This window comes from Perognathus longimembris, chromosome 21, assembly GCF_023159225.1.
Source record: "Perognathus longimembris pacificus isolate PPM17 chromosome 21, ASM2315922v1, whole genome shotgun sequence".
Classification (NCBI taxonomy): Eukaryota; Metazoa; Chordata; class Mammalia; order Rodentia; family Heteromyidae; genus Perognathus; species Perognathus longimembris.
The window spans coordinates 14,747,370-15,035,727 of NC_063181.1; the positions used below are offsets into that span (position 1 = coordinate 14,747,370).

The 288,358-nt window shown below is 37.8% G+C and overlaps 3 protein-coding genes and 1 pseudogene across 17 annotated transcripts; 2 read left to right on the top strand and 2 right to left on the bottom strand.

The window, feature by feature from the left end:
- Window positions 1-11,680: 11,680 nt before the first annotated feature.
- Nek1 (NIMA related kinase 1) lies at window positions 11,681-99,033 on the bottom strand. Of its 6 annotated transcripts, XM_048330363.1 has the most exons (36): window positions 98,899-99,033; window positions 98,475-98,595; window positions 92,570-92,718; window positions 91,739-91,835; window positions 89,635-89,732; window positions 88,265-88,348; window positions 86,864-86,931; window positions 86,650-86,736; window positions 85,720-85,774; window positions 83,605-83,805; window positions 79,698-79,758; window positions 78,844-78,995; window positions 71,013-71,072; window positions 70,714-70,773; window positions 70,523-70,570; window positions 70,287-70,361; window positions 65,618-65,781; window positions 65,406-65,537; window positions 59,757-59,859; window positions 53,312-53,395; window positions 52,793-52,876; window positions 52,254-52,331; window positions 50,914-51,009; window positions 44,622-44,753; window positions 41,593-41,658; window positions 41,140-41,368; window positions 35,430-35,582; window positions 33,319-33,498; window positions 29,178-29,298; window positions 27,973-28,061; window positions 27,143-27,390; window positions 23,692-23,843; window positions 20,582-20,790; window positions 19,543-19,673; window positions 19,273-19,405; window positions 11,681-13,407 (listed from the first exon to the last, which is right to left on the bottom strand). In XM_048330363.1, the coding sequence occupies exons 3-36, from the start codon at window positions 92,684-92,686 to the stop codon at window positions 13,394-13,396; spliced, it is 3,861 nt and encodes a 1,286-aa protein (XP_048186320.1). In that variant the 5' UTR covers window positions 92,687-92,718; window positions 98,475-98,595; window positions 98,899-99,033; the 3' UTR covers window positions 11,681-13,393. The 6 variants fall into 6 exon arrangements, with proteins under 6 accessions (XP_048186320.1, XP_048186316.1, XP_048186317.1 ...); XM_048330359.1 differs by lacking the exon at window positions 53,312-53,395 and having other exon boundaries at window positions 11,682-13,407; window positions 44,622-44,702; XM_048330358.1 differs by lacking the exon at window positions 53,312-53,395 and having other exon boundaries at window positions 11,683-13,407.
- A 5,323-nt stretch (window positions 99,034-104,356) lies between these two features.
- On the top strand, window positions 104,357-165,919 carry Clcn3 (chloride voltage-gated channel 3). Of its 7 annotated transcripts, none has more exons than XM_048330861.1 (14): window positions 104,357-105,260; window positions 115,303-115,478; window positions 135,887-136,044; window positions 137,547-137,646; window positions 139,155-139,342; window positions 140,421-140,543; window positions 143,130-143,336; window positions 146,242-146,322; window positions 147,733-148,278; window positions 150,246-150,432; window positions 152,960-153,358; window positions 157,270-157,486; window positions 162,584-162,659; window positions 164,348-165,919. In XM_048330861.1, the coding sequence occupies exons 2-14, from the start codon at window positions 115,319-115,321 to the stop codon at window positions 164,504-164,506; spliced, it is 2,601 nt and encodes an 866-aa protein (XP_048186818.1). In that variant the 5' UTR covers window positions 104,357-105,260; window positions 115,303-115,318; the 3' UTR covers window positions 164,507-165,919. The 7 variants fall into 7 exon arrangements, with proteins under 7 accessions (XP_048186818.1, XP_048186820.1, XP_048186821.1 ...); XM_048330863.1 differs by having other exon boundaries at window positions 162,584-162,669; window positions 164,348-164,502; XM_048330864.1 differs by lacking the exon at window positions 162,584-162,659.
- LOC125339644 (histone PARylation factor 1) lies at window positions 162,658-193,625 on the bottom strand. 4 transcript variants are annotated; one of them, XM_048330870.1, is made up of 9 exons: window positions 193,496-193,625; window positions 190,202-190,361; window positions 188,355-188,544; window positions 186,365-186,463; window positions 184,028-184,178; window positions 173,903-173,990; window positions 171,983-172,155; window positions 169,782-169,919; window positions 162,658-162,750 (listed from the first exon to the last, which is right to left on the bottom strand). In XM_048330870.1, exons 1-8 carry the CDS (start codon window positions 193,622-193,624, stop codon window positions 169,788-169,790), a joined length of 1,122 nt encoding a protein of 373 aa, XP_048186827.1. In that variant the 5' UTR covers window position 193,625; the 3' UTR covers window positions 162,658-162,750; window positions 169,782-169,787. The 4 variants fall into 4 exon arrangements, with proteins under 4 accessions (XP_048186827.1, XP_048186828.1, XP_048186826.1 ...); XM_048330871.1 differs by having other exon boundaries at window positions 162,672-162,747; XM_048330869.1 differs by lacking the exon at window positions 162,658-162,750 and adding an exon at window positions 165,637-165,843.
- Window positions 193,626-250,466: 56,841 nt separating this feature from the next.
- On the top strand, window positions 250,467-251,232 carry LOC125339364 (annotated as a pseudogene).
- Window positions 251,233-288,358: the final 37,126 nt, after the last annotated feature.

Consider the following 288,358-nt stretch of genomic DNA (forward strand, 5'->3'; position numbering starts at 1 on the left):
GTAGCTGGGATGACAGACGCAAGCCACCAGCTCCTGGCTCCTATAACTTTTTCTGTTCTTTCTTTTTATCCATATGTAACCTGTTTTGACCATATTTAACCTCCCTCACCTTCTCCCTGACCCTCCCACCAGTACCCCCACACCAGATAGCACCTGATTTACATACCTGTTATTCACTTTTTAGTATATACTAATTTTTCCAAAGGTGTCACTGTGGTATTTCTCACAGGAAGGGTGGGGTGGGGTCATTGTGATTTTTCTTTTAAAATATGGACACTCATAGCCATACACCTAATTATAACATTTCTAGTGTATCTGCTTCCAGTCTGGAGCACACTCTCCTGAACGCCATTGCCCCTTTGTGTATTGTATGTGAGCAGTGCTAGTCCCCCGTCCTTCGCTTCTGAGTACATCCCCACCCCACCTGACTCCTGGCTTCTCTCTTACACAGGCAGCAACTTCTCCTGCTGGACGCCATGTTCTCCTGACACACTCTTGCCTAGCTTCCCTGGCTTACTTTTCCATGTTCATTTTCTGCACTGTGGCCAGAGCAGATTCCAAAATGCAGCCTGCTTAGCTGCTTCTACCATGATGGCTTCCGAGCCCCTTTGCTCCCCAGCTGCCCTCTCTCCTCCCCTCTCAGCCTGCTTGTTCTCTCCACCTTGTTCCCCACAAACCTTCCAAACCACGCCCTGCCTCTCACACCCCTGCCCCACCGCATCCAGAGAATTCCTCCCCAGGCTTTGACCTAACTGCCTTTCAGCTTTCAGTCCTCAGCTCCTATTTCAATGACTTTATTATTTTCAATGATTTATTTGATTTCCTTCCCTCTCTCCATACAAGATTGGAGACTGCAATTCACATCTCCAGTTATTATCTTTTGCCTATCTCCTCCACTAGTAAACTATGAAGGCACCATCCTACACCATGCCTGTAGCACCAGGCTCAACACGGTTGGCATTTCATATCACACACCATGTATCTGCACTATATAGCATATGATGGATCTAATAAATCATAATATATTAGCTATTGATAATAACAATTTAGCTTTTCTTTCTCCTTCCTTCCTTTCGTTCTGCTCATACTGGGGCTTGAACTCAGAGCCTTAGGCTCTTGCTTAGCTTTTTTGCTCAGGGCTAGCATTCTACCACTTGAGCCACACCTCCTTTTCTAGCTTTTTGCAGGTAAATTGGAGATAAGAGTCTCTTAGATTTATCTGTCAGGGCTGTCTTTGAACCTTGATCCTCAGATCTTAGCCTCCTAAGTAGGTAAAATTACAAGTGTGGGCCATTGGTGCCCTGCTTCAGTTCTTTCCTTTTGGTCAGCATACTTTTGCTTTTTGAGGTAAGATCTCCAATGCAATGCTGAACACATATATTTTTTACATCTACATCACTTTAAGGAAAATCACTTTCTAATCTTAGCTTATTAGGACATCTTTTGATTAATTATGAAAAAATGATGGATCTCATCTAGTGTTTTTCTTGACTGAGATGGCTTATCTTTACTCTGATAATATGTTGAATTCCATTAGATTGTCTAATGCTGAAATATCCTTGCATCCTTGAAACTGTTGGTGACATATTATGAATACATTGTAGGACTTGGTGTACTAACATTTTATTTAGCATTATTAAGTCTGTTTGTCATTAAACTTGTTTTATAACTTCCTTCTCTCTTGCTGTTCTTGTCAGATTTTGATATAAGGATATTTATAGTTTCATAAAGTGAATCAGGGAACTTTTTCTGTTTCTTTTCTCTAAAACAATGTGTTCATGATGAACACAATCTGTTCCTTACATGTTTGGTAGAACTAATTTATAAACTATGTAGATGTATTGCTTGCATAGATATGTTTCTATTTTTACCACCTGAACCATATTACTGACTATATCCTTATGACTTTGAGGCTTGTTTGGTTTTTTTTTTTTTTTTTTTCTGCCAGTCCTGGCGATTAAATGCCGGTCTGGGTGCTGCCTGAGCTTTTTTCTCCCCTTAAGACTAATGTTCTACCCCTTGAGCCACAGCTTCAATGCAGGCTTTTTGGTAGATTAGAGTGTCACAAGCTTTCCTGCCTAGGCTGGCTTCTTCTTTTTTTCTTTATTGTCAAAGTGTAGTACAGATTCATATGTAAGTACATTTCTTGTTCAACTTGTTACCTCCCCCCTCGTCCCCCCCTCCCCCTAGACTGGCTTCTTATCATGATCCTCTCAGATCGCAGCTCCTGAGTGGCTAGGATTATAGGTAAAACCTCCTGATGTCTAGCTGACTTGGAGTTTTCAAAAAAGATTCCTAAGTTTGTCTTCTCCAAATTCAATTTTCTACACTATTTTGAATAGTGCAATCATAAGTATTTTGACTGCTGCACTTTTGACTTATCCTTTTCATCGCCCCCCCCCCCCCCCCCCCCCCCGACCACGCGCTTTGCTGGTACCAGGGATTGAATTCAGCGCTTCCTGCTTGCATACTTGTTCACCTTATTTGCTTGCTTGGCAGGCACTTGACCACTTGAGTCATATATCTAGCCCAGCCTTTTTGCTGGTTATTTTAGAGATGGACTATCACGGAAGTTTCTGCCGGGCCTAGCTTTGAACCATAGTCCTTGAGATATCATCCTCCTGAGTAGCTAAGATTAGAAGTGTGCGTCATCTGCCTATATTAAAAAAAAAAACTTTTTTTTTGGCCAGTCCTGGGCCTTGGACTCAGGGCCTGAGCACTGTCCCTGGCTTCTTCCCGCTCAAGGCTAGCACTCTGCCACTTGAGCCACAGCGCCGCTTCTGGCCATTTTCTGTATATGTGGTGCTGGGGAATCGAACCTAGGGCCTCGTGTATCCGAGGCAGGCACTCTTGCCACTAGGCTATATCCCCAGCCCCCCCAAAAAATAATCTTAATGAGAGGCATTTCTCATAATGTCAGTACTTGATAGCCCTGGAGAGTATGGGCCCACTCTGCTTTGCCAATTTTATGAAGTATTTATTTAATTTTACTGATGAGAATTTTATATAATCAAGACCTCTCTTGATGGTTAAAAAAAAAAAAAAGGAAAGAGAGAAGTCATTGACTTAGCGGCTTGCCACACCATAGCACTGAGATAAGTGGGCCTCACCGCAGATACCAACTCCAAATGGTTGGGAGTGGCTTCCTAAGAAGCTTATTGAGAATAATTCTGATGCTCTTTCTACTCCGTGAAGAAGAGTGCTCTGATGAGTGAGTTATATTGGTTAGGGGTATGGGGGAGAGGGAAGGGTAGAATGGACGACATAGATTTGATGCCCCTATCCTAATGATTGCCAACAGGTATGACACACAACATGAAAATCAATTTTGAGTAAGATTTAAAGGGCCTTGGCCTCCTTGACACATATAAGGGACTCAATTTCACCCAACCCAGTGGATCTGGTTTTTGAAGCGATTGCCTTGGTCATTTGTTGTTGTTGTTGTTGTTGTTATTGTGATAAAAAAAAACCAACCCTGAGAAAAATCAACTCCTAAAGGAGGAAAAGGGCTAGGGGCCGGTGGCTCACATCTGTAATCCTAGCTACTTAGGAGGAAGAGATTCAAGGATCACAATAGAAAACCAGCCCAGGTAGGAAAATTTGTAAGACTCTTATCTCCAATTAACCACCAGAAAACCAGAAGTGGCGCTGTGGCTCAAAGTGGTAAAGTGCTAGCCTTGAGCAAGAAAGCTCAAGGACAGCACCCAGGCCTTGCCTGAGTTCAAGCCCCAGGATCGACAAAAATAAAATTTAAAAAAGGAGGAAAGATTTAGTTTGAGTCATAGTTTCATAGGTCTCAGTGTGTTGCTGGCTGGTTCCATTGCTCTTAGGTCTGTGGCAAAGCAGAAACATCATGGTGTATGGGCAAGAAGAGACCAACTGCCCATCAAATGGCAGCCAGAGAAACAGGAAAGGGCCAGACACAAGGTATGTCCTTCAAAGGCCTGCCGCCAGTTCACTACTACCTCCTACCAGATCCAGGCCTCCTAATGGCCCATGCAGAGTGAACAAATCAAATAGACTCCATTGGTGAAGTTTTTACACTATGGTTCCAATCAATTCTTTATAGCGCCACCACTTGGAGACCAAACCTTCAACATGAGCAGCCTTATTTCATATTCAGACCTAACAGTAAGGATCTGAAATTGACAAGAAGTCTTAGGAGTGGCAAACTGAAACGAGGCCCAGTTATGTGACTAAGCGCAGGGCTGACTACCAGTGGTGTAGATGTGCACATATTTAGCATCACAACTATTGCAGAGCCATGTCTGTGCAAGCCCTTAGAAGCAGCATCTATTGTCAGGTCCTGCCTCATATGAGCACTCTCTCCCTACTCGCCCCCCACTGGGGGACTTTAGCCTTCCTCATTCCATGGTAGGATCCTCCATCACTGCTCAGGATTGATCGTGTGAACTAGGCCTGCCCATTATTAGTTCAGAAAGGGGTCCCCAAAGTTTAGTGATCTGAACTGGAACAGACAGTCCTTCTCTTGGATTCTGTGTGTGGCCACTTGATGAGAACCACTTCCTGTCATCTACAGCTGTGAGTGGGCATGGTAGAAAGCTAGAGATCCCTGATGCCCATCACCAAAAAGATGCCTATATTCATTGAGAAAGGTGGAAGCTGACAGAGGAAAGCAGAGGGGAGGCTGAGGCACAGAAAGGGAAAGGGGACACCTGCTAACATTATCATTGTTTCTTGAGCCTGTGGTATATACTTTACCTTTGGCCTTTGATTAAATGAGTCAGTAAATCCATTTTTAATTGAAGTATTCTGATTTAAGTGCATACTCCTTATCACTGATAGAGCCTTGATGAATACAATAATTTCTCCTTTCATTAGCTGTGTTGGTTGGGTTGTCTCTATTTTAGAAGAGATTAGTGAACAAAGGCTCCATTCACTTCTACAGTCACAGATGCTCTGTGTATGGGCATCTAGCCTCTCTATCCTTAGCCTGGAGTGAATGGAAGTCCCAGCATGAATATATTGAGGGAAGATCCTGCAGATAGGTGGCATAGTCTTTGTGGCTAAGAAGAGAGTTTTACAGCAGGAAGTGACCCTTTGGCCCTTCCCTCTGCATCTTCACTAACTCAAGGCTAGGGGAAAATTGTTGTAAGACCTACAACTTTCCTACTTCTCTTTGCCTTCTGTCTTTCTTCAATTAAAAAAAAACCTAGAGCGTATACAATGCACGTTTATTTCTCAGTTGAACCCCTCAAAGATACAGTTTTGGAGAATTCGGCATGTGGATTTCAGTCTAAACCACTGCCAATTGGTATTCTGGTGACTCTCCATGGGTGATTTAATTGGAGAACAAGAAAGGATACCTGGGGTGGTAGTGGTTTGCCACAGTGACAGTTTGGAAATTCCCAGATAGGTGTGTTTGGATGGTGTTATGGGGATCTGGAGGGAGCCAGAGCTCTGCCCGGCAGAGACTGCCCAAGGCAGCTGGAAGGGAGCCTGAAGCCCTTGGTGAAAGGTGTTAAAACAAGAAAAAGAGTGGGTGGTGCTGGAAACAAACTTCAGCAGCTTCATGACTTTGCCTACAGCCTGCTCTAACTGGCTTAGACTTGTGAACTCAAACATTCTTCCTATTCATTTCTCCTGCCGAGTTCTGCATGATGACAGCATTCTTGATATGATGCATTTACAACATTGAACCACAAATGGCATCAATTAGTTGTATCATAAACTTTAGCAGTGTACCAGTATAATCTCTTATCTCAGCTATGTGGGCTGGGAGGGAGAGGTCAGAGTGGAATATCTGTCTCTAGCCTGAAGAAAAGTTGTCAGCAAGTGAGCTCTTCATCTAATTTGAGGTGACAAGTAGGGTAATATATTCTAACTAAAGCATGCTTGGCTCCATCTAACTTGGTAAGACTAATAAAATTTGTTCCTACGTTCATCAGTGTCTCCACTCAGGCATGGCTGCTTCTCAGATGCAAAATGTTCCTTCTTTTCTCTCTCCTCTCCTAACTGATGAAAATATAAAAGATTATTACAGATCAATCTCTTGGCAATTTATCCTCTTTGGCCAATAATATTGATATCATTTAGAAAATTGCAAAGGAGGCAATAGAATTAAATTAGGCATTTACAAGAGGTAAGCGGGGAGGGTGCTAAAGTGGTATTTGTAGCCTAATCATAGAATAACATGTTGTTGGGCTCCAGTGGCTCAGCCTGTAATCCTGGCTACTGAGATCTGAGGAACACAGTTCAAAGCCTGCTCAGGCAGACAAATCATGGGACACTTATTTCCAATTAATGAGCAAAGAGCTGGAAACAAAAGCTTGATTCAGCTCAACCAGTGAGTAGAAAAAGCTAAGCAAGAGCCTGAGGATCAGAGTTCAACCTCCAGTATACACACACACACACACACACACACACACACACACACACACACACACCACTACCACCACCAAAAACATAGTACAATATCATCAGCAGGATATTGACTTTATCAATATACAATCACCATACAGAGTGAAAACACCAACAGGATCCTACATGTTGCCTTTTATAGCTAGCAATATCTTTTAAACCTTCCTGGTTTTCTCTAAATATACTTTCTTGGATAATCCTAACCTTCATTTAATCTGTGAGGAAATGAGTCTTAAGCAATCCATCTGTCTGGTTTTAAGGTAAATCACCACTTCAGTAATTAGATTGTTTGCTACAGACCAAAAAAAGAAAAAAAAGAAAAACAAGACTATTTATACTCATAACAGGAAAAGATTTTTACATATTGTTTTTGTAAATATAAATAAGATGGTAATTATTTTGTAAATATAAACAGTAAAAGTTTTGTAAATATGATATAAAAAGAGAGCTAACATTTAGAATATGTGGTAACAAAGGAAAAAAACTAGAAATAATCACTATAATTTGGTTTCTTTATAATCTTTTCTTTGCAGAGATAGACAATTACCTATTTATAAATCTGTGTATTATGAATATAGTTTGCTACTGCTATGGGTTATATGTCTCCACCAAAACTCAGGTTAAAATTTCATTCATGGAGAAGGTGTTAGAAAGATGGAAACTCAGTCCAACTGTGGCATTTGGAAGGAGGGTTTTGGGGAGATCATAAATTAAAATGAGGCCAATAAGGACCTAATCCTGTGGGGTGTGTGTGTGTGTGTGTGTACATTGTAATAGGGGTCAAACCCGGGGCCTTGAGCTAGCCAGGCAAGCTCTTTGGTACTGAGCTAAGTCCCCAGTCTGATAACCACTGTTTTCTGAGAACAGGAAGAAAGAGCCAACCTAGGCCATTGCTGTCTTCTATGATGCTCTGAGCTGTTGTGGGATTCTTCAGAGTCCTCCACCATCAAAAAAGATCTCACCAGGGGCAGCTGTTTGACCTCAGATTTCCCAGCCCTCAAAACGATTACCTGAATCAACCTCCATCCTTTAAGTGTAACTCAGTCTATGGAAATCAGCCATAGAAAGTGGGCAGTGACATATTGATATCATTGGTGAAAATTCATGCTCATCTTACAGAAAGACAATGGCAGTTTATCAGATATAACAAGTAACACTCACCACACGCTGCAGTATGCTGGTGGTCGGAACACAGAGCAAGCTCAGAGGCTCTCGTTTAGTTTTTCTGCTCTAGGCTGGCACTCTACCACTTGTGCCACAGCTCCACTTCCAGCTTTTTGCTGGGTCACTGGAGTTGAGTCTCCCGGACTTTTCTGTCTCAGCTGAGGGCTCCTCGTAGGTCAGCCTTCTGAGTAGCTAGGATTACAAGTGTAAGCCTCCCACGCCCAGCTAAGAGGTACATTTTCAATTCTTATTAGATTTTTGATAAAAAGATGTTGGAAACAGTGGCACAGCTGAATATGAATATTTAAAAATCTGAATCAGTATCTGAATCTGTTCTCAGAGTTCAGTGCCTCTGTGGAAAAAAAAGTGCCATCTTTTTTATGCACTCATCCCTGTCATCCTCTTTCTGCCCCTCCCCCTCCAATGCCAATCCCAAATCACAGACCTGGTGATGTCAGGAGAATTTTCCCAGTGGTGCTTTATTTTATTATTTCTTTATTTAGTTGGTTATGGGACTTGAACTTAGGGCCGGGGCGCTGTCCCTCAGCTTTTGTGCTCAAGGCGAGCACTCTTTATCACTTTGAGCCACAGCAGCACTTCTGGTTTTCTGGTGGTTAATTGGAGATAAGTCTCAACTTTCTTCCCCAGGCTGGCTTCAAACCATGATCCTCAGATCTCAGCCTCCTGAGTATCTAGGATGACAGGAGGGAGCCACCAGTACCCAGGCCAACAGTGTTTTAAATGCAATTGAGCTGACTGATCAATGTTCGCTCAAACAATCCTTCCAAGGGAAACCATAATTACCTCCCACTCCTAGAATCAGAGTTATAAATGCAGTTATTTATGTACTATCATTTTACACATGATCTCATGCATTTGACTCCTGCTGATGAGAATTCCCCATGACATTTCTTAGGAGCATTTACTATAAGAAAAATCCTCTTACATGAATGCCATTGTAAGTAACTATTGGCACGAAAAAGAGGCTTGTTAACCACAGAGTGCCACAAGGGGAAAAGTGTTTATCGCTTTATGCAAAAATACATTTGTTTTTAATTTTAAAAATGCTTTCTTCCAGTTAATTCATGTACAAGGCTGGGAATCAAGTTTTAAGTGTTAAGACAAGGGATTTGACTTCTAAAAATAATTATACTTTAGAGGTAATATAATAGGATTTTATTTATTCAAAAGCTCCCAAGTCTGACTACAGTATTTAAAAAAAAAAATCTTATCTTGTCCAGCACCAGTTGCTCAGGCCTGTAATCCTAGCTACTCAGGCAGCTGAGATCTGAGAATCATGGTTCAAATCCAGTCCAGGCAGAGAAGTCTGTGATACTCTATCTCCATTAACTACCAAAAAGCTGGAAGTGGAGCTGTGGCTCAAGTTGTAGAGCACCAGTCTTGAGCAAAAAAGCTAAGGGTCAGTGCCTAGGTCCTAGTACCAACATTTGAAACAAACACCTATCTAGGTATCAATATTGTCATGTATAAAAGGAAAGTAATTCATGCATTCATTCCAGAAACCCGTAGACAGATGTTCCATGTTGTTCTGATTTAGCCTAGGGGAGTCCTGCTGGGGAAAATCTCAAGTTCACTTTCTGGTTCTGGTCTTTAAAAGGAAGGAAAAGGGGACTGAATTGATGCTTTGAACTAAATGCACACAGGCTGGTGGTGTGGAGTTTGGCAAATACTCTCCAGCCTCACTTATCTACGAATGTGGAGGAGTGGGAAGTCCCAAGCGTGGATCAGAGGTACTTAACCTTCACAGCACATTAGAATCATCTGGGAAGGGCCCAAGACCACACCTGAGACCAATTAAATTAGGATTTATGAGGTTAAATCACATCAATCATTTAAAAATCTTCCCAGGTGATTACACTATGCCGCCAAGATTAAAACCTTCAGGACCATTCAACAAAAAAATTCAATGACTTAAATATTTGATAGCATTACAAAATAGGACGTTAATGTTATTGTAGTCACTAGTCTATAAAGTTCCAGTCCAAGGATTACAGTATTTCCCAAAGGAAGAGATGGACACAGAGGGCTATGAAATGGTACAATTTTTCATAATGTTCAAATCTAGTTGAACTACTGATCATCTCTGAGTTACAGATAAGTCTTATAATAAAGTCTGCAGGTACTGAGGTGTGGCTTTGGGCAGTCGAGTTCATCTTCCCCTGGCCATCCTCTGCCTCAGGGGGTGTTACTAGTTACTAGTTTTATATCTTAATTGGTCTATTCCAGATTTATCCTGTAGGGATTTTAGTGCCATGTTTATTGCTTATGTTAAAGGATTAAATGTTTGTGACAGTAATAGCTTCCTTTTTCTATCTATTACTATTATTATCAGTGAGATAGAGTCTTGCTATGTAGCCCAATGCTGGCGCAGAACTCCCAGTCTTCTTCATTCTCTGGGAAGTCTAGGATTTTAAGAATGTAGCATCACAATTCTCCTAGAGAGAAGTTGCAACAAGAAATTTTATTTCACATTTAGAGAGGGATATTATTTTATTCAAAATAGCCAGCTACTTTACAGAGTTATTGTATATGTGGCTTTTATACTTTAAAAAGTTACTGTCTCTATCAGTTAGCCCTAGTTTTATTTTCGGCTGCAGTTGAGTGGTCGTGTGCTCTGTGTTGAAGCTCAAGCACCACAAAGGGAAAAAAAAGAAATACCAATAAGTGAGCCAGGTGCCGGTGGTTCATACCTATAATCCTAGCTACTCAGGAGGCTGAGATCTGAGGCTCGTGGTTCAAAGCCAGCCTGGGCAGAAAAGTCCTGTGAGATTCTTTGTTTTGTTTGTTTGTTTGTTTTGGCCAGTCCTGGGCCTTGGACTCAGGGCCTGAGCACTGTCCCTGGCTTCTTCCCGCTCAAGGCTAGCACTCTGCCACTTGAGCCACAGCGCCGCTTCTGGCCGTTTTCTGTATATGTGGTGCTGGGGAATCGAACCTAGGGCCTCGCGTATCCGAGGCAGGCACTCTTGCCACTAGGCTATATCCCCAGCCCCCCTGTGAGATTCTTATCTCCAGTTAACCACCAGAAAACCAGAAGTGGTGCTCTGGCTCAAAGTGGTAGAGTGCAAGCCTTAAGTGAAAAAGCTCAGAGAGGCTGAGAATATGACTTAGCGGTAGAGTGCTGACCTTGCATGCATAAAGCCCTGGGTTCAATTCCTCAGCACCATATAAACAGAAAAAGCCGGAAGTGGCACTGTGGCTCAAGTGGTAGTGTGCTAGCTTTGAGCAAGAAGGAAGCCAGGGACAGTGCTCAGTCCTCCAAGCACCAGGAATGGCACACACACACACACACACACACACACACACACACACACACACACACAATCTTAAAAAAAAAAGCTCAGAGACCGCATTCAGGCCCTGAGCCCAAGCCCCAGGACAGACAAAAAAGGAAAAACCAAAACCAAACAAACATACAAATAAGTGACTAAGGAAAGAAAGGAAGGAGAGAGGGAGGATAGGGGAGGATGAAGGAGAAGGAGGAGGGAAAGGAAGGAGAGGGTAAGAGAAGGAAGGGGGAAAGGGAAAAAAGGTGGAAAAATACAACATCTCTTGAGGATGTGAGTGGATCCATTAGCAAGCCAGGGTCAGGGTAAAAGTTCTGACTAGTCAGGAAAAAATAGTCAAAGACACACGTAGACACACGTAGAAGAAGCTAGAAGACAGATTCTGTTCTTAGGAAAAGAAACACAAGTAGCATGTGGAAGACCAGTGGACCAGGGCTCTGAGAGGCAGAACTTTTCCATGTCTAATCTGGAGACAAAGACAAAAGTATTTATTCTATCTAAGCACGTTTCTTTTGAGTTTTTGAATGTCTACAGGTCACTTTTAATCAGCTATGTCCCATAATTGTCCAAAGTCTAAGAAGCATTTTTATGCCAACAAGGGGAAAAAAAAACACCATTTTGATTGGATTACCCTATAGAGCTCAAAGCTTGGAAGCAATCATGGTGACCAACTTAGGCAGCTAATTAGCTGTCGACCCCTGTCCGGTGACGTCAGCAAGGGCAAAGCCAGAGTCAGGAATCCACATTTGGTTGTGCAAGGAGCCGTGACTGCCAAAAGGTTCTTTTGTTGAAGCATGAACCGAAACCAGGGTGAGATAAAAGGAGCTCAGTTTTTATTTGAGAAAAAAAGTATTGTTTTTCATTAATGAGCTCTTTCTAATCAAGCTCGCTCAATCAAGAAAATGTTTCTAAACTAAAGTTTTAAATTTCAATTTCAGGTGAGAACCTTTGCCAAATGGAAGTTATCTGAGGAGGCTAATATCTTTTACTTGCATGCCAAAGTGAGCTTGCCATTTTAATTGCTTTCATCTAATTAATAAAAGAATACAAATTGCATATTAAGGATTAAATTTCTTTTTTTTTCCCAAAAATTCCACAGGCTAGAAAGATTTCTTTATCCAGTGAGTGAACATTTATGTAATACATATCATGAATCAGGCATTGTGCCTGACATGAAAACTTAAAACAGGAAGACTATCCTTATGAAGCCTTCAGGGAAGGAATACCACATCAAAATATTTATGCAAGGTAAGAAGTACAAAAACTTTTAGTTTGCATGGTTTCATACAGAAAGGAGGAATTAGCACCATCTTACCACATTCAAAACAATCATCACATACAAATGCAAACAATTATATATAATTGTATAAAAGAAACCAATGGAGGATAATGATAATAAATAGCAGCCAATCAGTAGTATACTTCAGGTAGATAATAAAAATTTAATAGTAATACAAAATAAACATATAAAAATCAGCTGTTTAGGATATTAGAAATAATATACATAATGAATCCAACATAGTACCCATAGTGCTGTAAGGTAAGATTTTATTTTTAAATTATTTGTCAATCAGGCTGCTTTTGTGTTTAGAGATTCAAAATTTCTCTTTTTATTCTAAAAACATCTGGACTGTAGACATCTCTAATGAAACCATGTGATAGCTGGCATACTTTAACTGGAGCTATGTGACCATCATCTTAATGACCTAACTAAATCCTCTTATATTGGAAGTAAACGAGGCAGACATTTTCCCATAGTAGTTAACCTTACATTGTCACTGAAGCACATACATGAGAGGAAGTGAAAAATCAAAGGGCAATTTTATAGTATAGGCTAGGTCATTGTTCAAATTCACAGCATACTTATTAGATATAATATTCCCGGTTCCAGTCCTTAAGGAGAAATAGAAGATATTCATCAACTTACTAAAATACTGAGAAATACAATTTTGCTATTCTTCCTAACCAAATCTCTCAGTGACTTCTAAGTCTGTCCACAGCATGTTTCCACTGAGCTACTTCAGGAGACACACTGTTTGAAAAATGACTTGAGAATATAAATTTCAAAGCTAAAAATTCCACTTCAGATTTAAAGAGAGCCCTTGACAAGAATTACTTAATGTAGAACTGTGGCTTAGAATGAAAACACTAGACAGAATGAAAGGTCATGCTTAAATAGTCCAATGAAAAACCATACGTAAGTCTTCCATGCAGATGTAATTCCTTCAACATAAAGACATTTGCTGAAAGTCAAAGTACCTGACTGCATGGTAAATCTTCAAACCCATTAAGACTAGCTCTGTGTCAGTGCCTCTTACACTTTGTTAGGACAAAGCATATATTCTATAGAATTGAACTATAGAATTCAATAAAATAGATAAAATGCTAGAGTCTTAATTGAAAAAAAACCCCTGTGTTTCTCCATCTTTTACATATAAAAAGCATGCCCAGGTTATTCTCTATATTCCCCATTGAAGTTTGTTATTCTTATGAGCCAAATTCAAATCCTTCATAGAGTTGGAGATTAAGAAATGTCTTGAGGATCATTCATCATTATCTGTAAAAGAAAGAAAAAGAATTAATTCACTTCATTTCTAATCAAACTATCTACTTAAAATAAATCATTCCCAATTAGCACAGGTTTAGGCAAGTCACAGCAGAGGATCACAAGAGCCCAATAGCTATACCCTTATGAACACATAAGATGATGCTAAGTGAAATGAACTCCATGCTATGGAAACGACTGTTATATTACAGTTATAACTGCTTTCAGCGTGCTATGTATAAATGTAGCCTCTATTACTGATGATCTTCTTGTATCCGCTTCATGTGGTTGTACCTACACTATCTCTTTATCTTATCTGAGTATATTGGAAACCCTGTATACTGGTATTAGAACTAGGAAATTGAAAGGGAATACCAAATTCAAGAGACACAGGGTAAAAGAGACAAACAACTACAAAAGCAATACTTGCAAAACTTTGGTGTAAATTAACTGAACAACTGAACAACATGGGGGGGGGGGAGAAAGGGAAAGGGGGAGGGGGGAGGGGGAACGAGACGAGATAACAAACAGTACAAGAAATGTATTCAATGCCTAAGGTATGAAACTGTAACCTCCCTGTAATTCAGTTTGATAATAAAAAAAAATACTAAAAAAAATCATTCCCTTTCACACTAAAGGAAAACACTTTGGTATAGTTTAAACACAATTATTATTCACTGCAAAATATTTAGACAATATAACAAAGAAAAAAATTGGAAGCAAAAAATCATTAGAGAAAGACAACCGATGTTATTATAATATGTATAATACATCCTCTCAGATTTCTTTTCTATGTAGATGTATCATTATAAAAACTATACTAAATGCAACACCAAGTGATTTTTCTCCCTTTAAAACAAAAAAAACTGTTGCTTTAAGTGGTAGAATGCTTGCGTAGCAAGTGTGAGGCCCTGAGTTCAAACCGCAGTACTGACAAAAAGAAGGAAAAAATCTTCAATAAAGAACAAAATAAATTAAGTGGAAAGATGACATATGAATTCAAGCAAGATGAGAAGTGTAAGATTATAAAATGCTGATAAAAATCACATGGTGGATATATGTATACACATGATCACTGTAAAGTTCTTTCAAACTTTTCTACATGATAAAAATTTTACAATAAAATGTGGCAAAATAATAAAAGATAGGTAAATTCCACATGCTGGTGCCTCACATCTGTAATCCTAGCTACTCAGGATGCTGAGATCTGAGGATCTCTGTTTAAAACCAGGCAGGAATGTCCATGAGACTCTTATCTCCAATTAACCACACACAAAAATGCCCCCCCTCAAAACAAACAAAAAAGCTGTAGGTGGAACTGTGGCTCAAGTGACTAGTGCTAGCCTTGAGCAAAAAAGCACAGGGGCAGCACCAGGCTCTGAGTTCAAGCCCCAGGACTGGCAATAAAAAGAAACAAAAACTGCTATCTTCCATAGTTGAGCAAAAGTGATCTTTCATTAAAACTCAAGTATCAGGTCAAATCACTTCATTTAAAACTTTCACTAGTTCTGTATTACTCAGGCCAGACTCCAGGCTTCTAAATATGGATTGCAAGGGTTTCAATGACCTGGCCTTTAAAGTAAGAGACTGGCTCATGGTTCCCCCTACAACATTCTGCACTCTTCTATGTGTAAGTGCATATTCTGGTTTATGGAAAATTCCCACTCATCTCTGCAAACCTAATTCTGATGTCTTCTCCCCTGGTAAGACTCTTTTCCCTTTGTTTCTCTCAATTTAGCTCAATCATTACTTTATGAGAATTACATATTTTTTATTGTGTCCAATGTCACAATGTAACATCACTCTGTATTATTATTTATTCATATTTATAACTGCAAATGCTTCAAATAATTAGGAAAGCTATGAACACAGACACACCAAATTAAAATTAATAAAAGTTAGCTTACTAGTTTGGGTAATTTAAGGAAAAATAATACAAGTAGAGTACACATGTCCAATCTTATTGCCCTCTTTCTTTCCCCAGTGCCATTTTCACTGTCCAGAAATTAATATATATTCTTCCTGCTCACATTTTTTCACTTTTGTTAAATATATGAGGAACTAGATAAAACTGTTTAGACATTATACCATCACATAATACGTATTTAATTTATGTTTGTGGTCAAATCCATACTAATAGTTGGAAATTTGATTCACTCATCTTACCTACTGAATAGAATTTCATTACATGAACACAATACAATAGTCCTTCTAAAATGAATGGGAAGGGCAGGTGTGTTTTTCCTTTTAAGATTCTACATTCTTGCGTTGCTAATGACATATGTGAAGACTGGAAGGATAATGTGCTACAGTTACCCTGCCCTTCTAATAAAGGAACTTTCTGGGAACAACATCAAAAGTTTATAAAGTTTGTGAGCTCTAGTTGACTTCAGACTGTGTACAAGACCTAGCTGCAGAGGAACCAATGTTAGTTTTATCAACAGGTGCAGTTATCGATGCTTACCAAACTGCACTGTGCCAGAAAAGGACTGTGGAGACTAGCTTTTCAGACTCAATTTCCAGTGAAATAAAACTGAAATGGTTTTAGCTAGTCTTCTTTTGAACATGTACCTTAATGATTCCTTATCACTTCTGAGTGAGCTAGATACAAATTTTCCACATCCTTTCTTTGCTCCCCCCTTTTCTTCTGACATGGAGAATAAAAGTGAGTAAACATTATACATAAATCCCATGTTCTTATTATCATCCCTTACGTGTATACTGAAAGACAATTGCCTATAAGACAGCTAAATATAGAGTCTAATTACTTCCAATAAGAAAGGGCACGAATAGTTATTAAAAATCTAATAGTTATTGAAGTATTATTTTAATAGTCTAACATTTAATTGTGTGATGATTCCATATAAAACAAGTTAGCCAGCTGCTGGTGGCTCATGCCTATAATCCCAGTTACTCAAGAAACTAAGATCTGAGGATCATGGTTCAAAGTCAGCCTGGGCAGGAAAGTACAATAGACACTTACTTCCAACAAACTACCCTGAAAAGCTGGAAGCAGAGCTGGGTCTCAAGTAGTAGAACACCAGCCTGGAGTAAAAGTTGCTCAGGGACAGCACCCAGGGCCTGAGTTCAAACCCCAGGACTGACACAAAATAAAACCAAAACCAAAAAATCCCTAGCAAGTTACTTGGTACATATTTTACAATAAGTCTATTCAAAGGCTCTCTTATAAGTTAAAATACTTACTAAAAACAATTTTTGGACAATTTAAACATTTTTAAAAAAAGATTGTCAGGATTTTCTTTTCATTTTTAAAGGTAGTCACTGGCTTGAATTGCTTCACTTATTTTCTTACTAAGGACATCACAGACAGACTCTACAAACAGAACCTTGGGGTCCTTGTCTCTTTTTCATCTGCATGCGGGGAACAATCTGATCTTGCTTCTCGAGAGACACACTAGCATGATCTTGGCCCGCTGCACTGGGAAGGACCTTGTATGTATGTGTAGGTCTTCTGGAAGCCACTCAGCTCTCTAAAGAGGGTGTCAGTTTTACCTTGTGGCTCATTTGATTGTTATAGTTCTCCACTGAAGGGGCAAAGCAAAACAAAAGCTCTCCATACACTTGTCCAGGAAAACTGAAGGCTAAGCATGCTGCTGCCAATTACTGTGAAAAGCTCTATTGAAACAATATTGAGGCGAATGGCCTGAAGGATGAACAGACTGAATATGAATAGAACTAGTTTGATTCCCGCTATGGATTTACTTGAATGGAGTCATTCTCTGGCCTCATGCCATTAGCTTACAACATAACTATATTATGAAAAATAGTTCCATGAAATCCAAATATTGTAAATATAACCAAGGATATTTTCATTTCATTATTATATTGTATTATAAGATAGAGTTCAAGACCTCAAAAACAAATCAGGAATCTACCAGTTTCAGATGTTTAAATCTTAGATTTTCATTTTGATGATAGTTATCTTTTACTATTTAGAAAAATAAAACATCTATTTTACAATAATTTATAACAACATTTTCACAGTATGTACCGGGGTCTACAGACCGTCTTATAGATTCTTGTGTATGGGAAAAAAAAACAACCCAAATCCCATTTTTCTCTAAAGGAATTTGTATGTTACTGAATTTTAAGGTACATCAGAGGAGAGTTCCTTTTTTAAAAAAAGTATGAGAGATCTGGATGCTGCTTGCTCACTACCACAATCCTAACTGTTTATGAAGCTGAGACCTGAGGACTGTAGTTTAAAGTCAGCCAGCGCAGAAAATGACACGAGACTGAGTCAGTTAACCAGCAAAAAGTCAGAAATGGAGGTGTGAGCCAAGTGGTTAGAGTGCTGGCCTTGAGCATGAGGTCTGGAATTCAAGCCCCAGTACCTGCACAAAACCCCACAAAAACAGCGTACAAAGGGGCTAAAGGCATGGCTCAGGTGTCAGGTGGTAAGAGTACTTGGCTTGTGAGTTAGGTGCCCTGAGTTAACTGAGTTTGAACTTTTGGTTCTGCCGGGAGGTGGGGGTGTGTGTGTGGAGGGGGTGAGAGAGAGAGAAAGAGAGAGAGAGAGACACACACACACACACACACACAACAGAGACAGATACACACAGAGAGAGAGAGAGAGAGAGAGACAGAGACAGAGACACAGACACAGACAGACAGAAACTCTTGAAGATGGATTTTGTATTCTTCATTTCTTGTTTAATATTATATTGTTTGTACTCATTTGCCTGGTTGCTAATTTTCCCAATTATTTAAAACATTTATTTTTAATCTCACCCTTAAATATTATACACACACACATATATGTACGTATATATGTGTGTGTGTATATATATGCATACACACACACACACACACACACACACACACACATATCTTTTTCTTTTTTTTTTTTTTTGCCAGTGCTGGGGCTTGGGACTCAGGGCCTGAGCACTGTCCCTTGCTTCTTTTTTGCTCAAGGCTAGTACTCTACCACTAGGCCATATTCTCAGACCCTAAATATATTTAAAATTTTAATTTTAAAAGTTTTTGATAAGGGCTGGGGATATGGCCTAGTGGCAAGAGCACTTGCCTCGTATACATGAGGCCCTGGGTTCAATTCCCCAGCACCACATATACAGAAAACGGCCAGAAGTGGCGCTGTGGCTCAAGTGGCAGAGTGCTAGCCTTGAGCAAAAAGAAGCCAGGGACAGTGCTCAGGCCCTTAGTCCAAGCCCCAGGACTGGCCAAAAAAAAAAAAAAAAAAAGGTTTTGATAAGAAGATGGAATATAAATAAACCTTACAAGAATTTCTATTACTAAAATTAACCATCAACATTTGAAATTCCCAATCTTAGACTGTAAATTAAGCCTTTAATTCTTTTGGGTTAGCATTCTAGAAATTAATTCTTGTTCAGAATTTTACATATTTCTTTACATATGTGAAAGTTTAATATTATATATATATATGTATATATATATATTTATATTCTTTTTGCCAGTCCTGGGGTTTGAACTCTGGGCCTAAGCACTGTCCCTAAGCTTCGTTTTGCTCAAGGCTAGCACTCTACTACTTAAGCCACAGCACCACTTCCAGCTTTTTCTGTGTACATGGTACTGTCGAACCCAGGGTTTCATGCATGCTAGGCAAGCAATCTACCACTAAGCCACATTCCCAGCCCAATATTATATTCTTGATAACAATTATTCTTATTTCTAGCGATGTACAATAAGGAGGCTTAAAATACTCAAAGAATCTAAATCAATTACTATATGTGACAGATCAATTTCATAATTGCTTAAAAGTAGTAGACATGATTGAAATATAAACTTTTACCAAAATTCTTATGATGTACCTTATCACTTCACACTGTCATCTTGTTCTTCTTATATTTAAAATAAAAAGATGTGAAAAAATTGTACCTTCTTCATAGGCTCCATCTGCCATGACTAGATGAAGAATCTTGGCATAAAGGTGCTGATGTTCATGACCCAAAATATTCTGAACTATGGTTGAACAAATCTCAATATTTTCATCTTCATCTTCATGAATAGCCTACACAGAATTTCAATTTGAATATTAATATATGAGTACTAACTTGCACTAGACTTCAATTACTACATATTTGTAATAAATCTAGTGACTAGTAGAGACAATCAACATTTCCTAGTATTCAGAGTGTGTTTGCTTACCTTTACTTTCTCATAAACCTCAAAGAACTTTTCAAAGCCCATTTCTTGCTCCAGTTGAAGTCTTAGTTCTTCTAAGTGGTTAAAGAGACTATCATAATCACATTCACTAGTATTCTCACCATCACTGTTATCTAAAATAAATGAGTAAAATAAATGAGTATTGTGATACAATAATCATGCTACAATTCTTTTTTTTTTTTCTGCCAGTTCAGGGTCTTGAACTCAGGGCCTGAGCACTGTCCCTCACTTCTTTTTGCTCAAGGCTAGCACTCTGCCACTTGAGTCACAGCACCACTTCTGGCTGTTTTCTATATATGTGGTGCTGGGGAATAGAACACAGGGCTTCATGTATACGAGGCAAGCACTCTTGCCACTAGGCCATATTCCCAGCCCCTACAATTCTTATACTGACTAAAATCCTCTTAAAAATGAATCCTGTCACTAAAAGTAGACTACTTCTATTTTCAGTATAATCAGTTGTCGCTATAATATTTGTCAATTATATATGTAATCAAAGCATATATCAATCTATCTTCACTAAATGTATCTTTGGGAATCTTTGTTTTTATGGAAATCAAAGAAATATTATTAAATGTTAATTTAGTAAAAGTGTTACGAGCATAATTTTATGATCATACCAATTAACTTAACTAACCAAATCTTACTACTACAAAAGCTGATAACAAAAATGGGCAATAATACAATAGGGCATGGGGAAGGCAAATGACCCAAGACATATTATAAAATTTTGGAAATTGATAACAATAATTGTTTTTAACACTAGAAAAGTTAAGAAATAAAGAACAAGCCAGGTGCCGGTGGCTCACACCAGTAATCCTAATGGCTTAGGAAGCTGAGATTGGAGGATCATGATTTGAAGCCGGCCCAGGATGGTAAGTCCACGAGATTCTTCTCTCTAACAAGCACAAAGCTGGAAGTGGAGCTATGGCCCAAGTTGTAGAGTGCCAGCCTTGAGTGGAGAGGGCTAAATGAGAGGGAAAGGCTCTGAAAGGACTGAGACCCATCTGCAGTCACACACCTGAGTGCCATTCTTCGTTCAGAGCACTTTCACTGCTGGGATTGTCCTCCTCTTCTGGTAGATCTGTCCCATTGGCACTCTTGTCTACATCACTGTTCTTTAAGACCGACTCTTCCTCCTCACTGTATTCCTCACCAGGTTGTTCCCTAAGGAGCTGCTCCATTGAGGCCTGGAGTTCTTGTAAATCTGTGTCCGTTTCTTCAAACACACTGACATTAAAAAAAATTAAACATTTTGAAATTTTACTTCAACTCAATGTACATATACTCCCTTCAACATAGAGGTACTGATTTTAGATAAAATGAGATATAAGATGGGCACCAGTGGCTCCTATCTGTAATTAGCTACTCAGGAGGTGAAGATCTGAAGATTGCAGTTCCAAGCCAGTCCAGGCAGGCAGGACACCAATTAATCACCAGTAAACAGGAAGTGGAGAACTGTGGCTCAAAATGGTAGAGTGTTATCATTGAGCACAAAGCTCAGGGACAGTGCTCAGGCTCGCATTCAGGCTCTGAGTTCAAGCCCAAGGACTAACGCGCATGCACGTGCGCACACACACACACACACGTCTAAATAAACCTATTTAGTTTTTAGCCATGGAAACAAGGATGCAATTGATAAATGTAAGACATGACACAAATTCTGCAATTCAGAAGCTAGAAGATGATTCAGTTGAAATGGTCCTGATTTGCCAAATAGAATAACAGAATCACATAGCTGTATGTATTATTTAATTTTCATTATTAGTATTTTTGCCAGTCATGGGGCTTGAACTCAGGGCCTAGATGCTGTCCCTCAGCTCATTTGCTCAAGGCTAGTGCTCTACCACTTTGAGCTACAGCTCTACTTCCATTTTTTTGGTGGTTAATTGGAGGTAAGAGTTTCTCAAGGGCTTTCCTGCCTGGGGTGGCTTTGAACCTCAATTCTAAAATCTCAGCCTCCTGAATGGCTAAGATTACAGGCATGATCCACCAGTGCCCAACTACAGTATTATTTTGAGTTTAAATTCTAAAATAACATTGATTGTGTGTGTGTGTGTATGTGTATGTGTGTGTGTGTATGTGTATGTGTGTGTGTGTGTGTGTGTGTGTGTGTTGCTGGGATCTGAGCCTAGGAGGGGATTTGCATATGTTATGCTTTACTCTACCACTGAGGTAATGCTAATGTTTTACCCTTGCTTCAAAAACTCATTACTTAATATTCAAGAATTCTTATGTAATTTTGAAATTTCATCAAAACTTTTGTGTGGATGTACAGTATATGAAAGGTAAATACAATTTCTGGAAGTTTAAACTCAAATATTTATTGAAGAACTAAAACAGAAATAGTATTATGTAAGACTGAGTCTAGTTTACATTTATAGAAAAGAAAACAATCCTTTATCTAGAGATAACTGTGTTTTGTACATATGTACACAAACTCCTGCAATTTGACTTTGTAGCAGCTAACAGAAAAGGCAAGCAACTAGTCAGAATGAGGGTGTCTAATTTTGGGATTATCCCTCTAGTAGCATTTAACTTAATATTCAATTACAGGCTTCCTTCACCATGAACACCTGCTATGAGTCATTACCACGAGGACTAAACACTGACCTGTGGATAGTATCTGATGGTATGGAGGCTAGAGGGATTGACGCACGACGCACATAAGAGTGGAAGAGCACTGCTAAGACTGCCATTGTAGGAAAAGTATGACTACAACATTTCATGAAATGAACACTACTCAAAAGAAAAAGCCCCTTTAAGATCATTTTCTCCTTTTCCTCTCCTTCCCTTCCTTCCTTCATGCTGGTAGTAGAGTTCCAATTTTGAGCCTCACGATCTCACTTAGCCTTTTCTGCTCAAGGCTGGAGTTCTAACACCTGAGCCATAGCTCCATATTTGGCTTTTTGCTAGTTAACTGGTAATGATAATGTTTTCTTTTCACCAGCAGAGTTATTAAAAATATGATAAAATAGAAGAATCAAAGATAACAAGGTAATTTTCTTCAAATTGTTCGATCACAGTTCGTGAAGCAAAAAGTCACAGCATATTCAGGGACTGCGGTGTGGCTCAGTGGCAGTGTACACACCTAGAAAGTGCAAGACTGAGGTCAAACCTCCCATTGCCCCAAAGACAAAACACCAGCACAGCAAATAAACAAGCAAAAAACCACTAGTGAGCAACTTAAGAAACAAACAGAAAATCAAATGTGTCAGACACTAATGTGCCAGACACTAATCCTGGCTCATACATTATAGCCCAAGAAATTATTAGACTGAATGAATGGTTAATCAGATAAAAATATAAGTTCCAAATTTTTCTATTTAAAGGAAGAGGTAAGAAAAGGAAAACACGTTAAAAAACAATCACAAAACAAATGATACTAATTCCACTGTACTTTTTCCAGTACTCATTTTACTCAAAAGTTTGTAACATCTCAGGAGATACAGAGTAGAAACGGAGAATCTTGTCTTAGTGGCTACTGTTCACAACTTTCAGAAGGGTTGCTCACTGAATTTCCCACTGAATTCTAAATTCCTCAGTATTCACAAAGAAAAGAGTATTGTGAAAGCAATCAAACTATGAGACATAGACACACACACACACAAGAATACACACATATGCTTTGCATATAGTACATTCTCTCTCCCACTTTATACAAATAAACTGTCTACCCCTTCAAGGACATGGCCCTGAAATCTAACATGGCAGATGACAGATGTGAATTTTCTGGTTCTTTTCCTGGGGAAGCATAAAGTTCTAACTAATTCACAATTTCTGGTTGCAATTCTTGTATCATGTGGTTTTCCAGTACTAAATAGTCATTATCCTACTAAAATTCATCCTTAATTAATACTTATTAGGAATTTTCTACCTGCAAACCAGTGTATCTGGTCCTCAGTGGTAATAAGCCAGTGAATACAAGACTTATTGAACTATTAAGGGCAGATTTACACTTCCAAAATTTGCATGCGTTTCACTACATTGTAAAATGTCATTAGAGGTAGTGAAAAGTAAGCTTCAGATAATTTTTTTTACAACTGTCTAGCTAAATCACCCCTTCTGGAATTATTAGGATATATCGTTTCAGATGTTAACATTGGGATTTGTTAATGATAAGATACTCACATGTCTTCCGAATCAGAAGGCCCTTCTTTAATGTGTTCATCTTCAATTTCATCTATTTCAAGACTGTCTTGATGAACATCTCCCACAGTGGGAACATCCATCAGGCTTCTGAACAGCTTTGAGAGGTCTGGAAGTGAACACGTCCTCAACATCTATGAAAAATGTTGACAGATTACATATTAGAAGCAAGAGAATTAAGCATGAAAATGCGAGAGAAAATGAGAGCTAATAATCATTATTAGATGACATGTCCAAAGTTAGAACGTAATTCTCTTAAATCTCATTTCGGTATTTTTTTTTCACTGAGAAAAGTAAACTTGTGAACTGTGAATGGATTTAAACACATTTAAGGTGACTCACCTTAGAAGGCAAAGAGCTATGTATTTAGGTATACACGTGGATTGGGATTGGAAATCTGTCAGAAATTAGGTAGTGCTACAATCTGCCCAGTCTTTCCTTCTCACTCATATCTATATTGTCCCCTTCTGTAGTATTCCTAAGTGGTTCTCAACTTCCTATGAACACTACCCAGCCCATATAGTCTGACTGATTTACTGTAGTATATGCTTTCTAATTGTGAAGCACACGTAAGGCAGAACCCTTTTTGTCAGAATCACTCATAGGAGCTGTTGCTAGCTCATCTGGGTTTGACAGGGGCCTTAAACCACTGTGAAGAGGAGCCTAACTTTGCTTCCTGTGGCATGAGACTGTGAATGTAATCTTTTCACCCCAATGGAACACAAGAAGGACAAGCGCTTGGATATCAATGCTGAGAGCCAATTATAATAGTGAGAAGGATTCAACCAAATGAGTTGGGAAAACGAAGGAACAAAAACAAACCAAACAACTGGGTGCCAGTGGCTCATGCCTATAATACGAGCTACTCAGGAGTCTGAGAGCAGAGGACTATGGTTCAAAGCTAGTTGGGGAGAGAAAGCCTGTGAGATTTTTATCTCCAATCAGAAAACCAGAGGTGGTGCTGTGGCTCAAAGTGGTAGAGCGCTAACCTTGAGCAAAAAGCTCAGGGACAGTGCCCAGGCCTTAAGTTCAAGCCCCACGACTGACTGACAAAAAGAAAACAACCCAACAAACAAAACAAAAAAACCCCAAACAACCATAGTTCAGGTGTTGACAATTTAAATTTATGTTGGATAACACCAGGGATAATATAGATTAACTTCTCTTTGCCAACTTTTCAATGTTGTAAGGATGTGTAATTCAATCCCTGTGTAGCTGGGATTACAAATGAGAATCACCAGTCCCACTTTATTTGTTGAGATGGGGATTTTGCTAATATTTTGGCTGGGCTGGTTTCAAACTGCCTTCCTTACCACCTTCACATCAGTAGTTGTGCCCAACAAGAATACTCTTTAAAGTCATTGTAGGAAGTGAAGTTGAAAAGCCAATAATTGCTATATTAGTGTCTCTTTCTTATATGAGGGTAACATGTCCTGACTGTAATTTTCTAGCCAGATGACCATGATGAGAACATCTAACATTCATTGAATAAAAACTTAATGCCAAGTATAATCTGCTCTTTTTGTATTTGTCCTTTATTCTGTGCTTTATTTGTATTTCATTCTTTCAATAATTGTATGGAAACAAGACTGTCATTATCCTTACCTTCCATATGAAACATTAAGGTACTTAAAAATCATGACTAAAAGTCTTTAACCAGAATATCAACTCAGTAGTCTAGCTCCTTACTCTTTAAATTATGTACATATTTAATATTCATTTATTTCATTAATTATTCAACAAGTCTTCATTGATCACCTACTCCTCTCTAGGCAGGGCCTATACATACGAATATTTATAGTTGTGAATATGTTCTTAACCTGACATGGATCACATTTAGTAAAGAAGGACAGACAACAAAGAAATGAATGAAACAGCTATGAAATGAATAAGTAAGAAAATGACTGAGGATGGAAACAGAGCAGCCTTCACTGAGAAAGATACATTTGAAAGGTGATATTTGAAGGGCAAGAATGAGTCAGAACTGAAAAGAACAAAGAGATTATCCCAGGCCATGGTAACAGTGCTGCAAAGGGCTAATGCAGGAAAGAAGAAAAAAGGAGAAGTGACTGAGCAAAGCTTTGAAATGAGGCCAAGGTGATTACTGCCATAGCAAACCTTTTAGATTTTGCTTAAGAGCCTGAAAGTCACTCTAAGAGCAGGAGAAAATCTCTAAAGTCTTAAGCCTGTCTATGATTTGATATAATGTATAATATTTTTAAAATGTGGCTTACATTTGGACAATGGATGTCATACCACCAAGGACTGAGGGAGTTACAGAACAACTGACCAGATTAGTGTTATGGAACAGACAAGTGATCTTCCAGAAAGAGCTACTGAAATAGCATTATCTGAATTTCAATGAGGTTTACAACCACAGATTACTTGGGAAGCAAATAGAGAAACTCAGGACAGGGCTCTGAATCACTGACACTTAGCTACTAAGGATTTCCTGTTTGGCCAGGCTCACCTCCTGCCAAAACTGGAAGACTGGACAAAATACACAAAACTTATAAGTTGAGACATTGAACAACAGGCAGCCAAGAATGATCTGTGAGTAAACCCTGTCACTCAATCTTCTGTCTAGAAGAAAATATCTGAATTCTATGTGTGGCCTTTGCTACATTAGTGAAACAAGAATAAGGAATTCAGGGTGAAAATAACAAAAAGGAGACAGTTTCCTTGCATTTTTTAAAAAAAGGAAGCTGCAGAAAATTGCAAGCTAAGTTTGTTGAGTTCTTTATTTGTTATTGTTGCCATGTATTCTTGCTAGCTCAAAAAGAATAAAGACTACAGAGAAGAACTACAGTATTTCCAAGTCTCTACTATTTCTTGCATAGAAGAGCAGGAAATGTTTCTCTCCATTTTTCTCTCTCCATTTCTTTCTCTCTCACTCTCTCTCTTCGTTTCTCCCTTATCTATTCTGTTATACAAAGACAAATTCTTGCTAAACTTAAAACAAATAAAAAGAACAAGTGAGAAAAGGTTAAAGATCTGAGAAACTTTTTTTAAGAAGATGAATATGAATGCTTATTAATCTTTCTACCAATAAATTAGACAATAGGGTACCTTTCATTGCTTAAACTTGGTTCCATATAAAAAAGGAAGCCCTGGGTAGTAAGAAAGAGAGGTGCTATCAGAGGTATGAGATTATAAGAGGTCTATTCTCCTTAAATTAAAAGTAGATCCCTATAAAAATAATCTTATAAAATAAAACAGTCTTTAACCCAGTTGTGCTCTCAATATCAACTTCTCTTTGGTATCACAGAATAAAGGATGGGGATTTTGGTTTTTCCTTAAGTATACACTTGTATATTTTTGTACATCTGTATTTTTAAGAGATTAAAACTCAACATTATGTTTTTTCAAAGAAGAGTAATCATAAGAAATACTATGGAATGGGTAACATTTTCCATTTAAAGACTGCACTTGCCTTTGGATTGTTTGCATCAAACAGACCAGTTGAAAGTCCAATCAGCAAAGAGTTCTTGTTTTTATTTTTTGGTGGAGAATCGGAGTGAGATCGAGGCGGAATGAGTTCTTCTAGTGAACACTGAATTGATTGAATGTGAGAGATTAAATTCAAGTGCTCAGAATGAACCACTTTATGAAACAATGGCTCTGGTTGCACTGATTTGTCTACATCACCTTTACAGGGCTGGCAATCATCTATTTCAGGTTCTGTGGTTAGTACAAAAGAAAGTTTATATAAGAAGTCTATATAGCACTTAAAAACTCTAAATGGCATTTACAAATCATGATATGTAACATAAATTCGCTCATCAGGAAAACAAAATCAAAATATGTGTGTAAGTGTACTACTGTAAAAATAATCTTTAAGAGTATATTATTTTATTTTCACAACTGTAAACTTCCATTATATTAGAATTTGAAAATATAGGACAAATCTGAGGCAATGTGAAAAAACCGCATTGTTCAGACATTCATTTTTTTCCAGCTAATATTTGTCCTATAGAATAGAAAAACTGTATTTCTTATACTTTAATTATAATGTTAAAAGAGGACTATTTAATGTCTTTACAATAATTGTTGGGGTAAGTAATTCTAACTCTAAATACTCAATAAAATAACTGATAAAATTTTCACTATCTTACCATATAATCTAGTCATACACATATATTTCATTTAAAAGAATTATGATGACGGACAAGGAATGTTTTCTGTCTATATGTTGCCCAATTAAAATAGAAGGATGTTAATAAATCTTCTAAAAAGAAATTAGACTTATTCAATGATGCTTACCCATATGAACTTCACTAAGTTGGTCCACATTCTTTGGGATTCCATCTTCAGAAATTTCATTTTGCTGACTGGCAACCCTATTCTCCAATCTGCACATAGGTATATAAGTATAAAAACAGTTTGCCAGAAGAAAAATGCACTCCAAGAGAGACAAGTTCACTAGCATCTCCTAAGTATTTTTCTCACTTTCATATATACTTTAAATCCACATTGTACTTTTTACTTTGAACAAAGAGAAACTCTCACTAATCATTAATTATTAATCACTTACCTTTCACATGTTCTTTTCTCAGAGCTTAAATTTTACAAAAAATCTTGGAAGAAAAATTGAATTACAAATATACTTCGTAAAATGCAACTAACTCAGCAATTACCATTTTGTTTCTTTCTTATGAAGACAAGCAAATACCACCTAAAGCAAAATGTTCCTCATTGCAGTATCATTTGTGATGCCAATAGGTGCCCATCAAGAAGATTTACTGGGTTGAAGTATAACTATACAATCCAATACAAATAAAAAAAAAGATAGCCTTTGTGTATTAATATACTATATGTGTCCCAGATACATTATTAATTGAAAATAAGCAAGGAGGAAAACACTATATGTATTATAATAACAACTATATTCCTCCCCCTCCCCCTCCCCCTCCTTTGTCTTCTTCATCTTCTTCGTCTTCTTCTTCGTCTTTTTTCTTTTTGCCAGTGCTGGGGCTTGAACTCAGAGCCTGAGCACTGTCCCTAGCTTCCTTTTTTGCTCAAGGCTAGCACTCTACCTCTTGAGCCACAGCGCCACTTCTGGCTTTTTCTGTTTATGTGGTTTTGAGGAATCGAACCCAGGGCTTCGTGCTTGTTAGGCAAGCACTCTACCATTAAGCCACATTCCTAGCCCCTAACAATTATATTTTAAAACAGATAAAAATGGTAATATTTTTCTTTATAAGACAAAAAATTATCTCAAAGGAGGAGGAAATAAAAGCCAATTTGGAAGAGAAGGAGGCAGGTAAAATATCTTATTCTATATTTTCAGATTATTTATTTGGTTGTTGATTTCTGAATTAACTCGGTATCTATAAAGGAATAAAATAATTTTATAATTGCCATATTAGGATCTTAAACTAAAATAATAGCTTCTCATAGTATTATTTTTAAAAAGGTATTACAAAAGGGAGATCGATTTTCAAATCAGGAAAAAAGGCACAACATACTCAGTTTCATTTGGTTCTTTGTCCTCATTAAGCCACACATTGGTAACAGTACATGGCAAGCTCCCGTTGCCAATTTTCCCACTTGGCTCTTGGAGAACTTCTGTTTCCAAATCATCAGGTTCTGCAGAGCAAAAAGAGAACAGAACAAAGGTGAAAGAAAATTTGTTTAAAAAAAATCAACGAGTAAGCTTTCTATCAATGATCATTACTCAGTTTTAGACTCATTTACTAATTATAACAGAGAAATCAAATGTTTTACCTATTGGCTTTTGCTTATTATGTTATTCTCCAGTCATTTTGAAATGACAGACTAATCCATTTTTAGTCTCAGTGTAATAAAAATACTCAAAGGAAATACTTTAAATTGTATTTATTATGTAACATTTTCTCTTCATTAAAATTTTATTCGTTAAATTGATTTAAAAATATAAAGACTGATTAAAAATAAAGATGTCTGTTGTAACAAATATGTAATAGAATGTTATATTATTGACTAGTAAGGAAAATTTATCTTTAAAATATATATTTCAATAACTTAGAAAAAATAAAAATATTACTTGGGCTTTCTCAATGTTATTGATAACATAATTAGAGTGTGGTAAACCTATGGTTTCAAATAATTAACAGGTGGAGAATTATGTTTGTTTTTCTGGTAGTGTCTCATTTTTACTAGCTGATACCTCTGAAGGTAAATAGTGATGAGCATAGTTTCTTTCTTCATTTGTTAATGACATTTTTGTGTGTATGTTTGTACCAGGGCTTGCACACAGACCTCAGCTTTCTTGCTCTATCACTGAAGCCATGGCTCTAGTCTGGCATTTTGCGGTTAGATAACACCTCCAAGACTTGCTTTGCTTGGGCTGGCTTCCAACCTTGATTCTCCAGGTCTCAGTCTCTTACTAGCTAGGAGTACAGGTGTGAGCCATTGGTGCCCAGCTCTATTTTCTAATGAAGAGTGTACACAACCTTATTTAAATCAGCACCACCCTCCTTTTCTTAAGGTCCAGACACGCTTTCTTCTACATCTGTAAAGATCTCCATTCTATTCTAAAAGGCACTTGGTAATGTACATATTCTTACAGTTCTTATATTTTACTTATGTTTTTGGTCATTGAGATGAGATAAATATTTGGGAGTGAAATCCTTTATTTTTAAATGAATAACTACTCTCCAATATTTTAAACCATATCAAAATCAACACACTTTTATTACCAACAAAGGTTAAAATACTATATGGGTCTTCGCAGAAAGTCTGTCAACCCCTGCACTAGGTTACAGAGACTCCATTGTACGAATTGTCCCATTCACTTTTCCCTTCCTTTCCTTTCCTCTTCTCTCCTCCTTTCCCCCTTTCTGTTTTTCTCTTCTCTGCTTCACATTCCCTTTCTATTCTTTTTTTCGGCCAGTCCTGGGCCTTGGACTCAGGGCCTGAGCACTATCCCTGGCTTCCTTTTTTGCTCACTCTGCCACTTGAGCCACAGCGCCACTTCTGGCCATTTTCTGTATATGTGGTGCTGGGGAATTGAACCCAGGGCTTCATATATACGAGACAAGCACTCTTGCCACTAGGCCATATCCCCAGCTCCCTTATTTTCTATTCTTTCCTCTTTCTCTTCTTCCTTGTTTTCTTTTTTGAAGGCAGAATAGACTATTTTAACTCAGGTTGCTATAGCAGAGTATCATAGACTGAATAGCTCAAGCAGAAATTTATGTTTCACAGTCCTCATCTTAACTCAAGGCAGAGAAAAGCTTGCCTCAAAGGAAACAAAAATAAGAGTGGCTTTTGTTAAATAAAGTGAATGTCACTAACATTGACATATGAAGTTAAAAAAAGTTATGTAGGATTCCCACTGGGAATAGCACTACCAGCTCAGATGAAAAGGGACAGATATGGTCCAAAAGAGAAGAGCCTTTAAAGGCATCAATGGTTGGTGTAAATGAGTGAGGCTACTCCTGACATCTAACAGAATTTCTACGCATCAATGGCAGTTACATTCTTTGCATCTTCTGTTTGTGAAAAGGAGTCTCTAGGTCAGTTTTTTTGCATATTTTGCATGTAGGAGGCTACAAGTAACTTATTTCGTTCACTCATATGTCTTTAGATTTCTTTTTGAGGTACTGGGGCTTAAACTTTTGCTTGCTAATCTATTTCAAATGGCCCTAGTCTACCTCTTGAACCAGTCATGGCTCTAATTCTTATTGCTTTTATTGTTGATCAGGTCTTGTGCTTTTGGCTAGATGAGTCTTGGACTGTGATCCTCCCACCCTTGTCTCCGGAACAGCTGAGGTTACAGGTGTGTCTCATACCATCTGGTCCCTGAGGTTCAGATGAATTCTCAAAGAACTACGTACAAGAAAACTCAGCATACTGGCTCTGAAAAGATTATCTTAAGACTGGTAACTACAGGGAGAAATGTAAATAATGCCTTCTGTGTGGGCAGGCTATGAGAGATTAAAGATAGCTGCGATTTCCTTAACACTTTTCCCTTTCAGAGGTAGGAGGCCCTGCATACCTTCCTTTGGATCCAGCTGAGCCTATATAATAGAAGTCAGATTACTCTACTAGAAAGAATACATAGAATGTCACTGAGACTTCGCAAAGAGGAGGGAGGCCAATCTTAACTTGGCTTCCTTGATGAACCTTCTATCTGATTCTAGTTAAGGCAGTTGCTTGTGTTTTTCTTTTGGTGGCACTGGGGCTGGAATCCAGCGATTCTACCACTTGATCTATACCTTCAGCCCTTTTTGTTTTAATTATTTTTCAAATGGGGCTTTGTGAATCTTGGACAATAATCCTCCTACCTATGACTGTGGTACAGCTGTCATCCCGTATGTATCACTATGTCCGGCTTGCTGGTTGGGTGGAGAAGTTTCCCTAACTTCCTGTTCTGTCTACCCTTGAACCACTGTGATCCTGTCTCAGCTGAATACCATACCAAGTGATTATTCTTTTTTTTTTATTTAAGTTTTTTTTAATTTTTATTTTTTATTTTTTTATTTTTTGGCCAGTCCTGGGCCTTGGACTCAGGGCCTGAGCACTGTCCCTGGCTTCCTTTTGCTCAAGGCTAGCACTCTGCCACTTGAACCACAGCGCCACTTCTGGCCGTTTTCTGTATATGTGGTGCTGGGGAATCGAACCCAGGGCCTCATGTATACGAGGCAAGCTCTCTTGCCACGAGGCCATATCCCCAGCCCTCAAGTGATTATTCTTATTTTTTGCAGTACTGGGATTTGAACCTCAGAGCCTTGGACTTGTTAGGAAAGTTTTCTACCAATTGAGCCATGTCCTCAGCTCTTTTTGCTCATTGTTTTTGCAGGGAGGGTCTTGCATTATTTTAGTCCCCAGACTAAGCTGGACTGTGAGTTTTATACTTAAAAACTTGGCTGGGATGATAGGTATGAACTACCAAACCCAGCTTTTTGTGTTGAGATGGGGTCTTGCTAATCTTTTGCCAAGGCTGGCCTCAAACTGTGGTCCTCCTGGTGTTTCTAGCTCCCAATCAAGCAATCTCTGAGACAAAGGCACAATCATGGGAAAAAGCACATCTACCAACCCTTGGCTCATAAAATAATGAAATACAACACAATATGATGGCACACTCCTGTAGTTCTAGATATTTGGGAGGCAGACAGGAGGAATGTATTTGGGGTTTGGGAAAGTCAGGAAAACCCTATGTTAAAGGATGAAAAAAAAAAAGAAAATAACAAAAAAGTGCAGGATATGTGGCTCAAGTAGGAGAACACTTTCCTAGAATGAAGGAGGCCCTTGGTTCAATCCCTAGTAACAGAAAAAAAAGGCCAGGTATGGGCATGGTGATGGCGCGTCCGTGCATGTGTGCGTGTGTGTCTAGAATTCTATCACTTGGGAAGTTAAGACAAGATGATTGCAAATTCCAGGTCTGCGTGAGCTATAAAATGAGATCCTGTTTTGAAACTTCCCTCTCCAAAAGGGGAAGAGGAAAGTTAACAAAAGCATAATAATAGTAATAATAAAAAGTGTAACAATACTAAACATAGCTTGGGATGAGTAATTTAAAAATGTATACAAATTCTGATCATTTCTTTATAAACTTGCTTATAAAAAAAGAAACTTAGGTGCTATTATATCAAATTTAGATTGTTTTGATCCATTAAAACATACCCGCCATATTACCCTCTGGCTTTAATGATGTCTGTGGAGACACTTCACCAATATTTGGACTTTTTGCTTCAACAGAACAATCGCCAATAGCTGATGGGGTTATAGCTTGTGATATACAATGTATTTCTTCTTCTTCTCCAGCAATTAAAGGTTTGAGGTTTTCCCCTTCAGGAGAAATCTCTAAAAACACAAAAAGTAAAAAATCATGTTAGTTTTCAAAATGACTTTACAATTGTTATATGTTCTTTTCTGCTGTGGGTGCTGGTGCTGGGGTTTTAACTCAAGGCCTGTGTGCTATCCCTATTTCCTACTTTTGTCGGTCACCTTTCTTCTTCTCCATGCTTTATAAGTATCCTGTTATCCCTTTCATCATTACTAATGCTCTTCCTGTCTTTCTCTCTTCAGAATATGGTGATTCCCAATGCTTTTACACTCTCTCTGTCTTCAGGATACAGTCTCTTATTAGCCTGACTCTTCATATTCATTGTGTCAAACAGAGGAAGCGCTCAGACTACCTTTGAAGACCTTGTGCAACTTCTTCCCCATTATTTTTAAAAGTTGAAAGCATTTTTGTCCTAAATAAAGCCAGAGACATTTTAAAAATGAACTGACTAACATGTAATATTAGGTTACTAGTATTTTTGCTTTTGGTTAGTATTTTGTATACAACTTCAAAATTTACGATTTGAGCGTGACCAATGATATACATATTTATACATTGTGCTTTTGCCCTTTTTACAAACAAGTGAATGTATTACTTCTTTAGTCAAATTATGTTTCTTTCTTATTAGATAAGAGAATGGATTGTGGTTAGGAAACTTACTCTTAATGAGGAAACAGAAACCCATTTTTGCTTGGTCAATACCTTCACCTCCTATGTTATTTTTCAACTAGCTTCAGGAGGGGGAGACAACAGGATCTTGAATTTCTCTATTATTTCAACATATTCTCTATTACTTTCCTGAAGAAGAAAAACTATGTTCTGCTTTTTATTCTTTCTTGTCAGTCATGAGGCTTGAATTCAGTGCCTGGACACTCTTCCTGAACATTTTTGCTCAAGACTAGTGCTCTTCCACTTTGAGCGACAGCGCCGCTTCCTGTTCTACATTTTTATCATGTGATTAAACTCTTTAGTGTAAAAGGCCTGTCTTAAATTTGGCCACCTTTTCCTTACACATAGCTAGTATACCAATACCCCAAGACTGAGGTATAATGAGTGCTCTCTCTCTCTCTCTCTCTCTCTCTCTCTCTCTCTCTCTCTCTCTTTCTCTTTCTCTTTGGTGCTGGTCCTGGGGCTTGACTCGGGATCTAGGAACTGTCCCGGAGCTTCTTTTGCTCAAGGCTAGCAGCACTCTACCACTTGAGCCACAGATCCACATCCAGCTTTTTTAGCAGTTTGTTAAAGACAAGAGTCTCATGGACTGGCTTTGAAACACAATCCTTAAATCTCAGCCTCTTAAGTAGCTAGGATTACAGGCACTGCATATGTATTTTCCTCTTGCATCATTACAGCTATCCCTCTCTTGTTCCAGAATAATGTCTATATCTGCCTATTGGAGAGTTTACTCAATTGAATTCCTGAACTTACATCAGAAAATACAATACAAGCTGGGTGTGGTAGTATAAATCTGTACTCCCACTTAATCAGGAAGCAGAGACAGCAGGCTCTAGAATTTGAGACCTGTCCTGAGAAGTTAGTGAGACCCTATCTTAAAAACAAAATATAAACAGCCTCGGGACATGGCTTAAAAGGCAAAGTGTGAGCCTAGTGTTTGTGAGTTCCTCTGTGAATCCTCAGTATCAGTGTCTGGAAACAAAACATAAAACACACACACACACACACACACACACACACACACACACACACACACCATAAAAAAACAGTGTTCTGCCTTTTTCCAGATCCCCAATAGATATCCCCATTTCTCTTATTTTTAGATTCATCTAGGTCAAAGTTCAATGCTACCATTTAGGTCAACTCCCCAGAAAATAAAAGTATTCCCTATGTTAGAGGCAATTTTAACAACATTAATAAATAATCCACTTTTTAATAATATCCTAGGACAAACAACTAGTTTTTGCTTACCAGTGTTGGTTTTTTTTTCACTTACCAGTTTTAATAGTTGTGTTTTCCAGTAGTTCTGTCTGAAGTTGGAGTTCAGCTTCTCCAAGTATCTTTAGTACTGAATCGGTAGGGTTCTTCCCCCAGACTTTTCTTGGAGATCCAATAGGATCTAACTTAATAACCTCTCCCACTGTATGTTCTAAAAGAAAACAATTACAAAGAAATAATTTTCAGTGATAGAACATAATAGTACACTGTTTCACAAGTTTTGTCTTTTGTCCAAGTGAGTGCTTCATGAATATGGGTTACAAATGCCAAAAAAATATATCTAAGGAAATGTGTGTTCTTTTACCTTACATATCCTAAGTATGCAAATGAAATTTCCTTTTAACAACAGCAACAATAATAATAATTCTAGGTAAACTAATTTTAATAAAACCTAACAAAGCTAAGTTAAGAATTTCCTACTGAGGTTTTGACTTGCTTGAACATTGGGTAGTAAAACACGAAACATATAGGTACACAGCAGCAATGCATAGGATTTAATACAGTATTTCAGTAATACAGACTTAACAGTGGTAATCTATACAATATGATAGTTTTTTTCTTTTAACCATCTGAAAGAGGCTTTATTAGGATATAAGTTGCCATACGTGGAATGACTCCAACTTTATATAGTTTGATATATTAGTTCCATGATAGTCAAATACATACAAATAAGCAAAGAATATTTAGTTTTATACAACTGACATGATTAAAAACAAATTAGGAATGGATGGTTAAAAAGAGTAAAGAATCCAGAAATAGATCCAAGACACAGTCACTTGATATTTGACAAACATGCCAAAGCAACACAATGGAAAGTCTCTTTAATAGACAAAACTGGAATGACTGAATGTCTACCAGAAATAAACAAAGTCCAACCCCTGCAGTGTAGGCATAGAAAATTTATGTGTAGATAGATATTTCTCAGAGAAAGAACTGGGAGTGTAGGAAGGCCAACAAGACTAGTAAATAAGACAGATTACTGAAGAACAGAAACACACACATTCAAGGAAACTGTGGCCTTTTACAATCTTTTTGAGACACTTCAAGTCTTCAGTAGAACAAAGCATACCATTATATCTAGTGTAAAACCATGGCAAAAACAACAAAACCCTCTGGGATCTGGAGAAAAGATCACTCAATAATAATAATATTGTAATATTTTGTGTGCCCTACCCTCTTGGAGTACACAGAGCAGATATGGTTTTTAATTCCATCAGAACACAAATACTCAAAATTCACAGGGCACTGGGTGGATTATTCAGAAAGGCTGTTAACAGAGTAAAGAGAAAATATTAGCCAAAGACTAAACACTAAAAATTGACTGAAAAGTATCAAGACAGTCAGTCACAAGTGACTAAATTATGTTCCAGAACAAAAGTCTAGGTTATTTATAGCAATATTAAAAACTCAATAAACTCACAAGGTCATAGTGTTTAGCCCTCAAACAAACATTACCCAAGCATGCACAGAAGCAAGAGACTATAGCCTGGGATAAATGGAAAAAGTCAACCAATCAAAATCAGCTTCCAAATACAGAGGTGATGAGATTAGTGGACAAAGTATAATTGTCATTAAAACTGAATTCTGAGCCAGGTGCCAGAGACTCACAGTTGCAATCCTAGCTACTCAGGAGGCCTATGTCTAGCAGATCATGACAGGTAGAAAAGGGGAGGTGGGGGGGAGATCCATAATAAGTATCAAAAACTAGGCTGGTGGTGTGGCTCAAGTTGTAGAGTCAGCTGAGCAAGCAAGCCAACCAAGCATGAGGCCTGGAGTTCAAAGCTCTTCCTCTGATAAACTACAAGTTTCTTATGAAGCCTTACAAGTCTGCCACCTATTATCTTTTAAATATGTCTTCTCTTTATTACCCTTCTTTTTGTAAATCATTTATTGACACTAGCTGGTTCAGTAGCTTTTTAAAACTAGTCTTCTATCTAAGGTGGAATAAGGTAGTTGTAGTTATTCTGTAAGTAACCAAAACAATTAGAAAAGTATACAAATCTTCAAAACACTGGATAGTAATAAAGAATATAGAACTTTCAAGAGAAAAGAAATCAGTATGACTTCATGATTGACCATGATCACTCAGTTTGCTGCTCAGAGTATTTCCAGGCTATAAGAAGACTAGGCCAAATTTAACAGGCTTCCTTCCTTACGTCAGAGGATAGAGTTTGTTCTGAAAAACTTGTGCAACTACTAGAAGAATTTCAGAGATCTGAAGAGGGTAGTAGGCCTTAATTATCAGTATAAGCAAGATACTCAAGGTAGGAAAAACAAAACAAAACACTTAAAACACTACAGGAAACCTAAGACATGAAATAGCCATTGCTATTACCAGTCAGCCAGGGAAACCTTGCAATTCCTAGTACAATGTTTAGGGTACTCACAAGGGTCTTATCTCTATAGTAGAAGTAATTATCATAAATTAAACATGGCTCCAGTCTCACCTCACAAACATTAGGGAAAAAAGCCCCAAATAGTTATAGAAATACAAAAAGTAACATAAATAAGGTAAAATTCACAATGCATGGCAACCAATAAGAAACTTGTCACACACGCAAATAAGCACAAGAAGGTAAGCTTTAAAATGAGGAGAAAAAAAATGCAAGGAAAAGAAATGGACCCAGACTGAGACAGATGTTTTTTAGATAGTGTGCAAGGACATTAGTAAAGATTTTATACAGTTATATAACCAAATCAAACTATTAAAGATGATGAAAACCACATTATCTGAGATAAAAAATACACTGGATAGGAGTAGCATGAAATGTATAGAAGACAAAAAGGCTATCATATACTGAAGACAGACTAACATAAACCATCCAGAATCTTAAAAAAAAACATGAAAGGAGTATCACATAAGTACAAGGCAATAAATAAAATTGGAATGTCTGTAGGAGAGAAGTAGGTAGAGGAATAAAAAATATTAGATTAGAAAAATGTCTGAAGAATTTGAAATTTAGAAAAATAAACTCAACAGATACAAGCAGCTCAAAGAATCCCAAGGACCAGAAACAAACAAAATCACATCAAGGTTCAATCATATTGTTCAAAACCTGTGAAGAAAGGTCTTAAAAACAGAGCCAGGTGCTGGTGGTTTACCCTCAAATTTAGCGACTCAAGAGACTAGAGGATGGTGGTTTGAGACCAGCCAAGCAGAAAAGCTCACTTGTCTTCGTGTGTACAGCAGGTGTCAAGTGGTCTAGTGCCAGCTCAGCAAAACAACAACAACAACAACAACAACAACAACAAACCAAGTTCAAATCACAGTACCACCAGAAAAAAAACCCCAACAACAAGAACAAAAAAAGATAAAGGAAAAAAGCAGAGAAAAAAGTTATGTACAGTGAAACAAAGATAAGGACAAGATTTCTTTTTGGAAACAATGCATATGAGAAGACAGTGCTAACTAATCATATCCAAAAGGCACTGGGAAAGTGAGAAATGAGCTGATTTTATAACCATCAAGGTAGAGAAAACCTTAAATGGGTTCAACTGCCAGATGAGCAAAAACATGAACATCCTCAAAATCTCATAAGGTAAGATTCAAAATGTTCAGGATGTAATTAATCTTAATTATCGTGAGAAAAGCTAATTGTCAACACAAATATAACACAGCTGCTGGAATTATGTAACAAAGATTTTTTAAAAAGTTATTATAAAAATGTCCCAGGAGGCAATCATAAGCATTCTTTTTTTATCATAAGCATTCTTGACGATCACAGAAAAAATATGAACTCTTAGCAAGGAAACAGAACATGTAATTCAGTGTCTGTTAATACAATTTTACTGGAAACAAAGCCATTCTCATTTGTATTGATGCTTTGTACAACTTTGCAACAGACGCAGTAAGGCCTGAAAAACCTAAAATATTTACTATTAGTCATTTGGAGAAAACATTTGCTGACTCCCTTTTAAAGTCTTTGCTCCACAGTTAGAATAAGTCTTGCTATTTGTGGGTGTCAATGTGCAGGACACTTCATGATCGGCTCTGCTCAACCCTTCCAAGACCTCTTGCTTGCAAGGGCAAATTCTAGGTCACAAGTTTTGAACTTTAATCATTCGTGTTGAATTATCTAGTTCTCTAAGTTTCCTATATGCTCTTCCACTTGAGTATGTCCGTTTTCTTCCCCAAAATTCTGCTTAGATTTGCTTCTTTCCTTCAGCAAAATTACATTGTCTAGAAATGACTTCCTTTGCCACACAAAACTATTATGCCCACTGGGAACCAGTGGCTCACGCCTGTAAAATGATAGCCACTCAGGAGGCTGAGATCTGAGAATCATGGATCAAAGCCAGCCCCAGCAAGAAAGTCCACGACATTCTTATTTCCAATTAACCCCAGAAAACTGGAAGGAGTACTGTGGATCAAAGTGGTAGAGCACTAGTCTTGGGCACAAAATTCCAGGCACAGTGCCCAGGCCCTGAGTTCAAGCTCCATGACCGACAAAAAAAAAAAAAAAAAAAAAAAAAAAGAAAAAGAAAAAGAAAAAGACATGCCCTCCTACGCATTCTTCTCGTAACCTATGATTACTCCTATGATTTACCAAGTACCTCTTGTTACCTCTTGTCACCTCCTAGAGGAACTATGGCCTGACTATTACTGTATCCCTTCTGCTTAATAGTGAATAGTGAATGCTTAATAGTTTTTAAATAAGTAAATAAAGTAAATGCCATCAAGTTGTTGGAATTTTCTCCAATGCAAGAGAGAATTTGACAAAAAATAGTCTATCAAAAATTATTTAGGACTTGCTCTTTCAGAATATAAGCTCTATAAGAGCACATATTTTTCTTTTTCTTTCTTTTTTTTTTTTTTTGCCAGTCCTGGGCCTTGGACTCAGGGCCTGAGCACTGTCCCTGGCTTCTTCCCGCTCAAGGCTAGCACTCTGCCACTTGAGCCACAGCGCCGCTTCTGGCCATTTTCTGTATATGTGGTGCTGGGGAATCGAACCTAGGGCCTCGTGTATCCGAGGCAGGCACTCTTGCCGCTAGGCTATATCCCCAACCCCGAGCACATATTTTTCTGTTTTTCTTTTTGTTATATTTCTAGTATCGAACAATAAGAAAATAGTGAGTACTCAGGAATTCTTTCTGGACAGATGAAACATTAAGTCAGATCTTTTCAGCAACCTTGATAAATGCCTAAGGGATCTTTCTCAGATTTTTATCAAAGTTTACCACTCTGCTTCTCATTAAGAATTAACAGTGGGCTGGGAATATGGCTTAGCAGTAGAGTGCTTGCTTTGCAGGCATGAAGCCCCGGGTTCAGTTCCTCAGCACCACATAAACAGAAAAGGCCAGAGATGGTGCCGTGGCTCAAGTGGTAGAGTGCTAACCTTGAGCAAAAAGAAGTCAAGGACAGTGCTCAGGCCCTGAGTCCAAGACCCCAGGACTGGCAAAACTAAATAAGTAAATAAAAATAAACAGTATAAAGTGTGAAGTAATACAATTTAAACATGCATTATAGTTCCCTCTCTCATACATTTTTTGTGTAAAAAAAAAATCCTTGCTATTCCTAAGACTGAATCATTTTCTACCCTCTACAAGTCACTAGAAGACAGCATTTCTCTTCTAGAAGGAAAATACAGACAAGTTATCCAGCCCCTCTCGGTTCTTCTAGTGTCCATTCCTTCAGATGGCCATTTGGCCAGCCTACTAATTTGCATGTGTAATAAATCAAAATGGGATATTAACATGCTTATACGTACTTTCCGTAGCAGAGAAGGACGTATCCAGTGTTACCTCATCCATGGGAATCACAAGTTCACCTCCTACTTCCCACTTCTTGCGATCAGATGGGATGGATTTTTCTTTTTCATACTGTCTGGCATCTTCATGAACAGTTACCTCACACATATCGGAGTGATTCGGCTTTCCGTTCTCATCTTCTTGAGCTTTGAGATTTTCATTTAGTCTCCGTAGTATTTCTCGTTTATTCTGCAATGGTTACAATGTCATATATTATACTGCACTTGCAGCTGGAGGTAAGAGTCTTAAGGACTTTTCTGCCTGGGTTTGCTTCAAACTGTGATCTTCATATCTCAGCCTCCTGAGTAGCTAAGGTTACAGGGCATGAGCAACTGGAACCTGGCTACAGTGTTATATTACAATATGTACATGATAAAATAAAATCACTGACAAACTCTAAAAATTGCACTTACTGAAATAGTACTGTTGGTCTTTTGCATTTCTTCCAAAGGTTCTTGGGTATCAGTTAAACTTCTGTCCTTTAAACACAGATAATTATAAAGAAGTAATGTTATTTTAAAAGTCTACATGGAAACATTGGATAGTTTTATTAACTTTGCTGTTTCAGGGAATTGCTCATTATGAACTTTTCTATTCCTGTAGAATGTAAAAAAAAAAACCTGTTTCACTATCAGCAATGATAAACATTTAAATATTATCAACTAGTACACTTAACATATACAAGGACCAATTCTCAATTACTTATCATATTTCATACTTAAGTATATCCTTTTCCTCTTTTATATTTAACTTTTGGTAACTGGTAGAAATAAAGGAAAATTCATATACTTTGCTAGAGCTAAGGAAAATTTTGATGAATAACTCAAGATAGGCTGTTTTATGAAAATGTTTGTTTCATATATGTGAATGTACATACATGTAATTTTATATATTAAAAAATACAAATTCAATAGTAGGCTTTGAATTTAGCCTTGCCAGTCCTTTTTTGCTTTATTTTTCAGGGAGGTTCTTGTGCTTTTGGCCTGGGCTGGTCTTAAAACTTTAATCCTTTCAATTTTGGCTGTCAAGGGGCTGGGAATATGGCCTAGTGGCAAGAGTGCTTGCCTCATATACATGAAGTCCTGGGTTCGATTCCCCAGCACCACACATATAAAAAAATGGCCAGATGTGGCGCTGTGGCTCAAGTGGCAGAGTGTTAGCCTTGAGCAAAAAGAAGCCAGGGACAGTGCTCAGGCCCTGAGTCCAAGGCCCAGGACTGGCAAAAAAAAACAAAAACAGAAACAATTTTGGCTGTCAAAGTAGCTAGGATTTTAAGTGTGCATCACCCTGCTTGATATGTTAAGCTACACTATTAAACACAATTGAAAATAAGCTTTCTTTTACAAGTAGAGAAACCAAGTAAGTACTGTGAGTCATTCGTACTATTAATAATATACATTTTTGTCTTCTGATTCATATAATAAAGGTAAACTAGACTATTTAAGAATTTTAAATATTTGTAAAGGAGAAATTAGTAATTGTGACAGAAAAGGTATTTAGAAGTCAGTAACTAAAAGCAATTTTCAAAGTTTGAAATAAACAATATTTATCAATAGAATGCAGTAAAAACCACTAAATGACACAGCCTATGTCAAATTACACAATGTTTGAAAAATACAAAAGATCACAGTAGTTAGTTTTAAAGTTAACACATGTATACAAGACAAGAAGCATTTTACCCAGTATTCAGGAACTAGCAGTCACTACAACCAGAGAGATGAACAGCTACTTGAGATGGGACACTGGGTACCAGAGAGGAAACCACACAGTGGTATCTAAAGTTGAAGTGAACAACGTAGCACAGGTAAAGTTGTCATCAGGATAGGAAAAAGACAAAGCCTACTTCAAGAACAGTGATTTCTTATATGAAGTTCTGGAGAGTGATCAAGAGGCTTATTAAATTTTCCTACATAGCCCTATTTTCTAGATGAGCACAAAAGCTATAAGAAATTAGTGTAACACTCAATAGTCCTTGTAGTTTCACAAAGCTTAATAAGACACAAATAAAAGGCACAAACAATGACTACCAGGAAAGGAGAAAAATGAGGTTAATGTATTTGAGGAAAAAACAGGGTATTTCCCTTTTATTAAAATCTAGGACGATGCTCCATATTATGAGTTCATTTCTCCTGGCCATAGAATAGCACTCACACGTCACATAAATACCTGGCACACACTTAGGAGTTTAAACTTTTGTGTGTGTGTGTGTGTTAGTTGTGGGGCTTGAATTCAGGGCCAAATTGCAGTCCCTGAAACCCTCCAGAAACTTATTTTTTTTTTTTAGGTTTAAACTCTTTACCTCCCCATGTTTCCCTTTTTTACTATCTGCTGGCATATACAGATTCAGAAATAGAAGGTAAAAGAATTAATTGTTGAGTTCAGTGTGTTTACACTGAATCCTCCACCATCTGCTATGTCACTAAATTTCAAATTAATGCAAACATATCGTGGACTTAATTCCTAGTATTAGTTGCTCCAGGTACCAAAGAGATATTATTTTTAAATATGAAAATTTGTCAATCATGAAGGTGGGGGTACAGAAGTATTTGTTGCACTATTTTTAGTACATTCCTTTCTATATCATCTATTTGTTCAGTATCCCCTTAAAGTAAAAAAAGAGGTAATGTCTACCACCTTATACTGAAATCAACAGATGCTCGTTTTTTTTAACCTAATATAGCACTGTATTACACAATGCACAAACTCCATACATTTAAAATCATCTCTAGATTACTTAAAATACTTAACACAGTGGAATGATAAATAGCAATCCTATCATATTGCTGAGGGAATATGATGACAAACATGATACGTGCTCCACAGATGCCATCACCACAGGCCTGCCCACATTGTACACATCAGCAACAGCATAACTTTGTTTTTTCCCAAGTGCTTTTGATTTGAGGTTGGCTGACTCAGATGTGGAACCCTGAGAAACAGTGAGCTGACTGAGTAGCTGTTGACTGAGTAGTCCTAGACACAAAAATCTGTGAGGAGACAGATTCCAGTATTCAAAGAAAACCAGAACAATCTTAAGGAGTAAATTTTTTTCTCTAGAAAAATCAAGGGGAACATTAAGAATTAATGTAGTAACATTAAGAATTAATGGGATGGAGTCTAGGGAAGGCGAGGAGACAAATGAAGAGAAGAAGTGTGGTGAGGGTGCAGAATGCAGAAAAACATTCAATGTGTATACTACAAAATTAAGAAAAGTGAGGGGAAGGTGGGAGAGGAGGGGTGGGTGAGAATGTTGACAGAGGTGACACTGATCAAGAAGCATTGTATTTGTTAACTGCTTTGTTGAATGGCAAGTCCTTTGTCCCAACTACTTACAGATAATAAAATAAAAAAATTAAGGAAAGAATGAGTATAGTTTCATTAAATTTAATTTATTTTAAATAATCTTTCAACTTTGAGGAGTTCTGAGTTTTAGGAAACTTACCATACCCACTTCTTTCAAAGCTGACGTCACAGACACAACTGGTATTATCTGCTGCTTTGATGGAGAGCCACCTGTTTCATGCTGTCCCAAAGGTGGAGAAACATCAGAACTCTTTATTCCTTTAGCCACCAACTATAGAGGAACAATACTTAATCAAATACAATGGGAATTTTATAGCTGCACTAAGACATAAAAAACTACACACAAACAATTCCCTCATTCTTCAATTATTTACGAGCAGGGCACTGGGATAGGTGCTGGGAAAAGAGTAGTGAGTAAAGAGAAAAACCTTGAAACATCATTATAAATATGTCCTATAGTTCTAAATAACTGGTTTTCATTGCATTACCAATTTCTCATAAATGACCCTAAAAGAGTGCTTTGAATATTGTTTTTATTCATCTTAATTCTAATCTACTACCACATCTGATGTGAAAAATATTAATCAATCTTACATTTCAAAAAAGAAATGCTTCTGTGATTTCTGTAAGTTCAGGTAAAGTCTCCTTAATCATCAATCATCCACTATAAGAGTCCTTATTATAAAAACATCAATGTGAAAGTGAGAATGGAAGGAGAGGTAGAGAAAATAAGATTTGCCTCATTGAAGTGCTCATGATATTCATGTTTGTTTTTATCATGCTCTTGCCATTTGGACTTTAAACAGTATGAAGAGTCTGAACTTGAACAAATAAAAAGATGGCATCAAATTGCAATCCTCATGTGAGAAGTAGGATTCCTACTTTTAGTCTTCCTCAAAGATTTTTTTGAAGAGTATACATACAAATACCATATTTACTGTATATCCTCTAAGAATAGAGTAGTAATACTGCATTGGTTCAATAGGTCAACCTCATTGAATAGGTATACTTAAGATACTTCAGAGTACAAGTAACTTAAAAATACACAAATAAATAATCTCACCTTGAGAAATTGTGTTAGAATATTTTGGAATTCTTATGATTGTTTTATATCACAGGTATAGTCAAAGGGTTCATAATTCTGAATAAAAGCAAGCTCCAAAGCAGTTCTGAACAATGGTAGCATTTTTAGAAAATATTAAAAAGTAATTTCTAAAGATAAAAGTAATGTCTAAGAAGCTGGGCAGACACATAATAGAAGCATTAGGGAAACTCTTAATAATGTATTTTTGGTCAGAACAATAGCATTACTTTTAAAGCCTCAAGTGCATTACATTAATTCTCTTAAAGAAATGATTCATCCTATTTCAATATTGAATATGAAGTAATTCATAAGAGTAAACAAATTCACAATATTGTGATAAAATCAATTTGTCAACAAAGTAAGGCTTTACAAAGTACCTATTAGTGCAAAACACAATTTGAGATTATAAATACCCAAAATGAATTAAGACTCAATGCTTTCTTTTAAAGGATTATAAAGAATGAGAAACATATAAATTAATTGGCATGTTATAGAGAAATAAAACTAGAGATGTGTACATGTGCTAACTGGTCTGAGGTAAAATGCAACACAACAGAAAAAAAACATGGAAAGCATGGTGTAAAGGCAGGAGCAGGGCTAATGATAACAGCCTTCAAGAGTAGCTAGTGCTGTTGGTGGGAATATAAACTTGTTCAACCACTCTGGAAAGCAGTTCCTCAAAAGAACATAAAGTGTCCCTATGACCCAGCAATCCCACTCCTAGGCATCTATCCAACTGACTACAAAACCAGGCTGGACTAAAGCCACCAGGACAACTATGTTCATTGTGGCATTGTTTACCATGATATGGAATCAACCAGATGCCCCTCAGTAGATGAATAGATCAAAAAAATGTGGTATATATACACAATGGAATTCTATGCTTCCACCACAAAGAATGGCATTACCCTTCATAGGGAAATGGAAAGACTTGGAAAAAATTGTATTAAGCAAAGTAAGCCAGACACAAACATAGGTTGCATGGTTTCCTCATTTGTAATATTTCAATGTGCCTAGAAATCTACAAGTAAACTCGATGGGTAGTAAAAGATAAAAAATTACACTTGTACATGAAAAATTTAAAGGGATTCTAAACAGTCACACAATGAGACCAAAGGAGGATATTCTGATCACAAGGGCTCAACGACTATGTGCATATGATCACATAAAATGATGCTTATTGAAATGAACTCCAAAAAATGGAAATCAGAGGTTTACTTTTGTGGGTTTTTTTTTTTCTGTTTTCCCCCTTTTGCCATTGCTTTTTATTTCTGTACTTTTTTCCTTGTATATAAGTTTATCTGATTTGGAGAGGGGAAGAAGAAGCAAAGAAACAGTGGGACAAAGTGTGAACTAATTCAGTAGTGATAGTCACTAGACACTATGTTGAAAATGAACAATACAACTTGTTGGGGAGAGAGGTCAAGGGGGAAAAAACTGGGAGAAAAGGAGGGAAGAGGTGACACTGTTTAAAAAGAAATGTACTTAATACTTCATTTCTGTAATTGTAGCCCCTCTGTACATCACCTTTACAATTCAAATTAAAAAGTAAAAAAAAAAAAAGAGTAGCCAGCGTTTGAACAAACATTCATTGTTCAAGGAAACCAACATCACATCGCTGAAGTAGAACAAATCATTTACCTGAAAAGCCCCCACTCACTTATTAGACCTGTGAATATTTTTTTCCAAAACTGGAAGGCTATACTTATTATCTTTTTGGTGTAGATATTAAATTGGACCATTATGTAAATAAAATACTCAGCTGTGGAAAAGGTAGCAATTATTATTTACTTAGCTTCTATTAAGAAAGACATGGCTTAGACATGTTTGGTTTTTTTGTCTCTGATGAATTAACTTGCAGAGCACATTTTTGATCTTTAGAATGCAGAATCAAACAAAAACCTCTCATATGTTTCTGTGATCAGAGTTTAAAATTTTGGTGTTGCATAAAGGAGGTTTCAGAACTTAGAAGTTGTTAAGAGGCTGGGATCTGAGGATTGTGCTTTAAAGCCAGCTCAGGCAGAAAAATCCCAGTGAGACTCTTATCTCCAATTAACCTCTAAAAAACTGCAAGTGGCACTGTGGCACAAGTGGCAGAGTGCTAGCCTTGAGCATAAAGAGGCTCAGGGACAGTGCTCAGGCCCTGAGGTCAAGCTCCACAACTGACCAAAAATAAATAAATAAATAAACAAATTAATTAATTAATTAATTAATTGACAAGAAACAGATCCGCCAGAGTCAAATACTTCAGGTAAATTCAAAGAAAACTTGTATTTTTAAAAAGATAAAATACTTAACAAAATTGTATGAGTAAACAGAGTACCGTGGATCCCACCAATTCTAGTAAAATAAGAATAGCACCAACTGCCTTTCACATCCTATAATGTAATTTTCATTCATCCTTATAAAGCTTATTTTAAAAGTCCTTTTTATTTGTGATACTTGGTATCAAACCCTGGCCCTCACCATTGCCAGATAAGCACCCTGCTACCTGTGTCATTTGAGATGGTGTCTTACTAATTTTGTCTAAGCTTGCCTTGAATGTGGGATCCTCTTGCCTCTTCCTCTCAAGTTGAAAAGGCATTTCTGAGGCTCAAAAGTTTAAAGGCAGCCTGGACTACATAGTGATATATGTTATAAAAGTAGACTAGTGTACTACATGTTTTGGATACAAAAATCATTTCACATATTGTTTTCTACAGTTTAACAATCTATCAAATTCATAACATTATCAAATTTGTAAATACCTCAAAACCCTCGAACCAAACAGGTTGAGAAATCCTAATCTCAAGTGCTCCAAATTAAAAAAGTTGTTTTTGTGCTAGTCCTGGGACTAGGGCCTAGATGCTGGCCCTGAGCTTTTATGCTCAGGGCTTGTGCTCTACTCGTTCACAGCTCCATTTGGACTTTTTGCTGCCTAACTGAAGATAAGAGTTTTATGGACCTTCCTGGTTGTGCTGACTTCAGACTTCGATTTTCAGGTCTCAGCTTCCTGTGTAGCTAGGATTACAGGTGTGAGCCACAGGTGTGTGGCTCCATATTTAAAACTTTTTTTGAGCACTGAAATGACACTACAAGTAGAAAATTCCAAGCCTGACCTCACTTGATAGGTTGCAATATAAAAGTGCCATAAGTGTATATATAGAAGTTATACAGGGCACATAAATATTGTGTTCAGACATGGATCCCACTGCTATATCTCATTACACGTATGTAAACATTCTAAAATTCAGAAGGATCTGAAATATTTCTGGTCATAAGTATTTTGGATAAAAAAATACTTTGAAATGCATTCATACTTTGTGAAAAATTTCCTAAATATATATAAACAGGTCTTAGAATAAGGACAGTTTAAGCCAGGTGTTGGTGGCTCACACCTGTAATCTTAGGGACTCAGGAGGCTGAGATCTGATGATCTCCATTCAAAGCCAGCCCTAGAAGGAAAGTCCATGAGATTCCTATCTCCAATTAACCACCAAAAATAAGCCAAAGTGGAGCTGTGACTCAAATGGTAGAGCACTAGCCTTGAGCTTTTTTTTTTTTTTTGTAATTTATTAATTAAACACAAAATTTGTGACAAGGTGTTGTGCAAAAAGGGTACAGTTACATAGTAGGGCAGTGTGCACATTTCTTGTGATATCTTACACCCTGTTTTTCTTTCTCTTCCCTAGGTCAGGTAGACATATATACAATACACAATGTACCAAGAACATATACAGTAGCCACGTTAGCCTTGAGCTTTTTGAAAAAGCTCAGGGGCAGTGCCCAGGCAACTGAGTTCAAGCCCAGGAACACCAAAAGAAAAAAGAAAAAGGAAGAAAGCATTCTTAGTAGACAGAAGCAGGAAGCATGTGTACTCTAAAGGAAGCACAGACAAAAAGAAATAGAAATAAATGACAGAAGAGGTAAAGCAATTAAAAGAGAGCTCACCATATTCAAAATACGATCTCTGATTTAACCAAGATAAAATTTCCTATTCTATTTTTCACTGAATTTTAATTTTTAAATATATTGCTCTCCATTTATTTATTTATTTAGTTATCTTTTGGTGCTAGCTCTGTGTGGTCAAGGCTAGTGTCCTATCACTTCTGGCTTTTTAGTGATTCATTGGAGATAAGAGTCTCACGGACTATCCTGCCCTGGCTGGCTTGGAACCACAATCTGAAATCTGAGCCACCATTGGCACCTGGTGGTTCTTTTAGAAACTTCCTTATATGTTCCACTTACAATATAAACAAATATGCTGCCTGAGAAAGGTAACACTATATAATTTGTAATAAAAGAACTTGTGATCATACATTATTCTCTACATTTAAATCCTATTCAGTTTTATAATTTTCACAATTAAATGAGCCACAGTGAAAATTATGTAAAATCCAAGCATCAAAATAATTAAGGCAGTGATTTTTATTCTTTGTTAGATCAAATATACTTTTGAAAAGCATACTTCAAATCAAGTATTTTTCAGTGAAAGATATGAGGTCTAATTATATATGTGTAATTTATTTTATAAAAACTATTAAAATTTGATATGACCTACTCCTTACTATTTAATCTCATATGCTGCTGTTAATAATGCATTTTCATCCAAAAGACAAAGGATTATCCCCATTGTTATCTAATGCCCTAAAATTCCAATCAGTGTGATAAAAACAAAACAGTAATAAAAGATAAGCATTACAGATACTAGGAAAAACTGCAAAAGAATAAAGACTTTGACACTGGGCAGAACATCAGTTCTTGTTAAATTAATTTATAAGTTTAAGGCAAAATGGAAGGGAAGAGCTGTTAAAATTAAAACCAATTCTAAAATCTAGACCTATCACTAATAATACAATGAGGCACTGGTAGAATAAGTAGACTGAATAACAGCAGAAGAGAAAGCCCATAGAAAAATATGGCTTGATGTACATATTATTCGTATAACCATTTTTCTAGTATGTATAAGAATTTAATATACTTTAAAGGTAGCATTAAGAATGAGTGGCAGAAGAGAGATATAGTTGCTACATGATTCTGAGACTTTGGGTATGTGGCAATATGCAAATAAAGAATTAAAAAAGTTATCTCATATCAAACCTCAAATAACTTTCCTACATATTATCCCTAAATGAAAGAGAATGTACAAATAAGTAAACATGAAAAAGATAAGAAAAAAATAGAAAATAAAAACTATGCTGGGTGTCAGTGGTAGAGAGGTAGAGGACACACCTAGCAACAGTAAGGCCGAGTTCAAATTCCTATACCCTCTCAGTCTCTGTCTCTCTCTCTACCTAAAACATTGATTTCCTTAATAAGAAATATAATAATATCATTAGTAGGATTAAGAATATGGGATGTATCTTACATGCTCTTCCCACATCTTCTTTTCTCTCTCATATGCTTCCTTTCTCTTACGTTCTAGTTGTTCTTTCAGTACAGCTGCCCGTGCATTTGTTTGGGCCTAAAAATAAAAACAGCCAATAATATCAGTTATCAGAGACAGGACATATGACTTCTTTTCTCTACTAGGTCTCTAAAAGAACTGACTTCTTAACCAATGAATAAGTGTGTGTCTGGTCCAGAATAAAGTTGATGACTTTGTTGTCATTGCTATTGCTGTGTGTGTGTGTGTGTGTGTGTGTGTGTGTGTGTGTATTTTCTCCACTGTACTGATGTGTGAATTTAGGGCTTCATATTTTCTAGGCTTTGTTTTACACTTCAATCATACTCCAGCACAGAATAAAAATTATGCTTGCTCTAAAGCTCTACTAACTTCAATCAGGTTTTCCAAATGAAAATAAATGCAGATACATTACAACAAAAAGTAAAATGGTCAGTACCATTCATTTTAAATGTTACTCTTCTGTTTTGTAGGACTAAATGTATTATGTATACACGTCTTGATTTCATCTAATTGTTCTTCATAAGTATGGCATAAAGAGAGAAAACTTTTTTAGGAATCAAAAAGGGAAAGGGAAAAAAATCAATGAAGAAAATAGGCCCAGGTGCTGGTGGCTTATGCTTGTAATCCCAGCTACTCAGGAGGCTGTGATCTGAGGATGGTGGTTCCAAGCTAGCCTGGGCAGAAAAGTCTGAGACTTTTTTTTTTTTTTTTGGCCAGTCCTGGGCCTTGGACTCAGGGCCTGAGCACCATCCCTGGCTTCTTCCTGCTCAAGGCTAGCACTCTGCCACCTGAGCCACAGCGCCCCTTCTGGCCATTTTCCATATATGTGATGCTGGGGAATCGAACCGAGAGCTTCATGTATAGGAGGCAAGCACTCTTGCCACTAGGCCATATTCCCAGCCCATTCTGAGACTTTTTTTAATGTTGGTATTAAAAAATATTTAGTTATTTATTGTCAAAGTAATGTACAGAGGGTTACAGTTTCATACATAAGGCAGGGAGAACATTTCTTATCAAAATTGTTACCTCCTCTTATCTCCAATAAACAACTTAGAAAAACCAGAAGTGGGACTGTGGCTCAAGTGATAGATTGCTAGGCTCAAGCAGAGGCTCACTGATAGCTGCCAGGCCCAGAATGCAAGCCTCAGGACTGGCAAAGAGGGGGGTTAGAGGGAGGGAGGGAGGGAGAAAAGGGGGGGGGGAGAAAAAGATGAGAATAAAGCTACCCAATTACATAAAACTTAAAACACAATCTCAGCTTTCAATTTCCTCCAAGAAACTCTTGTGCTTTTAGTGGATACCTTAAATGATTCATTCTTTTTGTGCTTCCAGTCATCTTCTTCATTTCCTTCTTGCCCTTGGATACTATCAGCTTCTTTCTACAAAATAAGTAAATAAAAAGTTCGGGATGGGGGAGGGGGTGAGGAAAGTGTTATATTTAAGTGCAGTGTGCAGTAAAAGATAATCTGAATAAACATCTAAAAACATGAAAAAGAATATCGTCTAATACTGTATGGTCCAATACTGCGCTCCCAAAGCTGAAATTGAACTCTCAACAACTACCAGCTCTGTAGACAATGGAATGAAACTACAGAGTGATATAAAACTCAGTTTAATCCCCTCATAGAACCTTAGTTATATTTTCTTTTCTGAGTTCCTCTGTAACAAACGGTATCATCAAATTTAATAGTGTAAATTAGATTTATTTTATCTCTTTGTGTAGTTTATTGGTCTTGACTTTTGCTAGTCTAACAGTTTTTATTGTCATGTTATTGGTATAATATTTTTAATGTTTATTATATCGGCCAATTACTTTGTAAATAACTATTTTTCAACCCACCTTTTCCCCACGAAGTTTGGCTTTTATCTGAAGGCGTTCATTGAAATTCTGTAGTCGAATTTGCCTCAGTCTTGCCAGATAAACCTACACAGAGGAAAAAACACCTAACATTCATATAAAAACAAAAACAAAAACCTATGAATATTTTTACTGCAAAAAAACTTTTAAGGAAAAGTTAATCTGAATACCAGAAATAAAAAAATTTAAAATCGGTTAATGGAAATGGGATATTAGCTTTCAAGTGTTTAATTTAAAGCAACTTATTTCTGAAAAAAAAATGTTATAATTAAAATTTTTTAATTTTATCAAAAAGAAAAGAAATTGGAGCTTATAAGACTTAAGTAAGAGTTATGGGGCAAAATTATGACACAGCATGTCAGTCACAGTATATTTAACAGGTCCCTGTAGACCCACAAAATATTCAAATAATTGTTAAGCATTTAAACCATGCAAGAAAAGAAGGCAATAAACTCAAAAAATGGCAGCACGATGGAGGTATGGAACATGCGGGAAGCATACCTCTTCCTCTTTGTTTCTTGGCTTCCCTCCTCTTGAAGAGCTGGACCTGCCTCCATACATAGCTGCCAGGTTTTGCAGGATTCCCTGTTTATTATTTAATGTACTAAGTTTAAAGAATGACTAAGGCTACTATGTCATCTTCCCCAGGAGTATCCATGTGCCATTTTATTACTTTGGGCAAATTCTGATGATTCCTAACTGATAAAATATGGTGACAAACCCCCACATTTGCTACTTTAGCTGTTGGTCTATTTGTGTATGTAGTGTTGGGGGGAGTTCAACCCAGTGTCTCACATAAGCTAGGCAAGTACTCTATCACTGACTACTTCCACAGTTTCTCCCTGTATTAATTTAGCAAATGTATTCAGTGAGAACAGAAGATGAATTTATTCAGAAAAAGAGAGCAGTTTTGTTTTTACTAGTCATTATATAAAGAAGTTTTAACAACTGCTTTAGAGGTTAAACTCCAAATCAATTATTTCGTCCCTATAAAAGGGCCAATCCATTTCTCTACATGTCTATTCACATAACACACATGTCTGAGTTCACTGCTTCAGAATTCAGCAAACGTACTGTTTATTAATTATAAACTCTAAATAAAGCTATAATCTAAAGAATGATTATCTAATATGAAAACAAACTCATTTTTGAATGTAATTTATCACTAATACAAAGTGCTGTATTAGATATAATAGACTTCAGTAAAATTATCAGATTGCCAAAACTACCTTTCTCTTCCTTTACCATACAAGCATGCTTCAAGTTCCTCTCAACTTAGAAAAAAAATTAATCCTATTTCTCTAATATCTCTTACCAGTTTGTTGAAGGTTACATTTTATATTTATCATGTCCATTTTCCCGACTGACATTAATTTTTAACTCTTAGTTTCTGATCCCATTATACTTCTGAAAATTTTCTGAGGTCATCCACAGCCTCAGAAATGATTCAAATGCAGGTCTGTGGGGGCATGGCTGAAGTGGTAGAGTGCTTCTACAGAAAGTATAAGGCTCTGAGTTCAATTAGAGCCTCTTTTCGGGGGGGCTTGAACTCTGGGCCTGGACACTGTGGCTGAGCTCTTCAGCTCAAGGCTAGTGCTCTACTACTTGAGCCACAGCGCCACTTCTGGTTTTCTGGGGGTTAACTGGAGTTAAGAGTCTCATAGACTTTCCTGCTCGGGCTGGTTTTGAAGAGCAATCCACAGATCTCAGCTTCCTGAGAAGGTAGGATTACAGGTGTGTGAGCCACCAGAGCGCCCAGCTAATTAGAGCCTTTTGTATCTCACGCCATTTTTATTTTTTGTACCTAATATTAACAATGAAAACTAGTTCTGGATGAATTTGCTTCATACACACACATACATATATATGTTAATATACTACATGTGAATCAATAAATATATATTCACGTATAATATCTAAAAAACAAAACAGCAATCATTTACTAGCCTAACATTTGAAAAAGTTAACATTCAAGGATATTACCTTCCAAATTTCCTTCTATTTTTACATATGAATATATGCTTATTTTTACCCAAAGTGAAATTTGACAATTATTTTGATTTTTTTAAACTTGTATCCTGAGTATCTTCTCATATTCATTACTATATTGTAAGAACAGATTGGGAGGAAGGGAGAAGACATACCTCTTCATTAGAGTATTGCCTAAAGTGAACAAGACTCTATAGATTGGAGTCTCAGCACAGAAAATAAGCAAATGATGGATGGGTATATGTGGAAGAATATGAAACTAGAAGTAATACATGTTAGGAAACTCTTGGAAATCCAGAAGTTAAAAGAAAGCCTGAGATACAGCAGAAAGTTAAAGGGATAAATGAGGTTATTAGGAGATGGAACTGGTAGGTTGGTAGTCACTTGTAGAAGGTAGGTAAAAGAGAGCCAAAGAATACTCCTAACTTGATGACTTAGGTGGCTGATTGTGATATGGTTAATTCCTGAGCTAGGAATACAATTTATAAACTGTGTGAGGTAGCTTTGGTGTTTAAAAGTGGAGTTATTATATGTAAGTCCAAAGTCACAGTAAAAGATAAAAGATCTCCAAGGTTGGAGTTTTAGTTGTAGCTCCTCTGCCTCAGCCTCTGGAGTAGCTAAGGATGAGGCTGGTTTCTCCTCTGCCCCATCATAAAATTGTGTACGTGAGAGTTTACATTTAAAGACACATATAGAAATTGCCTGCAGAGTTCTAAGTATTGCTATAGTCTTTCTTTCACTGTATGTGAAAAGCATAGGAATTCAAGCTATTCTGAAATTTAAAACTACTTTTTAGTTCTGAATATTCTGTATTCACAGACAGGCAAGAAGACACGCATAGGTAGACCCCATGCATCCTTCACCTAGCCTCTTTCCTTTTTATGATTTTGTCTAACTGCAGTACACTGCCAAAACCTGGAAATGGACACTGGAACAAACCGTGGAGGTTTCTTTCATTAGCTACACATGCATACATACATTTGTGTCTATGTAAGTTTATCTACTCAATTATATTATATGTAGTTTTATGTAATCCCATCATAACCAAGATGTTTAACTCTTAACTTCACCATAACATTTTTCAGCATTTTGCTATTTTTATTAGCATATATCAATATACCTTAACATTATATGCCACATTCAAACACATATCTGATCTCCATCCCCATATTTCAAGGAATATATACATATATATGTATATATACAAACATACATACATATATTGGTATCATATGTGTACATGTACTACCAGAATTCCTGGCTCTCTAGCTCCCACATGGGAACTTTTCAGCTGCCATGACTTTAGGAGTCAATCTAATAAATCTTCTCTTATATAAATATATATTCTATTGGTACTGTTTCTCTGGAGAACTCGAATGTACTAGTGTGCATATTCCTGTCCAACATTAGATGATAAATTACTCTCTATATAAACTACTTGGTTAGGCTTTAATTCTCAAAATGCTTCAAACTTGCCTTGTTAAATTAGTGGCTCAGCAAAACAATCTATAATGCACACACCGAAGTATAATGAAAACTGCATATTCTTTACTTTAAGGAAAAGTTTTATGTATATACAGTTAGACAACAAGGGAATAAACAAATCCTATATAGGTTAGCAGAATTAATCTTGGAAAACTCAAATGCATTATTGAAATGAAAACATCATAGTGAAACCAAGTATATCAATTTCTGTAGCACCTGGAGGAGTGTGTGAGTACAGTTAATTTTCAGAGAGATAAAGGCTGCAATTACTTGCCAGGAAAACACAAGGGTGCCCTTTATTTTGTATTCAGCATCAGGCACAAGGCATTGCATGTGATGCTGGTGATCAAACCACAGACCTTATACATGTGAGGAAAACACTCTACCACTAAGTAACACTCCAGCTTGAAACATCAATTTCTGCGAGCAAGATAATGGAGTAAATGGTACAACGCACTTCTTCTGAGTCTTAGAATAAAAAGAAGGTTCTTTTTTTTTTCCCTTCAGTACTGGAGATAAAAAAAAGTTGCTCTTTTAAGTGGATACATATTACGATTCAAAGGCAAGGAAAACTCCTGGTAGTCTCAGGACTAAAAGGAATTCAGAGACAATGAAAGTGCACAATATCAGTTCAAAATGTGAAACATCACAAGGAAAAGCATGTCAGAGACATTGCCAGCACAAGATATGTCAGTGACAAGAAGCAAATGGTAGAAGCCAAGACCACGAGGTTGAATGCAGACAACTGTGGCTATGGTAAGGGGTTGCTTCCGGGACAATACCCATCTCCCCAAGCCAGGATGAAACATCACTTGGCTTGAGATAGGTGTGGTCAGAGAGAACAGAGAGTGGAAGGGCAGATTACTGCTCTAGATGCTGGGTAAAATGTAGGATGAATTAGTCTTTTGATCCCAGAAAACCAGCTGTTGAGGTATTCGTAGAAAATTTATTTCTACTCTTACTGAAAAGTAGGCAAGACAGGTTACAGCCAAAGTACATGACCATGTTCCCAGGAGGCCAAAGACAACGAACAATGAAAGTAACGAACCAGACGTGAAGATACTATGAAGCACAAGGAATACCTGCAAATCACTAAAAACTGAAGAAAAACAGACAACAGCACACAAGAATGAGACTATAACTCTAATACCAGGGATCTGTATATGTGGTCCTGAGGAATCAAACCCAGGGCTTCATGTATACGAGGCAAGCACTCTTGCCACTAGGCCATTTTCCTAGTCCCATACCAGGGATCTGAAAACACAAATTAAGTTTTTTGGTGAAAACTTAAAATTAAAAATTAAACTTAAAAATTTAGAATTCATGAATGTGAAATATAACTTTCTGAAATAAAAAGGAACATTTAGATAGGCTGTATAGCTAAGTAAACGAAAGGGGAAAAAATCTAACAGTGCTCTGGAATATGAGGCCTTGGAATCCTTCTGAAACTGAATAAAAGGAGAGAAAAGGGTAAAAGAATGGAAGGGAGGGAGGAAGGGTGAGTAAATGCAGTCTTTATAGTCAATGTACCTTATGTAAAAATTGAACTTGAGAGTAGGGATGGACTAACATAGAATTGAAACCTCTTTGTACATACAACTAATAATAAAAAATTTAAAGAATACTTTTCAGACATAAAATGCTGATCAAGTTCAACAGCAGACCACCACTACAAATTATCATTCAAGTGTGAGGACAAAATGAGGATATATTCTACAAATCTTAGAAAGTGTCTGTTCAAAAGAATTACTAGGGAGTGAACAAGCGGTCATTATACTCAATGTACATTATGTAAAAATCAAACTACATACCTTGAGGGTAGGGATGGGAGGGGGAAAATGAGGGAGAATGATGGAAGGGGTAGCAATGATCAAGAAGCATTGTACTCATAACCTGATTTATGCAAACTGTAACCCTTTCTTACAACTACATAATAATGAAATAAAAAAATTACTAGAGGATATTCCCTAGTATGAAACAAGATTAACAGAGATAGAATAGTAGGACTTATAAGAAATAGTGTTGAGTAAAGAAATGATTAAATCTTGATAGGTCTAATAATTACTTTGACATGTTTTAATTAAAATATGTTAATAAGAGCCCAGCATGGTGATTCACACCTGTAATCCTAGCATTTAGGATGATGAGGTCGAAGAGGATCCTGAGATCAAGGCCAGTCTGAACTACATAGTGAATTCAAGACTAGTCTGAGGTACCCACCAAGAATCTGCATAAAAAATTTCTGTAGTGAAAATTTTAGATGCTATTAATAGGGAGATATGAAAAGAGAAAAAGGCAAGAGAGTCTCTTCTGCTACTTAGGAGGACATAAACAATGGAATTCCTGATTTTAGGAAAACAATTGAGTTGCATGTTAAAAACATAAAGGTCAGCCGTCAAATACCTCTGACATAATTTAAAAAAATCTTATAGCCAGGTGTTGGTGGCTCATGTCTCTAATACCAGCTACTCAGGAGGCTGAGATCTGAGGATTGTGGTTTGAAGCCAGCCTGGACAGCAAAGTTCATGCAACACTTCTCTCCAATTAATCACCTGAAAACCAGCAGTGGAGCTGTGGCTTAAAGTGGTAGAGCACTAGCCTTTAAAGCTTAGGGACAGGGCCTAGGCCCTGAGTTCAAGCCCCATGACCAAGAAAAAAAATTCTTATATATTGAACAACTACATTAATAAACTCAGAAAGTTATAACTTATGAACTTATATATAGATGACTAATAATATCTAGTAAAATATATGTTTTCCTCTAATGCGAAAATATCTGATATAAACAGGACGGAGTGCTAAGCTGACAAAAATAATCATCAGTTGTTTTGTGATCAAAAAGTCTAAAGACATTGGGCATTTCTACTAGTAAAAAATAGTAAGTTTTAACTATTGAAGTGATTACCTGAAAACTTGTTATTTTGATATATGACTTAATTTTGGTAACTAAAATAATTGGAGGACTTAAAATAATTTTGCTGCTAGCATGCTTTTGAGCAAATATTGAATTATCCATTTGTACCCTGGTATTTTCCATTTTTCTTCTTATACTTTGCTACATATAAGCATTAAACACCATGGAGAGGAGCAAAGGAAGGAGTGGCACTGATCAAGATGTATTGTAGTCATGAACTGATTTACTGACTTGACACTTCATGCAACTACCTAAAAATAATAATTAAAAAAGTATTAAAAACTAAAGTTCAGTAGTTTTTAGAACCTGTGTTTCTAATATTAGCAAATGAATTGCCACACCTATTTCACTGTTCAACAACACACTTTGACCTTTGGTATAAAAGATAAAGACAAGCTAAATAAAGGTGTATCATCACTGTATTTTCTGCAAAGTACTTTCAATTATCTTTATTACACATAAATTGCTAGATTTAATTCTCTTTATCTATACTTACGTTACTGTAGTCATTTATTCTGAATATGTTCAAAATCTTTATAAAAACAAACCTAGTCATACCATATGGCCTTCAGCTCGTGCTTTATTCTGCATAGCTTCTCGTTTCCGCTGTAAGAACTCTTCCACTTGTTTAGCTCTTTCTGCATCAAGGTGCCCCTTTTGCCTATTTTGGACAAATCATAAAGTCAGCAACTTTGAGCTTTAACTATTTTCCATGGTTTACAATTAAAGTCTAAATACTTTTTTTCTTTATTGCAGAACATGAAGAAAGGCAATATAAAAATAAAAACTTTCTTGTCCATATGTATTGGTACTTACTTCCTAGCCCATTCCTTGCTATTTTAAAAAGAAGTCCATACTACTACTCCAAATCTTGACAAGTTTCTTTTATATTTATTTGATCTATTCTATGTATAAGGATAAATGATTGTTTTAGACTATACTTGTAGAAGAACCTTAGTAGTTTCTAGGTTTATTTCAGAACTCTATTAAACATATAGTAAGGATCTTCTTTAATAATATGAAAGTCAAATGAAGACAGTAAAGAAGCATTTTTTAAAAAAAGAATGACAAGTATACTTAAGCATGAGCTTTAAAAACTATATCTAAAAGCTGTATCTGAGATTCCCTAAATGTCACAAGTATTAAAAAGTAAAACTGGAAAGAGAGGACAATGTCCAAAAGGTAATGTACTCATTACCTGACTTGCATAACTGTAACTTCACTGTATACCACCTGCATAATAAACAATTTTATTTTATTTTATTTTTTGCCAGTCCTGGGGCCTGAGCACTGTCCCTGGTTTCTTTCTGCTCAAGGCTAGCACTCTGTCACTTGAGCCACAGCACCACTTCCAGCTTTTTCTGTTTATGTGGTGCTGAGGAATCGAACCCAGGGCTTCACACATTTAAGGAGAACACTCTACCATTTAGCCATATTCCCAGCCCCTATAGTAACAGTTTTAAGAAACTAAAATTGATTCAATCTTCTCTAATTTTTTTTCTGTGTCTGCCTCTGATGACTTTTTTGGGGGTGGGGTGGGAGAACTGGGGCTTGAACACTGCCTAACACTCATTAGGCAGGGCCTCTATAACTGAGCCTCACCTCCAAAGTGAACATATTGAGTTTAAACTATAAATAAGTAGTGTCAATGACAATATTTATTGTTCATCTACAATATGTGTGAGAGTTACCACAGTTACCATGTTCTAAACATGAAGGTCAAAATAACCCAGTAACAGTAATTAAAGAATTCCCAGCACAACATCAACTATGGCTAATTTTGGAAATGTGGAAGAAAGATAAGCAAGTTATTGGCTATGCTTTTTTATAAACTATTTGGGATGAGAGCTAAGTTATGTTCTAAAAAGTACACAAAATAATGCTACTTTTATCTTCTGACACAATTTGAATACGTTGGATTTTCATGCTCTAAGTAATATTATTTTTTAACATTTTTAGCAACAGCTACTAAAACATGAAAATATTATAAATATGAGACTGAGCTGCAGAAACTTAAAATCTACCGGATTATATGCCTATAAATAATGATGGTATATCATGTGATATTTAAAAGATATTCTTGTGAATTGAATCATAGAAATTTTCTTTTTGCCAGAGACCAAGTCTCAAACTTGGTATCTGATGCTATTACTTGTTGACTGGCACTTTACTACTTGAGCCACACCTCCAATCCCAATCACAGAAATGTTCTACAATTACATAGTAACTTTCTATAACTCTCAGATAAGTCTGGTTAATCTCAATTTACTTCCATATCACATTTCTACATTTTCAAAGCCATATCAGCTTGAGTAGGTTGAGAATAATGAGAAATTTATTCATGCCCCTGAAGTACTCTTCTCTAGATTCATATTATGCATTGTACAACTCTTGAGGCTAATGAGACATACCTGGTCTGAATGTAATGTATCTCTGTGTATGTGTATATATATATATATATATGCATATATATGTATATATATATCAAGCTGATATGGCTTTGAAAATGTACATTTCTAAATTTTAGAAATGTGATATGGAAATAAATTGAGATTAACTAATCAGACATATATATATATATATATATATATATATATATATATATATATATATATATATGGTAAGGCTGTATCCTGCTCTTCTACAGTCCCATTTACCATATAAAAACCTGGGCCTGAAGCAAGCAGATAAACTACCAAGTGTCATACTCAGACATGTCATCTGAAGCTGTAGGACTATTGATTATGTTCTTTATGGTGGTCTTATCAGTATTATATACTATGTACGATAAGACAAAATAGCTAGGCATTCTATATATACTGAGTTCTTTCTTTAACAAATATGTAAGTAAAATATGTTTCATTTTCCATCTGAAGCCAGTGCCTGAGTACAGTGTTTATCAGCCAGAATCACTACCTGGCATGTTAACACAGCAACTACGCACAATTATTTTACTAAGAATCTTGTCATATGTATATCATAGCTTTGATTTCCAGAATATTTATATAGAATAATGCTACCTGCTTAACATATTTATATGACTTATAAATGTTGTATCATAAGACAGTCATTTCCTACACTAGTTTAAGTAAGAAGGTTCCCATTATTGGTTAATTATAAGCACAACTTAAAATGTGTAATGATACTTTCAACTCACTTTTATCTTCTCATTTATTGTCAACTATTTGCCATATTATACTGGCCTATGAACATTTAAAGACAAATAAAAAAAAGTTCTACAAAGAAAGGTTTATTCAACATATGAAAAATCAACTTTAGGGCTGGGGATATAGCCTAGTGGCAAGAGTGCCTGCCTCGGATACACGAGGCCCTAGGTTCAATTCCCCAGCACCACATATACAGAAAACGGCCAGAAGCGGCGCTGTGGCTCAAGTGGCAGAGTGCTAGCCTTGAGCGGGAAGAAGCCAGGGACAGTGCTCAGGCCCTGAGTTCAAGGCCCAGGACTGGCCAAAAAAAAAAAAAAATCAACTTTAACTGATTCTATGATGTTAGACATCTACTAACTGTTTTCCACAAACATTACTGTTCACTACTTCTTATACATCCAAGAACTTATAGCCCATATAATTTTGCATTATAATTCATACTGTTTTTATTTTTATTTGGGACAATGTCACCCCTTCCCTTGCTTATAGCTCATATCCTAACTATCTTCTGAAGTAGTAAGACTACTACAAAGTATATACTTGTGCTAGACTCATGAAATGAAAACAGTCAATTTATTTCTTATTACTTATTCTCTTCATTAAATAGTTATTAAGAATTCATATGCAAAGGTAATTTTCTAAAAATTAGACTATGTAATCTTAAATCCAAAACTATAGCAATATAGTAAAACAATCCTCTAGATTACTAAGAACAATAATGTAAATATTGTATAAAACACACATATGTAGTAAGACAGTAATTTGGATAGTAAAATATAAAGACATTTAAATGCATTAAAGGTGCTAAATGACAGGGGAAGGTATCAAACAATGATACCAACAGAATTATGGGCTTCTTTTAAAGAAGCTTTAAGCATGAAGAAGTGGTAAGATCTGGATGGAAAACCATACCTTAAATACATGGTTCAAATTTTTAACTGATAAGGAATATCTAAAATTTTTGAAGAATATTAGAATATTTTAGGAAGTATAAAATACCATAAGTGGGCACTAGTTTGAGTAACAGAATATTTGAGAAATCAAAAATGAATCACTACGGTTTAAGGTATAAGAATTGGACAACAGGATGAATAGGAATAATAGGAAAATGATTAGAGCATTTGTTCCTTAAGATTTTCCTTCTGTTTAAGGGATATAATGTCTATCTGAAGAAATGGACTGTTAGCTTTATCCAAGTTACATAAGCAATACATTAAAGAAGACTTGGAAAAGTAAAAGCATTATAAAATATAAATAATTTAACTCAATTTATTATGAAATAGGTTTACATGGCTTTAAGGCCTCATGTTAAGAAGGAAGATAAGACATAGCAAAGTTATATAAGCAAAGTTACATTAGCCAGAGTTACTGATAAGAAAGGAAATGGGAAAAAAATAATACCCAAAGCAAATAGAGATGATCCAAAAGATGAGGAAAGATGTTTGAAAGAATCATAAATGATATAATCTCAGTTTGCTGAAATTTGAGTTCAGGAAAAACAGGTAGAGGACAATTAAAATAAGGACAGTATCGTACAATGGTACACACATATATATTTATCAACACTCATAGAACACCTCCTAATATCAAGAGGAACCCGAAAGTAAACTGTAGGGCTTGGGTGCTAATGAGTCAATGCAAGTTTAACAGTTGTATCAAATGACATAGTAACTGCAGTAAGGATGTTGAAAGGAAGTTTGCCAACAGGTAGAGATGGAATATATGGAAATGATTTCCCACCTAATTTTGCTACAAAGTTCTAGAATAAAATTTATCAATTAAAATTGTACATAACTAGAGAGATTAATACAAAAGGATAACACAGATGAAGTACGAGTTTAATCCCTAACACCATAAACACATACACAGACACACATTTGCTTCAATATTCACCAAAAATATGCATGTGAACCCACAGCTTTCCTTCCTCAAAAACAGGAATAATCTACAATTAGCTTCATATTTCAGGCTTTTGCATATAACTTGTATTTATTCACAACATACTCATAACATTTTATATACTTAACTCAATTACTTAATTATATGATTACTGGGGGCTGGGGATATGGCCTAGTGGCAAGAGTGCCTGCCTCGGATACACGAGGCCCTAGGTTCGATTCCCCAGCACCACATATACAGAAAACGGCCAGAAGCGGTGCTGTGACTCAAGCGGCAGAGTGCTAGCCTTGAGCGGGAAGAAGCCAGGGACAGTGCTCAGGCCCTGAGTCCAAGGCCCAGGACTGGCAAAAAAAAAAAAAAAAAAAAAAAAAAAAAAATTATATGGAGGTACACTGATTTTTTTTAATGTACTCAAGAATTAAAGTACATATTAGTCATCTTTTATAGTGGAGGGAAGAAATCATAAAGAACTTTATAACACTCTGAAACTGCAACGAAAGAAAGATAACTGAAATTTCATAAAACATTACCTGCTTTTCTATGGTTCACCAGAATATATTACAGAAGAAATGGCAAAATCTAAGAAAACATATGCATACTTAAGGAAAAAAGAAGCTATGCAAATCAGCTATTGCCAATTATCATTATTAAATTAATTCAATGGAAAAATCAAATGAAAAAGATCACAAAGAGGAAGAGAGATGAATGTGACTATAAGAAAGATATTCTAAGATAAAGAGAAAGTGAGCTTCTAAGAGATGAAGAAAAAAAGATAAAAAATATGCCTTGGAGTTTTGTGAAAAGTTTGATTTCATTAAAATGTATGTTCTGACTTACTTAAAGCAAGTGGATAAAAGTCTTGCCACCATGTTAGCTGAAAGTGACCACAAGTTCCTTCATACAGTATCTCCAGTTTAAATATATAAATAAGCACAAAATGCCAGACAGAACTGAAGAGCTACACATTTGTCATGATGCAATCAGGGCCAAGTTTGCACCCAAAAAAATTACTGCATCCATAAAGCAAAACATTTTCTACATAAACAATGGAGAAAACAGCCACAGGTGTAAGTACTAAGCTATATGTGACAAAAGACACAGCTAGACACAAGGATGAATTCATGGATCGTCATAGTCCAACCTGTTTGCACTGGCTTGTTTAGACACGGCCTTCAATCTTTTCAAAGTTTTTCTAATATCATCAGCATCAGGGAAATGGTGATGACCTGCAGCCCCATTAGGAAATCCTGGACGAACTCCAGGTGGGATTCCTCTGTAGATAAATATGTACAGTGACTTTTATTACTTCCTCTGAAGCAAAGAAAAATCAACTTCTGCAGAACATAGTCATACCTTTCTGGAAGCCCTTGACCATGTATTTCTCCTTTCCATTTTGCTTCATTGTCTCCTGCTCTTTGTTGCTGAATTTGATCAAAAATGGCATGGTAATGTTCATATGTTCCTCGAGAAGAACAAGATGACGGTGTTACAGCTCCTCCACTGACAAAGAATGAAGCCTAGGGATTAAATGAAGAGCTCACGTGTTTATCTTACAAGGCCCATTAGGACTCAAAAGAAAAAAGCAAATTTCAATGCTTAAGCTTAAAAACGTAAGTACTTAATTAGAGCATCTTAATAAACATATGACCCAAACCACTTGTTTTCCTTTATTAACAATATAAAAATTAGTATCCTTACTACTAAGAATAAAGTATAATTGAAAGTGACAAACATTAAAATGTCACTAAATTCATGTAAATATGTAAAAATCTGTTCCTAGTAAATTTTGAGGAAAGTTTATAATGTACATTTCATGTAATTTTGTTATATGAAGCTTGATATGTGAGACTTAGAAAGCAAAGCCTGCTTATATGAAATTTATATTTAACAAAGATATTTACATTTAACAAAGACATTTCCACATAGCTTCGAATATACTCCCGATTTGTTCACAAAGTAGGTATGAGGGTCAACATTATCGAAACATTTTGTGCATAGATAAAAGAGATAAAGCATCTTATCTATCCTCAGGTTTAAGTAAGTTGGGAAAGAAAGTATAAAAGTTGAAAAGCATTTCAACATTGTAGTCAAATGGGTAATAGGAGCTATACCAAAAAGGTCAATACTATGTAGAAGTAGAAATAGAGAACAAAGATAAACCAATTGCTAAATAGACTTGTAAGTTCTCCAAGAAAATGATAAAGGTAAAAACATACAGACTTAATCACAGAAGAGAGATGTTAGAATAGTTAAAAGTAAATAAAAATATTCAGCTATAAAAGTTGTGGTAAAAGAATTTCACTGAGTAAAAGACATCAATAACCTCAAATGTATAGGTCAACAGCATTGAAAAAAGAGAAATATGATTAAAGTTGCACGGTAAGCCTGTATAAAAATACTATAAGAATCAAAGAAAAGAAACTTCAGTGTAACTCAACAAAAGATTTGTTGAAAGATCTTGCATGGCACAGTAAGTTGCAAACCATTGAGGAGAAAGCATCTTTTTAAAACATCAGTTCAACATCAATATAATTAAGGTGTTCAAATAACAAAATGTAAATGTCTAGAAGAAGAAAAGATAAATAATTAAGCAGGAAACTCTGTCAAGGAGGTCTTCCTATGTATCTTCACAATGTACCATTTTACATCAAGAATCAGAAGCAAAACTATGATAAAAGGTAGTTGCAGCTCATACGCAACAGTCCACTCTAAGGTTAGCCTCATGGTACTGGGGCTTGAACTCAGGGCCTCATACTCTCACTTAGATTTTCACTCAAGGCTGGTACTCTACCACTTGCGCAATACCTTCACTTCTATTGTTCTAGTGTTTTTATTAGCAAAAGTAGACAAACATCTTGGCAATAACTCAAGATTTATACTTATCCTTATACACAGAGAATGAATCTGCCTTTTCTATAATTTCAGAAAAATGTAATCATACTCGTGTATAAAGACTGTTCAAGGGGCTGGGAATATGGCCTAGTGGCAAGAGTGCTTGCCTCGTATATACATGAGGCGCTGGGTTCAATTCCTCAGCACCATATATACAGAAAATGGCCAGAAGTGGCGCTGTGGCTCAAGTGGCAGAGTGCTAGCCTTGAGCAAAAAAGAAGCCAGACAGTGCTCAGGCCCTGAGTTCACGGCCTAGGACTGGCCAAAAAAAAAAAAAAAAAAAAGACTGTTCAACTTTACTGATGGCCAATATTATATCTTCAAACAATATATTTCCCACGTTATAATAGGTAGATGATCAAAATTTTACATTTGTGAAACTTAATTTTTCCAAAAGTACATTCATAAGACACTTTTTAAAAAGATAAGCCAAAATATCTTAGGATTTTCTAATACTAAATAATTCAATCAGATATTTATATTGTAAAAAGACCTGCCTTTTCAGAAATACATTAATTCTGAAATATTTCGTTTGTTCAATTCTCATTTTGCCTTTTAAAAAGACATTTCCTTAATTCAATTCACCTTATACTGAGCTTCCAGGTTCATACCAAGTACACAGAAATCAAACAGCCTAACAAGATAAATATTTCAAACTGAGGAATAGGTACAGAATCTAATGGAAATTGCTTTAACTCATAAATTGTTTTATTAATACTCATTAAAAGTATTATAGAAGTGTTTGAAGTAGAACAAAAATCGATTAAGCACATAGTATACTGAACCACTGTGTAAGTTACAAAACAAGATTCCTAAAACTGGACTTTTAGGATTAAGTATCACTTTAGATACCATAGAAAAAACTACTTTATTACATTGAAGGTATAATAGTGGGAAGGAGAAAGGAAAAAAATCATAAACTAACAAAACTAACAATGGACTTACACCAAATGCTGGACTTTGGTTTTCACTTTTCTGTCATTACTAAGATATAAGATAAACTAATTTCAGAATAAATCAAATCCTGTCTGAAAAAATGACTATTCGAAGGTGGGTGCTAATGGCTCACACCTGTAATCTTAGCTTCTACAGGTTGAGATCTAAGAACCACAGTTCAAAGCCAGCCCAAGGAAGAAAGTCTATGAGACTCCTATCTCCAATTAACTACCAGAAAACAGAAGTGGAACTATGGCTAGTGGTAGAACACTAGCCTTTAGCAAAAAGCTCAGAGTCAGTGCCTAGGCCCTGAGTTCAAGCTCCATGACTGATAAAAAAATAAATTATGGACATATGATGTGAAAAAATGCATCTCAAGATACTGAAAAACAAATTAAATTTAGGACAGTATATGATTAGCTAAAACAAAGTATCCCTTATTCAAATCACAACTTTGAGTAACAGAAACAAAAACAGTTAACTAATTTAACTAGATAAGTATATGCTGTATACTGAAACACCTAAATTAGTATGAACAGGCCTGGTAAATTTACAGTCTAAGGACATGTTGATTAACAACTGGTTCTATAATAGAAATGAAAATAACACATAGGAATAACAGTATATTTCTATTGCTGTGTAACAAATTAACACCAAGTAAATAGCTTAAAACAGTAACCACTTTTTATCACCCAGTTTTCCTGATTCAAGAAGGCCTCTAGGTGTATTCAGCTGGGTCTCTGGGTCAGGATCTCAGTAGGCAGAAATCAAAACTGTCAGTAAGAACTACAGTTCTCATTTGAGATTCAGTATCTCTCCTGAACTCACTGGTTCTTGGTAAAAATTTCTTTGCAATTGTATTCTGCAGTCATTTTTTTCTTAGTTATTGGTCAATGACCATTATCAACATCCAGAGGTCTCCCACTCTTTGCTTGCCACAACAGTATTTGCTATCTTCTAGTCAAGCAGAACTAGACCTCCCTGGATTTGTTTCTCTTTCCTACCAGCTATGATGGTAATGTAATCATGTGAGTGTCCAAGGAAAGGATGTTTGCATTTGTCTATAACATAATCTAATCAAGGAGTTACTACATCAGTGGTTCTACTTTTACCTCTAGGGGAGAGAATGTAAGGTGTGCTCATCAGGGGTGGGAAACCTGCAGACACCCAGAACTTGGTCTAACACAGACAATGTAAGTATAGGATGACACAAGAGCAAAGGAATGCAAGGCTCAAAACAATGAGAGGTAAAGGAAATGACCATCTAAGCTCTTGATAGCCAAACTGTTCTAGGTGGTAAAAGTCCCTCAAAAACAAACACACTATTGAAGAGATTAAAGTTTGAAGAAGTTAATCAACTTGCCCAAGGTTATAGTTCGGATAGAGTCCAAAGGAATATAGGTAAATGGCTAGCCCTTAGTTATCCAGGCAGATGAATGGAGATAGGAGTGGGAGTAAGGAAGAAAGGAGGGGTGCTATGAAGTAAACACAGGTGCAAAGAGAGAGGCTACATTCAGAAAGAAGTAGACAAATAGGATCTTTAATCCAACATAAGGAGAGAATTAAGTGTGTGGTAGGGAATGTATGGTGATCAACTTGGAGAAAGTGACAGGAGTCAGAATAGGAAGAATCTTATGAGAAGTGTGTGTGTGTGTGTGTGTGTGTGTGTGTGTGTGTGTGTGTCAGACTGAGGCTTGAACTCAGGGCAGGGGGCAGTGGCTGAACTTTTGTCCTCAGGGCTAGTGCTTTACCACTTGAGCCACAGCTGTACTTCTAGTTTTTTGTGGTTAAAAGGCAATAAAAGTCTCAGGGACAGACCTTCTTGCCTGGGCTGGCTTAGGTCTCAGCATTCCGAGTAGCTAGAATTACAGGCATGAGCTACTGTGCCCAGCTGAGAACTTAATTTTTAAGACTACATGAAAAGTTGTATTGGAGATTCCTCTGAAAGGCCTGACTGTATCACAGTCTTCACATGAAAGCTTTTAAAGCAATTTTAACAGTTCACATACTGGTATCAATGTTACATACTAAATACATGCAGGAAAACGAAGAAATAAATGCTGAAGAATTCAAGATAAAAATGAACTGCACACACACACACACACATACACAAAGAAGTATTATATATTTTAAAGAGCAAAGTGAAACTGGAGAGAACAAAATAACATCACTATATTGGTTATCAAATGCCTACCTTTACTTCACCACCTCCACCAGCACTTAACACATTTCTCCATCCTTGTTCCCTGGCCCTATTTATTCTCTCCAACTTTTGAGAAAACAAACAAACAAAACACCATTTCAACTACTTAATATAAAATACATTAAATACACTTAGCAATACAATGGAAATCAGTGCACTTTATTTTTAAACGTGTATGTGCATGAGGAGGGAGGAAAGTGCCATGGAAAAATGGATTATTCTCTTACCCTTTCTTTTTCTTGCCTTTTCATTTGTTCAGCCTTCATAAAACTAATCTGTAATAATTGTAAAGACATATTTCTTAGACCACAAAATGCTTATACGAGGCAAGCACTCTACCACTAGGCCATACTCCCAGCCCCTACAAAATGCTTATAATCAATAACTTGATAAAGGAAGAAAAAGAGTAAAAAGCTACCTGATCCTTTTGTTTCTTTTCTTTGTCAATAAATTCCGACCTTCTTTTGCTTGTTGGTTCCTTAAACAAAAACAAAGCATGGTTATTAATAATTATTTCTGATTTTTGTATTTTTATCAGAAAGTAAATATACCAGTGGCAGAAGTATGCACAGGGAGATTAAAAAATTAAAAAAGAAGTTATAGGTATTTGTTTGAAAGAAATAAGGAGGAAAGGTTTGGAGGCTTCATATTATAAAGTTTTATTTTTTAAAATAATTTTTGTAAAGCTTTAAAATAAGCAGATAGGTATCTTTGTACCTCAAACATTTTCCTCCTTTCTTCTCTAGGATTCATTTTCTTCACTGGAATTTGATGGGCCTGGACAAAAAGTAAAACTACAAATTAGAGAAAGACTTTAATGTAATCACTTGAAAATTCTAAATTTATGGAAATTTAAAATAAGAAAGAAGTCATGCCAATAATGCAAAAACTCTTTCAAGAAATATTATCTTTAAAAATAAAGATATTATAGCTTTTGATATGTCATTTGCGAACAAAGAGAAACAGGAAATTGTGGGAAAGGGCTTCCTCAGTCATCAACTAAATAGGTCTGTCCTCACGAATGGATGTTAACGTTAGTTTTTCTAGAATTATCACACACTTCAAAAGCCCAATAACAAATATAATTTCTTTAAAAACTTATATAATATATGTTCATTATGTAAGTCTCAAACAAGAATAAAAATTTAGAAACAACTACAAAAGCAATACTTGCAAAACTGTTTGGTGTAAGTGAACTGAACACCTGGGGGGGAAGGATAAGGGGGAGGAGGTAGGGGGGTATGAGGGACAAGGTAACAAACAGTACAAGAAATGTATCCAATGCCAACGTATGAAACTGTAACCTATCTGTACATCAGTTTTATAATAAAAACTTATTAAAAAAAGGTCACATCTCCTTTAGAGCAGAAACTGAAAAAAAAAAAGAATAAAAATTTAGAGCCAACTTCACTCCCTATTTTAGAGGTTAGTGTTGATGTCCAGACATTTTAATGCTACATATAAATTGTAGCTTTTTACACAATGTACATTTTTACATAAACGTAATAACAACTTGCTACAGATGGAAAAACAAACTGGTCTGCATTATGGTAAACAAATAAACAATGGCAATTTCTGTATGAGTACTATAATTAATTTAGTCATTCTACTTGGAGTGAGACATGGGGTTGGGTTTGAATTTATCTGGTACATAGACCCTTTTGTCATATGCAAATCTTACAGAGGGGCATTTTAAAAAATAAAGTAAATCGTAAGTTGGCTGTTGAAAAAAATTGTCCGTCTAAGAGGCTACACCAATCTACATTTCCACCAAAGAATTCATTCCCATATTCTCGTGTATTATTATTATACATTATCATCCTATCTTGAATCTTATGTACTATCATTCTATCTTGAATGTTATTTGCTCCTTGGCAAGATGCGAAGTTTTTCCAGTTTGGTAGATAAGTACTTTTCTTCTTTTATGGGGTAAATATACACATTCACATATCCCTAAGGCTCAAAAAGACTTCCTGTTCTTTACCCATTAAAATGATTTTGCTACAACTAGTAGATGGCAAGCTCCAGTTTTAAGGGTGTTAGGGTCACCATTGTTGAGGTATTACAAATAAAACTTGCAGGTAATGCTCCTCATAAAATTAAACATAGTTAATGTTTTCAGGTATTTTTTTTATACACAGGATATAAACCACTGGATAAAGGCATTGCAGTGTAGATTAGTGGGATATAGTGTTTGCATAGCATGCTTGAAGCCCTGGGTTCAATTATTATCTATTTTTTTTAACTAGAGGGAAATATTATCCAGAAAGTTTGTAAAGGTACTTCTATAAAATAGTATGATTTGACAAGCAAAGGAAGTAAAAGTTTCTGAGATATGGTACAACACAGATCAGTATAAAAATACTGTGCTAAGTAAAACAGTCACAAAAAACATATATTGTCTTTCATTGATATACAATATCAAGAATAAGTAAATCTGTTTAGCAACAGGAAATAATTAGTAATGTGTTAGGGCCATGAGGATAGAAAAGAATGGGAGTAATTGCCAGTAGGTAAAGAAATTTTTTTTTTTTTTTTGGGTAGGTAAAGAAATTTTTTCCTTTCTCTTTGACAGTACTGGATTTGAACCAGGGCCTTGAATTTGTTTGGCTGGCACACATAACTTCAGTCATACTTCCAGTTCCTTTCAGCTTTATCTATTTTTAATTAATTAAAATAGTTTAGGCCTGAAACTGGACAGTGGATCAGACTGTGATACTTCTAGCATGGTTTTCTACATAGCTGGGTTTAAAGGCTTGTGCTATCCAGTCTAGACTAAGAACTAATTTCTTTTTGGGATAATGAGTATGTTCTAAAGTTGTGCAGAAAAAGTTACCACACTCTGGATCTATTTATGAATCATTTAATTGTAACTGTTAATATATGAATTATAAAGTATGTGGATTTTTTCTCAGTAAGTCTGTCTTTAGAAAATGCATATCCCCAAGAGTTGATGAATAATAATCTTTGGATTATATATTCTGACAAGTAGGGCACAGCTTAACTCTTATGTGGCCAATCTAGCATCAGTCTCAAGATGTCCCAAAATATCAAATAATTTAAAAGTATTATTATTGTAGGGAATGATGGTACATTTGCAACCCAAGCTTTCAGAGGCTGAGGCAGGAGGATTTTGAATTCAAAATCACTCTGGGCTACATATAGAATCACTGTCTCAATCAAAAAATTATTAATTTGAGTAATACAAAAGCTTGATATGAAAATGGTTAGATTTGAGATTACATGACAATATCAAGTGTGGGACAACAGGAGAATGCATAACCAAGACAACTATATACTTTGGATAAGTTATGTGGAGGCAATGATTATATTCATCTTTTGATCTTCTATAATGTCTTACATATATTATATTCAAATACATGTGAAATAAAAATGGAGGCCATTCCTCTGACTGCACATACTATTTTCAGAACATTATTTTCATACTAAGGAAACATGCTGCTGGGTGTCACTGGCTTACCTATGTAATCCTAGCTACTCAGGAGGCTGAGATCTGAGGATTGTGGTTTGAAGCCATCCTGGCAGGAAAGTCCATAAGACTCATGTCCCATTAACCACCAAAAAAGCCAGAAGTGGAGCTGTGGCTCAAGTCACAGAGCACAAAAGCTGAGGAACAGTGCCCAGGCCAAGTTCAAGCCCCAGGACAGGTCAAAACAAACAAGATCACTACAAAAAAACCCTATAAATATTAAAAATATGTTCATGGAGTGCCCTCTAGTGGCTCAATAATTATTCCTCTATTTCAACAGAAGACTTAAAACATAAATATAGGAAATAGGGCAAAGTCTTATGACAAGCAAATATTGTTATGTTGGGTAATAAGAATACATGTTAGCTTAAATTTACACAAATGAAATATAATACACAGTTGCCATTAATGGTTATGATTTTTCTTAATATATTTCTCATTTTCAAGCTTGGGATTTTTTAAGTTTCAACAAAACACTGCAAATTTAAGTATAAAAGATGCTTTATATTTGCCATGTTTTTTCTGTTGTTTCATTTTTATTGTTGGTGTTGTTTGGGTTTGCTTTTGTTTGTTTTTTGTCTTTTCAGGTGGGCAAAAAGAGGGCACGAAAATGAAGGGAGGAAGGGTAAACAAATGCAGTAATGATATTCAAAATACACTATGTGAAAATGAACTATGCAACTGGTGGGCAGAGACAAGAGGGGGAAATAAGGAGAAAGCAAAGGAAACAAAAAGAACTGTACTCATTACCTGACTTATGGGATGGTAACTTGTGTACAACACAAGTTTAAAAAGTTAAAAAAATCTTTTATCTAGGGTGCTGGTGACTCATGCCCGTCATCCTAGATACTCAGGAAGCTGAGATCTGAGGATCATACTTCAAAGCCAATCCAGGGCAGGAAATCCATAAGACTTTTACCTCCAGTTAACTACCAAAAAGCAGGAAGTGGAGCTGCGGCTCAAGTGGTAGAGTACAAGATTTGAGGGGAGGGGAAAAAAAAAAAGATTGGAGATAGTGTCCTGGACCTGAGCTCAAGCCCCAAGATATGTACAAGAAAGAAAAACTGTATCTAAAAGCCTTTTCTTTTTGTCTTTTCTTGTTTTCTTTCATTTTTTGTATTCTTTTGTAATGTGGTAAAAAAAATACAATTTATCATTTAGCCATCTGCAGTACAGTAACATTATGTACACTCATGCTATGCAGTGAAATTTAGTGGTAAAATGTTTTTAAAGTAGCTATATGATACTCCAAGTGCTAATTAGTTTTCAGTTATTAGATTAGAAAATCATATTTACCTAAGAAAAATTTGAAAGACACAGCCGTATCTGAAACCTGAAACACTTAGAGATATATCTGAACCAATTGTGTATTAACTCAGACTACTAGATAGATTATCTACGATTTGGACTGGATTCTAAAATTTCCATAGCACAGTATTCTTATATACTGAATACTAATGTAAAGTCAGAGAACCATTAGGAAAGCTAGTAAGGTATTTGATTTTGTTGGTTATATGAAAAAGCTAATCATATACTTGGCTTTACTCTTGCCCAAAGGTGAGGAAACTTTTGTTAACTCATTAGTTCTGCTTACCATTCTTTCCATTCTTCAGACTCAATACATGGCCAGAAGATAAAATAACTTTATTTCTACAAGTCCACTCAAGAATGTTTTCCTCATTGACCTAATGACATAAAGGCAAATACATTTGCCCTATTCTCTCTCTCTTTGAAAATGGCAGATTTAGGGGGCTGGGAATATAGCCTAGTGGCAAGAGTGTTTGCCTCGTATACATGAAGCCCTCAGTTCAATTCCCCAGCACCACATATATAGAAAATGGCCAGAAGTGGTGCTGTGGCTCAAGTGGCAGAGTGCTAGCCTTGAGCAAAAAGAAGCCAAGGACAGTGCTCAGGCCCTGAGTCCAAGGCCCAAGACTGGCCAAAAAAAAAACAACAAAAAAAAAACATTTGAAAATGGCAGATTTATCTCCTGGTAAGATGGAGATTATTTTGCATGTGTGGATTTTAAGTGTTAAAATGGATAAAATGTATATACACCATTGGAAACAAACATCTCAAATATTACCTATGAAATAAACTTATCTTCAATTATTCTTCTAGAAGAAATGGAACATATTTAATTTAAGATTTAGACATATACCAGGCACTGGTAGCTCACTCCTGTAATTCTAGCTACTAGGAAGACTGAGATCTGAGCACTGGGGTTCAAAGCCAGCCCAGGCAGGAAAGTCTGTGAGACTCTTATCTCCAATTAATCACCAGAAAACCAGAAGTGGCGCTGTGGCTCAAGTGGTAGAGCACTAGTCTTGGGCTGAAGAGTTCAGGCATGGTGCCCAGGCAGAGAGTTCAAGCAACACATTAACAATAACAACAACAACAAAAAGATTTAGACATGTATGCAAAGACTCAATTTCAGAAGCTCTATGGGGTTAGAAGCATGGCTTGGTTGGTAGAGTGCTAGCCAGTGAGCAAAAGCATCAGGTACTGAGTTTGAGTCCTTGTCTTGGATCAAAAAAGAATAAGTTCTATTGCATTCCTGCTGGGGATAGTTTGGGGGGAGGGTCATAGAGGAGGTGAAATTGATTGCAATACAGTGTAAACATACATAGAGATGTAACAAAGAAATCCCCCTGTATAATAAAAGCTAATAAAAACTTAGAAGTGCAAAAATAATTCTATATCTTTTTCTTTACTACCTCACACTTCAATAGTTGCTTTGACACATTAAGAATAAAATCTTGGCCAGACACAGTGGCTTACACCTGTAATCTCAGCTACTTGGAGGTAGAGATTGAGAAGACCACGTTTCAGGCAAGTCCAGGCAGTGAGATCCTACCTCGGCAAACCACATGGTGGCCTGTGTCTGAAAGCTTAACTATATAGGAGGAACAGATGGGAGGATCAAGGATGGAGGTGTGGCTTTAGCAGAAAGCCTGCCTAGCAATCTTGAAGCCCTGAATTAAAACCCTAGTATTACCAAAACCAACCAACCAACAACACATTTCAAAAGACACTGGCCTGGGCTTGGAATATGGCCTAATGGTAAAGTGCTCGCCTCATATACATGAAGCCCTGGGTTCGATTCCTCAGCACCATATATATAGAAAAAGCCAGAAGTGGCGCTGTGGCTCAAGTGGCAGAGTGCTAGCCTTGAGCAAAAAGAAGCCAGGGACAGTGCTCAGGCCCTGAGTTCAAGCCCCAGGACTGGCAAAACAAAACAAAAAAGACACCAGCCTTATGGTTCTGCCTTGGCATTTATTTGGCATTTTACCCAATTTATTACACTTGCCAGGTAGGCACTCTACCACTTGAGCCACATTCCCACACTGAGCACTTCTTTGCTGTTCCCATGATACTAGGCTTTGGTAACTGATGATGGAAGGACACTGCAGAGGTTAGGCTAGCACTTCCTGTCTCTGTTCCTGCAGCTTGTGGGCTGGCCACACAGTGGCCCTCACTGTGGGAGGCAGCTTGCAGGAGAGTTCTCACAGTACTCTCCAGCTTCCCGGTGAGTTTCAACAGTACCTCGAGAGGACCTCCCCACAAGGTTCTGCTGGTACCCAAGCTGTCATCCCTGCCTGTTTCCCAAGATGATCAGCAGCTTCAAGCAAACTCTATCTGTATCTCAGCAGGCTCCAGGTGAGTTCACCGTGGAAAAAATTTGTTGTTCTCTAGTACTTTGTCTCAGCATGAATACTAACTGCTTCATTCTGTATTCTATTCATATTCTTTTACTCTTTAAAGGCTACTTCTGTAAATAGTCATTATTTATATAAATTTCCCAATTCAAATTTTTGTGTAGATTCTGTCTCTTGACTCCATGATAACTTATATAACATATCTGAAGACTAATTCACAGTAATTGTTTCAAATTATTTTATGGGAGGTTTTTTTTTTTGTTTTGTTTTGCTGGTCCTGAGGCTTGAACTCAGTGCCTGGGTACTGTCCTTGAGCCTCTACCACTTGAGCCACAGTGCCACTTGCAGCCTTTTCTGAGTAGTTTATTGGAGATAAAGAGTCTCACAGACTTTTCTGACCGAGCTGGCTTCCAACCCTGATGCTCAGATCTCAGCTTACTGAGTAGGTAGGATTACAGATGTGAGCCACCGGTTCCTGGCTTATTTTATAATAGGTTTTTAACCAAAATAACTAACCATCCCTACTGTGAAATTTATCTTAATAGCAACACACATACACACACATACACACACACACACACACACCACACATATATATGTGATATGTGTGTGTATCTAAATATGTGTGCATGCCTATATACATGTAGGCATGAAAATACTGACACAAAGCAAATGTCAAATTCCCTGCAACTGTGTGTGTCCTTAGACACTTGAATGCTACTGGCTTCATATTTTTTGTTGTTGTTGGTTGTGGGGCTTGAACTCAGGGCTTGGGAGTTGTCCCTGAGCTTTTGTGCTCAAGGCTAGCTAGAGCTTTTATCACTTTGAGCCACAGCTCCACTTCTGGTTTTCTGGTGGTTAATTGGGAATAAGAGTCTAATGGACTTTATTGCCAGGGCTGTCTCTGAACCACAATCCTCAGATCTCAGCTTCCTGAGTAGCTAGGATTACAGGCATGAACTACCAGCACCTGGCTTCAGGCCTCATTTTTTAACATGAATGTGATGGGCTTATAAGATCACATTCCTCTCAGCTCTATGATTTTATTGATTTGTTGATTTCTCAAATACAAAAATTTCTCAGGATTCTATCAAGCGTATCTCAGGTGTTTACTTCTTTTATGCATATAATCAAATGTGTCTACTTAGGATTTCAAAAAGTGATTTCATATATTGTTACCTTTTTGTTGCACCAATTATTTATGTAATATATTTACTTAAATGCTTCCATATGATTATATAAGGCTGTGCATCTTCAAAAGCTAGAGAATACTACATGAAGTAGAGCAATATTGTTTAGTAACAACATACATTTTTTTTATATGAAGATAATTCAACTGAGCAATAAAAAGAGGTTGAATTGAATTTGGTACTACTTACAGTTTGTAACATTATCATACCTGTTTATGTTTTTGAAGTGGTTTTTTTTCAGGTAGTTTTTTCTCCCCATATTTCTTATATGCTAAAGGTACTCCGTACTTAGCAGCAGGCTTTGTGATTTTCTGAGCTGGCACAACAGAAACCAAGTTTTGTCCTGAAGCTGGTCTTTTAGCTACATAAAAAGACACAAATTTATTTTCTAAGAGTTTCTTTTATTAAATTTTTTTATTTCAAACCTAAGAGATAGCACTTTCATAATCATTGATAGAATAGAAAACTTTTATCAAATTTCTTATTCATTCCTTAACATTCATCAATAACTCATATATTTTACACTAAAGTTAAATACTTAGAAGGTGCTAGCCTTGAGCAAAAAGAGGCCAGGGACAGTGCTCAGGCACTGAGTTCAAGGCCCAGAACTGGCAAAAAAATAAATAAAAATAAACACAAAAAAATCCTACAAAACGATTTACATGTAACGGGACATTTTACATCATTCTCTAACAATGTTCAAAACACCAAGTAAGAAGGCTGACTGTGTGCTCCAAGTGGTAGAGCTCCTGGCTAGCTAGTGTAAAGCCTGAGTGCCAACTCTAGCACCTTTTATTAAAAAAAAGAAGATCTAACTCAGTATTTGATAATGATATTGAATGTCATTTAAATAAGACAGACAAGAAACAGAATTTTTTATTATTTATCAAAAACTGGTATACATTAACATAGATCAAAAACAACTTTAAAAGGAGATTCCCTCTAGGTTAAATTTAGCCCATAATCATCTGTCTATCTCTCTATCCTTCCATTCATGTTTCCAGTACACTTAAATGTGAGTGTTGTCAACAGATGAAATGCCTCATATTTACATTCCATTTACCTGGTACAGGCTGTGCTCCACATTTTGAAAATGTTTTTAGACAAAATTCTTCTGCAATAAGCTTAGGTTGAGAGAAAAAAGTTAGAAAAAAAAACATTAAATTTCCTGAATAAAAAATGTTCTATTCACTAGTCACTATGTACATACATATATACACACACATATACACACGCATATATACACATATATGTATATATTTTTTCATTTGTCACAATTATGCTGCCAGATATATTGTACAAATTAAAACCAAGCACTTCATTCAGTAGGTGTGTTTCATGCTAACTTCCTCCCAGTCTTACCAATTTATTCCTTCCCCATACCAATTTTCTTCTCAAATTAAACTAATGTATAATTTAATTTTCTATGTGCATCAAACCGCTCAACCCCTCATTTACTTCAAAACCTCATTACTCTGGATCATGTGAGCATTTTTTATGAGGTTACCCTCATAAACATATTAGATATATATTTTTTGCTGGTCTTGGGTTTGAACTCAGGGCCTCACGTTTGCTAGACAGGTGCAGTACCGTTGAGTCATGAATCCAGTTAGATATTCTTACATAATTCAAGTCTTGGTAACACTGTTGCAAATACTCCTTTGTTTGTTCCTCAGTGTTTATACATATATTCTGAGAAACAATAATAATTTGCATATAATTTTTTCCCCTCACTCCATCTTTTCAGTGTCAAACTATGATACCAAAAGAGTTGAGTCAACTTAACATTTACTACTGACTGGGAAAGGAAAAAGCAAAAGAACTTTTCCTCTTTCAAGAGAACTAAGGGCCAGCGCAAAGCATATTCCTACAGCTATTCCGACAGCTCAGTACATCAAACTGCTCCATGGGCAAAGAGCCATCACTTGAAATGCCTCTTTCCCATTAAGGATCTACTACAGCACTAATCTCAAACCAATGGCATCAGTATCATCTAGCCTTAATAAGTACGCAAATTGTCAGGCTGGCCTCAGGCAAGTCCTCTAGGAGACTACACCATGTGCGAAATTTAGAGAACCACTGCACACAGCATAAATATAAGTGCAAGTCTGGTGTTCAAAGGTAAACCAGAGCAAGGATGTGAATGTGTTTTCTCTTCTGAACGTATCTACTACCACTCTCCCCTCCTTTTTTGAAGAAATGATTACCAGATTACTCCCAAATTGAGAAATTTCTTCCAAAACAAAAGTGTTCTTTTGTTCTGTGTGAATACTTATGTGAACTGAGAGATGGAGTACTTACAACCCAAAAGTTGCATGAATTTCTATGCTGGTCTATCCAAAATAGCCACTGCCCATACAAAACTATTTGAATTCAGATTTATGATAAAGGCCAGGCATGGCAGTGCATGCTCATAGTCCTAGGTACTTGAGAGGTATAGGAGGAGGAGCACAGTCCAAGACCAGACCATAGATTGTACCTGAAAAATAAAGCTAAAAAGGGTTGCAGGTGTAGCTTAAGTGACAAAGTACTTATCTATAGTTTGAGGCCCTGAGTTCAAACCCATATTTTAAAAAATAAAAGAGGTTTAAAATAACTAAAATCAAGTATCAGCTTCTCAGTTACACTTCAAGTGTTTAACCCCTGGGACTAGATAGCACAATGCTGTCCCGTGCAGACACCAGCCTCAGAATGTTCTGATAGATAGCACCAACACTTCTAAGGAATCAGCACTCATTCTTTTTTTTTTTTTTAATTCAAATTTTTATTATCAAACTGATGTACAGAGAGTCAGCACTCATTCTTGATTTGTCAACCTATCTGTATCTACGCAGTTGCCACACAGGACCTAGAACTAGGCTTGAAAGCATTGCCTAATGGCGCTGAGAAAATTAGGTATTAAAAAGAAAAATTGTCCTGTATTTCCAGTCTTCAGAAAGCTGAGGCAGCAGGATTATAAATTTGAGACTAGATGCTGGCTCTAATAATTTTGCATATCTTAGGCTTTATCATTTTCCCTCTTATTGATAGCTGGCTGAATTCCAGCGTGTCAGTCATAAGACTGTATGTCCTAGCTGCTTGCACAAGGGGTGGGAGGTTGAAACTTCAGCAAACTTAAATGAAGCTATTGTTTGCATCATAGTAACTGCCAAAGAAACAATAGTATACCATAAAACTGCCCTTGCAAACATTATTTTTAACAAAGAAGTCTTAGAAGACACCCACATTTCAGAAATTGTTGTTACATTCTAATCAAGTAACCTTTAACCTCTGAATTTTAATAGGATTTCTTCTTACTAACAAATTCTTTTGGTATTAAGTTAAATCCAACTCTATGGTAGCTGAGAAGTATTTGTTCAGAGAAATGTTCTGTTAAATCAGAAGGATATATAAATAATGCAGTTATAATTTTACTGGATTATCTTATTTGCAGGAAAGTTCAACGGTAATTATTTAAATTAATAAAGGGTATATTAAAAAGGAAAAGTAAAACAACTCCAATTTCAGGTGATCACATATTTGTAAATCATTGATATCAGCTGATTTGACACAGTTATAAAACTTGCCTGATTAAAATTTAATTCAACTCATTTTGGGGGTGTTGGTCCATGCCTAAAATTCTAGATACAGAGATATAGATTGGGAGGATTGAAGTTCAAGGCTAATCCAGACTCCATCCCAACCAATAAGCTGGGTGTGGTAGCTTATGTCTGTCATTCATACTACCTGGAAAGTATAAAAAAGGAGGATTTCAGTCCAGACAAGTCTCAGTAAAAACAAACAAACAAAAAAAAGACTCAAATTGAAAAATAAGCAAAAAGGGTTAGAGGTGTGGTTCACAACCGTGGTAGATGTACCTACCAATCATAAAGCCCCACATTTAAACACTAGTACACTCTCACAAAGTTAATTCAAACCAACAAATATCTGTTAAACACCTGTATTTGAGGAAAAGGTAGGAGATAACAATTGCACACATGCTTATAAATATATGTTGATATTTAAAATTGATAAGTATTTATATACATATGTGTATATATTATATAAACATACATACATATATTTATATGTGTCTATGTGTTATACTTATATGTGTATATTTTACATATTTTTACATATACATGTATATTTATATACAAATATGCCATGTATATATGGATATACACACATATATCATATTACATACAGTATACACATACACATATGTATATATATGTACATTATATGTATACTGTATATGTTATATATGACTATATGTCTATCATCATACATGCACATATATAATATACATATAGTCACAGGTTTCTGAACATTTTCTGTAAAATAGAACATAATCATTAAAATTATGTAAACACTTGCATCATAAATTATGTTGATATTAAATATATATTGAATATTTCAAATGCCAGGGTTTTTTGTTTGGGTTTTTGTTTTTTTTCTTTAGTTACCGGGGCTTGAACATCACAGGCAAGCCTTCTACCACTTAAGCCACACCTGCAATGCTTTTGCTCCCATTGTTGATGAATATAGATAGGGTGCTGCATTTTGTGACTTGGCTGTCCTGGACTGTGATCTTCCTATTTATGTTTTCTAGGCAGTGGAAGGAGAGGCATGAATCAGTGCTCAGTTCTGTTACTGCCTGAGATGCGGTCTTAAAAACATTTTGCCCAGCCCGGCCTTGAACAGATCCTTTCCAAATAGCTAGTACCACAGAGGTGAGCCACTGCACCTGGCTATTTTGAACATTTTCATGAACGACATTAAGCACTTTACATGCATTATCACTTTAAAAATTTTTCATAATCACCTCACATTCATAACCCGTCAGCCCAAAGGTGAGGTCTGTGGTCAACACAGAGGTTGAAAAGGGCATCCGATCTCCAAGGTGCTCATGTGCTTGCCACAAAATAGGAGGATATGCCTTAATTAAGTACTAATTTAATTTTAAAGATAAAATTTACAAAACCTACCTGAGGTGAGAGAAACTTTTCAATGCGTTTGGCTATAAAACCTTTCTCCAATATGGAGTTGACTGATGGTCTATCCTTAGGATTTCTTTTAAATAACTGAGAGAGCAAACTGCGGAGATCATAGGAATAATGTGAAGAAACTGGTGGAAAAGATCCAGATATTATCTTCAGTACCAGGTTCTTCATATTGCCAGCTTCAAACTAAAATCCAGAAAACAAATCAACACATAGGAAACACATAAGACTTGAAAGTAGGAATATTCACAATGATAAATAGTTCTTTTCCTATTAATATAGAACCCTCTTCCAAATAACTTAATGAACATATGCTCTCTAAAGTAAATTTCACTTGGTTATCTATAAACGTACTTCAGAGAAGGTATCATTTCTCAAAAATAAAATTTTATAACACACAGGACTAATTTTTATGTATTCAATGTCAAGAGATGATATAGGTATTAAATACAGTAAATATTTTATAAACAATGACAATAGTTGAGTTTAATAAAGTTTTACTGTATAGGTAGCAAAACCAGGGCCAAAGAACCACACAGAGAGATTAAAAAACAACAGAAGACCTGCATTTAGCACATGGCTTCCTATAAGACTGCTGTAATGATTAGAATAACAAATTATTGCACTACAGCATTTGGAAGAATAAAATATATTAAATAAATATGCTAGCAATTTTTCCTGCTACACAGTGTTTGTTACTAATTTTACTATTCATTTATTTACTGCCAGTACTGGGGTTTGGACTCAGAGGCTTATCCTCGTGACTAAAGTCTGGCACTCTACTACTTAAGCTGTTCTTCAACAGCCGTTTGGTTTTTATTTTAAACCTTTTTAAATATTTGCCGGTTAATTGGAGATAAAGAGTCTGCCTGGATTGGCTTCAAAGCCGAATTTGCAGGTTTCAGCATGAGTACCTAGGATTACAAGCATGAGCCACCAGTACTTGGCTAATTGTTATTCTTTTTTGTGTGTACTGCTATTCACGGCTATCGAATAATCAATGTTGCAAATATTCTCAAAGGGAATATAAGCTATATTAATAGCTCTATGTGTTTAATACTAATATATTTTAATATTAAATACAATATAACTGCTATAAAAAGAATGTAGAGATGAGATAATTCAAAATCTAAAGATGGTTATGAAATAAAATGGATGAAAGTAAAAGGCAACTTTGATATCTCTGCTAACATAACAGTTGTTCACCATTTGAGTTTTCTGTTTATGTGTTTTGTGCCAGTACTAGGGCTAAAACTCAGGACCTGGGTGCTGTTGCTCATCTTTATTTTCGCTTGAAGTTGGCATTTAATCACTTGAGCTACAGCTTCACTTCTGGCTTTTTGGTTACTTGGAAATCGCATGGACATTCCTGTCTGGCTATCTTCTAACCATGATCCTCAGATCTCAGCCTCCTACTACCTAGAATTATAGGCCTGAGCCATCAATATGTGGCTAACATCAATATATTCTTAATATAAACATCAAATAAACAAAATGAGCTATCAATTAGACATCAATGAATTATACCTATTACAAAAGCTCATCTAGAACATTTAAAAGGTCATTCAGTTTATACAAATTTAAATAAATTTATTCTTGCAAAAATATCTGTATACCTAAAAAGGAACCTTAACCATGAAAATAAGAAAAGATATGATTCTCAAATTCCTTTATCTCTCAACTGACAAGCATGTCATAGACAAAGGTGTGGGATTATTAAGTTTCAAGATGCAGTTTCATTACTTAGCGAATTCCAAGGCCAGGCATCTCACCTGTAATCCCAGCACTTAGAAGACTAAGGAAGGAAGACTGTACCTGTAACCTCTCTGTACATCACCTTGACATCACCAGGCCCTGAGTTCAAGCCCCTGGACTGGCACCAACAAAAAGGAAAAGAACAAAATTTGTGTCTCTATTAATACTTAAAAAAGTATGAATTATAACATCAAATGGGTAACATATACAAATATACTAAGGGTAAATCAATTTGGATATACACATCAGAAAGTGAAATTTAAAAACTAAGAGAAAAAATTCTATTCCAAAAGAGTCATCTGAAAGATGACGCAATTAAAACATATTCCAGAAACCTTTACTTACTGCATGCTTAAGTGTACACATCTCATAAAGGACACACCCCAGAGCCCAAATGTCACTAAGAAAGACAAAAATGAGAGTTTTATTTTTACCATCAAAATATACTTTAAATATTTTCATTTAAAGAAAACATAAGAAGCACAGAAATGCATTGGAAAAATATGTGGTCCATAAAGCATTTCCTTTAAAACTCAAAAATGATTACTAAATAACAACAGCTGCTCAAAATTAGACAGTAATAGTTGCCTAAGCAGTTTGTTTAAAATTGTATCTAGCAAATTTACTATTTGAATACAAGTGCTATAGAAAATTCACACATATTGCATTTAGTTGTTTTTGCTTGGCAAATTCAACCTGATTTATTCAACGATTTGCAAAAAATTCTGGTGTTTTAAGATATATTCAAGGATAATGCTGTCTTAAGTTACCATGAAAAATATAAATTTACAAAATATAATCTGAAAGAAATCTAGCATCAGCAACTAACAAAGGTTACTTGGTTGAGATTTTTCCATCTCAAAAAGGGAGAGAACATAAAGAGTCACTGGAATTCAATGGTAGACTGTCTTTCAACCTCTTCTGTTATACAGCATGTTAATCTTAGTGAAGCATGGTATTAAAATGTATGTTTGGAAAGCACAAAAACAGTGCCTGGCATATTGTGTGTGTTCAATAAATGCTAGCTCCAATTCAATATGAAGTGACTAGTTCAAAGGGAAAGAACAAAGAAAGTACTCTGTTTCCAATTATAACTAAATAATGGGATTCTCCCTATAGTTTCTTCAGTAAGATAGCGAGAAAATAGAATCTTTATAAATACATACATTTACATGTGTATTGTTGATTTTATGATAGTATTCTCAAAGTTAAGAAACATATTGTAATGGAACAGTTCAATGAAATATATCACATAATGAATGTCTTTTTAAATACCTTTTATTGTTATAAGGCTTGTTTTCACAAATTTCAGGTGACAAGTAGTATGGGGTCCCTATGCAAGTTCGAGCCAGCTCTACAGTACTAGAACAACAAAATTATTAATAAACTTCATATAAGAAAAGTAACAAATGATCACATACATATCATAATGCATTGAAGTTTCAGTGAAGAAACTACATCAAAACAAACTTTAAAATAAGCATGTTACCTATTAAGAACTCTAGCAATTCCAAAATCTCCAAGTTGTATTGTACCATCTTTGGTTAGAAATATGTTCTGCAAAAGAGAAAAAAATCCACAAATAATGCTATAATCTAATTAATTGTATGAGTCAACAATATTTTTCACTGCAAGTCTAGTTAAAAAACAACATTGGGATTATTACAGGATACCAACATGCAAGAAAATAATGTCGTTTCCTATTTCATACCATATACAGAAATGAATTCAATTTGGATTCTAAACCTAAATGTAAAAACCTAAAATTATATAACTCCGAGAGTAAAATAGGAATAAATTTCATACCCTTGATGTAAGCAGTGGTTTCTTAGATATGATACCAAAAGTTCAAGCAAACAAAATAAACAAAAAATTAAACTGAACTTCATCCAAATAAAAAATGTGCATCAAAAGACACTATCATGGGCTGGGAATATGGCCTAGTAGCAGGAGTGCTTGCCTCATATACATGAAGCTCTCGGTTCGATTCCCCAGCACCACATATATGGAAAACGGCCAGAAGGGGCGCTGTGGCTCAGGTGGCAGGGTGCTAACCTTGAGCGGGAAAAAGCCAGGGATGGTGCTCAGGCCCTGAGTCCAAGGCCCAGGACTGGCCAAAAAAAAAAAAAAAAAGACACTATCATGAAAACAAAAAAGAAAGCAATCTACACAATGATAGAAAATACTGACATAGTATATATCTGAAAATGTACAAATATAAAAGGAGAACGCTTACAATTCAACAAGAGAAAGACAAATAATTCAAGTTTAAACTAGGAGAAAGGCATCTACTATGTAAGTTCCATTTAAATAAAATGTTCAGAACACAAATCCAGACAGAAGAAGTGGATTCGTGGCTATCAGGGTCTTGGTGGAAGAGGAATGCATGTATATAGTTTCTCTCCGAAGCACCTTAAGAGTTGGAGACTACACAATGGTTTTTCTTCAGATTTGCTCCATCAGAAGGAGGGAGTAATTAGGAGACTATAAAAAGTAAGTAGAGCCAGGTGCTGGTGGTACTTGTAATCTTAGCTACTCAGGAGGTTGAGATGTGAGGGCCGTGGTTCAAAGCCAGCCTGGGCAGAGAAGTCTGTGAGACTCTTATCTCCAACTAACCACCAGAAAACTGAGAGTGGCACTGTGGCTTAAAGTAGTAAAGCACTAGCCTTGAACAAAAGAGCTCAAGGACAGTGTTCAGGCCCTGAGTTCAAGCCCAACAACGGACAAAAATAACGTGCATGAAGAAAATTCTAAGATCTGGGTCAATGGAGAACAAAGAAAACAGAGACAATTCCTCATACACTGATTTGGGCCAAAAAGCTGTGGCACTAGACAACACAGCTCCATGTCCTTATCCACTGAGAAGTTACTAGTGATAGAACAAACATACCTGTGATTTTATGTCTCGATGAAGAATTTTCCTATCATGTACATGTTTCAAGGCCAAACATATCTGAACAAACCAGTCCAAAATCTAGGGAGAAAAATAAAAATAAAAAGAATTTCAGAAACATCTCTGAAATATTGCTTACAAGTCAAAAAGTATGAAAAGAAATTTGAAGAGATAATTTATACCTTATAATAGTTGATGACGTATAACTTGTTCATTTTTAAATTCACCTTTTCTTTCCGTAAAAATAAAAATCACATAAAGAAGAGAATCAAAGTAGAAATTTGGAAAGCCGGCCTGACCTATTCTTCACTACATATAAACACCGTCTCTGGAACTGGCCATTTGGAGGTAAAAAAGCTTAAATTCTACCTCATGCCTAATTCCAAAATAATTCTAAGTATATGGCATTTAAACTACACTTTAAAATATGCATAAATTTTAAAATTCACATACTTAAGGCAGCAATTGTGGCTTCAAATTTATTCTACAGACATTAGTATCAGAAATATTAAGGTGGGTACACAAAAATGTTTGTTGTATTACTATTGGTAAGATCAACAACTATAAACAACACAATATCCGTTAGGAGGACTGACTCAATACATTATGAGAGCCTATACTAAAAATAATAAGCAGGCAACAAAAAGAATCACTTTACTATTTTTTACAATTAATTGAACAAAAACATTGAAGAATATATAGTATATACTCCTATTTTTTAAATATATGCTTATCTCACACACCTGCATTCTGTATATATATGTACGTCTATGGGCATATGCATGTAGGAAGGAAAGAAGAATAAGCAGGAAAACAACCAGTACACAAGGTTTACCTCAAGAAAGTGGATTATAAAAAGGTGGAATAAAAAGTAATAAGCTATCCCTCTTTTATGTTCAGTATATTGGGGGGGGGAGTTGCACATGCACACACACATGCATGCGATGGGGCTAAATTTAATTTTAATAAATTTAAAATATTTAATGACGTTCTCAAAAGCTGCTAACTTCCAGAGCTGCAGTTACTTGACAAGGCTATGTGTTCTGGGAAGACAGGTCTGGCAGCATTGAGAACATACAGATTAACGATCTGTAATGTCTACACACAGATATATGTATGTATAAAATGTACACATTAATAACATAATTATACATGTAGCAATATATTATTACAGACTAGAAATGTGAGAGAAGCTGACCAAAAGTTTAAGTTAATTGGACACAAAATTACCAATATATTGGATATTATACCAGATTGCCCTAGTAATTACAATTAACATTGATAGCTAAATAATATACATATATAATCAGATTTTGAATTACTTCTTGATTATGTAGTGGGAATTAAGCTCCTACATGCTAACTTACTTGATCTTCTTGGAAAAAAAAGCCTTTCTGAGCATTTATTCGTTTAAACAGGTCCCCTCCTTCACAGTAATCCATCACTATGTAAAGAGAGCCATTTTCTACAAAATATAAACATTGTATTTCAAAATCACAGCTTAATTAAAGGTATTTGAAGAAAAAGCAGCAGCTAAACAAATAAAAGACCAGAAAAGAATTACAGCACAAAATCAAGGTATACTGGTAATATGGACTGTATAATGACCCTAGGTTAGAAGCAATCCATCCCAACCAGTTAAAGAAAAAGCATGATGGCTCGTACCTGTCATCTCAGCCAATCAGGAAACATAAATAGGAGAACACTATCAAATTCATTTTATATAGCCAGTATCATACTCACTCCAAAACCAGAGAATCACAGACAAATCTTTTTATTGAACATAGATGCATAATTGTTAATTATTTTCAAACAATTCAACAAAACTAACGAGATCATGCAATATGATCAGATCAAGTTTCAAAGACGAAACATGCAAGGATGGTTCAATCTATTAAAGGATGAATCATGCAAGGATACTTTAACCTACTGAATGTGAAAGAGCACAGAAACAAGATCAAGGACAAAATTCACAGGATTATCTCAATTAGAGCAGAAAAAGACATTGACAAAATTTGACATTTTATGACAAAATTTCTGAAGAAACTAGGATTAGGAAAAACAGACCTCAATAGAAAAAAGTCCAATATGGAGACATTGTTATTTCAGCTAATCACTGGAGGACACCTATCACTCTAGTGTTGAAGTATTTGTCCAAAGGCTCTGGAGTGGGACAAGGATGCCCCAGAACCTGGCTTCTGGAAACACTGTACATCATTTAGATGTGGCTGGTTAGCTGACTGCTCAGCTAACAGATTTACTTTATTTTGGAACAGCATTCCTCCCATGACTGTGTTTCTGAATCTTCTGAGATTATCAGCCAAAGTGTGTGGAACAAGTGGAACATATGCTATGCATGGCCTAGGTGTGCAACATGGCCAGTACTCATGGAGAGTAGCTATGGACCTTTTGTGGCGCTGAACACTCCAATCCCAAAGTGACCTGAAGGGCAGGCTACATCAAGGTCATTATGAACCTCAGTAGCTCTCTGATCTGAATACAAATACCAGCAAATATGGTCAGAACAAGAGAGCTAATTCTGCATGGAGTGAAGGCTTGAAGATATTGGATGTGGGCAGATAGTTGTGTTCTTGGTGCCACTTCCTGAAGGGCAGCTGGAAGTCTGGTAGAAACTCTGGTGACCACAGCTGTGTGATGGAAGACGAGAGAGGTGCCTTGTGAAACTGTGCACCTATCCAGAAAGACCTGGTTTCACCCTTTCCCCAACCAAAGTGGACAGGATTGGGCTGCCAGGAGCAGCTCTCATCATACCTCCACCCATTCTGCCTGGTTCACAAGATCAACCTACAAAAATCAGTTGCTTTATACAATAAATAAGCTATGTTAAAAAAAAAAAGTCAGGCAAACAATTCTAGTCACAACAAAATAAAACAAAACAAAAAAGCCTACATATAAGCTTAACCAAGGTGGTGAAAGACCTCTACAATGAAAATTATGAAAGCTTAAAGAAATTAAAGAAGACACCAGAAGACATAGGGACCTACCATGTTCATGGATTGGTGAAACCAATACATCAAAATAGCAATACTGCTGAGAGTAATCTACAGATTCAATTCAATGTGCATCAAAATCCCCATATCGGTTTTCAAAGAAAAGAAAAATATTCTTCAAGTTCAATTTTCATGATAATACCTGCAGTGTTTTACTACTCCTAAACCAGAGATATAAAGCTCTTAAACACAGTTCTCTTTGCATTTTAATGAACAGAACTGATGACTGATAGTTAAGTGGGTGTTCTTTTTATCAGCAACAAAGGCTGGCAAAGCTATGGAGGAAAAAAGAACCCTCATAAAATGTTAGTAGAATGTATAGTAAAACCACTACAAGATAGCAGTACGGAGGTTCAGCAAAAATCTACAAATATATTTACAAAATAATTCCTTGCAAAAATATCCCCAAATTACAAGTGGCTTAGGACTTTTTAGAACTTGCTTGAGAACGTTACCTGACCTTCAAATGATTCTCTATACTGGACAATATTTGGATGCTTCATGTTTGCCAACACTGCAACTTCCCTCCTCGATTCTTCCCTTTCTTTACTGGACATCTTAAAGGGGAAGAAAAAAAGAATATAACAATTTTTTTAAAGTTTTTATTATAAAACTGATGTACAGAGAGGTTACAGTTTCATACGTTAGGCATTGGATACATTTCTTGTACTGTTACCTTGTCCCTCATACCCCCCTCCCAGAATATAACAAATTTGACCAACAGAAAGTCTTAAGTCTACCATTAAGAAAGTGATTAAAAATGATGGTAGTTGGATTTACATATGAAACTTTGACAAGAAATAAGTAATTATTATTTTTAAAAAATGATGGTAGTTAACATGGTCCAAATGACAAAAACTAGAATTAAAAAAAATGAATTGGATATATAAGCAAAAAGATGTCTAATCTAGATTAGAGAACGGTAAGTACTTTTTTTTTTGCCAGTCCTGGGGCTTGAACTCAGGTCCTGGGCACTGTCCCTGAGCTTCTTTTGCTCAAGGCTAGTGCTCTACCACTTGAGCAACAGCTCCACTCCCAGCTCTTTCTGTTTATGTGGTACTCAGAAATTGAACCCAGGGCTGCCTGCATGTTAAGCAAGCACTCTACCACTAAGCCACATTCCCAGCCTATAGGTAGATCTGTTTAAATACAAAAACACATGTATATACCAGAAAAGATCTGAAAGAATATATGCATGATTGTTATACATTGCTATAGTTTTTAAGGACTCTACCAAATTGCTCTATTGTAACCAAATTATCATTGTGTAATAACACTAAAAGATACTTACTTTTGAGATGTTAATTTCCTTGATAACATACTGTCTGCCATCCTCTGTAGATTTAACAAGAACTGCTTTTCCAAATGAACCTTCTCCAATCTTTTGTAGTCTCACATACTTCTCCATGTTTCTTTTTCTAAGGCATTTTTATACCTATGCTAGATATTAAAAAGTTAATCAAGATAAGTCTCAAAAATCAAAATGTTTAATTCAACTTCTAATTAAAAGGCTCTGGTAGTTCATACCTATAATTCTACTACTGGGATACTACTAACTACTCAAGAGGCTGAGATCTAAGGACTGTCACTCAAAGTCAGCCTGGGAAGCTAAATCCAAGATTCATAACTCAACCAGCAAAAAGCTGAAAGTGAAGGTGTGGCTCAAGTAGTAGAATGCCAGCCTTGAGTGAAAAAAAAACAAAAACAAGAATGCAAGGTCCTGAATTCAACCCCCTGTACCAGCACCAAAAAGAAGAATTTTAACATCTTTACTTGAAGTTTACACTATTTCAATTCTACTCATGAAACGTTGATAGAGAAACCAAACAACCAGTGATATTGCCATTTATTTTATTTTATTGTCAAAGTGAAGTACAGAGGGGTTACAGTTTCATCTGTAATACAGTGAGTACGTTTCTTTTTTATTTTTTTTTCCCTTCCCAAGCTCAGATAAACATATATAAAACATCCAGTTACCAAAATCATATACAGTGACCACAGGGGGTACACCATAGGAAATTCACCTAGTACATTAAACATAACGACAACAATAAAATCCTGTTTCCATCTCTTGGAGTTCATTTGATATTTCCATCTTTATACGAATGTTTTGGAAGAGGAACAAAAAGGCACAATGCCTATGTGTATCTGATTATACAAAATATTTATCAACATGAACTCCAGGAAATGAAAACAGAGTTTTCTTTCTTTTTTGTTGTTTTTGTTTTCTTTCCTTTTTGTTCTGTTTGTAAATATGTCTTTGGGAGTATAAAGAAAGACACAGAAATGGAGGGACAAAAGGTGAACAAAGGCAGCAAGGACACTCACTGCACACTATATTGAAAATGAACTACATAACTTATGGGTGGGAATGGCAGGGGAAAACTAGGAGTGAAGGAAGGGGTGATATTATCCAAAAAGAAATGTACTCTTATATACAAGTCAAAGGGTACAGAAAGAAAAAACAGTGACAACAAGGCATAAACAAAAGGGAGAAAAGGAAAGAAAAAAGAAATATCTGCAAACGGTATACTTTATAAAAAAAAAAACCTCATTTCCATTTTTTCGAGTTCATTTCAATAAGCATCATTTTATATGGTCACATGCACAAAGCTGTTGAGCTATTGTGATTCTCTGCTAAGAATATCACCTATTTTGTTATGACAAATGAGGGAAACTATGCAGCTTATGTTTCTTTGGGTCTGGTTGCTTCCCTTACTATCAATTTTTCCAAGTCTTTCCATTTCCTTACAATGGGACAATGTCATTTTTTTTTTTATGAAAGCACAGAATTCCATTGTGTATATATACATTTTCTTGATCCATTCATCTACTGAGGAGCGTGTGGGTTGGGTCCATATCTTAGCAATGGTAAATAATGCTGCAATGAACATGGCTGAGCTGATAGCTTTAGTATGGTCTTGTTTGTGGTCATTTGAGTAAATGCCCAGGAGTAGGATTGATGGGTCATAGGGGAGCTCTATGTCTTTTTTATTTTTGTGCCCTTTGTCTTTTAGATAAGTTTATCTGATTTGCAGAAGGGTAGGGGAATCACAGAAATGGTGGGACAAGGGTAAACCACTGCAACAGTGATACACACTAGACACTATATGTTGGAAATGAACTTGGGTTGGGGAGTGGGAGAAACTGAGGGAGGGGTAACACTGATCAAAAAGGGATATACTGGTTACTTTATTTATGAAACCTCTCTGTACATCACCTTTACAATTACAAAAAGAAGAAAATTAGTAGTGACTTCAAAAGCATGTTTCATTATAGAACTAAAAAAACATAAAAAATATTTAACTTTAAAAAAAGAAGAAATATAATCTTGCCAGGTGCTAGTGGCTCATGCCTGAAATCCTATCTACTCAGGAGGCTCGGATCTAAAAACTGCGGTTTGAAGCAAGTTCCAGCAGTGAAGTCTGTGAGACTCTTATCTCCAATTAAGCACCAGAAAACTCGAAGTGCTGTTGTGGCTCAAAGTGGTAGACACCTAGCCTTGAGTGCAAAAGCTCAGGTACAATACCCAGGCTCTGAATTCAAGGCCCACAACTGACCCCCCCAAAAAACCAAACCAAAAAACAAAAGGAATGTACACTTTACCCGACTTATGTAACCATAACCCCTTTGTACATCACCTTTATTATAACAATGAATTGTTTTTATAAAGAATGTCTCAGAACAAATATTATATATGCTTAAGTACATTCAGAGAAGGGAAAACTTTTCCCTGCATGAATTAAGAATGCAAGCTTGTTAAAATGCTACTTACAGTTATTGGTTTGCTATTATAAAACAACTTAAGGTGAAATTTCTGTATCTACATTTGCAAAATTTCCCTTTAAGTTTGTAAACACATTATTTAGGTGTTGTCCATAAATTTATATTCTAATCTGCTCCCATGCCTCCTTATTAAGGCTATTACTTATTAAAATCTCTGAGAGGTAATATAGGCTAGTAAAGGGCACATGCCCTTATATGTCTATATTCCCCTGTCACATATATAATTAACACAGTATACACCTACACAATCACTGGGAGAATTAGTTAAGTAATGTACTAAAAACTGGCACATTTGTTGTTCCTATTTGTTGCTTAAATCATTATGCTTTCTGAGAGATGATGTGTCATTTTTGTGTGTGAGGGGTGGTACTCGGGGCTTAAGCATTGTCCTTTAGCTTTTTCCACTCAAGGCTAACACTCAACGATTTGAGCCACAGTTCCACTTCTATTTTTTTGGTGGTTAGTTGGAGATAAGAGCCTCATGGATTTTCCTGCCCACGTTGATTCTGAAACATAATATTCAGTTCTCAGCCTCCTCAGCAGCTAGGATTATAGGAATAAGCCACTGGTGCTCAGCTTTTGAATTCTCTTGCTTACTGTTGAATTTTTAAAAATTCACCCACAGTTGTTAAACATTTGCATTTCTTCTCTTTTAAACAATTCCCCATGTTCTTTGCCTGGTTCTTACTAATAAAGTCTTAACTTATAAACTTTATGTAATGAAGTACTTATCTGTTACAAAGATGGTCAACTGGACTTTTCTCCTTACATACTATATACCTTTCAATTTTATCTGAATGCAAAATTGCTTTGAGATAAAGTAGCCCATATTGGCCTTGAACTCATGTTCCCCTATCTCAGCCTCCCAAATGCTAAAATTACAGGCATGTGAACCACACATGCCTACTTAGATGTGAATGAACTTATTATTTTTAACACATTTTGCTTTTGGTATCACACACTGTTATTGATTTTGGTGGAAATGGAGTTTGAACTCATGACTGTGTGCTTGCCAAGTAGGCACTCTACCACTTGATCCTTACCCCCCGACCTTTTTTTGCCTTGTTTTACAGATAGGGTCTTGAAATTTTACCTAGAACTAGCCCCAGACTGTGAGCCTCCTGCTTATGCTTCCCACAATTCTCCCAAGCTCTGCCTCCTGAGTAGCTGGGATTACAGGGGCAAACCACTTTCCCTGGGCACAAATACACTCATAAACTGCACAGCTTCATAGTTCATCGCTATTATAGACAATACTAGGCCTGGCTTATTTACTGAGATGTATGTAGTCTTGCTAACACTTTTTCCCAGGCTCATTTCAAATTGAGATCCCTGCATTCCAAGCAGCTGTGATTACTCCCAGCCACATTTACACTATTATACCAACACTGCCATACTTAAACTCTTACACCAATGTAAATGATTAAGGTCATCCAAGAAAGTGGATATTTCAGGAGAAGCTAGAATACACTAGGTAGTGAAGGCTTAGAAAATGTGTATGAATTTGTGTGTGTGTGTGTGTGTGTGTGTGTGTGTGTGTAAGAGAGGAGGAGAGATACAAAGAGAGGCACAGAGAGGAGGAAAAATATGATTACTTCATTACAAAAGAATTAGCACAACTTGTTGGCAAGATCACCCTCAGTGTGAACATATTCACTATGTTAATCTGACTTTTCTGGGCCTTAATTTCTTCATCTAAAACAGTAAAGATTGGGGCTGAGATGTGCTTAGTGGTAGAGTGCTGCTTAGCATGCATGAAACCCTGGGTTCAATTCCTCAGCACCACATAAACAGAAAAAGCCCGAAGTGGCACTGTGGCTCAGGTGGTAGAGTGGTGGCCTTGAGCAAAAAGAAGCCAGGGACAATGCTCAGGCCCTTAGTCCAAGCCTCAAGACTGGAAAACAACAACAACAACAACAAAAACAACAACCAGTAAAGATTTAAACATCAATGTATCTTAAATTTCTTGCCAACCAGAAAATAGAGTAATGTAGATTAAAAAAATCAGATCTAAGCCTTCTGAATAGCTAGGACTACAGAAAACATAAATCCGTCAACAATTCCCCATTTCTAAACTCCCCACGTTGACATTTAAAGTTTTTCTATAGCATCAAGCAAATTGGATATTTCATATGGTTTTCCTAAGAATTTCTTTAAAGCCACAAAATTAAAGACTGGCACCAAATATTTAAAAAAAAATGACATTATATGAAAGAAAACTTGCATCATCAATCTGGAACACAAGCTAATAGGCATTAAGCCTTCATTAGTTTTTTTTTCAGATCTGACAGTATGTTCTGAAAGGAAACAGTAAAAAGATGACAACAGACTTTAAGCAGTCTTTTTCTACTGTCTGCATATACAATCTATACAGACAGGTCTCAAAAAAAAATACCAACTCAGAGTGTAGGAAAAAAATGGTTAATCTACCTTCTCAGAGAAGAAAAGCTCTTATTTCTCATTGCTCAGAAAAAGTAAAAAACAAAAGTAGACTAATAGAGTTTTTCAAAATATGTGTTTTTCTGTAATATGTTTTTCTATTCAGACCATACTCAAAAGATAAAGACTTTCTACTTGTGAAAAGGTATCATGTTCATGACTTAGACTAGAAAACAAGATTAAGCAGTAAAATTTATTTGGAATACAACACCAATGTATTATTAACATGACCTTGAAAAAACTCCACTGCTCAAGTTCTCTAACCTTTACAAGTTTCTAACAGACTCTTACTGTGCAAAAACCTGTTTTTTTCTTTTCACAAAATACGCTCCTTACTTTTCATCTAGGACAAAGGTAGTTTTATATGAACTAGAGCTGTAGATCCTCTCTGATCAGACCAATCTAGCCTAGAAAGAACTTCTTTTCTCTTCATATTTGGCTTCCCTCCACTGTCTCTACAACACTCCCACATCACAATAAAAAGCCATTATTAGCTTAAGTTGGCTAGCAGTTTTAATCCTTCATAAACTTTTCTGATGTAATTTCTGATGTAAATATTTCTGCTTTTTGGAATAGATTTTTCATGAAAGAATATGGAGGTAACAAAAAAAGCATTTCTGCTTTTTGGAGCAGATTTTACATGAAAGGATAAAAACAGGCACATTTTTAAGTTAAGGGGGTTAGGGGTAGAGAGAATTTGCCTACCTGGGTTCAATTTCCAGATATACAGTTTTTATAGTACAACAACTTCATTTAAGATCAAAGATAACAACATGCAAGCAACTGAAATGAATGTTTATCTCTACCAAAAATCAAATTATTTTAATTGCATTGTCATTCTAGTTCTTAAAATAATGATTGTTTGAAATGCAGTTTGAGAAGTAATATTCTCATGAGATGAAGCTGTTTTAACCTGTGAACAGTTAAAGTGAGAATGCCTGTCATTGCTTTCCCCACCGAGTGCAACTCACCTTAATGACACAGGACTTCAGTAGGAATAACGGTGATGCTCAATGACCACCGGTCTCGAGGTGTCAGTCTTCCTACAGGACTTAAGGCCCAGGCTTCTGCATGCATTTTAAACATGACATCCTGAAAGAGAGACCAAGTCAGCCTAAGTTAGCTGCAGCCTAAGGGGGCGCCCAGGCTCTGGCACACCTGACACGCCCGTGGTCGGTGGAAGCCTGGGGCTTGACTCCGTCCCACTTGGTGCAACGCCCCAGAACTCGGCTCACTGTACCCGGACAGAGCAAACAAGCTGGCTCGGATGCCCCTGGAAACGGCGGGAGGGCGGCCCGGAGATGGGGGGAGGGAGCGCCCCCGTTACCACCGCTCCCCGTTGCTAGTGGCCTCAGCAAGGCGGGTGACGGGCAGCATTCGGGACTGCGAAAATACCTGACTGCACGTCCCAAAGCCTCGCCAGGGGCTCTAGACGCAGAGAAATGAGGAAGGCTGCACAAGACCGCAAAGGAAAGACTCCACACCCGAGCGCTCCTAAACCCGAGAACTAGTGCAGAAGAAGGGGGAGCGGCCGACGCGTCGGCGGCGCTAGCATGTGACGTCAGCGCGCGGGAGCCGGCGCATAGCTTTAGGGGCGGGGCGTATCCAAGGGCAAGGCGGGGCGGGGCGATATTAGGGTGGGGCATAACCCTGGGGGCGGAGCATATCCGCTGGCGAGGTGAGTTAGGGCTATGCTGGAGGCGGGGCATAGTTCATGGGGCGGAGCCTATCCGCAGGCTAGGCTAGGCGTGGCGATGCTAGAGGCAGGAAAAAAGCCTTGGGGCCGTGGCGTAGCCGCGGGTAGGTGGAGCACTGCAGGGGAGGGGCGTGGCCTATGGAGGGGCTGGGTCTGTGGCTGGATGGGGGCGGGCCAGGGGGTGGGGTTCGCGGGACTCTGAACCTGGCCTTCCAGCTGTGAGTAGTAAACTGGAAAGGGAAAGAATGGTATAGAAGGTAAAAGGAAAGCTGAGGAGTGTAACGTTTGGGCGGGGGGCGGGGGGGGGGGCGGAAAGCAGAGATGAGGGGAGATTTCATTCATGGAAGCCGATTTTGAATAAAAAGTTTATTATTTTCTCCCCCACAAACTATGCAGAAAAAGAGGCTTTTTGCTTGGTTTGTTTTCAACAGTTCTCACTAATTATCAAGGGTGTCTCTCTCTCACATCTTAAAAAGTAATTTTGTGTCAGACGCTGGTGGTGTAATCCCTGGTACTCAGTGGCTGAGATCTGAAGATCAGGGTTCCAAACCAGCTGGGGTAGGAAACTCCATGAGACTCCTATCTCCATTTAAGCAGCACCAAAAAATCTGGAAGTGGAGGTGGGATAGAGCCAGCATTGAGCAAGAAAAACCAACTAAAGGACAGTCTCCAGGCCCTGAGTTCAAACCCCAGTCCTAGCACAAATAAATAATTTTGCTTAAAAGGAACTCTTTTTCAATATACTTGAGACAATTAAAACAAGGAAGTATTACGTCTTGAGTTTTTTGTTTTTTTTTTTTTTTTTTGGCCAGTCCTGGGCCTTGGACTCAGGGCCTGAGCACTGTCCCTGGCCTCCTTCTGCTCAAGGCTAGCACTCTGCCACCTGAGCCACAGCGCCACTTCTAGCCATTTTCTGTATATTCTGTATATGTGGTGCTGGGGAATCGAACCTAGGGCCTCATGTATCCGAGGCAGGCACTCTTGCCACTAGGCTATATCCCCAGCCCCGACGTCTTGAGTTTTTTTTAAAAACTATAATAGTGTTTTCTATCTCTTTACATTTACTGTGCATATAAATTACTTGTGTGTTGCAAGGCTAAGCAGTGTACAATGTTCTAAGTACCTTATTCTTCTCTGAAAAACTTGAGAAGATACTTGAGAACAAAGTCTTCTGAAATTAAATCTCTTAGGTCTGCAGACTCTGTCCAGTGCAAGGGGAGTGAAAGAATTCACCAAGAGGCAGAGTGGCAAGCAGGTTAGCAATGGTTTATTTACTTTCCAGGTGAGGAAACCAGACACCATGGGCAGCATTGGCCCTGAGTGTGGGCTGGGCTGGCATTTCTCAGCATTGAAGGTTTAGAAGGAATGTATTGTTGGTGGTTTCCCTTTGTACTTCTAGTTCAGCTACCTGTTCCAGGAAGCTTCTCGGGTAGCTAGTTTCTCAATTTCTTATTTATTTTTTGCCAAGGTAGTTGTTTATCAGCTTGTACAATCTTTTCCAGCAATATGTTGTCAAACAAGTCACAGGGAGAGTTCTGCTTCAACTCAGAAGAGTTTCTACAAAACAAAGCCAAACAGCCTTTCCTTCCAGACAGAATAGAGTACATTATACAATGGAGTAGGTTAAAGTAGGAATTTGAGTGGGAGGATTTACAAAATTTGGTATCATCCTGAGTATTCCTACTCAGTCACCTAAGAACATACTAGACTGTTTTACTTGGAGTAACCTCAAGATACTGGAATCCAAACCTGGAGTTAACAAAGGATGGTGACTTGAATTGCTACCTTCTTAGTACCTGTTGACTTGTAAGTAGCCACAATGGAGAGACTATGGACTTTGCCAGAGACCTCAGAGGTCAAATGGTTTAGATGTTTACTTCAACGAAATCCCCTCTTCTTTCCCCTCTGTTCTTTCACATAACCACTGGAGTCTCTGAGTTCTGACAGCCTTAGATTTCACAGTGCTGCTAAGAAATACTCATTCCTTGCATGGAAGTTAGAAGCTTTACAGCTTCTTGGCCAGAAGATGGCACTGTAAATCACTGTATCAAGCATACTGGAGAAAAGTTGGGTCTTTCTCTGCAATCTCCATGCAGTGTATATGGCTTTGTAATCCTTGTTGAAGTTCTAGCAGAACCTCTTGTGTCCCCTTCCACTTCCAATTAGGAATTTTGGCGTCTGAATACGAGAAGAAAGATGAAACAAGTTAGAAAATAACAAATTAGACTGATGGTTCGAGGTAGTACTATGCAGAATATTTTCCTTTTCTGAAGTTTTTGTGTAAGTGATCATTTCACTAGCAGACCTTGAATTTTATATGTGTTTGGGTAAATACATATAAACATAGAGCAATCTTTTATGATTGGAGGAAAGAAGTCTCTATAACTTTAAATGTGAAGAAAAGTGTTCTCTAAAATGCAGAGCTCTTACTAGTTATGTGATCTTCAAATTCAAGACGAAAAGTGTTCCATCTTTTTATATTCCAGTGAAGAATTTTTTAGTTTGAAGCTACATTCTTGAAAGTCTGTTTTAATCTTTGGTAGTTTGAATTAATCATTGACCATATGTATCTAAAACTTAGAAGACAGATGAATTTCTTGGATTTTGATAGCCTGGCTCAATGTACAGACAAAAACCATTATCTCGTCTGTTCCTAAATTACTGTATTTCTGGATTGAGTCACATTTAAGGGCTTATAGAAGAATCAGCTGTTGGAAGAGGGTGGTCATTTCTAGGAAGAATAAAAGGAAAGATTGTGCCTTTAGTTTGGCAGAATGTGAGAAAGTGGTCACTTAACAAGATTGTTTCAAATTATCTCAAAGTTTATCAAGTTTCCTGAGGGGAAGGGTTTTGTAAAAAAGAAAGAAAGAAAGAAAGAAAGGGAGGAAGAAAGAAAGAAAGAAAGAGAGAATCACATGAAACTGGAAATTTTAATGCTCTGAGGTTCAGGGGTGGAGAATGGTTCACAGGCCCTGTATAAGGCCTGCAAAATCATTTTGTACACGATGGGACAGACACACTTGCTGTTTGTATGCTTCTTGTCCACTGCTCAGGACCATCTACCAGTACTGATAATTTTTTATGGTCAGAGAATGATGTTATAAATAACCGCATGGCCCTTGGCAGAAAAAGGGGTCCCCACCCCTGTTAGGGGAAAAAGATAAAAGGACAAGGAAAGGTCATTTTCAACTACTTCCCCAATACTGATTGTATCAGGAAGGAATTCTAGAGTACAACAATGATATTATTTTCTAAAAATAAAATTTAAAAGTCTATGTTGGCCAGGCTTGCCTCTAACTATTGGGCCCAATTAATTCACTGGTTTCATTGTCAGAGTAACTGTGACTAAAGGTTGTGACTAATAATCTTAATTTCTTCCCAATGTAAGTTCTCTTTCTGAAACAAAATCACAATTGCATGAAGAAGATCTATATAGTCTTGCTTGTCACTCCAAATTTATGTGGAACTTAAAAATGTGTTAGATTGTTATGAGAAATAATCCCATCTTTCCTCCTTAGTACTCCCCAGAGCCTAAAACAAGACAATCAAATGCATTACTACAGAGTTGTGCCCCTCCCCAATCTCCTAGTCACTGGCCACATGCACCATTTATTTATTTATTTATTTATTTATTTATTTATTCATTCATTCATTCATTCATTCATTCATTCATGATATCAGCCAAAGTAACTGTAGGATTAAGAAATGGGCTGTCTTAGGCCTGTTTGAAATAAGTTCTTTCCATTGTGAGTTAATCATTTTTCTTCCCTTTCCCGGAGTGCTTAGAGTTTGATTGATTGGTAGGTACAGGAGAAATAAAGCTAGTTTGGTAGATGATTTCTTTTTTGTCAGTGGTGGGGCTTGAACTGGGTGCATGGGCGCTTTCCCTGAGCTCTTTTTGCTCAGTGCTAGCTCTCTATCTCTTGGAGCCACAGTGACACTTCCGGTTTTCTAGTGGTTAATTGAAGAGTCCCATGGACTTTCCTGCTGGGGTTGACTTTGATCTCAGCTAGGATTACAGGTGTGAACCTCTAGTACCTGGCTTGGTAGAGGGTTTTTATCATTATTATAGACGTTTCTTTCCAAAATTAGGATACACATCTGCAGTGAGAGGACATAAAATGTCTGCAAATCTCTTATGGAAGAAATAACTTAGTTCAGAAAACTTTTCTGAATATGGTTTTCCATATTTTTTAAAACAAAAATCTAAGAAGTTTGCCTAACAGTGTTCTGAGCAAATGAAATTGTGTTTTGATATTATCATGGTCTCACAAATTCTTCCTTGATATAAAGTAGTGACAGTGGTCATAGCAGCTTGAGTAAGCTGTGAGCACCCCTTTATCACCAGGGCACTTTACCAGCCTTGAAACCCAGGTCTGGAGAATATTCAATTCTGCCTTACAAGGAAACAAACAATAAGAATGGATAAAACAGATAAATGTTAAATAGAGGACCATAAATCACCAACCTAAGATACAAATTCAGTTAAGCATACACATGTGAAAATAAAGCCTGCAAATATTTTTAAAAGGCAGTTAATATTCAGAAGCATCATACATATTTGAAACATAATAAATATACATGAAACACTCAACAGTCGCAGGTATAATTCTGCCACCCAGTGGTGGCACTCATGTTGATCCCGCACATGCTGCCCACCAGGCTAAGCCACACCTGTGGCCCGTGACTCCTAACCCGCACCCTTCACTCCCAAGGTGGAATACAGCTATTTTATCTTCTTTAAATGATCATATTTAAGTAGGTGTGCAAAGCGGTTTCAATTCAACATGTCAGTTTATGAGTGCAACTCTTTTGAATACAGGGATCGGGCTTACTGAATGCTGTGACTCAAGACAGGAGCTCATAAATGCAAACGAAAATAAATTGGGATGGTGTATTTTTTTTTTTCTCCAAAAGACTTTTTCATTTCCACACCTTCTTTTTGAAAGTGCCTTTTGGCTAAAACTAGGCTGTTTTCCTCCCTCGGTCTGCGAGGCACATAACGGGAGCCGATGGTTTGGACCGGGTGACGTCACTGCAGAACCTGTCCACGACCTGCAGGCTCGGGCAGCATCTGGTGCAGGTCTAACTACATTGGAAGGTTCCCAGGTCTCTCGATCTAAGTTCTGGAACTAATGCGCTGGCCGACCGCTGCTCCGGGAGGCTGGGGTCCCAGAAGGGGAATGGGGGCGACTAGATGATGGTTGGGGACGCCCGATGGACTCGGAGAGTCCCCTTTCAGACCTGCCCCGTCCTGCCCTTCCGAGAGGTCGCCCCGGGGGCAAACAGGAGTGCGTGAGTGACGTGAGCTGAGTGTCCAGCCCGGGCTTCACACCCAGTGCCCGCCCCTCAGCACCTGCCAGTCCGCTCGCTCCGCCCCCTCATACATCTGGACCCGCCCACTGCTCTCACGCTGCCCAATCGGCGTCGACGTGGCACGGAGAGTGGTTCGTGGGAAGGTGCGCCGGGGGCGGCCGGATGCTGAGCGGCCGTTCACGTCAACGCGGTGACGTCACGCGCCGACGCTGGGGACGTACCTGTCGGGCTTCGGGCTCCTGCAGCTTCTCTTTCCCTTCCTGTGGGTTCACGGCGGGCCGGGGTCTGAAACCCCCGGAGTCCCCGTTCGCCCTGGGCCCGGAGTGGGGCTGGATGATGAGGAAGGAAGGAGCGTGCGGGTGGCTTGAAAACCGTTCTCCTTCACTCCCGAGTTGGAGCATGGATTCCATTCTAGTCTTGTAAGAGGGAAGTGAGGTTGGAGGATTCTGGTTTGAATTTGGGGACCGAAGCAGGTGGACTCCAGGGCCCTCCCAAGCCCGGGGGCTTCAGGCGGGTTTGAAGGAGGACAAACAAACAAACAAACAAGGTCCCCACCGGGCAAGAAACAAACAATTGCATAACCTCCAGGCATCTTTGCGAAGTCGCGGTAGTTTGCGTGGTGTGCCCAGCCCTCTCCAGGCGGAGCTCCCCGGGCTCGGCTTAGGTTCTAGCCTCGAAACAGATGCAGAATCCAAAGGCAGCGCAAAAACCAGCCAGCGATTTTGCTATGCCTCTGAGCTGCGAGGTGAGTGGAATGGTTACAGCCAACCTTCGTTCAGGGTGTCATGTGCCCCGCTCCGCGGTCACCCGTGCTGTGAAACTCAGCCCGGTTATGCAAACCTCCGCCTCCAGTCTACATGGTCACCCCCTGCCTTCGGGAGCCAATCGAAGGCCCTTCTGAACAGAAGGGAAATAGATACCAAGTAAAAGATTAACTTTGTACTTGGAAAGTGGGTTTACTTTTCCTTAAATGTGTCCAAATTTCAAAATAAGTGATTTTTTTTCTTACATGTTTATTATTTGTAGGTGCATATCAAACTTTTTTTTTTGGCGGGGATATTTGATGCTAAACTTGTTAGACCCCAAAAGTACTTTAGAACCTCAGGAGCTGGCTTACAGAGAGTGTGCTTTGTTTTGTGTCACCTTTAAAAAAAAATTAGAGCATGTGTGTGTGTTAGAGACTGAGATTTATTTCCTTTGTTTTTTTTTAATGAGATATGAACCAATATGCCTTTTGATACATATACATATATATGTAAAATTTGGGAAGTTTAGTCTTGCAAACTCTTTTGGGTCATGTAGTTCCTAGAGCATCATTGTGGTTGATATAATTGTTGACTCTTTCAAGAGATGTTCTTCCTTTCATCCATAGAGTTAATTTAGAAGATTTTTCATCAAGTCAGGATTGAAATAAATTGTTAATTCTACATGTCTTGTATGTTACATTTATTTCGTTCAAGAGTATATCATCAAAGGTGCTGTTGCTATTGATGTTTTTCATGTTATGTAGTGTGACTTAAAAACAATGTGTGTGACCTAGAGATATTTTCTCAAGTTGAAAAGGGTTGGATAGCCTGTAATTAAAAGGCAGTGACTGTTGGCACAGACTGTCACAGATTGCATTCCATTCCCACTACTTTCTCTCCTGTTTCTACTTCAAAGACTGATTGCATGAAGGAACAAGTTATTTTAAGAAGTCATTATAAATGTATAGTACTTGTATCTTTACTTAGGAACATGTGTGGGTAATCATATGGCCAGGTTTTGGACATGCATAGTTCAGGAGAACAGATTTGTGGAGGTTAGGGATTGATGTTATAAGTTGGCAATTGTCCAGGTCATCTTGGTGATAGACTTTCCATTTCCTGACCACTCAGGAAGTCAGATTTGATCTCTGTGGTGGGTTGTATATCAAAGAAGTATCCTGTGGAGGTTGGCTGCTATCCCTGCTTTGTAGAACTTCCAGCTTAGTTTGTAGTCATTCTTGTCAGCAGGCATCTCAAATGTATGATATGATATAATATTCCATGTTTCATACTTTACAGATTATCTCAATTTTCACACCAACCCAACAGAGCAGATACTTAGCCAATCTCATTTAACAAAACCCAAGCATTGAGAAACCAGTTAACTTGTCCCACGTCCCATAACAGTGTCATAACAAAACTGAATCCCAGCATTATCATTTTAGGGTTCTTGCTCTCAATGTGCTGTACTGTAGTTTAGACCAGGTGAAATTTTCTAGAGAAAGAACGAGAGATATAGCACTACCATAGGGCCATTTACTTAATGTAAAACTACAAGAACTTTTGAAAATCTCGTTTTTCTTTTAAGTAGTCTCATGATCCTACTACTTGTTTTTTGTATGCCTATTCACATTGTTGCCCAGGTAGGATTCCTTTTGATTGTTTTAAAGATATCTCTAAGTATAAAATGGAGGATGCCCCCCTGCTGCTTCACTTACATTGAGGAAATCTAGAGCTTTGTAATGGAGCCAAGTAAATATAATTCTTATGGAAATAATTTCAGTCTTTGAAAGTTTTGAAAACTATTTTGTTCTCAAAGACTTGTCTTCCATAACATCTTTTTAGTTTTTTTATTGGATTATTGTTTTATCATCCTTGTTATAATTTCAAACTTATATTTGTAGATTTTTTTCCTTGCCCTTTGAAGTCATTTAGTATTTAATTCTCCCTCTTGAATTGTGTTTTTCTTTATTTTTCAATTGACATGTATTGATTATGTGTATATTCTTAGTGATGTTGTGATGAGCATACACATTGTAGATAAAGTAAAGCAAGCTCGCATGTGTGTCTTCTTATTTGTCTCTTCTTTTTTACCTGTGGTGAGAGCATTATTTGCTTATCAATTTTATTTTTATTTTTTTGTCATAGGACTTGAAGTCAGGGCCTGAACACTGTTTCTGAGGTTAGCAGTACCACTTGAGCCACAGTGCCGCCTCTGGTTTTCTGTTAGTTACTTAGAGATACAAGTCACACAGACTTTCCTGCCCCAGGCTGGCTTCAGTGATCTTCAGATCTCAGCCTCCTGAGTAGCTAGGATTATAGGCACAAGCTACTGGCGCCCAGCTTGCTTATCAGTTTTGAGGAGTGTAATATGTTAGTTGATTAGCAACATTTATTCCTTTAGTGTAACCGAACCTTTGAATACTTTAATACCCTCTTACCTTTCCCCTAGTGACTACTGTTCTACTCTCTGCATCTGAGTTTTTACTCTTTTAGATATCATGTATAAGTGAGGTCATTCTAATATTTGTTTTCTGTGTCTGTCTTACACATCTATTGATAGACACTTAGGTTGTTTACATATCTTGGCTATGTGGATTATAGCTCATAAAGATTTTTTTAATTTTAAGAAATTTTCTGCAGAGAACTAATTTCTTTAATGGGTTATTCTTCTGTTTTTCTTTGAAGAATATATGACCTAGTTTGGATATACACATACCTAGAATAAATATTATATCAATTACTACTACTTATGGGAGAAATCAGTTGATTATTGTTGCTGTATGGGATGTGATAAATTCTTTCTTTTGAAGAACCCTGAGGATCTAGTTAGTAAACAGACCTTTCTTCCATCTGATCTTGCTCTTTGCCATCTACCACCCCCTTTCCTTTTTAGAAGTTTTATTGTATATGCCTCTTTTACTATAATCCTTACATACTTCATGGAAGTAGGTGAACTTTCATGATGTGCTTAGATATTTTATTTTGCTTGGATATAGAATACAGTTTTTATATTTTTAATGTTTATATGACAAAATTTTGCCTATTTTTTCTGATAGAAAACAAAAAGTGCAGTAGAAGGTGAATCACCATATTTGAAAAAAAGAAAAATAATCCTGTGAAACAGGTTAAAATCAGGATTATAAACATTTAAACTGTTTCATAGATTTAGTTACATTAATTCTAGCAAGGATTGTTAATTTTATTTTGAGTACTTTGTTTTAAATTGAACGCTTCTCATTGCTAATATAATCCTGAGACCAAATGTACTTGCCCTTGTCTAGTAGTGACCTAAGTCTTTTAGTTCTGAATTTTCCTCAAAAGACTATGTATTATACTGTCTCTGAATTATTCTTGTTATCAATTAAATTTTCTCACAAATATATGCATTTTTTTCTTCTTATGCCTGTCCTGGGGCTTGAACTCAGAGCTGGGTGCTGAGCATTTGTACTCAAGGCTAGTGCTCAACCACTTGAGCCACTGCTTCACTTCCAGCTTTTTTGTGGTTAAATGGAGATAAGAGTCACACAAACTGTCCTGCCTGAGCTGGCTTTGAACTATGCAGTGTCCTGAATAGATAGGATTACAGGTGTGAGCCACCCATGCTCACCTACATATGGTTTTATTATGCTGTTTTTGTATATATATACTGTCCTCAATGCCTCATGAGTTTGATACATCTCAAATTGCTATTTAAAATATCCCTTATGCAGTTGCCATTTTACTCTTCATTTGCCTTTACCCTGAAAATTGGTGGTACTCCTTTGCTCAGCCTTTTCTACCTGCATTTAATCTGGCATTCTAGTTCTTCCCATGGTTAGACCCTGGTTTTTTTCATTAGCTTTCTCTCCATGCTTTCATGGGCTTTGGCCTTTTGTACTAGGCCAGCATTCCTTTGAACTAGAGGAAATCTAGTACATGGACAGTTAGCAGGTGTTTTGCGGGGTGGAAGAGCTATTCCATGGTAGAATAAATTTAATAAATTAACATTTAATAAATTAGGCTGAAGAATTTGTTTATTACAGGTTTTCTTATGCTGCTGGCTATTAGGATTGTAAATAGGAATATGATAGATTGCCCAAACTCATTGACCATGAAACCTTTTGATGAGACTACCATTCTGTGCACATTGTCAACTCACCTCCCAGTGTTTTTATTGTCTCAGCTCCATGGCTTAACTCATGCCATTACTTTTGTTTCAGATAAATTCTCCCATCTCTGCTCCATAAAAATGCAAGGACTGTTAAGGACTCATGAGTGTCTCTTGCAAAGAAAGCTTCTCATCAGCAATCCCAGTGAACTGTGTTCTTTTCCCTGAGTTTTTATAGCAGTTCTTATATCTTCTGTGATATCTACCAAGTACTGCTTCCTATTATGAGGATATAATACGATTATCAAAATCCATAAATGATCATTTTTAAAATTCATAACGTAATTGTAATATTTTAATGCATAACTAGTAGCCAGCACAGTTCTTAATTTGTTTGAATGAGTATTCCAGAATGCTTCTTATATAAAAATGGCTAGACCAATCAGGGTTTCTCCCTCCCTACCATCAGTGCTCTTGTGACTTATGTTTCATCTTTCTGGTTTCTGACATTGAGGATTTCCATTCATTCTTTCACCCAAGTTGTGCTCTACTTTTCTGTTTTGCTCATTAACCAAATATAGTTGTCTGCCACAATTCTCCATTATCCTCAATCTTCCTATGGAGAGAGAAAACTATTGGAAGCCATGAAAACGTAGGTCCTTGAAGCCACTTGTTTCCAGGGGCTCCAAGAGGAAGACTAGGCAGAAATTTCTGTGACTTAGCACCAAAAGCAAAATCTATAGTAAAAAATTTGATGACTTGATCTTTATCAAAGTTAAGTATTTTTTTGCACTGTGCTAGACTTTATTTAGACAAGTCACAAAATAGGAGAAAATATTTGTAGAGAACATATCTGACAGATAACTCATTTGTACTACATAGGAAACTCGTAAAACCCAACAGTCCAAAAATGGGCAGTTAGAAAATGGGTAAAAGATGAAACTCTGGGTCTTGTTCCATGCAACATTGAAAATAAAAGGCAAAACATAGTCATTCACTTAGAAGGATATGCAGATAGCAAATAAGGACCTATACAAGATTCTTCAGCATCATTATCTACTAGGAAAATTTAGTAAAAGAATATGGAATATTTTTCAGACCTCTAAGAAACTAAAATAAGCAGTAGTGGCAACAGCTAGTCCAAGCAAGGATGTGAAAAAACTGGTAACTTGGTTACTTGTAGGTTGTTGGTAGTAAAATAGTTTAGCCACTTGGTAAAACAGTTTGGCAGTTTCTTTGATAGCTAAATAGTTGGGTGTAGTGGTTCACACTTCTAACCCTGACTATTCAGAAGGCTGAGATCTGGAAGTTTGTGGTGTAAGCCAGCCTGGGCAGCAAAGTTCCTGAAATTCTGTCACCAGGATTAACTGGCAAAAAGCAGGGCTGGCAATGTGGCTCAAATGCTAGAACACTAAGCAAGCAAGTGAAGAGGCTCTGAGTTCAACCCCCAGTACTGCCACCAAAAGTGGAATGTGACCACTATAGAACACAGCTGTTATACTCTGACATTCATCTCAGAGAAATGAATACTGAAGCTCACTTGAAAGCTTATTTTTTGATATTTATTGCAGCTTTATTGATAGTTGCCAAAACCTAGAGAAAAGCTAGGTGTCCACTGAGTCAATTGTTAAACTGTAGTATATATCTATAGTATGGATCTACTTAGCAATAAAAAAGAATGAGCTATTTGATAGCAACCTAGATGAATTAAATCTCTAAAACATTATACGGAGTACAAAGAGCCAATCCAAGAAAGCAGCTTACCATATAGTTCCATTTATTTGACATTCTTGAAATGGCACAATTTTAGAAATTGAAAATAGATGATAGATTTCTAAGACTCAGTACAGGTGGAGTGGTAGAGAGAAGTGATTGGAGCTGTAAAAATAGGCAACATGACAGCTCCTCTATTGACAGAATGTTCTGTTTCTTGACTCTACCATTGTTTTATTCTATAAGATGTTAAGTTGCCATTAGTAGAAATGCAATAAAAGTATCTAGGATTTCTGCATTACTTGTTATAACCAGATCTTAAAGCATAATGATCTCAAAATAAAAAGCTTAGTTTAAAAAGCAAGTGAATTCCTAGTATGTCAAATACTGCATTTATTATGCAGTGTTGAGCATAAACTGAAATAGTGCCAAATCTCATGATACATTCTAGCAGGGAAGACAGATACATTAATAAAAATAATTACACAAATATGTTTAGTATTAAAACTCTGGTAAGTGTTATAAAGGAGAGCTGAGAAGAATCATAATGAGCAAATTTGACCTAGTCAGGAAAAATTTGACTCAGGTACTAAATAGGTCAGGGAAGCAGTTCTTCCTCCCTCTCTCCCTCCCTCCTTTCCTTTCATGCTTGCTTGCTTTTGCTAGCTTCATGTCGTTGGGCAAGTTATTTAAGCATTTTGTGTCTTAGATTCCTCCTTTATTGAGTGAAGGTAACACTGAAACTAGGGTTGTGATTACATTTAATAAACATTCTAAATGAATTTGTAAAGCAAGCATCTGTAATCTTAGCTACTCAGGAAGCTGAAATCTGAGGATCAAGATTTGAAGCCAGTCCAGGCAGGAAAGTCCATGAGATTCTTATCTCCAATTAACCACCAGAAAACGGGAAGTGGTGCTGTGGCTCTAAGTGGTAGAGTGCTAGCTTTGAGCAGAAGAAGCTCCGGGACAGAGCCCAAGCCCACAGTTCAAGCTTTAGTACCGGCAAAAAAGAAAAGAAAAGAATTTGTCAAGTGCTTAGTGCAGTAAGCTCTGTTTCAGAGTTCTGGTTTTGTTGAGGTAGCCTTGCTGTGTTGCCTAGGTTGGCCTTGACCTTGAGATCCTCTTGCCTCAGCCTGCTGAGTAGACAGGATTACCTGCGTGAGCCACTGCGCCCTGAAATAATAGGGTACTTGATGTGAGATTTGAAAAGGGAGTGGGCAAGTTAATTACGTGAGGAGTTGAGGATAGGTTCTAAAAGGGGGTAGCAAAGTCCTGGTTTGGGGGGGCGGGGACAGGAGGTAGGAAAGAAAAATCCTGATGGGACAGAGTTTGAAAGACCAGTGAGTCCAGAGTACAGGGTGTTAACATGAAGCCGGGCAGCTAGGCCCAGGCAGAGTGCAGAGGGATTTTTTTTCTGCTGTGTTAAGGAGTTTGTTTGCTAAGGTATGTGGGAAGTTATTTAAAAATTTTAATCCACCGAGTGGGGAGAGCTTAGTGATCCGACCTGCTTTTTGAAAAAGCTGTGCTGACTGCAGCATGGAGATCAAAGGGGAATCAGGCAAGGAGAGTGTACATGGATCATTTATGAGTTTATTACAGTAAACCAGGACTTACCTTTGGGGATTTTCACAGGCTGTGTCTAATCTTTGTAACTGCAAGTATATGTTGGCAAACTACTGTGAATCTACTACAGTGTTTTGACCTTCCTTCCCTCCCTCTTCCATTTTTCCCTATGTTTTGAGATGACTTTCTATGTACCCAGGCTGGCCTGCCACTCATGTTTCTCCGGCCTCAAGTTCTGGGGTTTTAGGACTATGGCATAGAACACATATATTCACACAAAGAGACAGAGAAGAGAGAGAGAGGCAGAGTGCGCAAAAGGGACAGGAGGAAGGCAGAGATAGTCAGATGAAAAACTAAGAGGAAGAACAGATGTAAGTTGCTACCCTGATTTTTGTCCAGACCATTACATGTTCCTCTAGTTGATATTCTGAAATGGAAATGTTCTTGCATTGCAGGAAAATCAACAAGGAATTATTTGTTTACTTTAGTGAATCTTAAAAATATAGCACCTCATATTTTCCATTTTCCTTCACCTAATAAAACTCCATTCTAGCTCCATTAGGAAAAAATAAAAAGAATAAAATTACCTTTCAGTTCATACAAGAGTCACAATATTTAATTTGGTTGTCTCAAAGGAATAGTAAAATTCTCAGCATGAACAGTTATTTTTCAATTTTAAAATTTAACTTAATTATAAAACTCTTAATATACTAATAGTCTTAGTATAACAGGCCATTTTGTCAGGGGCAACTAACATTTATTGCATTCCAGTAAATATTAAACCTTCCTTTGAAATATAACTGTTAGGTTTATTTTGTTTATTTTTCTAAGACCAGTTTAATACTGTTACAAAGAGGATTTGTTTATTGGAAACCAAAGACATTTCTTTTTTGACCTCATTGATTAAACTATTTAACATGTATTGCCAGTTTGAAGCTAGATGCTGACAACTGAGATCTGCTTTCAAGAAGCTTTCAAAATGTCACCTTATAGCCAGGTGCCAGTAGCTCATGCATGTGTTATAGCTACTCATGAGGCTGAGATCTGAGGATCATGGTTCAATGTCAGCCTGAGCAGGAAAGTCTATGATTCTCCTTTCTCTAACCACCAGAAAGTCAGATGTGGAGCTGTGGCTCAAGAGGCAAGAATGCCTTTGAGTATAAAAAGCTCAGGGACAGGCCTCGGGCTCTGAGTTCAAGCCCAGAACTGGCACCCAAAACAAAATAAGTCACTTTATGAGTTAACTTTAAAATAATGAATGTATGTAATGAATGAATTTTAAAGATATCTATATTAGTAGTATTTTATATTTCTAGAAAGAATGGTTTGAGCACTTTAAAAAAAAATTACTAAAGCTCTTGGAGGAAGTTGTGTTCCATAGGTAGAAGGAAAGTTTATTAAGGAGAAGAAATTGTCTTGGGAAATTTCATGTGTTCTAGAATTCACTGCTACAATACAGCACTAGAGGTGGAAAATACTTACTTTCATTTGTTTTCTTCTGTAGGTACTTATTTTGAACTCAGGAGCCAGTCTTGTTTTATTTGCTTTGCTAGTTTGACTGCTTTTAGGATTGTCCTACACATGTAACTTACAAGTCCATTACTAATGCTAATATCCTTAAGTTATTTTGATGTTGAAAGAGTAAGTAGATAAATTTTAAAAGTCCACCTATGCAGAATAATATTGTTTTGAACTGTTGTGGAGGAGTAAGAACAATCAAACCATGTTTTTATGGGTTTACCTTTTTTGAAAGAATGAAAATTATTCCTTTTATCTGTCTATCTATAACATTTGACGTAGGGCTCTAATGATTTAACTTTTAGAATGATAAAAAGAACATGTTTGAAGCTAGCCCAGGTAGAAAATTCCAAGGAACTGGAATTTCAAGTAATTCAGCAAAAAAATAGAACAAGAGATATGGCTTAAATGGTAGAGCAGTAGCTCTGAGCAAATAAGCCAAGCCTGAGGCTCCTGAGTTCAAGCCCCGTTACTGACAGTTAGCAAACACACAGATAAATAAAATACATTATTTAAGTTGCAGTGCTAAATTTTAAAATTAAGTAGTCCTAAATTTTAAACTTAGGTAAAATTTGAGTATTTTGATCTGGTAAAAATACTTAAAAAGGGCAGTTTCCCTTTCTAACTTGAGTCATTTGTTCTTTGAACTCTCTTAGAGAGCTCTCCATAGATAATGTATCCATTATATAAATACCAGTTATGAACTACAGGTTCCTAATCTTTTCTCTTGTGTGTGGAGGAAACTCCATATATAATATAGCTATGAATTTGTCTTGCTACCTTTACAATTTGGGTAATGGAGATTATCTTATACCAGTACTTGAAGGAAGAATTTTTATTTTTTCTGCTGCATAGTGAGAAGAAAGTATTGTTATTACAGAAAGTTAGCATACTAGAGGTAACTATTATTTTGGTGAAATAACTTAGTTTTAATGTTGGTTTATTTATTTTTTATTTTTTGTCTTTTATCCTTTTTCATCACAGGCTCTCAATATGTAGCCTATGCTAGCCTATGGGACTGCAGATTGCATGTCACTAGACTTGGTGAACTTGGAATTCTTTCCCTGACTTTCCATTTGTGATGCTAAGCTAGATGAGTTTTATTATTTATGTTGGGAAAAATGTTAAAATCCCCCCCCCCTTTTTTTTTTTTGCAGATCATCAGACAGCTAAATGGAGTCTGAGCAGCTGTTCCATAGAGGCTACTATAGAAATAGCTACAACAGCATAACCAGTGCGAGTAGTGACGAGGAGCTGTTAGATGGAGCAGGTGTGATTATGGACTTCCAGACTTCTGAAGATGACAATTTGTTAGATGGTGACACAGCAGTGGGTAAGAACAACATTACAACTCAGTATTCATAGTCATGAATAACTGCCAGTAAATGTATGCATTGTTTTACTGGTAGTGACTTTGGAGGTAACTTTATTGATTATTGGGGTCAATCCACACAATATAAACTCAACCATTTTTAAAAAGTGTACATTGCAGTGGCATTAGTACATTTTCAGTGTTAACCTCACCATTGCTTTCTCATCTCTTTCCAACACATTTAAAAAATATATTTTTATTTTTCTTAAGTAGCCATACAAAGGAGTTGCCTTTCTACAAAACAGCTTATGAATACAAGTATCTTAATATTACCTCTTTCAACATTCCCTCCCATTTTATCTATGCCTCCCAACTCGCCCCATTCCCATCCCCTTCCCATTCTCCGTTCATCCATCCCTCCCAATCACCCTTCCCTCTCCAAAACATTTGATCACCGAAAAAAGAAATTCCACAGTGGGGCAAACTTTTCAATGTAAAAACAACATAATTTAAGAGGTAGTGTATCATTGTGCAAATACACTGCAGTTTAGTCTTCTGATAATATACTTTGGTCTTTGCAGATTTTATTTCTTTTCTTTCCTTTTTTTTAAAATTGGGAGACCTGTACTTAAACTCAGTACCTGACACTTTCCTCATTAGCTAGTGCTCTACCAAATGAGCCACACCTCTAACCCCTGCATATTTTAGCTATTACTAATACTGCTGCTGTAAATTTTCATGTATGTGAAAATATTCACCATTCACTATGACTTATAACTCAGAATTAAAGGCTTAGCAAGAGTTTATTTTATTTATTTATTTATTTATTTTTATTGCTAACAAATACTGTCAGTTGTTTAACTTGAAAGACAGGTACACTTGAATCACATCGAGATAATGCCTGCCAGATTCTGAGGTCTAAACAATTAGTGTTCTTTCAAATAAAACATACTTGTGAAAAAACGTGCACACAGGGTTTTTCTTTAAGATGAAACAATTATATAACAATAGAGAAGACACTGGTTCTATTTTGGATAATGCTTATAAGTTGTGATTTGATAAAATGTCTTACCAATATCATTTAAAAGAAAAATGATCAAGCATTTCATTTGTAAATTTATGGTAGTGAAAAATACAATACCTTCTAGTACATTGTGGTGCTACTGCTGTTGGCAGTTGTCCTGACCTCCTCTTGCTTTTGTGTGTTTCATAAACTGGACAGTCTGTACAAGGAAGAAAACTGAGAATGTGGTTGGCTGAGTAATGGCTCTGCCGCACCCTAACTCCTGGCACCTGAACTTGACGGGAGGGGCTTTGTGGTTAGGATTAAATGCAAGATCTTGAGATCTGTGAATAGCTGGTATTACTTGGGTGGTGCCCAATGTAATCCACAAACGTACTTGAAAGAGGGAGGCAGGAGGCGCGGCCACAGAGTTAGTTGAGAGAAAAAGTTGAAATGTTACAAGGAGGAGACTGAATCAAGGAACGAAGGCAGCTTCTAGAAGCTGGCGAAGCAAGAAAATGGATGTTCCTCTGCAGTGTAGAGAAAGAAGCTGTCGCTGCTGATACCTGGCCGTTCGACGTTTGATACCCAGAATTGTAAGAGAATACATTTATGTTGTTTAAGCCAGTACATTTGATCATTTGTTACAGTGGCAGTAAGAAACTGATAAATGTCTTAGTATTACTAAAAATGATTTTTAAACTCATAGATACCCTAAAATCTTAAGGATCTTTAAGGGGTTAACAAAGTGTAGTTGACCACACTCTGAAAAGTCTTATTTCAGGCAAACTAGCTATCAGATGTATACTGGATAAGTGAATTAGATGACTCAGTATATTGTGTTATAAACTGTAAGAGTGGAAGATTTCTATAAAAGGGGAACAGTCATCTGTTGTATATAATACCTCAGTTCTCCTAAAATATCATAGACACAAGTTGAAGGAAAATACAAAAAAGTAATGATTTTTCCCTTGATGAAGGAATTTGGATACTTTTTTTCTTTACAGTTTTCAGAATACTCAAGTTTGGCTTCCGAATAATAAAACTGAACCTGCCTGCATAAGATATATCTGTTACTAGGAGGATAAGATCTATTTCACTAATAGTTTTAAAAAACTTGATGGATAACTTTAAATACATAATCAATCGTATGGTAAATGGGTCTTTCTTTTGTTCTATTTCCCTGGACCCAATATATGTTAGGTTTAAATTTGTGCCTGCTTCCATTTCTTCAGATCTTTTATAGTTGTACTTTGCTTCTTGAAATGAGCTCTTGATCCTTTAGAAAGTTACCTTACTCCTCCTTTTTCTCTCTCCCCACCCTTCCCTTTCCTCTTCTGTCCTGTTTTGGCTTTTTGAGAGAGGAACTTACTATGTAGCCCAAAGCCTAGAACTCCCTATGTAATTCAGCCAACCCTCGACTTCTCTTGCTTCAGCCTCTTGTGCCACCTCAGCTGACCACCTGCTTTCCACATTGAAGCTAGAGCTCCTTCTGTGTAGTAACCTCTATTGCTTCTATAATGTTGGCTTTGTTAACTTGATCCTTATGTCTTGTTTCTTGTCAGGCTTCCTCCTAAATTTAGCTACACTACACATTTAAAAAATATTTATTTATTTATTGTCAAAGTGATGGACAGAGGGGTTACAGTTTCATACATGAGGCAGTGAGTACATTTCTTATCAAACGTTGCCTCCTCTCTGTTCTCTCTCCTTTCCCCATCCTCCTCTTATCCTTCTACATTTTCCTTTCTCATAGTTTTTTTAAATACTTTCAGTAAAATGTGTATTTTTGTTGAGTACTCATATTGTCTCTGAACATTTTTTTTAAATGAAATTCAAAAAGGAAGCACCCGGCTTGGGACTTTAAAAAGAAGAATAAGTTATAAAGGTTAAGCAGGTCTATATTCAAAAAGTTTGAACATCAGATAAACAGAGCATTTTACAAAATCTCAAATGGGATTTAGGAGACAGGATGATGGAAAAGGAATAAAAACTAGAATATTCCATCTGATCTTGATGTTGCTATTAACATTTATGTCGGAAGAAGAGGTAGTAGGATTTTTTTCTTGGAAAGTTTTGTTTTAAACAAGGAAAGCTTTGGCAAAGAATTTTACTGAAATAGTTCAATATAAACTTGATCTTTGTGGTTTCTTGATGTATTCCACTACCATAGACTATTCTAAAAATATGTCACACAGCCCATATAAGTGATTACTTGTTGTGATACTATGTTCTCACATGCCTTTGCATAAAATGAAAGCCTGTCTACAAACTTTCCTGGTAGCTGTAGGCACTCACCTTACTTATTCTTCCTGATCTACAACTTGGTCATAAAGAATAAAAGTAACAGCACCAACTAAAGGGAGAACATCAGACCTGTAACATCAGACCTCCTCCCTCATTTTTCTCCCTCCTTCCCTTTCCCCATTTCCTTCCCCACCCATGAGTTGTACAGTTGCATTACAGTGTATAGTTTTGTAAGTATTGCTGTTGCATTGGTTTGGCATTTACCTTTTATCTCTCCATTTTGATGTTCCCCTTCCCTTCTCTAGTTCCAATAAACATATATACAATACCCAGGGTACTGAAACACTTTTCTAGTAAAATTTCCTACCAATTTCTGTTTGCTTATCAGTAATTTATTTTCTTCTTCACACAGTTCTGTTTAATGCTGCTCCATTATGTTTTAATTATATAGTTTAATCTTTCTAATTACATAGTTTAATTTTTGATGAACAATCTTAATTTCCCTTACTTCCCAACTATGCAGCAAGATATTAGCATATGATAGGCAATCACATGTGTTGGTTATTTATGTTCTCTTTTTATAATGTCTAATACATTGGCATGTATACAGTAGGTGCCAATGAACAATTTGCAGTTTTATAAAATATTCATCTATTTAATATATTAGCTGATTATATTTTATAGTTTTAAGGAATCTCTTTGCTTCTCATTTATTGAACTATTATAGCTATATAGAGAGAAGTTTTGGGTTGACTAGACACCTATAAACTTGGGTAGAATACTCTACTGAGTACTAGAACTGTGTCATCCATCTGTATTGTTACAATAGTACTGCACAATGGCCCTAGTAGCGTCATCCAGGAGAAAAAAGAACAGTATGGAAAGCCAGGAGGAAATGACAAAGCACCTAGCTGTCTTTGTCAGTGTTATTACTTCTGTATAGTGTTATGAAAATTTATAGTAGAAGTATTGCTAAGAAGTCTAACTGCCACAGACTATTGAATTCAGTTGCTTTTTATGAATATAAATAATGCAGCTGCGAGATCTTTAAGTAAAAAACATGAGTAAGTAATCCAATATTAGCTTTTTAGTAAACATAATATCCTTGTACTAAACTTATAAGCAAAAATAAATTTCTCATAATAATAATTGTGCCATAACTCAGAAATCTGGGAAAGAAATTCCGACTTAGAATAATTTGACTCTGCTACATGTCATAGGTTGTATTTGTCTTCAGTAGATAACAGGTTGATTTTAGTTGTATTGTTTTACCAGGCCTCTGCCAATAACTGGTGATACTGTTCCAATGAGTGAGACATTTGGTAACATGTGAAATTATAAAGTCATGTTGGGCAACATAAACTTTCTCTTAGAAAGTATTAAATCGTTTTATTGTGAATCTTTGGTAAAAGATGTTTGACAACTCTTAAGAAAACTATCAAAACATTACTGCTACCATTTAGTGGCTATTGCAGAAAGGTCAAGATTCTTTCAAATGGTCTACTCAAAACTATTTTTAGAACTAAATAATCTGATACTTATTCAAAACAAGGTCATGTCTTCATGCATTTGATAGCCTTCACAGTCCGTTACCAGCTATCTTGGAAACATTTTCTATATCCAGGACTCCAGACTGTTCCAGTCAGAGCCACCTGCCTAACGTATGTGGAAGCAGGAGACTGTTCAGATTTATATATGTTTATGTAAGAGAAAGGCAGTATACTCAGGGAGAATTCAGCCATCCCAAGTTGTGAAGTCTTGCAATTTAAGATTCAAATATACTAGGAGTCATAAATTAGCAAACTAGTGCCTGGATAAAATAAGCCTAAGATATCAGCATAAAAGTAACTAGATAATGAATTGGGATCATTGGAAAGAAGTAAGTTTAATTTTTATTATAATATATGGAACATGCTTATTAGTACCTCAGTTCTGCAGTTATTGACATTGCTCTGTAAAAATTAAGTTTTTAAAAGTTAACTTGTCATTTTTTTGTATGTGTAGTACTTACCAGTCTCACCTGAATTTCACCCTGCCTTTCCCACTTAGAAACAGTAAAAGAAGTGAAAATCAGTGAAGATAATTATGAAACTTACTACCTGAGACTGAAATTATAAATAAGATTAAATTAGAGGGGCTTAAGTAAAGGGGGAAAATTAAAGACAAAAATACCATTAGGTGTTAGTAGAATTAGAGGTTTAGGATAACTTTCTAAAGACTTCTGAATTCTCTCATAATATCAGAAAATTAATACAATGTAGTTGGAAACAAGTATCTTTGCAGTCTACTCAAGAAAACAAAGATTTTTTTTTGCCACTTTCTAGATACTTTCTGCATGTACCTCTCTGCTCACAACACTTCCTTTTCCTCTAGTGATAAGTAGGGTTTTCTCTCTTGTCACTTTGTTGCTTTACTTGAATGATTTATCACCTGAGGTTGCATCCTTACGAATATAAATTTGTATTGTTTCTTCTTTGAAAATTAAATAAATGGAATAAGTTAGTCTGTATGCCGTTTTTTCCTGCTATTTTTACAGTGTGGTTTTCCAGAATCATCTATGGTATTTTAGGTAATAGTTGTTTGATATTACTGCAGAGTATAACATTCTTTTATTAATAAACTACCCTTTCCTCTCCCAATGCCTTTTCTTGGGGAGGAGGACTGCAAGTTAAAGCTCAGAGCTCCACAGTGTGTCTAGATATAAATCTAACATAACCATACTAACTCATTGTAGACTACAGTTGCTAACTTGCTGCTTCTAATAGCAGTCTATATTTGAGGAGTAAAGAATGTATGCACACATACACACACAATCACACATATATACGCATATACCTTCATCTGTTTGGCATTTTCACTCATAGCTGGCACTGTACTGTTTGAGCCATGATACCAATTCTGGCCTTTTGCTGGTTAATTGGAGATTAGGGGCTCTGGCATTTGTCTGGGCTGGCTCTGAACCTTGATGCTTAGGATCTCAGCATCCTGAGTAGCTAGGAGCATAGGTGTGAGCCACCAACACACAGCTAAGAGTATATTTGTTATTAATGTATATCTCATACAATTGATTTTGTTCATTTAATTTGTGAAATATTTTTTAAAACCTTTATATTATAGAGAATTAAAAACGTATGGCGAGTACTATATACCATCTGTCTTCATTATTTAGCTTAAATGATTAACTCATGGCCAGGTTTGTTTCATCTCTATTCCTTCCTTAATTATGTTGAAATAAGTCTGAAATATGTTACTATTATATTTATTCATATTTGTGTATGTTTGCCAGTATTTGGGCTTGAACTCAGGGCCTGGGCACTGCCCCATAGCTCTTTCCCTTAATGCTAGTGCTCTATCACTTGAGCTACAACTTCACTTGCATATTACTTATTTGCTTACTTTTTATTTGTAGCTAGTTAGAGATGAGTCTCACGGACTGCTTGGGCTGGCTTCAAATTTTGATCCTCAGATCTCAGCTTCCTGAGTAACTAGGTTACAGGTGCCCAGCTATCACTTCATATAGGTAGATATTCACTTCTGTAATATTAATACTAATTATGCAATATTAATATTTGTCTCACATTTCCTTACTTGTTTAAGTAAAAAACCATATGCCAGAATTTAGCTGCAGAAGCAGCACCGTGACTCAAGTGGTAGAGTGCTAGCTTTGAGCAAAAAAGCTCAGGGATAGTGCCCGAGTCCTGAGTTCAAGCCCCATGACCAACAACAATGAAAAAAGTAGCTGAGCTGAGTATTCTTATGATTCAGTGCTCTAGAGGCTGAGGCATGAAGATTTTGAGGGTAAGGCCAGTCTGGGTTATATAGGAGACCTTATCTCAAAAATTAAAATTGGTGTATTTTTAAAATTTTTATTATCAAACTGATGTACAGAGAGGTTACCGTTTCATACGTTAGGCATTGGATACATTTCTTCTACTGTTTGTTACCTCGTCCCTCATTCCCCCCTCCCTTTCCCCCCCATGAGTTGTTCAGTTCATTTACACCAAATTGGTGTATCTTTTAAGTCTTGAACATTTATTTTTTTCAAGGTGAAGTACAAAGGGGTTACAGTTACATACAGTAGGTAGTGAGTACATTTCTTGTCCAACTTGTTACTCCCTCCCTCATTTTTCTCTCACCTTCCATACTCCCCAATACCCCCCCATTATAGTTAGTTTACAACATATTGTCTTGTAAGTATTGCTGTTGCATTGGTTTGCCTTTTAACCTATCTCACCATTTTAATGTTCCCCTTCTCTTCCCTAATTCAGACAGACAAATATAAAATACCCAGTGTACCAGAATCAAATGCATTGACAACAGGGGCTAAATTATAGGGAAGATGGACAGAAGAAAAAGGAAATGATTTCACATAGTACATTGAAAACAACAACATCAATGATAAACCACTTGTTTTCATATTTTGATCATTTCTCTTAGCATCTTCTGTGATCATAGGTACATAGCTATTGAGCTATTGTGATCATCTGCTAGGACTATCCTAGACATATACTAATTATTATCAGTGAGGGAAGCCATACAGTCTATGTTTCTTTGGGTTTGGCTCACTTCATTGAGTATGATTTTTTTTTTTACCAAGGCTTTCCATTTCCTTAAGAATGGGGCAATGCAATTTTTTTCTGATAGAAGCATAGAATTCCATTGGGTACATGTACTACAATTTCTTGATCCATTCACTTACTGAAGGGCATCTGGGTTGGTTCCATATTTTAGCTATGGTATTGTTAACATTTTTTTTTTAGTATAAATTTTCTTTTCTTCTTACTGAAGAAATTAAGTCTTTTTTCCCCCCCTACTTTGGGGTTTGCTGGTTTCATCCCTAAGCTATCATTTAACTTGTTTCTCTGTTCCTTCTATGCACTGGCCAAAAATTAAGAAAAAGGCTCTTGACTCATACATGCTGTAAAGGAGCTTAAAGGTAGAGGTTGGACCATTCTTGTCATTTATTCTGTCCATGTGGTTTAGATACAGAGAGATTGTAGTTTATCTGAAATCTCACATCAGGTTGAGATTACAATCTAGGATGCATTTGAAAATAAGTCTTCCCTTTTGAATTCCTAATTCTTGTCCGCTACCATTGTAATGTTTTGGATTTTTCAGAGGTTCCATCTTTAGCTTTTCCTCACAGCTATACAGAGAAATTCTTGACTTTACTCTCCTGCTTCTATCCCCTTCAACCTTCACCTTGTTTGTCATTTAGTTTATTAGCCTGGTTAGACCTGATCTATGTCAGAGTTCTCGTCTACCATACACTCCAGTGTATACTTGTCCTTTTCTTCTAAAATGTGATTAGAAAGCATTGCAACCTAAATACTGATTCTTTAAGAAAAAAATGTGGATTCCAGACACATGAGAGATTGGCTTTTGAGATTAAAATATCTTCACATTTATTATTACAAAAGTAATATATTAGCCCATTGCTGTTAGGTCTTACTTGTAATCCTAGCTATTCAAATATCAATCGGAGGATCTAGGTTAGAAGCCAGCCCCAGCAGGCAAATTAAAGAGACTTATTTCCAATTAGTCAGCAAAAAAGCTGGCAGTGAAGGTAGCCCAAGTGGTAGAGTGCCATCCTTGAGTAAAAATGGTAAGGGGATGGGGTGGGTGAGTTCAAGTTCAGTACTGTACTCTTCCTTCCCCCAAAGTCATGTTTGTTGTTCCATCCCAGAGCTATATCCTCCAGAATAAACACCAAGTGCAATGAATGCAAACCCCACATCCCTACTTTTGTCACATTCCTTGGTAGAAGTTGTTAGATGTGCCTTATCCAAAATTAACTATACAGATAATGGTACACTAGTCTATCTTGTATGTATACTCTTTAATACATCAGATGTGCCCGGAAAACTTGCACAGCATGTCAACATTTTACACGTCTGATGTTCTCCCTTTAGTTGGTGCTGTTACTTTCATTCTTTATGACCAAGTTGTAGATCAGGAAGAACAAGTAAAGTGAGTGCCTTCAGCTACCAGGAAAGTTTGTAGACAGGCTTTCATTTTATGCAAAGGCATGTGAGAACATAGTATCACAACAAGTAATCACTTATATGGGCTGTGTGACATATATTTTTAGAATAGTCTATGATAGTGGAATACATCAAGAAACCACAAAGATCAAGTTTATATTGAACTATTTCAGTAAAATTCTTTGCCAAAGCTTTCCTTGTTTAAAACAAAACTTTCCAAGAAAAATTAAAAAAAAATCCTACTACTTCTTTTCCCAACATAAATGTTAATAGCAACATCAAGATCAGATGGAATATTCTAGTTTTTATTCCTTTTCCATCATCCTGTCTCCTAAATTGCAGTTGGAATTTTGTAAAATGCTCTGTTTATCTGTTGTTCAAACTTTTTGAATATAGAACTGCTTAACCTTTATAGCTTATTCTTCTTTTTAAAGACCCAAGCCAGGTGCTTCCTTTTTGAATTGCATAAAAGTTTTTTTTAAGAGACAATATAAGTACTTAAAAAATTTACATTTTACTAAAAGTATTTTTAAAAAACTATGAGATAGGAAAATATAGGAGCATAGGAAAGATGGGAAAATAAGACTTTTTTTTGCATAGTTTGCACACACACACACACACACACACACACACACACTGTTACTTATCAACAGATAAGGTTCTTTCCTTTCGTTTCCAGAACTAGAAAGCAGGCACATTTTACTGAGTAGTTCTTTGAAGGAAGGAAGCAAGAGGCCTCTGGGATTAGTGAGATAAAGGACTTATTCTTCAATTTCTTAATTCTCAGCTGTACATTTTAGACAATTAAGAATAGACTTAAAAGCAATTCTCATGAGAAACCTTTGGTATGCTTTAGTTGTTAGTATGCATTACAGCATAAAATTAGTGCATTCGTATTGTAAAAACACGAACTTATTAGTATTGCTCCTGTCTTTCCACATTAGAAATGAAAAGGGTCATTGTCTCCATCCAGAATTACCTTTTTATAGTTCTGAATCAAATACTTTGTTCCTCTGGCATTTATCTTAAAACCAAAAAGAAATAATGTTTCTATTGCCTCCCTGCACTCGCCCCCTGCTCCGGACGCTATATATACATATGAATATATATATGTATATCTATAGGTATAGATATACATATATATTGCGAGTGCCCCGAAATCCTCCCGCCAGTCCTGTCAGTCGTACTGGGCGCTTAGTCATCACCCCCACGTCGCAGGACCTGATTAAGAAGGCCGCGCGGCCTCTAAGCCTGGCGCTAGATTGTAGCCACTAGCAACCGGGCTGCAATCATTTCCCCGCGATGACGTCATCGCGGTGGAAGAACCCAGCGGCTCGGGCGGGCGAGTGGGACCGCGCAGTCCCAGCCCTCCTCCAACATGGCATCTCCCCTGCCTGCCGCGGCGGGGCTGGCCGGCATGCCACCGGCTGCTTAAGCTCACAAGCTTTTCTTTTCGATCCCCGCCCCCCTCCTTTTTGTCTTTTTTCCTCCTCCTCTTTTTTTTTTTTTGTTTTGAGAAATTCTAATCATGGATGCCGCTTCTGATCCCTATTTGCCTTATGACGGGGGAGGAGACAGTATTCCCCTGAGGGAATTGCATAAAAGAGGTAATGCCACCCTCCTCCCCTTGCTCCGAACCCTCTGTCGGTATGTGTCGTGCATGCGGCGGCGGCGGCGGCGGGGCGGCTCTCTCCTTGACCCGGGTGCTCGGTGCTCCATTCAGTGCCGCGGTGGGGGGGCGGGGGGGTGCAGTGGCCGTCGGTGTGCCCTTACTCAGGGCAAAGAAAGAAATGCAACCTTCCCCAGTGGTTCCGCAGCCGTCCCCGACGCCAATTGTTTAGCACTGCTTCAGATCACCCGGGGGGCCCCCCGACTCCATCTTCTGTGTGAAAAATCCTCCCTCTGCTTACCCACGAAAAGGAACCGAGCCGCCTCTGCGGCTAGCCCAAGTTGTGTTGGCAGGCACCTGAAAACGAATGGTTTTCCTCCTGCAGAAAACTTAGGTCGCCTTCCCATGTACACAGAGCAATCAATACTTTTCGGGACTATTCTATTTAAGCCCTGCCAGTTAGCAGGTAGAGTTTTACACCACAAAGTGAAATTTAAAGCTCTTGGCCACATTTTTAGAGTATTTTAAAGTGGCCCCCAAACGAGCAATTAATATGTAAGCATTTTTTTTTTGCTTTTGGTTTGGTCTGTATTTCAGCTGATGAACATGCTGGTATATATTTCACCTGATGAGTGTATGTATTCCACAGTTACCTTGTAAAATTTGGTGTGTAAGACATCAGGAAAAAAATAATCTTTAGTACTTGGTGGAAAATAGAAAAGGACCCAGTTCATTGTGTAAATCTCTGGCAGGCACTGCCTTAGTTTCCTTAAAACTAATCACATGTTAATTAAACTGCCCATTGATTCATTTTTCTTAAATTGGTAGTTTAAAACAGTTGTTGGCAATTGGTTGTTCCAGAAAAAAAATTACTCAAGAAAAATTACTCAGTTAAATGAGTTTATTCATGAGTCATATTAATGTGCATTATTACATGATATTGTAAACTTCATGGTTGAATCCAAACTTTTTATTTATAAAGTGAATAAGGAAGTAGTAATTTTTCTTGAGCATATTTAGCCTGGGTTATTTAAAATGCACTTTACATCTCGATAACACTTTGAGTTTCATTAGGACTTACAATTATAATGCATGTCATAAATATTAGTTGCACTGTGTCTGGTAGACATTATTTTAGGCTCTGGATAGTTGTACCATTATATATTCTGTAATTGAGTAGTAAAAGATCACTTTCTATATTTTTAGGAAAAAACTATGTAAATATGATATATATATATATTCTTTTTATGGTTTCCTTCTTTACAAACTGTCCATACATATATATATGTCCATATTTGGAACACTTGAAGAAAAATACCTGAAAGTATGCAGAAGGAAATAATCTCTCCTAGTCTTAACACCCAGAGGCTTTTTTCTTTCCTATAATCATGTTGTGAACTTACAAGCTCCTCCTCATCAGTTTTCTGGTAAGAATTTCTTTAAACAGGGAGCAAGGTGAATGAATAATGCTTGTTCAAATGTCACATTATTTGCTAATCAGTAATTAAACTGTAAAACCAGACAGGGCACTTTTTTTTTTTTTTGCTATTACAACATTCATTTGTTGATGATGATGATAAACTAGAAGGCTGAAGCTTGAGAAATTTGAATTCCCTGTGTGCAGTATGACAGTCTGACTTTCTTTGACTCTATCTCTGTAAAATATATGCACAGTAAGTCAAAACTTATGTGAGAATAGGCATCATTACTGATACTAACAAAATGTAAATTTTTATTTCTACTATATTTTCATTAATTATCCCTTAGGGTTCATACTTAAGGCCTAAATCAATCCCAATCTTAGTTGTACAAATAGGTTTTTTATCCTTTGATCAAGCTCATTTTTAATAAAAAGTGTATATGTGGTACAAGTCAGTCAGTTACTGAATCATACTGAAGTATCCTCGAACTCGGGAGAGGGAGTTACTTTTTCCCATAATTTATGATCCATTGAAGTTATGGATCCACATAAAGGAACATGGCTCAAGAAAATCAAACCAATTCCTTGTAAAGACAAAACCAGAATGATTAGAAACAGATCTTCAGGCTGATGAAAGGGAAAAGAGGCAGCATCGAAGTTTAAAATTGTAAAGGATGTTGATAAGTAAACATATAAGTGATTTCTAAATCATTGAGTGCTAGAGCTAGAGATTACCTTTGTTAGATAAAAAGAAATTTATCTGTTGGATAAATTACTCTTGTTGGCTAAGTTAGAAATTATAAATAAATCATTTATTGTGCTAAGTGTGTTATGTAAGGTATACTAGGGAGAATAGTAGTGGTAATAATGATACTAATAGCTAATAATAGAATTTACTGTTTGCTATAGGCTGGCTACCTGTTCTAAGTGTATCAAATCCACATCCTCATCACAATCTTGTGGCATAGGTGTTGTTATCCTCCCCATTTTCTAATGGAAAAAAACGGAAGTAAAAAATAATAAGAAGCCAGGCACCGATGGTTCACACCTGTAATCCTAGCTGCTCAGGAGACTGAGATCTGAGGATTGCGATTCTAAACCAGCACAGGCAGAAAAGTCCTTTAGACTCTTTTCTCCAATAAACTACTCAGAAAAAGTCGGAAGTGGTGTGTGCTGTGGCTGAAGTGGTAGAGAACTAGACTTGAGTGCCTAGGCCCTGCGTTCAAGCTTCAGGACTGACAAAACAAAGAAGGCAAAAAGGAAAAAAGTCAGGACTTGATTTAGATATTTGACTCATGTTCTAGTTATAAGATATATTGGTTCTCATCATATTATTTGGAAATCCAGTGGTAAAGACATTCTTATTGTGAGTAGGAAAGACATTTTATAGGCTTCTTAGAAATGATTTTAGAATTCCAGTCCATAATAAACTTTTAATACCCCTTCCTTTTACAATCTATCCAGAAAGATAAACTTCTTAGATTGAAAACATTGAAACAAACTGCAGAGGAAATTAATAAATTTCTGTAGTCCTTACAGTACATTTTTTTGTGCATGTGTGTGACTTTACTAGAGGAAGAGAAAAGTCTCATTTGGCAATTGCTTTTTAAAGTAGGCTCTTCTCAAGCACACAAGGGTAATTTGACAGGATATTCAAGGTAGAAAGAATAAAATGAGTCAGAGCCATTTAGATAGTAGGTGTGTGCCTACTGTGTTGGTCCATCATTAGTTTTGTTGCATCAGAACTAACAGAATGGTTTTATTATGGACTAGTAAAGGGGGTAGTAAAGGAAGGTAGGTATATTTAAATAAACTCTTTTTTTTTTAATATAGCAGATGAATATGCTCATTTTTCTAAACTCCCCTGAAGTATCATTTGTGAGGGTATTTTTTTGTACATTATTTGGAAATTTAATATTTCAAGTATTCTTCATGCCATAGAGACATTCTGTAGGCTTCCTGCAAAATGAATTTAGGATTCAAGTTTTTTTTTTTTTTTGGCCAGTCCTGGGCCTTGGACTCAGGGCCTGAGCACTGTCCCTGGCTTCTTCCCACTCAAGGCTAGCACTCTGCCACCTGAGCCACAGCACCCCTTCTGGCCGTTTTCCATATATGTGGTGCTGGGGAATTGAACTGAGAGCTTCATGTGTAGGAGGCAAGCACTCTTGCCACTAGGCCATATTCCCAGCCCCAGGATTCAAGTTTTTATTATGCTTTTATTATCCTCACTTTTAAAAAATCCAACCAGAAAGTTAAATGTCTTATTAAAAATTAATCCATTTAAATGTCTATAAATTAAAAAAAAACTTTCTGTATTTCCATTTTAAACTTATTTCAGAATTGTCTTGGCATATAAATTTATAGTTTTTATTTTGTCTACAGCATCCAAATATTTTAATCTTAAGATTTCCATCATACTACCATGTTTAGTTTTATTTTCTAGAAATAACTGATATATTATTATTAATATATCATTTGTTTGCTTTATTTTTGTGCTGGTCCTGGGGATTGAACTCAGGGCCTGGATACTGTACCTAAGTTTCTTTTTGCCCAAGACTAGCTTTCTACCACTTGAGCCACAGTTCCACTTCCTGTTTTTTCGGTAGTTTATTGGAGGTAAAAGTCTCCTGGACTCTGGGTCTCCTCAGAACTCAGCTTTCTGAGTATTTAAGATTACAGGTGTGAGCCACAGGCACCCAGCTTAATTTTATTTTTGCTTTTTATTTTTTGGCAGTATTGGGGTTTGAACTCAGGGATCTTTTTCTTGCTAGTTAGTTGCTGTACCACTTGAACCACTCTGCTAGCCCTCCTATGATTTAATTTTTATCATATCCTGCTTGTCATGCTTTATATATCAAAATACCACATTTACTTGGCCACATTTACTGGGGTTATAATTTTGTTTATTTTCCCTAATGGAAGTCTGTTACACAAGAGATTGATAGCTTAAATTATTAAAAATATTTTGTTGTTTTGTAATCAACATATACTTAGTTTGTAGAGTTGTTTTTTTAGTTCTTTATCACTTCAGTTAGATCAAGATATGGTTTTACTTTAGTTTTCTTTGGCAAATTTTGTAATTTACATCATGTAAAATATGATCGTTCTATACTAGAGAGATTATAAGTGAATGTTGAATTCATCTTCAAGTATACATATGTCATAATATCCACTTTAGCAGATGTACCTAAGGATATGACCTTTTATTTTCAGGTGGTATCAGAACAGAGAAGAATTGCATTGAATTGAATCATGAGCTCAGCATTGCTATTGACTGGTGTGTGTATACACTTAGCTTCTATGACTTAGTTTTAAGTTTTACTTCTTTGCAGTTTAAGTAGTTAAATGTGATTGTAGATGGCTGAGAAAAATGTAAGAACCACGCATTTCATCTACACTGTTCACTTATCCAGCTGCTACATAATTAACCTAGAATGTTAGGACACTATTATGGCCATTGCTTTTCTAATCTTTGATTTGGGAGTCCTCTAACTTTCTGGACTTCCCTATCACCTTCTAACATTTACTTTCCCCTCCTTTATCAGAATGTCCATTCCTTATCAGTAAATTCGCAGGAGGCAAAAATATATACATATTGAACATTAGACTTTCTGTTCTTAATAGACAGAAGTATCTCAGTTGTCAGGGAATACTTGGAATGTTGGATTGCTACTTATCTTCTTCCATTTTTTTTTTTGGCCAGTCCTGGGCCTTGGACTCAGGGCCTGAGCACCATCCCTGGCTTCTTCCCGCTCAAGGCTAGCACTCTGCCACCTGGGCCACAGCACCCCTTCTGGCCGTTTTCCATATATGTGGTGCTGGGGAATCGAACTGAGAGCGTCATGTGTAGGAGGCAAGCACTCTTGCCACTAGGCCATATTCCCAGCTCCTTCTTCCATAATTTTTGAAAAGTATGTACTTTATGTGTCTGGTACACTAGGGATCTGTCCTATGAATTTAAATGGTAAGCATCACTCCTCTCCAGTTTTTGGAGGTTAACTCCAGATGTCCTAAGTAAGAAGTAAGTCTTTTAGATAACTGTATGCCTACTTTTTTCATGGAAGAATTATTTGAATGTTGTCCTTTGAGAAAAGTCCTAGGCTGTACCAAAATGACTAGGAGATTTATTTTTTAAAAACGCAGTTTAAAATGCAGCAATCCAGTTTTCTTTCCTTTTTAATTTAGCTTAGTGCCTGTATGTTGATGGCTAGTGGATGAGAATGCAAAGATTTGTGTTTATGGGAAAAGCAGATAATTGCATAAATGTTTCTTATTCTCTACTTCAGTATTTGTCAGACTCTTTTTTTTTTTTTCACTACTAGGATTTGAACTCAAGGTCTTATGTTTGCTTGCTCTGCTAGCACTCTACCACTTGAGGGACACTTCTAGCCTAGCTTTTTGTTGGTTACCTTGGAGATGGAGTCTCACAGACTTTTCTTCCAGGCCTGGCCCTAGACCATACTTCTGTGGATCTCAGTCTTCTGAGAACCACAGGTGCCCGACCAAACCTTAGGTTTTAATATATTGGTCATGAATTTGATTGGGTTCTGACCAGTATTTGAAAAAAAGAAAGCAAAATTAAAAAAAAAAATGAAGTAACCTGTCACTATCACTACTTATCCAGTAGTAAGTATTGTTTACGGACCTCGGTTTTTTTAGATACATATCTGTGTGCTATGTCAATGGGAAGTCGTTTTGCTGTGGTCACAGTCAAAAACTTTAAAATCCAATTTCTAACTATTCACCTGGGGTGATCTGCTCTGCTTGTGGTAAATGGTAGATTGCCTGTTGTGAAGATGAACCTGAACTAATCCAAGGGCTAACATGGATGTGTATTATTATAGTCTTCTCTCAAAGCTTAGATTTGTGAGTGCTAGGAGCAAAGCAGTGCCCATGACGGTTATTGCAATATGTAGTTTTACTGCGGCATTTTACACACTACAGGAAAGTAGTCTGGTGCCTGGACCCAAAGGCATGGGAAGGATAGTGATGGTGAAAGGTAGGGTTGCAACACATGTCCATAAGTGGTGTGCATGTGCATATGTGTTTGAAAAGCAGGCACTATGTAATTGTTCTTAGTCTAGTGTTGGAGGAAAGAACCTACATACCTTCAAATAATATAAGCCAACCATGAAATTAGTTTTAGGTGCTGTTACATAGTGGTACTGACAGCTTGAGTTTGTGTCCCTGTTTCCACTAGCATTTTGACCCCAAGCATATTTCTTTAGAGATAATAAAAGCTTTCCCAGAAAGTTGTAAAGATTAAATGATCTGTTACATATAACTGTTAAGAACAAGGTGTGGTATATGATAAATAGTCAATAAGTTTTAGTTGCTATTATTAGTCTGAAACTAGGTCATGTCTTACCTCTCCATAGGAAAGATGATTTTAATTCTGATGACAAAATTAGGTCCAGTCAAGGAGGTAAATAAGTAACTTGGGCTAGATCACAGAAGTAATAGGTGACAGGGGTGGAATTTGACTCTAGATCTTTCTAACCTCAGAGTTCATTAAGGTCATGGAATTTTTCTACCAAGCCACGCTGAAGGAAAGTGATCTTTTTTCCAGTCTCTTTTATTAATGTTTCTCAGCCGGAAGAATGTACAATTAGACAGTAGCCCAGCAGTAATTGGCCTGAGGGTCAGGCCTTTAGAAAAGTTTTTGATTTTTTTTTTTTCTTGTCTTAGTTTTGAGAAACTTTTGGCTCATACTTTCTTATCATCTAAAATCTGAGCTCTGGATTACAGGAGCTATCTTATATTCTTTTGAAGGCCCAGATGTTAAAGTGAATCTTTATCCCAGGGGTTCATATACCCAGCAGAGTTTTGATTGGTCTATCTTGGGTCCTATCTTGCCACTTTTCCCTTTTCTTTCCCAGGGCTAGGTATCAAACAATCCCAGACCTGACTCATGCTAGCCACATGTTTTACCACTGAGCTACACTCTCTGCCCAGATCCCTTTTTTCTTCTTGGCTCAGGAGAATAACTTGAGCGACCCCCTCACCAAGACTGCAACTATGAGGGAATAAGTGCTTCCTTAAAATAATCCAGCTGAAAGAAGGAAAAAAAAATTACTAAGTGAGCAAAAGCAATAGGGGCCCATTACACAAATAACAACCGTAAGCTGAGTCTAGAGGATAATTTGGTTATTTTAAGTCTGGAGATATACCAATTTACTAACATTGAATATCTGGAGTGAGGTTGGGAAAAAAATTAAGAACAAGAACAACAACATTAAAAATTACTTGGAAAGGAAGATGACTAAGCAGATATACATATTTCAAGTACTGTTTGTAATGACAAATCAACCTAAAGGTTTAGTCAAATTATAATTTTTTGTAAAGTTTGTAACTTTTTATAATAAGTTATACAAATACAGCAACCTGAAGTCACCAAAAATGATGCAATGTTCATTTAATGACATTAAGTACACACAACGTTCATTTAATGACATTAAGTAGCTTTTGGAATGTATAAAGGAAAAATAAAAACAGCTTATGAATAAGTGTGCTAGTATGGTAAAAGGCTAAAGTCAGTGAATTGCCAGTTTAACTATTAAAACGTCATTGTAACTTTCTTGTTACCTTGTTCTCTTTCCTCCCTCAACATGCTTCATGTAGCTAAGTGAAACTTGATTCTTTATCTGGATTGTTGCAGAAATTCTAAGCCCTTTTACTTAGATTTTTGAAACCCAAAAATTCATCTCAACTCAAAAGTACTTGTTTTCATGATTATCTTTTGAATGGGTTCCATATTATGCTTTAATTTGAAAGTCACAAATGATAATACTGAAACATTGTATTCTGCATTGCATTTCTTTTTATTTGGCCATTAGTCAAGACAAAAATCAAACCTTTATCTTTGCATCCAGAAAGTATTCTACTACATCTCCAGTCTGTCTTAACTGAGGAGAGCTGCATCTGTATTGACACAAGAAGACCAGGGGACATCCTGTCATTTTTAAGTGAGGAAAATCCACAATAAGAAGCGTTTTCATGACAAAGAAAAAGATTATTTCCAGGAAGCTGTGGTTTGACCACCTTATTTCATCTTGAAGACCTCTTCATGTTCTAGAGCTTCCTTCATGTATAAAGTTTTAAAAAAAAACCATGTTAGTGTTTAGTAATTATCAACCCTTTGAAGTATCAGTCTAGAGAAGAAGGAATGTGTGCTGAGAGAACCGTATGTGCTTTGGGCAGTTTTTCAATCTCATAAAAATGATATTGGATTTATATTCAAATTTTTATTTATATGTTTACATGTCCTTTTTTGGCCAGTTGTGGGGTTATTGAATTCAGGGCCTGGGCATTGTCCCTGAACCTTTTTGTGCTCAAGGCTAGCACTCTACCACTACTTTTCTAATACCAAGTTTCTAATATAACACATGTTTCTATTTATCTTTATGCTGCAAGTAGTTTGGAAATTCACCAATGTTGTTGGGACCTCCCAAGTGATATCAGGAACTGGGTACATAGTTCAAGTGGGAAGAACTTGACTAGTGCTGGCAAGGTCATGGGTTCAGTTGCTAGTATTAAAGGGAAAAAAAGTGATAATGTACATTTGATTGGTATTTTTTGAATTTCAGTTTTTTCTTATTTAAACTGTATCTGTATTTTTCTTGAATTATCATCCAACATCCTTTGTAGAACCTTCTTTAAGTCTGTTTATTCATAAAATATATTATGAACATGTGCACAAAGCTTATTTAGCTCCAATGAGGGATCGAGTTTGATGAATGAAAGGAGAATGTGTGAGTCTGAATTGTACAGTCTGTGAAGGAAAGACATTTCTTACACAGCACCCACACACTTTGGGGAGTTGTGGTTTGCCCACAATTTTCCCACAAGACAGATTCTGTTTTCACTTTCCAGGAGGAAAAATCTTCTTATTCAATTTATAGTCTTCTACAATTTGTTTTCTAACTTTTCTTTGTTAAGTGGTAAGTCGCACAAAAATTTCTCAGAACATCAAGTACAGTGAGACAGGCTGCTTGTTGATAACTAATGCATTGAAAAGGATATAAATTATCTTTTTCTTTAGTTCTATATTTTGGATAATTTTTTCCAACATTTCTTCTATTTTGAAATCATTTCAAGTAATAATTATTTCTGCAAAACTCACTGCTGTCTCATAAAGTGTGCACACTTTCCCTTTTTGCTATGCAGGAACTCACTATACAATGACAAATGGAGGTAGCATCAATAGTTCCACTCACTTACTGGACCTGTTGGATGAGCCCATTCCAGGCGTTGGTACATATGATGACTTCCACACTATTGACTGGGTGCGCGAGAAATGTAAAGATAGAGAAAGGCACAGGCGGGTAAGTGTTTCAGTACCTTTTGTTACACACACCATATGTTGAAAATGTGTATTTTTTTTGTTTCATGATTTATTTCTCCATTTTTATCTTTGATAAGCAGCATACTTTTAGCCATATTGCTCTTGTCCTTCATAACACTGCATGTATTTTATTCTTTTAATTGCTATGTATTTTTTCATTACATACAATGTATATTGAGTTTTATTTAACCAGTATGCTTTATTGACAATATTTTAGATGATTTTCATTTCTCTAAGCAGCAGTGATGAATGAACACGCTCACAGACATATCTTTTTACAAGTACTTGTTAAACTATCGGTGGTGTGTAAGTAGTGGTGTGAAGAGAATGGCAGAGACAGTCAGAAAATGACTTCATTATCATGTTTAATTAAACACTATAGCTATTTTATTGAAGAAAAGCAACTGGGAATTTAATCATTTTGAAAAGAAACAACCTACCACTAATTCTAAAAATGGTTCATTTCAGTATTTGGATGCTTACAGTCTAGAAAGAATCAAATCGCCTCATACAACTTAAAACTTACTATGCCTTTTTAATAGGGTCTGTGGCTTCAAATAGATCATGTGCTTGAAATAGACCAGGTCATTCTATTTATAGTCTTACTACAGGATATTTGAGCATTGAAGTCCAAGGTAGAGAATACTGCTTTTAAAACAAAAATTCTATTACCACAAGAGACCTGTACTTGTTATGGATTGGCTTAGAAATGTGTTCTTAGTAAGGAAGGCAAGATTTGCCTTTGTTTTAGTGGAATGAAACCTGCATCTAATTTATTATCTTACTGATAATCTCCTGACTACTTACACTACCATCAGTTGAGGGTACTTCTGTCTTACAGTGAAGAGAGTCCCGACTCTGTTGATAGGATTGGAACTCTCCACATCTGATTACTTAACCCTACAACTTTTGGGGATCCTTGGTCACTTGATTATTCTACATTGCATATATAGATATTTATGGTTACTTATTGTTCTAAAAATTATAATTTACTTAACTACTAGGACCAAGGAATTGCAGACATTTCCAGCTTTATCATCTTCTACAAGTATAAAAGATACCAATATATACCAGTTAAAGTTTGAATTTGATTCAGTTTCAAATAGTTTAGATTAGATTTTTATATAGTTTGTGGATATTCTCTACTCACATCTTGAGGTTCTTATTAAAAATGTAGATTTCTGGACAAATCTTGTCATCTATATGACAAGTGATTTTGCCCCTAATTCACTTTTCCCAGTAGTTCCAGTTCACTTAATTTTAGAATTAATCAGAAGATACTGTGTTCTTTGTATGATAACTGGGAAAGAAATGCTAGGTTCTAGAATTGTGGTTTCTATTCATCATATGAAAAGTGAAGCATACACATTTTTAAAAAAAAAGTTTTTATTATAAAATTGATGTACAGAGAGGTTACAGTTTCATACGTTAGGCATTGGATACATTTCTTGTACTGTTAAGCATACACATTTCTAATTTCAGATCAACAGCAAAAAAAAGGAATCAGCATGGGAAATGACAAAAAGTTTATACGATGCGTGGTCAGGATGGTTAGTAGTGACACTTACAGGATTGGCATCAGGTAAAGAAAAACTTGAACACCACTTTATTTATGTGTTTAGTTAAGAGAAGTATAAACAGTTCTCTTTCCTTCTCCTCAGTTTTTCCTCCCCTCTCCCAGCTATTTTGTTTCTCTTCCTCGAAAAATCTTCCTAAATAGAAGACTAGGAGACAAGAGGCTTTCATAGTCTAGATTTGGTTTTCACTTTTGAGTGTGGATCCATCTTGAGTCATCTTTCTGGGTTCAGCTGCCACAGAACAAGTGACTTGAGTCAGATGGTCAATAAAGTATTTTTAGCATCGTAATATCTAATACTTATTGAGTACTTCCTATGAGTCATGTAGCATTCTAAAAATTTTATAGGTACTTAAACCTCATGACAATCTTATAGCATAAATACTCTAATTATAACCCTTACAGATGAAGGGATTAAAGCACAAGAGAAGTAACTTAGCTACAGTCACATATAATGGCTCAGCCAGGGTTTGAGTTTCAGCAAGTTAGTGTAAGAGATGAGTTCTTTAATCACTGCACAATACCATGGCCACAGAATCACTTCTTCATTTGGGACTTAAAGAAATAGTTGAGCACTGGGTGCCAGTGGCTCACACCTATAATTCTAGCTATTCAGGAGGCTGAGATCTAAGGTTCAAAGTTCAAAGCCAGTCCAGGTAAGAAAGTCTGTGAGACTCATCTCCAAATAATCACCAAAAACCAGGAGGGGAGCAGTGGCTCAAGTGATACAGCACTAGTTTTGAGCACAGAACCCCAGGGACAGTGCTTAGGCCTTGAGTACAAGCACCAGGCCCAGCAGGAAAGCAAAAGAAATTTGAGGATCTGAAAACAGATATTAAGGACTGCTTTGGTAACTTTGACTTTCATTGTTTGAAAAGTACATCCAGAAAAATTAAAAAATTGTATATTTTGGGGAATAAAGAAAAGTATTGATAACTAATTGGCCTGCATAAGAATGTTATGGTCTTCTATGTGTAAGCCATTGATGTTTTCATAGGATAGGAATAATCCAGATTTAACCATGAATTTTTGTGCTCATTGGTATTTTGTCAGTAAAATAATCTTGGCCTTTTGTTATTTGTAATTAATGAATGCTATGAGCTTAACTTTTTAATGGATACCAAATTTTAATTAAGCTGACATCACATTAATTATATTCTGGATTGAAACAGGCTATTTAAAAATCTTGACTTAAGTATCCAGATTTGTCACCCTCTGACAACCTCCTCCTCTTTGCCTTCCCTCTCCCTCCCTCCCTCCCTCCCTCCCTCCCTCCCTCCCTCCCTCCCTCCCATCCTTCCTTCCTTTCCTTCTTTCCTTCCCTTTTGTAATTACATGGAATTTGAATGATGTGCTTGGATTTTAGTTTCAATGAAAGAATATAAAATAAACAATATGTATTTAATTACAACTTAAACCTTTATAGAAAGTTTTCTACTTTAGGTTAGCCTCTTAACTTTACTACCCCCAAAGTAGACTTTTTGTTTTGGACTCTCTCCAACACATTTTTACAGGGGCATTGGCTGGATTAATAGACATTGCTGCTGATTGGATGACTGACCTAAAGGAGGGCATATGTCTTAGTGCACTGTGGTACAACCATGAACAGTGTTGTTGGGGATCTAATGAAACAACATTTGAAGAGCGAGATAAATGCCCCCAATGGAAAACGTGGGCCGAATTAATCATAGGTCAAGCAGAGGTAAGTCTTGCTTTGCTCAAGACGAGTTGATTGATGTAGCAAAATTATTCCAATTCACCTAAAGAACTAATTACATATTAGATGACTGGACCATGCATTAAAGAAAAGTTGTATAATAGGGTATAATGGAAAGTATGCTTTAAGCAGCTTTTGTATTAAAGCATGTGGTCATACATAAGTTACTTGCATAAACCCACACATTTATTGTGAGTTGTGGTAGAAGAAAAGTGATAATCATTGCAGTAGGATGTAAATAGATATAGATCATTGTAAATAGATATAAACTTAATATGAAGTTATTAGAATGATTTAACCTAAAGATCACTACTAGGAAATAAGAATTATTAGATTGTTAAAGACTTGGTAAAATAAACATTGTAAGAGAGTAGAGATGTGTTGAGTCATTTAAGATTTTCTTTGAGGCGCGATAGCATTTGATTTTCTTATTACTGTGATGTTATGTATTAACATTCTGGATTTTAGGTGATTACATATAGTCCCATATGGATGGTTATATTTTTAAATACTTATTATAGATGAACTTAGAGCTACGAGGAGTGTTTTCTGGTAAGACCTGCAATGTGCTGTTTCTTACCTAGCTTATTGAATTCAATTTAATGATGTTTATAAGAATTGGATTGGAAGGAAATGGAGTACCGATCTGATTTTGTCTTCATTAACTATTCCCAAAAAGTTGTAGGCAGAGATTGAAGTATAATGGAAATATCTTGGTAACAAAACTTAGGGATCAGAAAAAATAGGAAAATGATTAAATGAGATAAATTTTTGCATTCGACGTGGATATTTAACTCAGTTTTTACTGAGAACAAAACAGGAGATTTTTAGTCACTTTACCCAGTTAGATGTGCCACATGTCTTTGGCCCCAGCTGCTTGGGTGGCTGAAGCAAGATGATCACTTGAGCTTAGGAGTTCAAGGCTAGTTCAAGGCTAGTCCAGATAATATAGCCAGACCCTGCCCTTCTACTCCAGTATACACTAGTTGCTTGTGTGGGAAGTACTTGCTTTAGAATGTACTGTAAATTAAGCTCATATTCTTAAACTGCTCTTGTTTTTTAGGGTCCTGGTTCTTACATCATGAACTATATAATGTATATCTTCTGGGCCTTGAGTTTTGCTTTTCTTGCAGTATCACTAGTAAAGGTATTTGCTCCGTATGCCTGTGGGTCAGGCATTCCAGAGGTAAGCCATGCAATACTTAATATCATGAACAATATTTGTAGTGATTTTTTTATTAGGAGGAAATTTTTTTCTCTTAGAGTGGATATTTGGTTTGTTATCTGTAAAATGGTAAACTGATTCAGGTGCAATGATTCATGCCTATAACTGACTCACTTGTGAAGCAGAGACCAAAAAGATCAAGGTTAAAGACAGCGTAGACAAAAAGTTCATGGGACTTTATCTCAGCCAATAAAATGCTTGGTGCAGTAGCCTTACACCTGTCATGTAGCTGTGTAGGAAGTGTAAAGAGGAGGATTGAGAATTCATCTCAAATAAAACAAAAACAAACAACCCCCCCCCCCCACAAAGGTGGGTCAGGTGATAGAGCATCTGCTTGGCAAACTCAAGGTCCTGAGTTTAAGCACCAATATTGCTAAAACAAACAACATAGGAACTGGTTATAGACATCATTGAAAAATAATTCTTCCCCCAGATTATTTCATCATTTGTTGTGGAGGTTGATTTTTTTTAAACATTCTTCTCACTAATTTAGCACAGAATTGAGTAAATTATCACAAAACATAGACATCAAAAGCCTAGAAAAATATAGTGTGACCTAAAGTTCTTTGAGAAAATATTGGTGTTTTACTGTTATGACCTTGATTTTAATTAATCTTTGTTATCTGAGCTATATTCAATTAACTTAAGTAAGTTACAAATTCTTGAAATAGGTTATTTTATAGTCTAATAAACTATGTGATCACAGTAGGTCTATAGTATAAACTTTTGAGGGGTGTGATGTGTGTGTGTGTGTGCACGCACACACACGTATGGTGCTCCTGAAGCTTGAACTCAGAGCCTAGACATTTCTCTTGAGTGTTTTTGGTCAAGGCTGGTTCTCTAACTCTATATAGCTCTGCATCTGACCTTTTTAGCAGCTTTTTAGACATAAGGAATTTAGTTCCTGGGTTGGATTTCCATCCTGAGATTTCAGACTCCTGAGTAGCTAAGTGTACAGGGACAAGCCACTGGCTCTCAACTTTGAGTTTTTTTTTTTTTTTTTCTTATTCATTGTCAAAGTGATGTACAGAGAGGTTACAGGTTCATACATTAGGCCTTGGGTACATTTCTTGTACTGTTTTTTTTTTTTTGGCCAGTCCTGGGCCTTGGACTCAGGACCTGAGCACTGTCCCTGGCTTCTTCCCGCTCAAGGCTAGCACTCTGCCACTTGAGCCACAGCGCCGCTTCTGGCCGTTTTCTGTATATGTGGTGCTGGGGAATCGAACCTAGGGCCTCGTATATCCGAGGCAGGCACTCTTGCCACTAGGCTATATCCCCAGCCCGTACTGTTTGTTTTTGTTTTAAGGGAGGATTATACTCAGACTTGAGCTAATTTGTTTCCCATCTTCAGTTTTCTATATCAGCTTTTCTGTAGTGTATTCTTTTTTGTTATTGTTTGTTTTTTTGCCAATCCTGGGGCTTGAACTCAGGGCCTAAGCACTGTCTCTGGCTTCTTTTTGCTTAGTGGTAGAGGCTAGCACTCTGCCACTTGAGCCACAGCACCACTTCCAGGTTTTCTATGTATATGGTGCTGAGGAATCGAGGTCCAGGGGTTCATGCATATGAGGCAAGCACTCTACCACTAGGCCATATTCCCATCCCCATGTAGTATATTCTTAAAATCTAAATTTTAGTGATTTTTAAAGCTATATTAAAGCTATATATACATACTTTTGGCTGATCCTGGGGCTTGAACTTGGCTTGGCTGCTCTCCCAGCTTCTTTGGGCTCATGGCTAGTGCTCTACCACTTGAGCTTTAGCACCATTTCCACAGCCTTTTCTAGCTTCCAACTGTGATCCTTAGATCTCAGCCTTCTGAGTAGCTAGGATTACCGGCATGAGCAGCCACCAGTACCCAGCTTAGTAAGATCAACATTGTTCAGTTCTTAGCACTTTCCATTCATCTTTCTTGATAGGTAGAACAACATTTAATTATAATACCCTAGAAGGCATAACATCTTTGTAACACAGTTTGATACATATCTAAAATATTATATTTATTTCTACAACAAAATATTCAAATTTGCCTTTTTTGCTAATATAATTATAAGCCTTGCAAGACATATCTGTGTTTAACTTAGCCTCTTATTATATTTTGTTGTTATTGGTGGTGGTCATGGGGCTTGAATTCTGGGCCTGGGTGCTGTCCCTGAGCTCTTCAGCACAAGGCTAGTGCTCTGCCACTTCCAGTTTTCTGGTAGTTAATTGGAGATAAGAGCCTCATGGGCTTTACTTCCCAGGCTGGCTTTGAACCTCTATCCTCAGATCTCAGCCTCCTGAGTAGCAAGGATTACAGACATGAGCCATCAGTGCGTGGCTAGCCTGTTGATTTTTATTTACTTATAAGGTTACGTTCTGTCCTTGAATAGAAAATTAGGTTAAAACTCAGATTTATTGCATGTGGCATAATAAAATAAAAAATTAATTATCAATAATTTCACAGTTTGCCAAAATTTGAAGATAGTTTGTTAGTGAAACAAAGATATTGTAGATTAAATTCTGATGTTTCGTCAAGGAAATTAAGATGCAGTAATCTTTCCTTTGTAGATTAAAACTATTTTGAGTGGATTCATCATCAGAGGGTACTTGGGAAAGTGGACTTTAATGATTAAAACCATCACATTAGTACTGGCTGTGGCATCGGGTTTGAGCTTAGGAAAAGAAGGTCCCCTGGTGCACGTTGCCTGTTGCTGTGGAAATATCTTTTCCTACCTCTTCCCAAAGTACAGCACAAATGAAGCTAAAAAAAGGGAGGTAAGTGTTGTCTGTGGTTTTTTTTTTGACAGAAAAATACCTATTTGATATCTGTGGGGGAATTTCCTAGTATAAAAATACTATTTTGCTCTTTTTGGAGTATGTATTTAAAGTATATATTTGAGATTAGTTTATGTTTCTTTTCCTTTATGGAACATACAAGATCTAGAAACTTGTCCCCTCTGCTGCTCAGAGTATGCCTATATGTTGAAATTTCAGGTAGATTTGATAGTGCCTTTTGCATTTCCTTTAAGTTTAACAAAGACCTTTGCTATTTGTTTTCACTCACTTTGCCTTATACTTTTCTTTGTGTTTGCTAAGTGTAACATCATAATGTCAATATTATTGTATGTTCAGGGTTGTGAAATCTAACTTAGCTATGTTTTCCTGGTAGAGGAGGTATCTAATGCCAACAGAAGTGTTTTATGCAAAGCCTTTTTCTTGCACTGTGAGGAAGGTCCAAGGCCTGTAGAATTTCCTGAAGTTTAAATCAGAAACTCACTTTAAAGGGAAAATATGGGAAATCTGTCTTCCTTTTTCCCTCCCTCCCTCCCTCCTCCCTCCCTCCCTCCCTCCCTCCCTCCCTCCCTCCCTCCCTCCCTCTCTCTCTCCTTCCCTTCCTCCCTCCCTCCTTCCCTCCTCCCTTCCTTCCTCCCTCCCTCCCTTGCTTCTTTTCTATTTTTTTTTTTTTTTTTGTCAGTTGTAGGGCTGAACTCAGGGCCTGAGCAGTGTTCCATAGCCTCTTTGTGCTCAAGGCTAGCGCTCCACCTCTTGAGCCATAGTGCCACTTCACTTCCAGTTTTTGATTGGTTAATTGAAGATAAGAGTCTCACAAGGACTTTTCTGCATAGACTGGCTTCGAACTGTGATCCTCAGATCTCAGCCTCCGTTGTAATTAGGGTTATAGGTATGAGCTACCAGCACCTGGCAAAATCTTTGTTTAGCTGGTTTTAGGCAATTTCTTTAGGTTAGTATGAGGCCTTTCAGCACACTCTTATTTTATTTTTATTTTTTCATTTTTAATTAAATTTTATTGACAAGGTGATGTACAGAGGGGGTACAGTTACATAATAAGGTAGGGAGTATATTTCTTATCATATTGGCTACACCTTCCCTCATTTTTCTTTCCCTTTCCCTAGTTCAGATAAGCATATATACAATATCCAGTGTACCAAAATCATATACAGTAACCACATGGTGTACGCCACAGGAAATTCGATAAAATCCTTCTATTTCCCTCTCTTGGAGTTCGTTTTGCTTAGCCTCATCTTATATAATCATATGTACATAGCTGTTGAGCTACTGTGATCCTCTGATAGGTCTACCCTAGACCTTTTTATACTTATTCGGTAATTGTTTGGTTTTAGAGACATAATGTAAAGTCACTGACCAAAACAAATGGAAATACCATTTGAAAAGAAGTTTGTTTTACAGACATGATCTCTACTGTTCTCCCCCAACCCCCAACAACCACATATCAGGGAGACCATGCGCCTTTGTTCTCTGTGCTCTAGGCTTGTCTCGCTCAACATTATTTGTTCAAGATCTGACCATTTTATCATTTCTAATCGCTATGTAGTATTCCATTGTGTATAGGTACCACATGTTTTGGATCCATTCATCTGTAGTGGGGCATCTGGGTTGATTCCATATTTTGGCTATTGTGAATTGTGCAGTGATAAACATGGATGTGATGTCTTTTTGATATCTTGGGACTTGTTCACGATAGATGCCTAGGAGTGGTTATGGCTGGGTCATAGGGTATGTCTATGCTGAGTTTTTTGAGGAACCTCCATACTGTTCTCCAAAGTGGCTGTACTAGTTTACATTCCCACCAACAGTGGAGAAGGGTTCCTCTTTCCCCACAGCCCCTCCAGCATTTGTTGTTTCCTGAGTTCAGAGTATAGGCCATTCTAACTGGAGTGAGGTGGTATCTCAGGGTTGTTTTTATTTGCACTTCCTTTACTGCCAGCGATGTTGAACATTTCCTCATATGTTTCTTTACCATTTTTATTTCTTCTCCTGTGAAGTCTCTCTTTAGCTCCTTTACCCATTTAATAATTGGTTTACTGGGTTTGGATGGGGTTAGTTTCTTGAGTTCTCTGTAGATGATGGATATTAGGCCTTTGTCTGTTGTTGACAGCACACTTTTTTATTTTTTTTTCTTAAATTATATTTTTATTTTTAATAGTTGTACAAAGGGATTGCCATTCAACAAATGTTTATAAGTACAATGCATCTCAATCAATATCACCCCTTTCATTATTCCCCCCGTCCCTCCGCCCCCTCCGCTCCCTGCATCTCTGTCTTCCTTTCTTTCTTTCTTTTTTTTAATATTTAAGAAAATTTTTTTTGCCAGTCCTGGGGCTTGGACTCAGGGCCTGAGCGCTGTCCCTGGCTTCTTTTTGCTCAAGGCTAGCACTCTGCCACTTGAGCCACAGGACAGCACACTTTTAAACTGTAGACTCCACCAAAATAAATAAGCTATAGACTTACTCTTATGTTGCAACATTTTTGTGGGCATTTCTGGAAGAAAAGTGGGTTCTAAGGCCTTTCCAAAGACTGGGGAGTTTGATAAAGTTTGGGTGCCCTATCCTGTTTTCCTGAATGCACAGCTATTCATATTACAAGTTATCTGTATTCATTACCCATTCTTTACAACATAATCACATTAGTGTATTTGGCAATGGTTTTGACTGAATATGAACATGTGACCAAGCTTCCATTTAAAGTACAAGAGAAAAAAAATACCTTGGTAAAAGAACTAAATACTTGTCCTTTGCTTCGGGGTGGGGGTTGAGGGTGGGAGTGTAAGTTAATTTTAGAAGAAGTATTTGGAAAATATGAGCTTTTGTTTGGTATATTTGAATTTATAAGAAAATAAGAAGCCACATCTTCTTTCTAGGTGCTGTCAGCTGCCTCAGCTGCAGGTGTTTCTGTAGCTTTTGGTGCACCAATTGGAGGAGTTCTTTTTAGCCTGGAGGAGGTAGGTACCAAAGCACAGCAATTTACATTATGGCAGATATAGAAGTACAGCAATTAACGTTATGTGTAATTTGCCAGTACAAATACATTTTGGCTCCTGTTTTAGCTGATGTAATGTACAGAGTTAGTTTTGAAGTTCTCAGTTTAATATTTAGAAAGTTCTAAACATGCTCTTACATAAAAATATTTTATTCATGTTTCATACCTACAGAAAGCTTTTAAATCTATTATTTGTGTATAAATATTAGTAATTATTTAACATTGAACCTTGTTGACATATTTAAAAACTGAATTTGACTTATTAGAAGATTTAGATAATTTTAGTTGTTTCAGTAGAATATACTATTTCTCACTGGTCCTTAAAATTTTTTCTTTTTTACACTTTTATACAGAACCGTCATTAGAGGGGCTGGGAATATAGCCTAGTGGCAAGAGTGCCTGCCTCGGATACACGAGGCCCTAGGTTCGATTCCCCAGCACCACATATACAGAAAACGGCCAGAAGCGGCGCTGTGGCTCAAGTGGCAGAGTGCTAGCCTTGAGCGGGAAGAAGCCAGGGACAGTGCTCAGGCCCTGAGTCCAAGGCCCAGGACTGACCAAAAAAAAAAAAACAGAAACATCATTAGAAATGTTTATAAATTATATATATATATATATATGAGGCAAGTCAAATATGTCTTTTTGAGCTAACAAGCATTGATGATTGTAATTTTTTTGTTTGTTTGTATTTTGCCAGTCCTGGGCCTTGAACTCAGGGCCTGAGCACTGTCCCTGGCTTCCTTTGGCTCAAGGCTAGCACTCTGCCACTTGAGCCACAGCGCCACTTCTGGCCGTTTTCTATATATGTGGTGCTGGGGAATTGAACCCAGGGCTTCATGTATACAAGGCAAGCTCTCTTGCCACTAGGCCATATTCCCAGCCCCTGTAATTTATTTTTTTTATTTTTTTATTTTTTGGCCAGTCCTGGGCCTTGGACTCAGGGCCTGAGCACTGTCCCTGGCTTCTTCCCGCTCAAGGCTAGCACTCTGCCACTTGAGCCACAGCGCCGCTTCTGGCCATTTTCTGTATATGTGGTGCTGGGGAATCGAACCTAGGGCCTCGTGTATCCGAGGCAGGCACTCTTGCCACTAGGCTTATCCCCAGCCCCTGTAATTTATTTTTAACTGCCATGATTGAATTGAATAAGAAACTCCTTTTGAAAATAAAATAGGGCTGTATATTCTAAATTATTAGGTATTTGTGACCAGTTCTTGTGAACTTTTAGTGATGTAGCACATCACTACTAAGGTTAATACCATTTTATTACAGTAAAGCACAAATTGTAGCTGTATCAAAATTTACCTATAGTAAAATTTAAAGAAATGTTAGAAGCATAAGATGATAGCATTAATTTTCTCTTTTCTCTTTTTAGGTTAGCTATTATTTCCCTCTCAAAACTTTATGGAGATCATTTTTTGCTGCTTTAGTGGCTGCATTTGTTTTGCGATCCATCAATCCCTTTGGTAACAGCCGCCTGGTCCTTTTTTATGTGGAGTATCATACACCATGGTACCTTTTTGAACTGTTTCCTTTTATTCTCCTAGGGGTATTTGGAGGGCTTTGGGGAGCCTTTTTCATTAGGGCAAACATTGCCTGGTGTCGTCGACGCAAATCCACCAAATTTGGAAAGTATCCTGTTCTTGAAGTCATTATTGTTGCAGCCATTACTGCTGTGATAGCCTTCCCTAATCCATACACTAGGCTCAACACCAGTGAACTGATTAAAGAGCTTTTTACAGATTGTGGTCCCCTGGAATCCTCTTCTCTTTGTGACTACAGAAATGACATGAATGCCAGTAAAATTGTTGATGATATTCCCGACCGTCCAGCAGGCATTGGAGTATACTCAGCTATTTGGCAGCTCTGCCTGGCACTCATATTTAAAATCATAATGACAGTATTCACTTTTGGTATTAAGGTGAGTGACTTCAACAGTCATCTTGGAATCTTCAAAATTTTAATGTGAAACGAGAAATGCAACTTTTTAAAATCTAAACGTTTATAGTGCTGAGATCAGAAATCTGCAAAGTTCTTATAAGTACTATGCGCTAACTGATTGCTCAAGTGGAGCTCCATGCAAAAGTTCTTCATGAGCTGAAATGGAGGAAAGAGGCCGCCCACATTCCATGGCTCATGTTTCCTTTCTCTTTAAAGCCAGCAAGTCTTTCTCCTGTCTCAGTAGTCTGACACTTAACTCTTACAAAGCCTTCTTTCATAGTAAACACCCACTAGTGATTATATTCAACCTTCCCAGATAATCCAGGATAATCTCCCATTCTAAGAATACCTAGTTAGCAACCTTAATTCCTCTCTGCCAGGTAACATAACTTATTCACAGGTTGTAGGAATTAGGATAGATACCTGTGGGGAGCCATTTTTCTGCCTGTCATACTACTACTAAAAATACATTGCCGACTCAATTGAATTACTGGATCTCCAAGCACAATGTTTTTCCATCAAAGATTTAAGGCAAATGCATTGGAACATTGTTTATCTTGGACTTAGAAAGTGAGAATAACATTCATTGATTAATGATCAATGTATATAACCTGATTTGAATCTCAATATTTATGAGGAAGCAGATGTTGACTTGTCATTCTTTAAGTCATTGCATCGGGAGTTTATGTTATAGTTAGTATTTATAGGTGATAGTATTTTTTCACGAATGTAAATTATATGAAGAAATTGTTTTCTTCCTTTGGAATTAGAATGGTGGTGGTTTTTTGGAAGCAAAATTTCTTTTCTGTTGTCTTTACGTAATCCATTAAGTATCGAGAGCCAAATAGTAGAAGACCCTTGAAGTTTTATATCATTTTCTCACAGCAAGTCAAGCTACAAAAGCTGTTAAAGTTCCTTTTTCTATAGTCAGTTGGTTTTGACAAATCTCTGTTGCTTTACATTAGTTAACTATATTACTAGGCCTGTAGTTATATAGGAAGCTGGAGTTGGTTGGTAAGCCTTTAAAGTCTCCTGCTTTTCCTGAAAGATAACTGTGTTAAGTACATTGGAAAGTGTGCTTTGTGTTGTGTAGCCCTTTCCTGACCTAATGTGCTGCCATTTGCCATTGTTTTAGATCCAGAACAGATTAAGGCTATTGTCCCATCTGTAGTCTTTTAAAGTAATTTTGCTTAAGGTGTTTATGTTCCTATTGCCTTCTTTACATTTATGTTAGTAAATGTTTTGCTCTTGTTTTGGTCAGCTGTGGGGCTTGAACTCAGAGCCTGGGTGCTGTCCCTGAGCTTTTTCTCTCAAGGTTAGTGTTCCACCACTTTAAGCCACAGTGTCACTTCCAGTTTTCTGGTGGTTTCCTGCCCAGGCTGGCTTCAAACCATGATCCTCAGATCTCAGCCTCCTTGAGTAGCATGAGCCACCAGTGCCCGGCTGTTTTTCTCTTTTTAATTGATATATAGCCCATTCAATATAAGGGGAACTGATAAAGTTGCCCACTTTACATTGTATATCTTATGAAGACTAGTATCTAATAGTTTTATTATTTGTAAATATGTAGAAGGGACATCTTGTGGAGCAAAATATACTGAATTGACTTAGTTTTATGAGAAATACTCCATATTACTCCCTTTAAAAATTTTTTTTACAATGGACTTGTGGAAATTTTGTTAGAGACTAGTAGTAGGGAATTCCTAAGATAGAAGTTGTATAACATTTGAGTTTTTTCCTCTTTGGCATAGAGAATGTAGTTTGTTACTTGGAAGTGAATGTCTGGAATTGTTAAGGTGCTTAAGACTTACTCCCATTTCCGTTAGGTGTTTACTTTAACAAATATGAAATGAGTCAAAAGTTATTGAAAGAAATCCATATATGGAATATAGGATTCAAGCTACATTTCTGAGGATCAGGGCTCACTAGGGTTCTGTTGTGTTACAGGTCCCATCAGGCTTGTTCATCCCCAGCATGGCCATCGGTGCGATTGCAGGAAGGATTGTGGGGATTGCAGTGGAACAGCTTGCCTATTACCACCACGACTGGTTTATCTTCAAGGAGTGGTGTGAGGTCGGGGCTGATTGCATTACACCGGGCCTTTATGCTATGGTTGGTGCTGCTGCATGCTTAGGTAATATAACTGCGTGTGCTGTGTCTATCCGGATGTTTGCAAGTCTGAGTTGAAAGAGCCACTGGTAGCATGCTCATGCTTAATGGATGAGTGCTTTGGTGGAGAATGCAGGATTGAGGGAGGAAATAACAGAAAGGAGGCAGGAGCCCTCTTAAGATTTTCATTTTGCCTGTTTGGGAACATTTGTTAACGCAAACATTTAATCGTAGTAGGCGTATTGCCATAATGCTTGATGACAGAAACCATTTCCATGTAGCATAGGCTTAATTTGAATTCTGACGGAGGAGATTTTTGGTTTTTCATTTTAAGAATCTAGGTTAATTTTAATAATTATAAAATGGTTCTTAACAAAGCTTTGGAGTAGCCTTGCAGTAATTTATTGTCAACATTACTAAATGATTTATTTACTAGTCTTTAACCATCTGAGGTACATTGGCAGCCAGAATATAACTTCTTATTTTAGTGAAAAGAAAAGCAAATATTTTCACTAACTATGGAACTATTTATTCTCTTTTTGGCATGTAAAATACTTATTTCTTTGTACTTAAAATGTCAGTTAAACTTCAATTATATTAAAGTTGGTGTTTTGACTCTTTTGTTCAGTGTGTCGAAATTTTGCCGTTTGTGGTCTTTAAGTGTAATGTCAAATGAAGATGAAGGACAGCATCATTTTCATCCAAGTAGCAAGTGTTCATTAATTATTATTGTTCAACCAATATTGAACAATACATTATGATTATGGGAAATACTAAAAGAGTTTGTTGTACAAACCTAAACAAAAGAGTAACTTGGAAGTTTGGTTTATAAAGTGGATTCAACTTGAATAGGGCCTAGAGTGAATGGAGGTAAGATAAATTGCACTGAAATTAGGAACAAAGTCCTCAGCACCTGAACTAGCCTAGTATCAAAATCCTGAGACAGAGACCCCTGGGTGGGTATCTTGCAGAGGAAACCAAATTGGATGTGATGACATTCTACATGTTGCAGTAAATAAAGTAAAGGGTTGAGCCAGAAATAACAGTTTGCATTTTTAGGAAGAGGAATTGGAATGAGTTTCTTTGGTTTAGGAGAGTGTGCGGTGTTTTCTGTCGCAGTAAAGTCTCTACCGTTGGAAAATGACATAAATAAGCAGGGCGCTGGTGGCTCACACCTGTAATCCTAGCTGCTCTGGAGGCTGAGGTCTGAGGATCTTGGTTCAAAGCCAGCCCGGGCAGGAAAGTCTGTGAGACTCTCTTCTCCAATCAGCCATCAGAAAATCCAAAGTGGCGCTGTGGCTCAGGTTGGTTGAGTGCTAGCCTTGAGCTGAAGAGCTCAGGGACAGCACCCAGGCCCAGAGTTCAAGCCCCCCCACCACCAACAACAAAAAGATATAAATACAGTAGTAACATATAGCATGTATAATTTGAAATGTGGGAAAAAGACAACAGTTAGCAGACCGATGTGGCTTAGGTAGACGAATTATAATTTGGGTAGATCAGTTTTATTAAATTTTGTTTGATGATGATTGAACCCAGATCTTTATGCATGCTAAAAAAAAAAAAAACTTTACTACTGAGCTACCTCTCTAGCCTAGAACAGATGGATTTCCTATGAGAAATATTATATACTTTAATAGAAATAAAATATCTTAACATTTTATTCATTTTGAGGAAAATTTAGAAGAGAGAAACTTACAAAATTAATGTTCTACCCATATGTAAGTTTAACTTGTAAATTGGTGCCAAATCAGATAGCCATAATGTAAGCTTTTATGAGAGTAAAATGATGCTTTTGCTTTTACTTATTATACTGGGGATTAAATTTAGGGCCTCATGCTTGTAAGGTAGTCACTCTTACCTCTTGATCCATGCTTCCAGCCCCCTTCTGCATTGGTTTTTTTTTTTTTTTGGCCAGTCCTGGGGCTTGGACTCAGGGCCTGAGCACTGTTCCTGGCTTCTTTTTGCTCAAGGCTAGCACTCTGCCACTTGAGCCACAGCGCCCCTTCCGGCCATTTTCTGTATATGTGGTGCTGGGGCCTCATGTATACGAGGCAAGCACTCTTGCCACTAGGCCATATCCCCAGCCCTGCATTGGTTATTTTTGAGATAGGGTCTTAGTTTATGTCTGAGCTGAAGTTCTCCTACTTCTGTTGCTGGAGATGACAAACACACATCCAGCCATTGGCTGAGTCTCATGACCTTTTTTGCCTGGACTGGTCTTCAACTATGACACCCCCATCTCTGCTTCCTAAGTTGCTAGAATTCAGGGCTTGAGCTCATAAGGATTCCAAAACAATTCTTTTGGCTAACTCTGACTTTTTAATGTGGTAAACAATTTTGAAATGTCTTATAAGCAAAGAAGATTGTTTTCTTTTCTCAAAATCTTATTAAAAATGATTTTCATCCTATCAGAGAACGAATGTTTTTGATGGTAATGCTTTTTACTAAGTTCTGTAATTTGTGTGTAATTGCCTAATATAATACGCTAGTGACATATAGTAGTAGAGATCCTGTCTTTTTTGACCAATGGTTCTTTTTTTTGTTTTCAGGTGGTGTGACAAGAATGACTGTCTCTCTGGTGGTTATTGTTTTTGAACTTACGGGAGGCTTGGAATACATTGTTCCTCTTATGGCCGCAGTAATGACCAGTAAATGGGTTGGAGATGCCTTTGGTAGGGAGGGCATTTATGAAGCACACATCCGATTAAATGGATACCCTTTCTTGGATGCAAAAGAAGAATTCACTCATACTACTCTTGCTGCAGATGTCATGAGACCTAGAAGGAACGATCCTCCCTTAGCTGTTCTCACACAGGACAATATGACCGTGGATGATATAGAAAACATGATTAATGAAACCAGCTACAATGGCTTTCCTGTCATAATGTCAAAAGAATCCCAGAGATTAGTGGGATTTGCTCTCAGAAGAGACCTGACTATTGCAATAGGTACATTTAAAATAATATCTCTATTCATGTGTGTATGTGGGGGGGGGTGTTAAATATAACATAGTTTCTGGAAGAAAGTAAAGTTTAATTGGTTGTATTTTTAAGGACAAGGAGCATTTATGTCCCTTAGAAAGGAATTTATGCCTCAATGGATGATTTTATCTTTTAATTTAAATGAAAGGATATAGTCCTGCAATATTGATGAAGACAGTAAGATTTTAATCTTTTTCAACACAATCTACATCCTCTAATGAGTGAGGATAGGTGTGTGGTAAAGCTATTGCTTTGGTCTCCTCAGTTTCTTGTGCAGTACCCTTAGCTAGAAATGTCAAGCAGTGTGGTATGTCTCCAAATATCCTTCTCTTCCATCTTAACCTGTAGGGCTACTGCAAAAGGTTTCCAAAATAATTCTTACACCACTTAAAGAGGGAAGAGTAGAACAGTATATGAGGTTGTAGAGCATTTTTCAGACTGGAAAGTTGCTTTGTACTGAAAAGAAAGAAAGGTTAAAAAAAAGTCCTACAGAGAACATTCAGATTTGTAAGATTTTTTTTTTTTTTTTTTGGACTAGTGATCCTGTCATTTAAAGGTTTTTGGTGGTAATTGGAGACCAGACTTAAGTTGTCAGACTTGGCCATATTCACGTGTTTTAGCATTTCATCCATTGTCATGGTTGAACCTAGTGAGGAAAGAACTTCACTGTTTAGATACCCCTTCTCTAGGTTTTACTAGTAGCCAATCAAAAAAAAACTAGAAAGGTTAGAATTTTGGAATTACACATAAAGTTAAAAAGGCTAGGTTTTTAAAAGGTAAAGAAGATAATGATAAAATGAAGGATAACTAGTATTCTTACTTGGTGGGGAGATAAATGCTTTTAAGTTTTTTGGTTTTTTTTTTTTTTTTTGCCAGTAACAGGGTTCAGTACCGGTATCAGGCCTTGGGTTCACACTCAGCTTTTGCACTTTTAACCTGTGCTCTTCCACTTGAGCCACACCTCCACGTTTGGCTTCTTGCTAGTTATTTGGAGACAGGAGTGTCTTGGATTTGTCTGATGGAATCTTGATTTGGAAATCTGAGTAGCTAGGAGTCATATAGTTATGAGTTACTGATGTCTGGCTTGTCACTCTCTTAAGAGATAAAATAATGAGATAGGAAATAATGGTAGTTTGAAGGACATGGGAGTTTTAGATATATAACACATCAAGACATGCCATCAGAAATACTAGTCACATAACAGCTTTTTGGGAGCAGGGTGGGGGCAGTCTGAGGGCTTGAACTCAGGGCTTGGATGCTGTCTTTGAGCTTTTTTTGCCACGGTACACTTATGGCTTTTCGGGGCTAATTAGAGATGTGAGGGTTATGGATTTTCCTGCCCGGATGGCTTTGAACCATGAACCTCAGATCTCAGCTTTCTGAGTAGCTAGAATTACAGGCTTGAGCCACTGGTGCTCAACTACTTAATGGCTTTTTGGACATAGCTTAAATATTTGGCAGCATATAATTTTGTAAAGCATTATTTATTTTTATTGAGAAGCTAGATCTGTTCATTGTTTTCTACATACAAAATTACGTTGTATTGTGTGTATTTTATACATGTATATAACTACCCTTTGTTGTAATACAAGAAACTCCTCTGTGCTCACAAAATAAGATCTTTGAAATACCATTTTAGATACCTATTAATAGCTTTTGGTATTAAGACAAAACTTTTCAGATTACCACCTCTAAATTGAGGTCTTAGACTATTTAGGGAGCAATGAATTTTTTAAAATGTTTTTATCATTAACCATTTATTTCACTGCTGAGATATCTGTCATTTTGTTGGTGTTTGGGGGACTAATATTAACTAAAAATGTCATGTGTGCTATTTACTATTACACTTCACATTTTTCTTACTGTTTCTGTTGATGAGTTAAACTGTAGGATTTTCTCTTAATTTTTGTTTTTGTTTTGTGTTGGTTCCCAGGCCTGGGCCTTGAGCACAGGGCTTAGGTGCTGTCCTTGAGCTTTTCTGCTCAAGGCTAGTGTTCTACCATTTGAGCCAGAACTCTGTTAGCTTTATATTAGTTAACTGGAGATAAGAGTTTCACAGACTTCCTGCCCAGACTGGCTTTGACCTGGGATCTTAGATGGCAGCTAGGATTACAGGCTTGAGCCATTGGTACCTGGCTTTTATTTTTGAACTTTTGCCTCTTAATTTTTATACTAGACTTAAAAATTATTTATACGCCCCTATTGCAGTTTATAGTATTCTACATTTGACGATGTGTTTCTGGTAAATTTTCCATACAAAAACTTGGCACCTTTACTCCTCTACTCTTTTATACTTTTGGTGTCACACTTCAGTGCTTGTATCTTGTGTACCCATTAACAGTACATACTGTTAGAATTTGCAGTTCACCACTCAGGTGATAGGCATCAGTCATTAGTTAAATTCTTATGGTCTGAAAAGAAACTTAGCATTTTTAAAGAAGCATGTAACTATGAATGTCAGTTGTTAATGGGCTTGTTTTCCATCCCTCCCTCCTTCCCTCTCTCCCTCCCTCCCTCTCTCTTTCTCTTTCCCTCCCTCCCTCCCTCCCTCCCTCCCTCCCTCCCTTCCTTCCTTCCTTCCTTCCTTCCTTCCTTCCTTCCTTCCTTCCTTCCTTCCTTCCTTTCTTTTTCTTTCTTCATTCCTTTCTTTTCCTTGTGCCAGTCCTGGGTCTTGAACTCAGGTCCTAGGCACTGTCCTGAGCTTTTATGCTCAAGTCTAGAACTCTACCACTTGAACCACAACTCTAGTTCCAGTTTAATTTTGGTAGTTAACTGGAGATAATAGTCTCACAGAATTTCCTGCCTGGGCTGGCTTTGAATCGTAAACCTCAGATCTCAGTTTCCTGAATAGGTATGATTATAGGCCACCAGTGTCGCTGGATTCTCTTTGTTTTTCATACCATGATCATGCTTTTAGGTGGGCATTATGGTCCTACTTGGTACCTTAATCCACATATGGTACAACATAGTTAAGAAGTCTTTAGCATTCAGAAGAATTAAAATGCATTACAGTATTCATTTATGATAGTAATTTCTGCTTCTTAATCTAGGCTGTTTATTGTTTTGGCTTTAGTATATTTGTAACAAAATTCACATTCCAAGTATTTTCATAATAACAAATACTATACAACCATGCTGTTTTGAATAGTATTAATTCAAAATAGATGCATAAAGCAGAATGACTTTTTTGGAGGGTGCATGTTATTTCTATTTTGTGGGTCTTCTTTTCCTTCCTTTTTGTCTCTCCCGGGTAATACTTTCCAAGGTGGGTGGGGAAGTAGTGGCAAGACAAAAGCACTGGGAGCAGAGCACACTATAGAGGAGGACAAACTGACAGGACCCTCACATATAAACTACCTAAAAAAAAGTCAGTGTGTGTCTGTTATAATTAGAGTTTCAACCTCTCCGTGATGCTCATGAGTCATCTGGACAATTAGACTTTTAACATCAGAAAATAGAAAGAACCAACTATTAATTGGAGTGCGCTACACAGCACAGTCATAGCTGAGATGAAACACTGTCAACCCCAATGCAGAATAAGTGACATTGAGCCCAAGCAGGCTTTATTCCATGATGCAGCCCTACAAAAAACCGCTTTCCATATTCCCAGTGTGCTTGTCCACCAAAGTTAGAAAATAGAAAATAATTTAAGCTCCATAAACAAAACTGTAACATTTACCTGAAGATTCTTGGTTAGTGGTAGACTCTAATTCAGTGATGTAGAAGAAATTACCACATAGCTTTTCTGTTGACTCCATTGAGTTAGGAATAGATAGCAGAAAGTGAAGGGAGGCAAATGCATTTATCTCCAAATAACTTGCCAAAAAATAAAAATCTATTCGTTTAATTTTTTTCCATCTTTATTATCTCATTTTCAGAAAGCGCCAGGAAAAAGCAAGAAGGTATCGTTGGCAGTTCCCGCGTGTGCTTTGCACAGCACGCCCCGTCCCTTCCAGCAGAAAGCCCTCGGCCCCTGAAGCTCCGAAGCATCCTTGACATGAGCCCTTTCACAGTGACAGACCACACCCCCATGGAGATTGTGGTGGACATCTTCCGGAAGCTGGGACTGAGGCAGTGCCTTGTAACTCACAACGGGTAAGGTTGGCACGTGGAGGCCAGTGCACTCACCAGAGTTTCATTCTTTCTAATGCATTTTTTTTTAAATGGAAAATGGGGAGTCAGCTCGCAAGGGAGAAAAGTCTGTGATTCGGTATGGAGAGTAAGAAAGTCATCGAGTGCCCACTGTTTGCCAAAACATAAAGTAGCTTTGTCAAGAATACTGTACTCTGGAGTTGTAAAAGAGGTGTGGAAGTATCTCCAACATGAACAGCATGTTAAGATTAGAATATTTACCTTTGTAGCTGAATACTGGGCCTAAGTAAATCTATTTTCTCTAAGTATTTCATTCATACAGATTTGTAGTAGAGTTATAACTTTTTATTTTTGCTGTACAGCCTTTTGACTAATGTATGACTTAATCATGGGAGAAAAGAAAGGACACAGAAGTGAAATTTGTACTTTAGCTAAGAATCTCCTTTAACAGCTGGTGCCAGTGGCTCACAACTTTAATCCAAGCTACTTAGGAAACTAAGATCAGGAGCATTGTGGTTCCAGGCCAATATGTAGAAGAAAACAAACACACACAGAAGTTTGCAAGACTCCATCTCAATGGAAGAAGGTGGGCATAGTGGTGTATTTCCTATGATGGGAGGTATAAAATAGGCCCATTGTGGTCCCGGTGTGGGCCCGGGCAGAAAGCAACACCCTATCTCAAAATAACCAGTGCACAAAAAATGCTATAGGTGTGGCTGTGCAGTAGAACACTTGCCCGGCAAATGTGAAGCCCTAAGTTGAAATACTAGTACCACCAAAAAAAAAAAAAATGCCTTCAACAATTGTTCCAACTCTCCACAAATATTACACACAAACTGCTAATGACAAACACTGACGTAACGTATTTAGACCCCTTTAAATCAATCATATTACTCTTCCTTGTTGGGATTTTTAACTTTAAATTTATTTTATTCATCTTGTTATTATTATTTTTTTTTTTTTTTGAGTTACAGAGTCTTACTGTGTAGCCCAGGGTGCCTTGAGCTAGTGATCTTTCTGCTTCACCTTCTGAATGCTGGGGCAATGGGTATGTGCTACCACATTTGGCCTCTTACTGGAATTCTTTGTTTTTGTGCCAGTCTTCGGGCTTGAACTCAGGGCCTGGTTGCTGTCCCTATGTGTTTTTGCTCAGCATTCTACCACTTGAACCAGTGTACTTTCAGCTTTTTGGTGGTTAACTGAAGATGCTAAGAGTCTTGTGGACTTCCTTGGCCAGGCTGCTTGGAACTTGATTCTCAGATTTCCGCCTCCTGAGTAGTTAGGATTAAACGCGTGAACCACTGGTGCCAGGCTCGGCATGCATGTTTCTGTAAAGCAGTGGAAAGCTGGAGAATTAGATCCACATCATGTTTTTCTCTGTGCTAAATAAAATAACTTTAGGAATATGAAAGAAATCATTGAAACATAGATCTTAAGGGCACAAATTTGGAATTATTAGGTATCACATAATGATTACAGAAGAAACATGTGCAATAAACATTACTATGATTCTTCCTTCATTTACTTTTGTTTAAAAATAGTATTATCAAACTTTATTATTTAAGAAAATTGAAGGGTGGAGTTGGACATAATTGGGGAGAATGATGAAAGGAGTGACATTGATTAAGATACATTGTATTTATAAGCTGATTGGTTGAATATTGACTCCTTTACACAACTACTTAAGGATAGTACAACTATACTTTTTAAAATGCCTTCTTTAATACTAAATAGAACATACAGCTTTATTTCTGTCTACCTACCTACTGACCTTCATCTATCTACGTACCTATCTATACTATCAAACGGTGTCTTGAGGCACTGGGGCTTGAACTGAGAGCCTTGCATTCGCCTGGCAAATCCTATACCTCTTTTTGCTTTAATTATTTTTCAGATACATTCTTAGGTTTATACCAAGGTCGGCCTGAACATAGATCTCCTAGTTATGTTTCCATATAGCTAGGGTGACAGGCGTGTCACAGCAGCTTTTCATAGGTGAAACTGGAGCCTCACTAACTTTTGCCTGGGCTTGCCTGAAACCGCAGTCCTCCAGATCTTCTCTTTCCAGCTGGCTAAGATTGCAGTTGTGAGCCTTTACACTTAGTCCCTTTTATTTTTTAAACGGTCCACTTGGAACCCAAGTTGAATTGTGACAGCTATTATGTGCTTTCAGTTGTTCTCTGAACCTGGAAAAGTTTGTCTTTTTCTCTACTAGCAGATTTAAATGTTATTCTTCAAGTAATGATTAACTGTGACTATAAAACTCTACTATGTGGTTTAATTTTCCTATTTCACCTTGCTGTTTATTTCCCTGGATTTTGGCAGTACAGATACTAGAAAAGATACTAGAGAGGAAGGACTATCCAAGCACTGGTGGCGGACACACATATCTCATGAGGCTGAGATCTGAGAATCTAGGTTTAAATTAAGCCAGTTTGGGAAGACAAATCTACTAGACTGTTATCTTTAATTAACCAGGAAAAAAAAAGCCAGAAGTAGCAGTGTTGCTCAAGTGACAGAGTGCTGGCAGGGAGTGGTGTGGGGGAGGAGTAAAATAATGATGCCATAGGAGGAGGAGAGTTAGCTAATTAAAATTCTTATCTACTGCTGCTGGTTTTGTGTGAAAAGTGGGGAGCTTTCTTCCAAGTGAATGTATTTAACTTACTTGGTCATGTTTCCTTTATTTCTGTCCTCCCCAGAAAATAAATATATATGGAAAGAAAAGTGATCATTTGGCCAGGTAGTTTAGATCCAGAAAATAAATTGTTTTCAGTGAAGAGCATGAGTTTGGGTAGCTTTCGTGGGGAAACACACGCACAAATCTGGGACCTCAATGGCGAGGGATTGGAGGGAAGAACAATTAGATGACAGAAAAAATGGATTTTTAAATTGTAAAGTTACCAGTTAAATATTTATATAGTGTAAATATTTTATAGTGTAATTTAGTAGAATTTTTCAAAATGTTTTTGTTTTGGTAGAATCAATAGGATGTTAATAAGAGTTACTCAAAGGGAAGTATTGAATTAACTGTGGTTGAGAATGCTTTTGAACTGCTGAGAACATTTAAAATGTTGGTATTCTTTGCTGGCCAGGTAATGGATAACAGCAATATAGCTTTCGAAACCTACTTGAAAATGCAACCTTTTTTCGATTGGTGAAGTGGGTAGAAGTAGTCATGGGGACTAGTGTTTCTTGGAACATAACTTTGGGACATGCTAGTTTAGGTCTTATTAGCTCTTATGCTATTGCTCTACTAGTGTTAGCAAGCCTTCTCCCCCAATAGCAAATTATTCTTAAATAAGTCACATATTGCAGTGATTTTTATCTTCTTATTCCCTAAAATTAATAAAGCAGCACTGAACTTGGCTTTATTAATCTCTAATCAATCTCTTAACTAAAGAGAGAAACTGAATTCTTCTTTTTTAAGGAAATTACTTTGTTAATGAAGTTATTACTTTGTCTCTACATTTTACCACTTAGGCCTTATAAATTTGTAACTTTCCTCATACTTTCAGAGCTTACTGTAAGTGATGTTAACTAAATCATTCTACTTAATTGGATAGAAAACTGTGTCAGAATGGTGTTACTGTATTTAAATAACTGCCAAGGTTTTCACATTCCTTACCTCCAACTATAACACTGAGTCAATTGACAGCATTATTTATTATTATTGTTATTATTAAACCTCAACTACTTAAGTTGAGGAATATCCATTGAATGACTGAATGTTCCTTATATGGAGTATAGTTTCTGAGTTTGGAGTGGAAGGGGGAGTTATTCCTATGGTCTGAAAAATTTTCATTTATGGATCAGTCTGTTATTTTTATAACATAGTAAGAAAAGATGGATAGAGAACCTATTTCTGCCTTTTTTATCCTCTGGCCTCCCTACTTCCCTGCCCCTCATCCTGAGGTTCTGTTTTCTAAGAGACATAGATAAGGCCCACTGCTTTGAAACCCAATGATATTCTTGAGGAAGGCAGAATATTCAAAGGCAAGTTTAACAGGGAAGTTGATTTATCCAGATCACCAAGGCAATGTCAATTATCATGAAGAATTTATCTTTTTTTCTCCATAATTTAGTCTTTTCACTTTTTTCTTAATTTTATATTGCCACCTGGTTTAGCTGCAATTGAATTTACTAACTTCCATTATGAAGCCGGTAACCAGACATAAATTTTAATAACTAAAAGTAGTCTTTAGTTTCAGGTATTCTTTTTTTTTTGGCCAGTCCTGGGCCTTGGACTCAGGGCCTGAGCACTGTCCCTGGCTTCTTCCCGCTCAAGGCTAGCACTCTGCCACTTGAGCCACAGCGCCGCTTCTGGCCGTTTTCTGCATATGTGGTGCTGGGGAATCGAACCTAGGGCCTCGTGTATCCGAGGCAGGCACTCTTGCCACTAGGCTATATCCCCAGCCCCTAGTTTCAGGTATTCTTAATAAGACAGTTTACGACTATTACTTTTGGCATGTAAGTTGAGAAATAATTTAGAAAAGAATGTAATTTTTAAGAAAAAATGGTGGCTTCTATTCATAAATGTGTTTTGTAAGTTTAAGAAATGCCACTCAGTTCCTGTTATTGAGAAATTTTGTTTTATTATATATTTAATACATATTGCCTTAATTTGACTCAAAATAATATAAATCCAAGGGATTTATGTCTCCTGTAAGCATCAAAGCTAAGCTTTCCTCCACTGCTAAAGTAGATCTAAATGGTAGTGACTATGTTGTGACAACTTAGAAATTAGAAAAATGTGTTCCCCTAAGGGACCACTGGGAACTAATTTCTAAATTCAGCCATTTAGAGCTGTGTCATTATTAAGTTTCTTTTATACTTTGTGTTATAGTCATCTTCATTCTGAACGATCTGATTTCTAAGCTTCTTGATTTTTAATTTGAAAACAACACTTACCAATATTTCTTTTGAAGTCAGTTGAGGATGTGTCAAGGGAACCTAGAGTTTTAAAAATCATTTCTAGTTTTCTAACATTCATGACAAGCATTCTTATGTTCGTTTTTGTTTTCTCTCATTCTTTATCATTATTATTGGAACCTCTTTTGATTTAATTTCTCACACAGTTATTAGCATAATAATCTGTTTCAGGATTGTCTTGGGGATCATCACAAAGAAGAACATTTTAGAGCATCTCGAGCAACTAAAGCAGCACGTGGACCCCTTGGTGATTAGATGTATCAGATCTCCTCACTAGACACCTTAGAAGTCAGGAGGCATGAAACTTGTGAACTGTTCAGTTCTCTCCCAGATACCTGCTGAACAAAAAAATACTACCATGCTGACAATTATATTTGTGTTTGATCAGATGTCTGTGAGATCAATTTAGATACTTATAAAATTCCATTCATAGAAAGTGAGCAGAATTTAACATCTCATCAAAAATCATCAGTTACAATTTAAGAATTACAAAAGTTTGGTGGTTGAATGAGGAAATGTTGGACATGCTTTAAAGTATAAAATTGTGACAGATCTGACTAACCTAGCCTATTCACCGGTCTCAGAAGACTCCTGACTGGTTATAAATGTCTGTTCTATCATCCCCAACCCCTTTTTCTTTTTTGCTTCCTAATTTGTGGCTGTCTTGTGGTGGACCTAAGCTCTTAAGTGATCTTAACTGAGCTTAGCAATTAGAATTGCAGACAATTAGATTTTTAATGGGCACACTAACTACAGCATTGTGTATATATCTGTGATTGTGACATTGGTTCTTTTTTTCTGCTATCCCCTGCATATTTTCAAAGTCAGAATGTGTGTCCTGCCATTTCATTTAGTGAACTGTATATAGATCATGTTTGTGCCCCTTTTGTATGTTTCTAGAATGCTGTAAGCAGCTTTAGGGTCAAATTTATTTGTACTAACAGGCTTTATGTCTTAGTGGTTACATGACTACATATAAATTTTGATTTATCTTACCATATAACAAAAAATGCCTGGCTTTAGTGATTAGTGCCTGAAATTAATTTGGCCCTGCAATTATTATATCTAAATGAAATCTATCCCGTTTGCTTAAGTACGACAACTGATTATGTGTTGCTGTTGTATGCTAATATTTCACAAGTGTTTCATGCATCCTTATTTATAAAACTACTAACCAGAATAATATAATAGCTACTCATTCATTCTGCTTTCTGCTTCACTTATAATCCTTTAGGACTATTTCTTGTTCTTTTTTTTAACCTGTTTTTAATGTAACCATTAATAACTAAGACTTTCATAAAAGCACTGTCTTTGGGGGTGGGGCAAAATAAAAGGGAAAACACTAAAACTACTAGAAATCTCAATTGTATTACAAATTTATTCTTAGGGTTCTGAAGTTCTGAAGTTTAGGAGTGACATTTTGTGTTGTTCATTATATATACATATATATGTATATATATCTGAATTGTATGCTTTCATGAATATTCTGCATACAACTAGACAATCCTTAAATTATTTCTGAAAAGTTGGTTAGTTTTGATTAAACAAAATGAATTGAAAGGATTGAATTTTGTTTCCTTCATATGCTAGGAGTGAATTTTCCTTCTCAAATGGGATTGATATCACTTCGTATCCACACACCATCCCAGCTTTTGTTGCTTTTTTTGTTGGCATACATTAATCAAAAATAGCTCTTTCAATAAGGCATGCAGTCCTCAGAGTCGCAGTGGAAAAACCCTTATACTCTGAGTGACCATGTACTTTTTGTATCAAAGAATAGTTGCTGGATAATTTCATTGTCTTTACTAATAGAAAATATAAAATCAGACCGCTTGCTTTGCTCTATTCCTGTCAACAAAAAGGATTTGTCTATAGACGTAGCTTCTCTTTTTCTTTTCCTTCTTATTTTAACAGCACCTTTCTGTTCCCTTTCAGACGCCTCCTTGGCATTATAACAAAAAAAGATATCCTCCGTCATATGGCCCAGACGGCAAACCAAGACCCCGCTTCAATAATGTTCAACTGAACCTTGTAGAGGAGGAGAGAGAAGAAACAGAAGAGGAAGTTCATTTGTTGAATAGCACAACTCTATAACAAGGGGGAGTCGTCCACATTTTTTTCTTCTTTAACAAAGGAAATATTAAGGCCGAGCATTTGCAACATGGTTTGCAAATAATGCTGGTGAAATGGAGGAGTTGTCTGGGGAGGGAAAAAGAGAAGAGAGGAAAGGAGTGAAGTATTTCCCGTCTAACTGAGATGAGCAAACCACCCACCTCCTGTTGTTCCGCATTGGATGTGTTTGCCGGCAATATGCCATGATGGTGCAGGCCTGAGCCTCAGTGGAGATGAATGACCTGAGTTCACAAGCACCTGGCCTGTTGATCCAACATCTCAAAGACTGTTCTCAGTCCCTATTTCTGGAGGGATTACTTTGAATTGAGCCATCGATAAGACTGCAAGGTCTTGCCCCTCCCTTTGTTTTTTTAAAAAAAATCTGAACTGTTCTGTTTAATTCATGAATTGTATAGTTAAACATTACCTTTCTACATTCCAAAAGAGCTTTTATTTCTCTCTCTCTCTCCTCTGCTATAACAAAGCCTCTTTTAAATTGGTGTACCCTTTTGAAGCAGTCCTTTCTCATATTGAGATGTACTGTGATTATAGAGGTTTCATCACAAGAAGGGTGTGTTTCTTGTGCCATTAACCATGTAGTTTTTACCATCACTGAAGGCTTGGAACAGTACACACACCACATCAAAGGCTGGCCAAACAGGTAAAATCTTGACTGAAGTGTGAAGGAAATCTCCCAGCTGGTATGCTGTGTGATTCAGAATCAAAAACTGTGACTTTAAAGGATAAGCAGTTTTATTTTTTTCCTCGCAGACTTATGGAAAATGTGACCTGGTCTTATGCAAATTTTCTATTTCTAAAACTACTACTATGGTATACAAGTGCTGCTCAGCACAACTTAACAGTGCTGCTGCTGTAGCAGTAGAGAAGGAAGTGTTCTGTTGAGCTGTATCTGGTATTAATTGCATGATAAAACACTGGAATTTTTTTCTTGAAATTAGCTAAGTCATTTTCTTTCTTCAAGATCCATTGCTGACACTGAAGATGAATTGTAATTCATAACTTGCACTAAATGTATATTTCTTTCCTTAAAATTTACCATTCTTATTTATATTTTTATGGATTAAAATTTATAAAATACAGATCAGTTAATATCGCACTTAAATAATTTTACCTTTTTAATGTGATTTTTATACACTAATTCAGACTTACAAATATGGAGAGATGAACAAAGTTTACAACGGAAGCAAGTGTTTAGAAGAGGCGGTTACTTCTCTGATCTAGGTGTGCATAAATCTTTATCTGACCTCTCACTGCCATCTCCTGGATTGTCTTCTGACCTGTCCATTTTGACCTACAAACTGGAAAGTCGAAAATACCACAAATTACTCGACAGATTAAAACCCAAAAGTTAGTGTTACAAGTTTTTCTAGAAAACCAAACAAAAAAGGAAGAAAATAAATTGCAAAGGTAGTCATTAAAATTCTCATCTCATAACTTTTCATCTCTGGGTAGATCATATTAATTTTTGAAGTGTTCCATAGTGATTTGAATAGCCACGTTGCACATTAAAATTGTACTAGAGTTATGTTTAGAATGTTTTTTGTTTTAGATGTGTTTAATCATGGTAATTCACTATTGGCAAAGGCAGTTGTTACTCAAAGGACTGGCCTAAATATCCTGTGATTGTGCATTTTTGATAGGCAAATGAATTTTTGCAGACAGACATTTTCTGAAACATTAACTGGCAATGAGCCATTTTTACATTTTGAAAGATGCTTCACTTCCTAGTTAATAATATGCCTGTAGCATCTATAAAACCACATAAGATCTGTGTGATCTTGAAGACTTTTAAGATCATGAAGCCATATTAGTGATTGAAAGTTGAGCAAATTTTGTGAATTTTAGGAATTTTGTGAAACATTCTTACCTGTGCTATCTGCCAAAAATTAGTATATTATCCTCATTATTTACTTCTTTTGGCAGATTTCAAGTCTTTGCCACAGGCTTTTCAAAGTTATTTTGGATATCCAAAGTGAGGATTTCTAAATGATAGTTCTGTATATCTTCAACTTTTATTTGTAGAGCACTCCTAGACTATGAACTCCTTAGCATGGTTGACAGAAAACAATCCTCTGAGTTTTAAGCCTTCAAAGGAGAAACTAGTGTTTTCGCAGAGTTGCATACATAAAATTGCATATGGACTTTGCCCCAAATTTTCCTTTTAAATTTAGACCCTGCTTTCATTGCCCATCTTTCATCAGAGACTGACATTTCAGGGTGGATATTAAAGCATAAATGTTCTTTGGTATATTTCTATTTCTGATATCTTACTGCTGAAAGTGCCGTATTTTTAATGCATTCTGAGGTTTTCTTTCATACTACCATCTGTTCCATTCTTCCTTTTGATATATTGAGGTTTATCTGCTTTTCAACCAAGTGATGAACTAGTGGAGACCATAAAATACATGTGCCTAGCTAATTGGCAAACTAATTGACCAATATAATAAATGTAGCGCCTTATTTGAGTACCCTCTTTGAGAAGGTATGATGAGAATGGGCAAGAGTGTCAGCATTTCTTCCTCTTAATAATTGTTTTCAGTTTTGGTTCATGAAGAATGCTTAGTTTGTTAATCTGTGATGTTGCCTAGAGCTGTATTTATCTGTTTTTATTTATATTAGTGTAGTAAAGCTGCATATCATTACAGTAAAAATGATTACTGTGATGAGTTAATCAGAAAATCTATTAAAATCTATATGACAATGTGTGGTTTGGCCTTTAATTAACCTGTAACAGCCCTTCCTCTGAACTGCTGGCTACACTAGATAATAGTGTAGGCCAATATGTCTGACACACAGTCAGCCTCAAAAAAGTGATCATTATAATGTGCTCCTCAGGTTACAAAGCCATTTCTGTATTTCATTTAAAAAATACAAACAAAAACAAGAAGCCTGAGAAGAACAGCCTGTGCACAACAGCAAGTTGCACAAATGTGTCAACAGTAGGCTCTTGTAATCCCCATGTCAGTGAAACTAAGTCTGCAGAATTATTTCAGTTTGGTCACTTTCAAAAGCGTCATTTTTTTAAAAAGAGAAAAACATGTGCACGAAGAGAAAGAGAACAGGTTAAATGATTTACTTGCTATAAAACTACCTTGGAAATTTTCTAAAAGAATTGCCTCAAAAGAGGGTGATAAATGGAACATTTGAATGAAATTTCAGTCTTAATATTAAATGTTTAATGAGGAAAACACTAAAAATCCAAGATCTTTTGTCATTCATTAGTTCATTCATTGAGTATTTATTGAACTTAGCTGGGGGTTAGGCACTAAATTCAGTGTTTTTGAAATTTACAGCTGCTTGATCCTGAGAAGATTCAGGTAAGGAGTTGGCAAGGTTTAGAATGTAGGGGTGATTATAATGGGAAAGTGAACCTAAAGCCTGAGTGAAGAAAGAAGCAAGAATGGAATGAATAGAATGGGCTGCTAGTAAAAAAAAAAAAAGAAAAAAAGAGATGAAAAGACAAATGATACTTAGAATGCCTTCAAATGCTTGTAATTTAGGTTAGTGAGGTTTTTTCTTATTGATATCAACTGGTGTAGGTCATTGAAAGTCAATGAACTGAGAGGTCAGGGTATTGGATTGACACATCAGTACTAAACAAGAATCTTGCTAGAATAGTTTAAGCCAATACAGTGTGTTTGAGCTAGTGTGAGGGACTTATGTCCTTGCTGAGTAGTTTATATAGCAGCATCTCATTCATCTTTTTCATAATAACCCTTCATTTTCCTTGGGTGTTTCAGTCTGGGCATACAAATCCTTGAGACTTACTCCATTCAGCCAGCAAAAAGCTGGAACTGGAAGTGTCGCTCAGGTAGAGTGGCAGCTGTGTGAGAAAGCTAAGTATGAGGTCTTGAGTTCAAGCCCTAGAGCTCTATGTGTGTAATCCTCACCCCCCCCCCCCAAAAAAAAGCTTACAACCTAACTGGGGAGACAAGACTGCATTGTACTTACACCATGTATTTTTAAAAGTAAATCTGCTTTACAGAGCCAGCTGGCAGCTGACAAAGTAGGAGCTCTGAAAAACCACTGACTATTCAATAAATGTTCTTTGGGTGAATCTATGCGGGTTAAACCAGACAACCTGAGATCTTTTCTAGCCTGAACCTTATAAACAGATGAAACAAAGCTTCTTGGAGGCTCTTTTGCATGATCCAACAAATTTTGTATGTCATTGTTTGCACTTAGCTTTTAAGATGAAAGATTCTTTTTGTTGTTGTTGTTGTTTTGCCAGTCCTGGGGGCTTGGACTCAGGGCCTGAGCACTGTCCCTGGCTTCTTTTTGCTCAAGGCTAGCACTCTGCCACTTGAGCCACAGCGCCACTTCTGGCCATTTTCTATATATGTGGTGCTGGGGAATCGAACCCAGGGTCTCATGTATATGAGGCAGGCACTCTTGCCACTAGGCCATATCCCCAGCCCCTTAAGGTGAAAGATTCTTGTCAGGTAAGTTTAAGGAGAATCTGAACCTGGTAAATCACAGCTACCCACTGGTTTGTACCAAAAATGAATTTCAGAAGAAAACTAAAACCTAGATGATACACAATACCACTTACTATATTAGCATACCTGCTTTCTATGAATTAGTAAATCACAGACTCCAAGTCTAAAGAAGAAATGTTTTAAGGCCTGGGGACTGCTAACTGGGAGAGTATGCATGAGTTACTTGGAGATACCTATAAAATGCACTTAAAAGGCCTGGGGTCATCTACACTAGCCATGGTTATGTGAGTTTCCACATAAGCTTACTTATCCCGTGTCCCTCTTTATCCAACTCCAGTCCTTAAAGCAACAGCTGTTTTAAGTCAAAACTTCCTGTACCGTCCATACAATAAATATAGGTTGGAAATCCCATAAATGAGTCTTGGAACCAGAATTTGGCCATATTTTCATAGATCTACTTCATCAGTTGAGCACCCCTTGTCCTGAAACTAAAATGCTTCAGGATTCAAAACTTTTCAGCATCCTATCAGTACTCAAAAATTTTTGACTTGAGAATTAACAGAGGGCACCCTGAAAGTAGGTAAGAGTCTAGTTCTCCAAATACAATGGACAGTGTGACTACCCATAACATGCAGGGTGTCACCAATCAGATAAGGTCACTTTATTGCAAACAAAAGAAAGGCCAGAATAGCCTGTCCATTTTTAGTAAATATTTCCATTTATTTTCCGTGTTCCTTAAAAACAACCCCCCATAAGTCTGATATAGCATTTAAAAATATACACCAAACAGAACAAACCCTCATTTATCCTGCAAGTTGGTCAATGTTTTCTTTACTTCTGTTTGCCAGATGATCTTCAATAATTTCTGCAAACAGATTCCTCTTCAGCAGATTATATGCAAGAGGTAAAAGCTGGCCAGCGACTTTATGAAAATACTGAAAGAAAAGAATATAACATTAAACACGAAAAAGCAGATGCCTTAAGAGTTAGGAGATAATACAATGAAATGGTCCTTGTTTGCAAAACCTACTTTGCTCATATTAACTAGTTTCTCAACTGACAATGACTTTGGGACAGGCAGTTGGTACTGAAATACCTTGAAGGAAATCCAGAAGAAAACATTTAAATTCTCATCTCTAATTTTATCAACTTAAAAAAAAATCCTCAACTATGTTCTCATTATCTTTTCTTTTTCTTCAGTATATTTCCACTAGTTAAGACATTAAGCTTTATTCTTTGGAATACTGAATGTCACCGTCATTCTCCTGTATTTCTATTTTTCCCCTAACATAGAAACACGTCCTGTTGAGGGTTATACCCTAGGTGTATTGCATAATTTTTACGATGCTATTGCATATATGTATAGTATATAGTAATTGGCAATAAAACATTTTTGGTAACAGTAACCATTCATCATTTAACGTCAAGTATTGTGCTTTAAATCTATTCCAATACTTATAATTCTCACAAGTTTCCTATTTAACTGGTTCACATAAAGCCTCTACTTATTTGTGGGCTAAATCTTTTCTGGCACTCTCCTGACTGCTGTCATTCTGGCTGTTAAAAGTTGTTGTTTTTTTTTTTTCAATCTTTTACTGATAACAACTATATATGTGGCAAGCAGAGAAAGGCAGGGCAATAGGGTTTCAGAATGTGTTCTGACCAAAAGCATCACCTGCTAAGTTGTAAGAAATGCAAATTCTCAAGACCCACCCAGAGCTCAAAACCATGGATGGGAAGCAGAGAACATGGGAAAACATACTGGAACAACGGTTGTTGATGACTTTGATGCCCACTAGAGTTAGCTACTGCATTAATCTTGCTTCTCAGCATGGTCTTGCGAAGTGTCACATCTCAGACTGAAGAATCATATTTTCAACTTAACTAGCTCCAACTAATTCCTAAACACTTCACAGTTTGGAGATTATTGATTTAGACCCTGAGTCTAGATCAAATTGCCTTTGTGAACTTGGGTAAGATGTTCTATCTATTTGTGACTCAGTTACAAATTACCTTAAATGAGATATTGTGCAAGTGTGCACATGAGCAGACATTTTATAGGTAAAGAAATAGATACAAAGATGTTGGAAAAGTTACACAGGTGGGGAAGATAAGATTTTAAAACCAGCCTAGCTCCAGAAGCATGTTATAGGACTCATACTGTTGTCTTTATTTAATGAGGGAAATAATGATACACTATCATCATACATACACACATATATATATATAAAATTCTCCACCTCCCTCCCCTGCCAATACCAACATTTGAGCTTAGGGCCTTGTGCTTGCTTAGCTTTGCTTGCTCGACTGGCTCTGTGTCACTTAAATACTTCCAGCTCAGCCTTTGCTAGTTTGGAGATGGAGTCTGATAGATTTTGCCCAGGCTGGCCAGAATAAATGGAATCGGATAGGCACAGTGGTCATGTTTATAATCCAAGATATTTGGGAGTTCAAGGCCATCCTGGGCAAAAAAAAAGGTCTGTGATTCCCCCATCTTAAAAAACAAACTGGGCGTATTGGAATATGCCTGTCATCCCAGCTATATGGAGTGACATAAAGTTGGAAGACTGAAGTCCAGGCTGGCCCACGCAAGAAAACAGACTAAAATAAGGTTGAAAGCCATACTCCCAATTATGGCTCCAGTGGCAGAGAACTTGACTAACAAAGTGCAAAGTCCTGAATTCAACCCCAAATTTTAAAACAAAAGGAACATATACATGCTCAATATTCACATCATAAATGACTTACTTCTATCATATGTCTAATGGGTAAATACACTTTAATGTAAACCTGAAGGAAATAATCTTGGTTATTCACCTTCATCAGAATAAAAGATAAATTTCAAATATATTTTTAGACAATCTACTTAGAAAAATCACTTCAAAAAGTACACTTTGAAATAGAAGATAGATCCATATACTTGTATCCATGTAACACACATTTGTATATGGAAATGTATGTGCATTTGCTGTAGCAGGTGGGAGGCAGTTTTACTCACATGTGAACCATAGCAAAAGAGGTCCATTCCCAATTCAAGCCCCATGCCATAATCACATTCATCATTAGCAAACTGTACAAAGGTCATCATTTCCTGAATAGGAGCAAATGCCTTTAGTCTGTCTTCATCATTTGCAGCCTCAACAATTGTCTTGCAAATTTTCTTAAGGTCAGCTGAAAGAAATTGATATAAAGGGGTCGTTATAATTAGGGCATAACCACTGATTGATTGATTGATAGTCCTGGAGCTTGAACTCAGGGCCTGAGCACTGGTCCCTGAGTTTTTTAGCCTAAGACTAGCACTCATCACTTGAACCACAGCTCTACTTCTAGATTTCTTTTTTCTCAAAGTTAATTGGATTAGTCTCATAGGCTTTCCTGACTGGGCTGGGTTTGAACCATGATCCTAGGATCTAAGGCTCCTTAGTAAACTAGGATTACAGGTGTGAGCTATTGGTGCCTGGCAAAGGTATAAGCATTTTAAAAGGCAAAAAGATTCTATGTGGGTTTTTCCCTCATTTTTTCTTCTAACTGACAAATCTGCCATGCTGCAATTTTTTTCTACTTAGGATTCAAGCATAAAAGTTTGTGTTAGCAAAGTGTGAGTATTTCACAGTAATTATTGAAGTCAAGAGTTTTGTTTTGTTTTGTTTTGTTTTTGAGAAAAGAGTCTCACCATGTAATCCAGAATGGCCTTGAACTAAGGATTCTCCTGCCTTAACTTCCTGAGAGCTGCAGTCATTATTTCAGACCTGCTCAAGTATGCTAGTCTAGGAATCAGTAAACTATGATCAAGCCTGGCTCACTTCATTTTGAACTACCTTCAAAAAAGGAATGATTTGTGTTTACAAATGGTTGGAAAACATAAATGTGTGGCAAATACTGTGTGTAGCCCACAAAGTAAAAAACACTTGCTATAGGGTCCTGTCTAGAAAGCTGGCCAACTTCTCAACCAGACTATTAGGAGTTGAATTAAAAAAAATGAATAGAGGGCTGGGGATATGGCCTAGTGGCAAGAGTGCTTGCCTCGTATACATGAGGCCCTGGGTTCGATTCCCCAGCACCACATATACAGAAAATGGCCAGAAGTGGTGCTGTGGCTCAAGTGGCAGAGTGCTAGCCTTGAGCAAAAAGAAGCCAGGGACAGTGCTCAGGCCCTGAGTCCAAGCCCCAGGACTGGCCAAAAAAAAAAAAAAAATGAATAGACCCAAGTTTACTGGTAATTTTTGTTTATCTGTCCTACTTTATTTTTTAAAAAATTATGAAAACTAGAGCTGAGTGCTGGTGGCTCATGCCTAAATCCTAGCTACTTGGGAGGCTGAGATCTAATGATCATGGTTGAGATCCAGCCCAGGCAGGAAAGTCTGTGAGACTGTTATTGCCAATTAACGACCAGAAAACAAAGCTATGGCTTAAAGTGGTAGAGCTCTAGCCTTGAGCAAAAGAGGTTGGCCTAGGCCCTCAGTTCATGTCCTGCCACTGCCAAAACAAAACAAAAACCAGGCACTTGTGAATTAAAAACAAAAAGGCAACAATATAAAAGATAAGAAATAATTTCCAAATTAAACTAAGCTGGAGAAGTATAGCCATGGCAAAAGTATAGTCTGAAGTTAAGGGTGCAGCTCAGTAGCAAAGCACTTGCCTAGCAAGTGCAACATCCTGGGTTCCATCCCCAGTATTAAAAAAAAAAAAAAAAATCAGTGGCCTAGAAATTCTATTTTGGCCTTCAACATTTTTTTCAGTACTTTCTGAATGCCAGTGCATCCCATCTCAAGATGCAAATAAAACTGAATGTACTAAATATCTAAATAGACTTACTTTTGACAAAGACTGAGTTTGCTCTTTATGGCCAATATAAGGGAAGCTTTCCTATATGTATACACTGGCATATATGCACATGTTTGCATACAAAGTGTATTACCATCTGTTTCAGGGAGCTCTCTGTATCCAACATCATTTTTATCTACTGGAACAACCAGGCCTGCACCATGAAAGGTCTTTGTAACAACCTAAGGGGAAAAAATTAAATTATGGTGAATAGACCAAATAAAATCGAACCCAAGAGAAATACACACACACACACACACACACACACCGAATGCTTCTGGCAAAACATTCAGTGGTATTTTATTAAATGTAAATCTGGACTCTAGGATGAAATTTTAATACTATTTCTTTCCTTTAAAATTAGATAAAATTATAAAACAGTGAAATAAATGTGTGTGTCATTTAGAAGTCTGTACCCTGTTTTGCTATGAAAGAACCCCAGTGCTTAAGCACCTGTTACAGGAAGTAAGTTAGAATAGTAGTCTCCTCTAAGGTAAAAGTATCTTCTAGATAAAAAGCATAGGAACATAAATCTAAAAAGAAAGATGAATTACTTTTTTTGGGGGGGGGGGGCGGATAGCAGGCATTGAACTCTGGGTGCCTTGGGTTTGCTAGACAGGTACAATACCATGCTCACAGTCCTTTTTGTTTCTACTTTTCTAAGAGTCTCACTTTTTGCCAAGGCTGGCCCAGATTGTGATCCTCCTATTTAGGCTTCTCACATGGCTGGGATGACAGAGGTGCTCTGCAGTGCCCAATTTTATAATCCCTTAACTCCAGTGGCATCTCTTCTCCTCCTCTCTTTCCTCCACTTCTCTTTCCCTCCCTCGCTCTCCCACTTCCTTCTACCCTTTCCCATTCTTTAAGACAAGGTCTTAGTACATAGCTCTGACTAGTTGTGTTATGTAGCCCATGTTGGCCTCCAATCTGCCATCCTCCTGCCTCAGTCTTTTCAACATGGGGGTCTCAGGCAAAAATGCTTAGGGGCAGTGCCCAGGCCCTGATTTCAAGCCCTAGGATCAACAAAAAGAGTCTCATAGACTTTCCTGCTCAGGCTGGCTTTGAACTACAATCTTCATATTTCAGCATCCTGAGTAGTTAGGATTAAAGGTATGAACTACCTGCACCAAGTTTATAGTCTTATATCTCTATACTAGAATGTGTGCATGGAATTTAGGATTAAAAGAAAAAAAAACTACAAATATAGTGCTAGAAGAAATAGAAGTACATTTTATAATTCTGTGTTGGAAAGACTTAACAAAATATATATTTTTTAAAGTAAAAACTACAAATATCCAGGAGTTGTAGATTGTAATTGTAATCCCAGTACTTAGGAGGCTGAGACAGGAGGATTTCCAATACAAGGAATGTCCTGGCTCTCATGAAATAGTGATAGGAAAAAAATAGACAGTTACCAACTTGTCTTTCTCATTCAGGGTGAATAAAATACAACAAAAGAATGATATGTGTTTTCAACAGATGATTAACTGTATGATAATTGTTCTTTTAAAAAAGTACCAGTTGTTAGCAAATTATCAGAATCTTCATGATGAGGAGTTAGGATTAAGAACTTAGGAAATCCCTCTATAGGGTGGATGAGTTACTAAGGCATGGCTCAGAAATGGATGAAAAGAATTAAGGTTCATTTTACAGCATTATTTAACCAAAGTTCATTTGTAGAAAATGAACAAATGTATTGGAAAGTGAAGGTAGGCATATACCTAATATGGAAGGGATGCTAAATATGGGAGGTGCAGAGTTAGTTCTCACACTGGTCCCTCATGAGTCTAGACAAAGCACAAAGCCCTCATAAACCTCAATTTACTTATCAGTAAAACAAGGTAATTCCAAATCTGCAGATATACTGTAGGGGTTAAATGTGGTAACTATGTAATAAACACTCTGAATTCCAAAGTCTTATTAGGTATTGTCTATAAAAACACTGACACCAAATATGTCAAACAGTACTCTTGTATTAAAAATGGGTATATCGGGGCTGGGAATATGCCCTAGTGGCAAGAGTGCTTGCCTCATATACATGAAGCTCTGGGTTCGATTCCTCAGCACCACATAAATAGAAAAGGCCAGAAGTGGCGCTGTGGCACAAGTGGCAAAAAGAAGCCAGGGATAGTGTTCGGGCCCTGAGTCCAAGCCTCAGGACTGGCAAAAAAAAAAAGGGTATATTACATTTCTACCAAAGCAGAACTCTCCAATTTACCTGTTAGCTTACTCTGAAATTTATAACTGAAAAAACAAGATGATTCTAAACCCAAAAGTACTTGCTCCTTTACAAAACATCTCTTCACATTGCTTTCATAAAAAAATGTTAAAGGAAATGCAAAGAGATCAATGAGGAAAAAGGGAAGAACTGCGTATACACATTTACTGGAGAAAAGCAATGCTAAAATGCAGTCTCTCAAAAGGGAATTAGGTTTAAGGTCTTAAACATATACTCGAAAGTATATTTCTACAAGACTATCCTTGCCCCAAACATCTTGTACTAAATCAAGAAACATCAGCCATTAAGAAAAGATGTTTAAAAGCCAGGTGGGCTTCTGGGGGATGGAAGATGGCGCCGCCACAGTAGGGAGGCACCCCAACTCGCTCCAACTGAATAGTGAGCTGGGAATTCCAGCACCCAACACCCCATCAAGAATCCAGCAAACCCAACAACCAGAAGCAACAGAGGAACTCAGGAAACGAAAAAGAACAAAAAAAGAAGAGCCTATAACCTGCATGGAGCCAGAAAATCTCCAGTGTACCCTCCCCTCCCGTCGACCCTGGCCCGAACAGGGCCAGGCTGGGAAAGGGGACCCGGCGCCAGCAAACCAGCTGCCAAAAAGTCACGGCAGGAACACAGAGTCCAGACGGCAGGAGCTCCACAGACCCCAGAACTGAGTGCAGACCACAGAGACACGGGAGTTGCGGGACCGGACGGCCGGGATCAGCAGGGGAACCGGGAGGTGCAGACGGGGAGAGCCGGGGCAAGCTGGGGCCACCACCATCAAACGACCGACCGCCGCACCCCAGCACCACAGCCCCGAAAAGCCCACGGCGGTGCGGGATGCTCACACAACCTAGGACCAGTAAGTTCCCCTTTATCCCCCCCCCCCCACCATGGGAGACCAGCTCTAGCAGAGACCCAAAACCTACAAAGAAGCTAGAGCTCCCTCCCTACCCGAGGGAACAAAGGAGCCCGCCACAAGTCAGGCGGCAAGGGGCCCCTACAGACTCTGGGAGGACACAGGAGCTAGCAGGGGCAGAGCAGCGCCAAGGCAGCAGAGGAGCCTGAGCCGTGCTGCACCAGCCCTGCCCCCTCCCCAACAGGGGCCCGGGGACCAGTGGGCATTGGAAGCCCCACCTGAGGCGCCTGGTCCTCGCGGACCTTTTGAACAGCAGTCACAGGCTCACTGGGCCCGAACGCGCGCCCCCCTCGCAGCTGAGGCACAGAGTCTGTGGGCACCAACCCGCGCCCAGACACTTGGCCCAGCTGGGGCTTGCGCATACCGCCCCCCCCCCAGTGGACTCAGAGAGGGTACAAGCTCCCCCTGGCAGCTCGGGGCATCACGTCCCCGGAGGAAGCACCGGAGTGCACACGCATGCGGCCCCCCGAGGGCCAGTGTGGGCCAGCGTGCTAGCCCTCCAGCAAGAGGACCTCCTGCCCAAACCTACACAGGAGCTTTGCACAGGTGGGCAGAGCCCCGAGTGGCAGCGCCCGCTCTGGTAGGCGCACTTCACACAGGTGGGCAGGGCCCCCCAGCAGCAATGCCCGCTCTGGTAGGCGCAATCTGCACAGGTGGGTGGGCCGCCCCTCAACAACACCGGCCCCGGAGCAACCCACACAGGTGGGCGAACCGCCTCTCAGCGGCAAATCTTAATCTGAGAGGTGAGCTCCTCTGACCAAGGTACCAAGTGGAAAAAAGAACCAAAGAAGAGAAAAGCCTCCACACCATGCTGAATCAGCGACCAGCAAACCCCCACCAGGGGCACACTTGGGTCAGCACAACACAGCGGCAGGACACTGTCACGCAGAGAAAGACACAGAACCTACCCACCGCCAAGTGCAGTGAGGGTGACCACCCCAGCAACAACTGAGACGGTCACGCTCATTCATTGGGCAATAAGGTTCAACAGCCAAACTCAAACCCAGAGCCAGGACACCAGGACACAAGGCTCCCACTGATGGACCAGTGGGAACCAGCACAAAGCCAACCCAAGGAAACCACCTACAGACTCCCAGATGCGCAAATCACAAAAAAATATTGCAAAGTACATGAAAGGGCAAGCCAACTCGCCAGCTCCAAAAAGCAGTATGACCAAAGAGGAGATGGAGAATAAAAAAGCAACTGAGGCTACGATAGCAGAAATGATGGAAAGCCTCAGGAACGAAATCACAAAACAATTCCAGGAGTTTAGAATGGAAGTCTTGAAGGACCTTCAGGAAACCAAGAAAGAAATGGAAGAAAAAAATGGATGCAGTGCAAACCTCCATTAAAGAAGACCTTCACATCCTGAGATGCGAAATGCACGAAAAAAATAGATTTAAAATACAACTCTTTAAAGGAAGAAATTTCCACAATCAGAGCTGATCTGGCAACCATAAATAGCTCCCTGACATCCATAAACTCCACACTTGAATCCACAGCACAAAGAATTGACCATATTGAAGCCAGAATCTCTCTTTTGGACGATGATGCAGCTGACAAGGACCAGAAAATTATCACACTCCAAGAAACGGTAAAGCTCCAGGGCAGACTAATCCAGGAGCTGGTGGACAAAGACAAGAGATATAATCTGTGCATAATTGGAATAGAAGAAGGAGCCAAATGCCAGAGCAGAGGGCTTCAACATATTTCAATAAAGTGATTGCAGAAAACTTCCCCAGGTAACTGAAGCCTATAGGACGCCTGGCAGACCAGACCCTAGAAAATCCTTGCCCAGGCACATAATAATCAAGACTACAGATCTCAAGAATAAAGAGCAAATTTTGAATGCAGCCAAAGCGAAGAAAGAAATTTATTACAATGGGAAAAGAATCCGAATAACGGCAGACCTCTCCACACAAACCTACCACGCATGAAGAGAATGGAAGAACACCATCCAAGTCCTACAGGCCAACAACTGCCAACCCAGAATAAAATATCCAGTGAAGCTAGAGTTCATATTCGAGGGAAAAACCAGATCTTTCCGTAGCAAAGAGGATCTAAAGGAGTATGTGAATAAAAAACCACCCCTACAGCGAATTCTAAGAGGGAACCCCACCCAACAGAAATCAGGACACACAGACAGAAACAGAAAGGAACTATAATAGCCAGAACCCAACAGAAAGAACAGCTCACTAAAGACAAGGGAAAAAAAAAAAACTACAATAGCCAGAACCCAACAGAAAGAACAGCTCACTACAGACAAAGAAAAAAAAATACAGAGGAAAAACAGCCTAACAGGAAAATGGAAGGGGAAAAAACACTCTTATCCTTAATCTCTTTGAATATAAATGGTATCAACTCTCCGATAAAGAGAAGCAGACTGGCAGAGTGGATCCGCAAACAAAAAGTGGGCATCTGTTGTCTACAAGAGACCCATCTTACAGCAAATGATAAAAACAGGCTCCAAATGAAAGGATGGAGCCAAGATCTTCCAAGCAAATGCACGTACCAAAATGGCAGGTATAGCCATCCTGATCTCAGACAAGCTGGACTTCTCATTAAAATCAACTCAAAAAGACAAAGAAGGACACTACATTTTAATACAAGGAAAAATCCAGAACCAAGACATCACGGTGATAAATGTATACTCACCGAACAAAAGAGGCCCTACATATGTCAAGCAAATTCTCACAGAAATACAGAATAAGATAGACCCAAACACAATCATAGTGGGTGACTTTAATACCCCACTCTCACCAAGAGACAGAGCCAACACCCAGAGGATTAGCAAGGGAGTTGAGGACCTAAGTAACACCATATCCCAAATGGATCTGACAGATCTATACAGAATCTTTCACCCTACAGAGACCCAATAAACCTTCTCAGCAGCCCATGGATCATACTCCAAAATAGACCATGTCATAGCCCACACAAAGAACCTCAGCAAATACAAAAGTATCGACGTCATCCCATGTATTATATCTGACCACAGTGGAATAAAGGTAACCCTCAATAACAACGGTTACCACAGAGGCTATACACATTCTTGGGAGGCTAAGCCCCTCACTGTTATCTAACACTTGGGCCACAGACCAAATTAAAGATGAAATTAACAAATTCATAAGCCACAATGACAATGAAAATACATCACAAAGGAACCTATGGGATACAGCTAAAGCAGTACTGAGGGGCAAGATCATTGCCCTCAGCGCTCACATTAAAAGAATGGAAGCACAGCAGGTAAATAACCTCACGATGAAACTAAAACAACTGGAGAAACAAGAAATGATAGAATCCAAAATGACTAGGAGAGAGATCACAAAGAGATAAATCTGATTGAAAACAGAAAGAGCATTCAACAAATAAATAAGACTAAAAGCTGGTTCTCTGAGAAAATAAATAAAATCGACAGACCCCTCGCAAGACTTACAAAAAAAGAAGAGACTCATATATGTAAAATCAGGGACTCCACTGGAAAAATTACAACAAATACAATATTCAAACAATCATAAGGAACTATTTCCAGAACCTCTACTCACTAACAAACAATAATTTTACAGAAATGGATCGATTCTTAGAGAAGTATAAACTCCCCAAACTGAACTGAGAAGAAATAAATCAACTAAATAAACCAATAACTTACAGTGAAATACAGGAGGTAATCAAGAGCCTCCGAACAAAGAAAAGCCCAGGCCCAGATGGATTCACCAACGAATTCTATAAAACCTTTAGTGAGGAGCTAATACCAATACTCCTCAAACTCTTCCGTGAAATAGAAAAAGAGGGAGAAATCCCAAACTCATTCTATGAAGCTAATATTATACTCATCCCCAAACCAGGCAAAGACCCAACAAAAAAAGAGAACTACAGACCAATATCACTAATGAACACAGACGCAAAGCTCCTCAATAAAATATTAGCTAACAGGATCCAGAAACTGATCAAGAAAATTATACATCATGACCAAGTAGGCTTCATCCCACAGTCACAAGGATGGTTCAACATCCATAAATCAATCAATGTAATCCACCACATCAACAGAACTAAAATCAAGAATCACATTGTTATCTCAGCCGATGCCCAAAAAGCCTTTGACAAAATACAACATCCAAGGAAGAAATCAAGCTATCCCTATTCGCAGATAACATGATCTTATATCTGAAGGACCGAAAAAACTCAGTCCCCAAACTCCTAGACCTAATAAGCCATTTTGGCAAAGTAGCAGGATACAAAATCAATCCACAAAAGTCAGCAGCTTTTCTGTACACCAGCAATGTACAAGCCGTAAAGGAAATTATGGAAATAATTCCATTTACAGTAGCCAAAAAAAAAAGAATAAAGTACCTAGGGATCAATATAACCAAAGACGTGATGGACCTATTTAATGAGAACTATAAAAATCTAATAAGGGAAATCAAAGAAGACACAAGGAGATGGAAAGACCTCCCATGCTCATGGGTAGGCAGAATCAATATAGTGAAGATGGCCATATTGGCCAAATAGTTATACAAATTCAATGCAATCCCCATCAAAATCGCAGCTGCATTCTTCACTGAAATAGAGAAAGCAACCTATAAATTCATATGTAACAGCAAAAGACCTAGAATAGCCAAAGCAATTCTAGGCAAAAAAAAGCAGTGCAGGAGGTATCACAATACCAGACTTCAAGCTCTACTATAGAGCCATCATAACAAAAACAGCCTGGTATTGGTATAAAAACAGACCTGAAGACCAGTGGAATAGAATTGAAGACCCAGAAATAAAACTTCACTCTTACAGTCAGCTGATATTCGACAAAGGAGCTAAAGACATACAATGGAATAAACAAAGCCTCTTCAACTACTGGTGTTGGGAGAACTGGGCAGCCATATGCAGAAAACTCGAAGTAGACCCAAGCCTATCACCATGCACCAAGATCAACTCAAAATGGATCAAGGACCTCAATATAAGGCCTGAATCCTTGAAACTACTGAAGGATAGAGCAGGAAAGACGCTAGAACTTAAAGGCACAGGAAGGAACTTCCTGAATAGAGTCCCAGGGGCACAACAAATAGGGGAGAGACTCGACAAATGGGACTACTACAAATTAAAAAGTTTCTGCACAGCTAAGGACATAGCCACCAAAATAGAAAGACAGCCAACCATATGGGAAAGGATCTTTACCAGCACAGCAACAGACAAAGGCCTATCTGTCATCTACAGAGAACTCAAAAAACTAAGCCCCTCCAAGCCCAATAAACTAATTAGGAAATGGGCAAAGGAGCTAAAGAGAGACTTCACAAGAGAAGAGATAAAAATGGCAAAGAAACATATGAGGAAATGTTCAACATCCCTGGCAGTAAAGGAAATGCAAATAAAAACAACCCTGAGATACCACCTCACTCCAGTTAGAATGGCCTATACTCTGAACTCAGGCAACAACAAATCCTGGAGGGGGTGCGGGGAAAGAGCAACCCTTCTCCATTGTTGGTGGGAGTGCAAATTAGTACAACCACTCTGGAGAACAGTATGGAGGTTTCTCAAAAAGCTCAACATAGACCTACCCTATGACTCAGCCATACCACTCCTAGGCATCTATCCTGAACAATAGGTCCCAAGATATCAAAAAGACATCTGCACTTCCATGTTTATCGCTGCACAATTCACAATAGCCAAAATATGGAAACAACCCAGATGCCCCTTCACAGACGAATGGATCCAAAAAATATGGTACACAATGGAATACTACATAGCGATTAGAAATGGTGAAATATTGGCATTCGCAGGGAAATGGTCAGAAGTTGAACAAATAATGATGAGCGAGACAAGCCTAGAACACAGGAAACAAAGAGGCATGATCTCCCTGATATATGACTGTTAAGGTGGGGGGAGGGGGAGACAGTAGAGACCAGGTCTGTGAAACAAAAAACTTCTTGTCAAATGGTATTTCCCACAGGTGTGGGTCAGCGACCCTACACTATATAACTAAAACCAAACAACTACTCAACATATAAAGGTCAAAAATTGACCTCTCAGTGGATCATAATAGCTCAAAAGCTATGTATGTACGTTCATATAAGTCTATTTTCGACATATTGTCTAATATCGATATTACATTTAAAGTCCTAGGCGAATTTTCTTTGGCGTAGGCCACATGGCTATTGTATATGTTTTTGGTACATTGTATATTGTATATATGTCTACTGACCTAGGGATGGGAAAGAAAAACAAGATGTAAGATATCACAAGTAATGTACACACTGCCCTACTATGTAACTGTACCCTTTTGGCACAACACCTTGTCAAAAAAAAACTTTTCTTTAATTAATAAATAAATTACAAAAAAAAAAAATGAAAGCCAGGTAGCTCACACCTATAATTCTTTTTTTTGTTTTTGCCAGTCCTGGGCCTAAGCACTGTCCCTGGCTCAAGGCTAGCATTCTACCGCTTGAGTCACAGTGCCACTTCCTGCTTTTTCTGTTTATGTGGTGCTGAGGAATCAAACTCAGGGCTTCATGCATGCTAGTCAAGCACTCTACCACTAAGCCACATTCCCAGCCCCTCACACCTGTAATTTAGCTGCTCAGAAGACTGAGATCTGAGGTTCACAGGTCAAAGTCAGCCTGGCAGGAAAGGCCATGAGACTATCTCCAGCTAACCACCTGAAAACTGGAAGTGAAGCTGTGTCTCAAGCGGTAGAGTCCTAAACTAGCCTTGAGCAAAAATGCTCAGGGGTAGTGCCCAGGCCCTGATTTCAAGCCTTAAGAATAAAAACAAAAAAAGAAATTTAAGTAAATTTCACTCAGCCTTATAAAATGATCGAATGAAACAGTAGTAAGAGCACTGATGAGTTATGCAACCACTCCTGTGATTTCCCTAGTTCTGGGACAACTTTCACACAACTTATAGGAGGAGCCCTCAGACCCCTACTCTTCCAGGAGATTCACATGTTGGCTATTCCCTGACCGGCCTCCACTTCCCTGAGGAATGGCATCCAGCAATCTGTGAGCCAGGACTACAGGAGGATAAAGGAGAAATCAGGAGAAGATCTGCTAAGTAGCACAAAAGTCAGACTATATAGCATGAAATCATACTTTTTTGTCTCTCTGTTTCATCTTCATGGTTCTCTGTTCCAGTGAATATCCCAGTTTTCTGGCTGCTTCTGTGAGTTTTTCATCTATGCTTTTCAAGAGGCTGGTTTTCTTTTTATCTGTTACTTCTTTAAGTTTTTTCATCAAAAATAATCTGAAAAGTAAAAGCCTCATTATATTGCTGGCCACTATACACAGAAGTTAAAGGAACTAAGATAAAAATGTCAAATTCAAGTAAGAAAGTCAACAAAATAATCACCAATGGTTCTCTCAAAATTTCTATCAGGTTTCATCAAAAGAAAAGTAGTATTAATAAAAAGCTGCCAGTCAGAAATAGAAAATGATTTGAGTTTGTATTGTATATTTACTATAGACATTGCAGTAAGAACCATTTTAAAGCTGAGATTAGCCAGGTGCCGTGGCTCTCTCCTGTAATCCTAGCTACTCAGGAGGCTAAGATCTGAGGAACTCAGTTCAAAGCCAGCCTATAAAGTCTGTGAGATTCTTATCTCCAATAAACTACTCAGAAAAAGCTCGAAGTGGTGCTGTGGCTCAAGTAGTAGAGCTAGCTTTGAGCACAAAAAGGCTCAGAGACAGTGCCCAGGCCCTGAGTTCAAACCCCAGGACCAGCAAAAAAAAAAAAAAAAAAAAAAAAGAAGCTGAGATTAAGTCAACTTTTAGTTTGAATATTAATATTCACTGCTTGAATATTAAGATCATTTTGGAGAAGTCTGGAATAAAAGGGAAAGACAGTATATAGATATCAAAAGGTTTTTTTTTAAAAGAGTCAAAAAACATTAGATATTTAATTGATTTTAAAATGTTAACTTCAAATTTGTGCTTACTTTAAAAATAGAGTAGAAAAATGATGCTGTTTTATAAGCTTATATAAAAGCATACTCAAAAGAAATTGTAAAAGACGGTAAATCAAATATATTACTGCCAGTTAAGAAATAATTTTTATTTATCAAAAATGCATTGAGGGCTGGGGATATAGCCTAGCGGCAAGAGTGCCTGCCTCGGATACACGAGGCCCTAGGTTCGATTCCCCAGCACCACATATACAGAAAACGGCCAGAAGCGGTGCTGTGGCTCAAGTGGCAGAGTGCTAGCCTTGAGCGGGAAGAAGCCAGGGACAGTGCTCAGGCCCTGAGTCCAAGGCCCAGGACTGGCAAAAAAAAAAAAAAAAATGCATTGAGATTTTTGCCGGTAGTACGATAAGTGAAGAGTAAAAAACAACTGGAAAACTCTTTCCTCTGCACTCAGCTCCAGACCTCAGGCAGAAACTCATTTGTATCTGCTATCTACATCTGCAGGTTTATAGTACTCACTGTACCACTGGCTGAATACTATAATCGGCTTAGAACATTGATACATTTCTAGTGTGAGTCTTCAGTCCTTTTCACAGATCAGAATATGAGACACAAAGATACTCAACTTTCCCAAGCTCAATGCACTAGCAAGGGTGCACTGAGGCACCACAGAAAACCAAACCACCAAAACCACATTAACCATAAAAATGCAAATTTAATGATGTCAAGTGTGAACTGATGTTCTCAACTCTCTGCATATAGGGTGTTCAACTACTCTGACACTTACTTGCAATCTTTATTTTTTTTGGCCAGTCCTGGGCCTTGGACTCAGGGCCTGAGCACTGTCCCTGGCTTCCTTTTGCTCAAGGCTAGCACTCTGCCACTTGAGCCACAGAGCCACTTCTGGCCGTTTTCTGTATATGTGGAGCTGGGGAATCGAACCCAGGGCCTCATGTATACGAGGCAAGCTCTCTTGACACTAGGCCATATCCCCAGCCCCACTTGCAATCATTAATACATATGGAAAGGGACCATTCCCTTGCCTACAACATTCTCCTTGGCATTCTTTCTAGCAAAGTCTTGTATAGTCATGAAGTTCCTGCATCACCTTCATTTCATTATCATGACTATCTCTCAGCTTCAAACCTAATCTCTAACACTTCGCTTCATCATGTTTTTAAGGTAAGGTGCAAAGTACAAATTGAAAGTAACGTTACTTACTTTCTGCCATACTTTGGATTGAATCCAGGCAATTGCATATGGAAGGCAAACACTCTAATACTGCAATAGACTTCCAACCCCAAGTTAAACAATATTCTATTACATAAAATAACAATTTATAAAAGTATATTTTCATGGAGAACAGCAAAACAGAAGTACATAAAAAAACTACATAAAAGCCATGGAAATAATCTCTAGAAATCTGCAACCTTGGTTTAATCCCAATTCTCTTCTGTAATGTACTACTGTAACATATGGACCGATGTTTAATTAAACAGAGGAAAATCAAAATAAAATATTTTCTTACTTGACTGCAGCAAACAAATTATCTCCACTTTGAACAATTACACAGTTCTTCTTTGCTTCATTTGTACCAACATATACAGGAAGCTCATCAGGAGAATCCCTTTAACAAAAGATATTAAAAATATTTCATAATTTACATTATATTTATAAATTATATTGCTTCTATAGATGATCATTTACACCTATAAAAAACTGAAACAAATTTGCTATACTTAAGCTTCAAGTTTCTTATGAATCTATATGACAAATCTTATTCATAGAAGAGAACCTGAAATTAAGATTTTTACTACCCTATGACCCAGCCATACCACTCCTAGGCATCTATCCTAAACAGCAAAACCCAAGATACCAAAAAGACATTTGTACTTCCATGTTTATCGTGGCACAATTCACAATAGACAAAATATGGAAACAACCCAGATGCCCCTCCACAGACGAATGGATCCAAAAAATATGGTACTTATACACAATGGAATACTACATAGCGATTAGGAATGGTGAAATATTGTTATTCGCAGGGAAATGGTCAGAACTCGAACAAATAATGTTGAGTGAGACAAGCCTAGAACACAGAAAACAAAGGGGCATGATCTCCCTGATATATGACTGTTAACAAAGGGAGACGGAGAGACAGTAGAGACCAAGTCTGTGAATACTGTATATGTTCTTGATACATTGTATATTACATATATGTCCACCTGACCTAGACAAGGGATAGAAAAACAGGTCGTAAGATATCACAAGAAATGTACACACTGCCCTACTATGTAACTGTACCCTTTTTGCACAACACCTTGTAAAAAAAATTATGTTCAATTAATAAAAAAATTGCAAAAAAAAGATTTTTAATATCTATTATTAGTCCAAATTCAAAGAAAGAACACAGACTGCCCTTTAAAGGAAGTAGAGAAAACTACAATCACTAATCACCTTCATTTTAGAGTCTGAAAGAAAGGAAACCAAAAATAAAAATGATGGAAAAATAAAAGATAAATAGGGCAAAGGACTACCAATTTTAGTGATGGATATAACCAAATCCTTGTATTTTAGAAACAAAAAAAACCAGTTACAGAGCAGTTAAGCTACTCTGAAGGTTCTAGTAAGTTAATGTCAAAGTCAGAAGCAGAATACAGTAACCCAATTCTTGGCCCCAGGAACAGTCTTATACTTCCGGGGTACATTCCACCTTCCCCTCCATTGTCTTAAATTTAGCTTTTACCTAAAGCACCACTAGTAGTGCGAGTGGACAGATCTTTTTACAATATTTCTATTTCTTACCATTGTAAGCATCTCTAGGTATTAATTTGGCTCTCCTAATATTTCTATCAGGTATGTACACTTATTATCCCCATTGTTTCAGAAGAGGAAACTGAATCACAGAGTCATAGTCACTAATGACTGACATAGGGTCACCAAGATAATAAAGGGTAGGAACATTCTTTCTGGTTCCAGAGCTTACCCTCCAATGCTGACCCTTAAAGAGAATTTTACTAGCTTATGAGAATTTTACTAGCTTATGAGAAACTTATAAAGTTTGTGACAGCTCACTCTTAATTACCAGCTGCCATTCTGATACCTGGAAGCACATGAATTATTGAAGTAAAAAGGGCCGTTCTAAGCTACTGGACAAAGCTGAGATAGAAGACAGCTGGAATCTAGGAGTTTGAGATCAACATCAAGATTTAACATATAGTTAAACACTGTTTCAAAATAACCCCCTTACACCAGCTGCTCTAAACTATTTCTCCAGCTAAAGGAGCTCTTTTGAACATAAAAGGGGGAAAACATTAAACAATAACTGGTAATACTAATACTAGAACAATAATATTCAACCAAAAAAGTTCACCATCCTAGAGTACTTTAAAAGTAACAATAGCAAGAATAATAGATGGCTCATGTATTTTGCAGTAAGGGAAAAATGGGCTTTTACCTTGGGTGGTAGATTCTACATACACTCACTAGTAGGCAGTATTTTAGAGAAGATTCTTTACCTGAAATATCCCATGTGGTACTGAGTTTTATTATCTCCAATGATAATGGTCTGAAACTCAGGAGGATCATAGTAAAACCTCCAGTGAAGATTAAAATTTAAGCTTGTGGATTTTTTCTTGGTTTTATGTTTTCCAGCAAGGATATCATAAGGACCCACTAATCGAAGTCCAAGGCTTGTGGAAAGTGAATCTATAAAGAAAGTTAAGTTTATTCAGGAAACACTTTCTGTAAACAAATAGAAAATAGTAACTTTTCATTTGTAAACACAGAATTATCTTAAAAAACAAGCTTGTAAAATTGAAAAATATAAAGTCTTTGAGAAGATGTTATCAATACTCTAAATGGAAGAAAAAAATCAGAGTATTATACATATGGATTACATTTAGGATTTCCTCTGAAGTTTACCAGTTTCACACTTCAAACTTCACTTCACTCACTTCATCTCATTCCTTATTTTTGCTAAAGCAAGCCTGTTTTGCATTCTTATAGTGATAAGAAAGCCACAAGCACTTCTGCCTCCATATGACAATGCTGTCATCTACAAGTATAGAGTAAGGGAGAGACAACAAAGATAACACACAGTATAGATTTAAAAAAATAAGAAGAAAAATTCCTTTCCATTCTCTGTTCCTCGGCTAATTATTAGTCCAGATTCCCTGGATTCTGGTCAGCTTCTTCCCATTGAAAAACCCATCTTTCTCCAAATACAGATTACAGAGGTACAGTGCCAAATAAAGCCTTAAAGTCATGCCTATGCAAATGTACAACTTGTAGCCTTAGATGTGTCCTCGATGTTTCTCTTAAGAGGGAAGAAATCCTGGTCCCCTGAGGCAGGCAGGATCCAGTTGTATTAGGAGGTACAGATGGAGAAAGCAGGAAAATTCTTTGACAAAGTAAAATATGAATAAAGGCATGGACATACATCAGAGATGGGAAAGGAACAGTTCAGCTTAGCTTAAGGATTAAAGCAACACAGTCCTTGAACTCAGGGCCTGAGCACTGTCCCTGGCTTCTTTTTGCTCAAGGCTAGCACTCTGTCACTTGAGCCACAGCGCCACTTCTGGCCATTTTCTATATACGTGGTGTTGAGGAATTGAACCCAGGGCTTCATGTGTATGAGGCAAGCATTCTTGCCACTAGGCCATATTCCCAGCCCCTCATACTAAGTTTTAAAGAAACAAGAAAACTAGAACTCTTCATCTCATTTACCAAAGATAACAAGTTAATAAACAGCATTCAGCAGTAACTTCATACTTTCCCATACTATGAAAGGTATAAATGCATATTTTAAAAGATTTTTCTCCCCTCCCAGTTTTTTTGTTGTGCTGAGGATCAAATCCAGGATTCTGTACATGCGAGGGTGGCAAATGCTCTACCACTACAATACATTCCCAACCCCACATCAGAATGTTTTTGTTTTGTTTTTGCCGGTCCTGGGGCTTGCACTCAAGGCCTGAGCACTGTCTCTGGCTTCTTTTTGCTCAAGGATAGCATTCTGCCACTTGAGCCACAGTGCCACTTCTGGCTGTTTTCTATATATGTGATGCTGGGGAATTGGGCCCAGGGCTTCATGTATACCAGGCAAGCACTCTTGCCACTAGGCCATATTCCAAGCCCCAGGATATTTTATGATTTGCATTTTTGCCCTCCTCTTTGTTCCCACTTATATTTTCTCCTATCAAAGAATGGAATTCATGAAATCATATGCTACTGCCAATACAATAGCTGCTAGTGGAATATTAACTTTTTTTAACTTCAGAAACAATTATGAATTATTTTTATCCTTGTTCTAGTTTCCTGTCTGTTCTATTTGTAGAGATAGCTCCATCACTATGGAGCAACTTACCAGCTGGGTTTTCAGGATCAAGTTCTTCACAGAACTTCCAGAAATGATAGAAATCTTCAGGTAGAGAAAGCTTGTAATGATTCTCTATTTCTCTTCGAAGATCACTGGAGATGTCAGCTTTACAAGATTTACTCTTCTTCACATCAACTGTCTTTTCACACTGAAAATTAGCATACACAACTTTAAGTCTCCAAAAGTAATTTCAGTAGCACTTTGCATAGCTATATTGCTCATTTTTCTTCACCCATCTTTATAAACTGTGTGCATGTTTTAAACACTCTAAACAGAATTAATGCATCAGCTGGCTTCAAACTCAAGATTCTCTTCCCTCTACTCTGAGTAGCTAAGATTATAGATGCAGTATAGGCCCAAGTTATTGTTCTTTTATTTTTACAGGGTTTGAGATTAAGTCTAGATCCTTGAACACACTAGGCAAGTACTCTACCAAGCATTCTATATCCCCTTTGAACAGGAGGGATGTAAGTAATTTCTAACATGTCTGTTATATAATTGTGCTATGTTATATAATGCTACTAGCTATCTAACACATTTCTGTAAAGGATGATATACATAATTCAGAGGCTACCTATTTTTAATTTTCTAAATAGTCATCTCTTTTTCTTATAGGGAACCTAGTTCATTTCTTCAGTATTCCTAACCAGGGGAGAAATCTATCTTCCACTCCCAACCCCCCCAAGATATTTAACAATGCCTGGACCTGGTATGGACTTTGGAGAAAGGAGTGCTAGGGGAATCCAGTGGGGTAGAAACCAGAGATGCTGCCCACCATTCTAAAATGTACAGGACAGGTCCCCTCAACAGGATTAACTGGCCTAAATGTCAAGAGCTAAACTTGAGAATTCTGACCTAGATGTTTCTCACGTTCTTTCACTTATCTTATAGACTCGTTTACCTGATGCAACATTAGGGAACAAAGTCTACAAAATTAATTTATGAATCAGATGGTAAATACAAAAATGGTCATGAGGAAATAAAGAGAATACATGAAATGCCTATCAACAGGAGAATACGGTTTCACAAGCAATGGAGTTTTACAATTAGTGAAATATTTGTCGTGGTGACTCAGAATAATGAAGAAAAAAGTCCTGACGATTATAAGCAGCATGGTAGTTTTTATAAAGAACTAAACAAATATTGTTTATGTATACACACATAGGAGACAGAATTATAAAAGGTAAGGGAAAATACAAAATTCAACATGGTAGCTACACTGAACAGTGGCTACAGGAAGAGGCAGAGAGAATAAGAGGGGAACACATGCATACATGTAGTTATGTTTCAGTTCTTGGGTTGATCAATGGGCTCACAAGTGAGTGTTACAAAATTAAAAAAGGTAAAAGGAGTAGAAATTGACAAATTTAATACACCAGGGATTATTATGCATTTATCTGAAATCATGAAAAAGTTAAACTGAACAAAAGGACTTGAAGTATGGATCCCCAAACAGATGTCAACAATAGCAAACAATTACTGTAATAATAATCTTAAAAAGTAATGACTATGTGCACTTGCTTATTACTATCTTATGCACTTTCTATGGATTCATTCAATCCTCAGTATTACCTATGAGCCAATATTTTTATTCCCATTTTACGGATGATGAGACAACTAGAAAGCTCAAACAAAGATTTACAGCCAGGTTTAAACCTGGCTCCAGAACAGCAATTGTTTACTTCATCAGGATGCTTATTCCAACCTCTAATACAGAACACATTAAGTCCTAATTTACCTATCTTGCTTTTGTAACTATCTTTAGTTAGACTCTCAAAGGATGACTTAAACTAAGATGTTACACAGCCAGTCTACCTTGCTGAAAGGCAGTTTTGCCTCATGGATAGGATACTTGGGTTGACTTCTGACTCTGAATTCCAGCTGTCACCATGGACAGGTTAACTAAACACCTTTGTGCTGTTCTCTCATCTATAATAAAGGCATAAGTAGTACCTGTATCATCAAAGTTGTTACCAGGAATACTATAATCACTTAACACATAAAACATTCGGCACATAACAGATTAATGCTATATACGACCAGCTACAGTTTCTATAAGATCCTCTTCACCTCTGGTATTTTCTTTTCTTTCTTTTTTTTGCCATCCTAGGGCTTGACCTCTGGGCCTGGGCAATCTCCATGAGCAATTCTGCTCAAGGTTAGTGTTCCATCACTCTCTGCTTCCCACTTTTTTCTGTGATTCAACGGAGTTTCACCGACAACTTTCCTACCCACACTGGCTTTGAACTGGGATCCTCAATTCTCAGCCTCCTGAGTACCTAAGATTACAGGCATGAGCTACCAACACACCTAGCAGGTATTTTTTACTGATTAAGCCAATAATAATACCAGGCCATTGTACCTTAGAAGAAACTTTCAGCATTGCCCTAACTCAAACACCAGTTTAACATCTCCATATCCGTCACAACTATAATTGGAGACAGCTGTTCCTTAATGTTCCTGAAAAGCATCACCCAATATGAGAGAATGTTCATAACCATGGTCCTTTCACAGACCTTTGAACAATGTCTCACCCCATTCAGTTTAAAAGAACACTTGAGTCATCTTTTGCAAAACTTCACTTATCACAATGACACTTCTTTCCTGCTTAATTCCCCTTCCTGCTACAACTGCTTATGACTCCTGAAATTATAAAACTAAGAGAATGCATATGTTTTGTTCCCCTCCCTCACTGGTGCCTTTAGTCCAGCTGCTTCTCATTCTCCCACTTCCCAGGCTCCAGCCAGGCTTATCGCTCCTTGGCACCCCCACATGCCCGACATATTATTATTATTGTTGTTGTTGTCAGAGGATTTTTTTTCTTCTCTGCCTTCATGATCCTTTTTCGAACGTGAGTTTCCCGAACGTCTTTACCAGAACTTGTCAAATCCTCCTTCAGTGTTTCCACAACTACTCGCCACACATCTGCGTTATAATCTCAAATTTAAACTTTTTTTTTTAAAAAAAAGCGCGACAGTAAAATGCAAATTCCTCCTGAACCGTTAAGTTTTCAACGTGGCAGGATGGAGGGATGGACTGTCGGTGGCTTTAGCCGGCTTCCCCACGAGCAGCGCCCAGACGAGTCGTGAGAAGTGCAAGGGCGCAACGCGGCGGACCCGGCTCCAGGCCGGCCTGGGCAAGACGACGAGTGGGCAGCCGGAGACTCCCGGGCACCCGTGCAGGCTTTCGAGGACGGCGGGATGAATGGAATGAGCAGCCCTCGAAGTCCTACCTATCACCTCGAACGCCCCGCGGAGCCCGCACGGTCTCTCGGGACAGTACCTGCTGTCCCTCCCCTCCGAGCCGGCGCTTCCCGCCTCCGCCACCTCCACGGCCGCCGCCACCGCCTCCGACCATTCTGCAGCAGCAGCAGCGCCCGCGGCGACCCGCGTTCCGGCTGCTTCCGAGCATCCCAGACTGCTTCCGGGTTCAAAATCCACCAATCCGAAAGCCGCGCCGCTGTCGGGGTGCCAATTTAGAGGGGAAGCCCCGCCCATTGCCCCGCCCCCAGGGGGCCGGGAGCTGGGCTGGCCGAGGCCCCGCCCGCTGCCCTCCGCAGGTCTGGACCTGAGCTCCGGGGACCCCGCCCCGCAAGCCTCGCCCGCCGGGCCCCGGCGCGCTGAGGCCGCCCGAGGTGTCGAGTCTGGATCCAGTTAGGTGACCTAACTTTTCCGGTCAGACGTCCACTTCTGCCAAAGTTTACTGTAGGATGCTACCCTCACTCCAGCCCCTTCGTGAGCTTTTAAAACGTCAGCTGTACAGCACTAGTTTGAGAAATTATGCTTAAAGTTTAATCTTTCTTTCTCCTTCATCCTTCTCCCTCCCCACACTGTACTGTTTGTGCCTGACTCTGTCCCCGAAGTAAATCAATCTCCTTTCCCATCCCCCCCTTCTCCACCTCCCCCGTCCCCATCCAGACACTATCCCTGAAGTAAATCAATCTCCTTTCCCCTTCACCCCATCCTCTCCCCTCTCCACCTCTCCCACCCCCTCTTCTATTCACCTCCACCATCCCCATCCAGACACTGTCCCTGAAGTAAATCAATCTCCTTCTCTTCCCAACCCCACTATCCACACACTTTCCCTGAGGTAAATCAATGCCCCCTCCTCTCCCACTCCTCCCTTCCCCTACTTTCTCCCTCCCCCTTCCCTCCCCCTCTTCTTCTCTTCCACTTGTACTATTCCTCCTTGAGATGGATTCTTCCAGTCATCTTCTTTTCTTTGACTCTGCTGTCTGCGTGAAACACCCTCATAATTGAGGAACACTGCAAACAGACGCTGTTTCTTTTTCTCTGTTCACCTCCCCCCCCAAAAAAAAATGTGTTCACCCTTAATCTCACGTGTGTTTTGGCTAAGCAGTGAATTAGTGTTGTTGAGAAACCCTGTGCCAACAGGGTTTCTTTTCCTTTATAGGTGAGTACTTTTTTATATATTAATTAACCTGCTTTCCTCTTCTTGCTTTGTGTCAAAATACTTTTAGGATCTCCTCTTAATTACCAGTGTTTTGAGACATAATTATGCTATGCATTTGGTCGTGGGTCTTTTTTCACTTCCATTGAGCTCATGTTTGATTTTATTTTTATTTTTTCCAGTACTGGGGATTAGGGCCTACAGGCACTGGCCCTTAGCTTTATGCTCAAGGCTGGCGCTCCATCACTTCAGCCGTGGCACCACTACCAGCTTTTCTTGTTGGTAGTTTTAGATAAGAGTCTCACAGACTTTCCTGCCTGAGCTGGTTCCAACCCTCCATCCTCAAATCTCAACCTCCTGAGTAGCTAAGAGTATAGGCATGAAACACTGGTGCCTTGCATCTTCTTGTCTTTTTATTCTTACTTTATGTGTGGCTTTTTCAGCTTGGATAATTCTGTGAAATTACTTTCTTCATAATATTTCTATTCCAAGTGCCCTTTTTATTCTGTTCTTTTTATGATGTCACACTTTTCTTGAATGTAGCTCCTTTTATCACCAAAAGTATAAAATACAAGTTAAAAATGTTTCCTATGGTAACTGCCTTGACTGATTCTTAGGCACCTTTTTTTGGTCTTTGTCCTATGCACTAGAGGCCTTCTATTTGTGGGATGATGCTTGCTGTCAGCTCACACATGAAAGTAATGCTCTGCAATAGTCCTTTAGGGAAACTCAGGGCTTTCCAAGTGCTAGAGAACGTATAAGATAGTTTACCAAAGGCATAGCTGTTGGTTGTTTTCCAGAGAGTACTCTTAATACTTGTTTTGAAAATATTTTTAAAGATCAATGAGGGAAAAAGGCTGGAGAATCTTAATAATTTCAGTAAATACACTGTACAAATCAGGAGTCGCCAGAGAAACAGAACCAATAGGATATCTGTCTACTTACCTATCTACCTACTTATTTACCTCTACCATAGTTCACATGGCTCTGTGGGTGGGCTGGGAAGTCCCACAATTGTCAGTAGGCTGAAGCACCTGTTAGAGCAGATGCTGTAGTTTGAAACCCTAAGAACCAGAGCGCTGATTGGGAGCTAATGGTGGAGAATCCAGTCAAAGTCTGAAAGCCCAAGAACTGGGATCCTTGAGAGTAGCAAAAGATATAAAGTTCCACCTCAGGAAGTCTGATGTAGAGTAAACCCTCCCTTGATCCACTTTTCTGTTTTATTCAGACCCTGAATGGATTGGTTCATGCTCAACCATGTTACTGAGGACAGTTTGTCCTTCTTTTTGTTTCCACAGAACCACTTAGAGATAATGTTTAATCAGTCATTTAGAGATCCTATGATCAAGTAAAGTTGACATGTAAGATAAACTGTCACATAGACTTTTACTTCAGCCATTACTGTACTTGTGCTTTCAGCTGTGACTGCTGTCCTTTGATCCATAGTCCTACTACAATATCTCCAAAGAGAAAGAAAAGAGTTGTGCATGTTACAAGTTGAGAATGGTGGTGGTGTGGCAGTGGGAGTGGGGGTGGGGTAGAGAAGGGTATAGAATGTTCCCTTGGCTTTACCAGGGGAGAGAATCTTTCCTTTCCACTCCTTTTCTTTTCTGGGGTGCTGAGTCTCACACACGATAGACCAAGTACTGGATCCAATCCAAAGAGAAGATCTAGAAATCTAATAGCTTCTGGGACTTTTAATGATCTGTGTCCACTTCATCCTAGTGCTTCCGATTCCTGAGCCTGTGTGGGTTAGCAGTGCTAGTCACCTCAACTCTGGCCTCAACTCTGAAATTACTCTGGTTTCAGTTTCCTGAACTTGGCCATGGTAGTTTTCCCTGGTAGTCTTTAGTTACCACTTGCTGAATAAGCCAATTGTATCTTTCAAAGGTTCCAATGTTTCTAAGACATCATATTTATACTGGGTGAAAAGTAAAGCTGTTTCAACAGTTCATTTTTTTACTCTAATTTCTTATTTCTTTATTACAATCCAGATAAAATGCCACACATTAGATTTTGTACGAGAACTGCACCTAATCACCTTACTCTATTTTTAATGTTTCTGGGGATAGAACCCAGAGCATTGTGCATGTTAGGCAAGCACTCTATTGCTCAAGCTACACCTCCAGCTGTCGCTTAACTGAATACCATGAGGACCAGACCTAAAATTCCATGAAACTAGTAATATTTGAATGAAGCAACAACCCAACAACAGAGGACAATGGTGTGAGGCGCAAGCTCAGTTAATGCAAGGAGTTCACTAACTGATAATCAGAAAACATCGAAGGCAGCCAAGATTAAGAACTGGGAAAGCAGCCAAGGAAACAGAAGATGGGAGCTTGGGGAGCAGTTGGCACAGGATCCAACTAGATATTATGGCTCAGTAATATCTGTCTTACCAAAGTTTTCACCTCACCATGCAGGGTTTTTTTGTTTGTTTTTAACAGTTCCTGAATACAATGTTAAAATAAACATTAACTTCATAATATTTGACTTCTGTAGAAAAAAAACTATAAGAAAATTAGCACATTCTACCATTCAGCATTTTCTATATATTTCTTACATTTTTAAAAAATAATGGAGATAATACTTGACATAATATTTGTGTTTGGCTTTAAAATTAGAGCTTTATGTCAAGTGCTTCCATCAAAATTTCAGTGGCTACGTAAGTGTACTATTAAACAGATATTTTGATAAAATTAGGATATTAGCTATAATATTATAATATTATTGGCTATTTTCACTAAAATTGTCCATTACTACAACTATGTGCTTAACATCTTTCTATATAAAGCCTTAAAAACTATTTTAGCATAGTATTAAGCTTGGATTTTCAGAAGAATCCAAAAACAGGAGAGAAATAAAAAAATAAATATCTTCATTATGTATTGCTTTGTAAATAAGACAATTTGAAATTGGAACAAAATATGCCTAAGGAATATTAACAACTTAATGTATTACTTAAAATTAAGAAATAAGCCAGGCATGGGGGCTCACACCTGTAATCCTAGCTACTCAGGAGGCTGAGATCTGAGGATAGAGTTTCAAAGCTAGCCCAGGCAGAAACGTTTACCCCCCCACCCTTGTCTCCAATTAGCCACTCAAAAACAAGAAGTAGTGCTGTGGCTCAAATGGTGCAACGCTAGCACAAAGTGGCTCAGTAACAGTACCCAGACCCCGAGTTCAAGCCTTACAAGCCTTACAAAATTCAAAGTTCAAGCCTTACAAAATTAATTGGATGATTAATACCAAATAGCACATTTATCATCCCATTGATGTTTCTATTCATCATTTAACAAATATTCATTGGGAGGTCACTCATGTGGGAGACACTGTGGGTAGGCCCTGTGAGTTCCAAATGGCCTCTAAATTGTTTAGCCACTGTGCACCGGTACCCTATAATCAGTGGCCATCTACTCTAAACAAATTTCCCAGAAGCTCTTTCTCTAGGAAGAAGAAGAGGATTCAACATTATTCTGTTCATTCATTTTTTTTTTCTTTTTTTGCCAGTCCTGGGTTTGGACTCAGGGCCTGAGCGCTGTCCCTGGCTTCTTTTTGCTCAAGGCTAGCACTCTGCCACTTGAGCCACAGCGCCACTTCTGGCCGTTTTCTATATATGTAGTGCTGGGGGAATTGAACTCAGGGCTTCATGTATAGGAGGCAAGCACTCTTGCCACTAGGCCATATCCCCAGCCCCTGCTCATTCATTTTTATACAGATTCATGAGGGCTGGTAAGAAGTTGGCAGCTGCATGTGAGGACAGTTGCAGGAGGAGGGATCCACAGGTGGGAATGAACCAGGACAATTTCAGAGTGGTCCAGGAAGCTTTGCACTAGGACAGATGAAAAAACGTTATTAAGCCAATATTGAGAGATGTGTGGGAAATTAGCTGAGATGTGGGTCACTGTTGCTGTGCCGCAGATGTATAGACATGTCTTCAAATGCTCCTCACTAGGATAAACAGAAGAAACACTTTTTCAAAATTAGAGTCATACTCTTATAGCAATAGGCATTTCTCCTTGGGGCAGGGGGCATACATCTACTTTTCCACAGCTAACATAGCTCCTCAATAAACGACTACTGAGAAACTGATGATAATAGCTTTAGCATCTGTCTGCAAACTGTTCCTTCATCCTTAGGCATTATTCTTCTTGTCTACAGAAACATATATTTGTGTGTCATAGAACTGTTTGTTCCCAGAGCTCTTAGACACAATACACATTGTTACGGCCACAGCTGCAGTACAGCTGCTTCTTTATATGCTTTTCTGCTTTGATTGGAAAATTTGCTGGATTAAATTAGCCACAGGAGGGCTCCATTGCAGTTTCTGGGGGGGAAAAATCTGCTGTTGTACTTTCCTGGCACACAGTTGTATCTCTGCAGTTTTCAATCTGATTTATTTATGACAGCCAAACAAGAACCCAGAACTGGTAGCTCAGGTATATTTAGAATAGGAAAAACAAACCAAAAACAACTTGCACCAGTGGCTCATGCCTGTAATCCTAGCTTTTACGAAGGCTGACATCTGAGGATTGTGGTTCAAAGCCAGCCTAGGCAGGAAAGTTCATGAGACTCTTCTTATTTCCAGTAAACTACCAAAAAGCTAAAAGTGGCCCTGTGGCTCAAGTGGTAGAATGCTAGCCTTCAGCAAAAGAAACTCAGGGACAATACCCAGGTCCTGAATTCAAATCCAAGCAATATACCAATTGAGCCACAGCTCCACTTCCAGGTTTTTGTGTAGTTAACTGGAGATAAGGGTCTCACAGACTTTATGCTCAGGCTGGCTTTGAACTAAGATCCTCAGATCTCAGCCTCCTGAGTATCTAGAAATACAGGCATGAGCCACCAGGCCTGGCTAACTGCCTTGTTTTTATCCCCAAGCCCTAGGATAGGTCCTTCCCCTCTCCTTGCTTAGGCTGAGCATCGTTTCACAATTTGCAAATGGATGTGGTTTAATTAACAGGATGTAATTACACTTCAAGGAACCTGCAATAGGATGTTTTCATTAAAGTAGAGCAGGAAAAGAATGTAACTAAAATGTAATTAACAAGGGCTAAGCCCCTTGGCCAAAGCAGGAACTTTTAAGAAAAACACTTCTCACAAGATTGACATAAAGGAAGCAACCTACTTTCATAGAAAACATGGTCTTCTCACAATACAGGATTGTGAGAAAAGACAGTATTATAAATTCTATCTTTAACAGAGATTAATACATATAGGCTACAAATAGGCTCAATTTCATTTTAAATAGAGTCTCATGGTGCCTAATCGTTCCACTAACATGAGATCAATAGACCTTAAATGAATATTAAGGAAACAACTATCCTCATTTCTTGATCTTTTCACAATGATCTCCAAGAAAACACATACACTTTTCAAAAGATGTATGTTATAACACTTGCCTGGCAAGCACAACGCAGAGATGGGAGAACCTGGGATTTTGTACACCTGCAAAGGTACCACCTGAAGGACAGTAGGGACTCCAAAATTAAAAGAAACATTTCTGTAATCCTGAAAGTCAACAAACTTTCATCAGTGTAAAACAACTTCACCTAGAGAGTTCTAGAGATCTACCTCTTTCTCTCTCTAGACATTAATGGCTATACTTGCAGTTTTTGTTCATTTATAAAAACCTCCCCATATGAACACATAAGATGATGCTAAGTGAAATGAACTCCACGTTATGGAAACAAGTGGTATATCATTGTTGTAATTATTTTCAACATACCAGGTGAAACCATACCCCCTCCTCTTTTTTTTCCCTCTCATATTCCCTTCTCGTGATTTTACCCCTGCTATCACTATATCTATCTTAGTACCCGGGGTACTGTATATACGTGTATGAGAACTAGGGAAAGGAAAGGGAATACCAAAATTGAGAGAAAAGGGGTTAAAAAAAAAAACAACAAACCATTCCAATAGCAATACTTACAAAACCATTTGGTGTAAACAACTGTACAACTCATGGGGTGGAGAGAGGGAAAAGGTGAGGGAGAAGGTGGGGGAAAATGAGGGAGGAAGTAACAAGTTGGATAAGAAATGTACTCACTGCCTTAAGTATGAAACTGTAACCTCTCTGTACATCACTTTGACAATAAAGAAGAAAAAAAAACTAAAAAAAAAAAAAGAAAAAACCCTCATAGTACCCTGGAAGTCTAGCCAAATGGATGGGGTTGTTGTTTGATAATCAGATCTCAGTGATGTCTTGTGTTTGAAGTTTAAAAAGCATATGATAATAGACTTGGCTGTAGGGGAGAAATAGTCATGAGTGAGAAGCAACAGCATTTTGAATTGTTGAGGTTTGAAGAACCTTTAATACTCATCATTTTATAAAGGTATCACTGTAAACCATTAAACATAACAATAGGCACTATACAATTTTCTTTTAAATACAAGGGCATCCTTATGGATAAATGATAGTTTCTATCATATTTCCTAGGAATGCAATGAAAAACCATAAGCAATTATCTTTCTCAGAGTAAAATAAATTAATTTTTCTTCTACTTTGACAGATGTGCCCTCTAGGTCATCTCAATATTGTATTCCCTAGGACTGATTACTCTTTCTTCTCTCTCTCTTTTCTGACTCCTGCCCCACTGTACACATGGAAAAGTTTAAAGCTGCCTTTCCTACTGGAAACTTGATTGGAATTTTATTTTATTTATTTATTTATTAAAATTTTTATTTTTTGCCAGTCCTGGGGCTTGAACTCAGGGCCTGAGCACCGTCCCTGGCTTCTTTTTGCTCAAGGCCAGCACTCTGCCATTTGAGCCACAGCGCCACTTCTGGCCTTTTCTACATATGTGGTGCTGAGGAATCGAACCCAGAGCTTCATGTATATGAGGCAAGTATTCTTGCCACTAGGCCATAACCCAGCCCCTGATTGGAATTTTATTTATCTGAGTTGTAGAAAAGGAAATCTGGGACTGGGAATGTGGCGTAGTGGTTGCCTAGCATGCAAGAAGCTCTGGGTTAGATTCCTCAGTATCACATAAACAGAACATGCCGGAAGTGGCCCTATGGCTCAAGTGGTAGAATGCTAGCATTGAGCAAAAGAAGCTCAGAAACAGTGCCCAGGCCCCGACTTCAAGCCCCAGGACTGGCACTAAAATAAAAAAAAAAATAAAAGGAAGAAAAGAAGAGCTGCTACCTTCTCTCCAACCATCTTGATTGCTACATAGATGTGGATGGTTTTGCTCATCTTTTAGAAAGATTTTTAATAGCATTTCTGACTGCATGAAGTTGACATTCTATGCATACAATGGAAGTGGATCAAACTCATCCCCTTCATTGTTATTGTTCATCCCTCTCATTTCACCACTCCTTAAAATAATTTCTGCATTGGGGGCTGGGGATATAGCCTAGTGGCAAGAGTGCCTGCCTTGGATACACAAGGCCCTAGGTTCGATTCCCCAGCACCACATATACAGAAAACGGCCAGAAGCGGCGCTGTGGCTCAAGTGGCGGAGTGCTTGAGCGGGAAGAAGTCAGGGACAGTGCTCAGGCCCTGAGTCCAAGGCCCAGGACTGGCCAAAAAAAAAAAAAAAAATTTCTGCAGATTTCATTGTTTTATTTTCATACATACAAATAAGTACTTCAGTTATAGTCATCCTTATTTAACCTCACTGCTGGTACCCATCCCCCCCAAACATCCTATTTTATTTTCCCATAATTCTTTTTTTTTTTTTTTTTTTGGCCAGTCCTGGGCCTTGGACTCAGGGCCTGAGCACTGTCCCTGGCTTCTTCCCGCTCAAGGCTAGCACTCTGCCACTTGAGCCACAGTGCCGCTTCTGGCCATTTTCTGTATATGTGGTGCTGGGGAATCGAACCTAGGGCCTTGTGTATCCGAGGCAGGCACTCTTGCCACTAGGCTATATCCCCAGCCCCCCATAATTCTTTTTATCTTTAGCATATATTGTACAAAGGGATTTCACTATGGTAATCCACATGTGCATATATTATGTAGTCAGATTAACCTCATATATATAGTTTCCTTTCCCCACTCTATCCTGTACCATTCAGTAGTTTCCCATGAGGTTCCCAATGCTATCTTCCTACATAGACACCATGTATTTCTGTATTATTCACTCTCTTTCTTTCTCTTCCTTTACCCTTGCCTACAAATAGTCCCACAGTTACATTCATGATGTATGTGGATATGTGTATCTTTTAATCATATATTCTTCAAAAGAGAGAAAATTCAGTATTTGGCCTGTTGAGTTTGGCTAATCTCATTGAACAAGGTGATCTCTAATTTATGCACCTTGCTGCTAAATTGCATCATTTTCTTATAAACCCTTATTTTTTTCCTTATTATAAAGATGATATAGAGATAGTTACAGTTACATAAGTCAGGTAATGAGTATATTTCTTTTTAGATGATGTCACCCTTTCCCTTGCTCCCTCCATTTTTACCTCCCATCCCCACCCTCAAGTTGTATAGATCATTTTCAATATTGAGTATAGTGAGTATTACTGCTGCATTTGTTCATCCTTTGTCCCTCCATTTCTCTCCCTTACTCTCCCAAAGATAGATAAATGAACAAACAAGAGGAAAAAAAGAAAACAACAACAAAGAAAAATCCTCTTGTTTCAATTTCCTGTAGTTCATTTGCTATTATTTTGTGTAATCAGAGACCCTTTGTTATTGTACCTTTGTGTTCCTCCTCTAAGAGTATCCTCCTATGGTTTCACTGTGTCTGAATGCCTAGAGACCTGTAATTTTATTTTTCTTTATGGCTGAGCAATATTCCACAGTATATATGTATCATATTTTTGTTGTTCATTTGTTGTTTTCTGTTTTAGATGATTCCATCATTTGGCTCTTGGAAATAGAGTTGCAATAAACAGGGGAAAGAATGTATCTTTCTGTATATTGATTAAGACTCCTTTGAATATAGGATAGCTATCCGTTTTCAGGGGTTGGGCTGTATTCTTCCGTTGCTTCCTTGTATTTAGAGCGTGTGTTGAGAAATCTACTGTTATTCTAATGAACTTGCCATTGTTTTTGGCATGTCTTTTCTTCTTTGTAGCTTTCAAAATTATTTATTCTGTATATGTAGGCTTTTTTTTTAACTGTAATTTGTCAATGGATACTTCTTGAATATTTCCTGTTTGGGGTTTTGTAGCCTCTTACTTATGGAACACTGATTCTCCAGCTTGGGAAGAGTTTTACTATTATTTTATTGGCCATGTCTCTAGTTTGCATTTCTTCTTCTTATATACCCGTGATTTGTAGGTTTCGTCTTTTAATGGTGTGTCATAGGTCTTGTGTATTCTGTTCGTATTTTTAATGTTTATAAAAAATATTTCTGATTGATATAATTCCTCTGCTGTATCTTCAATCCCCGATACCATGTTTTTCACCTTGTTCTGTTATATTAGCTAGACTTTCACTTGAGGTTTTTATATGTGCTACTGATCTCTTCCAAGATTTCAATTTTAATTTTTAAAGATTTCTACATCTTTATTGAATTCCTCTTTGATACCCTATGTATTTTTTGTTTTTCAGAAGTTTGAATTCTTTTTTGTTTTAAATCTTTTTTTTTTTTTTTTCCAGCCCTGGGCCTTGGACTCAGGGCCTGAGCACTGTTCCTGGCTTCTTTTTTGCTCAAGGCTACCACTCTGCCACTTGAACCACAGTGCCACTTCTGGCCATTTTCTGTATATGTGGTGGTGGGGAATTGAACCCAGGGCTTCATGTATACGAGGCAAGCACTCTTGCCACTAGGCCATATTCCCAGCCCCTGTTTTAAATCTTTATTAAAAAGGTGATGAGCAGGCTTTACAGTTATATAAGTCAGGTAATGAGTGCGTTTTCTTTGAATTAATTCAGCGGCTATACATCTCCTCATTTCATTAATCATTCATATTTTTTAACTTAATTGAGATTTTTCCCCCTCTTTACTATCATTTAAGTAAGTTCTCAATTGTGGAGTGGTTGATTTATGAAGGAGACATGTTGACTTGTTTCTTCATTAATTTTGTGACTTTGGGAGGATGTGTGTGTGAGTTTTGTATCTAGAGCCAACTTTTTAGATGGAAATTTCAATCTTCTATGTCCTCTTATTAGGAATTTATCAGAGATTATTTAAGACTAGGTAGTGTGTTGTGGCTCATTTCCCTGTTACTAGATTGGAAGAGTGTGGCTCAGTAGTCAACTATTAAATTTCAGTGATCAAAATACTATGTGTGGACCACTCAAGGTGAGGAAGGTGAGGAAGTTGGGCTGCAAAAGCTATTGAAATTCATAAATGACAACTTTGTGAATGTAGCAATCCCTAATGAAGACCAATTGCCAATACTTCTCAGTATCTTTAGGTAGATATAGAAACCAAGAGGCATCTTCATGATTTAGGAAGGCCTTAGTTAACCAGATTGGTAAAGAGTAGGAGTTGAGGGAGTGATAACTCAAATAAATAGAACAAGGTTTGTGGTTGTACAGGGAAGGACGTGGTGGTAGCAAAGCTTAATGGAGGAGGTTAAGGGGAAGTGAATTGAGAAAAGTAGATAAGAGTTAGTTGATGTAGTGTTTATGAAGGAAGGGGAAAGAGAAATGGAGAAAGTTAAACAGGTAAAGACAGAAAATACATAACAGAAAGTGTAAGGCCTAGACAAAATATCAATACAATCTAAATAATTTAGGTAGCCAGAAGTCAGTGGAGCTAGGATACTTTGAGTCATTATTTAAAACGTACTTATGGCCTTGCCTAAATAATTGAGTTAGAATAAAACTGTTTTACTTTCCCACACCTAGGGAGTTAAAATCAGTCCCTCTCAGCCACAGCCAACTATTAACAATGTTATTCCCTAGCAGCTATTCTAAGAAAATGCCAAGGACTTAGAGTCTAGGGAACATATCTCTACCTCCTTTTTTTGAGGTAAACTCCCCAGCTTCAGGCAATCGGCAGGTGGCGGAGAAGGCCTCAAGGTCTAGCTACTTCTTCAGGCAGCAAGATAACAGCTAGACAGCCCTGCAGGATGGCACGTATGTCATGAGGGCCTGGACCACCTAGCTTAAGTGACCGCCCCCCATGAGCCAGCCAACCACCTTTTCCAGACCTGTTCCCCCCACCAGTTGGACCAACCAGCTTTTGAAATTGTTTTATTATTTTCCCGTGGCACAATGTAATTTGCTGTATGATACTATGATGCATGAAATGCCCCTGACAACCCTATAAAAACCCTGCTAGGTAGAAGGGCGGGGCTCTCAGTCCAGATCTGCTTTGTTGGTGAAGGTTGTGAGTCCAGGCTTGCGCTTGCAATAAAGACTCCCATGTACTTGCATTGGAATCTGCTCCTTAGTGGTCTTTGGGAACCCCTGAAACCTGGGCTTATCAAAAGCGACCAGTTACACAACAAAAATGATGTTTGGATGAGCTAGTTACTTGCTGAAAGTAAAGGCAACAAGGAAGGATTAGGGATGGGGAATAAAGATGGAAGAAAATATGAGCTAAAAAGCAGTTTTAGCTGCAATTTCAAGGAAAATGTAAATGGGATGGAAAATAGGAAAGGGAAGAAAATCAGGCTTAAGATTGAATACTCAAAGGTAGATATTTGGTTCACATATGATGACTACAAAACAAAGGAAAGCAGGAAAAGCAAAACTAAAAAGAAAATGGAAGGAAACATATAAAATGATCCACACAGATATACCAAAAGTAATACAGACAAAACAAATTAAAAAATCAAAATAGCCAAGCATCAGTCACTCAAGCCTGTAATCCTAGCTACTGAGATGCTGAGAACTGAGGTTGGAGGTTCAAAATCAGCCCAGGCAGGAGTCTGTAAGACTCCTTATCTTGGATGTCTAAAATGACTGCTGTGCTCAAGCCTCTACTGTGTACCTTGGTGAGGAGTCCAAAGCCACCATCATTTGTCTCTGCCTGGTGTCTTGAGCAGCCAGTTCTAGTGTCCCAGCTGACAATGAGCTGCTACTTGGTCCTGCACTACTGATTCTGTTGGAGGTACCTGGGCAGCAGGCACTCCAGCTGCCCTTATTAGTGTCTTCTTTTGTTAGTGTTCAAATTGCTGGTACAGTTTTCCATAGCCCAAATTTTGTGGGGCCTTGTTGAAAGTTCTCCCTGTCTTCAACAAACTCTTGGGACCGTCTTACACCCAAGCTCTCTGGAAAAGTGTCTTAAGATTCCTTGAATTCTGACCATTCCTTGTTCTCAGGTCCTCAGAATAATTCAGTTTCTAACAATAGGCACTCTCCAAAGACAGCATCTTACTAGCACCTTCCTTTCACACTGTCACTGTCTCACAATTTGCTGTACCTGGATTGAGGCATATTTGATTATGTGGGCTTACACTGCAGCTAGAATTGGAAGTCTGTCCTTAGGGCCATCTAATTTAACTTGTAATGAAGAATTCAATTTCCCTTCCCCCTCTTTGGGAGCAATGGGCAGACTTGAAACTCTTCTTTTCTTGGCTGGGTTTCCCTTTGGTTTTCAGTGTTCTCAACATTTCCTTTGTAGTTCTGGGTTCTCTTTTCTCTCTTAAGAATTCAAGACTCTGTGTTATGAGAATCCCCCTGGATCATGAAGTCAAAAGTGTAAACTTGCTCATCAACCTTTTTTTTTTTTTTTTGTCAGTTATGGGGCTTGGACTCAGGGTCTGGGCACTATCCTTGAGCTCTTTTGCTCAAGGCTAATGCTCCACATTGGGTTTTTGAGTGGATAATTAGAGATAAGAGTCTCATGGGGACTTTTCTGTCAGGGCTGACATATCATCTTTAACTTCTCTCTCTGTCTACATACCAAGTGAAAGACCCCTTTCCATCTTTTTCTGGCAAAAATGCCACTCTGAGTCACTGCCCCACTTTTGCTTCTGGAGCCTTGAAGCATAGCAGGGAGCAACCACTCTATTTCCTGAGTTCTCAGGAGAGTTCTAATTCTTTCAGCTTTTTATTAGATATCTTTTTAAAATGTTTCTATTGGGAAGCAGTTGTCAGTTGCCATGGTATTCTGTGCAAACAGAAGCTCGTTTATTCCATGGCATACTTTCAGAGAAGTCATCACACACTATCTGACATAGGATGAATTGCTCTGATAACTAATTTGTTCTCAGGTTATACCTCTGGTTGGCAAGCCCTTGAGATTTGAGCATTTATATCAGCAACACCTGAGATCCACTTGAGACTGGTACTCACAAATCATGATAAGTGAAATTATGAATTCTCACTGAAGCATTTATCAGGATTGTCTTGGAGAGAGAACGATACATTTGAGGGCTGGTAAAGATAGGTAGATGGCTGAGAATATAGTTTAGTGGTAGAGTGCTTGCTTAACATGAATGAAGCCCTGGGTTCGATTCTTCAGTACCACATCAACAGAAAAAGCTGAACTGGCGCTGTGGCTCAAGTGGTAGAGTGCTAGCTTTGAGCAAAAGAAGTTCAGGGACACTGCCTAGGCCCTGAGTTCAAGCCCCAGGATTGCCCCCCCCCCCAAAAAAAAAAGGCAAGTATATGTGTTTACTGTTAGTAACCAAAGCTTTGGGGATAAGACAGAAATCAGATTTAATGAGTACCATTAAAACAGTTGGTACTATGGTTGATCAAAGACAACAGATTTGGGGTGTTTATATTGTCAACCTTCTTATTGCCCCTCCTTCCTTTCATTCTCCACTTAGGGTCCTCCTAGAGGTTGAACATTGCACATAGTGGTCCTTATCTTGACTTTTCTGAACTTCCAAGAGCCTAGACAACAGCTAGGGAATATGACCTACAAAGCAAATTGTTAGTGAATGTTAGTGGACAAATGCATCCGTCTGGGATTTGAGAGAAATGTTTTTAAATTGTCCCATCTTGAGCCAGTACCCCAAGAAATTTATTCTCCTTGAGAATTTGGCTAGAGGAAAGTGGTTTCTGTGTGGGTGCCTGAGGGAAGACTAGAATGCCAACCAATGTCTGTTCCTTGGATGCTTGTCAAGCAGTAGTGTTTCAGTGTACAGAATCTACAACCAGAGAGTCTGGGGGTGGACCCAAGTTCTGCCCCTTAGTATAATGGCGAGAAACTTGGACAAGTTGCTTAATTTCCTGTCTCCAAGTTTATTATGCAAAATAGAGCTTGTCAGGGGTGTTTTGAGTTCATTTGTATAATCTATTTAAAGAGTTGGGCATGCCATTATCAAGTTCTATACAAGTGCCAGCTTTAACCATTATTTATGTTTCTTAGCCTTTTTGATGGATTACTTACTGAGCTGAATAAGGAAAGAGACAGCAAATAGGACTCTGTGAAGCTCAGAAATAGGGGACCGTTGTGTTTATTTCCAATTGAAAAAATATAATATAGGAAAGAGAGACTGGGCTTCTGGCTACCTTGAGGCACATGACATAAGACTGGCACAGTAAAGATCTTTAGGACCTCCAGAGTTTCCCTGTTCGGGAACATCAGGAGACAATTCAGATTTCATAGAGAGAGGGCGTGAGGCAGGGAGGAAAGACGGGTAAGAGAGAAGAAGAGGGAGAGAAAAAGAGAGATAAGGCAATCAGTCTTTGGGTGTGTCTCTTCAAGGCTCTTACTTCCACTTATTTTCTTGCTAGCTGTTCTTTACCTTATTCCTGGACCATGTGGTTGTTTCTACAATACCTCTGTTTTAAACATATTGTTGATTTCATTCCAGAATCCAGGCTGACAAGCTATTTACTTAATGCCACTACTCAGGATTTGGGATTCTTTCTTGTAGATGCCTCAGATCTATTTCTCTTGTCCTCTGTATTCAATATTACTCATTACTAAAATAAAGCCATTGTAAAAAAGATGCTGACATTGGTATTAAGAAAGCTGAGATGATGCTGGAACGATGACTGGGGCCTGTGTGCTTTCTGATGATGTGATTTACTTTAATAGGTGTCATCTTAATGCTAGGTAGGCATGAAGAGACCTGGCCATGCTTACCTCATGTATTTCTTGTTGAATAAATGCTCTGGTTCTTGGTGTTTGAGGAATGACCTCGTCATTCAGAGTAGGCCTGTGGTCTGCATCTTAAAGTTCAATGCTTAATTGCTCTCTCAATGACTGCTTTCTTTCTACATAAATGGTCATTTCTTGAGACAAAGACCATTTTGCATTTCATTGGTATTTTTGCAATGTTTAGCAGAATCCAGAACATAGTACAAACTTAATAAATATTAAATGTCTCCCATAAACATATAGCAGTGGAACAAACATTTTCTCCTTTCACGTAACATAGCACTCACGTTCTTCTTGTTCCTGTGCTGTTTCAAAGGTAGGAAGGCACTAGTCCATCTACTTTGGTAGCTGGAATGGAGTTTCTACATATTAGGATGGTTATGACTGCTGTAGTCATCTAGTTCTGAAATACGGCATGAAGATTTATAAAAAAAAAGCCTATTACAAAAAGCAAGAGCCTCATTTTCTTTTTATAAAATTATGTTTTCCATCGTGAGGCTTGAACTTAGAGCCTGGGCACTGTCTCTTAGCTCTTTCGCTCAAGGATAGAGGCTCTACCACTTTGAGCCACAACTCCAATTCTGGTTTTCTGGTGGTTTGAGAGAAGAGTCTCAGGGACTTTCCTGCCCAGGCTGGCTTTGAACATGATCCTCATATCTCAGCCTGTTGAGTAGCTAAGATTACAGGTGTAAGCTACCAGCACCTGGCTAAGATCCTCATTTTTAAATTCAAAATATCTTGTGGCATTGATGGTGATAATACATGGAATACAAATGATAATCTAGTGGGACAGAGTAGCTTCTAAGTAATGTACCAAAATGAACATGTGGAAGAACAGAATACGGACATTAAAATATGTCTTTATAGATTCTTCCAAATTCACAAAACAAATGTACCTTGTTTTACTCCATTTTATTTAGTAAACTTCTGCTAATTAATTGAATATCAGACAAATTATGCAAATGAATTGCAGTTTCCTTTTTTTGTAGCTTTACATGTACATTGTGAGAATGCAATTGAAAATCAGATTTTCACTCATAATTGGTCCCTTTTACTGCCTTGACACAGAAATTATTGTGCAAAGTGACCTTTATTAGGATCCTGCCTTTCTTTGGCCAAATATTGAACATAATACTAAATTAAATGAACAGGCAATGCAATTTGTTAAACACAAAAGCTATTCATCTCCCCTAGTCCTTTCCTTCCACTCAGTGCTCCCCTCTCAGTCCTTTTTCTTCTTACTTTTTTTTTGACAGTTTCTAGCAGAAGCCCTGTGGCTATTGGAACCTCCCACCTCCCCACATACCCAAAAGAAAGAAAGATTAAAGATGTTGAGGTGGTGTCAGAGTTGAAACTCTCCCATCTGTCACCCCCTAACCTGGAGAAATAAACAAACAAACCACACACTTTGTTCATTCCAAGGTGGTTTCTGCGAAGCCAAATCTGAGATGTAGGTCACTAGACAGGAACTTTATCAGCGAACACTCAGGACTTACACTTACAGACCAGAAGGAATAGAAAAAGAATTATATAAAGGAAAAAACTGATCTGTAACGGAGTCTTGACAAAGGCTGATCTCATGGAGGAGTGATGAACTCCAATTGCCTCCTATTGCAGAGGTGATAGAAGGTGTGCTTTGTTTCCTTCAACAATGACCTTGAGTTGAAGAGTAGGTTTCTTCAGCTGAGAATGATTTCTGGGGAAGGGCCAGATGAAAGTAGTGGGCTGGCAACTCTCCCCAGAACTGGGCGAGTGAGGCCTTGGTCCTGCGGGGGAATTTGGGAGAATCACCACAATGGCCACACCCTTTCAAATCAGCTCTTCTGACATTCTGTTTTAAAATAGCAGTTGCATCAGAGATCCCATCTTGTACTGTTAAATGTTACAAGTAAAATGGGGTCATGATTTTCTTAGCCTTTCCCTGACTCCTGGGATCCTTCTGTCTTAGCAGATTTACATTCTTGCTCTTCTTTTTCTTCATGGAGACCAATAGAAAGAGACAGTGAATTAAAATCTGAAAATAGTCAACTCAATTCCACACTGCAAGAAGTTGGAAGAACATTTATTTTCTGCCCTAATGAAGATAATTTTTTGTCTTTATGGGCAGGAGGTGATAGAGATTTCTGTTTTAGCGTGGAACTGCTAGAACAAATAAAACAATTTTGTTTAAACACTGTTCTCTCATTTACCTTTGAAATGAATTACCAAATTAAGCCATTAAAGTACAGTGCTCATTCCTTGTCCTCTTCCTTGTATTTGTTTCCAGTTTAAATGGAAATTAGGCTTTCTCCCTCCTTCCTGTCAGAAATTTCAATGGGAAACTCTCCAATGTCCTTAGCTGATCTCCCACATTCAAATATTTGCCTCAGCTGAAAAACCTAGGCTTTTCATTCAAACTAATTTTAACGCTTGACAATTTAAAAGGCTGGTGTTTATTCAACTGACTAGAATATTCTTTCTGCTTTGGGGTTAGAGAAATCTATTTTGATTTCATACCGGTATCTGAAAAACAAATGGTGATACATAGAGCATAAAATATACATAGCACAGGAAATCCAAAGGAACATTTCTCATAGTTTTGCTTTAAACATATTTAAATACACATTCACACTTGATATGCCTATCTTTACAGAAACATATATGAAATTCTGGTGTTTGCTTCCCTTAATCTGTTGCCTAGAATGTTCAACATTGACTATAATGTTGGAAATTTAAACTCCATTGATATTCTTCATAGAACGTAAGCAGTTCCTGGAATATTCAAAATTCAGAACATAAATTGCTTTGTTGGTTGCTTCTCTCTTATTATTCAAATAACTTCAGGTCCTGATTTCCGCAAAGTTCTAGTGTGTGTGAGTTTGGAAGATTGGTACAAAACTGGCTTTCAACTGAGCCCTCAGCAGCTTCTCCGAGTAAACACCAGGGTAGTTACAGGGATGAGTTTTTTCTGTCGTTAGCCTTTTTTTTTAAGCTGGGGTGGTTCTGGCTTTTACATTCAACTGAAGAGCCAGACTTTGAAGTCAGGCCCCACTTTACCACACGAACCCCACTTTACCACGCGAACCTGAGATAAGCAGGCCTTGTGAGCAAACCCAGGACAAGCTTATTAGGGCCCAGCCAGTCAAGAACTCTAACCACCCTCAGAATGCCTCGAGCCCTGAGCCAATCAGATTTGTACCCGTGTCCTAATCTTGCTTGCGTGAACACCTGTTTGCTGTAACTTTGTTTTTTTGTCTTACTTGAACACCTGATGGCTGTAACTTTGTTTTTTGCCTTTATAAACCCTGTGCAGTCTCAGCTCGGGGCTTTCTCCTAACCTCCGCTGTGTCGGTGGGTAGGACGAGGCCCGAGTTGCAGCTTGCCTGAAAAGTCTTGCCTTGCTTTTGCATTTTGGAACGTCTGAGTCTCCGTGGCCTTCTTGGTGGTCATTTCGTGACTTGGCATAACATAACATCATTTCTGAGATGCTTATAGTTAAAGATTGTTCATTATCTTTGCTGTATTGGGAGTCGTTGTTAAACCTCCTTTCTCTCCCCACTCTTTTTTTTTTTTTTTAAATCTCATCAACAAATGACACCTTGAAGGGTCTAATTTACTTTTTTGCTTAAATGCTATTGTCTTGATGAATATCCTTACTTCCATCCCTGCTTCCCTCCTATCTTGTCTGCACATGCAGTGTGACCTTTAAAAAAGGCAGAATGTGTCATTTTAATCGTGCACTTGACACATTTCTTGAGTATCTAGTGCATTTAGGACAATGCCCAAAGCCAAACACTATTCTACAAGGCCCTGCATGCCTTGGCTTGTGCCTAACAGAACCTGCCACCCTCTCTTGCTGTGTCCTTCAGTTCCTTTGTGTTCTTTCAGTTCTTCAGAAAAGTCAAATTCTCCATTTTTATTGTCAGTATATTCCATTTTTGCTACTAGAAAAGTTTCTGTCCTTCCATTAATCTTGCAAATTTCTTCTCAATCACTTCTCAGAGAGACTACCTCCCTGATATACTGTAGTTGTCAAAGTAAATTCTCCTGATCATTTTTATTTACATTGATGACCACATCCAATGCCAATATTACCAACCTCACAGGAGCACTAATGAACACCAAACTCACTGTGTGTTTAACACTTGTCTTCCTACTGTGGACATTACCAGCTATGTCTGTTTTGTTTTTATTTTATATGCTATGTTTTGTATGGATGATATATAATCAACACTCATTCTGAAATGAAAAAGATGAAAGTGGAGTTTAAGAGACTATGCCAATGTTTACTGGGAAATGCTAGGAACTCTGTGTGTGTGTGTGTGTGTGTGTGTGTGTGTGTGTGTGTGTGTGTGTGTGTATTTGGATCTATAGCTTATCCAACTGAAAATAGGTGGACTGGATATCATGATTTCTGATTTCTGAGAAGCTCTAAGCTCAGCCAGTTAGTTTGTTGGCAGCCATTCACTTAATGACCCACTTTTGCCAAGGTTCATTCTTTCATTGTAAAGAAATATAGTGCCTAACATAGAAGCAGACTAAAGCTATGAAACCCACAGGCTGTATTCATCTCAGCCCCAGTTATCTCTCTCCAGTACTCTGGGGCACATACACAATATCATATATAAAATAACACACAATGTATAGAATTCCCTTGTACAAATGACAGATCCTAATAAAATGTTTTTTAAAAGTATATAGAAAATAAATGCTCAATGAATAAAGATAGTAAATTGGCCAAATTGGCCAAATTCTGAATTTCCAGTGATCTTTTAGGCCACAAGAGGGAGCTGCTTAAACTCTTGTTCAACATGGAAACAATTGAAAGAAAAACAATTTGGCAGTCATAAGGTTGGACAGATGGACACCTATTTATATGATCTGGACTCCAGAATCTCATTTATTTTTAAGCTACAACATTTTAATTCTTATCTTCAACATAATCTGAATTTTAAGTAATGTTACTAAACTCAGAATTGTTTTTGCCTTAAAGTTCTAATTTTAAGTCATTTAGTGTGGAAAAATGTATTTGGTTAGATGACAAAGAGGTGATAATTCCCTTCTAACAAAATCTATTTCACAAGTACTTAGTACATAATCGCCTTGGAAAGAAATAGCTTTTATTTATAAAAAAATACTATTTCCTGGGGCTGGGAGTGTGACCTAGTGGTAGAGTGCTTGCCTAGCATGCATGAAGCCCTGGGTTCAATTCCTTCACACCACATATATAGAAAAAGCCAGAAGTGGTGCTGTGGCTCAAGTAGTAGAGTGCTAGCCTTGAGCAAAAAAGCCAGGGACAGTGTTCAGGACTCAGGAGTCCAAGCCCCAGGACTGGAAAAAAAAAATACTATTTCTTCCAGTAATTAGTTTACAAGATTTTAAATATCTTCATCAGATTTCTAAAAGAAATACACAATTATTACTTGAGAATTCATTTCTTAAGAGCATTGAAATATAATTATAGACTTACTTGCATACTATGAATCTCATTCTATAGTAGCCACACCTGCCAACCTTGTGTGAGATAGTTAACTTGTCTAGAGGGACATGACCCAAGAGCAGAATTATGTTTTTCTACCGAGGGGTCTACTGAAAGGGCATATTGTTTGAACTCAAATAACCAATAATAATAATCATAACATTCATTGTGTAGTTTATATAGGCCAGACTCTGTACACTGTGTGGATTAGCTCATATATTCCTTCCATTTGGTGTGCTGGTTACTATTATTGTTTTCATTTTAGATCTATGAAACCAGAAAGGCTAAGTAACTTGCACAATATTAAAAGCAACCCAGTCAGGATTTGGAGCACCTTCATCTTCAAGGTGAGGCTCTTGAACACCTCTACCTGCAAGGTAAGACTTTTCTCCATGAGCTAGTCTGAATGAAATCATAAGAGCTCTGGGTGAAAATGCTTCAGTTCCTGTGATGTACTTGGTTCTCTATTTTCAAGAGCAGGGCTCCGCCAAAGTTCTCTTCTTCCCATACATGCTTTGTCCTGCAAGGGGAGAGGAAACCTTTTGTAGTTGTGTAAAGGACAATTACATCTAGGATGATTGTCCGTAAATAGAAAATGTGGGGAAGATGGTGGTTTTCTGCTGACTCATTACTGTGATGTCAGGCCTTATGGGAATACAGACAAATTTATCTGAATCATAAAAACAGACGTCACTTAATGTTAAAAAGAGAAGCTACCAAAATGTTCTATCTAACAGAGATGATTTTAGAAATGTGTACATTTTACTAAAGTGGCCCTGGAACCAAACTGTATTTTGAGTAATTATTCAAATATATTCTATGAGCAGAATCCTAAGCCCCTTCCTGGTTCGGGGTGGGGCTGTGACCCCTGTGCTATAGGGGTATAGAAGGCGTCAGAATTCTCTTGAACCCTTGTAATTGTATGTGATTTTCTTTTTGCCCCTGTGGTCATGCCTACTCCTAAGGGTGATCTTTAAGTACTTGGAAAATATTGCTGATTTTTTTTCTTATTAAAGTATTTATGAGAAAATGTCAATCCTGAATATAAAAAATAAATGACCCAATTCTCACCCTTTAATCTTTTGTAGTGTCTCCTCAGGCCTCCATTTAAGTTTTCCTTATGAACCAGGCCCACATTTGAAGGAATATTAATGAAGGATTGAGAAATCATAGTGCCTTAGGATGCCTGCATTTCCTGTTGGAGTTTGAATATAGTTTGTGTTCTCTGTTGAACCTCAGCTACTTTTTCTGCTTCTTGGCTTATCTTGTGCGTCTTCCTTCACAAGCCCCTCCCCAGAGCCCAAGCCAGTGTAAATAGTGTTGTCTACTGACAGTGTTCTCCCATAGTGGAAGAAACTGAAGGGCAAAAGGGACTCCTTTCAACCTCTTATATAAAAACACGAATGACATCTATGACTTAATCACATCATGAAGATCTGTTTATTTTATCAGGAGTGCTTAGAACCAGAAGAGTTTGTGTTTTGGATTTTTAAAAATAAGTGCATACAGTTTGATAATAAAAATTTGAGAAAAAAAATAAATAAAAATAAGTGCATATACATTGTGAGATATCTTTGAGGGTTTATTTTGCTTAAAGCTAAAATTCATAATTTACTTTATTTTTAAAAATTTCATGTACATCTTGTGTAGATAGCCTAAAGGTAATTGGATGCAGTATTTTGGGTGTACTTCTGTTTGGATTGTGTTTGGCCATAGAGGACAAATGTAGAACTTTCTGCTTGTGATATGTTGGGACTCATTAAATCTCACATTTTGAAGCATTTTGTATTTTGGATTTGCGATACTCAACCTACTATTACATTGGGAGTTTGGTTCCAGCATATATATTTTTGAGGGACATATTTGTTGAAATCATGGCAGTAATTTAGCAGTTGTTGTATATTAATATTATTACTTTTACAGATGTTCCTTATATATCCTTTAAGATAATGATGGCTGTATGTCATCAGAACTCTTTCATATGTGTTAAGAGATCATAGAGGTTTGAAGATGCATTATATCTTACAATTCTGAAGACAAGTTTTTGAAATGGAGAGTGATAATTCTCCTCAATACTGAAGTACATACACACATATCACACTTGTGTCTGATACTCAGGGTACTGAAATTAGTAACAGTGACATCAGGGGTAAAACCATGGGAAAGAAAGACAAAAGAAAATAGCATAGTTTCATATGGTATGTTGAAAATAACAACAACAATGGTAAACCACTTATTTCCATAACTTGGAGTTCATTTCACCTAGCATCATATTATGTGTTCATATGTACATAGCTATTGAACTATTGTGATCTTCTGGTAGGACTATCATATGCATGTACTCATTATTACCCATGAGGGAAGGGAAGGGGAACATCAAAATGGAAAGACAAAGGGTAAAAGGTGAACCAATGTAACAGCAATGCTTACAAAACTATATGCTTTAATCCAACTGTACAACTCATGGAGGGGGGAGGAAAATGGGGAGGGGGAGAGGAAGGAGAAAAATGAGAGTAACAAGTTTGATAAGAAATGTACTCACTGCCTTAAGTATGAAACTGTAACCCCTCTGTCCATCACTTTGATAATAAATAAATAATAAGCATAAAAAGGAAACAACAACAAAAAAGAAATGTACTCACTGCCTTATGTATGTAACTGTAACCCCTCTGTACATCACCTTGACAATAAAATTAAATTTAAAAAAAGAGTGCTGGGGGGCTGGGGATATAGCCTAGTGGCAAGAGTGCCTGCCTCGGATACACGAGGCCCTAGGTTCGATTCCCCAGCACCACATATACAGAAAACGGCCAGAAGCGGCGCTGTGGCTCAAGTGGCGTAGTGCTAGCCTTGAGCGGGAAGAAGCCAGGGACAGTGCTCAGGCCCTGAGTCCAAGGCCCAGGACTGGCCAAAAAAAAAAAAAAAAAAAAGAGTGCTGGAAAGTCTTACTACTTGTAGTCAGTAGAAGAAGAGGGAATGATATTGGGAGTGAATATGGCAATCAGCTAAGCAGCTCCCTAGGGCTTCCTTTTGGAGTCAATGAATCACCCCCAAATCATCTCAATCATCATCCTCAGGGATAGACTTGAGTACAAGAGAATATTTATTCATTTAGAACCCTACATATGTCAGAGGGGAAGCTGAGTATAAATTCAAGGTCTAATAATTTTTATTATCTACCAGCAGCTGAGATATTGAAGGTCTGTGAACACAGAATCTTCAGCAACTGAGAACTATGTGTCTGCAATATTGATGAGATTTTTACCCTGTCATCAATTTTCTCACTTGAAAAATCACTAAAAACAAGATAAAAATAAATAGAACTTTTCTTTCCATTCTATTATTTACTCCAAATATTGCTCTGTGAGACTATCAGAATAGAGCACTACAGTTCTATGTTACCGAAGGCTAGAGAAGGGAATAGACAGCTAAGAGCCCAATCTTTGGGCTTAGGTTTTCTGGGTAGGAAACCAGAAGGAGATGAAGAGCAAGGCCAAATGGGAACATCTGTGTACCTGGTAATGATATAATAGCATCCCAAGTTTAGAAATCCAAAATATTGGAACTGGAATGAAGCATAGATATCTAATACATCTAATATAGTACATAACAGGGCTGGGAATGTGGCTTAGTGGTGGAGTGCTTGCCTAGCATGCATGAAACCCTGGGTTTGATTCCTCAGCACCACATAAACAGAAAAAATCTGGAAGTGGTACTGTGGCTCAAGTGGTAGAGTGCTAGCCTTGAGCAAAAAGAAGGCAGGGACAGTGCTCAGGCCATGAGTCCAAGGCCTAGGACTGGCAAAAAACTAAACAAAACAAAAACCAACAACACAGAACAGTCTAGAGAATTCTACAAGGTGACATGCCGGGTTAGTTGTGGGACTGAAATAAAGCTTGGTTTTCTTGTCTTCCTAGCTATTGTTGGTTTTGTGGAAGGACTGTGGCTTTCTTTTGAAACTACCAATCTGGAAATTAGTTCAAAAGGGAGAGTTTAGAGGATGTCTAACCCTTGTCGGGCTGAATGTCTCTTTAGGGAAATGGTTGGGATTGTACTTTCAAGTGCCAAGACAACTTAAGAGTCAGGGTAGCTTTGGAATTTAGTTTTACCCCTCTGTGTGGTATGGATGTGCAGGTGAGTCACAGGGTAGGAAGAAATTGGGACAGGGAGAGTCTCAGTGAACACCAGAATAAAAGAGAAATGGAGGAGGTGGCAGTTACCATCTGTACGGTGTTTATGAATCAGGTGGAGAGGCAGAATAATCATGCACAGAGCCATGAGGGGAAAATGACTCACCCTTTTTTATAGGCAACCGACTGCTAGGTGGTGTTTTAGAAGCTCAGACATAGTCCATTTTTCTATTCCTCAGAGGAACTTCTATGAGTCACTCCAGCAAGGAAAACTATTGTGTCATCAAGATGGCATGTGTGGTTTATGCAGAAACTAGGAGTCTTAAATATATAGGGTTCCTATTTAATAGAAGACAAACACCAATAGTTGAAAGACAACTTTTGACAATTTTAGAAATTTCTGTCCAGAAATTGGTACCATGTGGTTTTTTGTTCTAGGAATATACTGTAAAATATTTTACCAGGAACTCTAGTCATTACAGACCTTTTTTTTTCTTTTTCAATATTTTCCCAGGCACACACAGGAATTCACAACAAAGTCCTTTAGTGTTATAACCATTGTCAAAGATGCTATGCCCTGTGCTCTGGGCTTTCCAAACGTGAGACAGCTGTACCTTTTCCCCAAGGAACTCACAATGCAGTAGGGGATCAGAAAGGAGCACAGGGGATAGAACAAGGAAGAGATAGACAGATATAAAAGTTCCTTTATAGCCAGCCAAGATACAAATAGTGCCATATGATAGGTACCAAAGGCTGCTAGTTGTGGGAAGGAGATTAAACCCATTTGAGGAGCAGCCTTGAGGAAAGTTAGAGATGCATTAGTAAAGACTGAATGGAGGAGGGGACTCTTGAACTGGTCCTTGCAAAATGAGAAGGGACCTTGTTGCAAAGCTGAGAAGTATATTAGGACTGAGTGAACAGCCCAGTTTGGCTGGAAAGTAGAATACTTGAGAGAACTGGTAGAGATAAGACTGAGAACTCTCCTGAAGGTGGAGATTGGGCTTACATCTATAAGCAATGGGGAAAGCTTGAGAATTGCTGAGCAGGAAAATGATATGTAGTATTATAAGTACCACTGTTTTTCTATGTGATGCTTTCCATGCTAACCATGATAGAAAACCTAACTGATACAGAGATCATATTAAAATGACTGCATTACAGCAATTTACTAACTACATATACATTATATCTTCTATATTTTCTCTCTAAATAAATATGTATAGTATATTTATATATAAATATTGTTTATATTAGTGGCATGGAGGGACATAAAGAACTACTTAGGGATTCATCAAAAAAAGATATATTTAAGGGAAATGTAACAATAAAATCCTTTTCTGCCAATCCATAAATTCATATGGAACAGCAAAAGACCTAGAATAGCCAAAGCAAATCTAGGCAAAAAAAGCAGTGCAGGAGGTATCACAATACCAGACTTCAAGCTCTACTACAAGGCCATCATAACAAAAACAGCATGGTATTGGTATAAAAACAGATCGGAAGACCAATGGATTAGAATTGAAGACCCAGAAATAAAACTTCACTCTTACAGCCAACTGATATTCAACGAAGGAGCTAAAGACATACAATGGAATAAACAAAGCCTCTTCAACTACTGGTGCTGGGAGAACTGGGCAGCCATATGCAGAAAACTCGAAGTAGACCCAAGCCTATCACCATGCACCAAGATAAACTCAAAATGGATCAAGGACCTCAACATCAGACCTGAATCCTTGAAACTACTGAAGGACAGAGTAGGAAAGACGCTAGAACTTATAGGCACAGGAAGGAACTTCCTGAATATAGTCCCAGGGGCACAACAAATAGGGGAAAGACTCGACAAATGGGACTACTACAAATTAAAAAGTTTCTGCACAGCTAAGGACATAGCCACCAAATAGAAAGACAGCCAACAATATGGGAAAAGTTATTTACCAGCACAGCAACAGACAAAGGCCTGATATCGGTCATCTACAGAGAACTCAAAAAACTAAGCCCCTCCAAGCCCAATAAACCTATTAGGAAATGGGGAAAGGAGCTAAAGAGAGACTTCACAAGAGAAGAAATAAAAATGGCAAAGAAACACATGAGGAAATGCTCAACATCCCTGGTGGTAAAGGAAATGCAAATAAAAACAACCCTGAGATACCACCTCACTCCAGTTAGAATGGCCTATACTCTGAACTCAGGAAACAACAAATGCTGGAGGGGGTGCGGGGAAAGAGGAACCCTTCTCCATTGTTGGTGGGAGTGCAAATTAGTACAACCACTTTGGAGAACAGTATGAAGGTTTCTCAAAAAGCTCAATATAGACCCTACCCTATGACCCAGCCATACCACTCCTAGGCATCTATCCTAAACAGCAAACCCCAAGATAGCAAAAAGACATTTGTACTTCCATGTTTATCGCGGCACAATTCACAATAGCCAAAATATGGAAACAACCCAGATGCCCCTCCACAGACGAATGGGTCCAAAAAATATGGTACTTATACACAATGGAATACTACATAGCAATTAGGAACGGTGAAATATTGTTATTCTCAGGGAAATGTTCAGAACTCGAACAAATAATGTTGAGCGAGACAAGCCTAGAACACAGAAAACAAAGGGGCATGATCTCCCTGATATATGACTGTTAACAAAGGGAGACGGAGAGACAGTAGAGAACAAGTCTGTGAATACTGTATATGTTCTTGATACATTGTATATTGTATATATGTCTACCTGACCTAGAGAAGGGATAGAAAAACAGGACGTAAGATATCACAAGAAATGTACACACTGCCCTACTATGTAACTGTACCCTTTTTGCACAACACCTTGTAAAAAAATTTGTGTTCAATTAATAAACAAATTAAAAAAAAAAAGAAGAAGCAGCCAGGGACAGTGCTCAGGCCCTGAGTTCAAGCCCCAGGACTGGCAATAAATAAATAAATAATCCTTTTCTGTAAAACTAATGTAGGCTAACAAAAAAAGAAGATAGGTGCAATTGTGGATGAACCTCAGAGGTACTGTGCTGAGTGAAAGAAGGAATATTCAAAAGATTGCATGCTATATGAATCCTTTTCTGAAACACAAAAACTACAGAGAGGTAAAATAGATCAGTAAGGGGGAGATCTTAGTGTAAAATACTCAACATGAAAGGCTTCTTTGAGATTTTGGAGTTGTTTTGCTTCTTGTTTCTGATTATAGTTAAAAGAATCTGTGTACAAATTTAAAATACAAGCAAGGAAAAGAATATTTTATCCTATTGAGGTAATTTTCTGTAAACAGTTTTTTTGTTGTTGTCCAATTCTTAAAAGCTAGAAGTGGAGCTGTGGTTCAAATGGTAGACCTCTAGCCTTGAGCAAAACCAAAAACAAATAAACACCTCAGGGACAGTGCCTAAGCCCTGAGTTCAAGCCCCACGACTGGTGATTTAAGGTGTGTGTGTGTGTGTGTGTGTGTGTGTGTGTGTACAGCCATTCCGCAGTATCCATATGGGAATGGTTTCTGGACTCCCTAACCAACCAAATCTGTAGATTTTCAAGTTTCTTATATAAAATTATGTAATATCTGCATATAACCTATATATAACCTCTTGTATACTTTAAACTGTGTCTGGAGTATTTGTAATACAAACTACAATGTAGCTAGTAACTAGTTGTTGTAGTTGTAACTATGTAACTAGTTGTTGTACTATGTTTTTAGGGATTAAGGACAAGAAGAATGTACATATTTAGTACAAACATTTTTTTGAGTCTGTAGTTAGCCAAATCTTTGGACACATAATGTGTGGAGATGGAGTATTCACTGTATACCTGGGCTTGTGTGTATGTATGTATATTTGTATACATGTGTATATATAATTAACCAGAATAATAAATTATGAACTATGGCAATCAGAGGAAGCCTATTTTATCAAATATTCATAAGCTTTGTTAGGGGCTTTTTTGTTTTAAACAAGTAAGTCACTGGTGAATATTGTGCTGATTATTTTTACAGTGACTAGTTCATGAATTATTTCATATTTGGATTTTTTTTTTTTTTTTTTGCCAGTCCTGGGCCTTGCACTCAGGGACTGAGCACTGTCCCTGGCTTCTTCCGGCTCAAGGCTTAGCACTCTGCCACCTGAGCCACAGCGCCCCTTCTGGCCGTTTTCCGTATACGTGGTGCTGGGGAATTGAACCTAGGGCTTCATGTATGGGAGGCAAGCTCTCTTGCCACTAGGCCATATCCCCAGCCCATATTTGGATTTTTTAAAAAATTTTTTTTTCAAATTCCATATTTGGATTTTTTTACACATTCATTTTCTGATCTTGTGTTACTAATGTGCTAAATGAAGGTTTTGGTTATAACCATATTAAGTGTCATCCTCAGATCTGATTGAATCTCATAGATTTAGTGATGTTCAAGTAAATGAAGTTAGTTTAAAAGATCTGGTTATTATAAGTACTTTCCTGTCAGTAAAACAACTAAATGATAATTGATAGTTTTCAAAGTGTAACTTTTATACCACATAATCAAAATCATAGTTTCGGGCCACATTATCAGTGTGTTGTAGTGGAAAGTAAAGGGCTTTTTTGTTTATTGTAGATGAGGATAAAAATGGGGCTGACCTATTATAGATTAGAAATTTTACAGTGATTTAATTCTGTTTTCTTTGAAGCTTCTTTCGAGTTACTCTAACTCACTGTGCATTTTAGGCTGAAATGGTGGTTGATGATTCTTTCAGAATAAATAATGCCTTTTGACCTTAACCTGTGTTTAACTCTGTAGAATGATAAATCACAGAGCCTAAGAGTTGTGTTCCTTGACTGCAGGTTAATAGGAATGAGCTTTAAGCCATAAAACGACCTAACTCTCAATTGCTATTTGGGAGAAAGAAAGCTGAGGCTACAAAAAAAGTCCTTTTATGGCATGAGATATAATAAACAAATTGGATACTCACTGGAATTTTTAGTTTTCTTCTCTTGGTGAATACCAATGATTAAAAAGGGCAATGTTTGTTATTAGAGATATTGATTGATTGATTGACTGATTGTACTAGAGTTTGCACTCAGGGCTCATACTTGCTAGGGGAGCAATGTATGGTTTGAGTCATGCTTCCAGCCCTCAAGTTATTTTATTTACTAACATATGTACTTACACTATGTACGTATGTATGTATGTATGTATGTATGTATGTATGTATGAATGAATGAATGTATGTATTTTTATAACAGTCCTGGTACATTTAGTCCTGTCTTGGCCTGTCTTGGAGCTTGTGCAGCTCAAGGCTAGCACTCTTCCACTTGAGCTTCAGCTCCACTTCAGGCTTTTTGGTGGTTAATTGGAAATAAGAATTTCATAGATTTTCCTCCCTGGGGCTGGCTTCTAACTGCAACCCTCAGAACTCAGCCTCTTGAGTAGCTAGGATTATAGGCATGAGCCACAAGCACTCAGTCCTAGAATTATTTTTAAATTCATCAATTAGGTTGCTGTAATTTTCAAGTACTCAGAATGTTCCAGGACAAGTCCCTTCATCAGACATAATTTGAACATCTTTACTCATAAGCTGTATTTCCATTGCCTAGTTTTTTTTTATTTCCCTACCACATTAGGCAAAACACTGTGTGACGCATCATACATTCAAACTGCTCCTATTCTCCCTCTAATTTCTGTACTAGTAGAAGTGACTGACAAAACAGATGTATTTAAAACTCTCTGAAGTCTTCTTATTGCTCTGAGGACAAAATCCAAAATCCTCCATTGACCTTAAAAGTCTTAAATTAGCTGGCCCTTTTGCTGAGGATAACACTATGTAGCTCATGGCTTTAGTTCTTCACGTTAGTTCTTCCTTCCTGGGAGCCCTGGCACGTATTTCTTTCCTACCTGGAGTTTTCATCTTCCCAGATGGTTCTTTCTTTCAATTTTTCAGATTCCTATTTGATCATTCCCTTCCAGAGCCAACATTCACTGAGCCTCCCAAGTGAACTCATGTTCCCATATATTGGTCTTCTACTTGGTATCTGTTAAAATGGAGGTCTAGCAATATTTGCTGGTGTTTTTCCTGTTAGAATGAGCTCAATGTTTCTAGTGGATATCTCTTCCTTCCTTCCTTCCTTCCTTCCTTCCTTCCTTCCTTCCTTCCTTCCTTCCTTCCTTCCTTCCTTCCTTCCTTCCTTCCTTCCTTCTTTTTTTGCTGGTCCCGGGGCTTGAACTCAGGGCCTGGGTGCTGTCCCTCAGCCTCTTTGTGTTCAAGGCTAGCTCTCTACCACTTGAGCCACAGCACCACTTCCAGCTTTTTCTGAGTAGCTTATTGGAGATAAGAGTCTCATGGATTTTTTTTTGGTGGGGGGACAGGGTTGGCTTCCAACTATGATCCCCGGATCTCAGTCTCCTGAGTAGTTAGAATTACAGGCGTGAGTCACTGGTGCCTGGCCTTCTTATGGATATATCTATCTTCTTCTCTAGAACTTAGCCAAACATCTTGTACATAATATTTATAAAGTGAGTATGTGTTGAATTAATAGGTAAAACATCAAGGCAATAAGAACTTTAAGTGATACTTAAAATTATTTTTAGTTAATGTTTGCTTCAAAGAGTCTAGTGGTTAAATGAAAAGTGACATAAGTTGATTGCATCCTACATGCTTTCTACGCACGTGGCTTCCCACTGATTTCTTAGATTTGAAGGAGTGGCCAGGAAACTGCATATGTTACTAAATACTGCAGGCAACTTGATGCTAAACTTTGAGACACCTTACTGTGAAATGATAACTTTTACACAAACTGGACCACAATTATTTAAATAATCCACTTATATTAATATAATGCACTTATAGAAGGTGTTTGGATATGATGGCTATATTTGATATAGCCACCTTGGAAACAAGTTTCCAAGATTAGTTTTCCCAAACTAATCTTTCATAGAAAATCCTATCTTTCCCTTTCTCCCTCAATAGCTTGGGCCACAGAGATAACACTTAGTTTTTCTAAGCAACTATCACTTCATTGTCATTTCCAGACGTGTGCGTGTGTGTATGTGTGTGTGTGTGTGTGTGTGTGTGTGTGTGTGTGTGTGTGTTAGGTAGAGTGGGAGTGGTTTTAGACATCTTTCAATGTGACAGCCTTATTTCAGACCACATGACATTGATTTAGAAAGAATGTACAAAGGAAATAATCCAACAAGAAAAGATTCTTTTTATTCTTTATGTTTGCTCTACTTGGGGCAAAATTCATGTCTGATTGGATCATCTGGGCTTTTGCATTAATGGGACAATGAGAGGAAGACTGTGGCTGAGGTACTGTGTTCCTTTTTTATGGACCTGCTTTTCATTATGTGTTTTTTAAAGAGGTGTTATAAATGTATTTTCTGGGTTCCTAGGTCTTTTTGAGAACTTTTAGTACTGTAGTTATCTAGGCAAATTACCACATTATTGAAATTGGGCATCCTGAAAGAAACACTGTCTCCAAGCTAAATTCCATTTAGCAATTATTGCTTCAGAGATTTTTTATGGAAACTACCAGGTTGGTCAGCACTTAATACTAATAATCCTATCCTAAGATTCTCAGCATCTAATTTGTTTTATGTGGCTGGCTGAGTTTCAGGTTGAGTTAAAATCCATTAGAAGAAACAAAATGCCATAAAAAGTTGTGTTTTCATTGTCATTATGAACAGTGAACATTTTTGCTCTATAGGACACTTGTGTTTGAGGCTGTACATTGCCACAAAACTTTTGCTTATAAAGCCCTTGCTTGTTCTTGGGCTTCCATATCAACACCTTTGTGACTGAGTGTGTGTGTGTGTGTGTGTGTGTGTGTGTGACAGTTTCAGGGATTAAATTTGTTATGCCAAGTCGCGAAACGACCACCAAGAAGACCACCGAGACTCAGACATTCCGAAATGCAAAAGCAAGGCAAGGCTTTATTCAGGCGAGCTGCAACTCAGGCCTCGTCCTACCCACCGACACAGCGGAGGTTAGGAGGAAGCCCCGAGCTGCGATTACACAGGGCTTTTAAAGGCAAAAAACAAAGTTACAGCCATCCGGTGTTCAAGCAAGACAAAAAACAAAGTTACAGCAATCAGGTGTTCAAGCAAGACAAAAAACAAAGTTACAGCAATTATGTGTTCAAGCAAGCAAGATTAGGACACAGGTACAAATCTGATTGGCTCAGGGCTTGAGGCATTCTGGGGGCGGTTAGAGTTCTTGACCCGCTGGGCCCTAATAAGCTTGTCCTGGGTTTGCTCACAGTTTGTTTAAATAGACAACAAAACGGGGGGCTGCCTGAAAATGGGGTTTACTTTAACTCTTCATTTCCCCCTTCAAAATTCAGGGCCTCTGGGGCTGGGGATATGGCCTAGTGGCAAGAGTGCTTGCCTCCTATACATGAGGCTCTGGGTTCAATTCCCCAGCACCACATATACAGAAAACGGCCAGAGGTGGCGCTGTGGCTCAAGTGGCAGAGTGCTATCCTTGAGCAAAAAGAAGCCAGGGACAGTGCTCAGGCCCTGAGTCCAAACCCCAGGACTGGCAAAAAAAAAAAAAAAAAAAATCAGGGCCTCGTGTTTAAGCACTGTGCTACTTGAACCATGCTCCCAGTAATTTTGTTTTTAGTTATTTTATTCATATAGGGTCTCACACTTTTTCTCTAGCCACTCTTGTGCCTCAGTCATCCTAATTGTGTAAATTCTGCTGCATTTCGTATTACAGGCATGTGTATTCTAGCTTAAAAAAAACAAATAAGATATATTTATTAGAAAGAAGTGAATTTCATCTATTTCTATGACAAGTAAAACAGCAGTATAACAACTCAGTAGCAGTAACTTTAAAATTATTTATTAATTTTTTATTAAATATTTGTTTTTCTTTTGTTTTTGATAGTCCTGGGGCTTGAACTCAGGGCCTGGGCACTGTCCCTGAGCCTCTTTTTGCTCAAGCTAGCACGCTACCACAGTGCCACTTCCAGGTTTTTTTATGTGGTACTGAGGACTTGAACCCAGGCTTCATACTTGCTAGGCAAGCACTCTACCACTAAGCCACACTCCCAGCCCTTATTAAGTATTTGTACAAAGGGATTTCAATTCCAGAAATCAGGTTTTGAGTACATTACATCCTGGTGACTATCACCTCCTCCATCATTCTCCTCTCTCTATCCTTGTCTCATTCCAGCTTGCTTTTGACATAGAGCTGTGTTGAGGATGACCTTGAACTGATAAACCTATGACTACATCTGGTATTATAGGTGTGTACCACTATACTTGGCTTCCAAAACACTTTAAATAATTTATTTTTAAGTACAAAGGTGAATGTATTTCTTTTTCCTGGTTGTGCGGCTTGAACTCAGGGTCTGGGGACTGTCCCTGAGCTTTTTCACTCAAGGCTAAGCAGCGCTCTCTGCCGAGCCAGCCGGCAGTGAAGAGGGAATCCTGATTGAGGGGGTGAGGACTAAAGAAAAAGGAAGATAGATAAGAGAAAAAAGAAGACAAGAGACAAAAGATGGGGTTCAGGAGGTCTGCATCTCGAGATTGTAACTCAAGACTGTAGCCAAGTTTATTCTTAACTTCCAGCTTATATGCAGTTTTGGAACCAGGGAACAGCATAGCGTTGCTAAAATTCAAGAACACAAAGAGGCTTTGAAGTTCACAACATTTGATTACAGTAAACACAGGATGAGGTTGATTAACATAGGAATGTACTCCAGCGGACGTAGCAAGGCTCGGTCATAGCAAAGGACATAGCAAAGTAATTCCGGATAGTGGCTGTGAACAAATGTCCTTGCATCTAGCTCAAGGTTGCTAATTCCATTTCTGGCATTTTGGGATGGTTAATTGGAGATAAGAGTCTTACAGACTTTCCTGCATGGGCTGGCTTTGAATCACAATCCTCAGATCTCAGCCTCCTGAGTAGCTAGGATTACAAACCACTGGAACCCAGCTTTATGTAGTTTTAAACTGGAGTCTTCTTTTTTATTTTGGAGAAGAAAGTCAAGATAGCCTTTATATTTCATTAAGAATCAATTCAAAATCATAATTTCCTTCATTTAGTTGGAACATTGCCATTGAAATGAAGCCAAACCATTCATTGGTCATGATCAATGTTGTCATTAGCTAAAAGTCTTGAGGTATCAGTTTACCCAAATTTATTCTTCAATTAGCAGTGGTTCTCAATATTTAAGATAGTGTTAAAAATCCTTGGAGGCATGATCTGGCAGGGTGTGTTATTACACTAGGGAGCGAGGACTCAATTTAGGGATCATAAGTTGTATCTGTGGCAGTAGTTTGCCACACTATCCTATTGGCCATCAAGGGCATGGTTACCCAAATGGCATCCCATGAGTTATCTCATTTGATAGAACAAAAGCTCTAAAGCAGTCATGACGGTAAGGAATAAGTATAATTTTTTCCTATAACAGAAAGTATATCTGGTATATATGTGAAGCCCTTTACAAACCAAACAGGTATGGTCTCCTAGGTGGGTATGTATTACATAAACCCATTTTTAAAAATTAACGGTCATGTTTCAGTGTGGTGATTGAACCCAGGCCTTTGCACATTCAGGCAAAGCACTCTGGCACTTAACTCCCTCCGCAATCAAACCCAGATTTCTTTTTCTTTCTTTTTAATTATTTTTTAAAGTAGTTTTACAATTCAACATGTCCATTTATGAGAACAGTGCATCTTGATCAATATCATTCTTTTCATCATTCTCTTCCATCCCTTTCAACCTCATCCATCCTCTCAATTTTCCTAGTTTCATAGGAGGTACACTGAATGTTATGACTACATTCCTCTCTACCTTCTCTTCCTTCATCAACCCCCTTTTCCTTGACTTCCCCACCCATACATCTCAAATACCAGCTTCCTGGTATTCATTTTGTCATACTATAAGTAAGTTCTTTAAGGAATTCTCCCCCGCATATGCCAAACTTTGGTTTACATGTTTGTGTATATGTGCATAAGCCCAGATTTCTGACAATAAGATACCTCACAAGTGTTTGAATCAGTGTTGGCAACAGTCAGCTATCCAGAGTAGTGTCCCGGCCCATTAGTACATGCTGACCTTGTAGGTCTGTTTGCCTGTTCCTTGCATTTTGCAAAGGAAGAAGCCCTTCCCACTGCCTGAACCAAGTTCTGTCCTGCCTGCCCTATGTGTGACGTGGCCTTGCTTATATTCCATGCCTATTTAACCTGTGCCTGTGTGGCTGTGTGACTGCTGTGTCAGCTGCTCTCGTTACACTGTAGACTGATGGTTTGCAAACCTGGCCCTCCTTAAGACAAAAGAATACAACTGAGTGTAGGAGTACAGATCCATAATCTGAACACTTGTGAAGCTGTGGCGGAATGATCGGCAGTTGAAGGCCAGACTGGGCTTATGGTAAGACCCTTTCTCAAGAAAATAAAACAAAAAGAAAAAAAGAGAGAACATAAAAAGATCTATATAAACGTGTTTGAGAACATGTTGCCATAGTCTTGAAAGAGGACTGTACAATTGAGGAGACCTAAAGCGCAAGCTGAAAATGAGGGCCTGCTTTAACCCTTCTTTCCGGATTCCATGTGTGTGCTTTTATAATCCTGGGCCTGTCACCATTATACCTGTTAGATGGCATTGTGTAGTTGCTCTGTTCATTTCTCTCTGGTTCATATTAGATTATAAACTCCTCAAGACTGAGCACTGTGTGCCAAGAACGTGTAGCTTTTCAGTAATTATACAATTATAGAAGAATGGGTAAATATGCCCCAGATATACAAAGACAAGTACAACACGGCCTTGCCTTAATTCTAATGCAGTTGTGAAGCAAACTGAGTTCTTACTTAATTGACTCAATTAATTAGTAATAAGAGGGTTACATTTATAAAACCTACATTAAAAAGGTTTTTAGAGTTGTGTTTCTTTCTTCTCTCCTCCTGCTTGAGTGTTGGGGATCCAACCCAGGACTTCACACATGCCAGGCAAATGTTTTACCACTGAGCAATATCCCCAACTCCCTCTTGGTGTTTAAAAGCTGCGTGATAAGAACAAGTGAGTTTGCCATTCAGGAAATCCTTGAAGTTTGCAATTAACAAATAGGTCAAGAAAAAGGTACTGATGGGTTCCATCAAAGTACACTAAAGTCTCTCAAATGTCAGCCAATAAGTAATATCTTCAACAACATAAGGCTTTTTCTGCTTAGAAAACTGTTGCATGGTACAGTATCTTTCTCTTTTCTCCCAGCAGGGCTAATGAATGTATTTTTCTTTTTGTTCACAGTACTTCACATGTCCCACGCGACTAGCTTAATGTTCCTGTTGGTGACTCATGGCTTAATCGTGTAGTTGGAATAAAAAGCTCTGAATTTTCTCAGATAATAAATACACAGAGCAGAAAATCAATTTTATGGTGAACACAGAGTTGGCTAAAAAGAGAAATCAGAATGTAAAATAACTATTACTATATAACTCATCTTGTAAATAATTTAGTTTGGAAAGCACTGTTATATCTATATTTCCTTTACCTCCATAGCTAGCCCCATTATATATATCTCAATAATATAGCTATGAAACAAACTACAATGAGATACTATTTCATGCCAACTGGAATGGCCATTATTGAACATGACAAGTGTTGGCGAAATTGTAGAGAAAAAGGACACTCTTAAACATTCTTGGTGGGACTATAAAGTAGTACAGCCATCCTGCATAGATATATATCCAAAGGAAATGAAATAAAAATATCAAAATTACACTTGTATGCTTATGATACTGGTGTACTATTCATAATTGCTAAACTATGGAAGCAATGTAGATGCTCACCAACAGATGAATAAAGAAATGGTACAGGTGGTGTTGGCTCATGCTCACAGTCCTAGTTATTCAGGAGGCTGAGATCTGAGGACCACAAGTCAAAGCCAACCCATGAAACTATCTGCAAGTAACCAGCAAAAAACTGCAAGTAGATCTATGGTTCAAGTGGTAAAGTGCCAGCCTTGAGTGAAAAGCCAAGGGGCAATGTCCAGGTTTTGAATTCAAGTCTCAGAACACACACACACACACACACACACACACACACACACACACACACACACACACACACACACAGAGAGAGAGAGAGAGAGAGAGAGAGAGAGAGAGGAGAGGAATGTGGCATATAGACCCAGTAGAGTATTACTCAGCCATAAAGAAGAATGAAATGTCTTTATTGTACAAAATGGATAGAACTAGAGAACATCGTGTTAAGTGAAGAAAACTAAACACAAAGACAAGAACCTCATTTTCTCTCTGTGTGGAAGCTAAAATTAAGTCGAACTATGGATTGGTTATATTTTAGAGCTTGGGAAGAGTATGTGTTGGTGGGTGTTAACAAAGCAAGGTTGAATTTGATTATTGCATAACATGTGTGAAAATGTTATACTGAACCCTACTTATATATAAAATAAAATTAATTAAAATGATTGTTTAAAACGGACTTTGTGAGACTGAAAGAAGGTAATTTATATCTTTTATGTATCATTTGGACAATCAATATTCTAGATGTGAAATGATACCCCAGAATTGTATAATTAAAAAGGTCTTTTAAATGTGTTAAGGTTAGACTTTGGTGAACAGTGCCAACTGTTTGAAATAATGTCCTGTCCCACAGGATATTTTGATTATACCTAGCTGTTTCCTTTCTGGCCCATGATAATTGTGATGGAAATAATTGTAACAGAAGATGACAGTTGGTGATTAGTAGATTTATTTATTTGATTAGTAGATTTAAATAGGAAGTTTGGTTCTTTGAGGCTCCCTGTAATAAAATCAATGCATCCTAAAGTAGCAATTTTGTCATAATTACTTACAAAGAAGAGTCGTGCTTTTAAACTAGATCCAGAAAGTGGTTATAGACCACGTCAAATACAGATCCTCTATTTGTAGGATTTTTGCCGCTCTGCTATCTGAGCTACTTGTAAATATTATGAACTTAGAAATTTCATTTCTCAAAGCTAATTGAAAGCCATTTTAACCAATTAATAATGCTTTAACTAATATGCATTCCATATTATAATTTACTATTTAGCATGGTTTGACAATGCACACTTAGGAGGTAGAGGCAGGAGTGCATCCAACTTAAGGCTAGCCTAGACGAGGTGAGAAAGACCCTGTCTCAAAAACAAAATAAAAACAAAAGGGGTAGGAACGTGGCTCAAGTGGTAGAATGCATATCTAGCACGCATGAGGCCATGGATTCAATGCTAAGTATCTCAAAACAAAGACCTGGTTATTACTAGTAGTTTACTAATTCATATTCCTTCTGAATGGATGCTTACTTCTATCTTCTGATGTTTCCTTTTTATGGGGTAGAAGCTTTACTGATCATAAAACTCCTGTCTTCTTTCCATCTTCTCATTTAATCTTCTCCATGGGGGAGGGAAGATTTATTCTGGAGAGTTTGGAAAGAGACATTGGGCATGTGTGGCCAGCTCCCTCATCTTCCCATCCCCCTTTGAGAAGGAGTCCCCTGTGAAGCAGACATTCTCCTCCACTTCTCCACCATCTGCACTGGCCTGAGAGGATGTAGTTGTGTCTGGAAATGGTTGAGTCAGTGGTTCATTCCGGGGCCCAGCATTGAGAAGTCTATTTACCTGCAGGTGAAAAGTTCTTCAATGTGGGTTTAATCAATACAGCATGTGACATTTCAGCCATCAGCTGATGCTTTTGTGTTCTCTTTTTCAGTTGGTTCATAACTCAGTGGGTGTGAAAACCTATTTTCCTTTCTTCCTGGTTTCACATTGGACGAGCCCTATGAAACACAGAGGTTCCTTGCTTATATATTCTTTTTTTTTTTTTTTTTTTTTTGCCAGTCGTGGGCCTTGGACTCAGGGCCTGAGCACTGTCCCTGGCTTCTTCCCGCTCAAGGCTAGCACTCTGCCTCTTGAGCCACAGCTCCGCTTCTGGCCATTTTCTGTATATGTGGTGCTGGGGAATCGAACCTAGGGCCTCGTGTATCCGAGGCAGGCACTCTTGCCGCTAGGCTATATCCCCAGCCCCCTTGCTTATATATTCTAAGGACATCTTTCTGGGAACAGAAATTCAGATCATCTTTGTTTTCCTTCAAATGATTCTCTGTACAAGGGGTCCTCTTCATGTTCAAATCTGATCGTGTTAATTGGCTGCTTGAAAATCCTCCAGGTGTTCTTCAGTGTCTAGAAGGAAAGGTATACAGTCTTAGATAGAAACACAGTCTTGTGCTCTAGCTTTTCTCTGCTTTTTAAAGTGCTCCATTTCCGTTTGTATCCTGGACTACAGCCATTGTGAATGGACTCTAGCTCTCTGTGCCAAGCTATTTCAAGCCTCAATGCCTTTGCCCATGCTGTGTCCTCTCCTTAGAGCATGCATTCTCTAGTTGTCTCTCTGCATGAGCACCTGCTCTAGCTCAGATGTTGTTTGGGGAAAGCCATTTGACCTGATTAAGAATTGGCATGTTTTCACCACTTTATCAGAACGGTTGTAAAAGATTTTTTTCCTTGAGCATCGGTCTTCCCAACCAAACTATGCACACTAACAAGATCTATTCGGATTTGTATCTTTAGGGCCTGAAGCAGAGCAGAATTTACTAACTATATGTTAGCAAGAATGGATGACTATTTTATAAAGAAGATAGTCTTAGGTTTTTAACACTCTGCTTTATAATAGCTACATTATAAATAGTTTTTAGAGGGCAGAGACTAAGCCTCATTCTTTTTATTTGTTGTTGTTTCTCATGCTTTCATAGTGCCTGGTAGTAACATTTAATAAATGTTTAGTGAATGAGTGGAGGAGTGAGTAAATAAATGAATGATGTGTTGTAATGACCTAGTAGATGCTCTGGGCTCGATTTCATTAATCACTACATAGCAAGGCAGCTGCAGGCAATTCCAAAGACTCAGCTCCTTTCTCTTGTTGAATGGCTAGGAAGATGACAAAGGGGTGAATTGCCCATTGCTCAAAAGACTTTGAAGTCACAGCTGGTGCTCTCTTCCTTTTTAAGTGCTCCATAGCAGAGTTAAACATGTACTCATTAAGTCTTTAGTGTATTTGTCTGCTGTTCAATAATTATTGAACCACCACAGCTCCTAATTCAAAACTCTTGGGGCCAGATGTGTTTCAGAATTCAAACTTTTTTTTCCAGATTTTAGAATGATAATATAGGACATTGTGAATATGCAGGGCCTAGAGCAACACGTAATATTTCTGGAGAAAAGTGTGTTTATATTCTTAGTATGTGGAGGGATAAATAAAAACTATGAACAGGCTTACTTTAAAAAATATGAATGTCAGTGATAGTCAAGATCTAAAATAACCCTAACTTGGGGAAAGAGACACAAATGAAATGGACGGCTCTTTGTCTAGGTTTTGTCCATCACTGCAGGGCGAGGTGCTAGTTTTTGAGAGAAGGTGGAGCTAGAGTGGGGCAGGAACTTTTCAGAAACACTCTGACCTTGTTTTCTCTTAACATGTCAACAAGTCTGGGACTGTCATAGTTGAGCAAGAGAAACAAGTCAGGTCTGGAGCAGGGAACTGGATAGAGTAAATCAAGAAAGGGAGTAGAAGAGAGAGCTGGGGCCCTCTCAGGAAGAGGATGCAAGCATGTTTAACTCTTCCTTTACATATAGATATTTTTCTGCTCTGTGAAAAGTACTGCTGTGCTAGAGATTAAAAACCCACTGTCAAATAAAGTTAGTTCCTTAGTCTAAGCCTATTTTCAATTGGCTTAGCTAAGAAATCCTGCCCCAGGCTGGCATTGAGGGAACCCTAGAGAAGAAAATCCCATGGAGTTGATCCCATGAGGGGCTGAGTTGGGTCCCATGAGGGGCTGAGCTGGGTCCTGAGCTGGAGAGCCTTCTGTGGCCAGAGGCTCTGTTGTAGGGGGAAGAAATGGAAAAGGATGACTGATCTTCCTAAAGAAGTGTACAAAAGACTAGTTCCTCTGTTTTCCATTTTTCCAAGTTTTATACATTTTAGAAATTCAGTCAATTGGTGCATTTCCTACACAATGCTTGTAATTTGAGACTTAAGTCCTCTTTTGAGCGCTAGTCAGTATGTAGCCGATAAGCATTGACCTGTTGCCTATTTCCTGCCAAGAAGCGAACATCTGGGCTGGAGATGTGGCTCAAGTAGTAGAGCACATGTTTTGTAAGGATGAGGCTCTGAGTTAGAATGCTTGTACCACAAAATAATCCTGTTGAAATATCATGCCAGTGTCCTCATTTGTGAATGAAATATCTACACACAAATACACATAGGTTAATAGCACTCTCTGACAGCATTACAGTGGCTTGCGACACAGCTGAAAGTGGACATACTTTAGTGTTCTGGTTTTGCCTTTTGCCACTTACTTCTCTGCTTCCCAAATCATGAAAAGGATCAGCTTCTCCATTCATTAAATGGATATAGAATCTGCCTTGAACAATTATGAGGAAGATGAAATGAGATAAATAGAAGTGCTAAGGTGTTCCATAAATAGTAGACGTTATGGTCTGACAGAAATAATATTTATATAGGGATTTGAAGCTTCCAGCCTACTGCTAACAAAAGGCATGTGTGCTGTAAGGATTGTTTACATTTTATGTAGAATTCAATGTACCCTAGCCCTTACTCCTGTTTACCTTGCTAATTGCCTGTCGCTCTGGCTACTATTGGAATTAGCTTGTCTTTCTCTGCAGTCTCTGGTAGCCTGTTTGGTAAAAATAGCGGCCCAGATCCTTCTGTGTAGCTCATGAATAAAAGTGCTCAGGGAATTTTGCCTTACTGAGAGTGTCATCTTCTTCCCTCCAAATTGATCTTCTTTGAAGAAGCAACCCTTTGGAAACTTTTCCTTAGGTGTTTATTGCTTACCTTAGACGGTCTCTCACTTCTCATGTGCCCTGTCATTTTAGAGGGACCTAAGTAAGTTTTCTGTCCTTGATTGCTTCCTAATAGCAACAATGTGGATGTGTCCCTTTAATGTTATATAGCATATTGTATCTCTCCCATGGTCACTGGGAGATTCACTTTGTTTCTCATCAATTGAGGGACATCTCTTTAACATTGTGCATTTGCTTCTTGGCAGTCTGACCTTTAGTGTCAGCTCTGTGACCCTCAGGGTTTCCATCATCATGATCTTAACCAAACTAATCCCTGCATTGCTTTAAATGCACCTTGTTTGTTTCCATTCTAATTGGGAAAAAATACCACCTACAGAATGCCCTTTAATTTTAATTGTTAGCAAACATGCAAACAAAACCTGGAACATTGCCTTGACAAGCCATTGCTTGCTTCCTATCCTGTAAAATTGGGATTATAAACTCTGGAAAGTACACTTCAGATGCCTTGTAAAACACACTAATTACTATGGAAGAGATCTCCCCCTTTCCTGGGTTATTCAACAGGCACTCCCTAAAGAAGCTGGCTTCAGGTTTTGTATTAACCAATTCAGTTTGAGTTGAACAGAGTTCACAGAGAAGTGACAAGGCACATCTGAGTTATCATCATATATTTAATTTTTTATTGTTATTATAAAGGTGATGTACAGAGGGATTGCAGTTACATAATGCCACAGTTACACAATGTCACCCTTACCTTATTCCCCCAACTAACAAGTTGTATAGTTCATTTTCAACATAATGTCTGAGTATTATTGCTGTATTTGTTCACCATTTGTGTCACCATTTCTGTGCTCCCACTTATTCTCCCAAAGACAGATAAACAAACAAACAAAAAGATAAAGTGAAAACGATAACAAAGAAAAATCCTCGTTTCCATTTCTTGGAGTTCATTTTGCTAAATATTATTTTATATGATCAGAGGCACATAGACATTTAGCCTTTGTGTTCCTAGTCTAAGAGTGCCTGCCTTTGGTCTTACTCTGTGTGAATGACAAGAGTCCTGAATAATTTATCATGTCCCAGTACTTAATCTATATTATAATAATAAGTAAAAACATGTTGCATTAAATAATGTTAATTAATTTAAGACATTATTTAAAAATGTTTTACTTCTGGAGATATAGCTCAGTGGTGAGTATTCATCTAGCATGTGCAACACCCTAGGCTTGAAGAAAAGGAAGCAAATAAACACATATTTTCAAATAACTATTATCTAAGATATATTTAGATATTATTTAAGCAAAACCAAAAATCTCTTTCTTTCTTCTTTCTCATGATTCTAGGGATTGAATTCAGGACTTTGACAAGTACTCTACTTAAGTCATGCTCTCAGTCTTTTGGTTTAATTTTTTTTTGTTGTTGTTTGTTTGTTTCAGAGAGTGTCTCGTCCTTTTGCTCAAGTCAGCCTCAGAATGATCCTCTTCTACTTCCTAAGCAGCTGGGATTAGAGACATATATCACCATGCTTAACCCCTAAAATTATCTTTAAGGTAAATGTTATTTAAAACTTAAACTGTGCATATTAGGGCTCTAAAAATGCATTTTTCTTTCAGATCAAATTCTGAAGCAATAACGAAGCATAACAAAAGCATAAGGCAAATGGGAATTCCAAATATCTACTGAGAGCAGAAAATACAGGATATATCCATGAGAAATGAGCTTAATTATAGTGATTCCCCACTGAATGTGTACTCCAGGAATAGAGCACTTACCTACCTAGCCTGTGTAAAGCCCTGAGTTCAATCCTCAGCACCAAAATCAATAAGTAATAGTGAACTCTACAACAATCATCTCTTAGCACCTTGTACCATAAAACTTGTGGCAAGGAGGAACAGAATCCAACCCAAGTTCTCTGAGTCCAGGCTAGAATGGGAGGGGGAGGGCAATGGAAAGCTGCATTTGACCAGCTGCTCCTTCCACCCATGATGAACAAAGAGTGGCATTCTGTCTGCCCTCTCCTTAGAAGGAAATTTTTGGAACTATAGAAAAACTTGCCTCCAACCACTATTACAGTTAATTTGTCACCCTTTAAACTTTCTACTTTTTCCTCTGTTAAAATGGTATGGTATAGGAAAAAAGTAGCCCCATATTTTCACTATTCTTTAGAATTCTTGTTATTCTATATAATGTTCCTAAGATGAGAATAGTTATTATTCTTGCCTACTGGTAGAGAAAAAAATCGAGGGCCTATGTGAGAACTTGAAGACCCCTGAGAATACACTTTCATGAGCCCTATTGCTTGGGAGGGAGTGCCTCTATCACTAAAGGATCATCTAGCAACATAAATGGAACTATGAACATACACACAATGCCTGAAAAATCTCATGGAGTACTTGATCATAATATGCTTATCTAAATGACCTAGAATGTACTTGTATGAAAAGTTATATTTTTCACCAACATGAAAAAATAAAGTTCAAAATATATTTTAGAATTTTCTTACCCCTGAAAATATAAGTGCAGAATTTAGATGGAAAAGAACTAAGATAACACAAATAGAATTAGGAGGTGAAGGGTGAGGTATGATGGTTCATGTCTATGATCCCACCTTCTCTGGAGGTGGAAACAGAATAATGGTGATTCAAGACAAGCCTTGGCAAAATTACCTCTAAAAAACAAACTAGGTGTGGTGGTTTATACTTGTAATCCCAGCTACTTAGGAGGTGGAGGTAGGAGGATTGTAGTCCAAGCCTAGTCTGTGAAAAGTTAATTTGAAATACTGTCAGAAAAAAAAAACCAGAATAAAGGAAAAGGGACTGGAGGTATATCTCAAGTGTTAAGAGTACTTGCCTAGTAAGCTTGAAGTCCTCACTTCAAATCCCAGTACAGCCAGAAAAAATAAAAAGAATTCCAAGATAATCTATCAAGTATGTCTTTCAAGATGGCACCTCGTAAATGAGAATGGCCAAAGGCACATGAAGCAGTACTCAACATCCCTAGCCATAAAAGGAATGTAAATCAAAACAATATTGAGATTCTATTTCACCCTAGCAAGAATGGCCATAATCAAGACTAACAATCAAACAAAGACAAATAACAATCAAAACTAATAACAACAGATGCTGGTGGGGATGTGGCCAAAAGTGAACCCTACTACACTGTTGGTGGGAGTTTAAACTTGTCCAACCACTCTGGAAAGCAGTATGGAGGTTCCTCAAAAGGCTAAACATAGAGCTCCCCTATGACCCAGCAACACCACTTTTGGGCATTTACCCAAAGGATAACAAACAAGACCATACTAAAACTACCAGCACAACCATGTTCATTGCAGCATTATTTACCATAGTTGAAATATGGAACCAAACCAGATGCCCCCCTCAGTAGATGAAAAGATCAAGAAATTATGGTGTGTGGTACACACACACACACACACACACACACACACACACACACACACACATCTCAACCTCCTGAGTAGCTAGGATTGCAGGCATGAGCCACCAGCATCCAGCCTTTTTCTCTTTTTAAAGAGTAGAAAAAGAGAGAGGAAAAAGGAAATATTGAGGGGTGATGACAATTGACAATTGAATGACCTTGTATGTGTGTGAAGTCAGAATAATGAAACCCATCAAATGCTCTTTGTAAAACAGGGAGAAGGAAGGGGAAGAATGAGAATAAGGAAGAGGAGGTGCATGTGTTCAGAGTGCACTGTGTACATATGTGGCAATACCACAGTGGATCCCCCTCATTCTACAAGTGTATGCTAATTTAAAAATGAAATAATTAAATAACGTTAGAAATGAAATTGCAAAGAGCCTGAAGCAAAAGAGACAACCAATTATTTAATTTGATTCAATTGAGATACATTTTGCCCTGCTGAAATGAGAGCAACTAGGATTTGTAGTAACATTCTTCAGCAGTAAATACGAGTTGGAAATACCTGTAAATTTTATATAGCATGGACAGCTATTGTAAGAAGATCCCTAGGATAAATTATTATTAGTTCAGAAAACACAAAACAGTTAATTTCAGCATATACTATCATGTGTATTGTGATTTTCACTTTCATAAAGGGATATCTAGAACCATATAGTAATGTAAAGAATCACAATCATGCTTCATACATATTTCATTTTCATCTATGAAATCTATACAAACTTAAGAGTATTATGGATTTTTAATATGGCAAATGTCCCTTTGCTTCTGTTGTAGCTGATATGGTAATACATCATGAACTGGAACATCAAGACTACAAAGAAACAGACATATGATATTGTGTAGTGGACTTGTGTTTATGGAAAAATATGGCCACATTGCTAACGGTGAGTCCTAAATCCTGTGTAATAGAGGTGTCAGGCACTCTTTCATGCTGTGGGCAGGAACTTTGGTACCTGTACACATTTTGTTGTAAATGGGTAGAATACAGTGCTATCTTCCCAAGGTCTAGGAGTCAGTTTTTGGAATTAATTTTTATTTTTAGATACTGTTGAGCTTTCATTTGTTGAGAGAGCCAGTGAAGACAATGAGACAAACTGATAATAAAATTCAAGCCTTTACTCACTTACCAGACTAAATGAAGAAGAGGCAGAAAGATGCACTGAATTTCCATTGTCCCCTCACAAAATGGCGGTGGGTGAAAGCCAGGTACAAGCATGGCATATGAGGGAACTGTATTACTGCAGTTGAGTTCAGAATCCAAAGGTTTTTATAGACCCTGGAGGTTCAGGAGAAGGAAGAGAGGAAAGTTCTAGGGGAGGAAAAGTGCTGATTCTAAGGAGGGAGAGATATATCTTAGCCAAGGCCTCCTAGAAAGCTGATTTTGGTAGAAAGAAGTGGGAGGGAAAAAGCAGGAGCCTAAAATCCAGTGAGCAAATGTACATGGTTCGCTTGGGCCCACGTGTCGTCAGTCCTAGACCTTAACTCACTCCACACAATTACACTGTGCTGACTATGTGTAAGTCTGGTGTGAAGTGGCTGCTTCCCTCTTCCCTTCCTGTTTTCCCCACTCCAATCCTGCCATGCAAAGCCTTAATAATGGCATATAATCAGGACCCAAGATGTCACACACAGGATTTGGGTCTGGTCCATGGTCCCTTAGTTACTGCTGCTTTATATGTCATCTTTCTCATGGCATCCTTACCACAAGTGTACAAAGTGGACATTGTCTCCATTTTAACAGATGAGGACCTAGAGTAAACAACCTGCCCGATGTCACACACCTAATAAATAGTAAGACCAGGGTTTGAAATCTAGTCTGTTTGACTGTTAAACATAGGCTCTGCTTCCTAGAATATGTCTCCTGTGAAGTTTTGGGAGAATGTTAGATTACATAGTAATTATTTTATCATCAATAAACAAAAACAAAAAAACATATAGTCATCCTTGATGAACAAAGCATTGAAATAAATTATAAAGAAAAGAGGAAATTTAATTGTATGTAACAGAGTCTTATCGACTGCTCTGGACCATTTAACTTCATTTGTCTAGTTATCCCATGCTACCATATAATGCAGTTTGTGTTACAGAGCAGAGATGTAGCAAACTGCAGCCCAAGGCCAACACTGGCCATGTTCATGTTTTCAATGGCCATGGATTTTTTCTGGCCACTGTAGTGGTAGAACTAATTGTGATAGAGAGAATTTAGTCCATAAAGTTGAAAATATTTCCGATTTCTGTTCTTCATAGACAAGGTTTGCTAGTTTGTGCTACAGAGCATAAAAAGAACAAATAGCACAAATGAGTATATAACAAATGAATGTGTAGAAGAACAAACCAAGGGCTGGGAATATTGCCTAGTGGCAAGAGTGTTTGCCTCATGTACACGGAGCCCTGGGTTTGATTCCTCAGCACCGCATATATAGAAAATGTCCAGAAGTGGCGCTGTGGCTCAAGTGGCTAGCCTTGAGGAAAAAGAAGACAGGAACAGTGCTCAGGCCCTGAGTTCAAGGCCCAGGACTGGCAAAAAAAAAAAAAAAAAAAAGAAGAACAATAAATCATCTGCTATCACAAATATTCCTAGTCTAGCTCTTTATAGAAAGAAATAAGTATTTTGGTTGTTTTTCTGAATTTTATTATTCTTTAATGCCTTGGTTCTTACTGAAGAAATTTTATTTCTATTGTATGTTATTGATATTATAAATTAATACATTTTAGGACTGAACAAATAGGCAGATTTTAACATATATTTTTATTGCTATAATAATGGTGATGTACAGAGGGATTACAGTTACATAAGCCAGGTAAAGGGTACATTACTTTTTGGACAGTGTCACCACTTTTCTCACTCTCTCCCAGTTTTTCTCTCCCTTCCTCCACCCATAAGTTTTATAGTTTATTTTCAACATAGTGTCTCGTGAGTACCATTGCTGCATATTTTCATCCTTTGTCTCTCCATTTCTGTGAATAGGCAAGTTTTAAATTTGTGTATTGATAGATTAATTTCTAGATGTTTCAAGCAGAGACTTTCATTGAATAGTTAAAATCAAATTGAAATTTTTAGGAAGCTTCACTCAAAATGTAATTTTGATAAAAATTTCTCCCAAATGAAATACGTAGAGCAGAGTATGAATCCTGGAGTACACATCTGTTCCTTTACATATGAGGAAATATTTTAAGTATAGCTTCCATTCTCTTGACTCTTCATAAACTATGGATAACTTTATGTTCATTGGGGTAGTGACTGTTTTTCAGATTTCACAGAGTGATTGGCTGGAGTGGAAAAGCAGGAAAAGGTAGCTATTGGCACAGAGCAAGTGGCATGGGGATTCTTGAGATCTGGTCTTGGCTCAGATATAGTTATTCTTTGTCAATTTATCAATCCCTTCAGCTCCCAAGAACAGAAGGAGCAGGCAGTGGAGAGGCCTGGGAAAAATATCTCCCCGTGCAAACTGGGTGAGCCAGGATATTTCCCCTCAGCAGTGCTGACTGTGGATAACAGGTAAGAGAGACAAGACAGCTCAGAAATGTGCTAGGAAAAAAATTCTCAACCTGAGTAATTTCTGCCTAGATTGCGTTGCTGGAATTGTTGGTGCCGGCAGGGCAGCCACCTCATCACAAGAGTCATTTATGAAGGCTGATTATGAGGGCTCTTCTCTGGTCCCACGTTGTCTCCTTGGCAACACAGCTTCATTTCTGGGCCTCGGAAGAGACAAGTTTTCCAAGCCCATTGTCCTTGTGAGTAGAAATTCTATGCACTTTACCTTAATGGGATACTTTATATTCCCCCAGGGCTACATTTTTAGGGTGCTTATATTAAGATGGACGGGGTTGATGTATCTCACACAAGGTCTGGTATGTCCACCTTAAGACCTAGCTGACACTGACTGACATGACTGCATTGCTTTAAATAATTTAGCACTTTAAAAAGCTATTCTAGAAAAATCTATTCTTATTTACTTTCCTCCAATCCTTATGCATTTCATAATTTTAACTTTTTTTCCCTCGTGACCTTTGGCTTGTATGCCTTTCCATCAGGAACCCGCAGCCACACTTCCCACTTTGCATTGCTCTGCGCTTTAGGTGACTCATCAACGTGACCTTTCTCTCCTCCTAAGATTCTTCTTCATCCTACTGACTAGTCTTAGGTTCTTAAAAGCCTGAGAGAGATGTGGCATGTCTGCTAACAATCCTTTAAACCTAGTGTTACTTTAGAGACACCTTCATTTAGTTGTGATGGGTCTGAAATCTTTGGCTCCCATTTCACTTGAACTGGGAGAGCATTTTAGGGGCCCCAAAGAGCCTCATATTATAAAAATAAAAGCACCGACTAACATATTGACCCAATTCCACTTAAAGTCCTATAGTGATTAAAATAAGTATTTGCTAAAATATATGATGTTGTACATTCTAAGTGTAAAAAGTTCAGATAGCATGAGATGTAGAATAAGACACAAAGTCTGCTCTCATGACCACTCCATTAGGTCCTATACTTCGTTGTTCTAGACGGAACCACTAAAAAACATTAGACTATTTGTCATTCTGGCCTTTCTATACATGGCTTAGGTTCTTATGTGTGTATACAACCAGAATGACATTTTTATTCATTTATTTAAGAATACAATGTCTAAGTATATTTGTACTATTGTTGCCACAATACCTAAGGTAGCTACTTTCTAAACAAGGTTATTTAGGTCATAGTTCTGAATATCCAGGAACATGCTACCAGCTTTGGTTTCTAGTGAGTGCCTCATAATGAGCAGCCACATGGTAATGTGTGTGTGTGTGTGTGTGTGTGTGTGTGTGTGAGAGAGAGAGAGAGAGAGAGAGAGACACAGAGAGACAGAGAGAGAGTGAGCTTAATATGCCAAAGCTCATGTAGAATGAGCAAAGAAACAAGTGAGAGGGGAAGGCCCAAGCTTCTTCTTGTATAAGCACCTGTTCGTGTGGGACTAACCCATGCCTGTATGATCTAACCCATGTCAGCATATGAACGGACCATCTATGAATAAACATAGTTGACTCAGAGATTTCAACTCTTTGGGCTTAGAGTGCCCTTCCAGCCCCACCTACTCACCTGCCAATCGAATATACTGAGATATACTTTCTTTGAGTATAGTTGTTGGAGAAAGTACTCTATTTCCAGAAACCAGAGACTATTGTATTTACATAGCCCTTACTTTTGCTAGAAAAAGAAAATCATGACCTCTGAGAACAATCATACGTGATCTCATTTCCCATGGTACCTGACACACATGCAATAAGTACCTAATACCAGTTAGGTGAATTAAGGCCACATTGGAATTCTAGTATCATAAAAATATTACTTAAACTCATGAGACTTGACTGGTATCGATTCTTGGTACCAATGTTTCCTTTTATGATTCCTATGTTGTGATGACATCAGAGAATTTCTTCCTTCCCCTTTGCAATTTTTTTCTTTCTTGGTTAAAGCCAGGCTAGACTCACACTCATGATTTGTCATCAACCCCATGAAATCCCAAATGTGTGTGTGTCTGTGTGTGTCGTAGGACTGGAACTCAAAGGCCTGCATACTGTCCCTGAACTTTTTTGTGCAAGGCTAGTGCTTGAGCACTTGAACCATGGCGCTCCACTTCCAGCTTTTTGCTAGGCAATTGAAAATAAGAGCATCATGGACTTTCCTGCCTGGCTTCGAATTACAACCCTCAGAGCTCAGCTTCCTGAAAAACTAAGATTGCAGGCATGAGCTACTGATGCCTGGCACCAGTGCTGGCATTTTTGATACTCAGGTTTTTTTTTTTCCCTTAAAAATGCTAAGGTACTAGACTGGAGGCACTAAAATAGATAGCATGCTTAAGAGCATGGGAGATTTCCACATCTCCAAACACCCCAAACAAACAAACTGAATACCCCCATGCACATCAGAATTTTCTTAAAACTAAATTCTATTCTAACTTTTCTTGAAATTGTAATAGGTTTAGTTGTATCCTTCCTGCCCTAAAACAACTGTATTTATTTTTCTCTGAGACTTCCAGGAAGATATATGTTTGTACCATATATGTAATCATAGTCTTTGAATAACTGCTCTGGGAACAGGATAAAGCAATGAAGAAATAAGGAAAATGCTACCATTACTTCAGGAAGCTAATATTTTACTAGTGGTTCTATTTTGGAAGAGGAAAAGAATTCAAATCCAAGGCTAGCATAAGTATGATGCTCATAATTCACTTTATTACAGAGATGGCAGAAAATTCTATTAGTTGATGTCATCCTTCCAATAAAGACATGAATGGCATTTTGGTTCTGTGTCGCTTTTTCATTGTTTAAAGTGATAATTTATACTTCTAAAATAATTAGAGACAGCTTCCAAAGTTAAACTGAGACAAGACCATTAGAAATAAAAACAAAACAAATGTATTGAAAAGGATAGAATTCTCTATAGTTCTATAATGAGAAAAGTCACTGGATATGAAAAACTGCTATGTAGCATGTATTTAATGAAACTCTGGTGAAATCATGGCAAACTGGCCATTTTCTTAATGTAAATGAGCAGTTCCTGTCAGTAGCATCTGTAAGTTTGGTTAGCTCTTCCCTGCTCTTTCTTTCTCTCTTAAAGTATAACTGTGCTTGCAAGACAGCTTAAAAAATAGAGCAAGAATTCCTAAGTAGTCTGCATTTCTTCTATTTGCTTGCTTGACCTCCCTCTCTCCCTCCCTCCCTCTCTTCCTTACTAGTTGTGTTTTGGGGGGAGAAGATACTTGGAGAAAGGGACAACCCTAAGAAAAGTCAGTGCAACTTCTGTATTAAGAAACACTGTATATGTTTTTGGTACACTGGGTATTGTATATATGCCTACCTGATCTAGGGAAGGGAAAGAAAAACGAGGGTGTAATATATCACAAGAAATGTACTCACTGCCCTATTATGTACCCATATTGTGCAACACCTTGTCAACAAAATTTAATTTAAAAAAAAGAAGTAAAAAAAAAAGAAGTAAAAAAAAAAAGAAGTGAATTCCTCATGGTATTTATGCATCATTGAGTCAACAGGATCCAAGTCAACAATCACCATTCCATCCACTAAAAAAGGATTTTGTAGTGGATTGAAAAACACACAGGTGGACTCAAGCGTTTCTCTGAATATGACCAGGACCTAATTATTTCTTTATATCTTGTAAGACTCTTCTCATATAGATGCCAGCTAATTAATTCATCAAACCATTAATTATTAAAGTGAACATCTACAGAGTCAGGTGAGATGCTCCTCAGTGGATCAAGCTTACATGGTTTCTACCTTGGAGTGGGGATTGTGACTAACAAGTCCAACAAAGTAACCTTTGGATGTTCAGTTTTGTTTGCTCTTATATTTCTTTTGGATGGTATCTTGTATAAGATATTGGTACCCAGAGGAAATCAGCTCTTTGAGGAAGATGCTGATCAAGTTAAAAGGATTTGGTTAAACAAGCCAACAATTACCCCTAAGAAGAGTCAACTTTAAGACATTTCACTGCCTTGATAATTTGTGTTTGTTTTTCTGGCTGAATTCATGCTAGAGGTTTAGTGTTTAAATGTAAAAAAAAAAAAAAAAAAAAGAAAAGAAACACTGAAGCTGGGTGCCAGTGGCTCACGCCTGTAATCCTAGCTACTGAGGAGGCTAAGATCTGAGGGTCATGGTTCAAAGCCAGCCTGAGCAGGAAAGTCGATGAGACTCTTATCTCCAATAAACTACTCAGTAAAAGCCAGAAGTGGCACTGTGGTTCAAGTGGTAGAGTGCTAGCCCTGAACACAGAGAGGCTCAGGGACAGATCCCAGGCCCCAAGTTCAAGCTCCAGGACCAGCACAATCACAATAGCTCAATATGAACATATGAACACATAAGATGATGGCGAAGCAAAAGTTATGGAAATAAGTGGTTTATCATTTTTGTTGTTATTTTCAACATACTATGTAAAATTATGCCTTTTTCTTTTTTTTTTTCCCTATGGTTTTACCCCTGATGTCACTGTAACTGATTTTGGTACCCTGGGTATTGGAACTAGGGAAATTAAGAGGAACATCAAGATGGAGAGACAAAGGATAAAAGATGAACCAATGCAACAGCAATACTTACAAAACTGTGTGCTGTAAACTAACTGTATAACTCATGGGAGAGGAGAGGGAAATGGGCAAAGGGGAGGGGGGAGAAAAATGAGGGTGGAGGTAACAAGTTGGATAAGAAATGTACTCACTTCCTTATGTATGAAACTATAACCCCTCTGTACATCACTTTGACAATAAATAAAAATTTAAAAAAAGAAAAAGAAACACCAAAGTAGATCATTTGCTTTGGTCAGGGGACCACATGGAGTCCAAAAAAACTGCGAGACCTGTTTCTTTTCTTTCAAAGTATTTAGAATAGAGTTAAATCAGATGGTCTGTGTTAAAAGAGAAACACTTAAGATGAACAAGAAGGAAATGTTTCTTGGCTGTTATAGAGAAATTCCAGGGAATTAACATACATGGCAGGTTTTCTCTTGTTCAGGCAAGATACTCAATGCTTTGCATTATCCTCCCTCTTATTTCTATCTCCCCTCATTTACCTCACAGCAACTGCATATGTACATTTGGGACGCAAACTCAGTTTTATTTAAATTCTAAAGCTTTTAAAAAATTATAAAAGCAATAGGAGTGAGAGAGTTTCATGAAAGAGAGAGTTAGTGGGAAAGACGTCAGGAAAGCAGACATGTTTAGAGTCATGAATTTTAGGGAAAAAAAAAGAATTAAAAAGCACACAGGAAGAATCAGAACCTAGTCAAGACCATAGAAATTGCACAGGCCAGCTTCTTGTTATCAAAATCAGGCTGAGTGTTATTGCCTTTGGTGGGCAACCAATATGGTAGACATGAAAGAGTAGACGAGATGAAAGATTAGACAAGATGAAAGGGGGGTATCTGCCAGAGTGGAATTGTCTAGATACCTTGTTAATGATTGGTGAAAAAAATCCTGAATTCAATGAGCTGCCTTTTTTTTTTTGCAGCCATTCTTATTAGAAGACGATCATGTTTAGGCATGAAATACATGTTTTATTGAATATTCCACTAGTAATTAACTAATCAAGATCTGGCCCAAGGGATTTTGTGCTAAAATTGTGTGTGTTTGTGTGTGTGTGTGTGTGTGTGTATCATAGGGACTTAGATTTATATGCCATCTGTTTCTCCAAAGATTTAATGACCCCAGTTTTTAGCTTAAAGTATGTGTTATCCCATCCCTTTCATTTTGCAACTGCTAGGCCCTGAGTTGACTACTCTGCATCATACAAGCAGAATAAGCCTCTGGTGCCTGGAGTTAGGGCTTGTTCCTGCTGTGAGTCACTTTCTTCACTTCCCGACACTCTTCTCTTTGTTACAGTCTTGTTAATTTCAACGCACTCCTTTCCCTGCTAATGTGTTTATTAGCTGATATTCGAGCTGATTACTCATCATAATGGAAGGTATCATCCTTTCCACTGGGTTCTGATTTTTAAAAGTGAATAGGTCCTATAATATTTAAAGAAATGAGCTTTAATGGTTCAATTACAGGTGATTTGAGCATCATTTTCGGAGGTCAGGAAATGCTACATACTGCCTATTTGTGAGAGTGGGGTCATAGCCAGTAGAGGTGCAAAAAGAATAGAATGGAAGCCTTCCGTGAGGCAGGGGAGAAAGAAAGGCTTTTTGGCTGCTCCTTTTTTTCCTTTTGCAGATTTGTTTATCTACAGAGAGACAATGGATTGGAAGGGGCCATCTCCAAGTACCTGAGATTGGCTATCCTGACAAATGGCCTGCAGTCCCTCACTCCTCAGTCATCTCTTCTTTTTCCTTTTCCTTTACAAGGCCTTGCGTGCTAGCAGAACACCTGCCACTTGAACCATGGCCCCAGTCCTCTTATTTTGTTTTGTTTTTGAGGCAGCGTCTGGCTCTATAGCACTGGCTGACTTGGAATTTGTGATCTTTCTGCCTCAGTCTCCCAAGTACTGGAGTCAGAGACCTCCACCGCACACTTGTTCTTCTCTTCCTCCCTCTCTTCCTTCTTCTCCTTTTTTAAAAAAGCAGTACTGGGGTTTCATTATACTTACTAGGCAGATATTCTACCACTCAAACCATGCCCCAGCCTCAAACCCCTTTGCTTGTTATTTTTCAGTGTCAAAAAGAGACATTTTATTGGAAATACAAGTATGGATGCTGGTTTCTCATTCATCATGGCCAACCACGGAAAAGTGAAAGAAAATGACATTGTCTTTGATCCATTTGTTGGAACAGGTGGCTTCCTGATAGCTTCTGCTCATTTTGATGCTTATGTATATGGGACAGACATTGACTACAACACAGTTCATGGCTTGAGAAAGACTAGTAGGAAAAACCAGAAATGGAGAGGACTAGATGAAAATATTAGGGCAAACCTTCGTCAGTATGGTTTAGAGAAGTATTACCTTGATGTCCTGGTTTCAGATGCATCTAAACCTTCCTGGAGAAAGTGTGCATATTTTGATGCAATTATCACTGATCCTCTGTATGGTATCCACGAATCTACAAGAACAGGCTCACAGAAAGAAATACCGAAGGGGATGGAGAAGTGTCCAGAAAGCCACGTTCCTGTTTCCTTGAGTTATCACCTGAGCAATATGTTTTTTGACCTATTGAACTTTGCTGCAGAGACCCTTGTTTTAGGGGGAAGACTAGTCTACTGGCTAGTATACACCACAATACACTGAAGAGATGGTGCCCTGGCACCCTTGTCTGAAACTCATGAGTAACTGCGAGCAATAGCTTTCCAGTCACACATCAAGGCGCTTGATCACAATGGAGAAGGTGATGAACTTTGAGACATTTCTACTTTCAGAATATGCCAATATTAAAAGTTACATGTTCTATGGTCTGGGCATGTGGTGGCAATATACTTGCTTGTGATATACAAGGCCTTTGGTCTAATCAATCTCTAGCACTGCCAAATTATGCAAAACCAGGACCATTATGCACATCTTCTAAGTCATCATTTTCTATTCTACCAAGGCCATATTCCTTCCATGAGAAATACTTCAGTGGAGTAACAAAAAGAATTGCCAAGGAAGAAAAATCCAACCAGGAATAAAAAGATTTTTGGCGATGAAGAAGGTTGCACATATGATGGGAAAGACCTTTAGCTATGGGCATTCATGTATGATACAGAAACATGGATTATTTGAAAAATTTTTATAGGAAATAAAATGCTACAAACGAAATTGAGAATTTAATCATTATCTTTGTTCTGTATACTTTTGTTGCATGTGTTATAAGGTCTTTTAAAACTTACTTAACTTGTATTTGTACTTTCAAGTATTATTGGAAATTGACTCAACAGTATATTTTTTATAATTAATATACAAAGAATATATTGGCTTTTAAACTGTATCTGCCAGATATAAGCAATTCATAGTGGCTAAGAATTTATTTGTTAAATTTGTTTTGAATTACAATTGGTTTGCACTGCTACCAATAAACTTCACAGAGAATTTCTAAAAAAAAAAAAAAAAAGAAAGGCTATCTCCATAATTCTGATGACATCTGTTTTTCCTACAACAATGCCCAAAGGAAGAAAAAGTTGATTTTTATTTTTGGTAAAGCTGGTTCTTTATAAATGTGCCTGACCCAAGCCAAGAGAAGGCATTTTAGATGATCTCTTGGCTTCCAAGCATTGCAAACCTTGTGTATCTATTGGGCCTTGAATGGAGAAATAAATAATTTCTGTGGATGAAAATCAAATCATAACAAAGGAATTGTAGGTTGTCTGTGAGGAGAGTAAGGGACTGGTATTAGTGACTTTTTTTTTTTGCCAGTCCTGGGGCTTAAACCCAGGGTCTGAGCACTGTCCCTGGCTTCTTTTTGCTCAAGGCTAGCACTCTGCCGACTTGAACCACTTCTGTGGTGCTGAGGAATTGAACCCAGGGCTTCACGTATATGAGGCACATACTCTAGCCACTAGGCCATATTCCCAGGACCTAGTGATTTATTTTGTCAGAGGATTCTTCTCACTTCCAGCTGGGGTCCAATTTGGATATTTGATTATTGTGTTTTTTCTTAGTTGGTCTTTTGAGATGAACTCTGAACCATATGGTTTCCATACTTATTTAGAAACAGAATTTTTGAGAAGCAATTCTTTCCATACTATATTAGTCCATTTGCTACTCTGTGTGAAACACAAGGCCACATACCAAGTTGATTTCAATAAAGAGCAGTTTATTTTGGCTCATGATTCTGGAGGTGCAAGGTTAAAGATCTGCATCTGATCTCAGTGCACTGAGTTTAGGCCATGACATAGTAAGAAACAGGGACCCTGCCTGAAGGTGTGCGTGTGTTCCGCTGTTTCTCCCTCTTCAAAATTCACCAGGATTCAGTAGTCTAGACTCTAGCCTAATGGTCTTATTTAGTCTTCTTACCTCCCAATGGCCATCATAGTTGGACTAAGTTTGCACCCTTGATATTAATGGGGATTAAATTTCAACATATAAAGCCTTGCTTGAGGGACACCCACGCCATTTCCAAATCATAGCATGTAAATGGGATAGTGAGTATTAAAGGACAAAGCAACTCCCCGAGGGGTTTGCACATGAGATGAGTAGTTTATTTGCTCCTTACTGGAGATTGATGGTAAACTCTTAGACCAGATTTTATTTCTTATTCTGAAATCTTAGGACATGTTGCTTTCTTCCTTCATTCTCCAGAATTCTAAACCACACTTATTCTTGTGACATTGGTCAGTTCCACTTTCAACTCTAGCCTCAGAACACCACATTCCCAATCAAGTGTTTCTATTTCTGATAACCAGCAGTGACCCAGAAATTGCGGTCTTCCAAATTCAAGCTCTATAACACTTTAGTTGTTCCTCTACATTAAAATGAACACTTGAAGATCAGTCAAAGGTAAAGAAAGATTAATTAGCAGTGCTGATCGTAGCTTTGCCATCTGGACTTCTGGTAAATTATATTTAGGTATCTTTTACAAACTGTAGTTCACCTTCAAAGAGGCCAAATGCTATTTTCTACTGGTTTTCTTAATTACTTGTCAAGCACAATTTCTCCTCTCTCTGCCTAGAACTGATTATAGTCAGGGAGGTACCAACTTCAGTGGATTCCGTCATTATTTTTCTAGCAAAATACTAAATCTTTGTGACTAAAATCTATGAGATGCAGCAACAGAAAAAAATTAGAAGGCAAATGTTAGGGGCAGTGGCTCTTTACTTTAGCAGTTTCTTATTGTCTGGGCTTTCCAGACCTTCTTCCCCTCAAGAAATCCTTTATAAATGAACAGACTCTATCTATCTGTATGACGCGTGCAAAGACTGGTGAGTCATGGAGCCCAAAAAAAGCACAATGGCCCATTACTGGGCGAGAAGAGAAAACGTAGGTGTTAAATAAGATCACAAAAGAAACCTGGTTCTTGCTTTCAGCTCAGCCTACACTGGCTGTGAATCTCTACAGCACACTGGGTTCTTAGAATTGTGCTCCATTTTAGTCTTATGAGTCAGTGTTTATGTGTATTCATTGAAATAATGTATAGGAACAGGTGGCATATAAAAACAGATAGCAAGAGCAGGTGTAGAGAGCTAACGATTTATTTCCAGTGAAGGTAGGAAAAGGAGAGGAGAGAAGAGGCCAGGGATGGGGAGGCCAGGGAAGGGGAGGCCAGGAAACGTGAGGTGGGTGGGGGTCAGACAGAGAGGGGAGAGGAGAGAAGAGGGGGACGGGGAGGAAGTATGAACATCTTTGGAATTTCCCCAGGTTGTTTCCTGGGTACAGTGACATTCACAAACACAGTCCCAATGTGAGTAGCAAGCCAGTGGGAATATGAATCAGTAAATATACTTATTTTTGAAAGTTATTATCTTTAAGTAGTTGTACAAAGGAGTTGCACTTTAACAAAGCTGTTTATGAATACAATGTATCCTGAAGTAAAAGATACTTCTATTTGTCTTTTATTTGTGAGTTTTCCTCTGGGAGATTATATTATTGGTTTAGGATCTCTCTCCACATTAAATTATTCTAGTTCCTTCTCGAGAAGATATGAGTCTTCTGTTTTATATGCCTCTAGTCATCTATTCTTGAAAAAGAGGAAATTATTATTTAGAACTCTCTCTCCCTCCCACCCCCATGCTATCACTGATGGAATCAGCAAGTCTGTTTCCTGATCTTTCCACTCATTTACTCATGCTCATCGACTTTGGTCTCCCTGGAGATGCCCTTGTATGCCATCTGGCACACGGATGCACAAACATTCCAAGTTCAGCGTAAGTGTCTTCTACAAAGCCTTCCAACCCACCCTTTGGGAACCTTTTGGAACATGTGGCAGGGACTCATCTATCCCTGGGGCACTGGGGCCGAATGTGATGCCCTGTTAGAGGACTGTTGAATTCTGTTAAAGCACTGTTAGCCTTTGCTATAAACACCTTATAGAAAGTTGATTTGTATTTTCCTTTAAATGTGCTGAGATGTGGGGGGCTGAGAAGACTTAACCTCCTAATTGACAGCTGCTAGACCGGTGACCAATGACCCACATGCTTTGAGTAAAGGATTGCAGCCAGACAGCTGGACTGCCCTCTTGTCAGCACCAGCTGCACTGAACCCAACACATGACTCAGGCTCCAGAAGGCATTGTCCCAGCAAGGAATCCCGCCACACTTTTGCCACCACAAGCTTTAGTGACCTCTAGAAGATCTCACAGCCATTTGTCAGAGAAGAAGCAGAGCAGTTCGCCTGGTGGCCCAGCAGGCGATATGTGAGCGGTGCAAATACAGTCCCCCATTAACACAAGGGACTGATTGGTGTGCCTTCTGACAGAGACCCTGCCAGGACTAGGACAACATAATCCCTTATTTGCATTCAGAGACTGTCTTTTTTTAAAAATTTTTTTTATATATTTTTTATTATTAATTGAACATAAATTTTTTTACAAGGTGTTGTGCAAAGAGGGTGCAGTTACATAGTAGGGCAGTGTGTACATTTCTTGTGATATCTTACAACCTGTTTTTCCATCCCTTGTCTAGGTCAGGTAGACCCATATGCAATATACAATGTATCAAGCACATATACAGTGTTCACAGACTTGGTCTCTACTGTCTCTCCGTCTCCCTTTGTTAACAGTCATATATCAGGGAGATCATGCCCCTTTGTTTTCTGTGTTCTAGGCTTGTCTCGCTCAACATTATTTGTTCGAGTTCTGACCATTTCCCTGCGAATAACAATATTTCACCATTCCTGATCGCTATGTAGTATTCCATTGTGTATAAGTACCATATTTTTTGGATCCATTCGTCTGTGGAGGGGCATCTGGGTTGTTTCCAAATTTTGGCTATTGTGAATTGTGCCGCGATAAACATGGAAGTACAAATGTCCTTTTGATATTTTGGGTTTTGCTGTTTAGGATAGATGCCTAGGAGTGGTATGGCTGGGTCATAGGGTAGGTCTATATTGAGCTTTTTGAGAAACCTCCATACTGTTCTCCAAAGTGGTTGTACTAATTTGCACTCCCACCAACAATGGAGAAGGGTTCCTCTTTCCCCACAGCCCCTCCAGCATTTGTTGTTTCCTGAGTTCAGAGTATAGGCCATTCTAACTGGGGTGAGGTGGTATCTCAGGGTTGTTTTTATTTGCATTTCCTTTACTAGCAGGGATGTTGAGCATTCCCTCATGTGTTTCTTTGCCATTTTTATATCTTCTCTTGTGAAGCAGAGACTGTCTTGCTTCCTGCAAATATCCATGCCCTAACTCCCTCTGGCTCTACAACAGGTGCTCAACTCACTTTATGAGCAGCTGACAGACACCTTCTTATGCTGCCCTCTGGTGTTGCAACATTAAGTCCAAATGAACACTTCTCTGGAGTGACCCTGCCTACTTTTTGTTGTTGTTGGTGGTGGTCATGAGGCTTGAACTCAGGGCCTGGGCTCAGTCCTGAGCGTTGTTGCTCAAGGCTAGCACTCTACCACTTTGAGCCACAATGCCATTTCTGGCGTTTTCTGAGTAGTTTATTCGAGATAAGAGTCTCACAAAATTTCTTGCCCAGGTTGGCTTTGAATTCTGATCTCAGCCTCCTGAGTAGCTGCCCAGTGACACCTGGCCCTTGCCTACTTTTGAATGTCTGAGCTAGTAATACAGAGAGAAGAACTGGCAACAGAGAGGTAGTAGGGTGGACAGTGAGAGGAGCAGGGACTGACAAGCAAGAGTGACAGTGGTGCTAATAGCGGCCAGGGCATCCCCCAGCATTCAGAACACTGGTGGCCTCAGCTTAACCACTGTTAATCAGGCTTGTGGTGGGAAGCAGTTGTGGAGCAGCTACAGCAGGCTGTCAGAGGCTCTGGGTTGAACCTAGAGGGAGAGTTGTGACACATACCTGATGCAGATTGTCAATCACAGTCACCCTGAGCTTTGGTCTCTGGAGGCCTGGAAGCCATGAACAGCCCAGCCATTAAGTACCTCAGCCCATCCCAGGGGCAAAAGCTGCCATGTTAGAGGGAGCCACCTGCCCCTGCCTGCTGTCACCTGTTGTGACTACTTAACAAAACTCTACCAAGGGCCCAGAATAAAGAGGAATGTCTTGCCTATCTACCCACAATTTCTACATGGGTAGAAAATAAGAATCACAGCCAGATGGGTTGTGTCACTCTCGGTCAATTGTGCAGAGTCCATATTTGTTTCTTACCCGTTTTTGTGTTTTCCACTTAAATTGTAAACTAGACTGTAAACAATGCCAAGTGAAAAGCCTTATCTTTGGTAAATGTCTTGGTTTAAACTCAGAGCTTTGTGCTTTCTAGGCAATGCCTGCCTAGCAAGCAAGCATACGAGTCATGCCTCCAGCCCTGTTAGCTTTGGGTATTTTAGATGGAGTCTTGTTTTTTTTCTCTAAAGCTGCCCTGGACCATGATATGCTTATTTATGCTTTCTGCCATAGCTAAGATGACATGTTTCATCCTAGAGATGCAGTCTCATGATTTTTTTTATGCCTTGAAACCTTGACCTTTCTTATCTCAACCTCCTGAGTATCTAAGATTACCCGTGACAGTCACTAGTGTACAGTGGTCAGTGTCTTTTATGGTCACATAACAACAAACAAAACGTACATAGCAGCCGCATCAAAAATAGTGTTGTAACTGGTGGCGCATGCCTGTAATCCTTGCTACTGATGACTGAGATCTGAGGCTCACAGTTCAAAGCCAGCCCAAGCAGAAAAGTGCCTATGAGACTTCCCAATTAACCATTCAAATTTTGGAAGTGATACTGTGGCTCGAGTGGTAGAGTGCTAGCCTGGAGCACAAAAAGGCTCAGGGACAGTGCCCAGGGCCTGAGTTCAATCCCCACAACTGACAAAAAAGAAAAAAAAAGTGGTTGAAGTGGGTGAGTTTTAGAGAACTTATGGCTAGAAAGAAGAGGAATGAGAAGCAGAAATATAGAAAAGGTGGAGGAACAGCCTGGGGCTTATCCAGTTGCTACTTGCTCATGGAATGTCTCCACCTGTTTCAGAAGAGTGTGGAATGTGCATTTGTTTCCATGAACAGCTGACATGTAAAAATATCCTGGAAGAGATAGCTTCCTCAGGCATTAGCTATGCCAATGACCATTCAGGCTGACCTCCTTTTGAGTGTGGTTCTTTCTGGTGTAATATGGGGATATACTTGTGGGGCTGGTGTTAGCAAGTCCATACCAGTATAGGAAGGTCCTTTACAGGCAAGGGTCAGAGTGTCTCTCTGGTGATTTAGGGGATTAAGATAATCTCTGACAATGTTTTGTTTCTGAAAGGAAATGAAGAAAAACCCAGAGTCAATATTCAAGAGACATATTGCTATTCCAGAGAAACAGTGCATAACAAACAGTCTGAACATTGTGCTTTGTCCTAGAAGATATGGCTGTAGGTTGGAATCTGAATAAATCGTGTGCCTTGGTGAAAACAATCCATGCACAAAATCAATTGGAATAATTTCCATAAACAATGCCAGAAAATAAATGGGATTTTAGTTCTTATGGAAACAAACAAAAAACTCTGCCAGGTGCTGGTGAGTCACATCTGTACCTAGCTACTTGGGAGGTTGAGATCTGGATGATTGCAGTTTCAAACCAGCTCAGGCAGAAAGTCTGAAGGACTCTTCTCAAAGGAAGTGTGTGTTTGCATACACGTCATCCCAGCCATGGCAGGAAGCAAAATAATAGAAGGATTGTAGTCCAGGAACACACTTGTCAGTAAACAAGGATTTATCTTGAAAATAACCAGCGTGAAAAAGGGATGGAGGTATGGGTCAGTGGTAGATCACCTGACCAGCAAGTGGGAGGCTCTGAGTTCAAACCTCAGTACTACCAAAATAAAAAAGTAATAATAAAGAAAATCTTATGTTGACCTCAAACTGAGCAGATACTAAATACAATCTATAAGTGTATGTGTATGTTATGCATCTATGTGAAGTATCCAGGGAGTGTTTGAAGAGCCCACACTGCCATCAAATCACCTCCTTTCACCAGGGTTCATGATGCCCCTGCCCTTGTTTTGTGGTTGGGGTTTCCCCCTTCAGAGGACTCTTAGCTCTGAAAGTCTCTTTGTTCAGATTGACTTCAGGCTTTGATTCTCCTACCTCAGCCTCCTGAATTGCTGGGATTACAGGTATGTGCCACCCACAGGTCCTGTCTAGACATCCACATTTTTATCTGTTTACACACATACATACATGCGCATAGACTCTTGAGTCACTTGACAGGTGCATAGTCTGAGAACTGTGTCATTAGGAGGTTGGAACATCGTGTTAATATCGCACATATGCTTAGACAGACCTAGATGGTGGTAAATCACTCACAGTAAGGCTATCTGCTCCTGCTACAAACCCGTGCAACATGTGACTATACTGAACACTCTAGTGTAGTGACTGTGTACCTAAACATCTAAGCGTAGAAAAGGCAGTAAAATGCTACATGATAGTAATTTTTCTGTTCCACTGTAATCTTCTGGGGCCTTCAGGTGGTACAGACCAAAATGTCATTCTGTGGTATATGGCCATATATATTTATGCATATTTTTATGTCTGGTGTCTCCCACCTTTGCCGCTGATCTTCTTGCCATATTGCTGGAGTTTTGAAAGTGTCTGGCTCATAGCAGGCTCTTGTTGAATGTCAGTGGGACAAATGAGTATGGGAGATAATGGTTTTTAATAATAAGTATAACTGTTTGTTGGTTGTGTTCTCTTGGGAAATTTACTTTCTCCTCCTAACCTGACCACTTTTCTGTAAAGCGAATTGATTGCAGCTATCAATCATGAGGGAAAGATATCACACAGATATGCCTGGCTCACATATTAAATGCCCAATAAATGATAGTTGTGTGCTTTTCAGCTTACTTCTGGATTTTCAACATATGCTTCGACTGTTCTATTTTCCAGCCTAAGTGATTTACTATTCACAAGGATAATAAAATGTCAGTCTTAGTGAGATGCTGAAAGGAGAGGAGGAGGAGGAGGAAGAAGAGAGTAGACAGAAGAGAAAGAGAAGTATGTCACAAGCTTTTATTTTCTTAAAAACTAGCAAAGTCATAGCTGAGCCTTGGTAGCTCAAGCCTATAAACCCAGTTACTCAGGAGACTGAGGTCTGAGGATCATAGTTCAAATTCTGGACAGACATATCAGAGACAAATCTTGTTTCCAATTGACAGTAAAAGCCAGAAGAGTTGTGGCTTAAGTGGTAGTGTGCCAGCTGTGAGTGAAAAAGCCAAGCAGAAGTGCCAGGGCCTGAGTCCAAGCCCCAGCATTGGTGTGTACATGTACGTATGAGCACGTGTGTGCATGCCTACACACACACACACACACACACACACACACACACACACAATCACACATCATTGTTTTCTGGGAGGAGAGATCCTTAAACCTCACTCCTTACTGTTTGAGTAATGGGAAGAACTTGTGTCTTGTAAACTCATCTCTTATCAGTGCCTGAAGGCTGCTGGTCCGCTTGGTACTTTATCCTTTGTTAGCAAAAACCTTCCCAGGTAAAAGCCTTTGGAAGATGTATTTATTCCTGTCTCGCTTGATGCTTTGTTGTGTTGGAGGATGATAACCATTTGGAAACATAAAAGAAAGACAATAAAGTAAAACACTAACTAAATTATAGCCTGCACTTTTTTTTCTGGAGAGAGACTGCTTACAAAGGTGATGGTGGAGACCTACTTTGTTTATGTGAAATACCACCATTTGTCTGTTTTCTGAAAAGGATTCATGAAGATAATCTAGTGGAAAAGTAAAACAAAATTTATGGCCTTGAATATACTGCGATGAGATGTGCCAGATAAGATGGATTTTTCCATAAGAAAGCCCCTTCTATCATGCAGTCTGGCACAGTTTGTTTGTTGGTATGAGAATATGTTATCTTGGGACACTAATAATTTCAGTCATAAGACTTACAACTGTCTTTTAGCATAAAAGATAGAGGGAAAAAAGTAAAGAGGACGTTCCGGGAAAAACAAAGACAAAGATAGAAGGCTTGCAAAAAACATTACTTTGTAAATAATTGCCTTGCCTAATGTCTTAAAAACCAGAGAAATGTAATCTATGAGAATTTGTGCCTTATAAAAACATCAAATCAGCACAGTATTATTTGCTAACAATATGTGTAACAATGAGTTTTCTGGCTTTGATTAAACTTTTTTTTAAGAGTTCGTTTACCTTTTGGCATTTGTAATTTTAATATTTCTTTTTCTCTTCTGCTTCTTGTCTCCCCAAATATAAGATTGACTTGTCTTTTGCTTACAAAAATGATACCCAAGTCTACTCTTGGACTGAAATTCAATGACTCACTAATGTTTACTAAGAGTACTGCAATTGTTGTTAGCTATAAATCACCTTGTAGCCTGATGCTAATTAACGATGTGATTTTTGTAAGCCATGGGTCTTTTCTATGTTTCTATTGTTTGTTTTTATAGGAATAAGATTATCACTGATGAAATTATACGTTACAGAGCAATTGTACAGATGGAAAAGCAAAGATGCTAATGCAACCTATTACTGAAGAGACGATTCTTGATTGTGTATATGTTTTGAAGAAAAAGAGTAAAAGAAAGAATAGCAAATTAGATTCTGTTCTGCCATGAAAGGGCAGCTGTCAGGCTAATTCCTGGGAAATGAAGAAGGATGCCATGAACTCAGCATGATGTTCTTTGAACATTGGCACTTACAGAGTACTAGATATCTTCTTCATGGTAATGGTTGTTATAGGCTGAAACTAACAGCCCTGTTTTAAAATAGTCTCTCCATATAATAGGCAGGTGGAAATGTGAATCCAGAGAAATTCTTTCAGAATATTTAGGTTATCCTGTCGGCAGCTTATTCCCAGAGGCTTTGATGCTGTGGTCCATTTGTTCTTTAGACATGTTAGCTCAAGATTCATTGAATACCTGTTACATGCCAAGTGTAGTGGAGGTGTTAGAGATACAACAGGGAACATGATGGTGAAATTCCTTCCTTCACAAAGAATGAGAAACATACAATAAATAAGATAAATCAGTAATGATATAATGTGCTAGAAGGAAAGCAATTTTCTGTAATTACGTAGGCTGGATACTGCAAAAGAGTGCCACAGTCTAAGAGAAGGCAAATGTTGGAAATGTCACACTTTTGAGTATTTCTATAGAAATGCTTGTTCTTGCAGATGTTCTTAGGAAAGGATTTTTTCCTAAATCTGTACAAAGGCAGTTTATTAGTTAATAATAGGTCTGTTAATAGTAAGCAAGCTGTTAGAACCTATTGTAGACATTCAGGTAAAAGGTGGGGGTAGCTTAATTAAAACAGAAGCCATGAAAATGAATAGTCTATGTTTAACCATGGAAGTGAACCATGGAGCTGAAAGGATTTCCAACTGACTAGATGCGAGATGTCTTAGAAAAGGTAGAGTTGAAATTGATACCAAAGTTTTTGGCCTAAGAATCGAAAGGAAATGAATTCTTCTTACCTGTGGCAGGGAAGAATTCAGGAATTCGTTGGAAGGGTGAAGATGGGAAGAGCAGCCTTGAACATGTGAGGCAGAGATGTCTGTTGATATTCACATGTGACATCTGCTGGGTAAATGTGTCTGGAGTACACAAGTAGGTAAACACTGAAAATATAAATAATAGAATATGTATATATGTGATAGATAAAATGGTATTTTATGAGAACCTCTGGCAGCCATCATTTGCCTTTTAATGAATGGATGATGATGTCAGCAGATGAATAATTTTTTCTAACATTTATAACATTTTCCCCTCTATTATGCACTTTTCTACCTTATATATTTGAACTGAGTAAATATGCTTTCATTTGCAATTATACTCCAGAAAAGATCAGAAAAATACTTCCAACTCATCATTACTGAAAATATCTGCTTCTATAAACTTATGAAATTAAGACTTCAGAGCAAATTGTAAACTGTAGCTTTAGAGAGAAGAGTAGTTAGACTCATGAAAAACCACTGAATTTTCATGTAGGGAATTCATTGGAATCATTTTCTATGGTGAGAATCAGAATTACTATGGACAGTATATACTGTTCTTAATTATGATAGAAAGCCTCTGTTTCTAACTTTAGAAGTTTAAAATTGATAAAGTGACACCATAGTGTCAAATGACAAGAATATTTTACAAAACCAAAATGGGCATGCCAATCTATTAAAATGGGGAGCAATTTACAGGAATCAGCTCTAAGCATGAAGTGTGCTGACCCCCGAATACATTATCTATTTGCAGATTTTCTTCATTTCATGTTCCCTCATTGGCAAAGGGAATTGTAGTTCTGCTGAATACAGATTGAGTCTCTGTGTATATCAAAGTGCTTCTAAAAGGGCATTTTCATTACGTTTATCACTTTAAAATAGTTTTGTAATATTTTCATGTCTTTAGGTTTATATACACTTGGCAAAAATTTGTTACCTTATTCATATCTTGAAAATATTAGAATGGAAAAATTGCCTTTTTGTCCAGTAAAGTGACACATGAAAAAAGTTTTAAAAATCTTTTCTGAAGTTGCAAAATTAATGTGGTTTAGGAAGTTTAATTTAAAATCTTATTCATCTTTTGAATAGATAAGAGTGACACAATTAAAAATTCCAGGTGTACTGCCGCTAGTGTCCAGTTTTCTTCTTCTAGACAAAAAGGAGCACTCACATCTTGTGTAGTCTTCCAAGGAAGACATTCCTCTACAATTTTAATTTGAAGAGAATAACAACAAAAAAAAGCACATGGAAATCAAAACTTTGTTCTAAACTTGGTTGGTTTGGTTAATGAAAGAACAGCATATGCCTCAAATAATGACTCAATTTTAAGGTTGAGTAGCAGTAAAGGACTTACAAGTTTAATAATTGTCTTAGCTTAAGGACATAATCATAATAATCTAGTTTTCTCTTACTTTGTTTTGTTTAGCTCCAGGAATCAGTCTTTGATCTACTACCTTCTGGTTATTATTTCACTTTGTCCACATTCCTGAGATATACAATCTGCTGATTTTCATCTTTTCTAATGACATTTCTGATTCAATTGCTTTCCTTTATGGGAATCATCTTAATCTAAGCGGCTGGCTCCTGCCTGACTTCCAAACGCTATCTGTAAGTTGTTGCCACTCCACATGAGGTGCCAGATACACAAACTTCCTGTTAGCCCTTGAACAAGCGATTTCTTTTCCACACCAGGGTCTTGTACATCTTGTACATCCTTCTGCTTAGGTTTTCTTCTGCTCTTCCACAACTGAGTCTTTCTCTTCCTCTAGGTCTCAGCTTAGATGTAGACTTCCCAGGGCAACAAACCATTGATTTCATAGTCTTTGTGTATTTACTAATTTCTTAGAAGAACTTTGTCTAGAATAGTCTATAATCTAAAAGTAATGAGTATATTATAGTTCTTTCCCTGCTTCCTGTGTCCCTGAAGCTAAGTATTGCCTTATGGTGTTTATTTTGTTTGTAAATTGGCATATAATCATCAGGCAGAGGTGTTTCACTATGCTGTAGACATATATAAGTTGAAAGTATTGGCTCAAATTTACTGACTGAATGACTCTTTAATTCTGCAAAAATGTTAATGAGTTTTATTACACTACTTACATATGTACATAATAATCTTTTGACCCTTCCTGAACAGCTGGGATTATAAGTGCATGCCACTGGGCCCGGTCTTTAATTGGTTGAGATGGAGTCTTGTGAACCTTTTGCTTGGATGTCATCAAACCATGATTCTCCTACAGTGTTTTAAATGCATGAACTAAATTTCGCAATTCAGTTTCAAGGATTCATATAAACTTTAGTTTATTTGGTCCTAGTCAAAAGTGCACTTGAGTGGTAGATGCCATGTAGAGTTAAAGGAGAAACAAATATTTTTCGGCCTATTCTTTGTCCATCTGTTTGTAACATGAAAGCACACATGTTTTAACAGGTATATCCAACATTAGAAGTAGACCAAAAATTACTATTTGGGTTTCGCCAGTACAGTCTTAAACCTAAAAAAAAAATCCTTCAAAATTACTTAAAAAATTCATAGCTCCTTAAACTATACATTAAATGAGAAAAAACTCAAAGCACATTCCACATAACATATTATTAATTAATACATTTAAAAGACTAAGTTTCTGGGATCTTAAACTAAATTTAAAATCAAAGCTTTCCAAAGTGGCAAGGGGGAATTACATCACATCATTCTTATAGAATTCTGACATTTTGCCATGGGTTCTTTATCTTCTTCCTTCTCTATAAGTACCTAGGATTTCTCTTCCACAAGGCCTTCTAACAGAAGGAACAGGTCTCTCTCTCTCTCTTTGTCTCTCTCACTCTCTCTTTCTCTCTCTCTCTCAATATCAGCCTTTGTGCTGCCTCACATTTTCACAACCTATTTAGAAATTCCTAGCACATAGACTATGTTTACCAAAGCTTGTAAATATTTATACCTCTACCTTCCTCTAAATAGTTGTACCAATTATTTCCTTGTCCATTTAGCAATTAATCATGTTTTCACCTTGTGATAATTTTTTCTTTTGAAATGAACCAGTATCCCAATTTTTCATTGCTATTTAAATTTACATGAATCTGTCTTGTGCTTTTCTAGTTGCATTTCAGAGTCTTTAAAGGCCAGACCTGTTGATTATTTTTTAATCCCACAATAAGGAGCAGACTTCTTGACTATAGAAGGAAGGGCCTTGGGCATCATTCTTAAGATTCAAATGCAGCCTGCTCTTTACGATTGATCTATTTAGTCATTTTGACTTTTTCTTCATTTATAAGTGTGAATTACAACAGTACCCTGTGTGGTTTATAATTACTGTGTGATGGGCCAGGATGTGGTATCACCCGGTTCTAGGGCTGCTATCCCCAAGGACTGTGATACATACATGCCTAGTCTATATTAGGGATCAGATAGTGGAAGTTGTTGCTGTCCCTGCATCTTGTCCCATTGAAAAGTGAAGATGTACTCGACAAGATAAAGCTGAACAGTATGTAACTGGCTAGCAGTGAAAGCGATACCTTTGCTTCAGGGCTTCTACACAGATTTCATTCTTCTGTTTTATAAAGTAATTGCATTTATGACTCAGTAGTTTCTGACTTACCTTTCAGATGGTAAAGAGATTGGGAAGTATAAATAAAATTATCTACCAAATCGTCCTCAAGCTCTGACCTCAGAAATTCTCCAGTCTGTCCATGGGATTTTGGTGATATGAGCCTGAGGTATTTAGAAAAGACACATAGGCTTATGGTGGGTTTTGGGTACTCTCAGACATTTTCTAATGTGACAGCACCCTCATTATTAATCTAGCCCCTTAGGTCAACAACAGAAATGAGTACAATTTCAATAGGATCTAAGAAAGAAACTTAAATTTAAAACCTGATGAACGAAGTATCTGAAACTCCAGGTGCATTTGTAATCATGACCAAGCATATGACAGCATTGGTTTAAAGCCTTATGCATGTTGAAGAAAAGGTAACAAGGTGTCTTTGGAAAAGTCAATGGATTCTTGGAGTAACTGATGGTGGTAGGTCAGGCAAAGTGGATATGTAGTATTAGATTAATGCTGTACCATTGCATGGTATGGAAGAAGATATAATGTTATTATGCAGTGACTAAGAGCAAATTACAGGAAAACTATAAGCTGGTTAATAGAATAAGAAATCTTAGGGCACTTTTAAAGATGATCTGATCCAGCTGGCTCCCTTCAAACAAGAAAATGAAATCATTTAGGAAAGATGTCAGTCACACCACAAAGTACTCACTAAAGAGAATCCTCCATGTTTTTAGTAACCAATCTGAGGATTTTTATCATCCAAAAAGTTTCAAAAGAAAATAAGGAAAGAAAAAAGAGGAAAGTCAAAGAAACTCATTGGATAAACCTTCTTTAGAAGATCACATGATTAATTTTAGATTTCGTTGTTGTTGTTTGTACATGGTCAGACCTTACTATTTAACCAATGCTGGCCTAGAACTTGTCATCATCCTCCTTCGGCTTCTGAGGTTCAGAGTTACAGGCAAGTACCACCATACCTGGCTGAGAAGTATACACATTATCAAATGAATTCTTACAAGTCTTCCACCATAAACTTAAAATTACAAAACACTATCATAACATTGTCAAACAATATCTTTCTAAATTCTTCCTACCAATGGCTTAATATAAATTTATGATCAGAGTCTTGCTTGCTTTGCTTTATGAGATGTATGATACAAAAAGGAATTACGATGAAGACAACTGCAAAAGAAATCTTAAAAACACAGTCAACGAAGTAGAATTTCTTTCTATGTCATGCTGCTGCATTTGAACTTGAACTTTGGTCACTGCTGACTTTGGACTGCAGGTATACGGAATAACCAGATGCTTACATATTAATCAGAGGCTGAAAAGGCATAGCAAGAGAGTTCAAGATCCTTGTTTTATGGATATTTTTACTGAGTGTGTGTGTGTGTGTGTGTGTGTGTGTTTATCTTTTGTTGGGCACATAGCCTTTTTTTTATATTGAAATATAGAGCACATAGCCTTATTCTTCTCAACATTATGTAACACATGAAAGCTCTCTCTTTTCTTGCCTCCCACAAAATACTGATCTAGAATTATCTGAACCTATTTTCCAAACTGTAGGTCCTAAGACCTCCAATAAGGGGATTTTCACCTTTACAATTTCTGAGTTTGAATTGATTGACAGATGAAGTAAGAATTTGAAGGCTTTCTCTTTCATACTTACACAGTCTCAAGAGTATTATGTTTCTATAAGTTTTAAAAACATACTTTGGAACTCAGAAGCTTTCTTTTTCTGCATTTCTGTAGTAGTTTTCATTCTCCTAAGACAAATGAGATCCTCAAGTTGATGAAAGGAAATGACCTATGTAAGAAAGGGAGAAAGAAACCAATGAATAAGTACAGATTTCAAAGTATCATCCCACTTCTTGTTGTTGTTGTTGTTTTTTTTTTTTTTTTTTTCCAGTCCTGGGCCTTGGACTCAGGGCCTGAGCACTGTCCCTGGCTTCTTTTTGCTCAAGGCTAGCACTCTGCCACTTGAGTCACAGCGCCACTTCTGGCCATTTTCTGTATATGTGGTGCTGGGGAATCGAACCCAGGGCTTCAAGTATACGGGGCAAGCACTCTTGCCACTAGGCCATATCCCCAGCCCTCATCCCACTTCTTACAAAGGTGTATGGATACATAGTTCTTGACTTCATGAGTCAGTGTGCAACCGTATTGAAATACATTATATTTTAGCTAGAGATTTTTTTTTGGCAGTATTGGGATTTGAACCAGGCCTCCAGCATGTTAGGCAGGTATTCTCACCACTTGAGCCATGTCCCCAGCCCTTTTTAGTTTTTAGTTATTTTTATGATAAGGTTTTGTGTTTTATTCTGGGCTAGACTGTGATTTTTCTACCTGTGCCTCATATATAGCAGCGATGACATGTAGCAGCCATCATTGCCTAGCTTGTTTGTTGAGATGAGGGTATCGATAACATTTTATTATTTTTATTATTTTTAGTGTGAGCTGGCCTTGAATTGCTATCCTCCCAATTTTTGCTTCCTGGGTAGCTGAAATTACAGGTATGGGCCACTATGATTTTTAAACCTGCATGATTCCTAAACATGCAATATAGAGGTTAATTTTAATTGTGGAATTACAGGCATGAATGTCTTTGGTTAGGTTTTATTCTGTATTTTTAGCACCAATTTTTGAAAACTTTTCTGAACCCATTGAACTATAACTATATAGTTATTCCTTTATGCAAATCAGTGCATTTTTCACTATTAATTACAACTTTCATAAAATATTAACAGGCATTCCTTGTTTTTCTACATTTCTACATTTGGCTCCCTGAATATCTAGACCATATGTATGTAAGATTATTGTTCTCTATAGTAGTAATTATGCTGATCATAATGATTCAGAATGGTCATAAAGAAGCCCTGATCACATTCAACAACAAATGCCAACACATACTTCTTGCTGCTTACCATATTTAGTTGCAAATGGTATGAATAAGAAGAAGAAGGCGGTGATGGCCAATTTGGACCAACGGTTTCCCGAGTAAAATAGAAATTCACCATTGGGGAATGAAATGTTTCTTCATTACATGTATTGTATTACTGACCTGCCACTTATGATTCAGGATCCTGTGCCTGAGAACATAATGAAGCAGCAACTGACAAGACAAGTTTGGCCTCAGAGAGTGTATCCATCAGCAAGATGGCTGTGGAGTGGGGCATCCTATACCAGTTGCCCTCCCACCGTAGCATTAAATGGTACTTATCTTACTGGCTCTTAAGGTCCTTTTATGCATTCCCCTCCTGAGCTTGGACAGAGAGTATTATGAGGGCCAAGGTGGAAATACAGTCTTTCATGATCTCTGGAAGTCCTCATTGAGCTTTGGCAATCTCTGGCAGGATTTTCTTCCTTCTTGCATTAACAGGAACAGGTTTGGGAATGAGTTGAGGTAACATAGTACCACGTCTGCAGCAGCTGCACACACATCTAGGCACTTTATAGACTGTGTTAAAGAGAGCATGGATAGGCAATAGCTTTCTTCTTCATGAAACCCAGAATATATATTTGGATGCATACATTTCTTTCTGGTTCTCAGCCTCCACTCTTGTCCTTTTCCATTTCTCATTCTCTTATCCCTTCCCCCACCCCCTACTAGCACTCAATAACCATGTTACATCATGGAGAAGATACATGTTAACCTCTAGGTTTGGAAGCACCATGGGTTACAGGGTGAGGAAGCAGTATGGTAATTGTTATCATTATTATTTATTTCCATGTGCCCTAACAACAGTACATACTACTTTGTCTTTGACCTGGTTGCTTATTTCAATGGGTAGTACATTTTAAGCCCCAAACATCAAGCACTTAAAAAACACAATTTAAACTTATTGTTCAGCCTAGGAGAAAATGTAAACCCTTTAATTTTTCTCTTGAAATGCTCTTGAACTTGCTCTTTCTTTTCTGTGGTGGGAGATGTTGGTGCTGTATACAATTGGATTGGTTGAATTCTGAGTGGTACTTTCAGTCTCTTCTAAGGATTTGCTTAGGTTCTTGAGATCCAAGGAGTCTGTAGTCCTGACAGTGTGAACTGAATTAGGAAGAGAGGGGAAACAGAAGCGGAGATGGAGAGTGTTTGTGTGTCTGTGTATCTCTCGATGTATGCATGTATGTATGTATGTATGTATGTATGTATGTATGTATGTATCCATCCATCCATCTAATCTAGGTATCATCTTACTATCTCACCTATCATCTACTTATCTATCGAATCTACCTGCATATCTTTTGAGATAAAAGATAACAAAGGGTGCTGGAAAAGGACATACAGAAGAGACGGTAATCATCATTGTATGGCCTCAGAAGCTACCACTTTACCTTTCTATAGCATAATTCCATCTGGTCCAAGTCATCCCAATGAAGACACTGGGCTTCAACTTCTTTTCTAAATCACAAAAAGAAATGAAGGCTTTAACAATCCTGCAAAGCTGTGAGTTGGGAAAAGGGAAACGAGCTGGCCCTGCTCCTGTGGGAGCCTTGAATTGCTCCTGAATGTAATTGTGACATCTCCTGAGAACATGGTGTGCTGCAGAATAGCGTGATCTAGGTGCCTATATTTTAGTTGGCGCTGCTCTCATTTCTGCCGCAGACTCTTTGTTCTGCCACCCAGTCTCCAGCCAGTAACAACAAAACATTGCTCTGTATGATCGTTTGTCTGAAAAATAGCTTTTGGACTGCACCGGCTTCATGGTTGAGCAATTGGGGGATTTAGGCAAAATTCAAACCTAGCCTTAAGAGATCTGCTAGCCAAAAAAATGAGTTAGTAAAATCAAAGAAAATTTCCACCAGTATCCCTCACCATAGGGAAACAACAAATTCAGCAAAAGGGAAGGCAAAACGGAGCTCCCCTCACACCTCGTTATTAGACCTGAGACAACTTTAACTTCTAACTCATTGAAAGCTTAATAATACCTTCTATGTATGACTAAATATGAAGTAGTCAGTAGAGGATGCCTTGTTAGATTTTTTTTTTTTTGCTTTCCTTATGTACGCAACTTTTATAACTAGAGATGGGTTACTGGTTTCAGTGTATCTCACAGCTGGATTCAGAGAAAACACTGTTCTGTTCATTTTACACAGGGAAAGTCTTGTACTTGTGAGGGGAAGGAAGGACCAGCCTTCACAATAGATAGGGTGGGAAGAAGAGAGGGCAGAATGATGGGAAGGATGTGACCCAGAGTGGAGCAGCCTAGAATGGCTAACCCCCAAGGCAGGGCTGGGCAGGGTGGGAAGGAAAAATCAGGCAGACAAGAGATCCTTGCAATGTCTCCACTTAACCATTTTATTTTGCCCTAGGGAGGTGTAAACATTCACAAGCAATATTTATGGAGCAGTTTTATGTAAAAAAAAAAACAGTGAAAGAGAAGCAACAAAGAACAAAAAAAGGAAGGGAAGCATGTACATAAATGGCTACATTTGTTTGTGGAATTGTAGAGACAAAATTGATTTCAAATGTTGTTCTGCTAATGCCAAATTCAGTGTCCTACTGAATTTGGCTTTATGATGTTTAGATTTGGCAAATTTATTAACATGCTAGTTAATATTAATTAATAATGTTGAATTACCTAGATAAACACATATATTTTAGATGCCATCAAATTGAACACAGGGTTTATGTGACAACACTAAGTACAATTAATAGGAAGACTGGCACTGGAATTAGAGCCATGAACCATACTAAAGCTATTACCCAGGTCCTGCTAAAAACGTTGTATCTGCCATAGCTTTGTTTATATCCTCAATTCCTTATGTTCAGCTTGTGACATGATATTTGCTGATATTCTGTACAATTACATGTCACATAAAATCTTAAGTGACCCCTTGTAACATCAGACCGTTGGGAGATCTCTATGTGTAATAGTTCCCTGAATTATTTTTTTAATCAAGGAAATGCATACTTGCATAAAGCTGTTGTGAAATCAGGAATGCCCACAACAAAGACACACTTGAAATTAGTAGGAAGTATATAGGTGAGACATAGCTTCTGTAGTTTGTAGAGTGTCTCCTAAAGGCATGTGTGTTAAATAGAGGCTTGCTCCATAGTGTGTATTTTGGTAGGTGGTAGAACCTGAAGAAGAAGGAACAGTGTAAGAAAGTTAGGTCACTAGGGACATATCCTTGGAGAGGCACATTAGGAATACTGCCTCCTCCTCTCCTCCTCTCCTCTCCTCTCCTCTCCTCTCCTCTCCTCCTCTCCTCTCCTCTCCTCTCCTCTCCTCTCCTCTCCTCTCCTCTCCTCTCCTCTCCTCTCCTCTCCTCTCCTCTCCTCTCCTCTCCTCTCCTCTCCTCTCCTCTCCTCTCCTCTCCTCTCCTCTCCTCTCCTCTCCTCTCCTCTCCTCTCCTCTCCTCTCCTCTCCTCTCCTCTCCTCTCCTCTCCTCTCCTCTCCTCTCCTCTCCTCTCCTCTCCTCTCCTCTCCTCTCTCTCCTCTCCTCTCCTCTCCTCTCCTCTCCTCTCCTCTCCTCTCCTCTCCTCTCCTCTCCTCTCCTCTCCTCTCCTCTCCTCTCCTCTCCTCTCCTCTCCTCTCCTCTCCTCTCCTCTCCTCTCCTCTCTCTCTTTCAATCTCTCAGTCACTCAATCTCTCTCTGCTTTCTGGCTGCCATGAATAGGAAAACAGATCATCTTTATGCTTCTCAACAGGCCCAAGAGCCATTGAAGCAATGGCTCATAGACTCAAATCTCTGGAACTGTATGCCAAAATAAATCATTCCTCCCTAAAAGCTGATTATCTTAGCTAGTTCATCCTAGCTTTGAGAATAGTGTCATTTGACCTAATGATGATGACTAGGGAGCATGTAGATTCTCAAATCACTATGTTGTGATATCAGACCCCAGAGAGTTAGCACTCCTACAGTGTCTGGAGGATGGGTTGTACCTGTATATGGATGCTGAGGGAAAGATGTGATTGATGAGATTGCACTTGAAGATGTCCAGCCAGGCTTCCCTGGTCCTATATTTTATACTGTAAGAATGTAGCTGAAGACATCATTGTGTCAGATTGCTGAGAAGTGGTTAGGAAACGTGGCCTTCAGGAAAAGAATAGTTGTTTTACTGGCCAAATCTAACTTTAGCTATCATTTGATGTTCTGTTCAAGGAATTCCTCCTCCCAGAAAGCTCTTTAAAGTAGGACTTCACCCTCCATCTATAGATATCTATATTTAGCTTAATAGAATATTCCAGGGAAAGAGCTTCATATAAATGTGTTGCTTAGGGTATTTTTTGAAGCTGGGGAGTAGCTGCTGGAGTCAACTGTTTAGCTGACACTGAGGTTGCTTCTAACATCTGTGATCGCTCCACACACAATGGCCCTAGCCCAAGCTGGTTGGCACAAGGTGCATGATTAGCAATCTGAACTACTTTGCTTTCTGACCTTTTTTTGACATTTGGACCTAAGAAGCACAGACTCTGGGAGTTTTCAGAGTAGAGTTACAGTGAGGAGGTTCATGAACTTGTCCTTGAGTTCCATGGGCTACTCCCGCATCATTCTAATAACTCACATCACACCTCCTCATTTAGACTGGCCAAGTACAAGTTCTGTTACTTGAAATCCCAGAAACACTAAGTATTTAAAACTTTAGGGTGGCAGAGTACACTGTCACATCTACTAAAATTTTAAAATTTTTGAAATTGAGAATTGCAATCCATTTATGATGAAAGAAATTGTAGGTTTTACAATCTGAATAAATATGTATACAGTCTATAACCAACCAGAGGTGGGAAGAGAGTGATGGTGCCTTCTTTTCACCAGGCCCAACTTTTCTAAGACCTGCCTATGTGCAAGAAATTCCTTCTCTGTCTCCTGTGAAAGCTCCTTAGTGACTCAGCATCACTGAACTTGACCAAGCTTATGGGGCTAAATGCCACATTCACAGAGGAACAGTGTCTCTTGTCTTCTCCCTTAACCGTCAGGGCTGGGTGTAGAAGAAATGAAGTGCTTTTTAAAAAAGAAAGTACTCCACTTACAGCACTATTTTTACATTAGTAATTAGAAATGTGTATAACTGTGACTTTAAAGGAAAATAACATAATACCAATATCATAAAAATCCAAGTATTTGCATCGGATTTAAGAGGAAAGAGTTCCTTGTACTAAATAACAATTTTGAAGGAGTGGGAGGGTAACACACGCTCCTATTTTTCTTCCAGTTTTCCAAATGTTCCATAATGTGGTATTATTATGTCTATAATAATGTTGGACAGCTTAGGACTTGGGAAGAGTAACTTAACATACTTACTCTACTTTGAGATTTAAAAGTGCATAAAGAAGGAAGGAGAGGATTCATGTGACATGCTTTGTACAGGACATATAGTAACCTCCTAGAGTATGTTAGCTATAATTATGAGTATTAATATAGAAAGAAGGAAGTGGTGTTTTGACTGTTCCCTGGGCCTATTTTTAGATGCAGACTAGGAGGCAGTGGTTTGAGTTTTGACTTCCCTTAGAATGCTATTGAATCTTTTATTTTTTTTCTTATTTATTGTCAAAGTGATGTACACAGAGGTTACAGATTCATACGTTAGGCATTGGAGACATTTCTTGTACTGTTTGCTACCTCCTCTCTCATTCCCCCCTCCCCCACCCCCTTTCCCTCTCCCCCCATGAGTTGTTCAGTTGGTTTACACCAAACCGTTTTGCAAGTATTGCTTTTGTAGTCGTTTGTCTTTTTATCCTGTGTCTCTCGATTTTGGTATTCCCTTTTACTTTCCTAGTTCTAATACCAGTATATACAGTTTCCAATGTACTCAGAAAAGATACAGTGATAGTGCAGGTACAACCACAGGAAGGGGATACAAGAGGAGAATGCTATTGAACCTTTTAGTGTTTTCACCAAGTTTCTTTTCTCTACACATCTCTATTCCTTCTCTAATAATCACACTATTCAGGACAATAGAAATGAGTTTCTGCCCCAGAATCTCTTCTTTACTGTAACCTTTATGTGGTTCTAAGCTTGTGAGATCTTAGCTCTGGTCTTATGATGTCCACCAACACTATGCAAGCAGCCATGCAAAATTGCATGGCCAGGTCAAAGGGATGTGTTTTGATGACATTTTCTAAAATGAAACTCTCACCATGGCAACTCCCTCCACCAGTGTTCTCATCCTTCCATTATAACAATTGAGTGTCTCAAAATAGATGGGAGGTATCAAGTCAGAGGTTATATCCAGTCAGTGTCTCTTAGTCTCTACCTTGTCCCCCATGATTTAAGGCCATGAGCTTTTAAATGAACAAAATGGGTTCAAGAGATCTTATTTTCAAGGGTGTCCTTTGGGAGCTGAAGGTAGGATTCAAGAGATAGTGTACTAGCCTGAGTGAAAAAGTCAATCAAGAATACCAGGTCCTGAGTTAAAGCACCATTACAAGCACAAAATAAGTGAATAAATAAATAAGTAAATAAATAGATTTTTATAGGTACCATTTGGACCTGTAGGTGCCCTTTCTAATGGCCAGCTCTTATATGAAGCAACAATATCAATCATGTAGGTCAAATCACATATAAAATAGGAGAAAATGAGATATTAATATTCTAAGTTGTAATGACAAGCAAATGGTAAATATTCAACACTATAAAATACTATTCAGGGAAGTAAATTTCTGCTTTTAATTTTGGTAAGCAGTGCTCAGCCAAATACCATCAGTTATCATCCTTTAAGATCACCGTGAATTCATTTAATTTCCAAATCCAAGTCATCTCTCTTTGTGGATTATTCTAATGTACAGAATGGTTGTAAAGTATTTCTTTGGCTAATATGGATGATGACAAGAGAAAGGTCTAGTACCATTGGTGGCTTTAAGCACAGCACAACACAACATAACACAGTAGTTAATAATTTCTGTGACTGTGAAAGGCCATTGTCTCCATTCTCATCAAAGATTATATTTTTATTTTTGTTAAAAATTGTGTTCATGGGCTGGGAATATGGCCTAGTAACAAGAGTGCTTGACTCCTATACATGAAGCCCTGGGTTCAATTCTCCAGCATCACATATATAGAAAATGGCCAGAAGTGGCGCTGTGGCTCAAGTGGTAGAGTGCTAGCCATGAGCAAAAAGAAGCCAGGGACAGTGCTCAGGCCCTGAGTCCAAGCCCCAGGACTGGCCAAAAAAAAAAAAAAAAAATTGTGTTCAAGTCAGGTGTCAGTGTCTAATGACTGTAACTCTAGCTACTTAGAAGGCTGAGATTGGAAGACTATGGTTTGAAGCCAGCGTAGGCAGGAGACTTTTATCCCCAATTAATCACCAAAAATCTGGAACTGGAGCTGTGGCTCAAGTGGTAGAGCCTTGCATATAGACACTGAGGGATGATGCCCAGGGCCTGAGTTGAAGCCCCAGGACTGGCACCTCCTGCCCCCCCCCCCACCCCCTAAATGTGTTGAAGTACAAGTGTGGCTAAATATCTATAAAGTCATCTTAGAAATCTGGAAGACATATCTAGTTAAAGTATGATACTAATGTATTAGTGATCACAATTGTAATCTCCACATAGGCCAATTAAATAAAAAGTTTAGTTCCCATTTATAGATTGAACATCTAAATGAGACTGGACCTTTAATGTGTATCATAGGACACAAAATGACTTGGTTACAGAATTTTCATGTCTCATACTGCTTGCTCATCACGATTACTGGAAAAAAAACACAGCAAAAAGACCTTGGAGTATATTTGAAGGATAGCACATTAGTAATACAGTGAGAAAGCACCTGAAGTCCTCTCAAGCTCAACTCACTAGCTCGCTGTATGACCTTGGACCTCTAAACTGTGATTGTGCCATGTCGAAAAAAGCAGTAACAATAGCTTTTGTTCCCCTCTTACAAGGTAGAGTGGAGAATAAATGAAATAGAAATCTCTTTAATTCTTATACAAGTGGAAAATACTATTAATATTTATAGCAAAAATGCTGATAGTTTTAATAGTTGTTATTCCACATGTTTTATTTTTTCCTCTAGAATAACTTAAAAATTGTGGCTGTATTTCCAATGTGATAGTATTTAGACTTGTACTTCATCGGGGCAAACTGTCTTAATTCTTCCATATTGATATAGAAATGCTAGGTCTCCAGTGTCACATTATCACCTACGAACACTCAGTTCTTTTTTTATTTTCATGTGATAGATTTATCTTTATTTTTTTTCAAATTTTTATTATCAGACTGATGTACAGAGAGGTTACAATTTCATACGTTAGGCATTGGATACATTTCTTGTACTGTTTGTTACCTCGTCCCTCATTCCCCTCTCCCTCCTCCCCCTTTCCCTTTCCCCCATGGGGTGTTCAGTTCACTTACACCAAACAGTTTTGCAAGTATTAATTTTGTAGTTGTTTGTCTTTTTTTACCCTGTGTCTCTCGATTTTGGTATTCCCTTTCAATTTCCTAGTTCTAATACCAGTGTAGACGGTTTCCAATATACTCAGATAAGATTACAGAGATAGTGTAGATACAACACAGGAAGGTGATACAAGAACATCATCAATAGTAGAAGCTACAGATACACATGGGACATTGAAAGTAGTTACAACTGTGATATAACAATCGTTTCCATAACATGGAGTTCATTTCACTTAGCATCATCTTATATGATCATAAGGGTATAGCTATTGGGCTCTTGTGATGCTCTGCTATGGCTTGCCTAAACCTGTGCTAATTATTCCCAATAAGGGAGACCATAGAGTCCATGTTTCTTTGGGTCTGGCTCACTTCACTTAGTATAATTTTTTCCAAGTCCTTCCATTTCCTTACAAATGGGCCAATGTCATTCTTTCTGATAGAGGCATAAAATTCCATTGTGTATATGTACCACATTTTCCTGATCCATTTGTCTACTGAGGGGCATCTGGGTGGGTTCCAGATTCTAGCTATGACAAATTGCGCTGAGATGAATATTGTTGTGCTGGTGGCTTTACTGTGATTTTGTTTGTGGTCTTTTGGATAGATACCCAAAAGTGGGGTTGGTGGGTCATAGGGGAGTTCTATATTTAGCCTTCTGAGGAATTTCCATACTGCTTGCCAGAGTGGCTGAACCAGTTTACATTCCCACCAACAATGAAGTAGGGTTCCCTTTTGGCCACATCCCCTCCAACAATTGTTATTGTTAGTTTTCTTGATATATGACATTCTTACTGGGGTGCGAATACTCAGTTCTGATGAATTACTATGAAGCCAAGTTGAAGGTGACTACATAATTATCTGTGACTGTGGGTAAAGCTTCCATATAAATTACTATGAAAAGTTGTGTAACACCTGGTAGACAGGCTGGTTTTTAGGAAGTTATTTTTAGTTGAGATGATAAGAAGGAAAGGAGATGGTCATGAAATGTGCTCCCCCATAAGCTACAAAATATCAACAAAAAGATGTGGTAACACATACCTACAATCCTAGGACTTGGGAGACTAAGGCAAGAGGATCATGGAATTGAGGCCAGTCTGGGTTATATAATAATATCCTGTCTCAAAAAGTAAACCAACAATCCATATGGTTGTACACACAGAGATAGTCATTTACAGCCACTACCACCAATAAAATAGAGGCAAGCACTACTTGTTTTCTGTTATTTTATGCTATACCTGTTCTTCATAGTTTACAACTGAGTTGTAAATTTATTTTATTTTGAATATTATTATCATTGGCCAATCCTGGGGCTTGAACTCAGGGTCTGGGCTCTGTCCCTGAGCCTCTTTGTGCGCAAGGCTAGCACTCTACCACTTGAGCCACAGTGCCACTTCTGGCTTTTTCTGTGTAGTTTATTGGAGATAAGCGTTTCACAGAGTTTCCTGCTTGGGCTGGCTTTGAACTGTGATCCTCAGATCTTAGCCTCCTGAGTAGTGAGGATTACAGGCGTGAGCCACTGGTGCCCAGCCTGAATTGTAAATAATAAAACCTAAGATTCTCTTCTCTTGTTTTCTCCCTTTTCCAGTAAATTAGTATTCAGCTTGATCTGATATTGTATCTAAAAGCTTAAATTAGGGATAGAAACTTTGTGGAAGAAATGATCTTAAATCCATACCTTAAAGTTGGGCATTCCTCAATAACTTGAATACTGAGGGGAAATACCATGCTTAGGGGAAATAGAGCCTATAGTGACAGATAACAAAGCCTAGCCTTGCAAAGCCCTTAAACTTCCTGCTGAGCCTCCAGGTATCAATTTGGAGGATCAGTGTCTAGGCCATAAGAAAGGTTCTGCTCTACCCAAGGGAACCAGATAAGCTAGACCAAACAGGCAGTGCCATTTTCTCAGGTCTTAAAGCAGAAAATTCTCTCATTTCTTGAGGTACAGGGCAATGTGCTATAAAGAGTCCTTGATGAAGGAAGCACTTGGACTTTCTTTGGAGAAGACCCCAATTTTGACTGCTTTCCTCATGGAGGGAGGTAGATCCTTCCTTCCTTCCTTCCTTCCTTCCTTCCTTCCTTCCTTCCTTCCTTCCTTCCTTCCTTCCTTCCTTCCTTCCTCACTCCCTTCCTTCTCTCTCTCTCTCTCTCTCTCTCTCTCTCTCTCTCTCTCTCTCTCTCTCCTTCCTTTTTCTTTGTTCCTAGATCTGGATATGAACTCCATACCTGGTGCTTTTGCTCGTTGGCTAGCACTCTTCCAACTGACCCATGGCTTCAAGTGGAATAACTTATAAAGTGTTGATATAAGTGTATATTCATACATACATACATACATACATACATATATATATACACACACACAAATGCTGCTAACACCTAATGAATTTCAATAAACAAGAAACTATTGTTTGTATTGGATTTGGCATTTCTATTCTTAATCTAGTGTGTAAATGAATTAATAGATGATGCCTTTACAAAATAAAACTATTATATTAAGATATCTGAAAATGACAATTAAGTTTGTCTATTTTCTGCACCCTTGGTTGATTGCCAGCTCTTTCAAAAATCACAAAGCTATTACAAAATTATTTTGTGAATGGTACAGCTATATTCATAATTTAGGACTTCTTTTTTTAAAAATCACTTGTGGTGATCACTTAGTGAAAATGGTGTTTTTAAAAAAATGAACCTAGTATTCATTCTATTATAAAATGAAGTTAGGAACTCAATTGTATTAGATACATTTTAGCTAGAGGATGTATCTCTTGGTGAGATTTTTCAAGAAAGCTATTTATCCAAAAGACAAAATTAAATGAAGAAAAACTATGCTTGTTTTTAAAAATATTTTGTGCCTTGTCTAAGCATGACTTATGTCCAACCCCCTAAGTGAATAATGTTAGTTAATAGAAAAATTTTTAATAGTATAATACATAGGAGTCAGGTTAGTGTAGAAGTTCTAAGAAATGGTTTAGTACTGTAAGCTACCAAGATTATGAGCTCAAAGAAAAACATAAAAATAAATTAACAAAAACACCCACAAAAATAAATTACCAATACATTATTGAAAAATGAATTAGCAGGCATGGTGGCTTACATCTGTAAATCTAGCTACTCAAGAAGCTGAGCTCTTGGATTTGAAGCCAGCAAAAGCAGATAAATCAGAGAGACATTATGTCCAATTCACAACAAAAGGCTGGAAGTGGAGGTGTGGCTCATGTGGTTTGGTAGATCCAGAGCTTAAGGCTCTGAAATCAAGTCCCAATACCATGTCATCATAATCAAAATAACAACAGCAACTCGAAAGACAGTTAATGAACAAATACTTTCTAGCTTCTTTCTATGACATATAAATAGCAGTGCAAAAATAAGAAAGAAAATCAACGGTGTAGTAAATGCTTATAATAGAAGTGTAGAAACACGGACTGTAGGATCATGTTTTTTTGGTCCTAACCAATATAATATTTTACTATGATTCATGCTTGAAGATGTTGCATGTTACTTAGGAAGAAAATAATGTGGACCCTTTACTACATTATTTCAAGAATTGTAATCTTGCATCTTTGCCTCAGGGCAACAATAATGAATAGGAAACTGAGCAATTAATTATTAGCCATCTTAGGTAGCTATGAAACAAAGGAAGACATAGCCCTGGTTACCATGACTAGTTAACATCATCTCATTTGACTGCAGATAAACTTGTTTCTGCCTTCTGTAATGGAGGATTCAAGTGTACTTGTTATAATCCTGGGGTGTAAAGCAGTGTCTGGCTTGTTCAACACTCCCTCAGTAAACAGCAGCAGAATAAAAGTGATCTTCCTTATTTTACTTTTTTGCCCTACAGTTTCATTATGTAGCTCAGGCTGGTCTTACATTTAAAAATCCTACAGCCTCCCATGTGCTGGGATTACAAGTGTGTCATAAAATGAATGATTTTTAACTTCCTAATGTAGCCCATTAGGTATCCTGCAATACGACTACTGATTTGGTGCCTCTGCCTTTTGGGAAAAAGTAAGAAAGAAGATGGGCAAAAATCTGAGCAGATGGGTGAACATTTGCTTCTCGCTTTAGACAAAGCAGTTAGCAAGCAAGTATTGCACTTTTACACTACATCACTAAGTATGTGTTAGGTGTTTTTAAGATGTATTCAGTGAGTCAATGATCTGTAGGAACATTTTTGGTCATGGAGGGTAGGGTGGGTGTTAAGGAAGTATACAATGAGTCAACAAAAGGAGAATTATATGACAATAAATAAATGAGAGGAAAATGTAAAAATGGGAATGACTGATATGAAGTGCAACAGTAAATTGAGCTTCATGGAAGAATTAAGATTGTGATATGGAGTTAGAGAACTGGAAAGAAAAAAATAAAGCAAGTGTTCTCAGGCAGAAGAATGGGTGTGAATGAAGGAAAAGAAGTGGGAGCAGTATTGAAGGGGTGGTTTGTGCTAGGTATTTCCCTTTAAGAACAAGAAAATCTAGATTTAATTCTGTTCAAATCATACATATTTAGAATACTCAAAGTTCCAAGGAGCTCAGAGAGGACCTACAAAAATAGTAAGTGGGAATGGAATACATTTACGAAGACATTCTGTTTTTCTCTAAAGAGCTAGTATGGTTTTTCTTAGTGTTGTAAACCATGGCACCTTGGAAACAGAAAAGTCAGCAAAACTAGGAAAGTCACTCTGACCTTCACGTGACCTTCTTCTCTGAAGTAGGTCATAAAACCTAAGGAAGACATCTCTTACTTACTTCCCATTTCTTCTCACGACGGTCATGTGAACAGTGTCCTGCTTCATTCTCAGAGAGAAAGACTGTCACACAAAGACAATGAAACATCCAGAAAAACAGACCTTGCTAAAACAAGTAACCTTCCAATCCTTTTGTTCTCCCTTCACACATCTGCATAACTGTCCACAAGAATACACAGATTTCTTTGGATCTAAAACTCTTCAAGTCATATAAGACTGATACTAAATCATCTTGCTTTTCTCTTAGTAATTTGATTTTTGTTATAGGAAACTCAGCCATGCACTCCGTATAGATGAAATATATTCTTTTCCCCCCCTACATTCTCCATTCCTCCTTTATGTATCTAAGAGGGCAAAAGGGTTGGCCTTGCCACCATATTTCTTCACTTGCTGCCTTCTTCTTACCTCCATTCTTGGGTCCATGATAGCAATTATGTCAGAGGGAGGGAGGGGTCTTCCTCAGAGTAAGAAAAGATCCAAAAGGTTTAGTCTCTGTACATGGCTGTCTCTCAATATCTGAGGGGGATTGCTTCCTGGACCACCTACCACTGATACCAAAATCCTTAGATGCTCAAATGCTTTAGCTGAAGTAATATAGTATTCACAGGTAACCTATATATCTTTGGTACACTTTAAACAGTTTCTGCCATTACTAAGAATATATAATATAATATAATATAAATACAAAGTTAATAGATATTGTGCTGTATTATTCAGGGAATAATAACGAGAAACATCTGTGCATGTTGAGTACAGATGCAAACATCATAGACACTACTATATAGTACAAATCAGTACATTTTTCAACTATTTTCAATTTAATGTTATTTGAAACCCTATCTCTAGAAGCTGAAGATATGAAGGGCTAAAGATACTAATTTTGTAATATTTAAGAAATTCCAACCTTATCTCAAATCTTAAACTTATTTGCCTTTTTTTTTCTATAATGTAAACCCTTCTCAAACTATTCATGAAAAAAGCGAGGTCCTCGAGAGAGTGAGTTCAATGTAGAAAGTGGGACAATCACCCTCTTGTGAAAGAACAACCCTGTACTTCATGCTTCCTGGCTAGTGACTTTGATCTTTCCACATAGCCTGAAGGGGACTGAAGTTCTGGGAAGCTAAGAGCTCAGAACTTAGAATTCTAAATGAGGAGGTTTTCTTTTTTGCCCAGTATGCTTGCAGGCAATTTGACTTTCATTATGCACCCAAAGCCAAAATAAATTCTGGACAATTCAAGAGTTAAATAAAATAAGTGTTAAAAAAGAACATATTTAGAAAAAAAGTATCTAGATAGTTATCAAACAAGAATTTAGTAAACTAAGAACAGGTAGAAATCATGAACAGAATAATGGGAAGATTTGACTGCATGAAATTAATTTTAAATGAATTTGTTTTATTCTAACTGGCTATTAGTTAAATTGGCCATAGACAAATTAGCTTTTAAGTGAATTGGTTTGGGGGAAATTGGCCAGTTCTTCCTCTGGGGAGTGGTTTTAAGAAATGAGCCAGGAAGAGACCTGAATAACAAATGACACTGCTGAAGGCAAAGAAAGGGAGAAGTGACTAATCACACACTCTAGGCTCTGGGGATGGGGGAGTCAGAGATTTTGAGCCCAAGTACATGGGAGAGTAGTGGGAATAAACAACCCAGCAAAGGGAGAGGAGAGCTTGGTAATTCAGTTGAAGTGGCTAGAGGTCACCTGTTCTAAAACTTTGCACTTGACTGAGTGGAGTGGCCAGGAAGATTTTTTAAAATATGCATTACTGGGCCCGTCTTGAATTGCTGATTCAGTAGGCCCAGGTTGGGGTTTGAGAATTTGCTTTCCTAACAAGTTCTCAGGTTAACATGGCTGCGAATGCTGTTGGCATAGGGGCTTCACTATCTGGATTTGGGATGGAGGGTGTGGAAAGCGTCCAGTAGGGTACAGTTAGTTGTGTGAATGGAGCCTGGAGAGAGATCAGGACCACTTAGATATATTGAACAATAATCACTACTATTTATTTTTAATTTTTGCTAAAAATTCACAGTAGTGTGCCAAGAGATGATGGACCTAAATATTGACCAACCATCCCTTAGGGTGACGGCTTGGCAGAGGTTGGGAGAGGCCAGAGCACTCAGGCCAATTAACTTTGACCCTGGAAGCCTTTACCATTCACCTCTGAGCACCCACAAGCATGTGCATGCTCTCATTTTTCTTATGTAAGCAGTTATATGAGAAACTGTAAAACATAGAAGCTGGATATTTATTCTGTGCCAGATTAAAGTGATAGCCCTATGAAAAAAGATACTGTTATTATCCAGAATTATGGGGGTGGGGAGAATGGAGGTCTAAAGGTCAAACCACTTGCTCAATGTCACAATTGGCAGATGCAGGATGAAAACTGCCTGGACCATTTCCAGACCTTGAGCTTCTAATTATTATGCCTCTAAAGGAGTTAAGCATTATCTCTATAGAGGTGATCTCTGAAACAATGGATTGGATGAGACTATCAAAGACAAGATTGTAGAGAGAAATGTCATAGTGTAGTAACTTGAGATGTGCATTTTCTGGAGGTTGAGGAAATGGAGTCCTAGAGCATATCACGGAAATGAAACAAGTATGAAGAAAGAGAAAAAATTGTACTACTTTCATATGCCTTGGAGCTATCAAAAAAGAACACATACACACAAATAGAAAAGATTATTGTATTTTGAGACAAAATCAATGTTCATGAAAATATGTGTTTTGTCAATATTAAATGAAAAAATTCCAATACGTTTAAAAATCTGAATTGGCTTTTGTTATTCTACAATCTGGCAACAATTCATTTTATGGAGTAGAACAAGGACTGCAATGAATTGAACAGAGAAAGTTGGATTTATAGACAGAAAGGGCTGAGGAAAGCAGAAACAGAAAACAAAATATGCAGAGTGGCCATTTTGATATACTTGGCAGGAGGCGAGGTGAGTTCACACAGGCAGCTCTGATGTTAGAGCAGGCAGAGGAATGTGACTAGAATAGCCTTTTTTTTTTTTTAAATGCCAGTGCTGGGGCTTAAACTCAGGACCTGGGCACTGCCCTTGAACTTCTTTTGCTCAAGTCTAGTACTCTACCACTTGCACTACAGCACCGTGTCTGGCGTCTGGCCTTTTCTGTTTATGTTGTACTGAGGAATCAAAGCCAGGGCTTCATGCATGTTAGGCAAGCACTCTACCAGTAAACCACATTCCCAGCCCCTAGAATAGTCTTTTTCTGAGGGCATCATCACCATGTCTGAGGAAACAGGCTCAGAGGAGGCATTGAATGACTTGTCACGAAGGTGGTACAAAGTACACAGGTCCTAGAGCAGGGGCCTAGAAAAAATTCCTAGGATGCAACTAATTGGTGTCCAGTCAATGTTTGAATCTGTTTACTTTTTTTTAATGTTAAAGGGATCTTTACTAGGTTTCTTTTGTTAAACCAGAACCTGTAGGTCACTGGCTTCTCTGCTACCTGTTCTCTTTCCTGTTCAATTTGCCCATTGTGTAGTCTCTTGGGTACCTCACCATCCAAAAAAGTCCTATGGCTCCTGAGTTAGCGTCTCTCTCCATAAATCCCAATCTTAGACACTGCGACTTGAATTTTGGTATATGTCATGTATACATTATTCTCAGCCCACCTGCTTGCCGTATGTGGGCTCCTGAAGTGCTATTTTAGAATTACATGTTCAAGAAGTAGCGAAAGTATTTTTCCATTTGAACACTGAGTCAAAGACTCACCTCCAACCAACAAAATAAATGAAGCTAGAATGAAGCTTCTGCTTGGCACTTAGAAGGGCTGGCACAGGCCCAACCTTTACAGCACACTCAGGAGTGCACAGCAGGCCCCGAAGTACTACCAAGCACTCCAAACTATAGAACAGTGCCAAGTCCTGCTGCTAAACGGGTGGCGAGAATTGTGTGAACATACATATACGTATTACGTACCTACGCGAGCATAAAATATCTATCTATATATAGTCATCTAAAGCTGGCAGTGCAAACAACCTCCTTACTTTCTTGGCTTACTCTAACTACATAAAAATAGAGAGTTTGGCCATCAAAGGAACAGCAAGAAGCCACTGCTAGGTGAAAGTTGTGAGTATGGCCCATGAGAGAATCTACTATGTGCCTGCGAAACCAAGTCGAGCTCTTTGTCATGTTCTATGCTGATTTAATACAGATGGTTTCAAGGAGGATTTTATGTTGGGGCATGATTGATGTGGCAGAGAAGAAAGAATAACTTTCCCTGAGTCCCTTGAAGTGAGTGGATCTCTGGGAAGAATGAGACATGTAAATATGTAGATGCTGGTAAGGAACTTTCATAATTTAGTTTCAGGCAGGTCATCCAAGAGCTTTTTTTTTTTTTTTTTTTTTTTTTTTGCCAGTCCTGGGCCTTGGACTCAGGGCCTGAGCACTGTCCCTGGCTTCCTTTTGCTCAAGGCTAGCACTCTGCCACTTGAGCCACAGTGCCACTTCTGGCCGTTTTCTATATATGTGGTGCTGGGGAATCGAACCCAGGGCCTCATGTATACGAGGCAAGCTCTCTTGCCACTAGGCCATATCCCCAGCCCGATCCAAGAGCTTTTTAAGAAGGCATTGCTATCATGAGAGATGACAACCTGTGGTTGGTGTTACTGCCCCCAAAGCCTTCCCAGTGGCACACAATCTGACCCTGTACAGGCCTCGGATAATAAAGTATATGTGTATTTTCTTCTTGGTTTTCAGAAATAGATTTCTTGCTTAAGTAGCCCAGGCTGGCCTTGAATTTGTGATCCTCTTACCTCTACCTAGAGCTTGGATTACAAGCATGTGCCACCTTGCCTAGTTGTGTCTTAGTTTTTAAACAACAAAAAGTTAAAAAATTAAAAAAAAAACCTTATAGAATGAGTTTATAAAGAAAATACTTTATATTTGTACAATGTAATTATGTTTTATACAAAGTGCTTTCCCTTTAAATTTTAAAGTTTATACCATGAAGAAGTTACAATAAGACAATTTTAGGATATATCCCTGTCATCAAGTCATGCATGATGGTACATCTACTTAGGAAAATATTTTGAAGCATGTAGGCCTAAAGTTGGGCTTTCAAATGAAAAACCTGCTTTTTCTTTGACAAACACATACTAGTCTGTCAGGTCCTTTACTAAGCATAGGATAAATTGAACTTAATCCTAATCATAGTCCTACAAGGTACCGTTGTTATTGTCCAATGACAGATTAAGAAATTGAGCCCCAGAGAGATTGACTTGTCTTGTTGGGGGGGGGGCACACAGCTGGTTGGTGGCAGACCCAGGATTCAAATGTACATTGTCTGACTTCAGAGTCTGGGTACCACCTCAGGGCACTTGAGCAGAATAGAGGGTCATGTTGAAGGCAACACGGTGCTTGCAATTGGTCTGAATGGCAAGTGGGTACTTTTATAATGCATCTGAAATGCCAATAAGTGTGATGTAAATTGTATTCACATAGTTATTGGCTGAGCAAAATAGGCAGATTAGACTGTAGCTTCTTTGCCACTATTGCGTGCTTCTGTTGTATCTTGGGGGTCTGCATTACTTTTGGATCTTTTAAGTAAGACGCAAGACCTGGACATTGAAGAAGCAAGCAATGGAGAATGCATATGCTAAGTATATCTACCAAGTACTCTTAAAATCAGATAACCAGTTAACATATTTAAAGGTAGATTTTTAGAGTTTACATAGGACTGGGGATGTAACTTAGTGGACGAGCACTTTGACTAACATGTTTAAGGCCCTGGATTTCTTCCCCAGCACTGAAAATAAAAACAAAAACTAAAATAAAGCTAATCTAGAGGCATAAAAGGTGGACTTCCACAGACTGATTCTCCGAAACGAGACAGTATATTATTATACAGTATGTAATTAGTAGGAATTTAATTTCTCCATCAATTCAGCCTCTTCGTTTTCTCTGCCCTGAGCTTCAGCTGACCTACTATTTTGCTGCATGTTGTGGTACCATTTAAACATGCACGCTAACGTCAGTCAGGACAGACAGCATTGAGGTAGGTAATATCTGCATGAGAACACCATTGTATTATCAAGGAGATACGGGGCTCCATCAACAAACCCAATTCTTAGGGATGGTGACTGAGTAAAGCATTAGCCTGGAATTCAATTTTAGTCCCACATCTGCCCCTCCTCGTGTACTTACTATAGACTATAATGTTCAAAATGTTCAGAATTCGTGGGGCTAGATACCAGTGGCTCACACCTGAGATCCCAGCTACTCAAGAGGCAGAGATCAGAGGGTCATGGTTCAAAGCCAGCCACGGCAGGAAAGTCTGTGAGACTTTTATCTCCTGTGGTTCAAGTGGTAGAGTACTAGCCTTGAGCCAGAAAAAAAGCAGAAAACAAAAAAATAAATAAAGCTCAGGGATGTCACGCAGGAACAGAGTTCAAGCCCCAGGGCTAAAAAAGAATCAGT

Excerpts from the sequence above, each read along its gene's own strand:
- Clcn3 (XM_048330861.1), top strand. The coding sequence starts at position 115,319 with ATGGAGTCTGAGCAGCTGTTCCATAGAGGCTACTATAGAAATAGCTAC. Across the intron at positions 136,045-137,546 it reads ATAGAGAAAGGCACAGGCGG|ATCAACAGCAAAAAAAAGGA; the intron begins GTAAGTGTTTCA and ends TTCTAATTTCAG. Across the intron at positions 146,323-147,732 it reads TTCTTTTTAGCCTGGAGGAG|GTTAGCTATTATTTCCCTCT; the intron begins GTAGGTACCAAA and ends TTCTCTTTTTAG.
- Nek1 (XM_048330363.1), bottom strand. The coding sequence starts at position 92,686 with ATGGAGAAGTATGTGAGACTACAAAAGATTGGAGAAGGTTCATTTGGA. Across the intron at positions 86,932-88,264 it reads ATCGAGACATAAAATCACAG|AACATATTTCTAACCAAAGA; the intron begins GTATGTTTGTTC and ends TCTCTTTTGCAG. Across the intron at positions 70,362-70,522 it reads AAAGGCAAGAAAAAGAAAGG|TTGGAGAGAATAAATAGGGC; the intron begins GTAAGAGAATAA and ends TTTTCTCAAAAG.
- LOC125339644 (XM_048330870.1), bottom strand. The coding sequence starts at position 193,624 with ATGCTCGGAAGCAGCCGGAACGCGGGTCGCCGCGGGCGCTGCTGCTGC. Across the intron at positions 190,362-193,495 it reads TCGGAGGGGAGGGACAGCAG|TGTGAAAAGACAGTTGATGT; the intron begins GTACTGTCCCGA and ends GCTAATTTTCAG. Across the intron at positions 172,156-173,902 it reads AGAGCTCCCTGAAACAGATG|CTGACCTTAAGAAAATTTGC; the intron begins GTAATACACTTT and ends AATTTCTTTCAG.